Source organism: Tachyglossus aculeatus, chromosome 7 (genome assembly GCF_015852505.1).
Source record: "Tachyglossus aculeatus isolate mTacAcu1 chromosome 7, mTacAcu1.pri, whole genome shotgun sequence".
In the NCBI taxonomy this organism is placed as follows: domain Eukaryota; kingdom Metazoa; phylum Chordata; class Mammalia; order Monotremata; family Tachyglossidae; genus Tachyglossus; species Tachyglossus aculeatus.
The window spans coordinates 16,167,345-16,454,403 of NC_052072.1; the positions used below are offsets into that span (position 1 = coordinate 16,167,345).

The 287,059-nt window shown below is 49.2% G+C and overlaps 5 protein-coding genes and 2 non-coding genes across 10 annotated transcripts; 4 read left to right on the top strand and 3 right to left on the bottom strand.

The window, feature by feature from the left end:
* Window positions 1-22,339: 22,339 nt before the first annotated feature.
* CDKN1A (cyclin dependent kinase inhibitor 1A) lies at window positions 22,340-41,886 on the top strand. Its single transcript, XM_038749150.1, has 3 exons — window positions 22,340-22,511; window positions 36,192-36,650; window positions 40,529-41,886. The coding sequence occupies exons 1-3, from the start codon at window positions 22,499-22,501 to the stop codon at window positions 40,576-40,578; spliced, it is 522 nt and encodes a 173-aa protein (XP_038605078.1). The 5' UTR covers window positions 22,340-22,498; the 3' UTR covers window positions 40,579-41,886.
* Window positions 41,887-58,364: 16,478 nt separating this feature from the next.
* Window positions 58,365-98,037, top strand: RAB44 (RAB44, member RAS oncogene family). Its single transcript, XM_038748754.1, has 14 exons — window positions 58,365-58,568; window positions 66,026-66,137; window positions 72,769-72,940; window positions 75,257-75,403; window positions 76,375-76,465; window positions 79,714-79,809; window positions 80,103-80,294; window positions 81,294-81,373; window positions 83,610-85,801; window positions 89,008-89,089; window positions 90,310-90,424; window positions 93,840-93,941; window positions 94,225-94,301; window positions 97,936-98,037. The coding sequence occupies exons 1-14, from the start codon at window positions 58,365-58,367 to the stop codon at window positions 98,024-98,026; spliced, it is 3,753 nt and encodes a 1,250-aa protein (XP_038604682.1). The 3' UTR covers window positions 98,027-98,037.
* Window positions 98,038-120,847: 22,810 nt separating this feature from the next.
* LOC119931047 lies at window positions 120,848-120,985 on the bottom strand. The gene has a single exon (XR_005451915.1). It is a non-coding gene; the product is annotated as a small nucleolar RNA SNORA7 (small nucleolar RNA).
* Window positions 120,986-124,371: 3,386 nt separating this feature from the next.
* CPNE5 (copine 5) lies at window positions 124,372-188,154 on the bottom strand. Of its 2 annotated transcripts, none has more exons than XM_038749354.1 (21): window positions 187,834-188,154; window positions 168,084-168,124; window positions 165,705-165,751; window positions 155,201-155,304; window positions 150,103-150,142; window positions 149,294-149,370; window positions 148,227-148,286; window positions 146,081-146,144; window positions 143,570-143,673; window positions 142,037-142,141; window positions 137,434-137,475; window positions 136,742-136,817; window positions 134,959-135,012; window positions 134,614-134,675; window positions 134,080-134,126; window positions 132,402-132,583; window positions 130,335-130,462; window positions 129,554-129,656; window positions 128,028-128,085; window positions 127,587-127,660; window positions 124,372-127,256 (listed from the first exon to the last, which is right to left on the bottom strand). In XM_038749354.1, the coding sequence occupies exons 1-21, from the start codon at window positions 187,926-187,928 to the stop codon at window positions 127,071-127,073; spliced, it is 1,749 nt and encodes a 582-aa protein (XP_038605282.1). In that variant the 5' UTR covers window positions 187,929-188,154; the 3' UTR covers window positions 124,372-127,070. The 2 variants fall into 2 exon arrangements, with proteins under 2 accessions (XP_038605282.1, XP_038605281.1); XM_038749353.1 differs by having other exon boundaries at window positions 149,294-149,373.
* Window positions 177,420-177,493, top strand: TRNAI-AAU. Its single transcript has one exon. It is a non-coding gene; the product is annotated as a tRNA-Ile (tRNA).
* Window positions 188,155-220,441: 32,287 nt separating the features above from the next.
* PPIL1 (peptidylprolyl isomerase like 1) lies at window positions 220,442-230,917 on the bottom strand. Its single transcript, XM_038749099.1, has 4 exons — window positions 230,834-230,917; window positions 226,799-226,953; window positions 222,544-222,612; window positions 220,442-221,871 (listed from the first exon to the last, which is right to left on the bottom strand). The coding sequence occupies exons 1-4, from the start codon at window positions 230,887-230,889 to the stop codon at window positions 221,651-221,653; spliced, it is 501 nt and encodes a 166-aa protein (XP_038605027.1). The 5' UTR covers window positions 230,890-230,917; the 3' UTR covers window positions 220,442-221,650.
* A 2,898-nt stretch (window positions 230,918-233,815) lies between these two features.
* C7H6orf89 (chromosome 7 C6orf89 homolog) lies at window positions 233,816-270,110 on the top strand. 3 transcript variants are annotated; one of them, XM_038749113.1, is made up of 8 exons: window positions 233,816-233,896; window positions 241,671-241,880; window positions 242,701-242,866; window positions 264,552-264,706; window positions 264,833-264,972; window positions 266,766-266,904; window positions 267,852-267,975; window positions 269,926-270,110. In XM_038749113.1, exons 2-8 carry the CDS (start codon window positions 241,692-241,694, stop codon window positions 270,018-270,020), a joined length of 1,008 nt encoding a protein of 335 aa, XP_038605041.1. In that variant the 5' UTR covers window positions 233,816-233,896; window positions 241,671-241,691; the 3' UTR covers window positions 270,021-270,110. The 3 variants fall into 3 exon arrangements, with proteins under 3 accessions (XP_038605041.1, XP_038605042.1, XP_038605043.1); XM_038749114.1 differs by lacking the exon at window positions 233,816-233,896 and adding an exon at window positions 238,815-238,960; XM_038749115.1 differs by lacking the exon at window positions 233,816-233,896 and adding an exon at window positions 239,574-239,587.
* Window positions 270,111-287,059: the final 16,949 nt, after the last annotated feature.

A 287,059-nucleotide genomic window follows, 5' to 3' on the forward strand; every position in this document is an offset into this window, starting at 1 on the left:
AATAATAATAATGATGGCATTTATTAAGCTTTTACTGTGTTCAAAGCACCGTTCTAAGCGCTGGGAAGGTTACAAGGTGATCAGGTTGTCCCACGGGCGGTTCATAGTCTTCATCCCCAGTTTGGAGATGAGGGAAGTGAGGCACAGAGAAGTGAAGTGATTTGCCCAAAGTCATCCAGCTGACAGTTAGCGGAGCTGGGTTTTGAACCCATGACCTCTGACTCCAAAGCCGTGCTCTTTCCATTGAGCCACACTGCTTCTCGTCTCCACCACTTGTCTGCTGTGTAGCCTTGTGCAAGTCACTTCTCTGGGCCTCAGTTACCTCATCTGTAAAATGTGGATTGAGCCTGTGAGCCCCATGGGGGACGGGGACTGTGTCCAATCTGATTAGCTTGCAACTATCCTAGCACTTAGAACAGCGCTTGATATGTAATATTTAACAAATGCCCTGATCATCATCATCAGGAGCAGGGTGGGGCAGGGAATAAACTCTAGGACTGGCAACTCATGGTCTGGCTCCTAGCCACAAGCCTGTTCAGCTCAAAATGTTGGGTGCAGATCATGGCCTAGTGGAAAGAGCACTGGCCCAGGAGTCAGAGGAAATTCAATCGTATTTATTGAGTGCTTACTGTGTGCAGAGCACTGTACTAAGCGCTTGGGAAGTACTGGTTGGCAACAGAAATGTGTTCTCTCCCTCCTTGTATCCGACAGACAAGCACATCTCCTCCAAGAGGCCTTCCATGACTAAGCCCTCCTTTCCTTTTTTCCCACTCCTTTCTACTTTTCCCTGACTGTCTCCCTTTGTTCATCCCCCCTCCCAGCCCCACAGCACTTATGTACACATCTGTCATTTATTTGTTTATATTAATATCTGTGTCCCCCTCTAGATGGTAAACTCGCTGTGGGCAGGGAATGTGCCTTTTTATTGTTGTACTCTTCCAAACGCTTAGTACAGAGCTCTGCACACAGTAGCGTGGCTTAGTAGAAAGAGCATGGGCTCGGGAGTCGGAGGTCGTGAGTTCTAATCCCTACTCTGCCACTTGTCACTGTGTGACATTGGACAAGTCACTTAACTTCTCTGTGCCTCAGTTACCTCATCTGTAAAATGGGGATTAAAGACTGTGAGCCTCATGTCGGACAACCTGATTACCTTGCATCTACCTCAGTGCTTAGAACAGTGCTTGGCATATAGTAAGCGCTTAAAAAAATACCATCATCATCATCATCATTATTATTATTATTATTAAATGCGATTGAATGAATGAATGAATTCTAATCCCGGCTCTGCCACATGCCTGCTATGTGATATTGGGCAAGTCACTCATCTTCACTGTGCCTCAGTTACCTCCTCTGTAAAATGGGGATTAAAAGATGGTGAGCCCCGTGTGGGACAGGGACTGTGTCTGACTGTTTCCCTTCCCTTCTAGACTGTGAGCCCACTGTTGGGTAGGGACTGTCTCTATATGTCGCCAACTTGTACTTCCCAAGCGCTTAGTACAGTGCTCTGCACACAGTAAGCGCTCAATAAATACGATTGATTGATTGATTCCCTGTATTTATCCCAGTGCTTAGAAAAATGCTTGACATATAGAAAGTGCTTAACAAATACCACAATTATAATTATTCGATATTACACATTATTGAACCCTTCTTGTGTGCAGAACACAGTTCTTAGCGCTTGGGAGAGTTCACCAAATTAGTAGACACGGATCCTGCCCTCCAGAAGCTACAGTCTAGCTGGGGAGAAGGACACATAAATACATAGCAGATAGGGGGAAATCATCCAGTATGAAGATGATTTGCAAAGTGCCAAGACGGGTGTGTGAGGTCCCAAGTGCTTAGGTGAAGGTCATGAGTGGTCAGGGACTCATTCATTCATTCATTCATTCATTCATTCATTCGTATTTATTGAGCGCTTACTGTGTGCAGAGCACTGTACTAAACGCTTGGGAAGTACAAGTTGGCAACATATAGAGACGGTGCCTACCCAACAGCGGGCTCACAGGCTAGAAGGAACTAGTCAGGAACTAGCGGGGAGGAGGCAGGCCTATCAGCCATGAAAAGCAGCATGGCATATCAATCAATCATATTTACTGAGCGCTTACTGTGTGCAGATCACTGTACTAAGCGCTTGGGAAGTACAAGTTGGCAACATATAGAGACAGTCCCTACCCAACAGTGGGCTCACGGTCTAAACAGGGGAGACAGAGAACAAAACCAAACATACTAACAAAATAAAATAGATAGAATAGACATGGCATAGTGGATAGACCACCGGTCCAATAGTCAGACAGTCATGGGTTCTAATCTAGACTCTGCCACTTGTCTGCCGGGTGACCTTGAGCAAGTCACTTCACTTCTCTGGGCCTCATTTACCTCATCTGTAGAAGGGGGATTGAGGCTGTGAGCCCCATGGGGGATAGGGATTGTGCCCAGCTGTTTTGCTTGTATCCACCCCAGTGCTTAGTAGAGTGCTTGGCACATACTAAGCGAGTAAGAAACACCAGAATTATTATTATTATTATTATTGCCTACAGGGACCCCAGCTAGTCCCCAGCACCTGGAGGTGACCAGAGGATTCTGGAGGTCCTTGAGAGGAGGGAGGAGAGAGGGCAGGGAGGCTCTACTCACACTAAGATTTCCGGCTTTTAATCCCCCCGGCTTTTCTTTATACAGTATTTGTTAAACCCTTACTATGTGTCAAACACTGTACTAAGCATTGGGGTAGATACAAACTATATATCTACTGGGGTAGTATTTGTTAAACCCGTACTATGTGTCAAACACTGTACTAAGCAGTGGGGTAGATACAAACTACAAAGATATCTACTGTATCTACTGGGGTAGATACAAAGCATAATTATGTTGGAACCTTCTTGGGGTTCACAGTCTAAGTAGGAGGAAGAGCAAGCAGTGCGGCTCAATGGAAAGAGCCCGGGCTTGGGAGTCAGAGGTCATGGGTTCTAATCCTGGCTCTGCCGCTTGTCAGCTGTGTGACTTCGGGCAAGTCACTTAACTTCTCTGGTCCTCAGTGACCTCATCTTAAAATGGGGATTAAAACTGTGAGCCCCATGTGGGACAACCTGATCACCTTGTATCCCCCCCGCTTGCACATAGTAAGAGCTTAACAAATACCATCGTTATTATTATAACAGAGAAAAAGGGAAGTTAAGTGACCTGCCCAAGATTACACAAGAAATCGGCAGAGCCGGGATTAGAACCCAGGTCTTCTGACTCCCAGCCCCATCTAGAAATGCCGCTTTTCCCCTTCCGCCAACCTGACACTCATTTCCCCCCACCAACCTCCCTCCTTCCCTCCTGAGTCAGGAGGGCCCAGACCCCAAGACTCCCTCTCCAGCGCTGGCTCTCTCATCGCGCCCACCCAGGCGTCTGACTCACCGCTCCTCCGGCCTCCCCCCCCAGTGCTTCCCCCCCCACAACAACAGTCTCCTTCCTCCGCTCCTGTTCTTGCGTCTTGGCACAAACCCAAAAACCAGCGTGACGTCTTGCCACTGCAAATTTACCCTTTCATGTTACAACTCTGTTCTTTCCTAGGACAACAAAGCTATTATTCTTCCCTCATAGATTCCTTGGGCACCAGCTAGTCCAGACCTTCAACTTCCTTCTAAATTCCCCAGTGCCTCTCTCGCTCTGTCTCATTTACCTCATTTTGACTAAGTCCTCCCATCTATATACCTCGACAATCTTTCACAGACCTGCCCCTTCCTCTCCACCCTTGCAACTGGCTCCCTAGTGAGATCATCACCTCCTGGCCAGAGATCTAGAACAGTTTCCATACTTGGTCTCAGGGCTTCCCATCCTCACCCCTCTTCAATCTATCCTACCCGCGACTTTCGGAATCATGTCTCTGAGAAGCAGCGTGGCCTAGTGGAGAGAGCACGGCCCTGGGAGTCAGAAGACCTGGGTTCTAATCTCTGCTCTGCCATTTGTCTGCTGTGTGACCTTAGGCAAGTCACTTAATTTCCCCTGGCCACAGTTCTCTAACCTGCAAAATGGGGATTCAATGTCTGTTCTCCCTCTTACTTAGACTGTGAGCCCCATGTGGGACCTGATTATCTTGAATCTACCCCAGAGCTACGTACATTGCTCGGCACATAGTAAGTGCCTAACAAGTGTTTGGAATCAGAGGTCACGGGTTCAAATCCCAGCCCCGCCACTTGTCAGCTGTGTGACTTTGGGCAAGTCACTTCACTTCTCTGGGCCTCAGTTACCTCATCTGTAAAATGGGGATTAAGACTGTGAGCCCCCCGTGGGACAACCTCATCACCTTGTAACCTCCCCAGCGCTTAGAACAGTGCTTTGCACATAGTAAGCGCTTAATAAATGCCATCATTATTATTATAAAAAGTGCCACAATTATTATTATTATTATTAAGATGCCTATTGTGGCCCATCATTCTCTTTCTCCAAAACCTCCAATAGCTCCCCAAAGCATCTAACAAAAATCAAATGTCTCTGAGCAATTGACTCTTTCATACCTAACTGTCACTTTCTGCTACACTCCAGGCTGTACTCTCTGCTCTTCCCTAGCAAATGTCCTGCCTGTCCCTGTCAACTCTTCTAACTCTCTCCAGTCTCCTTTCTCTAACTCAATATTCCTTAGTCGAGCTGTCAATAATATTTCTTGAGGGCTTACTCTGTGCAGAGCACTGTACTAAGTGCCTGGGAGAGTACACTGCCTGTCCTTGAGGAGCTGACCCTCGGGGAAGACAGACATAAAATAAATTACAGATAGTGGAGACAACCAAGTGTAAAGTTATATATGTAAGTGAGGGTGGGGAGTGGACTGAGTACCCAAGTGCCCAGAGGGTATGGACTCAAGGGAATAGACGACAGAGTAGGGAGGGAAATTAGGTGGGGAGATGAGGGGTTAGTCATGGAAGGCTTCCTGGAGGAGATGTGACTTCAGCAGGGCTCCGAATATCCTCCAGCTCAGCTTGGCCAAATTGGGTCCTTCCCCTTCTTCAAAGCCCTCCTCTGAATCTGCCTCCTCCAGATGACATTTCCTGCTCCAGTCTCCCCCACCCTCAAATCATTTTGGTCATGCTGCAGCACTTAATTGATTTATGAATTTGTCATTAATTGATTCAATCCATTTGTGTTTATCATATGATCTACTCCCATGTTCTCTTAACTGCTGTATATTTGTCCATTTATGTCTGCATTTCTTCCCCATTACGTCGTAAGCCCCTCGAGGACGGGGATTACATATTATCGCTTCCTAAATTCCTCCGGCAGGTGAGTCAGAATTCTTCCCCCAACAGGTACTCAGTAAATATTGATAACTCTGCTGTCAGTGCTCTTCCTCTGGCCTGGGGGTTCTGCCTAAAACTCCTGGCGAGGTGTCCCTGCCATGCCCTGGGATTCATCCTTTGTTGCTGAATTGTACTTTCCAAGCACTTAGTACAGTGCTCTGCACGCAGTAAGCGCTCAATAAATATGATTGAATGAATGAATGAATCCTTGCCAGCCCCGGGGTGGTGGAGATAGTGAGGAGGAGGGAGGTGGGCAGACTCTCTCAGGTGTCGGGGATTTGTACAGTGCTCTGCACACAGTAAGTGCTCAATAAATACGATTGAATGAATGAATTTAGGTCAGTCCAGACTACCAGGACCATTCTCAATGATAATAATAGTAATTGTGGTATTTGTTATGCATTTACTATGTGCCTTCTAGACTGTGAGCCTTCTAGACTGCTTTTCCTCAGACTATGTGCCTTCTAGACTGTGAGTCCGTTGTTGGGTAGGGACCGACTCTATATGTTGCCGATTTGTATTTCCCAAGTGCTTAGTACAGTGCTCTGCACACAGTAAGTGCTCAATAAATACGAATGAATGAATGAATGATTGTGCCAAACACTGTACTAAGCACTGGGGTAGATACAAGATAATCAGGTCCCACATGGTGCTCACATTCTAAGTAGGAGGGAGCACAGAACTTGAATCCCCATTTCGCAGAAGAGGGAACTGAGGTGCAGAGAAGTGAAGTGACTTGCCCAAGGTCACACAGCAGGGAAGTGGCGGAGCTGAGATTAGAAACAAGGTCCTCTGATTCCCAGGCCCATTCTCTTTCCACTAGGCCACACTGCTTCCAGCCTGGTCCCAACTCAAAACCTGTTCCTTTGACAAAACTGGTGGGATTAGGTGACCCTGGCTCTCTCCAATAGGGAGCGAGAAATGACCTTGCCCCCTCCCACCTCACCTCACTTCTCTTCTTCTACTACCCACCCGCACACTTAGCTCCTCTAGTGCTAACCTCCTCACTGTGCCTCAATCTCGCCTATCTTGCCACCAACCCCTAGCCCATGTCCTGCCTCTGGCCTGGAACGCCCCCTCTCCTCAAGTAATAATAATAATGATAATAATGATAGCATTTATTAAGCGCTTACTATGTGCAAAGCACTGTTCTAAGCACTGGGGAGGTTACAAGGAGATCAGGTTGTCCTACATGGGGCTCACAGTCTTAATCCTCATTTTACAGATGAGGGCACTGAGGCCCAGAGAAGTTAAGTGACTTGCCCAAAGTCACACAGTTGACAAGCGGCGGAGCTGGGATTCGAACCCCTGACCCCTGACTCCAAAGCCCAGGCTGTTTCCACTGAGCCACGCTGCTTCTCAAATCCGACAGACGATTACTCTCCCACCTCTTCAAAGCCTTATTGAAGGCACATCTCCTCCAAGAAGACTTCCCAGACTAAGCTCCTACTTTCCTCATCTCCCACTCCCTTCTGCGTCACCTGGTCTCGCTCCCTTTGCTCTTCCTCCCTCCCAGCCCCACAGCGTTTCTGTACATATCTGTCATTTATGTATTTGTATTGATCTCTGTCTCCCCTCCTCTCGACTGTACGCTCGCTGTGGGCAGAGATTGTGTCTGTTTATTGTACTGTACTCTCCCAAGTGTTTAGTACAGTGCTCGGCACACAGTAAGCGCTCAGTAAATACGATTAAATGAATGAATGAGTGAATGAATGACCAACCAATCAATCAATCAGTCGTATTTATTGAGTGCTTACTGTGTGCAGAACACTGTACTAAGTGCTTGGGAAGTACAAGTTGGCACCAGGCACCTCTGGCTCGATTCCTCCAGCTCCCTGGGGCCCAACCAGGCAACAGGGACCCCTGCTAAGATCCCAAGGGTCTGGTGGCCCCTCAGAGTCCAGGAAACACCAGAATGGAGATCCTGAGCCTGGAGAAGCAGCCACCTGTCCCTGCAATCTCTGCTTTTCCTCAGACTCTGGCTTCCTGTCTTGCCCTCTTCGGAGTTTTTGGCGGGAGACCATCTGACCATGGCGGCCTTTCAAGTCTGAAGTGAAAAGGGGAATCTCACTGCTGGGAAAGGCCCTCGACTGTGAGCCCACTGTTGGGTAGGGACTGTCTCTATATGTTGCCAACTTGTACTTCCCAAGTGCTTAGTACAGTGCTCTGCACACAGTAAGCGTTCAATAAATACAATTGATGATGATGATGATGATGATGAGAGGTCATGTCGGCTGATTCTCTGCTCGCAGGTCGGGCCATCGTTAACTCAAGGGACCAGACTTTCAGGTCACTGTCCTCTGCCATCCAGTTGGGGCAGGGCTACAGAGGGCATCAGTAATGTCAGTGATCCACGGATAGGTAGTCGGGGGCAACCATGCCAGCCGATTGGCAATGTCCAAACTCAGTCTTTCAGGTGTTCTTTTTCATGGTATATGTTAAGCGCTCACTTTGTCTGGGGCACTGTAGTAAGCTCTAGGTTAGATACATGCTAATCAGGGGTTCTGCCTGGGGTTCGGGGGGGATGGGACAGTGCCCCCAAAAGCCTGACCATTCCATTTAACGAAGGATGTTAAGTCACCTTACCACCAAAGCACCTCAAACCCACTCTGCTGAAATGAACGGTCCCTTTGTGCCCACATGGGAACAGGCAGAAGCCTTCCAACTCCTTTTCCTTTCTGCGGAGCCTCTGGGGGAGGATCAGGGATGCAGAATGGAGAGGATGATGGGGCGGTACCCAAGGGCTGGCATCTCCTAATAATAATAATATTTTTAAGCACTTACTATGTGCCAAGCACTGTACTAAGCGCTGGAGTGGATACAAGCAAATCGGGTTGGGCACAGTCCCTATTCCACATGGGGCTTACTCTCTCAATCCCCATTTTTCACAGATGAGGAAACTGAGGCAGAGAGAAGTTAAGTGACTTGTCCAGGGTCGCACAGCAGACATGTGGCAGAGCCGGAACTAGCACCCATGACCTTCTGACAGCCAAGCCCGTGCTCTATCCACTCCGCCATGCAGTCCACTCTACCGGGCTGTTTCTCCTCACATGTTTCCAGACTGTGAGCCCGCTGTTGGGTAGGGACCGTCTCTATATGTTGCCAACTTGTACTTCCCAAGCGCTTAGTACAGTGCTCTGCACACAGTAAGCGCTCAATAAATATGATTGAATGAATGAATGAATGAATGTTCCCCTGCTTACTGAAGAAAGCAAGCACACCAGCCAAGGGGAGACTACCCGGAGGTGCAGAAAATGTCCACTTGGCCCTGGTCTGTGGTCCCCGGCTCCTTTAAATAGCATAATTAGCCCACTTTTGCCCTGCACAGAGTGGGTGGTTCTTGTCTGGCAGAGGGACATTTCAGAGGCTGCCCTGGGTGATGACGTAATCCGAAGCAAGTCCAGACATATTCTGTATTGTATCAGACCAGCTGGAGAGAAAGGGAGGACACAGTGAGCTGGGGGACAGACCCAAAGGTTAAAGGTCGAGCGACGTCCCCGGCTTTGATCTTTCGCTTCTTTTCCCATGCGGGTTGCTGGGCCACCCGTTCAAAGAAGGGTGAGCAAACCCTCTGACTAAGCTTTCATCTCGTGGTTGAAGAGGACCAGTAAAGCCCGACGCCCCTGGATGGACTGAGAGCAATTTTTATAGAACTTGCACTGGGTGGGTTTCCGATCTATCGATTTAGACACCCTGCTACTGGAACGCTTCTTCCTCCTCTTGGTGAATTGAGAAGCAGCATGACTTCAGGGATAGAGCACAGCCCAGGGAGTCAGAAGGACCTGGGTTCTAATCCCAGGTCCCCCACTTGACTGCTGTGTGACTTTGGGCAAGTCACTTAACGTCTCTGTGCCTCAGTTCCCTCACCTATAAAATGGGGATTAAGACTGTGAGTCCCATGTGGGACATGGACTGTGTCCAACGTGATTAACTTGTATCTACCCCAGGGCTTAGCACAGTGCCTGGAACAGAGTAAACCCTTAACCGTCATCGCCCCATCTCCCTCCTACCTTTCCTTTACAAACTCCTGGAGCAAGTCGTCTACACTCGCTGCCTCGAATTCCTCAACGCCAACTCTCTCCTGGACCCCCTCCAATGTGGCTTCCGCCCCCTCCATGCCACTGAAACTGCCCTCTCAAAGGTCACCCATGACCTCCTTCTTGCCAAATCCAATGGCTCCTACTCCATCCTAATCCTCCGCGACCTCTCAGCTGCCTTTGACACTGTGGACCATCCCCTTCTCCTCAACACGCTATCCAAACTTGGCTTCATTGACTCCGTCCTCTCCAGGTTCTCCTCTTTATCTCTCTGGCCATTCATTCTCAGTCTCCCTCCTGAGCTACTCCTCCTCCCCCTCCCATCCCCAAACTATAGGGGTTCCTCAAGGGTCAGTTCTTGGTTCCCTTCTATTCTCCAACTACACTCACTCCCTTGGAGAACTCATTCGCTCCCATGGCTTCAACTAACATCTCTATGTGGATGACACCCAAATCTCTATCTCCTCCCCTGTTCTTCCTCCCTCCCTCCAGGCTTACATCTCCTCCTGCCTTCAGGACATCTCTACTTGGATGTCCTCCTGCCACCTAAAACTGAATATGTCCAAGGTAGAGCTCCTTATTTTCCCTCCCAAACCCTGTCCTCTCTCTGACTTTCCCGTCACTGTGGACAGCACAGCCATCCTTCACGTCTCACAAGCCTGCAACCATGGTGTCATCCTTGACTCCGCTCTCTCATTCACCCCACATACCCAATCCGTCACCAAAGCCCACTGGTCTCATCTTCGCAACATCGCCAAGATCGGCCCTTTCCTCTCCATCCAAACCGCTACCAGGTTTATTCATTCATTCATTCAGTCGTATTTATTGAGTGCTTACTGTGTGCAGAGTACTGTAGTAAGCACTTATACGATCACGATCGTACGATCGTTACGAGATTAGTATGAGGTTAGTATGATCACTCATCCTAGCCCTACTGGATTACTGCATCAACCTCCTTTCTGACCTCCCAATCTCCTGTCTCTCCCCTCTTCAGTCCATATTTCACTCTGCTGCCCGGATTATCTTTCTACACAAACGTTCTGGGCATGTCACTCCCCTCCTCAAATATCTCCAGTGGTTGCCTTTCAACCTCCGTATCCAACAAAAACTCCTCTACTACTGGCTGCAAAGCTATCACCTTGCCCCTTCTTACCTCATCTCCCTTCTCTCCTTCTACAGCCAAGCCCACACCCTCCGCTCCTTTGTCACTAACCTCCTCACTGTGCCTTGTTCTCGACTGTCTCGTCATCCACCCCTAGCCTATCTTCTACCCCTGGCCCGAAATGCCCTCCCTCCTCAAATCTGCTAAACGATCACACTTCCCCCCTTCAAAGACCTACTGAAGGCTCACTTCCTCCAAGAGGCCTTCCCAGACTGAGACCCCCTTTTCCTCAGCTCCCCCTCCCCTCCGCATCACCCCAACTCGCTCCTCTTCTACCCCCCTCTACCCACCCTACAGCATTTGTGTATATATGAACACATCTATAATTCTATTTATTTATACTGATGCCTGTTTACTTGGTTTGATGTCTGTCTCCCCGCTTCTAGACTGTAAACCCGGGGTGGGCAAAGATTGTCTCTATTGCTGAATTGTACTTTCCAAGCGGTTAGTACAGTGCTCTGCACACAGTAAGTGCTTAATAAATACAATTGAATGAATGAATAACAATCCTCTAGACTGTAAGCTCATTGTGGGCAGGGAATGTCACTGTCTATTGTTATATTGTACTTTCCCACGCGCTTAGTACAGTGCTCTGCACGTGGTAAGTGCTCAATAAATACAATTGAATGAATGAATGAAAGAAATGCCATTTAAAAAACCCACCAAACTAAAAAACAAAACAAAACAAAACAAAGATCCAGCTGGGGTCAGAATAGGGTTTGGAATGAAACCCACCCTAATGATGATTACCTTGTATCTACCCCAATCCTTAGAACAGTGCTTGCTACATAGTAAGTGCTTAGGAAATACCGCAAATGTTATTATTATTATTGCTGTTGTTATTGTTAATGAAAACGGTTCATTGTTTTGCCGCTTCTGTCCTCCTTCTAGCTGTCAGGGGCCTGGAAAATATTGTTGGGTGTTGGGTTTGGCGAAGCCTTCTACCTCAGACCCGCCCTGCCTGAAATGAGGTCATTAGGTAGGAGATTTTAAAGAACAGCCGCTGGACAAATGTTTGAGCTCAGGGCAGCATCGGTTCCCAGGAGTCAGGAAGGGCCCGGTCTGAATTCCCTTTCAGAAGCAATGTCTCCAGAACCACAGGCAAGCAGACCCCCATGACCAGCCTGGGTTCTCCCTCCGGTTTTTCACGATTTTTATGCGCTGATGGCAGTAGCTGGCCAGTGGGGCCCAATCTGGTCTGGGTCTCTAAGCTAGCGTTAACGGGATGTGGTTAGCTTTTCAGGGGAAGTTGATGAGACCCAGAAAAGAGCTGACCCCAGCTCTGAGACAAGAATCTCTTACAGGTAGCATGATTAGGCATCCCGGCCTTGCCAGCGCAGACCCGGTTGATGACCCTTTGAACTGGTGTTCCAAGAAAACTTTGTGGGGCTCCCCCAAGGCGCAGGGTTTCTAACCATCATCATCAATCGGATTTATTGAGCGCTTACTGTGTGCAGAGCACTGTACGAAGCGCTTGGGAAGTACAAATTGGCAACATATAGAGACAGTCCCTACCCAACAGTGGGCTCACAGTCTAAAACCAGACTAGAAAGAGGACTAGGGCTGCCTGGGGAAGGATGGGGGAAAGAAACGGGCGGGGGGAGGGTAAAAGGTTGAAGTTGCAAAGGGATTGTGGGTGTGTATATGTGTGTGTGTGTGTGACAGACACTATGTGTTATGTGTGTGTTTGCAGATGTATTCCTTCAATCGTATTTATTGAGCGCTTACTGTGTGCAGAGCACTGTACTAAGCACTTGGGAAGTACAAGTTGGATGTAAGAGACAGAGCTCTCTTCCTCCCTTCAAGGCCCTACTGAAAGCTCACCTCCTCCAGGAGGCCTTCCCAGACTGAGCCCCTTCCTTCCTCTCCCCCTCGCCCCCCTCTCCATCGCCCCATCTTACCTCCTTCTCTTCCCCACAGCACCTGCATATATGTATATAGGTTTGTACATATTTATTACTCTATTTATTTATTTATTCATTTTACTTGTACATATCTATTCTATTTATTTTATTTCGTTAGTATATTTGGTTTTGTTCTCTGTCTCCCCCTTTTAGACTGTGAGCCCACTGTTGGGTAGGGACTGTCTCTATATGTTGCCAAGTTGGACTTCCCAAGCGCTTAGTACAGTGCTCTGCACACAGTAAGCGCTCAATAAATACGATTGATTGATTGATTGATTGTGTAATAATAGTAGTAATTGTGGTACTTGTTAAGAGTTTACCATGTGCCAGGTACAGTACTAAGCACTGGGGTGGATACAAGCAAACTGACTGGACACAGTTCATGTCCCACAGGGACTCACAGACTTAATCCTCGTATTGCAGATGAGGTAACGGAGGCACAGAGAAGTGAAGTGGCTTGCCCAAGGTCACACAGCGGACAAGAGGCAGAGGCGGAATTAGAAACTAGGTCCTTCTGATTTCCAGGCCCATGCTCCATCCACTAGGCCGTGTGTGTGTATGTGTGTGTCTTTAGATTTTCAGTTCCAGTTTCCCAGTCCTGGACTCTGGTTCCAGTTTCCAAGCTCTGCCCCCATCCCCTCCTCCCTCCTCATCCCACCCGGCTCCCCTTTGCCGGAGCTGCCTAGGAGAGAGGTGGGAGGAGCTGAAATGGCACCTCCACCACCCTCCACGAGGACAACTTTTATTGCAAAAATCTGCCAAAAGAGCAAGCAGTGGACCTGCGGAACCTAGGGGCGAGCAATTCATTCATTCATTCGTATTTATTGAGTGCTTACTGTGTGCAGAGCACTGTACAAATCACTTGGGAAAGTACAATACAGCAATAAAGAGAGACAATTCCTGCCCACAAAGAGTTCACAGTCTAGAGGGGGGGAAGACAGACATCAATATAAATAAATAGAATTACAGATATATATATATGTATAATAATAATGGCATTTAGTAAGCACTTACTATGTGGAAAGCACTGTCCTAAGCGCTGGGGAGGTTACAAGGTTATCAGGTTGTCCCACGGGGGGCTCACAGTCTTAATCCCCATTTTACAGAAGAGGTAACTGAGGCCCAGAGAATAATAATAACAATAATGATGGCATTTGCAAAGCACTGTTCTAAGCGCTGGGTAGGTTGCAAGTTGATCAGGTTGTCCCACGGGGGCTCACACAATTTTAATGCCCATTTTACCGATGAGGGAACTGAGGCCCAGAGAAGTTAAGTAACTTGCCCAAAGTCACACAGCTGACAATTGGCAGAGCCGGGATTTGAACCTTTGACCTCTTACTCCAAAGCCCGGGCTCTTTCCACTGAGCCACGCTGCTTCTCTCTATATATACCTAAGTGCTGTGGGGTGGTGAGAAGGGGAGAAGAGCAAAGGGAGCAAGTCAGGGCAACGCAGAAGGGAGTGGGAGATGAGGAAAAGTGGGGCTTAATCTGGGAAGGCCTCTTGGAGGAGATGTGCCTTCAGTAAGGCTTTGAAGTCGCAGGGAGAAATCGTCTGTTGGATTTGAGGAGGAAGAGCGTTCCAGGACAGAGGTAGGATGTGGGCCGGGGGTCAATGGAGAGACAGGTGAGATGGAGGCACAGTGAGAAGGTTAGCACCAGAAGAGTGAAGTGTGCAGGCTGGGTTGTAGGAGAGAAGCCTTCATCTCGCGGTTGACAAGACCCTGTGAGGCTGGACGTCTCTGGATGGACTGAGAGCAATTTTTAAAGAACTTCCACCTAGTGGGATTCTGATCTATCGATTTAGACACCCTGCTATTGGAATATATTCCCTACCCAGATGGAGCTCCCGGTCCAGAGGCTAGACTCATGGGGAGGTTTGCCTGGGGGGGAAAGTTTGCTTCAGTGGCAGCAAGCAGAGTAAGTGAAACCAGAGGGTTCCAGCCCAGGCCCTTGAGGAGCTTCACTTTCTCTAGTGCCTCAGTAGGTCCCTAGCCAGGGGCATCTTTGACCAGGAAATCCCCAACCCAGTCTGCAGTGGAGGGGTGAACCCCTCAGATTAAAGCTTCCACTACACTACACCAAACCCAAATGGGGAACCCAGTGGAATAGACCCTGGGCCTGGGAATCCCAGTGAAGAAGAGACCCAATGATGAGGTTAGCAGCGGCAGAGGAGCAGAGGGTGCGGGCTGGGCTGGAGAAGGAGAGAAGGGAGGTGAGGGAGGAGGGGGCGAGGGGATGGAGAGCTTTGAAGCCTCCATAGTGAGGAGTTTTTGCTTGTGCCTTTTCTGCAGGGTGATGATGGGCAAGTGACATTTCTAATTCAGGTCATCATCATCATCATCAATCGTATTTATTGAGCGCTTACTATGTGCAGAGCACTGTACTAAGCGCTTGGGAAGTACAAATTGGCAACATATAGAGACAGTCCCTACCCAACAGTGGGCTCCTAATGCAGGTTCTGCCACTTGTCTGCCGGGTGACCTTGGACAAGTCATTTCACTCCTCTGAGCCTCAGTTCCCTCATCTGGAAAATGGCGATTAAGGACTGGATGGCCTGTCTGACTCGGAGCTAGGCTGGCATAGGGAAGAGAAAGCGGGGGCAAAGCCCAGGGAAAAGTAATCATCATCATTATGGTATTTGTTAAGCGTTTACTAGGTGCCAGGCACCCTAATAAGCGCTGGGGTAGACACAGGCTGATCAGGTTGGACACAGTCCGTGTCCTACATATCCCACAGTATGAAGTCCCATTTTACAGGTGAGGTAACCGAGGCACACGGAAGTTAAGTGACTTGCCCAAAATCACACAGCAAACCAGTAGCAGGGCTGGGATTAAAATCCAGGTCCTTTTGACTCCCAGGGCTCTGTTCTATCCACTAGGCCATGCTGCTTTTCCCGTTTTTCCCCCTCTTCCCATCTGAGCAGGGGGGTTTTAATCAGGTTACTTTCCAGCTGCTTTAGATAAGGGACACAAAGTCCTGGCCCTCGTGGAGTGTGGTTTGGGGAGGGGGGCAGTTATGGGATGTGTGTGTGTGTGGGGGGGATTGTGTCCAGTGTCCTGCCCGGGCAGAGAGGACGGAAGAGGACAAGCCCAGGCAAAGCCCTACAGCAGCTGAGCGGCTTTCAGCCTGGGTTTATCAGCGTGGGTTTAACAGCTCTTAACGCTTGGTTCATTCATAATAATAATAATGGCATTTATTAAGCACTTACTATGTGAAGAGCACTGTTCTAAGCCCTGGGGAGGTTACAAGGTGATCAGGTTGTCCCCCGGGGGGAGGCTCACACTCTAGAAAAGCAGCGTGGCTCAGTGGAAAGAGCCTGGGCTTTGGAGTCAGAGGTCATGGGTTCAAACCCCGGCTCTGCCAATTGTCAGCTGTGTGACTTTGGGCAAGTCACTTAACTTCTCTGTGCCTCAGTTCCCTCACCTGTCAAATGGGGATTAAGACTGTGAGCCCCCCGTGGGACAACCTGATCAGCTTGTAACCTCCCCAGCGTTTAGAACAGTGCTTTGCACATAGTAAGTGCTTAATAAATGCCATTATTATTAATCCCCATTTTACAGATGAGGTAACTGAGGCCCAGAGAAGTTAAGTCAATCATATTTATCGAGCCTTACTGGGCACAGAACACTGTACTAAGCACTTGGGAGGTACAATTCAGCAACATATAGAGACAAACCCTGCCCACAACGGGCTCACAGTCTAGTAAATCTGTAAAATGGGGGGAGACAGACATCAGAACAAGTCAACAGGCAACAATAACATCAATTGAAATAAATAGAAGTATACATATCTACACATCATTAATATATAGCAGCGTGAGAAGCAGCGTGGCTCAGTGGAAAGAGCCCGGGCTTTGGAGTCAGAGGTCATGGGTTCAAATCCCGGCTCCACCAGTTGCCACCTGTGTGACTTTGGGCAAGTCGCTTCACTTCTCTGGGCCTCAGTTCCCTCAACTGTAAAATGGGGATGAAGACTGTGAGCCCCATGTGGGACAACCTGATTACCTTGTATCTACCTCAGAGCTTAGAACAGTGCTTGGCACATAGTAAGCGCTTAACAAATACCATTATTATTATTATTATTATTCTCTGTTCCTCAAATACCTCAACTGTAAAAATGGGGATTAAGACTGTGAGCCCCCTCGGGGGACAACCTGATCACCTTGTAACCTCCCCAGCGCTTAGAACAGTGCTTTGCACATAGCAAGCACTTTATAAATGCCACTATTTTATTACTATATAGCATTATAAATATGTACATATATAGTAATTACACACAAGTGCTGTGGGGCAGGGAGGGGGGTAGGGAGGGGGTTATGTTGCCTACTTGCCTACAAACGCTTAGTACAGTGCTCTGCACGCAGTAAGAGCTCAATAAATACGATTGAATGAATGAATGATTGAGGGAGGGAGTCGGGGCGATGGGGAGGGGAGGGGTGGCAGAGGAAAAGGGGGGCTTAATCCAGGAAGGGCTCCTGGAGGTGGGCTCTCAGTAGGGATTTGAAGAGGGGAAATGTGCTAGTTTGGCGAATGTGAGGAGGGAGGGCGTGGGCTGGGCTGGAGATGGACAGAAGGGAGGTGAAGGTAGGAGGGGGCAGGGGATGGACAGATTTCTGGTGCCTTTTCTGTTTCTAGTGGATACAGCCTGGTCCTGGGAGCCAGAAGGAGGCCCAGTGAGGAGGTCAGCGGCACCAGGAGAGCGGAATGTGTGGGATGGGCAAGTCACAGTCCCTCTGGGCCTCGGTTTCCCCCAACGAAGAGAGGGAGAAGCGCTTTTCTGGCACTCTGCCACCAGACGTACGTCTCGATTAAAGGGCATGTCTGGGGCATGTCCGGGGCATGTCCGAACGGCTCCTCCAGCCTCCGGCCCTTTTCTTTCGGGCGCCTGGCAGGTCTGCCGGTGGAGAGGCTCTTTGGGCACCTGCCGGAGCCTCTGGGAGCTCTGGCCTCCTCGGCTGTGGGGTGGGGTGGGGTGGGGTGGGGTGGGGGGAGAGCCATGCCATTTCATTCCCTCCCAGTCCCCGTTTCGGGGCACTGAGCCAGAAGGAAGCCATTTAGATGGGCATCTAAGGACCAGACTTCCTTCCCCGAGGCTGGCACCGAGGGGGGAGTTTTCCAGCCCAGTCCACGGGCTATTTATTTTATTCTGTTAGTATGTTTGGTTTTGTTCTCTGTCTCCCCCCTTTGAGACTGTGAGCCCACTGTTGGGTAGGGACTGTCTCTATATGTTGCCAATTTGTACTTCCCAAGCGCTTAGTACAGTGCTCTGCACATAGTAAGCGCTCAATAAATACGACTGATGATGATGATGATGATCCCTGAACCCGGGCCTGGACCAGTCCTGGCCTAGGGGGGCAGGTGATGATGCAGCCCCGGCATCAGCTCGGACCCCCGACCCCACTGTGCAAATCTTGATTCTGCCGGAGGTAAGGGGTTAGAAGAAGCAGCGTGGCTCGGGAGCTAGAGGACGTGGGTTCGAATCCCGACCCTGCCACTTAATAATAATAACGATGGCATTTGTTAAGCGCTTACTATGTGCAGCAGTGCTGGGGGGGGGGGGGGGGCGATACAAGGTGATCAAGCTGTCCCACGTGGGGCTCTCAGTCGTAATCCCCATTTTACAGATGAGGTAACCGAGGCTCAGAGAAGTTAAGTGACTTGGCCCAGGTCACACAGCAGACATGTGGTGGAGCGGGATTCGAACCCATGGCTTCTGACTCCAAAGCCCGTGCTCTTTCCACTGAACCACGCTGCTCCTCTTGTCAGCCGGATGACTTTAGGCAAGTCACTTCACTTCCCCGGGCCTCAGTTCCCTCTTCTATAAAATGGGATTTAAGACTGTGAGCCCCACGCGGGACAACCTGATCACCTTGGATTCCCCCCAGCGCTTAGAACAGTGCTTCGCACATAGCGCTCAACAGCTTCGAGACTGTGTGCCTGCTGTTGGGTAGGGAAGCAGTGTGGCTCAGTGGAAAGAGCCCGGGCTCTGGAGTCACAGGTCATGGGTTCAAATCCTGACTCTGCCACTTGTCAGCTGTGTGACTTTGGGCAAGTCACTTCACTTCTCTGGGCCTCAGTTCCCTCATCTGTAAAATGGGGATTAAGACTGTGAGCCCCCCGTGGGGCAACCTGATCACCTTAATGATGGCGTTTATTAAGCGCTTACCATGTGCAAAGCACTGTTCTAAGCACTGGGGAGTTTATATGTTGCCAACTTGTACTTCCCAAGCGCTTAGCACAGTGCTCTGCACACAGTAAAAGCTCAATAAATACGACTGAATGAATGAATGAATACAGGGTGATCAGGTTGTCCCACGTGGGGCTCACAGTCTTCATCCCTATTTTACAGATATTTTACAGAGGTCACCTCGTAACCTCCCTAGCGCTTAGAACAGTGCTTTGCACATAGTAAGCGCTTAATAAATGCCATCATTATTATTATTAGGCACCGCCTCTATATGTTGCCAACCTGTACTTCCCAAGCAATTGGTCCAGTGATCTGCACACAGTAAGCGCTCAATAAATATGAATGAATGAACAAATGCCATCATTATTATTATTAGGGACCGTCTCCATATGTTGCCAACCTGTATTTCCCAAGCGCTTAGACCGGTGCTCTGCACACAGTAAGTGCTCAATAAATAGAGAAGCAGCGTGGCTCAGTGGAAAGAGCCCGGGCTTTGGAGTCAGGGGTTCAGACCCCGGCTCCGCCAATTGTTAGCCGTGTGACTTTGGGCAAGTCACTTCACTTCTCTGTGCCTCAGTTACCTCATCTGTAAAATGGGGATGAATCAATCAATCAATCGTATTTATTGAGCGCTTACTGTGTGCAGAGCACTGTACTAAGCCCTTGGGAAGTCCAAGTTGGCAACATCTAGAGACGGTCCCTACCCAACAGTGGGCTCACAGTCTAGAAGGGGGAGACAGAGAACAAAAGGCCGTGAGCCCCCTCCCCCCCAATGGGACAACATGATCACCCAACAGTGCTTTGCACATAGTAAGCGCTTAATAAATGCCATTATTATTATTATATGAATGAATGAACAAATGCCATCATTTTAGAGAAGCAGCGTGGCTCAGTGGAAAGAGTACGGGCTTTGGAGTCAGAGGTGATGGGTTCAAATCCCGGTTCTGCCACTTCTCAGCTGTGTGACTTTGGGCAAGTCACTTCACTTCTCTGTGCCTCAGTTCCCTCATCTGTAAAATGGGGATTAAGACCGTGAGCCCCCCGTGGGACAACCTGATCCCCTTGTATCCCCCCAGCGCTTAGAACAGTGCTTTGCACATAGTAAGCGCTTAACAAATCAATCAATCAATCAATCGTATTTATTGAGCGCTTACTATGTGCAGAGCACTGTACTAAGCGCTTGGGAAGTACAAGTTGGCAACATATAGAGACGGTCCCTACCCAACAGTGGGCTCACAGTCTAGAAGGGGGAGACAGAGAACAAAAGACTGTGAGCCCCCCCCCCCCCCCCCCCCCCCGCCATGGGACAACCTGATCACCCAACAGTGCTTTGCACATAGTAAGCGCTTAATAAATGCCATTATTATTATTATTACCAAGCGCTTGGGTCTGCTGTGTGACCTTGGGCAAGCCACTTAACTTCTCTGAGCCTCAGTTACCTCATCTGTAAAATGGGAATTAAGACTGTGAACCCCACATGGGACAACCTGACCACTTTGTATCCCCCCCCCAGCGCTGAGAACAGTGCCTTGCACATAGTAAGCGCTTAACAAATGCCAACATTATTATTAATATTATTATTATTACAAGTTGGCAACATCTAGAGATGGTCCCTACCCAACAGTGGGCTCACAGTCTAGAAGGGGGAGACAGAGAACAAAAGACTGTGAGACCACCCCACCCATGGAACAACCTGATCACCCAACAGTGCTTTGCACATAGTAAGCGCTTAATAAATGCCATTATTATTATATGAATAAATGCCATTATTATTATTATTATTATTACTAAGCGCTTGGGAAGTCCAAGTTGGCAACATCTAGAGACGGTCCCTACCCAACAGTGGGCTCACAGTCTAGAAGGGGGAGACAGACAACGAAAGACTGTGAGCCCTCCCAGTGGAACAACCTGATCACCCAACAGTGCTTTGCACATAGTAAGCGCTTAATAAATGCCCTTATCATTATTATATGAATGAATGAACAAATGCCATCGTTATGATTATTATGGGGGGCGGGGTAAAGCCAGTTTCGGCGTCATCCTTGCCGAGTCCCCTCTCCTTCTGGTCCTGCCCCTTCTCTCCCTTCCCTCCTCCCACCCCCACCCCCTCTGGCCTGTCCGAGGGCCTGTCCCCGGCCCTTCCCCCAGTGCTTTGCACATAGTAAGCGCTTAATAAATGCCATTATTATTATTATATGAATGAATGAACAAATGCCATCGTTATGATTATTAATGGTTTGGGGGGGTAAAGCCAGTTACTTCGTCATCCTTGCCGAGTCCCCTCTCCTTCTGGTCCTGCTCCTCCCCTACCTTCCCTTCTCCTCCCCCCCCCCCCCCCCCAGCCCCTCCGGCCTGTCCGAGGGCCTGTCCCCGGCCTCTCCCCAGTGCTTTGCACATAGTAAGCGCTTAATAAATGCCATTATTATTATTATATGAATGAATGAACAAATGCCATCGTTATGATTATTGGTGGGGGGGTAAAGCCAGTTTCGGCGTCATCCTTGCCGAGTCCCCTCTCCTTCTGGTCCTGCCCCTCCCCTCCGGCCTGTCCGAGGGCCTGTCCCCGGCCTCTCCCCCAGTGCTTTGCACATAGTAAGCGCTTAATAAATGCCATCATTATTATTATTATATGAATGAATGAACAAATGCCATCGTTATGATTATTAATGGGGGGGGGGGTAAAGCCAGTTTCGGCGTCATCCTTGCCGAGTCCCCTTCCCTTCTGGTCCTGCCCCTCCCCTCCCTTCCCTCCTCCCCCCCCCCACCCCTCCGGCCTGTCCGAGGGCCTGTCCCCGGCCCTTCCCCCAGTGCTTTGCACATAGTAAGCGCTTAATAAATGCCATTATTATTATTATATGAATGAATGAACAAATGCCATCGTTATGATTATTAATGCGGGGGGGGGGGGGGTAAAGCCAGTTTCGGCGTCATCCTTGCCGAGTCCCCTCTCCTTCTGGTCCTGCCTCTCCCCTCCCTTCCCTCCTCCTCCCCCCCGCCTCCGGCCTGTCCAAGGGCCTGTCCCCGGCCCTTCCCCCAGTGCTTTGCACATAGTAAGCGCTTAATAAATGCCCTTATCACTATTATATGAATGAATGAACAAATGCCATCGTTATGATCATTAATGGGGGGGGGGGGGGGAGCCAGTTTCTGCGTCATCCTTGCCGAGTCCCCTCTCCTTCTGGTCCTGCCCCTCCCCTCCGGCCTGTCCGAGGGCCTGTCCCCGGCCTCTCCCCAGTGCTTTGCACATAGTAAGCGCTTAATAAATGCCATTATCATTATTGTATGAATGAATGAACAAATGCCATCGTTATGATTATTAATGGTGGGGGGGGGTAAAGCCAGTTACTTCGTCATCCTGGCCGAGTCCCCTCTCCTTCTGGTCCTGCCCCTCCTCTCCCTTCCCTCCTCCCACCCCCACCCCCTCCGGCCTGTCCGAGGGCCTGTCCCCGGCCTCTCCCCCAGTGCTTTGCACATAGTAAGCGCTTAATAAATGCCCTTATCATTATTATATGAATGAATGAATGAATAAATGCCATCGTTATGATTATTAATGGGGGGGGGGTGGTAAAGCCAGTTTTTGCGTCATCCTGGCCGAGTCCTTCTGGTCCTGCCCCTCCCCTCCCTTCCAGCCCCTCCGGCCTGTCCGAGGGCCTGTCCCCGGTCCCTCCCCTCCCCTCCCCTCCCCTGCCCTCCCCTCCCCGTCCTTGTCCGGACCCCTCCCCTCCTGGGCCGGGCCCCTCCCACCGTCCGACCCGGTCCTTTTTATTGCCGAGCCGGTGGGGCCTGGGCGGTGGCGGCTGCGGGAGCAGCAGCAACGACAACAACAACAGGGCCGAGCCCCGGACAGACAGACGGACGGACAGCTGGACAGACAGCTGGACAGACAGCCGGACAGACAGCCCTTCCAAGCCCCAGCCCGAAGGACTCAGGACCATGGAGCGGGACGGTGAGTGGGGCGGGTCCCCCGGGCCTGTCCCCGGTTGGGGTGGGGTCCCTCAATCAATCTAATCCTATTTATTGAGCGCTTACTGCGTGCAGAGCACCGGACTAAGCGCTTGGAAAGTCCAAGTTGGCAACATCTAGAGGCAGCCCCTCCGCCCCCTGAACCCGGACAGAAACCGAAGTAGGACTTGGGGGGGGGGGGCGGGGGGACCCGGGGGAGGCGACAAAGGGACCCTTCCCCAACCCCCGGACACACACAGACACACACACACACACACACACACACACACAGACACAGGCCTCCCCCCGGCCCGTGGGGAGGGGTCTCTCCATCAGTCAATCGTATTTATCGAGCGCTTACTGTGTGCACAGCACTGGACTAAGCGCTTACACCATCAAAATAAATAGAATTATAGATAGATACGCATCATTAATAAAATCACTAGAGTAATAAATATGTACGGATGCACACAAGTGCTGTGGGGAGGGAGTGGGGGCGATGGGGACCGTGAGCCCAATGTTGGGTAGGGACTGGCTCTATATGTTGCCAATTTGTACTTCCCAAGCGCTTAGTGCAGTGCTCTGCACATAGTAAGCGCTCAATAAATATGATTGATTGATTGATTGATGGGGAGGGGAGGAGGAGCAGAGGATAAGGGGGGCTGAATCTGGGAAGGCCTTCTAGAGAAGGTGAGCTCTCAGTAGGGCTTTGAAGGGAGGAAGAGAGCTAGTTTGGCAGATGTTTGGCTCTCTCTGTGTCCCCCACCCCTGATTTTTTTTTAATCTTTAATTTATTAAGCTCTTACTATGCGCAAAGCACTGTTCTCAGCGCCGGGGAGGTTACAGGGGGATCAGGTTGTGCCAAAGGGGGCTCACAGTCTTCATCCCCATTTTACAGAAGGGGGAACTGGGGCCCGGAGAATAATAATAATAATAATGGCATTTATTAAGCGCTTTAGACTGTGAGCCCACTGTTGGGTAGGGACTGTCTCTCTGTGTTGCCAACTTGTATTTCCCAAGCGCTTAGTACAGTGCTCTGCACACAGTAAGCGCTCAATAAATACGATTGATTGATTGTAAAGCACTGTTCTAAGCGGTGGGGAGGTTACAAGGTGATCAGGTTGTTCTAAAGGGGGCTCACAGTCTTCATCCCCATTTTACAGATGGGGGAACTGGGGTCCGGAGAATAATAATAATAATAATGGCATTTATTAAGCGGTTATTGTGTGCAAAGCACTGTTCTAAGCGCCGGGGAGGTTACAAGGTGATCAGGTTGTGCCAAAGGGGGTGGGGGGGGTCACAGTCTTAATTCCCATTTTACAGATAAGGTAACTGGGGCCCAGAGAAAAATAATAATAATAATGGCATTTATTAAGCGCTTACTATATTCAAAGCACTGTTCTAAGCGCCGAGGAGGTTACCAAGTGAAGAGGTTGACCCACGGCAGGGCTCACAGTCTTAATCCCCATTTTACAGATGAGGGAACTGGGGCCCAGAGAAGTGAAGTGACTTGCCCGAAGTCACAAAGCTGACAATTGGCGGATCCGGGATTTGAACCCATGACCTCTGACTCCAAAGCCCGCGCTCTTTCCACTGAGCCACACTGCTTCTCGGGCAGGACGCCCCCCCCCCCCCCCCCCCGGTCCCCTCCGGACCCGGGGTGGGTGGGGGTGGGGACCTCCTGGCCTTTGACGACCGTGGAATTTATTTATTATTTATTTACTTTACTTGTACATATTCTATTTGCTTAATTTTGTTAATTTGTTTTGTTGTCTGTCTCCCCCTTCTAGACTGTGAGCCCGCTGTTGGGTAGGGACCGTCTCTATATGTTGCCAACTTCTACTTCCCAAGCGCTTAGTACAGTGCCCTGCACACAGTAAGCGCTCAGTAAATACGATTGAATGAATGATTCCCTCCCCGGACCCCTCGGGACAGGCCGGGCCCTGGCGAGGGCACGGGGGGCACCCAGGACCCCCGCCTGCCACCCTCAGGGACGGACGGATGGACACACACCCACACACAGGCCCCCTCCGCCTGTGTGTGGGTGTGGGCACTTTGTGGGCACTTTGCCACCCACCACCTGTAAGGGGAAGAGGCGGCATTCACTCATTCAATCGTATTTATTGAGCGCCTACTGTGTGCGGAGCACTGGACTAAGCGCTTGGGAAGTCCAAGTTGGTCTAGAGACGGTCCCTACCCAACAGCGGGCTCACAGTCTAGAAGGGGGAGATGGACAACAAAACAAAACATGTAAACCAAATAAAATAAATAGAATAAATATGTACAAGTAAAATAAATAATAAATATTCATTCAGTCGTATTTATTGAGCGCTTACTGTGTGCAGAGCACTGGACTAAGCGCTTGGGAAGTCCAAGTTGGCAACATCTAGAGACGGTCTCTACCCAACAGCGGGCTCACAGTCTAGAAGGGGGAGACGGACAACAAAACAAAACATGTAAACCAAATAAAATAAATAGAATAAATATGTACAAGTAAAATAAATAAATATTCATTCATCCTATCGTATTTATTGAGCGCTTACTGTGTGCAGAGCACTGGACTAAGCGCTTGGGAAGTCCAAGTTGGCAACATCTAGAGACGGTCGCTCCCCAACAGCGGGCTCACAGCCTAGAAGAGGGAGACGGACAACAAAACAGAACATACAAACCAAATAAAATAAATAGAATAAATATGTACAAGTAAAATAAACATTCATTCAATCGTATTTATTGAGCACTTACTGTGTGCAGAGCACTGTACTAAGCGCTTGGGAAGTACGAGTTGGCAACATATAGGGACGGTCCCTACCCAACAGCGGGCTCACAGTCTAGAAGGGGGAGACTGGCAACAAAACAGAACATATTAACGAAATAAAATAAATAGAATAGATTTGTACAAATAAATAGAGTAATAAATACGTAGAAACATATATACATATATACAGGTGCTGTGGGGAGGGGAAGGAGAGGATGGAGGGGACTCAGTCTGGGAAGGCCTAGGGCAACAGAGGTGGGCAACACTCTGGCGGGTGTGTGTGTGTTTGTGTGTGTGTGTGTGTCTGTGTGTATATGGGGTGGGATCCAAACGTGGGGAGGGTTGTGTTTGTGTGTGTGGGGTGTCTCTGGTTGTGCAGGGCACCGCCGTGGGGGCAAGCACCTGTTGGCCGGGGTCGGGCTGCTCTGAGCGGCCTGCTTTGGGGGCAACTGTTTGGGTCTGTCTGTCTGTGTCTGGCTGTGTGAGTGTGTGTCTTTGTGTGTGAGTGTGTGTGTGTGCGTGCAACGGGGGGGTGCTTCTACGTGGGCAGGCCCGATTGTGTGTGTGTGTGTGTGTGTGTGTGTGTGTGTGTGTGTAATAATAATAATAATAATGATGGCATTTGTTAAGCACTTACTATGTGCAAAGCGCTGGGGGTGGGGGGATACAAGGTGATCAGGTTGTCCCTCGTGGGGCTCACTGTCTTAATCCCCATTTTCCAGATGAGGGAACTGAGGCCCAGAGAAGTGAAGTGACTTGCCCAGAGCCACCCAGCTGACAAGTGGCAGAGCCGGGGCTTGAACCCATGACCTCGGACTCCAAAGCCCGGGCTCTTTCCACTAAGCCACGCTGCTTCTCTTAACTTCTGTTGTAGGGGTGTGTGTGTGTCTGTGTGTGTGTGGTCTTTGTGAGTAAGGGGGGGGGGAGTGTAGGTCATGCTTCTGCGTGGGCAGGCTCGATTGTGTGTGTGTTTGGGTGGATGGGTGTGTCCTGCTTCTACGTGGGCAGGCCCGATTGTGTGTGTGTGTCTGTGTTGTGCTTGTACGTGGGCAGGCAGGATTGTGTGCGAGTGTTCTACTTGTACGCGGGCAGGCCAGTTTGTGTGTGTGTTTGGGTGGGTCTGTGTGTCCTGCTTCTCCGTGGGCAGGCCCCATTGTGTGTGTGTGTGTGTGTTTGTGTGTATCTGTGTTCTGCTTGTACGTGGGCAGGCAGGATTGTGTGTGTGTGTGTTTCTGTGTTCTGCGTGTACGTGGGCAGGCAGGATTGTGTGTGTGTGTGTTGTGCTTGTACGTGGGCAGGCCAGTTTGTGTGTGTGTGTGTTTGGGTGGGGGTGTGTGGCCTGCCTCTACATGGGCAGGCCCGATTGTGTGTGTGTGTGTGTGGGCGGGGGGGGGTGTCTGTGTTCTGCTTGTACGTGGGCAGGCAGGATTGTGTGTGTGTGTGTGTGTGTGTGTGTGTGTTCAGCTTGTCCGTGGGCAGGCCGGATTGTGTGTGTGTTTGGCGGTGTGTGTGTGTGTGTGTGTGTCCTGCTTCTACGTGGGCAGGCAGGATTGTGTGTGTGTTTGGGTGAGTATGTGTGTCCTGCTTCTACATGGGCAGGCTCGATTGTGTGTGTGTGTGTGTGTGTGTGTGTGTAGGTCATGCTTGTACGTGGGCAGGCGTGTGTGTGTGTGTGTGTGTGTGTGTGTAGGTCTGGCAGCTGCTTGTACATGGGCAGTCCTGTGTGTGTTGTGTGGACATGGGAGCCAGGGCAGTGTGTGTTGTGTTGTGTGTGTGTATGTGTGTGTGTCCGTGTCCCCGTGCGTGAGTAGACTGCTGGATTTCCCAACGGCATCACATGCCGTTTGGGAAGGCTGCGTGACGTGGGGGAGCCTCTCCCTTAATGACGGCATTTATGGAGCGCTTACTACGTGCACAGCACCGTTCTGAGCGCCGCCGGGGAGGTTACAAGGCGATCAGGTGGGCCCACAGGCCGGGGGCTCCCAGTCTTCATCCCCATTTTCCAGATGAGGTCACTGAGGCCCGGAGAAGTGAAGTCAATCAATCAATCGTATTTATTTATTGAGCGCTTACTGTGTGCAGGGCACTGTACTAAGCGCTTGGGAAGTCCAAGTTGGCAACATCTAGAGACGGTCCCTACCCAACAGTGGGCTCACAGTCTAAAAGGGGGAGACGGAGAACAAAACCAAACATACTAACAAAATAAAATAAATAGAATAGATATGTACAAGTAAAATAGAGTAATCATCATCAATCGTATTTATTGAGCGCTTACTATGTGCAGAGCACTGTACTAAGCGCTTGGGAAGTACAAATTGGCAACATATAGAGACAGTCCCTACCCAACAGTGGGCTCACAGTCTAAAATATGTGCAAACATATATGCATATATACAGTCCCCTTTCTAGACTGTGAGCCCGCTGTTGGGTAGGGACTGGCTCTATATGTTTCCAACTTGGACTTCCCAAGCGCTTAGTACAGTGCTCTGCACACACTAAGCGCTCAATAAATACCATTGAATGAATGAATGAATGAATGAATGAATGAATGAACCAATGAACCTTCCCCCTCCGCGCCGCGGCGCTGGGCCGGACGGGACGTTCCTGGGGGCACAGCGACACCTTCAGGCCATCAACGGGGGGGCGTCGTGCGCGCATGCGCGCCCCACAGACGGAACACGCGGGGAGGGGGGGCGCATGCGCGCCCCACAGACGGAGCGCGCGGAGGGGGGGCGCGCATGCGCACCCTACAGACGGAGTGCGCCGGGGGGGGGAGGGGGCGCGCATGCGCGCCATGCAGACCGAGAGCGCGGGGGGGGGGTCGCGCGCCATCTAGTGGTTCATTTAGTCATTCATTCAATTCATTCATTCAATCGTATTTATTGAGCGCTTACTGTGTGCAGAGCACTGTACTAAGCGCTTGGGAAGTATAAGTTGGGAACATCTAGAGATGTTTGGTTTTGTTCTCTGTCTCCCCCTTTTAGACTGTGAGCCCACTGTTGGGTAGGGACTGTCTCTATGTGTTGCCAACTTGGACTTCCCAAGCGCTTAGTACAGTGCTCTGCACACAGTAAGCGCTCAATAAATACGATTGATTGATTGATTAAAATGGGGGTGGAGATTGTGAGCCCCACGTGGGACAACCTGATCACCTTGTATCCCCCCCATCGCTTAGAACAGTGCTTGGCACATAGTAAGCGCTTAACAAATGCCATCATCATTATTATTATTATTATTATTCTCTGGGCCTCATTCCCTCATCTGTAAAATGGGGATGAAGACTGTGAGCCCCACGTGGGACAACCTGATCACCTTGTATCCCCCCATCGCTTAGAACAGTGCTTGGCACATAGTAAGTGCTTAACAAATGCCATCATCATCATCATTATTATTATTATTATTCTCTGGGCCTCATTCCCTCATCTGTAAAATGGGGATGGAGACTGTGAGCCCCACGTGGGACAACCTGATCACCTTGTATCCCCCCCAGCGCTTAGAACAGTGCTTTGTACATAATAAGAGTTTAATAAATGCCATTATTATTATTATTATTAAAACAAAACATAGTAACGAAATGAAATAAATAGAATAGATATGTACAAATAAAATAAATAAATAAATAGAGTAATAAATACGTACAAACGTATATACATATATACAGGTGCTGTGGGGAGGGGAAGAAGGTAAGGTGGGGAGGATGGGGAGGAGCACTTACTGTGTGCAGAGCACTGCACTAAGCGCTTGGGAAGTCCAAGTTGGCAACATCTAGAGACAGTCCCTACCCAACAGCGGGCTCACAGTCTGGAAGGGGGAGACGGACAACAAAACAAAACACAGTAATGAAATAAATAGAATAGGTATGTAGAAATAAAATAGAGTAATAAATACATACAAACATATATACATATATACAGGTGCTGTGGGGAGGGGAAGGAGGTAAGGCAGGGGGATGGGGAGGGGGAGGAGCACTTACTGTGTGCAGAGCACTGTACTAAGCGCCTGGGAAGTACAAGTTGGCAACATCTAGAGACGGTCCCTACCCAACAGCGGGCTCACAGTCTAGAAGGGGGAGATGGACAACAAAACAAAACATAGTAATGAAATAAAATAAATAGAATAGATATGTACACATAAAATGAATACAGTAATAAATATGTACAAACATATATACATATATACAGGTGCTGTGGGGAGGGGAAGGAGGTAAGGCCAACTTCAATTCATTCATTCATTCAATCGTATTTATTGAGCGTTTACTGTGTGCAGAACACTGGACTAAGCGCTTGGGAAGTCCAAGTCAGCAACATCTAGAGATGGTCCCTACCCAACAGTGGGCTCACGGTCTAGAATAAATACGATTGAATGAATGAATGAATGAATGAATGAATGAATAAGGTGGGAGGGAGGGGGAGGAGGGGTTCGACCTTGGCCTTGGGAGCCAGAAGGAGCGGGGTTCGAATCCCACCTGGCTCCGTCCCAGCTCTGCCGCGGGAGCTGGGACAAGTCGAGAAGTGGGGTGGTCTAGTGGATAGAGCCGGGGCCTGGGAATCATCATCATCATCATCATCAATCGTATTTATTGAGTGCTTACTATGTGCAGAGCACTGTACTAAGCGCTTGGGAAGTACAAATTGGCAACATATAGAGACAGTCCCTACCCAACAGTGGGCTCACAGTCTAAAAGGGGGAGACAGAGAACAAAACCAAACATACCAACAAAATAAAATAAATAGGATAGATATGTACAAGTAAAATAAATAAATAAATAGAATAATAAATATGTACAACCATATATACATATATACAGGTGCTGTGGGGAAGGGAAGGAGGTAAGATGGGGGGATGGAGAGGGGGACGAGGGGGAGAGGAAGGAAGGGGCACAGTCTGGGAAGGCCTCCTGGAGGAGGTGAGCTCAGAAGGTCAGGGGTTCTAATCCCTGCCCCACCACTTAATAATAATAATAGTAACAATAATGATGGCATTTATTAAGTGCTTACTATGTGCAAAGCACTGTTTTAAGCGCTGGGGAGGTTACAAGGTGATCAGGTTGTCCCACGGGGGGCTCACAGTCTTAACCCCCATTTTACAGATGAGGTAACTGAGGCCCAGAGAAGTGAAGTGGCTTGCCCAAAGTCACACAGCTGACAAGTAGCAGAGCTGGGATTCGAACCCATGACCTCTGACTCCAAAGCCTGGGCTCTTTCCACTGAGCCAGTCTTAACCCCCATTTTACAGATGAGGTAACTGAGGCCCAGAGAATAATAATAATGGTATTTATTAAGCGCTTACTATGTGCAAAGCACTGTTCTAAGCGCTGGGGGGATACAAGGTAATCAGGTTGTCCCCCGGGGGCTCACAGTCTTAACCCCCATTTTACAGATGAGGTAACTGAGGCCCAGAGAAGTGAAGTGACTTGCCCAAAGTCACCCAGCTGACAAGTGGCGGAGCTGGGATTCGAACCCATGACCTCTGACTCCCAAGCCGATGCTCTTTCCACTGAGCCAGCTCTGCTGGGTGGCCTTGGCCAAGTCCCTTCACAGCTCTGGGCCTCTGTTCCCTCACCTGGAAAATGGGGATGGAGACTGTGAGCCCCATGGGGGACAGGGACTGCAGCGTGGCTTAGTGGAAAGAGCCCGGGCTTGGGAGTCAGAGGTCGTGGGTTCTAATCCTGGCGCTGTCACTTCTCAGCCGTGTGACTTGGGGCAAGTCACCTCACTTCTCTGGGCCTCAGCTATCTCATCTGTAAAATGGGGATGAAGACTGTGAGCCCCACTTGGGACAACCTGATTACCTTCTGTCTACCTCAGTGCGTAGAACGGTGCTTGGCACATAGTAAGCACTTAACAAATATTTCATTCAATCATATTTATTGATCCCTTACTGTATGCAGAGCACTGTACTAAGCGCTTAACAAATACCATTATTATTATTATTATTATTATTATTATCTGCTTGTATCCACCCCAGATCTTAGTACAGTGCCTGGCACATAGTTAAGCACTTAACAAATACCATTATTATTATTATTACTATTACTTAATAATAATGGCATTTATTAAGCGCTTACTATGTGCAAAGCACTGTTCTAAGCACTGGGGAGGTTACAAGGTGATCAGGTTGTCCCACAGGGGGCTCACAGTCTTCATCCCCATTTTACAGATGAGTGAACTGAGGCACAGAGAAGTGAAGTGACTTGCCCAAAGTCACACAGCTGACAATTGGCAGAGCCGGGATTTGAACCCATGACCTCTGACTCCAGAGCCCGTGCTCTTTTCCACTGAGCCACGCTGCTTCTCTAATAATGATGGCATTTATTAAGCGCTTACTATGTGCCAAGCACTGTTCTAAGCGCTGGGGGGATACAGGTCATGAGGTTGTCCCACATGGGGCTCCCAGTCTTCATCCCCATTTTCCAGATGAGGGAACTGAGGCCCAGAGAAGTGAAGTGACTTGCCCAAAGTCACCCAGCTGACAAGTGGCGGAGCCGGGATTTGAACCCCTGACCTCCGACTCCAAAGCCCGGGCTCTTTCCCACTGAACCACGCTGAATAAGTAATAATAATTATGGTATTTGTTAAGCGCTTACTGTGCGCCAAGCACTGTCCTCAGCTCCGGGGTGGAGACAAGCAAATCAGGTGGGACACAGTCCCTGTCCCACGTGGGGCTCACGGTCTCCATCCCCATTTGACAGACGAGGGAACCGAGGCCCAGAGAAGTGAAGTGACTGGCCCAAGGTCACACAGCAGGCAAGGGGGCGGAGCCGGGATTTCATCCTAATCGATCGCAACAATAATAATCTCGGCATACAAATCCCATCGTTATTATTAATCACTTAAGTTGTGAGCCCACTGTTGGGTAGGGACTGTCTCTATATGTTGCCCAAGCGCTTAGTACAGTGCTCTGCACACAGTAAGCGCTCAATAAATACGATTGATGATGATGATGATGATATCCCGTGCCAAGCGCTGTACAAAGAGCTGGGCTAGACGGCCGTACAGACAGGTCCCAAGTCACACTGCTGATAAGTGACAGCGCCGGGATTTATTTATTATATTGTGTGGGAAACCAGGGGTGCTTTGTTGGGGGCGTGGGTTCGAATGCCGGATCTGTCGCTTGGCTGCAGTGGGACCTTGGGCAAGCCGCTTAACTTCTTGGTGCCTCAGTGACCTCATCTGTAAAATGGGGATGAAGACCGTGAGCCCCATGTGGGACAACCTGATTACCTTGTATCTACCCCAGCACTTAAAACATGCTTGGCACATAGTAAGCGCTTAACAAATACCATTATTATTATTATTATTATTATTATTATTATTATTATTATTATTATTATCATTCCGAGACCTGAGAATTAACCCCTGGGCAAAGGGGTTAATCAACTCCTGTTAGACTCTTCCAAGCGCTTAGTACAGGGCTCTGCACACAGTAAGCGCTCGATAAATATGATTGAGGGTAAGGGGAATTGTAAACTAGGCTGGAAGATCTTTGCAGGCGGGAGACTGTGTCCAACACGATGAGCTCGTATCTTCTCCTGCGCCTGGCACATAGTAAGCGCTTAACAAATACCTTTAAATCAATAATAAATACTTACCCTACTATTACACGCTCCCAAGAGCTTATTATAGTGCTCTGCACACAGCAAGTGCTCAATCAATCCATTGATTGAGGAGAGGTATCCTCCCACAAATGCCTGTAGTGCCGTTTTTCCAAGTGCTCGGAACTCCTCTTGGTCGTCTTCACGCTGTCCCTGTGCAGAGCGGAGGGGTGAAAGGTCTGATCGCCCCACTTTATGAGTTGGGAAAACTGAGGCCTAGGGGTTCTGTTCAGGTCAGCAACAGCTGAGGGCCGGGCTGGGGCCCAGCCAGGATCGCCCTGTTCCTCGTAGACTCTGTCGATTTCCTTTTCCTTTTGAAACCACAGACTTACTGCCAAGACAGAGTTCCCGCCAAGATTTGGGAGGGATCCCATTTTGTAGCCCAAGGAAGCCGGGGAGGTTGACGCCAAGAGAGCGGGAGAGGGGCTTGGCGGGATCGCGGTGCGAGAGAGGGAAGGTCGTGCTATTTTTAATTTCCCGCCTCCGTCTTTGCGTGATGGTGCAACAGTCCAGCCAGGCACACGGAGTCCAGGGAGCAACTGGCAGGCGGGGTGACGGGGTGGGAGAGCGGGGAGGACGGATGGGGGGTTAAGTGGGAGGGAGGGAGGGCAGACTCACGGCCGGCCTTGTTTTCTTTGGCCTAGAAGCTTCTTCCTCAAGAATAAACCTTTGGTTTCAGCCCGAGGGGCAAGATGTCCAGGTCTCCTGTATCCCATAATGTCTACTCCCCCTGCTCCACTAATAATGTCAATTGCGGTAGTCGTTGGACACTTATTTTGTGCCAGGCACTGTACTAAGCGCTGGGGTAGTCACAAGATAATGAGGTCAGAAACCGTCCCGGTCCCCCACAGGGCTCCCAAAGGGAGGGAGCTAATTGGGGGGAATCCAGGGGCGCTTTATGGGGGGAACCAGGAGCACTTTGTGTGGGAAACCCTTTGTGGGGGAACCAGGGGAGCTTTGGTGGGGGAACCAGGAGCACTTTGTGGGGGAAACCAGGGGCGCTTTGTGGGGGAAACCAGGGGCGCTTTGTGGGGGAATCAGGGGCGCTTTGTTGGGGGAATCAGGGGCGCTTCGTTGGGGGAATCAGGGGCGCTTCGTGGGGGAATCCAGGGGTTCTTTGTGGGGGAACCAGGGGTTCTTTGTGGGGGAAACCAGGGATTCTTTGTGGGGGGAACCAGGGGCACTTTGTGGGGGAAACCAGGAGCACTTTGTGGGGGAAACCAGGGGCGCTTTGTGGGGGAATCAGGGCGCTTTGTTGGGGGAACCAGGGGTTCTTTGTGGGGGAAACCAGGGGTTCTTTGTGGGGGGAACCAGGGGTTCTTTGTGGGGGGAACCAGGGGCGCTTTGTGGGGGAACCAGGGACGCTTTGTTGGGGGAACCAGGGGTTCTTTTGGGGGAAACCAGGGGTTCTTTGTGGGGGGAACCAGGGGCGCTTTGTGGGGGAGAACCAGGGGCGCTTTGTGGGGGAGAACCAGGGGCGCTTTGTGGGGGAAACCAGGGGTTCTTTGTGGGGGAAACCAGGAGCACTTTGTGGGGGAAACCAGGGGCGCTTTGTTGAGGGAACCAGGGGTTCTTTGTGGGGGAAACCAGGGGTTCTTTGTGGGGGAAACCAGGGGTTCTTTGTGGGGGGAGCCAGGGGTTCTTTGTGGGGGGAACCAGGGGTTCTTTGTGGGGGAACCAGGGGCGCTTTGTTGGGGGAACCAGGGGTTCTTTGTGGGGGAAACCAGGGGTTCTTTGTGGGGGAAACCAGGAGCACTTTGTGGGGGAAACCAGGGGCGCTTTGTGGGGGAATCAGGGGGCTTTGTTGAGGGAATCAGGGGCGCTTCATTGGGGGAATCAGGGGCACTTTGTGGGGGAAACCAGGGGTTCTTTGTGGGGGGAACCAGGGATTCTTTGTGGGGGGAACCAGGGGTTCTTTGTGGGGGGAACCAGGGGTGCTTTGGGGGGGAATCGGGCACTTTGTAGGGGATGCAGGGGTGTCTCCTACCCCATGCTGCTTCTGTGCAGCATTATTACTGGATACAAGTTATTATTATTAGGTACAAGTTAATTACATGGGACACAGTCCCTGTCCCACATGGGGCTCAAAGTCTAAGCAGGAGGGAGAACAAGTATTCGATCCCCATTTTGCAGTTGAGGGAACTGAGGCACAGAGAAGTACAGAGACTTGAAGATCCCACAGCAAGCAATTTAGCAGAGCCGGGTTTAGAACCCAGGTCCTCGGAGTCCCAGCCCCAGGCTCTTTGCACTAGGCCAAGCCGCTTTTCCGTGCTGCATTAAATAAAGTTCTTTAATCTCAAGTTCTTCTTGAATATGCTGCTGCTCTCGTTCTGTTTGACACGATCTAAGGGTGCTTGCACTGTTCTAGATTGTAAGCTCCTTCAGGGCAGAGAGATGCTTAATCTGAGGGTAATATAATACACAACATTGTCTTCCCTCCTCTAGACGGTAAGCTCGTTGAGGGCAGGGAATGTGTGTGTTTATTGTTGTATTGTACTTTCCCAAGCGCTTAGTACAGTGCCCTGCACACAGTAAGAGCTCTTATAGTGGATAAAGCATGGGCTTGGGAGTCAAAAGGTTATGGGTTCTAGTCCTGGCTCCGCCACTCGTCTGTTGTCAATTTGTTTGTTAATATGTTTGGTTTTGTTGTCTTTCTCCCCCTTCTAGACTGTGAGCCCACTGTTGGGTAGGGACCGTCTCTCTATGTTGCCAACTTGTACTTTCCATGTGCTTAGTACAGTGCTGTGCACACAGTAAGCGCTCAATAAATACGATTGATGATGATGATGTTGTTTATTGTTGTATTGTATTTTCCCAAGCGCTTGGTACAGTGCCCTGCACACAGTAAGAGCTCTTATAGTGGATAAAGCATGGGCTTGGGAGTCAGAAGGTTATGGGTTCTAGTCCTGGCTCCGCCACTCGTCTGTTGTCAGTTTGTTTGTTAATATGTTTGGTTTTGTTGTCTGTCTCCCCCTTCTAGACTGTGAGCCCACTGTTGGGTAGGGACCGTCTCTATATGTTGCCAACTTGTACTTTCCAAGTGCTTAGTACAGGGCTCTGCACACAGTAAGCGCTCAATAAATACGATTGATTGATTGAAACCAGGGGCGCTTTGTGGGGGAAATCAGGGGTGCTTTGTGGGGGGAACCAGGGGTGCTTTGTGAGGGGAACCAGGGGTGCTCTGTTGGGGGAACCAGGGGTGCTTTGTGGGGGAAATCAGGGGTGCTCTGTTGGAGGAACCAGGGGCACTTTATGGGTCAAACACAATAGCATTGCCAGCCGTCGCGAAGCGCCCGCCGGGCCTCCCGGTGACCCCGACTCCCCTTGGTCTTGCAGGCCGAGCCTCCGCGTCCAGCGCTGGGGGCCGGAGCCAGCCGATCGCCTGCAGCGGGAAGCTGTGCCGGAACCTGTTCGGGCCCGTGGACGCGGAGCAGCTGCGCCAGGAAGCCCAGGCCCTCCTGCAGAGCTGCGCCGACGAAGCCCAGCGCCGCTGGAACTTCGACTTCGTCGCCGAGACGCCTCTGGAGGGAGACTTCGCGTGGGAGAGGGTGCGGGACCTGGACCTGCCGGCCCTCTACCTGGCCTCGCCGGGCTGGCGCGGCCGGGAGGGCCCGGCGGGGAAGCGGCAGAGGCCTGGGCCGGCCTCCTCGGCTCTGGTGCAGATCTCCTCCCGGGGGGACCACGTGGACCTGTCGCTGTCCTGTGCGGTGGGGCCGCCCCCCCAGGCGCAGGATGTGGGCTCCCCAACCAACGGCAGCCCCCGGGGACACAAACGGCGCCAGACCAGCATGACAGGTGGGTGAGCCCACTCTTGGGTCTCTATCTGTTGCCAACTTGTACTTCCCAAGCGCTTAGTCCAGTGGTCTGCACACAGTCAGCGCTCAATAAATACGATTGATTGATTGCTTGGACCCTCCCGCTGTGTGGTGGGGAGGGGGCTCTCCTCCCCCAGCCTAAGAAGCAGCGTGGTTCTGTGGAAAGAGCACGGGCTTGGGGGTCAGAGGTCGTGGGTTCTAATAATAATAATGATGGCATTAATTAAGCGCTTACTAAGTGCAAAGCACTGTTCTAAGCGCTGGGGAGGTCACAAGGTGATCAAGGTCGTCCCATGGGGGGCTCACAGTCTTCATCCCCATTTTCCAGCTGGGGTACTGAGGCACAGAGAAGTTAAGCGACTTGCCCAAAGTCACACAGCTGACAATTGGCCGAGCCGGGGTATGAACCCATGACCTCTGACTCCAAAGCCTGGGCTCTTTCCACTGAGCCATGCTTCTAATAATAATGGTATTTATTAAGCGCTTACTATGTGCAAAGCACTGTTCTAAGCACTGGGAAGATTACAGGGTGATCAGGTTGTCCCACGGGGGGCTCACAGTCTTAATCCCCATTTTACAGATGAGGGAACCGAGGCACAGAGAAGTTAAGTGACTTGCCCAAAGTCACACAGCTGACAATTGGTGGAGCTGGGATTTGAACCCATGACCTCTGACTCCAAAGCCCGGGCTCTTTCCACTGAGCTCTGCCACTTGTCAGCGGTGTGACTTTGGGCAGGTCACTTCTCTGTGCCTCAGTTACCTCATCGGGAAAATGGGGATTGAGACTGTGAGCCCCACGTGGGACAACCTGATTACCTTGTATGTACTCCAGCGCTGAACAGTGCTTGGCACATATTAAGCGCTTAACAAATACCATCGTTATTATCAATGCACTGGGTGGCTCCTCCGTCCCTCCCAATCCCACTGATCCCTCTGAATGCCCCCCAGGGCCCGATGCAGTCCTGGGCAGTGCCATCTTGGTGCTGGGGCTTCCCCTAGGATCTGCTCCAGATTCAGGCCTGGCCTCATAATAATAATAATGATGGCATTTGTCAAGCTCTTACTATGTGCAACGCACTGTTCTAAGCGCTCATGGAGAGAACCTGAGAGTCAGAAGATCCGATTTCTAATCCCGGTTCTGCTCCTTGCCTGCTGTGTCACTTTTCCGGGCCTCAGTTTCCTCAGCTGTATAATGGTGGTTTCAATGACTGTTCTCCCTCTTACTTGGACTGTGAGCCCCACGCGGGACAGGGACTGTGCCCCACCTGATTATCTTGTGTCCACCCCAGGGCTTAGCACTGTAGTGCTTGGCATGGAGCAAGTGCTTAACAAATATCACAGTGGCTATTATTGCTATTAGATCATTCCCCTGTTGTAGAGGGCAAACCGAGACTGTCCAGCAAGGGTAGCTGATGGGGATTTGAACTCCTGGCCCCTCGGTCCCACCCGAATTTTAAGAAAGCCATTGGCCTGGTGTACCCTGCTTTTGGTCTCCCCGAGGGCTGTGGGGTCTGGCTAAAGTTCAGAGGGGATACGGAGGAAGCCCAGATGGTATTTCATGGGGTGTATGCAGTTGTCCCCGGTAGGACAGCCACCCCACCACAACCATCACCACCGCTCCACCCGGGCTCCACGCCCCGAGAGACCCTGAGAAATCCAAGTGATGGGGAATCTAGTCTTTTCTATTTTGTAGCCAGGCCTGACCCAGCCACGGATCCAGCACGAGAGGCCTGCGGGCTCATAATAATCAGAATTGTGGTATTTAAGTCCTTGCTATGAGCCAGGCTCAGTGGTAAGCACTGGGCTAAATCCAAGATAATCAGGTCCCACATGGGGCTCACAGTCAAAGTAGGAGAGAGAACAGGCATTGAGTCCTCTTGGTTTTTAAAGGTATTTGTTAAGCGCTTACTATGTGTCAGGCATTGTACTAAGCACTGGGGTAGACACAGGTCGGACACAGTCCATGTCCCAAAAGGGACTCACAGTCCAAGTAGGAGAGAGAACAGGCATTGAGTCCTCTTGGTTTTTAAAGGTATTTGTTAAGCGCTTACTATGTGCCAGGCACTGTACTAAGCCCTGGGGTAGACACAGGTCGGACACAGTCCATGTCCCAAAAGGGACTCACAGTCCAAGTAAGAGAGAGAACGGGTCTCACAGTCTCAATCCCCATTTTGCAGTTGAAGGCCCGGAGAATAATGATAGCATTTATTAAGCGCTTACTATGTGCAAAACGCTGTTCTGAGCGCTGGGGAGATTACAAGGTGAACAGGTTGTCCCACGGGGGGCTCACAGTCTTAAATCCCCATTTTACAGATGAGGTAACTGAGGCCCAGAGAAGTGAAGTGACTTGCCCAAAGTCACACAGCTGACAATTGGCGGAGCTGGGATTTGAACCCATGACCTCTGACTCCAAAGCTGGTGCTCTTTCCAATGAGCCAAGCTGCTTCTCAGCAGCAGAGCCAGGTTTTGAACCCAAGACCTCTGACTCTCAAGCTCGCGCTCTATCCACTAGATCCTGCTGCCCCTACCAATCACCACCCCGACTGTTTACCCCTGCTCCAACTATCCCTTCCCCCGGAGACCCCAACCCAGAAATTTTCCTGCGCCCTTCCCCACCCACCACCCCCGCAGAACCTTGTCCAAAAGTAATAACGATTACAATTGTCATTTTTTGTTGAGCGCTTACTGTCTGCCAAACACTGAAATAGATACAAACTAATTAAATGGGACCCAGTCCCTGTCCCACACGGTACTCGCCGTCTAAAGGGGAGGGAGAACAGGTACCTTCGCCCCATTTTAGAAGCCATGTGGCCCAGTGGAAAGAGCCTGGATCTGGGAGTAGAGGACCTGGGTTCTAATCCCGCCTCTGCCCCTTGCCTGCTGCGTGACCTTGGGAAGTCACTTCAATTCTCTATATAGGTCTCAGTTTCCTCATCTTTAAAATAGAGTTTAAATACGCATTCTTTCTCCTACTTAGACTGTGAGTCTCACGTGGAACAGGGACTGTGTCTGATCTACTTATAGTACACCTATCCCGGCATTTAGTACATAGTAAGGGCTTATCGAATACCATCGTTATTACTACTATTATTTCACATCCGAGAGAAGTGAAGTGATTTGCCCAAGGTCCCACAGCGGGCAAGAGGTAGAGCCAGGATTAGAACTTGGAAGAGAAAGAGAACAGGTTTCTTATCCCAGGTTTAGAAGCAGCATGGCCTAGTGGATAGAGCACAGGCCTGAGAGTCAGAAGGACCTGGGTTCTAATCCTGACTCCTCCGCTTGTCTGCTGTGTGACCTGGGGCAAGTCACTTCGCTTCTCTGTGCCTCAATTACCTCCTCTAAAATGGGGATTAAGACTGTGAGCCCCCTGTGGGACATGGACTGTGTTCAACCTGATTAGCTTGTATCCACCCCAACGCTTAGTTTGGTGCCTGGCACGTAGTAAGCGCTTAACAGATACCATAAAAAAAATCCACGTCCTCTGACTCCCAGTCTTGGGCTATTTTTGACAGTAGTGGCGAGAGAGAACCTGGATTCTCCCCACTTTCGCTTATTCTTCCTTCCCCATCCTGCTACTTTTGACCATGTTACCAGCCTGGCAAGTAAATTCAGTCAGTCAGTCGTACTTATTGAGCACTTACTGTGTGCACAGCAGTATACTAAGTGCTTGGGAGAGTACAATGTAACAACAAACAGACACATTCCCTGCCCACAACGAGCTTAAGTTACTGTCCCATATGAAGTCCTCCCCCACTGGGCAAATACACAATGTCAAGCACTGTACTAGGCGCTTGGGAGAGTATCACGTAACAAGAAATAGACACATTCCCTCACCACCATTGTCTCTTCTCTCTCTAGATTTCTACCATTCCAAGCGTCGGTTGGTCCTCGCCAAGACGAAGCCCTGATTCCACAGCCATGGAAGTTTGCTCCGCCTCCCCTCCCCCTTCTAACTCTTATTTGTTTTTAATTATTGTATCGTTTGTATTTTAATTTAATTTCTTTATTCTGTGTATATAGTGTCCCCTCCAGGCCCGAGGGTCCTTTAGTGTCCAGCTTTCGCCTATTTAAAGAAAGTTTTATGAGCTGGATGCCGGGATTGGACGGTTTGGTATTTTTGTATTGCAGGACTTTATTTAAAATGTTCTTGTCATTTGTACGCAGTTTCCTTTATCCTGTAAAACAGAATGAAGTCGGCTTCGGCCCTAGGGTGGCCTCAGATGATGAGAGCTGAACTGGCTTTCATCTCTCCCTGAGGCAGATGCACTATGTTTGGGATGTCGGGGGGATCGAGCTGAGGGCAGAGCACCCCGATGTTGGACTTGCCCTTCCGCTCAACTCTCCCCTCCTGGAGGAGAGGTTCCTGGGTCCCTGGTTCCCTAGCTGCCCACCCCCCCCCTTTTTTTTTTTTTTGCACGAAGCCCGGGGAGTCTGCCGCCCTAGGGAATCCGGGATGTGGGCCTGCACCGCCCCTCACAGAGAGACACGGGTCTATTCCCCCTACCCCCACCCCAAAAACGGGCCGGCCCCCCAACTTTGGGATCCTGTAGCATTCACGGTGCTGCCCCACACTTCCTGAGGAGGGCTGCTTCCACCACCTCTCTCGTCCTCTCCCAGGGACCCGACCCCCAATCCATTCCCTCCATGGGAGTGGAGGGAGGGAGATTTGCACCAAGCTTTCTGCCCCAGTAGAACGAGGGCCCCCTCCCTCGAAAAAGGCTCCTCCTTCGAGCTTCCTGGTTCCTACCTCATATGGTTCCTGGGTGTCTCCCCCTCTTCCTGCCCCCAAAACGAGAGCACCCAGGTCTGACTGTCCTTTCTGAGCTCCGGCTCCTCTGGCCACTTGCCCGGCTGTGGAGTCAAGCTGGGGGCGGCGGAGGGATGGGGGGAGGAAATCTTGCCCTGCCCTCTCCTCCTTCCCCTCACTCCGTTCCGCAGGCCCCAGGCCCTTCATTCACACGGCGGTATTTGCCGAGCACTTATCGGGTACAGAGCACTGTACTGAGCATTCGGAAGAGTACGACTGAAGTAAAAAGACGTGGTCCCTATCCTTATTTTCCTTCCTCTTTTTGCACTTTGTGTAGTGGCTCCTATCCCGGGGCTCGTTCTTGGAGATGACGCGGCCGGGTGTTTCCAGATTGGGTGGCATGAAAACTTCACTTTGTGAGCAATAAAGCTGATTAGACAGGCTGGGTATCTCGGTGTGAGCGTGTGTGTGTGCTTTCATTCATTCAATCGTATTTATTGAGCGCTTACTGTGTGCAGAGCACTGTACTGAGCACTTGGGAAGTGCAAATTTGCCACGTATAGAGACGGTCCCTACCCAACAGCGGGCTCACAGTCTAGAAGGGGGTGACAGACAACAAAACAAAACATATAGACCAAATAAAATAAATGGAATAAATATGTACAAGTAAAATAGAGTAATAAATATGTACATACATATATACAGGTGCTGTGGGGAGGGGAAGGAGGTAAGGCGGGGAGATGGGGAGGCCTTCCCAGAACTCCTGGAGGAGGTGAGCGCTCAGTAAGGCTTTGATAGGAGTGCTTGTGTGCTTGTGTGTGTCTATGCTTTCTCCCCTTCCCCTGCCTCCTCTCACATCCATGTCCAGAGCCCCTGCTCTGGCCCACAGAGAGACTCTCCTCTGTTTAGCGAGCGAACAAGATTATCCTTGGGGGGCAAAGTAGAAGAGATCCCACTGTTGCCCCTCCCCTCCTTCCCAGTGAAGTCTCTGTGCCACAGCCATCTAGCCCTTTCACCACCCAGGCCTTGGACCCCAGTGTGTGCAGACCAATCAGTCACTCAGTGAATGACAATTATTGAGCGCTTTCTATGTTTAGAGCACTGTCCTAAGCAGTCGGGTGAGTACAGTATAACAGAGTGGGCAGACATATTCCTTGTCCACAACAAGCAGAGGGGATAGAGCTTGGGCCTGGGAATCAAAAGGTCGTGGGCTCTAATCCCGGCTCTGCCATTTGTCTGGTGGGTGACTTTGGACAAGTCATTTCACTTCTCTGTGCCTCAGTTACCTCATCTGTAAAATGGAGATAGAGACTGTAAACCCCATGTGGGACAGCGACTGTATCCAGCCCTATTTGCTTGTATCCACCCCAGCGCTTAGTACAGTGGCTGACACATAGTGCTTAAAATACCAATTATTATTATTGTTATTGTTGGGGGAGACAGACATTAATATAAATAAATATCTTTGAATATGTACAAAAGTGCTGTGGGGCTGAGGGAGGGATGAATAAGGGGAGAAAATCCAAGTGTAAGGGGGTGGATAGTGGGGAAGGGCCCAGGGAAGAAAGTAGAGATGGGAAGGGAAGACAGGGAAGTTTTGGCTCCAAAGACAGACCCCACCCTCCCCCTCAGCTGGCTTTCCTGGTTCCCCTTCTCCCATCTTTGCCCCGCAGACTTCCTGCTTTCACCACCAGACCCGAGATTGGCCACTTGGCTTCTTTTTGTTGAGAACTGCGACACCCTCCAAAAATAAGAGGCCTTCCTCTTCCCTGCCACGGGCTGAGGTCAGAAAGGGGTGGGGTTGGAGAATTAAGACCCTCAGCATCCTGGGTTGTCGATATTACAGGACCCAGAACGCCGTCGGGCCCTAAACTGAGAAAGAAATGATATTTCCCAGCCCAAATCAAGCCCAGCTGTTTAAAGGGAGTAAAGGTTGCCCCACCTAGTCAGGACAATCCAAATTCGGGGTCGTTCTTTAATTTTTTTTCTGAAATTGCCTGGGGCGGCCTGCAAAAATCTGGGATTCTTCGGGCTAGCCTGAGGCGTGCGGTCCGGAGCTCTCCTTGTTTGAAGAAGTTGGCATGAGAAATCTTATGCCCATTAGCGGGTGCTCTGCCAGCTGGCAGGCCTTGCTGCCGGGCTTTGCCTCCCGGGTCAAGCTTTGGGGTGGGAGGGATTTGGGGGTGGGGGGAGAAGGGAATACTCCCTGTTGCCGTGGGAACAGACGTTTTTTATTTATTTTCTCTCCAGTTCCAGGCCCCCTTCTGTTTCTTCTCTGCGACTCAAAGGGCGGTCTCTTGTTTCAGATCCCAGGAAACCCAGTGGGAACGCCCACATAAGAGAAAAGCCACACAACCTTTAGGAACCCAAACACAGTCCACTTTTAATCCCCTATACCTTTTTCATTCATTCATTCAATTGTATTTACCGAGTGCTTACTGTGTGCGAGGCACTGTCCTAGCATTTAGGAGAGTACAATACAAGAACAATACACCCTTATTTCGAAGATGCCTTCTCCACCCTAAAGCCACTTCCTGGGGTTGGCTGATAGCGCAAGTGGGCACAGATCTCAGATGTCATCTCAGATGTCTCTCAGTTCCCTTTCCTCTTTCCCCCACCATATTTAAAGCTTCACTTTCTCCTAAAGGTCCTCCCACTCACCCGCCCCGCCACCCGCCTCCTCCGGCCCCACCAGTTGCAAACACGATACAGCCCAACTGCCACCTCCGGTCCTCCTCCTGGAGTCTGACCTTCCCGCCCGTTTCTCCCTTCTCCCTCCAGAAGCATTGCCCACAGAGGCATGAGGGGCGGCTAGAACTGGAGGACGGGAAGTTGGGAAATGGCAGGAGTGGGCAGAGCAGCCCCCGTGAGGGAGTCCAAGAGCTGGCCCTGGCGGAAAAGATGCCATTCATTCATTCAATCGTGTTTATTATATATGTATATATATAATAAATATAAATATATATTTATATATATACATATATACCTGTATATATGTTTGTACATTTTTTTTACTCTATTTATTTATTTAATTTATTTGTACATATCTATTCTATTTATTTTATTTTGTTAGTATCTTTGGTTTTGTTCTCTGTCTCCCCCTTTTAGACTGTGAGCCCACTGTTGGGTAGGGACTGTCTCTATATGTTGCCAATTTGTACTTCCCAAGCGCTTAGTACAGTGCTCTGCACATAGTAAGTGCTCAATAAATACGATTGATGATGATGATGATGATGATGATTTATTAAGCGCTTTACAGTGTGTACACAGCACTGTCCTAAGCACTTGGGAAAGCACAATGCAACAATAAGAAGTGACATTCCCTGCCCACAGTGAGCTCACAGTCTAGAGCCGGGGAGACGGGCATCAATACAAGTAAATAAAATGACAGATAAATACATAAGTGTTGTGTATGTGGGGAGCCGGGGGAAGAGCCGGCTTCTGTCTCTGTCTCTGTCTCTGTCTCCCCCTTCTAGACTGTGAGCCCACTGTTGGTTAGGGACCGTCTCTATATGTTGCCAACTTGTACTTCCCAAGTGCTTAGTACAGTGCTCTGCACACAGTAAGCACTCAATAAATACGATTGAATGAATGAAAAGAGCAAAGGGAGCAAGTCTGGGCCACGCAGAAGGGAGTGGGAGATGAGGAAAAGTGGGGCTTAGTCTTGGAAGGCCTCTTGGAGGAGATGGACCTTCAAGAAGGCTTGAAGGTGGGAGAGAGTAATTGCCTGTTGGATTTGAGGAGGGAGGGTATTCTGGGCCAGAGGCAGGACGTGAGCCGGGGATCAGGGCAAGAAACATGAGATCATCATCATCATCATCAATCGTACTTATTGAGCGCTTACTGTGTGCAGAGCACTGTACTAAGCGCTTGGGAAGTACAAATTGGCAACATATAGAGACAGTCCCTACCCAACAGTTGGCTCACAGTCTAAAAGGGGGAGACAAAACCAAGCATACTAACAAAATAAAATAAATAGAATAGATATGTACAAAATAAATAAATAAATAGAGTAATAAATATGTACAAACATATATACATATATACAGGTGCTGTGGGGAAGGGAAGGAGGTAAGATGGGGGGATGGAGAGGGGGACGAGGGGGAGAGGAAGGAAGGGGCTCAGTGAGATCAGGGCACAGTGAGAAGATTAGCACTAGAAGAGCGAAGTATGCAGGCTGGATTGTAGAAGGAGATAGTAGGGGGCAAGGTGATGGACTGCTTTAAAGGCAGTGGTGAAGAGTTTTTGTTTGATACGGAGGTAGATCACTCTTTGAAAACAGGCACAGGGTAGTCTAAACAGAGAAAAGGCACAGCTACATGTGTTAACAGCAACAAGTTTTCCTCACAATTGCAATCGCCTAAAACAAAGCACAATGGGCCCAACCGTTTGGCATGGAAAATCTGACTGGTCACTCGAAGGTCTCTCTCCAGCCCCACTCATGAGCACACTCCACCCCTACCTGTGCCAATCGGGGCAGTTGCCCCAGGCCCCTTGCCCTAAGGGGCCCTGAATCTCCTGGACTACTGGATTCTGGACCCCAGTTCGGTAACGGGCATAGGGCTGCAGCGTGGCTCAGTGGAAACAACCCGGGCTTTGGAGTCAGGGGTCATGGGTTCAAATCCTGGCTCTGCCACTTGTCAGCTGTGTGACATTGGGCAAGTCACTTTACTTCTCTGAGCCTCAGTTACCTCGTCTGTAAAATGGGGGATTCAGACTGTGAGCCCCTCGTGGGACAACTTGATCACCTTGTAACCTCCCCAGCGCTTAGAACAGTGCTTTGCACATAGTAAGCACTTAATAAATGCTATCATTTTTATAAGGCAGCAGTAATCAAGTGCCCAGGTCATAGGTGCCATCTTCTCTAGACTGGCGCCATAGGCGCCAGTTTCTCTCCTTTGACATCCTACACAGCAATAGGTCTCTGGAGTTCTGCCAGGATGGGTAGGCCTGGGCTGGGGCGGTGGGGAGGAGATTTAAGAGGGGAACTTGCTCCCTTTAAATGTTGTTTTCTTTCCCCACACCTTGCAGTGGTAAATTGTCTTAGGGTCCACTATGTACGTTGCACTCACTAGTCAAAGGAGGGAGGCAGAAGACTCTTTCCCTTCCCAGATATGCTAGGAGGCCTGGGGATGATAATACAGATAATAATAATAATAATAATGGAATTTGTTAAGCACTTACTATGTGTTGAGCACTGTTCTAAGCACTGGGGTAGATTCAGTAGATTCAGATTAGAGAAGCAGCATGGCTCAGTGGAAAGAGCATGGGCTTTGGAGTCAGAGGTCATGGGTTCAAATCCCAGTTCTGCCAATTGTCAGCTGTGTGAGTTTGGGCAAGTCACTTAACTTCTCTTTGTCTCAGTTACCTCATCTGTAAAATGGGGATGAAGACTGTGAGCCCCCCATGGGACAACCTGATCAACCTGAAACCTCCCCAGTGCTTAGAACAGTGCTTTGCACATAGTAAGTGCTTAATAAATGCCATTATTATCATTATAATTCAGTTAATCATATTGGACACAGTCCCTGTGTCTCATGGGTCTCACAGTCTAAGTAGGATGGAGGACAGGTATTGAGTCCCCATTTTACAGATGAGGAAACCGAGGTACAGAGAGGCAAAGTGAGTTGTCCAAGGTCACACCGCAGGCAATTGGCAAACCCTGGATTCGAACCCAGCTCCGCTGATTCTCAGGCCCCTGCTCTTTCCACTAGGCCAAGCTGCTTCGCAACCCCTCCTAGCTCTTACTTTCCCCAGGGACAGAACCCCCTGCACTTGGGGGGATGGAGGAATGAGAGGGTGGAGGAATGAGAGCATTAACCTTATCCCTCATCATTTCCATCTTCAGATCAAAGATCGGAATCGAGCAAGCCGGAGTTTAAACAGGACTCTGGTCCAGCACTGCCTCCACAAAGCCTAAAACACCGCTAAGGGGATTAGGTGACACATGAAGATCAACCTCTCGGGGATGATGAAAAATCAGCTCCTGTAAAACAAACCAGGAAAGCTTCAAAGTCAGAGCTCCTGCAGAAAAAACATTTCAACGTGTTCCAGGAAGGACTTAGACACATCTATAGGCAAGAGGTCCACGATGGATGGCTCCGAACAAAAGTTGGGGATTTCAATACATCTCTAACCATGGTATAACAGGTATAAACTGGAAGATGAATATCAAAGAGGGCAGCCAGGGCACTAGAGGGTAGCCAGCCTAGGGAAACGAAAACAGGCCTGGGAGCCAGAGAACCTGGATTCTAATCCATTCTGCCGCTTGTGTGAACTTGGGCAAGTCACTTCCCATCCCTGGGCCTCAGTTTCTTCATCTGTAAAAGGGAGAGTCCATACCTGTTCTCCCACTTCTGACTCGCTCCCTTTATTCATCCTCCGCTCCCAGCCCCACAGCGCTTAAGTACACATCTGTCATTTATTTCTTTATATTCATGTCTGACTCCCCCTTGAGACTGTAAGCTCGTTGTGGGCAGGGAATGTGTCTGTTTGTAATTATATTGTACTCTACCAAGCACTTAGTTCAGTGTTCTGCATGCAGTAAGTGCTCAATAAAAACAATTGACCGATTGACTCTTGTATAGTCTGCGGGCCTTGGAGGGATGGGACAGAAACTGTGTCTGGTCCGATTATCATCTATCTACCCCAACGCTTAGTACAATGCTTGGTACAGTTATTCCCTCCAAGGACCCTGTCTGAGAGAGACTTCTGGGCTAGATGGCTGGTTTAGACTGTAAGCTCATTGTGCGCAGGAATGGGTCTGTTTGTTATTCTATTGAACCCTCCCAAGCGCTTAGTACAGTGCTTTGCATTCATTAATTCATTCATTCAATCATATTTATTGAGCACTTACTGTGTGCAGAGCACTGTGCTTGGTAAGTACAAGTGGGCAACTTTGCAACATATTAAGTGTTCAGTAAATATGACTGAATGATGGTCGCTGGCCCGGCTTCGCCGTCCACCGTCTACAACACCATCCAGGGAATCGGACTTGAAAAGGTATTTCAGTTTGCAGAAAAATGTGACGAGTAATTGGGGAAGGACAGGCAAAGACAGCTTTAACAGGAAACCCTCGAGATTGACACAGCTGATTTTCAACCCCGGCAGCGGAAAGCGCAGTTAAGCAAGACGAACGACCCCATCTCGGCCCCGCTCGGGGAACGGGGCCACGTCTGCCGTTTCTGAGTCGGGCGGCTGGTGGGCCTGTGGCAGGCTCGGAGGGTGACCAGCCGCTCCGGGACTGAGCACAGTCAGGGAGGTAAGAGCAAATCCAGCCTCGGCGGTGGGTATCCTTCTGGGGTTGGGGGCCTGGGAGGCTCTGGGGAGGATCAGTCAGTCAATCGTATTTATTGGGCGCTTACTGTGTGCAGAACACTGTACTAAGCACTTGGGAGAGTACGCTAGAATGATAAAACAGACATATTCTAGACTGTGAGCCCACTGTTGGGTAGGAACTGTCTCTACACGTTGCCAACTTGTACTTCCCAAGCACTTAGTCCAGTGCTCTGCACACAGTAAGCGCTCAATAAATACGATTGATTGATTGATTGATTGATCAAGTTGTCCCACGTGGGGCTCACAGTCTTAATCCCCATTTTTACAGATGAGGTAACTGAGGCTCAGAGAAGTTAAGTGACTTGCCCAAGGTCACACAGAAGACTTGTGGTGGAGCTAGGATTCGAACCCATGACCTCTGACTCTAAAGCCATGCTCTTTCCACTGAGCCACGCTACTAAGCACTTGAGAGAGTACGCTAGAATGATATAACAGACATATTCCCTGCCCAAGATGAGCTTACAGTTTAGAGGGGGAGACAGACATTAATAAAAAATAAATACATTACAGATATGGACATAGAGAAGCAGCGTGGCTCAGTGGAAAGAGCCCGGGCTTTGGAGTCAGAGGTCATGGGTTCAAATCCCGGCTCCGCCACTTAGCTGTGTGACTTTGGGCAAGTCACGTCACTTCTCTGAGCCTCAGTCACCTCATCTGGAAAGTGGGGATGAAGATTGTAACCTGATCACCTTGTATCTCCTCCAGCACTTAGAACAGTGCTTTGCACATAGTAAACTTGTACTTCCCAAGCGCTTAGGTACAGTGCTCTGCACACAGTAAGCACTCAATAAATACGATTGAATGAATAGTAAATGCTTCATAAATGCTATTATTGTTATTATTATTATAGTGCTGAGGATCTGCGAGGGGAAGTGAATAAAGGGAGCAAATCTTGGGGCCCTCAGTAGCCCAGAAACAACGTCAGCCTCCTGGCTGCTAACTTGGGTGGGGTAGTTTGTCCCAGGAATTCCTGCTAGGGATTGATGTTTCTTCTCCTCAGTTTCTCCAATAATAATAATAATTGTGGTATTTGTTAAGTACTTACTGTGTGTCAGGTATACAAGCAAATCGGGATGGACACAATCCCTGCCCAACATAGGGCTCACGGCCTTCATCCCCATTTTACAGATGAGGTAACCAAGGCACAGAGGAATGAAGTGACTTGCCCAAGATCGCACAGCAGACAAGTGGTGGAGCTGGGATTAAGACCCATGACCTACTGATTCCCAGTCCCGTGCTCTATCCGCTAGGCCATGCTCCTTCTCTAGCCAATGTTCATTCATTCAATTGTATTTATTGAGCGCTTACTGTGTGCAGAGCACTGGACTAAGCGCTTGGGAAGTACAAGTTGACAGCGAAGCAACACTGAACCCTATATATTGCCGACTTGTACTTTCCAAGGGCTTAGTCCAGTGCTCTGCACACAGTAAGCGCTCAATAAATACGATTGAATGAATGAATGAGTGAACCCTTCCTAGGTGACAGACAAGTTCGTGGCTCCGGGGCCTCTGACTACTCAATCAGTTCATGGTATTTATTGAGTGCCTAGAGCCAGGGCTTTGGAGTCAGAGGTCATGGGTTTGAATCTCAGCTTTGCCAATTGTCAGCTGGGTGACTGTGGGCAAGTCACTTCACTTCTCTGCGCCTCAGTTACCTCCTCTGTAAAATGGGGATTAAAACTGTGAGCCCCCTTGGGACAACCTGATCACCTTGTAACCTCCCCAGCGCTTAGAACAGTGCTTTGCACATAGTAAGCACTTAATAAATGCCATTATTATTATTATTATTGCAGGTACTTGGGCGAGGACAAGATTCCCTCTCATCATCATCAATCGTATTTATTGAGCGCTTACTGTGTGCAGAGCACTGTACTAAGCGCTTGGGAAGTACAAATTATCTCCCTCCTTCCTCCAAGCTCTCTCCCTCTCACATCCCTTGCTCTGATGCTGCTGCCCTTATTGCCCCCCTGGGCTCTGCAACCTGATTATTAGGACTATTAGCAGGCGGTGAGTCAGAGAGTCATCATTCCAGAACAGGTCTGTGGAGGCCTTTCACTCCTTCTCAATCAATCAATCAATCAATCAATCAATCATATTTATTGAGTGCTTACTGTGTGCAGAGCACTGTACTGAGCGCTTGGGAAGTCCAAGTTGGCAACATATAGAGACAGTCCCTACCCAACAGTGGGCTCACAGTCTAAAAGGGGGAGACAGAGAACAAAACCAAACATACTAACAAAATAAAATAAATAGATTAGATATGTACAAGTAAAATAAATAAATAAATAGAGTCATAAATATGTGCAAACATATATACAGGTGCTGTGGGGAAGGGAAGGAGGTAAGATGGGGGGGATGGAGAGGGGGACGAGGTCTCATGGTGTTCTCATGGTTTCCCATGGTGGTCTCTGCTTCTGTCAGAGTTCTCTGGAGCAGGTCTGCTTCTGGGCTTCCAACACCAACCTTACTCCCTGTATCTTGATGTCGTCAGTCTCACCGCCGACCCCTTGCCCACGTTCTCCCCTTGCCCTGAAGCGTTCCACATTTTTCCGATGTCTTGACACCTGTCCACCTGTTTCGTTTTGTTGCCTGTCCCCCCGCTCTAGACTGTGAGCCCGTTGTTGGGTAGGGAACGTCTCTATATGTTGACAACTTGGACTTCCCAAGCACTTAGTACAGTGCTCTGCACACAGTAAGCGCTCAATAAATACGATTGAATCAGTGAATGAATGAACTCCGTCCCTCTTCATATCCAACAGCTCACCGCTCTCTCCGCCTCCAAAGCCTTACTACAATCACATCTCTTCCAGGAAGCCTTCCCTGACTAAGCCCTCGTTTCAATCAATCAATCGATCGTATTTATTGAGCGCTTACTGTGTGCAGAGCACTGTACTAAGTGCTTGGGAAGTACAAGTTGGCAACATATAGAGACGGTCCCTACCCAACAGTGGGTTTCTCCTTCTCCTTCTCCCTTCTGTGTCGCCTGTGCACTTGGATCTGTTCTAAACCTGGCTCCGCCACTTGTCTGCTGTGTGACCCTGGGCAAGTCACTTCACTTCTTTGGGCCTCAGTTACCTCATCTGTAAAATGGGGATTGACTGTGAGCCCCACTTGGGACAACCTGATCACCTTGTAACCTCCCCAGTGCTTAGAACAGTGCTTTGCACGTAGTAAGCGCTTAATAAATACCATGATTATTATTATTATTATTATTGATGTTACCCTTTAAACCCTTGCTATTCACCCCACCCTCCGCCCTACAGCACTTATGTCCATGTCCACAGTTAAATGTCTGTCTCCCCCTCAAGACCATAAGCTCGTTGTGGGCAGGGAATGAGTACTACTGTGCAGTACAGTACCCATTCTGTACTACAGTACAGTACTGCTTTACTATATCGTCCTCTCCCAAGCGCTTAGAACAGTGCCCTGCAACATAGTAAAATGCTCAATAAATACCATTGATTGATTGATTGCTTCCTTCAGAAATCTTTCCCAGTGCTCAGCAGTGCAGAAGAGGATAATAATAACGATGGTATTTGTTAAGCGCTTACTAGATGCCAGACACTATACTAAGCACTGGATAAAAGCGCTTCTTCTTTGTTGAGAAGCAGCATGGCTCAGTGGAAAGAGCCCGGGCTTTGGAGTCAGAGGTCATGGGTTCAAATCCCGGCTCTGCCAATTGTCAGCTGTGTGACTTTGGGCAAGTCACTTCACTTCTCTGTACCTCAGTTCCCTCATCTGGAAAATGGAGATGAAGACTGTGAGCCCCCACTTGGGACAACCTGATCACCTTGTAACCTCTCACACTTAGAACATTGCTTTGCACATAGTAAATGCTTAATAAATGCCATTATTATTATTATTGTTATTATAAGATGGTAAGCCAGGCGATCCGGGGTGACAGCTAACGGTCCATTGAGGCCCAACGCCCGCTGCAGATGTTTGGCCTCTTGGTGAGCGGCCCCGGAGTGGCCTGCAGAAGCCGAAGCCTGAAAACTTCCTTTAACGGAAGTATAAGGCAGCTCTTAAGGCTACTGCTGGAGGGGACGGGGGCGGGTTGTTCATTTATTTTTTCTACTTTCCTTTGATGTTATTTTTTTCCTTTTATGTCTGTTGCAAGTCTTCCGGTCTCCAGTACAATGTGAGGCCCCGCCAACCTCCTCCCGCCTAAGAGGGCCAGGAACGGTGCCTGAATTATTGTCCTAGAGCATAGTCCAGTGCTTGGCACAAAGTGAGCGCTGGACAACTGCAGTCATACTACTAATAACAATTAATCAATCCCTGCAAGAGCAGTTGTGTTCTCTAGACTGCCTCTATATGTTGCCAACTTGTACTTCCCAAGCACTTAATACAGTGCTCTGCACACAGTAAGCGCTCAATAAATACGATTGATTGATTGATTGATTGTGGGCAGGGAATGTGTTTATTGTTATATCATCCTCTCCCAAGTGCTTAGGATAATAATAATAATGATGGTATTTGTTAAACGCTTACTGTGTGCAAAGCACTGTTCTAAGCGCTGGGGGGATACAAGGTGATCAGGTTGTCCCATGGGGGGCTCACTGCCTTAATCCCCATTTTCCAGATGAGGGAACTGAGGCACAGAGAAGTGAAGTGACTTGCCCAAAGTCACACAGCTGACAATTGGCAAAGTTGGGATTTGAACCCATGACCTCTGACTCCAAAGCCCGTGCTCTTTCCACTGAGCCACGCTGCTTCTCTAGTATAGTGTTCACACAGTAAGCGCTCAATAAATACGATTGAATTGAACGAATTAAGCTTGTCCTCTAGGCTGTAAACTCACTGTGGGTAGGGAATGTGTCTGTTATGTTGTTACATTGTACTCTCCCAAGCGCTTAATATGGTGTTCTGCACACAGTAAGTGCTCAATAAATATGATTGATTGATGGAACCAGTGGTATTTATGGAGCACTTACTGTGTGCAGAGCGCTGTACTAAACACTTGGGAGAATGCAATAAAACAGAGTTGGTAGATGTGACTCCCTCAACGGCTTAGAGTTGACAAAAGGAGACAGACATTGAAATTGATTAGGGATAGGGAAAAGAGTAGAATAATAATAACTCCTGCTGATAATAAATACTATTGCTAATCAATCATCAACCGTATTTATTAAGCACTTACTGACCAGGAGAGACTGACACTGAAATAGATTAGGGATAGGGAAAACAGTAGAATAATAGTTATTAATGCTGATTATAATTACTATTGCTAATCAATTGATCAATCACGTTTATTGAGCACATTCAGTGTGCAGAGCACTGAGGGAGGGGTGAATAAAAGGAGCCAATCCAAGTGCAAGGGCGATGCAGAAGCGATTGGGAGAAGAAGGATGGAGCTTGCCTTACAAATTGCAAGTTTCTTGAGAACCCCTCAGTGACTAATAAACTAGACTGTAAGCTCGTGGTAGGCAGGGAATGTCACTGTTTATAGTTGTATTGTTCTTTTCCAAGTGCTTACTACAGTGCTCTGCACCCTTTAAAATGGGGATTAAGACTATGAGTCCCCAGTGGGACATAGACCGTGTTCAATCTGATTAACAAGTATCTATCCCAGCGCTTAGTTCAGTGTCTGACCCATAGTAAATGCTTAACAAATACCATTTAAAAAATCCCCATTTTCCAGATGAGGTAACAGGGGCCCAGAGAAGTTAAGTGACTTGCCCAAGGTCACACAGAAGACAAGTGGCTGAGCTGGAATTAGAACCCAGGTCCTTCTGACTCCTAGGCCTGAGCTCTTCAGGCCACGCTCCTTAAGGACACTCCCCAGCTGTTCTTTAGAGTTTACGTGCATGTAGTAAGTGTTTAATAAAAAATAACACAATAAATAATAGTAATTATTGACCGGTAGAGTCAACCCCCAACATAAGAATGTCAGGCCTAAGAGGGATGTTGGCCTTTTCTCCCTCACTCTGAGGGGAGAGCAGGGTTGGTTGCTCATTGAGAAGCAGTGTGGCTTAGTGGAAAGAGCACAGGCTCAGGAGTCAGAAGTCGTGGGTTCTGGTCCCAGCTCTGCCCCTTGTCAGCTGTGTGACTTTGGACAAGTCACTTAGCTTCTCTGTGCCTCAGCTACCTCATCTGTAAAATGGGGATTAAGACTGTGAGCCCCCGGTGGGACAACCTGATCACCTTGTAACCCCCCCAGTGCTTAGAACAATGCTCTGCACGTAGTGGGTGCTTCATAAATGCCATTACACTAACAAATGCCATTATTCTGTCTATTTTATTCTGTTAATATGTTTTGTTTTATTCTCTGTCTCCCCCTTCTAGACTGTGAGCCCACTCTTGGGTAGGGACCGTCTCTAGAGGTTGCCAACTTGTACTTCCCAAGCGCTTAGTACAGTGCTCTGCACACAGTAAGCGCTCAATAAATACGATTGAATGAATGAATGAATGAATGTTACTATTAATGAATCTCTTTGAATATAATTATTGTGGATTTCCTGGCCCCTCTCCACCATTTCTCCACATCTCTCCTTCTAGACTGTGAGCCCACTGTTGGGTAGGGACCGTCTCTATATGTTGCCAACTTGTACTTCCCAAGCGCTTAGTACAGTGCTCTGCACACAGTAAGCGCTCAATAAATACGATTGAATGAATGAATGAACCTATGGAGCCCAGAAACAGACTCAGAACCCTTGAGAGGGCATTCATTCATTCATTCAATCATTTTTATTGAGTACTTACTGTGTGCAAAGCACTGCATTAAGCATTTAAACACTGTACTAAGGGCATGCCGGTAACTGGGGACCCTAAGACTCCAAGACTTCTCACTGCTTATGCCCTAGTCACTCCCGGGCCTGTATTTCTGCTTTGAGGCACTTATCCCTGCTTTTTAGGAAATAATAATAATAACGATAATAATAATTGTGGTATTTATTAAGTTCTTACTATGTACCAAACACTGTTCTAAGCCCTGGGGTAGATACAAAGCAATGAGGTTGGACACAGTTTCCTGTCCCACGTGGGGCTCACAGTCTTCATCCCCATTTTACAGATGAGGTCACTGAGGCCCAGAGAAGTGAAGTGACTTACTCAAGGTCACACAGCAGACATGTCACAGAGCTGGGATGAGAAGCCAGGCCCTCTGATTTCCAGGTCCAAACTCTTTCCACTAGGCCAAACTGCTTCGCAAAAATGTAGTCATATGAAACTGTGGACTCCCCCCTGCACCTGGAATTCTGGGCACATTTCTGGGCTTCCCATCATCATCAATTGTATTTATTGAGCGCTTACTGTGTGCAGAGCACTGTACTAAGCGCTTGGGAAGTACAAGTTGGCAACATATAGAGACAGTCCCTACCCAACAGTGGGCTCACAATCTAAAAGGGGGACCCTTCCCATCTCAAGAAGGGTCTGCTAGAGCTGGAGAGGGAATCGAGAAGGGCAGCCAAGACATCAGGGATTGGAACAGCTTCCAAGAGAGCAGCGTGTACAAAGCATGAGCTTGGAAGCCAAAGGTCATGGGTTCGAATCCCCGCTCAGCCACTTGTCAGCTATGTGACCTTGGGCAAGCCACTTAGCTTCTCTGTGCCTCAGTTACTCATCTGTAAAATGGGGATTAAGGCTGTGAGCCCCACGTGGGACAACCTGATCACCTTGTTACCTCCCCAGCGCTTAGAACAGTGCTTTGCTTAACAAATACCAACATTATTATTATTGTTATTATGAGCGGGCAGACCAAAAAGTAGTAATAATAACTGCGGTACACGTTAAGTGCCTACTAGATGAAAGCACATTACTAAGCGCCAGGGTAGATGCAGTATAATCAGGTCAGACACAGTCCCTGCCATGGGACTCACAATCTAAGGGAGAGGATGAGGGATGAGAAAACGGAGGCACCGAGAATTTAGGTGACTTGCCCAAGGTCATACAATAGGCAAGTGATGGAGCCAGGATTAGAACCCAGGATTAGAAAAGGTTAGGCTCTGCTACTGTGGGAATAATAACTGTGGTATTTGTTAAGCGCTCACTATGTGCCAGGCACTGTACTAAGTACTGGGGTAGATGCAAGCAAATTGGGCTGGATACAGTCCCTGTCCTGCACAGGGCTCACAGTCTTAATCCCCATTTCACAGATGAGGTAACTGAGGCACAGAGAAGGGAAATGACTTGCCCAAGGCCACAGAGCAGAAAAATGGCAGAGCCGGAATTAGAACCCATGACCTTCTCTTCCAAACCCCTGCTCTATCCACTATGCCATGCTATGAGAGGACATGACCAAAGTTTACTGTATTGGGCAGGCTGTGTTCAGGATCAATCAATCAATCAATTGTATTTATTGAGCACTTACTGTGTGCAGAGCACTGTACTAAGCGCTTGGGAAGTACAAGATGGCAACATATAGAGACAGTCCCTACCCAACAGTGGGCTCACAGTCTAAAATTCAGGATTAATCGCTGAACAGGAAATTCTCACAATAGCAATGCAAGGGCCACCCTTTAGAGCTTAAGGGAGGCAGATTTAAAACCACCAAAGGAAACCCTTCTTACTCCAGCCAAGGGTAAACATATAGAGTTTGTTTAGAGAAGCAACATGGCCTAGTGGATAATAATAATAACGGTATTTGTTAAGCGTTTACTATGTGCCGAGCACTGTTCTAAGTGCTGGGGTAGATACAAGGTAACCATGCTGTCCCACGTGGGGCTCACAGTCCTAGTCCCCATTTTACAGATCAGGTAACTGAGGCGCAGAGAAGTTAAGTGAGTTGCCCAAAGTCACACAGCTGATAAATGGTGGAGCTAGGACGAGAACCCATCATCTCTGATTTCCAAGCCTGTGCTCTTTCCACTAAGCCATGCTGCTTCTCTAGACCACGGGCCTGAGAGTCAGAAGGACTTAGATACTAGTCTAGAACCGCTACTTGTCTGCTGTGTGACCTTGGGCCAGTTATTTCACTTCTCTGTGCCTCAGTTACCTCATCTGTAAAATGAGGATTAAGACTGTGTCACACAGCAAGCACCTAACAGACACCATCATCATCAGAAGCAGAGTGACTTAGTGGAAAGAGCACGGGCCCGGGAGTTAGGAGACTTGGGTTCTAATACTATCTCTACCAGTGTGGGATGTTGGGCAAATCACTGACCTTCTCTAGGCCTCAGTTTCCTGTTTCATAAAATGGGGATTCAATCCTTGTGCTTCCCCTCAGGATGTGAGCCTCATGTGGGAATAAGACTGAATCCAATCTACTTATGTTGCATCTACCCCAGGATTTAGCACAGAACTTGACACCGAGTAAGCACTTAACAAATACCACAGTGATTATTATTTATGGCCACAGGAAGGCTGAACATAGCAGAAAGTTCAAGGTTCATTCAATCATATTTATTCATCCTCATCAATCGTATTTATTGAGCGCTTACTATGTGCAGAGCACTGTACTAAGTGCTTGGGAAGTACAAATTGGCAACATATTTATTGAGCGCTTACTGTGTGCAAAGCAATGTACTAAGCGCTTGGGAGGGATTGTGCCAGGGGGGAGGCACGGGGAACTCCATGACTCCCTCACGGTTCCTATGGAGACAGGCCAGCGATGCTCACTCTGCTCTCCTGCTTCTCAGAGCCAAGGGCCTTGACGCGAAGAGGGGGCACCATGGAGAGTCAGAAGGTTCCTCGGAGGGCCAAGAAGCTGGGCTCCAGCCGCAGGCGGCAGATCAGAGGAACCGAGAGCTCGGAGGACCAACCTGGAGAGCGGGGTGAGGAGTCCCCGCCCTCAGAGGTGATGGAGAAGCTCCAAAGTTTCTTCCAGGCCTGCGACGCTGACCGGAAAGGCTTTGTCACCCGGGAAGACCTGGAGGTGAGACCGTTTGGGTCCCGATGTGGCATCTTTGTTCTGGTCTAGACTAGGAAAGAACCCGTCCGTCCCTTCTGGGTTCTAATATGGCGGGGTCATGTCCCTCAGGTGGGTGTTGAGGGAGGTGGTTGCTGTATGGACCAGTTTGTTGTTTGCCAACTTGTACTTCCCAAGCGCTTAGTACAGTGCTCTGCACACAGTAAGCGCTCAATAAATACGATTGATGATGTTGGGCCTACATCAGCTGAGAGACTCTAGGGGCCTGGAGACAGCTCTAATAATGTCTCCCCATTCCACCGCCTCACTCTGCTCAGAGTTTCTGCACCATTATTATTATTATTATTATTATCAGCACTTAGAACAGTGTTTAATAATAATTGTGGTTCTTGTGGTTCTATTACTCTATTTATTTATTTATTTTACTTGTACATATCTATTCTATTTATTTCATTTTGTTAATATGTTTTGTTTTGTTGTCTGTCTCCCCCTTCTAGACTGTGAGCCCACTGTTGGGTAGGGACCATCTCTCTATGTTGTCAACTTGTACTTCCCAAGCACTTAGTAGAGAAGCAGCGTGGCTCAGTGGAAAGAGCCCAGACTTTGGAGTCAGAGGTCATGGGTTCGAATGCCGGCTCCGCCACTTGTCAGCTGCGTGACTTTGGGCCAGTCACTTCACTTCTCTGGGCCTCAGTTCCCTCATCTGGAAAATGGGAATTAAGTCTGTGAGCCCCACGTGGGACAACTTGATTACCTTGTAACTACCCCAGCGCTTAGAACAGTGCTTTGCACATAGTAAGCGCTTAATAAATGCCATCATTATTATTATTAGTAGTAGTACAGTGCTCTGCACACAGTAAGCACTCAATAGATACGATTAATTGATTGATTGAATGTTAAGAGCTTACCATGTGCCAAACACTATTCTAAACACCAGGGTAGCTATAAGTCAATCAGGTTGGCCACAGTCCCTCTCCCTCATGGAACTCCATTTATAGGTGAGGTAACTGAGGCACTGGGAAGTTAGGTGATTTGCCCAAAGTCACATTGCACACGCGTGGCAGAGCCAGGATTAGAACTCAGGTCCTTCTGACTCCCAGTCCTGTGCTCTATCCACTAGGCCATGCTGCTTCTCTGCATGCCTAGGGGCTGGGAGATAACCCTCAATAGTGTTTACTGAGCAACAACCAGGTGCAGATTATTGGATTTAGCCCTTGGAAATATCCAGCAAAAGAGATTCGGTCCCAGCTCTCAAGGCGTTGACAATCTAATGGGGAGATAAGCAAAAACTGACAAATACAACAGGCAAGCACCGGTATAAGAGCATAGCCGCAGCTGATGTAAACTAAAGATGGGAAAGAAATAAATAACAAATCAACAATGGGTCACATTGGGAGGCATAACCTGGAAAGGAGATTTAGTCAGGGGGCCTCCTGGAGGAGGTGGGCTTTTAGGGGAGCATTGAAGGTGGGGAGAGATGCAGTGAGGTGGATTGTGAGCCCACTGTTGGGTAGGGACTGTCTCTATATGTTGCCAATTTGTACTTCCCAAGCGCTTAGTACAGTGCTCTGCACATAGTAAGCGCTCAATAAATATGATTGATGATGATGATGATGATGATTTGAGTAGGGAGGGAGATTTAAGCAGTGGGAAAAGCATAAACTGACATGAACAATGGGTTAAAGGTGGGAGATTTGTGAGCCCAATCAATAGTATTTATGGAGCGTTAACTGGGCAGTCCTTCTAGACTGTGAGCCCGTTGTTGGGTAGGGACCTTCTCTATATGTTGCCAACTTGAACTTCCCAAGTGCTTAGTACAGTGCTCTGCACACAGTAAGTGCTCAATAAATACAATTGAATAAATACAGTACAACAGAGTTGGTAGGCCTGTTCCCTCCCCACAATAAACTTACAGTCTAGAATGAGATAATAATAATAATGGTATGTGCCAAGCACTGTTCTAAGCGCTGGTACAGATACGAGGTTATCAGGTTGTCCCACTTGGGGCTCACTGTCTAGATCCCCATTTTACAGATGAGGTAACTGAGGCACAAAGAAGTTAAGCCCAAAGTCACACAGCTGACAAGCGGTGGGGTCGGGATTAGAACCCATGACCTCTGACTCCCAAGCCCGGGCTCTTTCCACTAAGCTACGCTGCTTCCAACTAGAAGGTGAGTTTGGGAGGGCTGAAGAGTGCAAAATGGGGTGCAGCGGGAGAGGGGAGAGGGAGACAGCTGATGGAGAGCTTTGAAGTCAGTGCTCTGGAATTTTTATTTTATGTGAAAAGAAGCAGGGATGATGATGACGATGATAATGCTGATGATAATAATGGCATTTATTAAGCACTTACTATGTGCAAAGCACTGTTCTAAGCAATGATAGAGCTACTGGAGGGGGTGTTTTTTGGGTGGGTGGTGATATTTTCTGAAGAGTGATGTTAAAAGATGACACCTGCAGTTATGTGTAGGATAGATTGAATTAATCAGTGGCATTTATTGGCATCAGTGGCATTAGGAGAAGCAGCATGGCTCAGTGGAAAGAGCCCGGGCTTTGGAGTCAGAGGTCATGGGTTCAAATCCTGACTTCGCCAATTGTCAGCTGTGTGACTTCGGGCAAGTCACTTAACTTCTCTGGGCCTCAGTTACCTTATCTGGAAAATGGGGATTAAGACTGTGAGCCCTCTGTGGGATAACCTGATCACCTTGTAACCACCCCAGCGCTTTGAACAGTGCTTTGCACATAGTAAGCGCTTAATAAATGCCATTATTATTATTATTTATTGAGCCTCGAAGGAAGAGGGAGACTCAAAGCAGAAAGACCAGTAAGGAGAGCCTTGAGGTGACCATTCAATCCAAGGTATTTATTAGAGAAGCATCATGGCTTAGTGGAAAGAGCTCAGGCTTGGGAGTCAGAGGTCATGGGTTCTAATCCCAGCTCCGTCACTTGTCAAAACCCCTGACAATTAATCACTGACCCAGAGCCTTGGGAGACGTGGCTGTTCCTCCACAAAACCCCTGCAAGGAGAGCCCCTGCTCTCTCCCCCTCCCTCCAGGCTCGCATCTCCTCCTGCCTTCAGGTCATCTCCATCTGGATGTCTGCCCGCCACCTAAAACTCAACATGTCCAAGACTGAACTCCTTATATTCCCTCCCAAACCCCGCTCTCTCCCTGACTTTCCCATCACTGTTAACGGCACTACCATCCTTTCCATCTCACAGGCCCGCAACCTTGGTGTCATCCTCGACTCTGCTCTCTCGTTCACCCCTCACATCCAAGCCGTCTCCAAAACCTGCCGGTCTCAGCTCCGCAACATTGCCAAGATCCGCCCTTTCCTCTCCATCCAAACCACTACCCTGTTCGTTCAAGCTCTCATCCTATCCTGTCTGGATTACTGTATCAGCCTCCTCTCCGATCACCCATCCTCGTGTCTCTCCCCACTTCAATCCATACTTCACGCCGCTGCCCGGATTGTCTTTGTCCAGAAATGACTGGGCATGTTACTCCCCTCCTCAAAAATCTCCAGTGGCTACCAATCAATCTGCGCATCAGGCAGAAACTCCTCACCCTGGGCTTCAAGTCTGTCCATCACCTCGCCCCCTCCTACCTCACCTCCCTTCTCTCCTTCTCAAGCCCAGCCCACACCCTCCACTCCTCTGCCACTAATCTCCTCACCGTACCTCGTTCTCGCCTGTGCCGCCATCGACCCCCGGCCCACGTCCTCCCCCTGGCCTGGAATGCCCTCCCTCTGCCCATCTGCCAAGCTAGCTCTCTTCCTCCCTTCAAGGCCCTACTGAGAGCTCACCTCCTCCAGGAGGCCTTCCCAGACTGAGCCCTGGAGCGGAGGGCGGAGCCCCCTCCTTCCTCTCCCCCCCGTCCCCCTCTCCATCCCCTCCGTCTTGCCTCCTTCCCTTCCCCACAGCACCTGTATATATGTATATATGATTGTACATATTTATTACTCTATTTATTAATTTATTTTACTTGCACATATTCTATTTATTTTATTCTGTTAATATGTTTGGTTTTGTTCTCTGTCTCCCCCTTCTAGACTGTGAGCCCACTGTTGGGTAGGGACCGTCTCTCTATGTTGCCACCTTGTACTTCCCAAGCTCTTAGTACAGTGCTCTGCACACAGTAAGCACTCAATAAATACAATTGATTGATTGATTGATTGTCAGCTATGTGACCTTGGACAAGTCACTTAACTTTTGTGGGCCTCAGTTCCCTCATCTGTCAAATGGGGATTAAGACTGTGAGCCCCACGTGGGACAACTGATTACCTTGTATCTATCCCAGCACTTAGCGCAGTGTTCGGCACATAGTAAGCGCTTAACAAATACCAACATTATTATTATTATTGAGTGCTTACTGTGTGCGGAGGATTGTACTAAGTGCTTAGGAGAGTGCACTATAGCAGAGTTGGTAAACACTTTTCTGAGTTGATAAGGGCTTGAACAGGAGTTGTGGCCTTAAAAAGAAGAGCGAAGGATGGATCCAGAAAAGATTATAGTGGGAGAACACCGGGGCTTAAAGATTGACTGGGTGTGGGAGGTAAATGACAGAGAGGAGTCGAGATAATACCCAGGTTGTGAGTTCCTGGTATAAGGAGGGTGGTAATGCTGTTGACAGGAGTGGGAAAGCTAGGAGGGGGAGGAGAAGGTTTAGGAGGGAAGGTGAAGAGTTCAGTTTTCCATCTATTGAATTCAAGGGATCGGCAGACCGTCTGGAGACCTCTTGGAGGCTGGAGGAAATGGAAGATTAGAAAGTGGGTTGGGGAGGACAGGGGGAGAGGGAGAGATTTGGGAGACATCCACCGAGAAGGGGGTTGAAAACCTGAGTAGTGATGAGCTCTCTGAGAGAATTAAGATAGACTAAGGGTGGCTCAGTGGAAAGAGCCCGGGCTTGGGAGTCAGAGACCATGGGTTCTAATCCCGGCTCTGCCGCGTGTCAATTGTGTGACTTTGGGCAAGTCACTTAACTTCTCTGGGCCTCAGTTACCTCATCTTTCAAATGGGGATTAAGACTGTGAGCCCAGTGTGGGACAACCTGATTGCCTTGTATCCCCCCAGCGCTTAGAACAGTGCTTGAAACATAGTAAGCACTTAACAAATGCCATTATTATTATTATTAAGAGTAGAAGACCCAGAAATGAGGTTTGTGGGAGCCCTACAGTTGGAAAGCAGATGGAGAAGAAGATGTCAGAAAGAGCCCCAGGTCAACAAAACTAAAATTGGGGACAATTTCTCAGATGAGGGAGTGTTCTATAGTTTCAAAGGCACCTGAGAGGTCAAGAAGGATTAGGACAGAACCCCTTAGATTTATTCGGAACAAATTCACTCGGAGACAGAAAAAGTGCACTACTGTATTGTCACGGACAAAGTATGCAATTATGCAAGACAACCTAACCCTCAATCGATGAATGATGTTTATTGAGCACTTACTGTGTGCAGAACAGTGGGGCCTAGTGGAAAGATCATGGATTTAGGAGTCAGAGGACAAGGGTTCTAATCCCAGCTCTACTACTTGTCTATTGTGTGACTTTGGGCAAGACACTTCTCTGTGCCTCAGTTACCTCATCTGTAAAATAGGGATTAAGACTGTGAGCCCCACGTGGGGCAACCTGATTACCTTGTATCATCATCATCAATCATATTTATTGAGTGCTTACTATGTACAGAGCACTGTACTAAGTGCTTGGGAAGTACAAATTGGCAACATATAGAGACAGTCCCTACCCAACATCCCAGTGCTTGGCACATAGTAAGGGCTTAACAAATACCATAATTTTTACTATTATTATAATACTAAGGGTTTGGGAGAGTACAACGCAACAGAATTGGTAGATATGTTCCCTGCTTAGGAGCTTACAGTCTAGTGGGTTCCACACATAGATACAGGCACATCTTGGAACCGAAGAACAACTTCACTTTGTTGGAGATTTTGGAGAACGTAGTCTTGGTAGAGTTGAGGGGTTCAAATCCCGATCGCTGGGGGCTGAGAAGAGAGTGTGTCAGTCAGTCAGTTCGTCTGTCAGTTGTATTTATTAAGCAGTTACTATTCATTCATTCAGTTGTATTTATTGAGCACTTACTGTGTGCAGAGCACTGTACTAAGTGCTTGGGAAGTACAAGTTGGCAACATTTAGAGACAGTCCCTACCCAACAGTGGGCTCACAGTCTAGAAGGGGGTGACAGAGAACAAAACAAAACATATTAACAAAATAAAATAAATAGAATAAATATGTACAAGTAAAATAAATAAATAGAGTAATAAATCCGTACAAACATATATACATATATACAGGTGCTGTGGGGAAGGGAAGGAGGTAAGGCCGGGGGGATGGAGATGGGGAGGAGAGGAAAGAGGGGGCTCAGTCTGGGAAGGCCTCCTGGAGGAGGTGAGCTCTCAGTAGGGCCTTGAAGGGAAGGCTATGTGCACTATGTGCAGAACACTGTGCCAAGTGCTTTGGAGAGTACAATATAGCAATATAACACATTCACTGCCCACAACGGGCTTACAGTCTAGAGGGGGAGACAGATATTAACAGAAATTACAAGATAATTTAACAGGACTTGGCATTGACACTCTGAGGGGCCTGGGACAGTGAAAGCCCGAAGCAGAGGGAGGGAATAAGATCGATTTCAGCCCTTCCTACCTCCCCTGGACCACAAACTCCCTCCTCCTCCCCCCCATCACTACGTGCAGGACTCTCACCCCGATATGGCTAAAGATTACTTGGACCAGAGCGGCAGCTATGACAGAGGTAAAGACTGGTCATTAAGGAAAGCTGGGGAAGCCTAACAGACAGTAGAGGCCTTCTAAAAAAAATGGAAGTCCTCATGGTGGTGATTGGAGGGCTACCCCCTGCCCCAAAAGCTGCCCCTTGGCACAACTGTTAATGTCCCTTAGGTCTCTCTTCTCAAAATGGCAGAGGGGGGGCAATCGACATCCACAGAAAAATTCCATTTTAAGAACAAGAGATAAAGAAAGCTCAAATGAGAGATGTAGCGGTGTTGGAGGCTAATCTACATGCCTCGCCCAACTAATTTGAGAAGCAGAGTGACCTAGTGGATAGAGCCCAGGTCTCAAAGTCAGAGGAATTGGGTTCAAATCTCGGTTTCACCACCTGTCAGCTGTGTAGCCTTACGCAAGTCACTTCCCATCTCTGTGCCTCAGTTACCTCATCTGTAAAATGGAGATTAATACTGTGAGCCCCACGTGGGCCAGGGGCTGTGTCCGACCTGATTACCTTATATCTTCTGCAGCAATTAGAACAGTGCCTTGGTTCAGACTGGGTTTTCCCTGGTGTTTCCCAGAGCTCTCAGCATTATGCAGCCTGCACCAAGGGCCCAGTGAGCTGTGAAACTGTGTGAGGAGAGGCCTGGTTCCCACGCGCCCTTTGTGGTCCACCCAGGGAGCTAAATCAACTGGAAACCGGCCCCCAGGCTCATCTTTTCCTTCCAGAAAGCTGAGTTGAACCTGCCAGGAAACACCAAGGAGCTGGCACTGGTTTTTGATGGGCTGGACACGGAGAAGAAAGGCTACCTGACCACTGAGGAATTCACATCAGGACTCGGTATGTCCTGGGCTGGGGCACCTGGGAGAGGGTGGCGGGGAGAAGTGGTGACCAATCAATTGTATTTATTGAACGCTTATTGTGTGCAGAGTGCTGTACTAAGCGCTTGGGAGAATGCAACATAGAATTGGTAGACACGTTCTCCGGACTTCTTGGGCATCATAGGAACGGAAACTTAGAACAAGGTGGCAACTGATGGCCCTCAAAAATCCCAGGCATCCCTTTGCCAGTGCCCCTGTCTGCCACACTGTCTCACAGTACTGAACAGTGGACGGACCAGCTGGGAAACGGACAGGGCTCAAATAGAACTGACCCTCTCAGGGTCACACCTGGAGAGTTTCTGGTACTCAACTACAGGAGGGAGAGTCAAGCAGAGGCCTACCTGTTCCTTTCCTAGCTTGGAGAGTGGCTAGCGAGTGGAAGACAATCTGCTACAAATCAAAACTCACCTGTGCTGGGCAGCAGCGGCATGGGAGACAGTCGAGGGCGGAGACTCGTTTACTACGTGGAAGGAGGCAGGGATGAACCACTTCCAGATCTTGACCAAGAAAACTCTATGGATCCACTGCCAGAACGATTGCAGATGGAAGTGGGTCATTCTGGGGGAGATGTGTCCGTGGCATCGCTATGGTTCGGACGCGACTTGACCGCATAAGACCACAAAATAGAACTGAGCTAAAGGCCATCATCCCCAGACTTCTGCATCTCCTCAGGGAGATGCCTAACTAGAACTGTAAACTAGACTGTAAACTCGTAGTGGGCAGGGAATTTTGTCTGTTATATTGCTATATCGTATTCTCCCAAGTGCTTAGTACAGTGCTCGGCACACAGTAAGAGCTCAGTAAAAATGATTGGCTGACTGACTGACTGAATGGGACCCTACCATTCTCCTGCCCAAATTAGTCGAGGGTTCAGAATCCATAGGGATGGGATGGATAGTGGGAGATGGGATGTCAGGTCCCTGTAAGAAGACCTTCGCCTCCACAGTCTGCATCCCAGAGAAGCCTAGGAAGCAACATGCTATAGTGGATAGAGTGCAGTCCGAGGAGTCTTTCATTCACTCATTCAGTAGTATTTATTAAGCACCTACTGCGTGCAGAGCACTTTACTAAGTGCTTGGGAAAGTACAATAATAATAATGATGGCATTTATTAAGCACTTACTATGTGCAAAGCACTGTTCTAAGCGCTGGGGAGGTTACAACGTGATCAGGTTGTCCCACGGGGGGCTCACAGTCTTAATCCCCATTTTACAGATGAGGGAGCTGAGGTACAGAGAAGTTAAGTGACTTGCCCAAAGTCACACAGCTGACAGTTGGCAGAGCTGGGATTTGAACCCCTGATCTCTGACTCCAAAGCCTGTGCTCTTTCCATTGAGCCATGCTGCTTCCCCAATACAACAATAAACAGTGGCATTCCCTGCCCACAACGAGCTCACAGTCTAGGGGGGTGGCATTCATTCCTGTATTTAATCATATTGATTGAGAGCTTACTGTGTGCAGAGAACTGTATTAAGCACTTGGGAGAGTACAGTACGACAATAAACAGACACACTCCCTGCCCAAAACAAGCTTGCATTCTAGAGGTGGGGAGACAGACTTGAATACAAATAAATAAAGTACAGTTATGTACATAAGTGCTGTGGGGCAGAGAGGGGGAAGAACAAAGGGAGCAAGTCAAGGAGACAAAGAAGGGAGTAGGAGAAGAGGAAAGGGTGGCTTATTCATTTGTTCATTTAATCGTATTTATTGAGCGCTTACTGTGTGCAGAGCACTGTACTAAGTGCTTGGAAAGTACAGCTCAGCAACAGAGACAGTCCCTACCCAACAAAGGGTTCATAGTCTAGAAGGGGGAGACGGACAACAAAACAAGTAGACAGGCATCAATAGCCTCAAAATAGATAAATAGAATTATAGATATATACACATCATTAATAAAATAAATCAAATAATGTATATGTACAGAGATACACAAGTGCTCTGGGGCAGCGAAGGGGGTAGAGCAGAGGGAGGGAATGGGGGTGATGGGGAGGGGTGGAGGAGTAGAGGAAAAGGAGGGCTCAGTGTGGGAAGGCCTCCTGGAGGAGGTGAGCTCTCAGTAGGGCTTTGAAGGGAGGAAGAGAGCTAACTTGGTGGATGTGTGGAGGGAGGGCGTTCCGGGTCAGGGGGAGGATGGGGGCTGGGGGTCGACGGTGGGACAGGCGAGAACGAGGTACAGTGAGGAGGTTAGGGGCGGCAGAGGAGCGAAGGGTGCGGGCTGGGCTGGAGAAGGAGAGAAGGGAGGTGAGGTAGGAGGGAGCGAGGGGATGGACAGCTTTAAAGCCAATAACACGGAAGGTTAGTCTGGGAAGGCCTCTTAGAGGAGATGTGTCTTCAGAAGATCATGAGTTCTAATCCCAGCTCTGCCACTTGTCTGCTGTGTGGTCTTGGGCAAATCACTTCACTTCGCTGAGCCTCAGTTACCTCATCTGTAAAATGGGGATTAAGACTCTGAGCCCCATGCGGGACAGGGACTGTGTCCAACCTGATTTGCTTGTATCTAGCCCAGAGCCTGGCACATAGTAAGTGCTTAACAAATGCCACATTATTATTATTATTATAGACTAGGGTGGAAGTAATCATATTTAATAATTATAATATTAATAATAATTATGGTATTTGTTAAGCACTTACTATGTGCCAAGCTCTCTTCTAAGCACTGGGCTGAATATGAGGTAATCAGGTTGTCCCACTTGGGGCTCACAGTCTTAATCTCCATTTTGCAGATGAGGTAACTGAGGCACAGAAAAGCAAAATGACTTGCCCAGGGTCACACAGCAGACAAGTGGAGGAGCCGGGATTAGAACCCACATCCTCTGACTTCCAAGACTGTGCTCTTACCACTAAGCCATGCTGCTTCTTGATAGCCACTTGGGGCTGTGCACTGTACTAGTGTTTGGGAAGGACAGAATAAAGAAGTGACGCGTTCCCTGTCGTGCCCCACAAAGCATTTTACGGGATAAATAATAATAATGGCATTTATTAAGCGCTTACTATGTGCAAAGCACTGTTCTAACCACTGGGGAGGTTACAAGGTGATGAGGTTGTCCCCCGGGGGGCTCACAGTCTTCATCCCCATTTTACAGATGGGGTAACTGAGGCCCAGAGAAGTGAAGTGACTTGCCCAAAGTCACACAGTTGACAATTGGCGGAGCCGGGATTTGAACCCATGACCTCTGACTCCAAAGCCCGGGCTCCGGTCCACTGAGCCACGTTGCTTCTTAATGTGTTACTATGTGTTACTATGGCCAATCTCCAAAATCTCAGTTACCGCCCCATGAGGGGAAGACTCCTCAGGCAGAGCTTGGCTAACTGCCCCTCTCTCATGATGCCACGGTTAACTTGGTGGGGGCCAAGTATTAGAGCCAATACTTCATTCATTCAATCGTATTTATCGAGCGCTTACTGTGTGCAAAGCACTGTACTAAGCACTTTGGGGAGTACAATATAACAACAGACACATTCCTGCCCACACCGATTTCAGAGTCTAGAGACGAGCTCGCAGTCTAGTCTTCATTGCCCCCGGTGTCCTGCTGCTGATCAATCAGTCAATGGTATTTATTGAGCACTTATTATGTGCAGATCACTGTACTAAGCATTTGGGAGAGTACAATACCACTTGTTCCCTGCCCATAACAAGCTTACAGTCTATAGGGGGAGGCAGACATTAGTATGAATAAACAAAAAATGAATAATAAAATGATTTAAATAGATTTACCTAAGTGCTGTGGGGTTGGGGTGACTATCAAATGTCCAAAGGTCACAAGATCTAAGTGCATAAATAATAATAATAATGATGGCATTTGTTAAGTGCTTACTATGTGCAAAGCACTGTTCTAAGCGCTGGGGAGGATATAAACTGATCAGGTTGTCCCACGTGGAGCTCACTGTCTTAATCCCCATTTTCCAGATGAGGTAACTGAGGCACAAAAAATAATAATAATAATAATAATGATGGCATTTGTTAAGCGCTTACTACGTGCAAAGCACTGGAAAGTGAAGTGACTTGCCCAAAGTCACACAGCTGACAAGTGGCAGGGCCGGGATTTGAACCCATGCCCTCTGACTCCCAAGCCCGGGCTCTTACCACTGGGCCACACAGAAGGGAGAGTGAGTTTGGGGAAAAGAGGGTTTAATCAGGGGAGGCTTCTTGGAGAAGATGTTACCTCACTAATGCTTTGAAGGAGGAGAGTGGGGGTCTGGCATATATGGAGGGGGATAGAAGGCTGGGGGGGATTTCAAATAAACTGTTAGGGGCCTCAGTGCATAGCAGACTACACTGCTCCCGGGATACACACTTTATTCCCGATGATTCAAAGAAGGCTTATGATTTTAACCTCCATCTGATGCCCCTGACAACCCCTCTGAAGTAATAGTAATAGCGACATTCATTGAGCATTCAATTGGTGCAGTGAATGAACTAAGAGCTTGAGAAGGGATCCGTTCCCTGCCCACAAGGCGTTTACACTCTAATGGCGGTTACACACATAAAAATACATACAAATCTAGTAATCATTATCATATTTGTTATACGCTTACTCATTGTCAACCAGAGTTCTAAAGCGCTGGGGTAGATACAAGTTAATCTGGTTGGACATGGTCTCTGTCCCACATGGGGTTCACAGTCTAAGTTGGAGGGGATCAGGCATTTAATCCCCATTTTATAGTAGGGGAAATTGAGGAACAGAGAAGTTAAGTGACTTGCCCAAATTCATACAGCATGCAATTGGCAGAGGCAGGATTAGAATTCAGGTCCTCTGACGACCAGGCCTGTGCTCTTTCCACTAGGCCATGGTGCTTCTAATAATAATGAAATAACAATAATAATAATAATAATGATAAATTAATGCATGGTATTTATCAAGCACATACTGTGTGCAGAGCACTGTACTAATTGCTTGGGATAATACAACGGCATTGGTAGACATGTTCCCTGCCCACAATGAGCTTACAGACTGTGAGCCCGTTGTTAGGTAGGGACCATCTCTATATGTTGCCAACTTGTACTTCCCAAGTGCTTAGTACAGTGCTCTGCACACAGTAAGCGCTCAATAAATACGTTGAATGAATGAATGAATTGTGGTACTTACTACAATAATAATGGTATTTATTAAGCACTTACTATGTGCAAAGCACTGTTCTAAGTGCTGGGGAGGTTACAAGGTGAGTAGGTTGTCCCACGGGGAGCTCATAGTCTTAATCCCCATTTTACAGATGAGATAACTGAGGCCCAGAGAAGCTAAATGACTTTCCCAGAGTCACACAGCTGACAATTGGCAGAGCTGGGATTTGAACCCATGACCTCTGACTCCAAAGCCCGGCCTCTTTCCACTGAGCCACGCTGCTTCTCAAGGATGTACTAAGCACTAGAGTGGATACAAGATAATCAGGTCTGGCACTGTCCATGTCCCACAACAAGATAAAGGATTAAATGTAGAATTGAACAAGCAGATTTACAAAAGTTTGAGAATGGGTAAAGGCACCATAAGGCTTAGAATTCTGGAAATTAGTTGGGGAAGGCTTGCTGGAGGAGGTGGGGGTTAGCCAGGATGCCAACTGTCTCCTCCCCATTTCCCATCCCCAAGTGAGACTGGTGGTGTTCGACTACTGGCCTGGAGAGTAACTGAAGACATATATTCATAGACAGCTAGGAGTCAAACCCCGTGTTAGCCCTGGGACAGGTACAAGATAATCAGATTGGACACAATAAATAATAATAATAATGATTGTGGTATTTGTTAAGCACTAATTATGTGCCAGGCACTGTCCTAATTGCTGAGGTGGACACAAGCAAATCGGGTTGGACAAAGTCCCTGTCCCCCGTGGGGCTCACGGCTCACGGTCTCAATCCCCATTTTACAAGGGAGGTAAGACCATCTCTATATGTTGCCAACTTGTACTTCCCAAGCGCTTAGTACAGTGCTCTGCACACAGTAAGTGCTCAATAAATACGATTGAATGAATGAATGAATAACTGAGGCCTAGAGAAGTGAAGTGACTCATCCAAGGTCACACAGCAGGCAGTGGCAGAGTCAGGATTAGAACCCACGACCTTTTGACTCATAGGCCAGTGCTCTAACCACTACGCCAGGCACAGGGGGCAGGGGTCGTAACCTCAATTTACAGATAATAATAATGATGGCATTTATTAAGTGCATACTATGTGCCAAGCACTGTTCTATACACTGAGATAGATACAAGGTAATCAGGTTGTCCTACATGGGGCTCACGGTCTTAATCCCCATTTTACAGATGCAAGAACTGAGGCCCAGAGAAGTTAATTGACTTGCCCAAAGTCACACAGCTGATAGGAGGAAACTGAGGCCCACGTTAGCAGATAAGCTTCCCGAAAGAGTGAGAGTAGAGGGTGAAGTTCCCCCAACACATTTCCCCGACACCCTGGCTCCTGGGATGTGAAGATCCCAACGCTGGATTTGTCATTAATTAATTCATTCAAACAATTGTACTTATTGAGCGCTTACTGTGTGCAGAGCACCATACTAAGCGCTTGGGAGAGTACAATACAACAATAAACAGACACGTTCCCTGCCCACAACGAGCTTACAATCCAGATTTTTTCCCGTCTGCCTCTAGGGAACCTCTTCGGCTCCCACGCCCGGACCCACGAGCACCGCAGGAGGAAGACGGGCTCCAAGAGGGCTTCGCTGCCCCACAGGTTCCTTCCCCTGGAAGAAGCCGACAGCGAGGAGAGGGCCTGGTTTCTGTCTTTCATGGAGCAGATGGGCGCCAACCACGTATTTCCCGAGTAAGACCCGGGCATCAAGCCGGAGCCGCAGCCTGATTTTGAAAAGTACCAACGGGTTGGGCTTGTTTCTCCCCTCTGAGAGTTGGAAGACTGGATCTGTGTCTTCCAGGGTTCAGCGGTGGGGTGGAGAGTGTGGGCTGAGGCCTGTACGGTACTTGGCTCAAGGTAAGCACTTAACAGATACCATAATTATTATTATGAGCCCTCACTAATAATAATAATGATAATGACGGTATTTGCTAAGCACTTACTACGTGCCAAGAACTGTTCTAAGCGCTGGGATAGATACAAGCTGACAAGGTGATAGGTTTTACATGTCTTGTTTTGTCACCTGTCTCCCCCTTCTATCAATCAATCGTATTTATTGAGCGCTTACTGTGTGCAGACTAGACTTCTAGACTGTGAGCCCATTGTCAGGTAGGGACCGTCTCTATATGTTGCCAACTTGGACTTCCCAAGCGCTTAGTACAGCGCTCTGCACACAGTAAGCGCTCAATAAATACGATTGATTGATTGATTGATTGATGTCCGACCTGATTTGCTTGTATCCACCACAGCGCTTAGTACGGTGCTTGGCTCAAAGTAAGCACTTAACAGATACCATAATTATTATTATGAGCCCTCACTAATAGTAATAATAATAATTACGGTATTTGCTAAGCACTTACTACATGCCAAGCACTGTTCTAAGCGCTGGGGTAGATACAAGCTGACCAGGTGATAGGTTTTACGTGTCTTGTTTTGTCGTCTGTCTCCCTCTTCTAGACTGTAAGCCCGTTGTCGGGTAGGGACCATCTCTATATGTTGCCAACTTGGACTTCCCAAGCGCTTAATACAGTGCTCTGCGCACAGTAAGCGCTCAATAAATACGATTGATTGATTGATTGATTGATTGTAGTCAGACTCTCCTCCCAGCAATGGTGCAAAGAGACATAAAGTCCCGCCAAGTCCCGTCTCTGCGGTTACAAGAAACACCCTTCTCCCTTCCGCTGGGGCCAGGGAGCCCATGGCGAGAGATGCATCTCATTTGCTTGCCCCTCTAATTTTTTTATGATTTTTGGTACGCACTTACTATGTGCCGGTTGCTGTACTAAGCACCAGAGTAGATCCAAGCTAATCAGGTTGGACACAGTCCCTGTCTCACATGGGGCTCACAGTCTTAATCCTCATTTTACAGATGGGGTAACTAAGGCACAAATAAGTTAAATAATAATTATGATAATAATAATAATAATAATTATGGTATTTGTTAAGCACTTACTACGTGTCAGGCACTGTACTAAGTGATGATGATGATGGTGGTATTTGTTAAGCTCTTACTATGTGCCAAGTACTGTTTCTAAGGGCTGGATAATAATACCTACCTTGGGTTTGTTATAGTGCTTTTATACCCAGCACTTAGAACAGTGCTTGGCACATAGTAAGTGCTTAACAAATTCCCCCTCCTCCCCGTCCCCATCCCCCCCACCTTACGTCCTTCCCCTCCCCACAGTACCTGTATATATGTGTATATGTTTGTATGTATTTATTACTCTATTAATTTTATTTGTACATATTTATTCTATTTATTTTATTTTGTTAATATGTTTTGCTTTGTTCTCTGTCTCCCCCTTCTAGACTGTGAGCCCACTGTTGCGTAGGGACCATCTCTATATGTTGTCAACTTGTACTTCCCAAGCGCTTAGTACAGTGCTCTGCACACAGTAAGTGCTCAATAAATACGATTGAATGAATGAATGAAATGCCATCATTATTATTATTACCAAAGCGCTCGCTGGAGTGGATAGAGGCAAATTGGGTTGGACACAGTCTCTGTCCCACGTTAGGCTCACAGGCTCTATCCCCATTTTACAGATGAGGTGACTAAGGCCCAGAGGAGTGAAGTGATTTGCCCAAGGTCATACAGCAGACAAGAGGCAGAGCCAGGATTAGAACCCATGACCTTCTGGCTCCCAGGGCCGGTGCTCTAGCCCCTAGGCCACCATGCTGCTTCTCTCATTTGTTTCTGAACCGCCCAGAACTTCCCAAGTGTTTCTTTTAGGTTCATTCATTAATTCATTCATTCAGTCGTATTTATTGAGCACTTACTGCGTACAGAGCGCTTGGGAAGTACAAGTTGGCAACATATAGAGACGGTCCCTACCCAACAACAGGCTGACTTGGCCTGGCTAGGAAATGCCCCAGTTTGACCCGCAGGCCTGCTAATGGCAGGAGCAGGATGGGACCTCTTGTGTGTGGGGAGGTGGGGGGATATTCTTGACCCCCTCAGTCCTCCTGAAGCCTGCCTCCGCCCTCCCCACTCTCTGCCTCTCCCAGTCAGGATGAGATCTGGCAGCTGTGGGGGAAACTGCGGCAGGAAGAGCCCCAGTTAGCGGGGAATTTGGAGGGGTTCCTGGCCAAGATGACAAGCCGTATTCGCACGGCCCGAGAAGAGAAGGAGGCTCTGGAGCTCACCCTGAAAAAGTGAGTCTGGTCCACACAGAGGGTCTCCACTCAGGGGGCGGAGGGGCCCGGGATCCCTGACAGGGAGAGGGTGGTCAGGGAGGGGCAGAGGAAGAGGGAAGGTAGAGATGTAACAGGGCAATGTCAGAGGCTGGGGGTGGGGTTAGAGTGGTGGGGGGTAGCTTTAGACTGATCTGAGGTTACAAGAAACACCCCTCTCCCTTCCGCTGGGGCCAGGGAGCCCATGGCGAGAGATGCATCTCATTTGCGTGCCCCTCTAATTTTTTTATGATTTTTGGTACGCACTTAACTACGTGCCGGTTGCTGTACTAAGCACCAGAGTAGATATGAAGGGCAGGCGGGGCGACAGGAAATGGGGCTAGGGTGGGTGTCTCCATCCATATCACAGGACCGGTCATGTTTGTCCGTAGTCTTTGTAGGAGACAGATTGTCAGTCTTGTCCCGGGGTGGCCAGCCCTGGCCCAGCCATAACCCCACTCCCAGCCCAGCCCCACCCAGGCACAACCCCAGGCCCGGCCCCTGGCCATGGCCTTACCCTTAGGGCCCAGCCCCACTCCCCTTACAACCCCAACCCCAGCCCTGTCCCCTGCTTTGGTCATGGTTTCTCTCCCAGCCCCAGCCCCGGACCATGACCTTACCCAGTCCCAGCCCCAATCCCTGCCATGGCCTTTCCCCCTGCCCTGACCCCAGCCCAGCCATAATCCCCACCACAACCCCAGATCCAGCCCCAATTCCTGCCCCAGTCCCACCTCTGTCCTCCGCCCCAGCCCAACTGTAACACTCTCCACAATCCCCGGCCCAGCCCCTGTCCCGGCCTGACTCAGGCCCAACCCCAGCCTCAGCCCAGCCATGAAACCAGCCAACCCTCGGCCCCAGCCCAGTTCACCCCTAGCAGCAGCCCCAGTCCCAAAGCTAGCCCTAGATTCAGCCCCATCCCCACCCAAGGGCACTGGGGCTGCTCTCTCTTGCAGGCGTGACGCGGACCACCACCGAGAAGTCCAGCAGCTCTATGAGGAGATGGAGCAGCAGATCCAGAGTGAGAAAGAGCGACTGCAGACTGTGGTGGGTTTTCATTTTCAGTCTGGGCCACTTCCCTCCAAGGGCAAAACGGGGTACATTCTAGGGGGGGTGAGAGAGAGAGAGAGAGAGAGGAGTTGTAGGGGAACTTAGAGAAGCAGCATGGCAAAAGCACAGGCCTGGAAATCAGAAGGACCTGGGTTCCCAGCTCTGTCACTTGTCTGCTATATGACCTTGGGCAAGTCACTTCACTTCTCTGTGCCTCAGTTACTTCATCTGTGAAATGAGGATTAAGACTGTGAGCTCCATGTGGGATAGGGACTGTGTCCAGCCCTATTAGCTTGTGTCTTGTATTAGCTTGTATCAGAGAAGCAGCGAGGCTCAGTGGAAAGAGCCTGGGCTTTGGAGTCAGAGTTCATGAGTTCAAATCCCGGCTCTGCCAATTGTCAGCTGTGCGACTTTGGGCAAGTCCCTTAACTTCTCTGTGCCTCAGTTACCTCATCTGTAAAATGGGGATTAAGACTGTGAACCCCCCGTGGGACAACCTGATCACCCCGTAACCTCCCCAGCGCTTAGAACAGTGCTTTGCACATAGTAAGCACTTAATAAATGCTATCATTATTATTATTATCTACTCCGGTGCTTAGTACAGTGCCTGGCACATAGTAAGTGCTTAACAAATACCAGTTTTAAAAAAGGAGAGAAAAATTCACTTTTTAGTTTGAAAAACTTCCAAGTAAGCCTCCACAACCACTTAGCCTGTCTGTATGTCTCCCACGACCAGCTGGGATGGTTTCAAAATATGGAGGTTGACAAGGCAATTTTACAGGATAGAATTGCTGCTTCCCAGACAGCTGTAAACCAGCTCCAGGGAGTGTCTTTCTTTTCCTTGTGCGTTGGCCCCAGGAGCGGCATCAGCCTTCCAGCGGCCCATGTTGCTGTCAGGAGGTCCCTAGTGATTTCAACTGACATCTTTTCAGCCCATGACCTTGGAGAAGTTCCAGCTTGGATTTGACTCCTGCTGGTTTCCCTCCTGTGGCTTGGCAGTGTGTTTTTGTGTGTGTTTGTGTGTTTGTGTGTGTGTGTGTGTGTGTGTGTGTGTGTGTGCGCGCGCACGCATATGCAGGCAGAGGTTCCAGTTCAAAGGGTACCAAGTGGATTACTAGAAGGGGAGGTGGGGATGCTCCCCCTCCCCCTCGTCCCCCTCTCCATCCCCCATTTTACCTCCTTCCCTTCCCCACAGCACCTGTATATATGTATATATGTTTGTACATATTTATTACTCTATTTATTTATTTTACTTGTACGTATCTATCCTATTTATTTTATTTTGTTAATATGTTTGGTTTTGTTCTCCGTCTCCCCCTTCTAGACTGTGAGCCCACTGTTGGGTAGGGACTGTCTCTATATGTTGCCAACTTGGACTTCCCAAGCACTTAGTACAGTGCTCTGCACACAGTAAGCGCTCAATAAATACGATTGATTGATTGATTGATTGATTGATGCTAGATAATCCGTGCTAATTGTCACTGCCTTCCGTCCCACCCCCCGAGGATTCCTGCTCCTAGCAGGCGGGGTCGGTGCTGTGATAAAAGCTACTCCCTCACTCCTGATGTGTCTGCCTCTGATCCCTTCTCCCCACTTAAACTCTGAGTCCCCTGAGGGACAAGGACTGCGTCTAATTCCCACCTTTGGATTCTCTCCCAGAGCTTAGTACAGTGAGCACACAGTAAGCTCCTAATAAATACTATTACTATTACTACTACTACTACTAATGTTGGTATTTGTTAAGCGCTTACTGTGTGCCAAGCACTGTTAATGATAATGATAGCATTTACTAAGTGCTTACTATGTGCAAAGCACTGTTCTAAGCACTGGGGTAGATACAAGGTAATCAGGTTGTCCCACGTGGGGTTCACAGTCTTCATCCCCATTTTCCAGATGAGGGAACTGAGGCCCAGAGAAGTGAAGTGACTTGCCCAAAGTCACACAGCTGACAAGTGGCGGAGCTGGGATTTGAACCCCTGACCTCTGACTCCAGAGCCCAGGCTCTTTCCACTGAGCCACGCTGCTTCCCTGAGCTGCTGCTGCTGCTACTGCAACTGCTAGACTTCAAGACTGTGAGCCCACTGTTGGGTAGGGACCATCTCTATATGTTGCCAACTTGTATTTCCCAAGTGTTTAGTACAGTGCTATGCACACAGTAGGCGCTCAATAAATACAATTGAATGAATGAATACTACTACTACTACTACTACTACTTGAATGAATGAATGCTACTACTACTACTACTACTACTACTATTCATTCATTCAATCGTATTTATTGAGCACTTACTGTGTGTAGAGCACTGTACTAAGTGCTTGGGAAGTACTACTACTACTGCTACTACTACTTGTCTTATGCTATCAAGTTGTCTTTGACCCATAGAGGCGTCATGGACACATCTCTCCCAGAGTGCCCCACCTCCATCTGCAATTGTTCTGGTTGTGTATCCATAGAGTTTTCTTGGTAAAAATACAGAAGTAGTTTACTATTGCCTCCTTCCGCACAGTAAATTTGAGTCTTCACCCTTGATTCTCTCCCAAGCCGCTGCTGCCCATCGTGGGTGAGTTTTGACTTGTAGCAGATTGCCTTCCACTCGCTAGCCACTGCCCAAGCTAGGAATGGAACGGATATGTCTAGACCGGGAGAGTACTGGAAACTCTTCAAGTGTGACCCCGAGAGGGGAGAAGCAGCGTGGCTCAGTGGAAAGAGCCCGGGCTTTGGAGTCAGAGGTCCTGGGTTCAAATCCCAGCCCCACCAATTGTCAGCTGTGTGACTTCGGGCAAGTTACTTCACTTCTCTGTGCTTCAGTTCCCTTATCTGTAAAATGGGGATGAAGGCTGTGAGCCCCATGTGGGACAACCTGATCACCTTGCAGCCTCCCCAGCACTTACAACAGTGCTTTGCACATACTAAGCACTTAATAAATGCCATCATTACTACTACTACTACTACTAAAAACGATTAGTAAATATGACTGAATGAATACTACTATACTACTACTACTATTAGTAGTACTGGGGACCGAATACTGGGCTAGATGGATCATTTGTCCAACTGGATGAGGGTGTCTGCTCTTGGTCTGGGTCCTTATCAATCGGTCAACAATCAGTGGTATTTATGGAGTGATTACTGTGCAGAGGGCACTGTTCTAAGCGCTCAGGATAGTGCGACAGAGTCGGTAGACGCATTCCCTGCCCACAAAGACCTCACAGTCGAAAGGACTTCTGTTTCCTCCTTTCTCCCAGAGTGACGCCCGGAGCCTGGTCTACGACTCAGAGATGCAGAAGGCCCTGGAGGCCAAGGAACAGGAGGTGGAGCACTTAGCCGAGGGTCATCGAGCGGTGAGACTTCTCCCCTGGGAGGAAGGGGGAGATCCAGGAGCCCCAAGAGACCATGAGGGCCAGAGTTCGGCCTGACAGAAGAGATGGAGAGTCACCCAGCATTTTTCAAGCACCTTGCTTTTATTCAGCTCACTTCCAGGAGCTGAATAAGTACCTGTTTTGAAACCATTCTACCCAACGCCGATTGCTTTACTGGTTCCCGGTCCCTAACCACCCCGGATGACCCCCACTTCCCCGGCCCCTGGCCTTCCTTTCCCTCCTGATGGTCGCTCCTTCCCCCGGTCCCCCGGCAGCTGGAGGCCCAGCTCCACCGGCTGAGCAGCACGAAGCACGCAGCAACCGCCGAGAACCAGCAGCTCCGGGAGGCACACAGGGACCTGGAAGGGAAGCTGGAACTCGTCCGAGGGCAGCTGCAAGTGACCACCGGGCACCTGGGAGCGGCGAGGGCCCAGGCGTCATGGCAGGGGCCAGAGGAAACCAGGCGAGTATCTGGGTGGCTGCGAGGAGGCAGGGGCTGTCTCTGCATGGTGCCCTTGCTCCCCGTTACCCACCGGGCCCCAGATACTGGGGAATGGAATCTTTCTAGAAGGTTCTCCCCAATTTGTTCCACCCTGGCCCTGCCCCTCCCTGTGTCCTGGGCTGCACTCGTATACAAAGAGGCTGGGAAGTTGGTGAAGGAAGAATCCTGTCCTAATGCCAGGGGTGGGGGCCTACTTTATCTTCAGCATTCAGCATCAGGCCGAGGCCTCTGAAGACGGTTTCCTCAGGACTCAGGTAGGAAAATCCTGGCGTGACGCCTGGGGAACCCAGTGGATGAGGCCCAGAGTTGGCTGGCTCCATGCCCTCCTTCCCCCTCTTCCGCCCGCCCCTCCTCGGCTTCTTGGCTCCACTCCCTGTGCTTGGCTCCATTCCCCCCGCCCATCCTGCCCCATCAAGCTTCTCCTCTCTTGTGTCGGACACGCAGACAGATGGGTAGTTGGGTGGGCGGACAGACAGACAGGCTGACGTAAGCCCAGCCCCCCTGAATAATAATAATAATAATGGCATTTATTAAGTGCTTACTGTGTGCAAAGCACTGTTCTAAGTGCTGGGGAGGTTACAAGGTGATCAGGTTGTCCCACTGGGGGTTCTCAGTCTTAATCCCCATTTTACAGATGAGGTAACTGAGGCACAGAGAAGTTAAGTGACTTGCACTTGCCCAAAGTCACACAACTGACAATTGGTGCAGCTGGGATTTGAACCCCTGACCTCTGACTTCAAAGCCCGGGCTCTTTCCACTGAGCCACGCTGCTTCTCAAAAGCTTCTCTGAAGCTGGGGAGTCCCACCTCTGCCGTTCAGTCTCCTGGATCCTGGCATCTCGAGGCCTTTTCCCCCAGAGGGTGGGACATGGGGAGGATCCCGGCATTTGCAAACCAGGGGAATGGGAGGGGCGGGAAGGGGCATTAATTTCCCCCACAGCCTTCCTCCTGGCTCCGTCTCCCAGGACCAGCTTCCTGAAGAGGTGATGTTCCAAGCAGAGGGGGAACAGAAGGGGGGCGTGATGCTGACTGCTGACCACTCAGGGTGAGTGGCATCCCAGCTGGAAGGGGCTAGCTTCTGAGGAGTGCCCAGAGGGGTCTGCCCTAGCCCGAGGGTGGCTTGGGACTGCTGAGCAATCCTGGGATGGCCTTGGTTCCAGGGCTGGAGAAGAGGGAAGAGTTTGGCCCAGAGACCACGAAGAAGGGAATTTGTAACAAATCTGCTCCACCGGAAGATAATTTCACCCTCTGCTCAGTCCACTGAAGAGCTGTGGAACTGGCCAGCTCCCATAGTAACTTAAGTCCTAGCCAGCTCGGCCGACTTGTCCTGATTCATACAAGGTGGAAAATCAAAGACAATGTCCCAACGTTTTCAGCTGTGACAGAAGGGTTCTCATTCCGGAGCATGTTGACTATTGGCCAGAAGGAGCAGCTGGCCCAGGCTCATCATTCATTCATTCATTCATTCATTCACTCGTATTTATTGAGCGCTCACTAAGCGGGGGCCCCCATCCCTGGGGACTCCAGCAACGTGACAGCCCCCTCCCCACCACTGTTTTTAGTTCTGTCAAGCCCTGGCTGTGTGGGAGAAGGGGGAGACTTGGAGATGGAGGGGTCTGAATGTGCTGGGGATGTTGGGTGGGAGGGCGGGAAGGAGTAAACTCTGTTCAGGAGGGGCCTGGGCTCAGTGCCCCAGACCCAGTGAATTTTATCTGGCTGGGCATGGCTGGACTGAGCTGTGGGCTCATCTTTGGGGCTGACATGATGGCCTGAGAGGAGGAAGAGGCTTCCTAGGGCCCCTGCTCTAACCCCCCATGCCTCTGTCAATGTGTTTCTGCCCCTGGGAGGTTGACCACTTTCCTGAATCTCCCTCTCCCAGCTCTGAGCCCCTTCCTTCCTCCCCTCCAGGCCCTCCCACTCCACTTCTGGTCAGATGTAACTTCCATACCAGCCCAGCCTCTCCTACTCTTTTTTTTTTAATGGTATTTATTAAACGCTATGTGCCAGGCACTGTACTAAGCTGTGGAGTAGGTACAAGCTAATCAGGTCAGACATAGTCCATGTCCTACATGGAGCTTATAGTCTTAATCCTCATTTTACAGATGAGGTAACTGCCAGGGTCACACAGCAGACAGTGGGGAGCCAGGATTAGAACCTAAATAGGGAGGAGGAAGAGGGCAGGCCCAACATCCCCTTACGCTCAGGGAAACTGAGGTCCAGGGAGGCTTTGTCACCTATCTGGAGTCACTCGGTGGCAGATGGGGGCAACTTGACTCCCAGCCTGAGGCTCGGACCTCGAAGGCCCCAAAGGATTGGTCTCCAGCAAGAATCCCTGAAACGTTGTGGGAATGCTGGAGGAAAACAGAGGGGCCTGTCCAGCAGTGTGATTGGAGTGGGGTGAGGTCGGCGGTCGCTGAAGCTAGCTTTGGCCGTGAGATACTTTGAGATCTTTGCTTGGAAGTGGGTGGGGAAAGTCTTGGGGTGTGTTCAGAGTGACTCAGAACCCATTTCCCCTTTAGCCACTTGGCCAGCTTCCAATTTGAGGCCCCAGTCAAGGTGTCTATCCCATCATGCCCACTGCTCCTTCTCTGTCTGTCTGGAGCCTGGGTTGCCCCTCCCCACTGTCCCAGAGGAATGAGAGTGTTGCAGTGTGGTTTTTGGTTATGTTCTTGTGTTTTTATGGTATTTGTTAAACATTTACTCTGTGCCAGACACTGTTCTAAGCGCTGGGGTAGATACAAGGACATCAGGATGGACACAGTCCGTGTCCCACATGGGGCTCACAGTTGTAGTCCCCATTTTACAGGTGAGGTAACTGAGCCACAGAGAAGTTAAGTGACTTGCCCGAGGTCACATAGCAAACCCAGACCCAGAAGCAGGTCTTCCACGAACGAGTCCCTCTGCATGGCTCCTGGCCGGGCTCGGTGGGAATCTGGCTCTGGAAGGAGCCGTCTCTCTTTCCTCCCCAACAAATCCCAGATTTTGGCCCAGTGAGAAGCGGCATCGTTCCCTTTCTAACCCAAGACCTGGTTAGGTACTGGGAAGGATTTCTCAATGGTCAGTGTCAGAGGACTCTAGAGTGGGAGGCCAAGGAGGCCTGGACAGCTCCTTCCCTTGGGGGTGTCTCCAAGGCCTAGGGCCACCCTCCCGTCTATCTGTCTGTCTGTCTGCATGGACTAGGGACAGGCTTTCCTGGAGGCAGGGGAATGTGGACAGGATGACCTGCGGAAGGCAACTCATTGGCTCCCCCCTGGACCTCTCCCCGGATTCTGTTTTTGCAGAGTCTCCCACGACCCGGCTGCTGTCTCAGAGAGAAGCCCAGGCTCCCGCTCCCGCGTCATCTCCATAGAGGAGGATCCACTACCCGAACTACTGGGGGAAGACTGGAATCAGCTGCTGACTCAGTTTTCCACCTCTCCCCAAAGCAAAGTTTTGGATCTGCGGGTGTCCTGGAGTCCTCCACCCAGCCCGTCCAGGGGTGATCTTCCTTCTTCTCCTCTTCCTCGTGTCATCCGCCAGATCTCCATTTCCGAACAGAGCCTCTGGCAGCAGTGTCAGGAAACTACTTCAGCACAGGAAGGGTTTTCGGGAAACACCTCGGAGCAGGTGGAAAGAGCGGGGATTCTGGAGGAGCCCAGCCCCATGGGGGAGCTCAGCTCTGAGTCACAGCCCAATCTCAAGCCGGAGCCTGACCTTAAATGGAAGTCCCAGCCCGAGTCAGAGCCTAACCGGGAACCGGAGGCCAACCTCGAACTGGAACCCAGCTCTGAGTCAGAGCCCAACCTCCAGCCGGATTCCAAGCTTCAACTGGAGTCTGACCCTGAGCCCAAACTCAAGCCGCAATCCGACATGGAACCAGATCCCAGCTCCAAGTCAGAGTCTAATCTCCAACTGGAGTTTAACCTCGAACTGGAGCCCAGCTTCAAGTCGGAGCTGAACCTCGAACTGGAGCCCAACCTCGAAATGGAGCCCAGCTCCAAGTCAGAGTCTAACCTTGAACTGGAGACTACCCTCGAACTGGAGCCCAGCTCCAAATCGGAGCTTAACCTCGAACTGGAGCCCAACCTAAAAATGGAGCCCAGCTCCAAGTCAGAGTCTAATCTTGAACTGGAGCCTAAACTCCTACTGGAGTCCAACTTCCAGCTGGAGCCCAGCTCCAGGTCAGAGCCTAATCTCGAACTGGAGTTTAACCTCAAAATGGAGCCCAGTTCCAAGTCAGAGCTTAACCTCAAACTGGAGCCTAATCTCAGAGTGGATCCTAACCTCGGACCGGAGCCCAGCTCCGAATCAGAGCTTAACCTCCAACTGGAACCCAATCTCGAACTGGAGTCCAGCTCCAAGTCAGAGCCTAACCTCCAACAGAAGCCTACCTCCCAGTCGGGGCCCGACCCTGAGAAGAAACTCCAGCAGGATGTCCAGAAAGACCCCACTGGGGAGAATGCGCAGGCAGCTGTTGATAGGCTGGTGAGGCCTGTAGCAGCCCCCAACAGTGGGAAGGAACTTTTTCCTGATATGTTAACCATCTCCCAGCCAGCATTGCCACCTGTACTGGCCCCGGGGCAGAGGCAGCATTCAGCGGGCCAACAGCCAGAGATGCCAGACCCGGTGATGCCTGGGCATCCCCCTGGGGAGAGTGGAGGACCAGGGGCCAGGCAGCCTGGGGAGTGGGAGACTCCCCTCGATTCCAAAATACAGGCCGCTCAGACCTGGGGAGCCCAACAGGGAGAGGGGGTTGGTTCGGATGGTCCCCTGGCTGGGTCTCTCCAGGCTCCAGAAGTCTGGGGACAGGGAGCCTCGAAGGAAGGAGCTCCCGGGCCTGAGAGCACACCGGGCTCCCTCAAGCAAGAGATGTGGGGTGGAGTCCTGGATCCCCAGGGTGGTGACATTTCCTGTTTGGATGAGCAGCCAGTGAGCTCTGCGTTGGTTGAGCCAGCTCTGATGCAGGAAGCTGGGCTGGTGGCACCACCCCCAGCTCCCAAGCAGGCCGCCCCGGCCGAGGGAACTCTGGAAGAGGAAGCTGCAAATCTGCGGACGGCTGAGCCTGGAGGGCCCAAGCCTGAGTTCCCCAGAGAAGACTCTCCCCGGAGAGGCTTTCCTCCCCAAGAAGTCCTGCCCGAGGATGGACCTGAACAGCCAGGTCCAGGAGAGGCCGTTGGCATTATCCCAGAGGGGCTGGGCCCCGAGCCCCAGGCCCAGATCTCACGGGCCGATGGAGAGCGTGGGAATGTCACCGTGGATCTCCCAGGGGCCCCGACCGGACCCTCACAGGAAACGGACCCTGGATCCACAAAGGCCGGGCAGACTCTGCCTGGACAGGATCCCCAGGGGCCGGGGCTCCTCTCCAAGGGACCAGGGGTGGACCCTGACTACGTGTACCACATTCTGTTTGTAGGAGATTCAAATGTGGGCAAGTCATCGTTCCTGCACCTCTTACACAACCACACCTTTGCCTCCGGTCTGATGGCCACAGTCGGTAAGAATTGGCGCGGACCTTGGGGAGTTGGCCTGGACAGGACCTGGAAACCCACATCCTCTGCCACCAGGATTCATATGTCAAGACACCCTCCATTGAGCGGGACTGTCTCATGTTTTCTCCTGGGGTGGCCGCAGTGAGGAAGCAGTAACAGACCCATAACAGCAACAACAACAGCAACAACAATGATAATAATAATAATGACATTTGTTAAGTGCTTACTATGAGCCAAGCACTGTTTCAAGTGCTGGGGGTTGTCCCTGTCCCACACAGAGCTCACACTGAACAGCACAAAAATACCTGATAATACCTCCACTCCATACTCCTTCTGTTCTCTCTCTCTCTTTCTCTCTATCAATTGTATTTATTGAGTGCTTACTATGTGCAGAGCACTATAGTAAGCGTTTGGGAGAGTACAAGCTGCTGGGAAACAGCATAGTGTAGTGGATAGAGCATGGGCTTGAAAAGGTCTAATCCTTGACTTCTAATCCCGGCTTCACCACCTGTCTCCTATGTGGCCCTGGGCAAGTGACTTCACTTCTCTGTGCCTCAGTTCCCTCATCTGTAAAATGGGGATTAAGACTGTGAGCCCATGCAGTACTGGGACTGTGTCCAACCTGATAAGCTTGTGATCTAACCCAGCGCTTAGTACAGCACCTGGCACATAGTAAGCACTTGACAAATGCTGCAATTACTATTATTACAATACAACAGAACTGGAAGACACGGTCCCTGCCCCCAATCAGTTTACCAATCTGAAGATTTTGTTCTGAAATCAGTAAGACTCAGGATCCAGTCGGGGCAAACACCAAAAATACCCCAGCATATTTCAAATAGCAATGTTTTGATAATATAGTTTAAGTGAAATAAGTGCAATATAGCTAAGGAGACTGTAAATTTAGCTTAAGCGAGCTGAATTTCATCTCAATTAATCACCTATATAGGCTGCCCTTCAACATTTCCAGTTGGTGAACAAGAACATTCAGTTCTCCTGAAAGGTGGGGGCTGCCTTCTCACAGAACGCACATTAACTACAATTTCTGCATAGGTACTCACCTCTTCCAACGTTGCACGTACGTGAAAAACCGCTTCCCCCAACATTCCAGTCAGCCAAATTCCAATACGCTCTTGTGGTTGGAAGAACATTCCCTCCAATTTAGACCACGAGCCCCATATGAGACATGGACTACGTCCTACCTGATTAACTTGTATCTCCCCCAGCGCTTAGTACGGTGCCTGGCAGATAGTGAGCACTAACAAATACCATTAAAAAAAATTTTTAAGTGTAGTGTCCAAGCCAAAACTTGTAGTGAAAATGAGTGTTTTGGCAGAACTGAACATCTGTGTGCTACAACTTGGCAACTTACATGTTCTTATTTTTGGTTTTCCTGGTGAAAAAACTTGGACAGACTGCTGATCTGCATAACACCCAGCGAGTGTGTAGTCTGGGATTCTAAAATAGAGTCAGGAGCCCTCTTTCTCTATCTTCCTGATCTACAAAATTGTGATTAGATCGTGAGCCCCTGGAAGGCAAGGGAAAATATTTAACTCTTGCCTGTTCCTTTTTGTCCAGCATTTAGTAGGGTAGTCTGCACACAGTAAGCGTTTATTAAATATAATAATAATAATTCATTCATTCATTCAGTCGTATTTATTGAGCGCTTACTGTGTGCAGAGCACTGTACTAAGCACTTGGGAAGTACAAGTTGGCAACATATAGAGATGGTCCCTACCCAACAGCAGGCTCACAGTCTAGAAGGGAAATAATAATAATGGCATTTATTCAGCGCTTACTATATGCAAAGCACTGTTCTAAGCGCTGGGGAGATAACAGGGTGATTAGGTTGTCCCACAGGGGGCTCACAGTCTTAATCCCCATTTTACAGATGAGGTCACTGAGGCACAGAGAAGTTAAGTGACTTGCCCAAAGTCACAGAGCTGACAATTGGTGGAGCCGGGATTTGAACCCATGACCTCTGACTCCAAAGCCCGGGCTCATTCCACTGAGCCATGCTGCTTCTCAAATGCTATTGGGAGCCTGGCCCTTGGGGATCTGTTCCAAGCCTTAGGGACTCTTTCTCTGCCCCCACATCACTCCAGAGAGCACTGCCATTTTGCCCATAATAGATTGTCTTGAGGCCTTCCGTTGAATAATAATAATTGTGGCATTTATTAAGCGCTTACTATTTGCAAAGCACTGTTCTAAGCGCTGAAGCCAATTCCCATTCCCTCCCCCAGCACAGGGGGTAAAATGGCTTCCAACCACCACCAGGAAGCAGCAGCTGCAGTCTCTCCAAGGTCCCTCACTTCCCTTTTTTATGGCATTTGTTAAGTGCTTACTATGTACCAGCACTATACTAAGCGTTGGGATAGGTTACAAGCTTATTGGGTTGGGTATAGTCCCTGTCCCGGACGGGGCTCGCCGTCTTAGTCCCCATTTTATAGACGAGGTAATCGAGGCACAGAAAAGTAAAGTGACTTGCCCGAGATCACACAGCTGACAAGTGGTGGAACTGGGATAATAATGATGGTATTTGTTAAGCGCTGACTATGGGCCAAGCACTATTCTAAGCGCTGGATTAGAACCCAGGTCTTTCTGATTCTCAGGCCCATGCTCTATCCACTAGGCAACACTGCTACTTCCTTCACTTCTGAGCTGGAGCTCTCCTCAGTCCAGGCCCACAGTGTTTGGGGTGATAACAGATGAACCCTCTAGATTATAAGCTCACTGTGGGCAGGGAATGTGTCCATTTACTGTGGTATTGTTCTCTCCCAAGGGTTTAGTACAGTGTTCTGAACACAGTAAGTATTTGATAAATCAATCAATCAATCAATCACATTTATTGAGCGCTTACTGTGTGCAGAACACTGTACTAAGCACTTGGGAAGTACAAGTTGGCAACATATAGAGACAGTCCCTACCCAACAGTGGGCTCACAGTCTTAAAGAGTGGGCTCACAGTCTAAAAGATAATATGACTGATTGACTGACTAACCTGCCCAAGGAAAGACCAGGGCCCAGCCTAGCCATCCCACAGCTCAGACAGGTTGGGGAGGGAAGGGACAAGGGAAGATCAGGGCCTCAGGGCAGCCTGCTCTCCTTGGTCTGGCTCATCACTCCACGGTGGATGGCCTGGCAGCCCCTGGCGTTTCTTTCCCTTGGGCTACCCTCTGCCCTCTGACCCTCCTGTTCTCCTTGTGCCCTAGGGTTGGATTATCGCATCAAGAATCTGCAGGTGGATAACAAGCATTTTGCTCTGCAGCTCTGGGACACGGCAGGCCAGGAAAGGTAATCTTTCTCGTTCACCCCACACATCCAATCCGTCACCAAAACCTACCGGTCTCACCTCCGCAACATCACCAAGATCTGCCCTTGCCTCTCCATCCAAACTGCTACCCTGCTGGTTCAATCTCTCATCCTATCCCGACTGGATTACTGCATCAGCCTCCTCTCCGATCTCTCATCCTCCTGTCTCTCCCCACTTCAATCCATACTTCAGGCTGCTGCCTGGATTGTCTTTGTCCAGAAATGCTCTGGGCATGTTACTCCCCTCCTCAAAAATCTCCAGTGGCTACCAATCAACCTACGCGTCAGGCAAAAACTCATCACCCTGGGCTTCAAGGCTGTCCATCCCCTCACCCCCTCTTACCTCACCTCCTTTCTCTCCTTCTCCAGCCCAGCCCGCACCCTCCTCTCCTCTGCCGCTAATCTCCTCACCGTGCCTCCTTCTCACCTGTCCCGCCGTCGACCCCAGGCCCACGTCCTCCCCCTCGCCTGGAATACCCTCCCTCCATACATCCTCCAAGCTAGCTCTCTTCCTCCCTTCAAAGCCCTACTGAGAGCTCACCTCCTCTAGGAGGCCTTCCCAGACTGAGCCCCCTCCTTCCTCTCCCCCTCCTCCCCCTCTCCATCACCTCCGCCTTACCTCCTTCCCCTCCCCACACCACCTGTATATATGTATATATGCTTGTACATATTTATTACTCTATTTATTTATTTTACTTGTACATATTTATTCTATTTATTTTACTTTGTTAATATGTTTTGTTTTGTTGTCTGTCTCCCCCTTCTAGACTGTGAGCCCGCTGGTGGGTAGGGACCATCTCTATACGTTGCCAACATGTACTTCCCAAGCACTTAGTACAGTGCTCTGCACACAGTAAGTGCTCAATAAATACGATTGAATGAATGAATGAATAATCTGGGGCCAGGTTGCCATCTGCTCCCTGAGGCCATGGGGATTGGTCAGCGGTGACCCTGAGAGTCGAGGGAGGAAGGAAAAGGTCACGGGGGCCAGGAGGGTGGCTAGAACTCATCAAAGTCACAGTTGCATCTGCCACACTCTCCCCATTCCCAACACCTTTGCCAAGCAGGTGGGAGCCAGGCCATTTTGCAGATTGGGAAACTGAGGTCTAGAGGGAGCAAGAGACCACCCAAGGGCGGCCCGGCAAGGCAGTGATTGGTTGGGCCCTGGGTCGGCCACAGCTTCTCGCGGATTGTCCCTGCAGGTACCACAGCATGACCAAGCAGCTGTTCCGCAGAGCCGATGGCATCGTGCTCATGTATGACGTCACCTCCGAGGAGAGTTTCATCCATGTGGGCTACTGGCTGGATTGCATCCGGGTGAGGGGGCCTGTCTCCGGGGGCTGACCCCCGCCAGAGCCGTGAGCGGGCTTCCCTCCGGCTTCCCGTCCACTCCCTCTGACTTCCCGGCTTGGCGGTGGTCCGGCTGAGGAAGGAGCCCGGGAGTCCTAACAGCAGCGTGGGAGGGAATGGACTGGATTCATTAGGGTGCAACAACCACTCAGTGTGACCCCAAAGCTAAAGTCAATCAATCAGTCGATTGATGATTTATTTTGTGCAGTGCACAGGACTGGAGAGCCCACTATGGTTGGTAGACATGATCCCCATCAATCTATCAGCGGTATTTATTGAGAGCTTACTATGTGCAGAGCACTGTACTAAGCACTTGGGAGAGTACAATACAACACAGCAGACACATTCCCTGCCCTGCCCTGAAGGAGATTTCAGTCTCCTGTCATTCCTTCCTGAAAGTGACTTTTTAGCAAGCAATTCGACTCAGATGCAATGGAAGGAAGCTGAGGGAAGGATTGGGGAAGCAGTATAGTTCAGTGGACAGAGCACAGGCTTGGGAGTCAGAAGGGCCCGGGTTCTAATTCCTGCTATGACACATAATAATAATAATAATGGCAATTGTTAGGCACTTAGTATGTGCAAAGCACTGTTCTAAGTGATGGGGAGGATACAAGGTGATCAGGTTGTCCTACGGGGGGCTCACAGTCTTCATCCCCATTTTGCAGATGAGGGAGCTGAGGCACAGAGAAGTTAAGTGACTTGCCCAAAGTCACACAGCTGACACTTGGTGGAGCCGGGATTTGAACCCATGACCTCTGACTCCCAAGCCCTTGCTCTTTCCACTGAGCCATGCTGCTTCTCTATGTCTGCTGTGTCTACGTGTCTATGTCAGCACACATCAGTCAATCAATCAATCGTATTTATTGAGCGCTTACTGTGTGCAGAGCACTGTACTAAGCGCTTGGGAAGTACAAGTTGGTAACATATAGAGACAGTCCCTACCCAACAGTGGGCTCACAGTCTAAAAGGGGGAGACAGAGAACAAAACCAAACATACTAACAAAATAAAATAAATAGAATAGATATGTACAAGTAAAATAAATAAATAAATAAATAAATACAGTAATAAATATGTACAAACATATACATATACATACATATGCACATGTCTGCTGTGTGACTTTGGGCAAGTCACTTCACTTCTCTGGGCCTCAGTTACCTCATCTGTAAAATGGGGATTAGGAGTATGAGCCCCATGTGCGACAGGGACTATGTCCAACCTGATTAACTTGTATCTGCCCCAGTGCTTAGAACACTGCTTGGCACATAGTAAGTGCCTAACAAGTACCATTGTTACTATTATTTTTATGAAGAGCACGGCTGTAATGTCTTCAAGCAGTACAGCAGTGTGATACTTGGGGAGAAACCCTTTGTCAGTTCATTAACATTGCCTAGGGAACTAATAGTAACTGTTTAATATCATGGTTATCCTGTGATAAGGGAAATTATGAACTTTGGGCAGTTCCAAACTCAATCCCTGAAAAATGCCAGTAAACAGAAACACAGTGCAGATGGTCAAAAGACACTTTATGGCTGTTTCCACTGCTTTTGAACCCTCTACCCCCACCTTCCCTTGTTCACCACTAGAATAACGGATGACACAATGGGATTTTTTGTTAAGGAGCGTTTTCAAGAATGTAACTATCGGGTTTGTAGCAGGAATGACCAGACTGCTTCTGGTCATCACTTCCGTCTCCCAGGACACATTTGTGGCCACCTGATGTGTCCATCCTGGAGATCTTCACCCTGACCGCTGGGTCCCTGGCGGCCCACCTGCCCAACTCTTTCTTCCTCCTTGTCCTGGATCCAGCCCCCAGGTCTGTCCACACATTCCCAGAGGAGAAGGCCAAAGATGATCACTTGGGCTTAGGGGTGAGGGGATAGGAAGACCCACCATGCCTGTTGTTCCCCCTATATTGTCAGTGCCTCGTGGGCAGGGATCAGTCTGCTTACTCTATTATACTCCCCCAATCAATCAAACGTATTTATTGAGCAGTTGAAACAGGTTACAAGTAAAGCAAAGATGAAAAATGAAGAGCAGATGACACAGAACTGGGAGTCAGGAAGTCTCATGTCCTCCCCCTGGCCTGGAATGCCCTCTCTCCGCACATTTCATTTTGTTAACATGTTTTGTTTTGTTCTCTGTCTCCCCCTTCTAGACTGTGAGCCCACTGTTGGGTAGGGACCGTCTCTATATGCTGCCAACTTGGACTTCCCAAGTGCTTAGTACAGTGCTCTGCACACAGTCAGCGCTCAATAAACACGACTGAATGAATGAATGAATTTATTGAGCATTTACTGTTTGTAGAGCACTGTACTAAGTGCTTGAGAGAGTAAAATATAGCAATATAGCAGACACGTTTCCTGCCCACATGAACTTACAGTCTAGAGCGGGAGACAGGTGTCTAGTGGCTAGATTACTGGCCTGAGAGTCAGAAGGACCTGGGTTCTAATCTCAGCTCTACCACTTGTCAGCTCTGTGACCTCAGGCAAGTCACTTAACTTCTCTGTGACTCAGTTACCTCATCTGCAATTGGGGATTAATGCTGTGGGCCCCATGTGGGGCATGGTCTGTTTCCAATCTGATTAGCTTGTATCTCCCCCTGTCCTTAGAACAGTGCTAGACACATAGTAAGTGCATTAAGCAGCCTGGCTCAGTGGAAACAGCTCGGGCTTTGGAGTCAGAGGTCATGGGTTCGAATCCCGGCTCCACCACAAATCTGCTGTGTGACCATGGGCAAGCCACTTAACTTCTCTGAGCCTCAGTTACCTCATTTGTAAAAATGGGGATTAAGACTGTGAGCCCCACGTGGGACAACTTGATCACATTGTATCCCCCCCAGCGCTTAGAACAGTGCTTTGCACATAGTAAGCGTTTAACAAATATCATTATTATTATTATTATTAACAGATACCATCATTATTAATAAAAATAAATTACGATATGTACATAAGGGCTGTGGGGCTGAGGGAGGAGTGAATAAAGGGAGCAAATTAGGGTGACACAGAAGGAAGCGGGAGAACAGGTAATGAGGGCTTAGTCAGGGAAGGCCTCTTGGAGGAGATGTGCCTTCAGTAAGGCTTTGAAGAAGGGGGGAGAGTAATTGTCTGTCAGATTTGAGGAAGGAGGGTATTCTGGGCCAGAGACAGGATGTGAGCAAGAGGTCGGTGGCGAGAGAGATGAGATTGAGGGGCAGTGAGAAAGTTAACATTAGAGGAGTGAAGTACACGGGCTGGGTTAGACTAGGAGAACGATGCATTGAGGTAGGAGGGAGCAAGATGGTTGAGTGTTTTAAAGCCCCAAGTGCTTAGTACAGGGCTCTACACCTAGTGGACTCTCAATAAATACGTGTGATCGATTGATGGATGTCTGGCTTCCCAGGAAGGATCAGGAGACGGGACCATCGTTTTCCTCCTGGGGAACAAGACGGACTGCACAGAGGAGCGCCGGGTGTCCATGGAGGCCGGGCAGCAGCTGGCAATGGTAAGACTCTGGGGCCCGTTCCCAGATAACTGTCACCCAGAAAAGGAAAGAAGCGGGGCAGAGAATGTCACCAGAGTGGGTGAGCGAGGCCCGGCCTGGGGAGAATTGGCTCCTCACGGCATGTTGTCTTCCAGCCCCCTTCCACAGGGGCACCCGGGAGAAAGCAGGTTGGGACAGGAGCCTGTGACGGCACGTCTCCTCCGCCACACTCCTGCTCCTTGTTGCTCCCGTCTGCTGCCCCACCCACCCAAGGCCTGGCCCATGTGTCTATCTGCCGTTTCAGGAACACGGGCTCTTCTTCGAAGAATGCAGTGCTGCCCTGGGGCACAACATCCTGGAACCCGTGATTAACTTAGCCAGGTGAGCAGAACCCAGAATTCCCAATCAATCCATCAACAATCAATGGGACGTATTGAGCACTTACTGTAGGCAGAGAACTGGACTGAGCACTCCCAGCCCCCAGAAATTCCCAGTCTTTGCCTACACGATAGGAATCTCAGAATCCCTTCCCAACCAGATATTACCAGCTCAGTTCCCATCTGAGGGGTTGATCCTGTCCCAGCCCTGGGCCATGATAAAGCTCATGTGAACCCCAGAAAAAAGGCATTTCCAGTTTCAATTAATCAATAATAATAATAATAATGACATTTATTATGCGCTTACTATGTTCAAAGCACTGTTCTAAGCACTGGGGAGGTTACAAGGTGATCAGGTTGTCCCACGGGGGGCTTACAGTCTTCAACCCCATTTTACAGATGAGGTAACTGAGGCACAGAGAAGTTAAGTGACTTGCCCAAAGTCACACATCTAAGTGGCAGAGCGGGATTTGAACCCATGACCTCTGATTCCAAAGCCCCTGCTCTTTCGACTGAGCCTCTAAGCCATCATATTTATTGAGCACCTACTGGGTATGTAGAGCACCATACTAAGCAACTGGGAGAATATAATAGAATAAGTAGACATCATACCCACTCTCAAGAAGCTTACAGTCTAGCTAATAATAATAATAATGATGGTATTTGTTAAGCGCTTACTATGTGCCAGGCACTGTTTTAAGCACTGGGATAGATACAAGCTAATCAGGTTGTTCCACATGTGGCTCACAATCTTCATCTCCATTTTACATAAATGGTAACTGATGCACAGAGAAGTGAAGTGACTTGCCCCAAATCACACAGCTGACAAGTGACAGAGCCTGGATTAGACCCACAACCTCTGACTCCCAAACCCGTGCTCTTTTCATTATGCCACGCTTCTTCTAAGTAATAATAATGATAGCTATGGTACTTTGTACCAAGCACTGTGCTGAGCACTGGGGTAAACCCAAGATAACTGGTGGGGGGCGGGGGGGCAGTCCCTGCTCCACACAGGGCTCACAGTCTCAGGGAGAATAATAATAATAAATAATGATGGCATTTGTTAAGCACTTACTATGTGCCAAGCACTATTCTAAGCACTGGAGAGGAGGAAGAGGTATTGAATCTCCATTTTGCAGATGAGGAAACTGAGGCTCAGAGAATTTAAGTGACTTGTTCAGTTAAATAACAAGCAAGTCTTCCCCGATTCATTCCCAACAGTCCCCGTTTTGTCATTACAACAGTTGTCCTCAATATTTACATTCATTCTGCCTTATATATGTGTGTGTGTGTACAATATAAGGAAGCAGTATAGCACAGTGGACAGAACACGGGCCTGGGATTCAGAAGGTCCTGGGTTCTAATCCCAGCTCTACCACTAGTCTGCTGTGTGAACTTGGGCAAGTGACTTCACTTTTTTGGGCCTCAGTTCCCTCATTTGTAAAATGGGGATTGAGACTGTGAGCCCCACGTGGGACAGGGTCTGTGTCCTAGCTGAGCTGCTTGTATCAACCCCAGTGCTTAGAACAGTGCTTGGCACATATTAAGCACTGAACAACTATCACAATTATTATTATTATTCATTCATTCAATCGTATTTATTGAGCGCTTATTGAGCGCTTACTGTATGCACTGTACTAGCACTTGGAAAGTACAATTTGGCAACAGATAGAGACAATCACTACCCAACAATGTTCTCACAGTCTAGAAGGGGGAGACAGACAACAAAACAAAACAAGTAGAGAGGCATCAATAGCGTCAAAATAGATAAATAGAATTATAGGTATATACACATCATTAATACAATAAATAGAATAATAAATATGTACAAATACACACAAGTGCTGTGGGGTGGGGAGGGGGGTAGAGCAGAGGGAGGGAGTAGGGGTGATGGGGAAGGGAGGAGGAGCAGAGGAAAAGGGGGGCTCAGTCTGGGAAGGCCTCCTGGAGGAGGTGAGCTCTTAGTAGGGCTTTGAAAGGGGAAGAAAGCTAGTTTGGTGGATGTGAGGAGGGAGCACATTCCATTCATTCATTCATTCAATTGTATTTTTTGAGTGCTTACTGTTTGCAGAGTACTGTACTAAGCGCTTGGGAAGTACAAGTCGGCAACATATAGAAACGGTCCCTACCCAACAGTGGGCTCACAGTATAGAAGGGGGGAGACAGCAAACAAAACAAAACATATTAACAAAATAAAATAAATAGATTAAATACGTACAAATAAAATAAATAAATGAATAGGGTAATAAACACGTACAAACATATATACATGTATACGGGTGCTCGGTTTCCTCATCTATCAATTGGGAATTAAATACCGGTTCTTCCTCAGAGTTAGAGGCAGGATGTGAGCTGGGGGTCGAAGATGAGACAGGCAAGAACGTGCCTCAATGAGGAAGCTAGTGGCAGAGGAGCAAAATGTACAGGCTGGGCTGTAGAAGGAGAGAAGGGAGGTGAAGTAGGAGGGGGAGAAGTGATGGAGAGATTTGAAGCCAATAGTAAGGAGTTTTTGCTTCATGTGAAGGTTGACAGGCAACCACTGGAGAATTTTGAGGAGGGCATGACATGCCCAGAGAGTTTCAGTGGAAAGATAATCTGGACAGCAGAGTGAAGTATAGACTGAAGCGGGGAGAGACAGGAGGATGGGAGATCAGAGAGGAGGCTGATGCAGGAATTCAGTAGGGATAGAATGAGAGAGTGTACCAACAATGTAGTGGTTTGAATGGAGAGGAAAGGGCGGATCTTGGCGACGTTGTGAGGGATGATGTTATTATCATCCTGAAAACTGTAAGCGGAGAAAGTGTCTACCAGCTCTATTATATTGTACTTTCCTAAGCCCTGTTGCATCAGCCTAGCAGCTGCCCGTAGAACTTACATATTTGACTTTGCCCTCAGCATTTACGTAAACATAATATGTATCCTGTGGACTATAAGCTCCTCGAGGGCCAGGATGGTATCCTCCAACTCTATTGGGTTGTACTTTTCCAAATCCTTAGTATAGTGCTCTGCACACAGTAAGCCCCGCCCCCCACCCCCCCAACATACCACTGATCGATTTATTTGTACATTCAACTATTTGTCATCCATTTCATCCTGACATCTTTGTAGCACTTTCCCGTCACATCACTATTCTTCTCCCTCCAGCTCCGCTACTTGTAACTCACTTGTCCTCTACTTAGAGAAGCAGTGTGGCTCGGTGGAAAAGAGCCCGGGCTTTGGAGTCAGAGGTCACGGGTTCAAACCCTGGCTCTGCCAATTGTCAGCTGTGTGACTTTGGGCAGGTCACTTAACTTCTCTGGGCCTCAGTTCCTTCATCTGTAAAATGGGGGTTAAGACTGTGAGGGACAACCTGATCACCTTGTAACCTCCCCAGCACTTAGAACAGGGCTTTGCACATAATAAGCACTTAATAAATGCCATTATTATTATTATTTGTCAGTCTGTCTCCCCCAAGTAGGTGGTAAAACCCTAGGAGGAGGGGACTCACGCTCTTAGAGGTTCCTCTCAGTGTTCAGGACAGTGCTCTCCACCCAAGAGGTGCTCCATAAGTACCTGTGAGAGAAGGCAGGCTTCCAGCTTTCAGTGGGCCGGGCCGGGCTGGTTTCCCGATCCCAAACGAGCTTTATATCTCCCCTTAGGGCGCTGAAGGCTCAGGAAGACCAGATGAAGGGGGAGTTGGTGAAGGTGGCCTCCAGGGAGCCGGAGAAGAAGCGAGGCTGCTGTCCGTGAGCTGCACGCGGTCGGGGGACGACTCAGGCCCCCCAATCCTAGCCCCTTCAGGCCCCGCCTCCCCACCCCTGAAATATTCTTCCTCCCAAGATCCAGATGGGAATCTCTGAGACCCCTCCATCCTGAAAAGCCAACAACGGCCCCACTCTCTCTCCTCCCACCTCTCCCCCATGGGAGTCCTGCTGCATCCAGTAATAATAATAATGATTGTGGCATTTACTATGTGCCAGCCACTGTACTGAACTCTGGGGTGGATACAAGCAAATCAGGTTGGACGCAGTCCCCGTCCCATGTGGGGCTCGCAGTCTCAATCCCCATTTTACAGATGAGGGAACTGAGGCCCAGAGAAATGAAGTGACTTGGCCAAGGTCACACAGCAGACAAAGCGGTGGAGCTTGGATTAGAACCACAGCCTTCCGACTCCCAGGCTTATACTCTCACCATGATGTTTCCTGGTGACTTGATTCTTCTGTCATCTCACCCCGCAACCCACCCCATGACCAACATTGTGCTTAGTACAGTGCTTGGTACAAAGTACCGTGGTTATTATTATTGTCATTATTGTCATGATCATTATTATTAATAATAAGCTCCCTCTAGCTAGTTGTAGGCTGGAAATGTATTTGTTTATTGTTATATTTTATTCTCCCAAGCATTTAGTGCAGTGCTCTGTGCACAGTAAGCGCTCAATAAATACGACTGAAAGAATAAATGAATGAATGAGTGTTATTAGACTTTTAGACTGTGAGCCCACTGTTGGGTAGGGACTGTCTCTATGTGTTGCCAATCTGTACTTCCCAAGCGCTTAGTACAGTGCTCTGCACATAGTAAGCGCTCAATAAATACGATTGATTGATTGATTATTAGCTAGATTGTAAACTCCTTGAGGGCAGGGATGGTGTCTACTTTATTATACTCTCCTAAGTACTCAGTATGGTGCTGGACTGAAATCAGTGGCTCCCTGGAGGGCCCCTGTCCCTTTTCCAGGTAAAGTGGATTCCAAAGAGTCCATGCATCATCACTCATTCATTCAGTCATTTTTATTGAGCGTGTGCTGAGTGCAAAGCACTGTGCTAAGCACTTGGGAGAGTACAATACAACAATTAACAGACACATTCCCTGCACATAATGAGCTCACAACTTAGAGGGGGAGACAATCATCATCATCTTCTAGACTGTGAGCCCGCTGTTGGGTAGGGACTGTCTCTACGTGTTGCTGACTTGTACTTCCCAAGCGCTTAGTACAGTGCTCTGCACACAGTAAGCGCTCAATAAATATGATTGATTGATTGATTGATCAATGGTACATATTGAGCACTTACCGTGTAAAGAGCACTGCACTACGCGCTTGGGAGAGTACGATGCAACAGAGTTGGTAGACATGTTCCTTGCCCACAACGAGTTGTTCATTCATTCATTCAATCATATTTATTAAGCGCTTACTGTGTGCAGAGCACTGTACTAAGCACTTGGGAAGTACAAGTTGGCAACATATAGAGATGGTCCCTACCCAACAACGGGCTCACATCTACCCCAGCGCTTAGAACAGTGCTTAACACATAGTAAGCACTTAACAAATGCCATCATTATTATCATTTATTTATTGTTATATCTCAGGCCTTCCCCAAGCATCAGAAGGTCCTGGGTTCTAGTCCCAGCTCTGCCACTTGTCTGCTACGTGACGACTTGCACTTCCCAAGCACTTAGTACAGTGCTCTGCACACAGTAAGCGCTCAATACATACAATTGAATAAATTGAATGAATGAATGAATGAATGAGCAGGTCTGCAGATATTGATTTTAAAGGATAAAAAATACTTTACTCAATTACAGGCACATTGGAACATTTGGTCTAAGGATCTTGTCTTGTCTTTTGCTGTCGAGTCGTGTCCGACCCATAGCGACGCCATGGACACATCTCTCCCAGAACGCCCCAACTCCATCTGCAATCGTTCTGTAGTGTACCCATAGAGTTTTCCTGGTAAAAATCTGGAAGTGGCTTACCCTTGCCTCCATTCATTCGTTCATTCAATCGTATTTACTGAGCGCTTACTGTGTGCACTGTATTAAGCGCTTGGGAGGTTCAAGTTGGCAACACATAGAGATGGTCCTTACCCAACAATGGGCTCACATCTCCATCGGTGCAGTAAATTGGAGTCTCATCATCATCTTCAATCGTATTTACTGAGCGCTTACTGTGTGCAGAGCACTGTACTAAGCGCTTGGGAAGTACAAATTGGCAACATATAGAGACAGTCCCTGCCCAACAGTGGGCTCACACCCTTGACTCTCTTCCTTGCCGCTGCTGCCCAGCATGGGTGAGTTTTGACTTGTAGCAGATGGCCTTCTACTCTCTAGCCACTGGCCAAGCTGGGAATGGAATTGGCTAGGCCTCTGCTTGACTCTCCCTCCCATAGTCGTGGCTCAGTGGAAAGAGCCCGGGCTTTGGAGTCAGAGTTCATGGGTTCAAATCCCGGCTCCGCCAATCGTCAGCTGTGTGACTTTGGGCAAGTCACTTCACTTCTCTGTGCCTCAGTTCCCTCGTCTGTAAAATGGGGATTCAGACTGTGAGCCCCCCGTGGGACAACCTGATCACTTTGTAACCTCCCCAGCGCTTAGAGCAGTGCTGTGCACGTAGTAAGCGCTTAATAAATGCCATCATTATTATTATTATAGTCGAGACTGAATGAATATGCCTGTACATATTTATTACTCTATTTACTTTACTTGTACATATTTATTTATTTTATTTTGTTAATGTGTTTTGTTTTGCTGTCTCCCCCTTCTAGACTGTGAGCCCGCTGTTGGGTAGGGACCGTCTCTAGATGTTGCCAGCTTGGACTTCCCAAGTGCTTAGTACAGTGCTCTGCACACAGTAAGCGCTCCATAAATACTATTGAATGAATGAATGAATGAATGGAAACAAACCATAAAGAATGAACAAAGTAAACCACTTCCAATTCTTAAAGCCAATCTAAAGATAACCATTTCAAAAAATCCTGGTAGAAACATCATCTTTCCTTTCCCTTGGCTTTTCCCTGACTTAGAGTTTCTCCCTCTTTGGTCTCCAATGAAGGTTACACTCACTACCCAAACTCAGTGGTGTTCCAACCACCCTCTTGCCCTCCATGGAAGACGAGGGAGAGAATAGGAAGGGGTAGAACCTAATTCATCCTCTCCACTGGAGTGTAAGCCCCAGAGGGTGGGGATCATATGTTCTAATTTTTGTACTCTTCTCATTCGATCAACTGTATTTATTGAGCACTTACCATGTGCAGAGCACTGTACTAAGCACTTGGGAGAGTACAATACAACAGAGCTGAGCACCTGGTGCCGTGCTTCGCCCACAGTAGACTCTCACAAAATACTGTTGACTGAAAATATTGTAGATTTTTCTGGAACTGGACAGGATTAGTAAAGGGAAGAGCAAAGGGCTGGGCAGATTTAATTCTATTTGTTCTGTCGACTTGACACCTGTTCTCATGTTTTGTTTTGTTGTCTGTCTCCCCTTCTAGACTGTGAGCCGGTTGCTGGGTAGGGACCGTCTCTATATGTTGCCAACTTGTACTTCCCAAGCGCTTAGTACAGTGCTCTGCACACTGTAAGCGCACAATAAATATGATTGAATGAATGAATGAATATGTTGCCAACTTGTACTTCCCAAGCGCTTAGTACAGTGCTCTGCACACAGTAAGCGCTCAATAAATATGATTGAATGAACGAATGAACCAGCTGGCACTAGGAATCTTCCCTGGCAGAACTTGTTTAAATTTTTAACTATGAAAGTGTCCATTATTTCTGTGTTGGTCTCTAGACTGTGAACTCCTTGAGGGCAAAAACTGCCTTTAATTCAGTGCTTCTGTGTTCAGTCCCAAGGAACCAGTCTTGCCTTACATGTATTGAGGGGGCTCAGTAAATGCTAATAATAGTGACAATAATGTGTTTCAGGCTCCACATGATTCTTGCAAAAGTCTCATCTCCTGCGCTCCTTCCCCAAGCCAGGAAGAACTAGAGGATGGCAAACTTTCTAATAATGATGGTATTTATTAAACGTCACTGGAGATTTCACCCAGGAGAAGAAGCCCATTCCCGCCTCTGCAAGGTTTCCTGCTGGCTCTTTATTTGACACGCAATTCAGCAAAATTGGAAATTGCTCTCTTCCTAGGGCCCTTGAAATTAGCATATCTTTCATTTGCACCTTAGCTTCGGTGCAGCAGACAGCCTTTAAGATCCTTTGAGAAATAAAACCCCCTTCTTGCAGAGCCTGCATTCCAGAGAAAACAGTTACATAAAATAACCATCTCTGGAAAAAAGCTTATTCCAAAGGAGTTTGAGAAGCAGCATGGCCCAGTGGAGCAAGCAGGGACCTGGGTTCTTATTTGAGCTCTGCCAATTGCTTGCTGTGTGACCTTGGGCAAGTCATTTAGCTTCTCTGTGCCTCAGTTTCCTCAACTGTAAAATGGGGACACCTGTTCTCCTTCCTACTTAGACTGTGAGCCCCATTCGTGACAGGCACTGTGTCCAACCTAATTTAACTTTTTACCTTCCCAGCTCTCAGAACAGTGTTTGACACGTAGTAAATGCTTCACAGATACCATAAAAAAAAATGTGTGGTTAGTTTGACTTACAAATCATCTCCCAGAGGAGAGGAGAGTAGAAGCAGCGTGGCTCAGTGGAAAGAGCCCGGGCTTTGGAGTCAGAGGTCATGGGTTCAAATCCTGACTCCGCCACATAATAATGATGGTGGCATTTATTAAGCGCTTACTATGTGAAAAGCACTGTTCTAAGCACTGGGGAGGTTACAAGGTGATCAGGTTGTCCCACGGGGGGCTCACAGTCAATCCCCATTTTACAGATGAGGTAACTGAGGCCCAGAGAAGTGAAGTGACTTGCCCAAAGTCACACAGCTGACAACTGGCAGAGCCTGGATTTGAACCCATGACCACTGACTCCAAAGCCCGGGCTCTTTCCACTGAGATGTCTGCTGTGTGACCTTGGGCAAGTCACTTAACTTCTCTGAGCCTCAGTTACCTCATCTGTAAAATGGGGATCAAGACTGTGAGCCCCACGTGGGACAACTTGATCACCTTGTATCCCCCCCAGCGCTTAGAACAGTGCTCTGCATATAGTAAGCGCTTAACAAATGCCCATCATTATTATAGGGGCTTGTGAAGAGGCATCCAGGCAGGAAACTGTCTCCTTCCTACTCTTCTTGCCATATCTATTCTATTTATTTTATTTTGTTAGTATGTTTGGTTTTGTTCTCTGTCTCCCCCTTTTAGACTGTGAGCCCACTGTTGGGTAGGGACTGTCTCTATATGTTGCCAATTTGTGCTTCCCAAGCGCGTAGTGCAGTGCTCTGCACATAGTAAGCGCTCAATAAATACAATTGATTGATTGATTCTTGCCCTGGTGGGCTGTGGGATAGACCCCTCACCATCGCCAGGATGTAAAATTGCAATCTTGCCTCACCAACTCACAGGGAAGGAACCCTCGAGGAAGAAGCGAAGGCCCTTGGCTTTAGAATGAAAGAGAATCTTCAATCTAATATCCTGTCCAGAAGGTGGTTGGGTGTGAACGGAGACGGGAGGAAGAGATGAGAGAGGGAATCACCAAGCAAACAGAACAGAACATATTTATTACTCTATTTATTTATTTATTTATTTTACTTGTACCTCTCTATTCTATTTATTTTATTTTGTTAGTATGCTTGGTTTTGTTCTCTGTCTCCCCCTTCTAGACTGTGAGCCCACTGTTGGGTAGGGGCTGTCTCTAGATGTTGCCAGCTTGTACTTCCCAAGTGCTTAGTCCAGTGCTCTGCACACAGTAAGCGCTCAATAAATACAATTGATTGATTGATTGATAACAAGGGGGCTTTGCTGCTCCACATGCGGAGTTGGAAAGAATCCCTAGGGCCAGCCAATACCGACTTCTAGAAGTGATCAGAGACCACTACTAGTTGGGGGCCACCAGCAAACACTGTGGGTGCAGTTGATTTGGCATATGTGTGTTTGGGGTGGGAGGGTGTACGGATCTGTAAGCGTCTGTGGGTGTCAAGGTAAGTGAAGCCATCAGACTGGAAGAACGCTGTGGGCGGGGAATGTGTCTGTTTACTGTGACCTCGTACTCTCCCAGGCGCTTAGTACAGTGCTCTACATGGAGTAAGTGCTCAAAGTAGGAATTGTCTCTACTTCTGAAGTGTACCTTCCAAACGCTTAGTACAGTGCTCTGCACACAGTAAGCATTCAATAAATACAATTGTATTTATTGTATATATGTATATTGTGTATATGTATATGTATATATGTTTGTACATATTTATTACTCTATTTATTCATTTATTTATTTTACTTGTACATATCTATTCTATTTATTTTATTTTATTAGTATGTTCGGTTTTGTGCTCTGTCTCCCCCTTTTAGACTGTGAGCCCACTGCTGGGTAGGGACTGTCTCTATATGTTGCCAACTTGGACTTCCCAAGCGCTTAGTACAGTGCTCTGCACACAGTAAGCGCTCAATAAATACGATTGATTGATTGCTTGATTGATTGATTGAATGAATGAATGAATACAATTGACTGACTGACTCTTCTCACACTTCCCTAACCCTGGGCAAGGTCAAGTCATTCTTCAAGGACTGACTGTTGACAGTCTGTTTCCAGACAGGAATAGTGGTGAAGGAAACTTGATTAATAATAATAATAATAATAATGGTATTTGTTAAGTGCTTACTATGTGCAAAGCACTGTTCTAAACACTGACTGTGAATGCCCCCTTCTGTAGCCCAGTTACTCCCCGGAGAATTTAAGGATAATAGCAATGATGATCTCTGTTTTAGAAAATGAGCCATTGGATGATAATAATGATATTAAATAATGGATGATATTAATAATAATAATAATAATAATAATAATAGTATTTATTAATCGCTTACTATGTGCAAAGCACTGGTAGTCATACTAATAATAATCAATCAATCAATAGTATTTATTGAGCGCTTACTGTGTGCAGAGCACTGTACTAAGCGCTTGGGAAGTCGAAGTTGGCAACATATAGAGACGGTCCCTACCCAACAGTGGGCTCACAGTCTAGAAGGGAGAATAATAATAGTTGTGGTATTTGTTAAGCGCTTACTTTGTGCTAGTCACTGTACTAAGCACTGGAGTGGATTCTAGCAAATCAGGGTGGACACAGTCCCTGTCCCACGTGGGGCTCACAGTCTCAATCCCCATTTTACAGATGAAGTAACTGAGGCACAGAGCGGTGAAGTGACTTGCCCAGCAAACAAGAGAAGCAGCATGGCGTAGTGGATAGAGCACAGTCTTGGGAGTCAGAAGGTCATGGGTTCTAATCCTGTCTCTGCCACTTGTCTGCCGGGTGGCCTCGGGCAAGTCACTTCACTTCTCTGGGCCTCATCTGTAAAATGTGGATTTAGACGGTGAGCCCTATGCGGAGCAGGGACTATGCCCGATCCGATTTGCTTGCATCCACCCCAGCACTTAGTACAGTGCCTGGCACGTAGCAAGTGCTTAACAAATACCATAATTGTTATTATTAAGTGGTGGAGTTGGGGTTAGTAGAGGGAATTCAGGGTATAGTGCAAATGGCTCAACGCAAATCATCACCACTGCTGCAAAAACAATCCAAGGCATATGTCCCGTTGACCGTAAGACAAGCCTTTCTCCTTTTAACCACTGGTTTCCTGAGCGGTGGTCACCACAGTAGCAAGGGGAGAGAAAAGGTGCTAGATTGTATTTTCAGCATGGAAGAGTCCAAGAGTTACTCTCTCCATTCATTACACTCATGAATATGGTTCTTGCCATCAGCTCTGTCACCCTTCAAACCAAAAGATGATTTTTTAAATGGTATTTGTTAAGCACTTACTATAAGCCAGGCACTGTACTATGTGCTGGTGTAGATACCAGCGTGGCTCAGTGGAAAGAGCACAGGCTTGGGAGTCAGAGGTCACGGCTCCGCCAATTGTCAGCTATGTGACTTTAGGCAAGTCACTTCACTTCTCTGTGCCTCAGTTCCCTCATCTGGAAAATGGGGATTAAGACTGTGAACCCCCCCGTGGGACAACCTGATCACCTTGTAACCTCCCCAGCGCTTGGAACAGTGCTTTGCACATAGTAAGTGCTTAATAAATGCCATTATTATAATTATTATTATTATTCAGCTCAATTGGGTTGGACATATCCCTGTCTCACCTCAGGCTCCCGGTCTTAATTCCCATTTTACAGATGAGGTAACCGAGGCACAGAGAAGATAAGTGATTTGCCCAAGGTCACACAGCAGACGTGGTATAGCCAGATTCATTCATTCAATTGTATTTCTTGAGCGCTTACTGTGTGCAGAGCACTGTACTAAGCGCTTGGGAAGTACAAGTTGGCAACATATAGAGACGGTCCCTATCCGACAATGGGCTCACTCTCAGGCCCATGCTCTTTCCTCTAGGCCACGGCGCTTCTCCAATTCTACTACTGAGGACGGTGACTTTCCACGGAAGATTGGGAAGAAAAAGGGAGCAGAGAGCAGTCAGTTATTGTTTCCTTCCTGCAGACTGTTGGCTCCAACCACTCTCTGCAGAGTGTGGTGGTGTTGTTTTGTGATCCCGCCTCAGAGACCCGTGTTCTTCCCGGCACGTGTTCGGAAAAAAAGTCCCCCGGTTGCTGCTGCTGTGGCTTTCTAGTAGTCAACAACTTTATTACATTGCTTAGAAGTCAAGCCATTCAATCAGTAAAGAGTATATATTGAGCGCTTACTGTGTTCAGGTAGCTATGAGTGAAGTGGGTTGGCCACCGTCCCTGTCCCACGTGGGGCTCACAGTCTTCATCCCCATTTTACAGATGAGGGAACTGAGGCCCAGGGAAGTGAAGCAACTTGCCCAAGGTCACACAATGGAGCCAGGATTAGAAACCAGGTCTTTCTGACTCGCAGGTCCGAGCTCTATCTACTAGTAGTAGATAGAGAAGCAGCGTGGTTCAGTGGAAAGAGCCCGGGCTTTAGAGTCAGAGGTCATGGGTTCAAACCCCGGCTCCACCAACTGTTAGCTGTGTGACTTTGGGCAAGTCACTTAACTTCTCTGTGCCTCAGTTCCCTCATCTGTAAAATGGGGATTAAGACTGTGAGCCCCCCGAGCGACAATCTGATCACCTTGTAACCTCCCCAGTGCTTAGAACAGTGCTTTGCACATAGTAAGCGCTTAATAAATGCCATTATTATTATTATTAATAGTAGTAGTAGTCTCTATATGTTGCCAACTTGTACTTCCCAAGCGCTTAGTACAGTGCTCTGCACACAGTAAGCGCTCAATAAATATGATTGATTGATTGATTGATTGGTAGTGGTATTTGTTGGGTGCTCACTTGGTGCAGTGCACTGTACTACGCCTTGCCGGGTATTCATTCATTCATTCAATCGTATTTATTGAGCACTTACTGTGTGCAGAGCACTGTACTAAGCGCTTGGGAAGTACAAGTTGGCAACATCTAGAGACGGTCCCTACCCAACAGCGGGCTCACAGTCTAGAAGGGGGAGACAGACAACAAAACAAAACATATTAACAAAATAAAATAAATAGAATAAATATGTACAAATAAAATAAATAAATAAATAGAGTAATAAATCCGTACAAACATACATACATATATACAGGTGCTGTGGGGAGGGGAAGGAGGTAAGGCGGGTGTTCAGTCTCCCTCCGCCTGGTGCTGGGAGACATAGGGTTGTCTCCCCTTCCCTCCCTGCCCCGTCTCCGGCCCTGCTTGCGGGAGGAACTGAGCAAAGTCCCGGCGCTCCAAACATATCCCAAGCCCTCAGAACTAAGGGAAAACTAAAAACAGATCCCAAATGCTCCCCACATCCTGAGAAGCAGCATGGCGTACATTGCCTGGCACACAGTAAGCTCTTAACAAATATCACAATTATTGTTATTATTATCGTTATTCACAGTAGGTGTCCCCAGGCGCATAAACTCTTATAAATACACTAGCAAATTTCCTTAAATACACCAAATCCTGAGCTCTTAGGCAGGACATTCAGGTTCACTGTCGGAGTGGGTAGCCAGTACAGGTAGGAAGCAAGGACAATCAGCGCTTAGAACAGTGCTCAGTGCTTAGAACAGTGCTCAGTGCTTAGAACAGTGCTTTGCACATAGTAAGCGTTTAATAAATACCAAAAAAAAAAAAATAAGCAGCATGGCTCAGTGGAAAGAGCACGGGCTTTGGAGTCACAGGTCATGGGTTCAAATCTCAACTCCTCCACTTGCCAGCTGTGTGACTTTGGGCAAGTCACTTCACTTCTCCACGCCTCAGTTACCTCATCTGTAAAATGGGGATGAAGACTGTGAGCCCCCCGTGAGACAACCTGATCACTTTGTAACCTCCCCAGCGCTTAGAACAGTGCTTTGCACATAGTAAGTGCTTAATAAATGGCATTATTGTTATTATTATTATATTAAAAGGCTGTCATTTGTAGTGAGCATGCCCCAAACCCCCTACCCCTTCCCAGATGCTCCAGCTTCACTGAACTGGACACCAGGATTCCAGGCAGCAGCATGGCATACTTGATAGAGCACGGGCCTGAGAGTCGGGAGGCCACGAGTTCTAATCCTGACTCCACCACTTATCTGTTCTCCCCCTCGTCCCCCTCTCCATCCCCCACATCTTACCTCCTTCCCTTCCCCACAGCACCTGTATATATGTTTGTACATATTTATTACTCTGTTTATTTATTTATTTATTTATTTATTTATTTATTTATTTATTCATTTATCTTACTTGTACATATCTATTCTATTTATTTTATTTTGTTAGTATGTTTGGTTTTGTTCTCTGTCTCCCCCTTCTAGACTGTGAGCCCGTTGTTGGGTAGGGACTGTCTCTATGTGTTGCTGACTTGTACTTCCCAAGTGCTTAGTACAGTGCTCTGCACACAGTAAGCGCTCAATAAATACGATTGATTGATTGATTGATTGTGTGAAGCAGTGTACCATGCACTTGGGAGAGTATGATCTCTATTCTCATGGAGTTTACAATTTCTTGCGTGTGCCTGTAGAACTATCAATGCTTTCCCCATCTAAGTGTTATGACAAATATGCTTCTGGGCCATCGCTTGATGTTATCATATTATGCTGTGACTTACTGGCTTTCATAATCACACTTAATCTCGATTCCCTCATCTTCTAGCACATTGCAGGGAAGCATTTACTCTAAGTGGTAAATATTTTAATGTCTTCGTCGGTACCTGTACCTGTATATATGTATATATATATATATGTTTGTATGCATTTATTACTCTATTTATTTTATTTGTACATATTTATTCTATTTATTTTATTTTGTTAATATTTTGTTGGTCTCCCCCTTCTAGACTGTGAGCCCACTGTTGGGTAGGGACCGTCTCTATATGTTGCCAACTTGTACTTCCCAAGCACTTAGTACAGTGCTCTGCACACAGTAAGCGCTCAATAAATTCGATTGAATGAATGAATGAATGAATGAATGAATCTGCTGCAGGGCTTTGGGCGAGTCACTTCACTTCTCTGGGCCTCATTTACCTCACTTGTAAATTGGGAGGCTATGACATGTGGGCCAGGAACTGTGCCCAATCCAATTTCTTTGTATCCACCTCAGTGCTTAGTAGTGCCTGGCACTTAATAAATACCATTATTATTATTATTATTCTGCCTTGAGATGAAGGGTTGAGGGTGAACAGAGTCAGAGGACAGAGCAGGGATGAGGTCCTGTCCCTCTGCCACTTGCCCCTGTGTGACTTGAACAAGTGATTTGGAGAAGCAGCGTGGTCTAGTGGAAACAGTATGGGCTGGGGAGACAGAAGATGAGGATGCTAATTCTGGCTTTGCCACATGTCTGCTGTGTGACCTTGGGCAAGTCACTTCACTTCTCTGTGCCTCAGTTACCTCATCTGTCAAGTGGAAGTTAAGATTGTGAGCCCCATGTGGGACAGGGATTGTGGCCAACCTGATTACCTTGTTTCTACCTTTGTGCTTAGAACAGTGCTCGGCACATAGCAAGCGCTTAACAAATACCATAATAATAATGAGAATAATAATAATAATAATTATGTCACAACTGTTCTGGGTTTGTGTTACCTCATCTGTAAAATGGAGATTCTTTACTTGTTCTCCCTCCTCTCTAGATGGTGAGCTCCATGTACAGTGCTAAGTGCTTAGTACAGTGCTCTGCACACAGTAAGCGCTCAATAAATACGATTGATTGATTGATTGATTGGAACAGGGGCTGTGTCTGACCTGATTATCTTGTAGCCTTACCCCAGTGCTTGGTTCATAAGTTCATTCATTCATTCAATCATATTTATTGAGCTCTTACTGTGTGCAGGGCACTGAACTAAGCACTTGGGAAGCACAGATTGGCAACAAGTAGAGACAGTCCCTACCCAACAACGGGCTCACAATCTAGAAAAGTGCTTGACAAATATTATTATTAGTATTATCGTTATTATTATCATCATCCCTTCTGGGATGGTTAGTTCCCAGAGAGCAGGTAATGCAAGAATCCACTTCCTACTTCCCCTTCAGTCCTCATCCTCTGTCCTGCCTCCAAAAAGAGTTTGGCAAAATCACAACCAGGCTCTGCCAACACACTGGCCAGCATTTCTGCAACTCCTTTTCTGAGGTTTTTCCAAGCTCTTGGTGGGAGGCTATCTGTATCCTGTGATTTGTTTATGCACACACACATGTTCATGTATATGTGTTTATATATTTATATATCTGTAATGTATGTATATATATGTAATTGATTTATTTGTATTAATGTCCATCTTCCCCTCTAGACTGTAAGCTTTGTTGTTATATCATACTCTCTCAAGTGCTTAGTAAAGTGCTCTGCCCACAGAAATGCTCAATAAATACCATTGATTGACTGATTTCAAGCATTTTTCTTTTTCCTGTCCCTTTGACTTGTCTACTAAATTTTTTTTCTAATGTGGATGTGAGAACTTTCTGAAAGCTTTCTCAGTAAAGAAAGTTTTAAAGAATTCATTGAGCCGTTTCGGTTCTCTTCTTTCCACCTCTGAGTGTTTCTTTAATTCCACATCATCAAGGGGCCCCACTGATCTTCTAGCTGGCCTCCTGCTTGTGATATATTTGAAGAATCTTTTATTATTAATTTTGGCATCCCTGAAAGGGGCTCTTCACTGGGCCTCCTTCATTTTCTGTCAGCCTCTGGTCTGGCCCTCTTTAAGGGCTCTCTCTCTCTCTCTCTCTCTCTTTCTTGTTCTACCTCTCATTGTCCTTGTCTTTTATAAACTATCTGTACATCTTTTGTCTCAACCTTCCTTATGTGTCTGTGCCAGCCCCCTCTCCCTTCCCTTAGTCTTATATTGTGAGCCATTTGAAGGCCAGGGACTGTTTCTAATTCCTCCTTGTGTATTTCTTTTCTAGAGCTTAGTACAGTGCTCTGCACAAAGTAGGCTCTCAATAATAATGAGAATTATGGTATTTAAATACCATTACTACTACTACTACTACTACAAAGCGGCATAGCGTAGGGGATAGAGCACAGCCTGAGAGTAAGAAGGTCATGGGTTCTAATTATGGCTCTGCTACTCATTAGCTCATTAGCTCATTAGTGAGTCGATAAATTCATTTTACATTTTTCTCCTCTGTTCTCTGGCTATTTAACTTTGAGTTATTTTATTTTACTGCCAAGCTCAGGACATGTCTCATGCAATGCAGGATTAACCTTCTGGAAAGGAATAAAGGTTTAAATGGATGTCGGAAGCCACTGGCTCTTGGCCCTAACCCTAGAATCCCATATAGGTTAGAAATTGGGAAAATGTCGTTCTGTGACTCTACCCAGTACAAGATCCTAGCATGCCCAACACCAGCTTTTATATGACTGAGGTGCTGCCGAGCCAAAGAGAAACCGAAAATGGTCTGATACTTTTCTCTGGAGGATACCACGACTATCTTCGGAGTACAGGAGTCCATATGACAGTTGGTGCTTCCAGTTTGACTAGTTTTCCTTCTGGTTTGATGTTTCCCCAGCCACGACCCAAAACATGGAGTAATGTAGACTTCGGATTATTGCTCTTTCCTTTCCTCTCCATCCACACCGCTACCCTGCTCGTTCAAGCTCTCATCCTATCCCATCTGGACTACTGCATCTGCCTTCTCTCTGATCTCCCATCCTCGTGTCTCTCCCCACTTCAATCCATACTTCATGTTGCTGCCCGGATTGTCTTTGTCCAGAAACGCTCTAGGCATGTTACTCCCCTTATCAAAAATCTCCGGTGGCTACCAATCAATCTGCGCATCAGGCAGAAACTCCTCACCCCAGGCTTCAAGGCTGTCCATCCCTTCGCCCCCTCCTACCTCACCTCCCTTCTCTCCTTCTCCAGCCCACCCTGCACCCGCCGCTCCTCTGCCGCTAATCTCCTCACCGTACCTCGTTCTTGCCTGTCCTGCCATCGACCCCCGGCCCACGTCATCCCCCTGGCCTGGAATGCCCTCCCTCCGCCCATCCGCCAAGCTAGCTCTCTTCCTCCCTTCAAGGCCCTATTGAGAGCTCACCTCCTCCAGGAGGCCCTCCCAGACTGAGCCCCTTCCTTCCTCTCCCCCCTCCTCATCCCCCCATCTTACCTCCTTCCCTTCCCCACAGCACCTGTATATATGTATATATGTTTGTACATATTTATTACTCTATTTATTTATTTATTTATTTTACTTGTACATATCTATTCTATTTATTTTATTTTGTTAGTATGTTTGGTTTTGTTCTCTGTCTCCCCCTTTTAGACTGTGAGCCCACTGTTGGGTAGGGACTGTCTCTATATGTTGCCAACTTGTACTTCCCAAGCGCTTAGTGCAGTGCTCTGCACACAGTAAGTGCTCAATAAATACGATTGATTGATTGATTGATTAGCTGTGTGACCATGGGCAAGTCACTTCACTTCTCTGGGCCTGCAGTTACCTCATCTGTAAAATGGGGATTGAGACTGTGAGCCCTACGTGGGACAGGGACTGTTTACAACCTGACTTGTTTGTATCTATTTGGGCTTAACAAGTACCATTCTTATTCTTATTCTCATTATTACATGAACCGTGTCCGAACTGAGTAGCTTGTATCTACCCAGCACATAGCACAGTGTCTGGCACATAGTAAGCACTTGACAAGCACCATAATAATAATAATTATAACTGCTATTCCTCTCCAGTTCTCACTCAGGTGATTTTTCCATTGCTTAAAAATCGCCTTCCCCTCTGTGACCAGCTCCTTATATACGCTATATATGTATGAAGACGATACCAAAATTGCCTCTGTTACCTCATCTATAAAACGGGGATTAAGACTGTGAAGCCCATGGTCTAGTAACAGTACCATGGCCTACTGGCAAGAGATGGGCTTGGGAGTCAGAGGATGTGGGTTCTAATCCTGACTCTGGCACTTGTCTGCTGTGTGACTTTGCCATACAACTTTGCCAAGCATATACAGTACTTTGCCAACTGGCCTTGCAGGGTTTCTTTTTGGCTCCGTTTTATTTTTCTGGGACCCACATTTTCCTTGGGCTTCAGATGCAGAATTTTTAAAGAACTTCCAATTTTCATTTTTTTTTTTTAAATGGTATTTGTTAAGTGCTTACTCTGTTCCAGGTACTGTACTATGTGTTGGGTAGATACAAGCTACTCAGTTTGGACATGGTCCATGTAATAATAAGAATAAGAATGGTATTTGTTAAACCCTTACTATGTGCCAAGCACTGTTCTAAAAGCTGGGGTAGATTCATTCATTCATTCATTCAATCATATTTATTGAGCGCTTACTGTGTGCAGAGCACTGTACTAAGCACTTGGGAAGTACAAGTTGGATACGAGGTAATCAAGTTGGACACAATTCCCATCCCACATGGGGTTCACATTTTAATTCCTATTTTACAGATGACGTAACTGAGGTTCAGAAGAGTTAGGGGACTTGCCCAACATCACATTCATTCATTCATTCATTCATTCATTCAATCAATCATATTTATTAAGCGCTTACTATGTGCAGAGCACTTTACTAAGCGCTTGAGAAGTACAAGTTGGCAACATATGGAGACGGTCCCTACCCAACAACGTGCTCACCGTCTAGAAGGGGGAGACAGACAACAAAACAAAATATGTGGACTGGTGTCAAGTCATCAGAATAAATAGAAATAAAGCTAGATGCACATCATCAACAAAATAAATAGAATAGTAAATATGTACAAATCAAATAAATAGAGTAATAAATCTGTACAAACATATATACAGGTGCTGTGGGGAGGGGAAGGAGGTAGCGTGGGGGGATGGGGAGGGAGACACTGCAGACAAGTGGTGGAGTCAGGATTAGAACCCACATCCTCTGACTCCCAAGATCGTGCTCTTGTCACTAGGCCATGGTGCTGCTACTAGACCATGAGGCTCACAGTCTTAATCTCCATTTTATAAATGAAGTAACTGAGGCAATTTGGGTATCGTCTTCATACATATACAGCGTCTCAGTTTGCTTCTCACCACTTGGGGCAAGGAGAATCTGGAAAGGAGAATTTCCAGATCAGAGACAAGGAGGAAGAGAAGAGTTCTGAGAGGGAAGGTGTAAGGAGGGGTGGTAGGAGGAAAGGGGAAGAGGAAGAAGAGGAGGGAGAAAATAACAGAGAAAAGGAGAAAGCCCCCCAAAATGTCCTCTCAAAGTATAGGGTGCTCAGGAATCCCGCTGCCAGTGATGAGTTTGTCAAAGACAGAGACTGACCCTCAGAGAGATAATAATAACAATAATAATTATGGTTCTCTTTAAGTGCCTATTAAGTGCCAAGCACTGTACTCAGTGCTGGAGTAGATACAACATAAGTCCAACATGAGGCTCACAGCCTAAGTAGGAAGGAAAACAGGGACTGAATTCCCATTTTACCATGAGGAGGCACCACTTAAATACTTTGATCCTCACCCCAACCCCTTGGCACTTAGGTCCGTATCCTCATACTCCACTATTTCCCCTCTCTGTAATTTATTTTTAATGTCTGTCTCCCTCTGTAGACTGTAAGCTCCTTGTGGGCAGGGATCACGTCTACCAAGGTTGTGTCTATCAGCTCATTTGTACTGTATTCTCCCAGTTGCTTAGTCCAGTGGTCTGCACACAGTAAGCACTCAATAAATACCATTGACTGGGGGTTTTTTGAATGGTATTTGTTAAGCATTTACTATGTGCCAGGCACTGAATTAAGCACTGAATTAAGCGGGTTGGACACAGTCCCTGTCCCACCTGGGGCTTGTACTCTTAATCCCCATTTTACAGTTGAGGTAACTGAGGCCCAGAGAAGTGAAGTGACTTGTCACACAGCAGGCAAGTGGCAGAGCCAGCATTAGAACTCAGGTCGTCTGTCTCTCAGGCCCGTGTTCTTTCCAGTAGACCATACTGCTTCTCTGATTGACTGAGAGGATGCAGGAGAGTGCTTAGGGAGGAGAGTCGGGGTTTAGGGGAGGAGGGGAGCCATGGAGGCAAGGCTGGAGGTCCTGGGTGCCTGGTTGGGGAGGTCTCATCTGGCTCTTCATGTCTTTGGAAAACTCCCCTAGCCTCAGGAGTTCACAGAAGGCTGGTCACCTGAGTCCTCTTGTCTGGACCTACCTCCCCACACTCCTTGGATCTAGCCTTGTGGCCTCTTTTCCACTACTGTGATTGTGTTGATTATTTCCTCCAGCTCTATGTGTGGATCTGGCCTCCTGTTCTTCCAAGTTCCTTGGGGTCTGTGCCACAGATGTGTCTCTGACCACCAATGCCAGGGGGTTGAAGGCAGTCTGTCTTGGCAAGCTCCAGGGTCTCTGGACACTTTTCTTCGGAAAAGCGTGGGGCTGAGGGGGACAGGCGAAATTTAACTTATTTGCATCTCAATTTTTCCATCTGGAAAATGGAGATGTCACCCCTGTAGCCCTCCCTCCCCTATTCCTAGAGGCTGGGCTTGGAGATTTCTGGAGGAATGTAAGCAGAGACGGGGCCAGACTTAAAGATCTCTGGAGAAATGTGGGTAGAGATGGGATCAGGCTTGGCGTTATCTGGAGAAATGCGGGCAGCGATGGGGCTGGGCTTGGAGATTACCGGAGAAATGTGAGCAGAGATGGGACCGGGCTTGGAGATCTCTGGAGATATGTAAGCAGAAATGGAACTGGGCTTAGAGATCTCTGGAGAAATGCAAGCAGAGAAAAGGGAAGGCTGAGCGGGGGCCTTGGGACAACTTGTGCCCGCGATTTCAGCCCTGAGAGGAGAAACAACATGGTTTAGTGGAAAGAACACAGACTTGAGAGTCATAACTGAAACTGTGAGCCCCACGTGGAACAGGGACTGTGTCCAACCTGACTTGCTTGTAACCCTCCTACCCCCACAGCACTTAGTACAGTTCCTGGCCCACAGTAAGCTCTTAACAAATACCATGATTATTATTATTATCAAGGCTGGGGTTTTGTTTCTTTCAATGGTGTTTGTTAAGCGCTTAATGTGTGTACTAAGCTCTGGGGTAGATACAAGTAAGCACTTAACAAATACCATTATTATTATTATTACTATCATCATCATCACCATCATTATTATTAGAGGAGAGGGGCAAAGGAGATGGAGACCCAAGGAGGCAAAGGAAGCCCTGAGGTTTGAGGGAGGGGCTTGTCAAAACGTGATGTTTGTGGAAATCATCAGAGTCTAATTTGTAATGAAAAGAGGCACTGGAGTGGAAGCACTTTTGCCACATCACATTTTGAACGGGGACAGTGACAACACAGACTCCCATCTGAAGCTCTAGCCTTTGGCAACAACATTGCCAGCGCTTTGAAAAGTCCATTCCAGAGGGGCCAGGGCAGAATCCCGGCAAGGCCTGGTCACGCATTAGCCCTGGAAATCAGGGATTTGCCCAAGTCTGGCTGGAGGGTGGGTGGCCGGGTGCAGTGAGGGGGCCCTGAGGAGAGGACATCCCTTTAAAATAGCGCCAATGGACCACTGTTCTACTGGGCTTTAAAACATCTGTAGCTCAGAGTCCACTGGAGGACTGCTGTGGATCCATCAATCAGCCTACCAATCAATGCTATATATTGTTTGTTTATTTGTTTTATGTATTTGTTAAGCACTTACTATGTAGCAGGCACTGTATTAAGCACAGGGGTAGATAGAAGCTAGTCAGGTTGGACACAGTCCATGCCTCTGGGAGTTGGGGCATAATAATGAATAATAATGATGATATTTGTTAAGCGTTTACTATGGGCAAAGCACTGTTCTAAGCACTGGGGTTGCTACACGGTAATCAGGTTGTCCCACGTGGGACTCACAGTTTGAACCCCCGTTTTACAGATGAGATAACTGAGGCCCAGAGAAGTTGAGTGACTTGCCCAAGGTGACACAGCAGACAAGTGGCAGAACCGGGATTAGAACCCAGGTCCTTCTGATTCCCAAGACCATGATATATCCACGAGGCTATACTGCTTCCTGTTCGCTCTCCAGTGGTTTCTTCCTCACGGCTTTCAAACATGCTCGTGTATCCTCATCCTATAAAAACCCCTCCATTGACCCTAATAACTTACCCCATCGCTCTCCTACCATTCTTCTCCAAACTCCTTGAGGGAGTTGTCTACACCCACTGTTTCAAGTTCCTCTCCTCCAATTCTCCCTTCGACCCCCCCCAATCTGGCTTCCTCCCCCTTCATTCCACCAAAACTGCCCTCTCAAAGGTCACCGATGATCTTCTTGCCAAATCCAACTGCCTCTACTCCATCCTAATCCTCCTCTGCTACCTGTGGACCACTCGATTCTCCCAGAAACGTTATCAAACTTTGACTTCACTGACAGTGTCCTCTTTTGGTTCTCCTTCTATTTCTCTGGCTGCTCATTCTCAGTCTCTCTCAGATTCCTCTTCTGCCTCCCACCCCCTAACTGTGGAAGTGCCTTAAAGCTCAGTTCTGGCTCCCCTTCTACTCTCCATCTACATTCATTCACCCACTCAGACAATCGTATTTATTGAGCACTATGTGCAGAGCACTGTACTAAGCTCTCGGGAGAGTAATAATAATGATGGTATTTGTTAAGTGCTTACTATGTGCCGAGCACAGAATTGGCAGACACGTTCCCTGCCCACATTGACCTTACAATCACTCCCAAGACTTCAACTTAGAGAAGCAGCGTGGCTCAGTGGAAAGAGCCCGGGCTTTGGAGTCAGAGGTCATGGGTTCAAATCCCGGCTCTGCCACTTGTCAGCTATGTGACTTTGGGCAAGTCACTTCACTTCTCTGGGCCTCAGTTACCTCATCTGTAAAATGAGGATGAAGACTGTGAGCCTCCCGTGGGACAAACTGATCACCTTGTAACCTCCCCAGCACTTAGAACAGTGCTTTGCACATAGTAAGTGCTTAACAAAGACCAACATTATTATTATTATTATTATCTACCATCTCTATGCGGATGATTCCCAAATCTACATCTCCAGCCCTGATCTTTCTCCTTCTCTGCAGTCTCACATTTCCTCTTGTCTTCAGGACATCTCTACTTGGATGTCCCACTGACGCCTCAAACTTAACATGTTCAAAACAGAATTCCTCATCTTCTTCCCCAAACCCTGTCCTCCCCCTGCCTTTCCCATTACTGTAGAAAGCGCCACTATCCTCCCTGTTTCACAAGCCTGTAACCTTGGCATTATCCTTGACTCATCTCTCTCATTCAGCCCACATGCTCAATCTGTCACTAGATCTTCTCGGTTCGACCTTCACAGCATTGCTAAAATCCACCCTTCCCTCTCCACCAAAACTGCTACCACGTTAATCCAAGCACTCATCCCTCCTTGATTACTGCAACAGCCTCCTCGCTGACCTCCCTGCCTCCTGTCTCTCCCTATTCCAGTCGATACTTCACTCTGCTGCCCAGAACTTTTTCCTAAAAACCATTCAGTCTACGTTTCCCCACTCCTGAAGAACCTCCAGTGGTTGCCCATCTATCTCTGCATCAGATAGGAATTCCTTACTATCGGCTTTAAAGAACTCAGTCCCTTTGCCCCCTCTTACCTTACCTCTCTGATTTCCTACTACAATCTACCCGACACACTTCACCCCTGAAATGCCAACCTACTCACTGAACCTCAATTTAATCTATCCTGCCACCAACTCTTTCCCCACATACTGTTTCTGGCCTGAAATTTCCTCCCCTTTCAAATATAACAGACCATCATCTTATTAGAACCACATCTCCTCCAAGAGGACTTCCCGACTAAGCCTTCATTTCACTGACTGGCTGCCTCTTCTTCCCCTCCCATCTGTGTCACCCTTAGTACAGTGCTCTGCACATAGTAAGCGCTCAATAAATATGATTGAATGAATTTGCACCCTTTATTCACGCCCCCCTCAGCCCAACATCACTTATGTGCCTATCCATAATTTATTTATTTTTATTAATGTTCGTCTCCCCCTCTAGATTGTAGACTCCTTATGAGCAGGAAACTTGTCTACCAGCTGTTATATTGTACTCTCCCAAGCACTTAATACAGTGCTCTACACACAATAAGTGCTCAATAAATGACTGATTGATTGATTTGAAGGCAAGGCTTAGTATGTGCCAAGCACTTTACTAAGCTCTGTGGTAAGCAGCATGGCTCAGTGGAAAGAGTATGGGTTTGGGAGCCAGAGGTCATGGGTTCTAATCCTGGCTCCGCCACTTGTCAGCTGGGTGACTTTGGGCAAGTCACTTCACTTTTCTGGGCCTCAGTTACCTCATCTGTAAAATGGGGATTAAGACTGTGAGCCCCATGTGGGACAACCTGATCACCTTGTACCCCCCCAGCGCTTAGAGCAGTGCTTCACACATAGTAAGCACTTAACAAATGCCATCATTATTACTATAAGCAGGTTAAACCTGGTCCCTATCCCACATGGGGCTTGTAGTGTAAGTGAGTCCCTTATCAGGTCACCAGCACCTCAAGAGCAGAAGCTGTCTCCCCTCTTTCCTCTGTCCCCACTTCCTTCACCAACCGCCTAAGTGCCCTCGCTATTATGCTCCTCACAATGGTATTCCAGTCCAGAAATTGTTCAACCTCTTTCTCCAACCTTTCCTTCTCCAACCAGGGGGAGACTGTGCAATGAGGAGGCCCAAGGGGCCTGGAGCTGTACTAAGCGCTGTGGCTGGGGTCAGGGGCTGGCGGTCTGATGGGGAAAAACCTGGGCAGCTCTGGGCCGAGGGAGATTTATTTATTTATTTTACTTGTACATATCTATTCTATTTTATTTTGTTAGTATGTTTGGTTTTGTTCTCTGTCCCCCCCTTTTAGACTGTGAGCCCACTGTTGGGTAGGGACTGTCTCTATAGGTTGCCAGTTTGTACTTCCCAAGCGCTTAGTACAGTGCTCTGCACATAGTAAGCGCTCAATAAATACAATTGATGATGATGATGATGATGATGATACAGCACTCATCTCCCACCCTCCTTGGCCCACTCCTCAGGGCCCAGCACTGTTGCAGATGCCCAGCCCTGGAGTAGATGGAGGACACAGAGGCTTGGTGGACAGGCAGCCGTGGTCTCCTTCTGTTCCTTCTCTCCAGGAGTATGAGGGGAAGGTTGTGTGCTGGGGAGGCTTGTCTTGTCTTATGCCATCGAGTCGTTTCCGACCCATTGCGACGCCACGGACGCATCTCTCCCAGAATGCCCCGCCCTCCATCTGCAATCGTTCCGTTAGTTTATATATAGAGTTTTCTTGGTGAAAATATGGAATTGGTTTACCATTGCCGCCTTCCGTGAGGTGAACTTGAGTCTCCACCCTTGACTCTCTCCCAAGTCTCTGCTGCCCAGCATGGGTGAGTTCTGACTTGTAGCAGATTGCCTTTCACTCGCTAGCTACCGCCCAAGCTAGGAATGGAATGGATAGGCCTCTGCTTGACTCTTCCTCCTGTAGCTGAGACTGGTAGAGTACCAGAAACTCTCCAGGTGCGACCCTGAGAGAGGTGGGGAGGGTTGGGGTAGTTGGAAATCCACTCCTTCTGCCTGGTAAGTCAGGGTAGGCTCCTTGGAGAGAGTGGGGTAGGAGGAAGAGTGGGGTAGGAGGAAGAGTGGAGAGGTTCAACTAGGCCTCTTTGAGGTTAAAACTCTCTTTACCTCATGTAGATTGTGTCCAAGGTGGGATAATTGTACGATCTGAGCAGGAATGTTGTTCTTGACGTTTTCCATGTGTCTCCTGACTCTGTTGGACTTTGTCAAGTTTCTAGTACAGTGTACTGCATCTAGTGGGTGGTCAATGAATGACATTATCATTATTACTATTATTGATAATATTTATATATATATGTATAGTTATTTACGTCTAGTAATGTTTATATGTATTTGTATATTATATATACTACAACTAGAGGTAGTAGTAATAGTTACTAGTAAATAATTATGGCATTTGGTTAGTAATAATAAGATGGTATTTGTTAAGTGCTTACTATGTGCAAAGCACTGTTCTAAGCACTGGGGAGGTTACAAGGTGATCAGGTTGTTCCACGGGGGGCTCACAGTTTTAATCCCCATTTTACAGATGAGGTAACAGAGGCACAGAGAAGTTAAGTGACTTGCCCAAAGTCACACCGCTGACAGTTGGCAGAGTAGGGATTTGAACCCATGACCTCTGACTCCAAAGCCTGTGCTCTGTCCACTGAGCCAAGCTGCTTATTAGTAGTAGTAATAATAGTAGTAGTAGTAGTACATTGTAAGCTTCTTGAGGGCAGGGATCATGTCTACTAACTCTATTGTACTCTCCCAAGGGCTTAGTGCAGTGCTCCACACAGAGTATGTGCTCAGTAAATATTCTTAACTGATTGATTGATAATTGCTGTAGTCCAGAGGCTGCTGATGGCCAAAGAGCCAGTTACAAATTCCCAGGCAACAAATCGTTGCCTAATTGAAAGGGAACATCTCTCGGGATGAAGCAACCTGGTGATCTCACCGGCAGCTGAGCCAGTGCTGGCCCAGAAATTGGGTCTGGGGGTTAGGTCCTGGGAAAAGAGTCATTTAGAAGGGAGACGGGAAATTCAAGGCCAAGGAGAATTGCAGGCGGGAGGAGCTGGGGAGAGAAACCAGAGGAGAGGAGCCTGGCTGTGGAGACAGAACACAAAGCAAAGCAGGAGTCCCTGCAGCAGAGAGCCCGGCCAGCTGGGTGACCTTCAAAATCTTGGGGAGTCAATCTTGAGTCAGGAGAAGCCTAGGCCAGGGAACTGGTAGAACATGGGCCTGGGAATCAGAGGACTTGGATTCATAATTCCAGCTCTCCTTCTTGTCTGCTAGGTGGTCTTCACTTCTCTGCACCTCCGTTCCCTCATCTGTAAAATAGGGATTTAATTCCTGTTCTCCCTCCTATTTACACTGCGAGCCCCCTGTGGTACGTGATTATCTACCCCCAAACTTGGCACATACCAAGAGCTTAATGAATACAATTATTATTATGATTATTATTATTATACTTTGACTCTCGGGACCAGGTTCTTTCCACTGGGTCACACTGTTTCTCCATGGAAACCCAGAGTACTGCCTAAATCTTCCCACCAGATCAGAACCACTTGGCAGGCAGATTCTTAGGCAGGCGGAATACAGGGCCAGGCCTCAGCTCCCCTGATCTGTGGACAGCTGCTCCCAGTCTGTCTTTGCACCCTGGTCATTCATCCATTCATTCATTCAGTCGTATTTACTAGAGCATAGGCTTGGGAGTCAGAGGTCATGGGTTCTAATCCCGGCTCCACCACTTGTCTGCTGTGTGACCCTGGGCAAGTCACTTTGATTTCTCTGGGCCTCAGTCACCTCATCTGTACAGTAGGGATTGAGACTGCGAGCCCCAGGTGGGACAGGGACTGTGTTTAACCCAAATAGCTTGTCTTCACCTAAGTGCTTAGTACAGTGCCTGGCACTTAATAACCACTTAACAAATTCCCCCTCCCCATCCCCCCCGCCTTACCTCCTTCCCCTCCCCACAGCACCTGTATATATGTATATATATTTGTACATATTTATTACTCTATTTATTTATTTTATTTGTACTTATTTATTCTATTTATTTTATTTTGTTAATATGTTTTGTTTTGTTGTCTGTCTCCCCCTTCTAGACTGTGAGCCCACTGTTGGGTAGGGACCGTCTCTGTATGTTGCCAACTTGTACTTCCCAAGCGCTTAATACAGTGCTCTGCACACAGTAAGTGCTCAATAAATACGATTGAATGAATGAATGAATGAATTAAGCGCCTACTGTTTGAAGAGCACTGTGCCAAGCACTTAGGTCCTTCCTGGATCAGCACTCATGGAAGCCTAGGATCCACGGCCCCCACTGCCTCCCAGCTGACTCATAACCTAATAATGATAATAATAATTATGGTGCTCGTCAAGCGCTTACTACATGTCAAACACTATTCTAAGCACTGGGGTAGACATAAGTTAATCACGTTGGACACATTCCTTCTCCCACATGGGGCTCGCAGTCTTAAACCCCATTTTACAGATGAGGTAACAGGCCCAGAGAAGTAAAGTGACTCACCCAAGGTTACACAGCAGATATGTGGCAGAGCTGTGATTAGAACCCACATCCTTCTGGCTCCCGGACGTGTAGTCTATCCACTAGGTCCCCAGCTGTTCCTCCTCCAGCCACACTCTGCTCATTTTATTTCCCCCAGGTCCTGGCTTCGATTTGCCAACCTCTTCAGCTCCAGCCTTTTTTTATGTTTTTGTCAAGTGCTGACTGTGTACCAAACGCCGTACTAAGTACCGGAGTAGAAACAAGGTAGTCAAGTCAGAAGCAGTCCCTGTTCCACATGGGGCTCACAGGCTAAGGAGGAGAGGGAAAACAGCTATTTCATCCCCATTTTACAGATGGGGAAACTGAGGTAGGGAGCAGTGAAGTGACTTGCCCAAGGTCACACAGCAGATGAGTGGAAGAGCCAGGATTAGAACTCAGAACCCCCTTCCCTACCTCACAGCACTTGTGCATATTTGTACATATTTATTACTCTGTTTTATTAATGATGAGTATATATCTCTATTTTATTAATGATGTGTATATATCTATATTCTATTTATCTATTTTTGATGCTATTGATGCCTGTCTACTTGTTTTATGTTGTTGTCTGTCTCCCCCTTCTAGACTATGAGCCCGTTGTTGTGCAGGGATTGTCTCCATCTGTTGCCAAATTGTACCTTCCAAGCACTTAGTATAGTGCTCTTCACACAGTAAGTGCTCAATAAATACGATTGAATGGATGAATGAACGAAAGGTTCTCTGACTCCCAAGTCGATACTCATTCCATTTGGCCACACTGCTTCCCGCCTGGCTCACCGCCAAATCCATGCCAAGAAAAGACCGGCTGCCTGGCTAGTAAAAGGGCAGGGTTTATTTCAATTTAAGGCAAATCCAAGACAGAGCAACTCACGTCAGACACTCAGCACAAGACAGGAGTGTGAGATGCCGTCATCATGCACATAAAAAACAGGGGGCGGAGGGGGAGCCTGGTTCAGGCCAGCTGCCTCAGGCGATGGCACCGGGGTCCGGGGCATGGAGTCGGCCCCGGCCGGGAGGCTCCGTCCGTCTCCCCTCAGTGCCCCTCGGCCACATGCGACAGGACAGAACTGGCATGCATCACCCAGTAACAATAGGGCTGGCCGCCCCAGTGGGCTCCCACATGACGAGTCGGGGAGTGGACTGGCGCTACTTCTGGGGGTGACTCTGGCCTGTGACTTCTGAGAGCTGGAGCGACCTGGCCCAAGGCAATCGCAGCCCCTACTTGAGCAGGATGGGCAGCTCGCCCGGGGCCGGATCCCTCCCCAGCCTCAGCTTCAGACTCCCCCAGCCCTGGATCCCAGGGGGTGAGCTCCAGGCGTGGGAGCCATGGGAAGACTTGCTCCAGGTTTGACGATCTACCCATCTGGGGAGAACTGTTCCCAGAACCACTGCCCCGGCAGCCATGCTCCCGGGGCCGGACACACTCCCCACGGCCAGCCAAGCCCCTAGGCCGGGGATGCCCTGAAGTAGCCTCACCCAGGGGCAGGGCACCTTCCCCTGCAGCTTCACCCCGAGGAAAGGCATTCTCCTCAGCAAACTTGCCCCTGGGCAGGATACCCTCTCTCAGGCTGGGCATTCTCCCCAAGCAGCCTCATCCTGGGGCCAGGCAACATCCGTAGCAACCAGCCGCTGGTCAGGGCACCCTCCCCAGCAGCTTCAGCTGCAGGCCAAACAGTTCCTCAGCAGTCACATCCAAGCCCAAGTCCAAGCACCCGCTCAGACCCAGAGGATCTCCCTCGGCAGCCGAGGCCTGGGGGGAAGCCAAACGAGGGAGTGGTCTTTCCCAGGAGGGGGCATCTACGGAAACTGTGGCCACGGCCGCTGTGGCCTCCCCTTTTCCCTGCTCTTTCCCACCTCCTGGCTCAGCTCCTATTTCCACAGGTGGTGGGAGTGGGGCTTTCTTTGTTACTGTAATTCCTGCTTGGAAGTTATACATATTGTAGAACCCAGATCATTTCCACAGATGATCTTCAATGGCCTCGCCCCTCTACCTCAAACCACCCTCCTTGCTTCCTACCCCTCCTCAGAGCAACAGAGGCCGCAGCTGGACTGAGGGCAGGGAGGCTCCTAACCAACTCCTCTGGGGCCTCTTCCAAGCCCGAGACTCTCCCTGACCCTTAACTCGGGCTGTTCAATTGTCAGAACTGCAGAGTCCTACCCATCTCTGCTCTGCCCACCTCCGCTGGGCAGCTTTGGGCCAATCCCACTTCAGGATCGGCAGCAGGTGCCCCTGAATTCCCAGATGAAAAGGTGAGGCAGAGCCCAGAGCCGGAACTGAGCCATCCCGCCCCATCGGAAGAAGGGAGAGACAGCCAGGGTGGTTGGGGGTGCACCTGGATGTTTGGGGGTGCCCCTTGGAGTCGAACCACCTCCCTGCCTCCATAGCCAGAGTAACGCCAAAGCAGCCCCAAGACCCGCCTGGAGGGACGGAGCCCCCGGACTGAGTGACTGTGGAAAAATGGGACACAGGCCAGGGCTGAAACTGCCCAGAGTTACTGCCCATTCCAGAGCAGGGAACTCTGGGCACAAGAGAGTGATGTTGGTGGGTTGGGGAGGCCTGTGGTTGTGTGGGTGTGTGTCTTGAGTGTTCAGGAGCTGTGAGTGTTGGGTGAATGCTCGTGTCTACGTGGGTGGGGAGGCAGCTCTCTGCAGTGCCTGTGCGTGTTGTTTATATGGGTGTACACATGTGCCTGGGAAGATGGGTGCCTCTGTTCGATGGATCTCATGTGTGTCTGAGGGTGTGGATGGCTGTGTGTGCACATATGTGTCTGTACTTAACTTTATGTGTAAGTGCATGTGTGTGTCCGGGTGTGGAAGTGGTGGGTGAGTATGTGTGCGTCTAAGGGGGAGGCCGCGTGTGTGTGACTGACTGTTAATTAGCCATTTGGGGTAGGAGTGGGATCAGGCCTGGGTTATTAGGGGTCCAAAGAAAGGATCTGGGGCAGGGTCCCCCAAGGTCTCCCCAGATCCCTAAGTTTCCCTTCACCCTCTCCCTGTTGGTTGCCTGTAACTTGGACGTGCTCCACGCTGGCCTCTCCCCGCCTGCCCCAGGATCTGCCCTCTGGCCTGGCAGCTGGGCAGCCTGGCAGACTGTGGCATCAGAAGATAATCCATCCAGAGACCCCCCGAGGCCCTCTGGCACCTCCTATCTCAGCAGAAGCGAGAGCCACTGCTGATCCCCTCTCCCTCACCTCCTCCCACCCTCCCTCTTCCCCTCCCTCTGTCCCCCAGATTGTCTCAGGGGCAGAGCTGCAGACCCCATTGTCCTCAGCCTCCAGTCGCATCCCTGCGCACTCCCGACAAGGCTCAGTCCCTGGCTCTTCCTCCTCCTCCTGTTCTTGGGGACATTTCCTCACTCTAACCCTCCCCCAGTTGCCCCAGGCTCTTCGGCAATCCAGCCCTGGGGTCCTGCTACCCCTGGGGCCCTGGGATATAGAGAGGGTGGGTTGATGGGTCCCTGGAGCCTGGGTTTCCTGCTCCCATCCCCAGCACCCCGGGCCCAGGGCTCAGGGCTCAGATCTGCGTGTGCAGGGAAGGCGGTTGTGCGGGGCCGGGGGATGCGGGGCCCGGCCGGATCCCCCGCCCCTTCATGTAGGAGATGAGCTGGTCGGGGATCTCCGCCAGGACGTCCTTGGCCAGCCGCGCCATGCTCAGCACGTGGTTGCCCGTGCGGTCGATGTAGTCCCGGAAAGGCACGAACTGGAGGTTGGGAGGAGGGGAGAGGGATCAGAGGGATAGGAGAGAAAGACGGGGTGGGGTGGGGCCCTGAGGGTGGGATGGAGGAGGGGTGAGGTACCCCAGGGGAGGAGGCAGAGCCGGCTTTTCACCACCCAGCCTAGGGGAAAAGCCCTGGACTGGGCACCCAAGGCAGCAGCTTGACCTGGATGGATTTGGCTGCTGTGTCGGCTCCCATGCTTCCCCGTCCTTTCTCCTCCCCAGCAGGGCTGTTCCACATTCTCCTCCCCAGTCTCTGCTCCCTGCTAGTCCTCTCCCTGCTGGGGGATGGGGACGGAGGCGAGGGAGGCTCACCTGGACAATGTCCCGCTCTGCCAGCTTCCCCCGGGAGGAGATCCGGATATCATCGCCGTCCAGCTCCACCATGGCTGTGCAGGACAGACTGTGAGCTGGGGAGACAAGGCTGGGCCAGGGGAGACTGGGAGCTGGGGAGACTGAGCTGGGTGGGGGGAAACTGGGAGCTCGGGGGAAGACCAGGACCTGGAGAGAGACTGGGAGCTGGGCAGAGAGAGGGAGCTGGGGGAGACTGGAAGCTGGGAAGACTGTCATCAAGGGGAGAAAGAGTGGCCTTTCTCAGTCCTCCTCATGCTCCCCATCTCTTTGTCTCCTCTTCCTTCCCCTACCCCTGATGTTTGGTCACCAGTCAGGCCTTGAGCCCCCAATCAAGTGGGAAACCCCAGGGGGGCAGGTAAAGGAGGAGCTGAAGGGCATGGGAGATTCTGCTGGGTGTCTTACCATCAAATTCAGCCTGCCCTACTCCCACGATAATGATGGACATGGGGAGCTTGGCGGCCTGGGGAGGAGCCCGGAGTGGGGCCGCAGGGAGGGTGGGGAGGGGACAGAAGCCAGGAAGGGACAGGTAAGGTGAGAGAGGGGTTGAGGGGAAAGAGACAGAAGGACAGACAGAGAGAAAGAGAGAGTGTGTGAAAAGAGACCTAGAAAGAGCCTGGGTCATTGAAAAAGAGAGGGGAACTTTGTGCTGGAATTTGAAAAGCTGAGGCCGCATCAGCCCCTCACTCCTGGCACTGGGGCCTCCTGGTTGCCCCTTCCCCAGGGTTCTCCCCGACCCACCACCCCCGCTCCAAGGATGGGAAGGGTGAAGGGAGGGCAACACGAGATGATTTCCCAGGAAGCTGTGCTGTAGAGTTTGGATAGATTCCCCAGACTGTCTACAGTTAAGTCCCTGGAGGAAAAAGTTAGGGGATGTAGTGTGTCCTAGTGGAAAGCACATGGGCCTGGGAGTTGGGGGATCTTGTTCTAATCCCGGCTCTGCCAGTTGCTTGTTGGGTGACCTTAGGCGAGTCACTTGACTTCTCTGGGCCTCAGTTTCCCCAAATATAAAATGGGGATTCAATGCCAGTCTCCCTCCTACTTATACCGTGAGCCCCATCTAGGACAGAGACTGTGTCCGATCTGATTAACTTGTTTCTACCCCAGTTTTTAGAAGAGTACTTGACACACAGTAAGCACTTTACAAGTATAATAATGATATTAATGCTATTATTATCAATAATAATCAATTATCAATTACCAGTAATGATAATAAAGATGGAAAAACTGGGGATATGAGATGGTCTCCCTGATCCCCCGGTTCTCCAAGCATCTCTCCCACCGCTGCTGGCAGAGACAGAACACTGGGCTGGATAGACTTCCGTATCGGATCTGATCTGCTTATGTCTATGGATCAGATCATGCTTGGGTATCAGAAGAGTGATGCCCCCTGTGCTGGCTGGAGGAGGAGGGATTGTCGGCCCCACATCTTCCCATCCCTCCCACCCTCCCAGAATCAGCCTCACCCTCTGGAGAGAGCAATTCAATCGATCAATCAAATCAATGGTATTTATTGAGCACTTACTGTGTGCAGAGAGCTGTACTGTTTGGGAAAGTACAGTAAAATAGAGTTGGGAGACGCGATCCCTGCCCACAGGACGAGCACCGCTCTGACTGGACTGTCCCGGTTGCAAGGGGATGGAAAGGATGACCTCAGTGGTCCCCACCAGGCCGGGGAACACCACAATTCTACCTTGTGGGCAGAAACTGGTGACATGAGGTAAGACTAGAGTGCAGAGCAGGAACACCTGCTGCTGTATCCCAAGCCGCCCAGCCTCATCTGGTCTTGGCCCTACCTCCCATCTGGGTTCCCACCCCCGCCCTTGCCTTCGGCTTCTCCCTAACCCTCTCCCCATCCTCATTTGGCCCCTCCCTATGGCTCCCACCCCTGCTCCAGGTCCCAGCCTCCCCCAGCCCCCGGCCCTGCTCACATTGACGATGGCTTCCTTGGTCTGGGCCATGTCAGAGATGACTCCGTCGGTGATGATGAGCAGCACGTAGTACTGGGAGCCATCCTGCACGGCTGCAGCATACCTGCGGAGGGGAAGCCTCTTGCCGAGCCCGTCGGGAGGGTACCCGAGCCCCACCGACGCCCAGCTTCCCTCCGGCCGGTTGTGGGAGCCACAAAGAGGGCTCACCCCAGGGTTACTCAATCAGCACCTCCCAGAGAGACCTGTAAGTCCCCAGCAGGACGGCCCAAACCCTGACCAGCTGAGCCATGTCTTGCTCCTCAGTCACCTCCCACCCGGCGTAGGGACCGGGGGCTGAGTTCTGACTGAGGCTCACCCCTGACCCCAGAATGTGGGCCAGGGGAGGTGGGGGAGATGAAGGGCAGGGATCATTCATTCCCGAGGTCACAGCGAGGCCCACGCCCAGCAGTGGGGTGGAGATAAAAGAAGAGGGGAAGGAAGATTGGCCGGGGCCACAGAGACCAATGACCCATAGGATTATTGATTCCCCAAGGAAGAAGGATGGGAGGGCCTTGGCCATGGGTGAGAGTGGAGAGATGCGCACCCCAGAGTGGGTAGAATTGGGCCTGGGGTTTCTCCAGGGAAGGGTTCTGGGCTAGTCACCTCTTAATGGGGAGACTGAGGCTTTGGCTGTCCCACCAGAAAGACCCCACCACCCACAGTGGCGGTCCCCACACCACCATCCGTGGCCCCTCCAAAGGGCAGTGACAAGAATCTCCCAGGGTGTTGAGCAAGGGCTCACCGGGCCACATGGCCGACCACAGGGGCGAAATTTGTGGGGCCGTAGAGCTGGACAGTGCGCAGGCTGCGGTGATAGGCCTCCAGGATGCCCTCGATTCCACTGCACGATGGGTTCTCAGCATCCCCATTCTGGAAGGGAGTGGGCAGGGTGAACACAGAACCCTTCTTCACCAGGCCTTGGGGCCCCCGACGGAGCTTGGAGGTGGCGAGACCAAAATAAACAAGAAGCACTTCTTTCCCTAACAGGTGGTAAGCATGTGGAATTTGCTCCCCCAGGAACCAAAGATAGCAGTAGGTTTGAGGGATTTGGATAAATTCCCGGACGAGCTAGCCATAATGTGTTTGTTACCAGAGGGATGTTACATAGAACATGAAGAACCAAAAGGATGGGTGTCCAGAGAAGCAGTGTGGCTTAGTGGAAAGAGCCTGGGCTGGGGAGTTAGAGGTCGTGGGTTCTAATCCTGATTCCGCCACTTATCAGCTGTGTGACTCTGGGCAAGTCACAACTTCTCTGTGCCTCAGTTACCTCATCTGTAAAATAGGGATTAAGACGGTGAGCCCCAGGTGGGGCTCACCTGATCACCTTGTATCTATCCCAGTGCTTAGAACAGTGCTTGGCACATAGTAAGCGCTTAACAAATACCATCACCAGCATCAGAACACAACCAGCTCCTGGCTCCTCCAAGCCTGGATCATGGGTGCCACTGCTGGACACAGAATCTTGAACTGGACAGACTTTCCATCTCTCCCAAAATGGTCCTGAAGATGGTTTTATGGAAGAGGAGGAAATCTCAGAAAGTGGGCATGAGGAGACGGGAGCATATTTCTGGGCAAACCAGAGTGGAGCTGACATTCTAACTGGGTCTAGAATCAACACAGTCTCCCTGTGGCCTCTCTGGTCCAGCCTTGCATTCCAAGGATAGACAGACCCCACCCTGGCATCTGAGGAAGGTCCAAGTGGCTGGCTTTCTTCCTTCCTTCCTTCCTTCCTTCCTTCCTTCCTTCCTTCCTTTCTTCCTTCCTTCCTTCCTCCCTCCCTCCCTCTTCCTTCCTTCCTTCCTTCCTTCCTTCCTTCCTTCCTTCCTTCCTTCCTTCCTTCCTTCCTTCCTTCTTTCCTCTTTCTTTCTTTCTTTCTTCCTTTCTCTTCTTTCCTTGCTTCCTTCCTTCCTTTCTTTTTCTTTCTTTTGTCTTCCTTCCTTCCTTCCTTCCTTTCTTTTTCTTTCTTTCTCTCTTTCTTTCTCTTTCTTTTTCATTCTGTCTCTTTCTTCCTTCCTTCCTTTCTCCTTCCTTCCTTCGTTCATTCGTTCCTTCCTTCGTTCGTTCGTTCGTTCCTTCCTTCCTTCCTTCCTTCCTTTCTTTTTCTTTCTCTCTTTCTTTCTCTTTCTTTTTCATTCTGTCTCTTTCTTCCTTCCTTCCTTTCTCCTTCCTTCCTTCCTTCGTTCCTTCCTTCCTTTGTTCCTTCCTTCCTTCCTTCCTTCCTTCCTTCCTTCCTTCCTTCCTTCCTTCCTTTCTCTATTTCTTCCTCTCTTTTCTCTCTTTCTCTCTTTCTTCCTTTCTTTCTCTCTTCCTTTCTTTCTCTTTCTTCCCTTCTTTCTCTCTTTCTTCCTTTCTTTCTCTCTTCCTTTCTTTCTCTCTTCCTTTCTTTCTCTCTTTCTTCCTTTCTTTCTCTTTCGTTCTTTCTCTTTCTCTCTTTCTTTCTTTATCTCCTTCCTGTAAATCAGCCTGGTCACTGAGACCCTCTCACCCTCCCCTTGCCCCCCACCCAATCCTTCCACTCCTCCACCCTCTGCTCCTTCTCCTTCCACCCCCATTCCATAATCCTCCTACCACCCTTTGCTTCTTCCTCTTCATTCATTCAATCGCATTTATTGAGCGCTTACTGCATGCAGAGCACTGCACTAAGTGCTTGGGAAGTATGTCGGCAACATATAGAGGCGGTCCCTACCCAACAATGGGCTCAGTCTTCTCATCCTTCTGTCTACGTCTTGCCCTTCCCAGCTCAACCCAGCCAGCTCTTCTCCCAGGGAGAGCTGCTGAGAGGCTGGGGATCCAGGCGGTGGATACTCACCAGGGGGAATTCATGGGACACTTTGCCATCCGGGGGAATCTTAGCCCCGAAGCCCAGTGCAGGGAACATCTTGTCACTGTCATAGTCCTGGATGATCTCACCCACGGCCTTGAGGGCCATGGCATAGGCGTTGAGCTGATATGGATTCATGTAGTGCAGGGAGGTAGACTGCGAAGGATTCCCTGGTTGGGAAGAGATCAGGGGTCAGTCTCTGTCCCTTTCCGTCTCATCCCCAAGATGATCAAAGCAAGGGGACACAGGTTCTGGAGCAGGGAGGGTCCTCAAGAGGTCACTTGCTTCACCCCACCCCCCTTCAAATAGATGAACCCCTAAATCATCCAGGTCAGCTGAAAATCCACCCTATTTCTAATGACGCTCAAGGATCCCCTTTTCCCTTGGTTCATTCATTCATTCATTCAATAGCATTTATTGAGCTGCTGTGTGCAGGGCATTGTATTAAACAGTTAGGAGAGTACAGTACAACAATAAACAGTCACATTCTCTGCCCATAACAAACTAGAGGCGGGGAGACAGACATCAATACAAATGTGGGGCTGGGAGGTGGGGGAAGAGCAAAGGGAATGAATCACAGAGACACAGAAGGGAGTGGGAGAAGACAAAATGGTGGCTTGGTCTGGGAAGGCCTCTTGGAGGAGGTGTGCTTTCAATAAGGCTTTGAAGTGGGGAGGGTAATTGTCTGTCGGATTTGAGGAGGGAGGGGGTTCCAGGACAGAGCCAGGACATGGGCTAGGGGTCGGTGGTGAGATAAGTGAGATCGAGGCACAGTGAGAAGGTTAGCACTAGAGGAACGAAGTGTGTGGGCTGGGTTGTAGAAGAAGGATAGTAAGGTAAGGTAGGAGGAGGCAAGGTGGTGGAATGCTTTAAAACCAATGGTGAGGAGTTTTTGTTTGCTGTTCATTCATTCATTCGATTGTATTTATTGAGTGTTTACTGTGTGCAGAGCACTGTACTAAGCGCTTGGGAAGTACAAGTCGGCAACAGATAGAGATGGTCCCTACCCAACAACGGGCTCACAGACTAGAAGGGGGAGACAGGCAACAAAACAAAACATGTGGATAGGTGTCAATGGAATTGTAGCCATATGCGCTTCATTAACAAAATAAATAGAATAGTAAATATGTATAAGTAAAATAGAGTAATAAATCTGTACAAATATGTACAAGTGCTGGGGGAGGGGAAGGAGGTAGGGCGGAGGGGATGGGGAGGAGGAGAGGAAAAAGGGAGCTCAATCTGGGTGGGTTAGCAACCACTGGAGTTTTCTGAGGAGTGGGGAGACATGTCCTGAATGTTTCTGTAGAAAAATGATCCAGTCTGGACTTCTGGAACATGCCCAAGACAGGCTACATTCAGCCTTCCAGACCCACCAGGTGCCCTTGTTAGAGGCAGGGCTCTGGAAAGTCTTTTAGACTGTGAGCCCACTGTTGGGTAGGGATTGTCTCTATATGTTGCCAACTTGTACTTCCCAAGCGCTTAGTAGAGTGCTCTGCACACAGTCAGTGCTCAATAAATGCGATTGATTGATTGATTGATTGATTGATTGAAAGGGAGCAGAGCCCACCCACCCTACTGACCCCCAGCAGTGGCCATCCCCTCAGCTGTCTAAACCCATCCTGTACCCCTGGGGCTTTACCCTCCAGGTCCCCTTCTCAGTACTCACCGTTGGAGGCCGTGAAATCAATGGCGACTGTAAAGTTGATCTGGGTCCTTGAAGAGGCAGAACAAGGCACGGGGTGAAGAGTCCCCTCTGACAGTCCCTCCCCTCCTCTCTCCCATGTCTAGGAGCCTGGATTCAGTCCCAGGGGATGCCTGGGTTCCACTGCTGACACAAAGGGTTCCTGGCAGCCTCTGCTGCAGGAAGTCACTCAATCTTGAGTCTCTGCTAATAGGGTGGACCGGAGACCCAGCCACATGGCAGTCTTTTAGACTGTGAGCCCACTGTTGGGTAGGGACTGTCTCTATATGTTGCCAACTTGTACTTCCCAAGCGCTTAGTACAGTGCTCTGCACACAGTAAGCGCTCAATAAATACGATTGATTGATTGATGACAGGTGCACCAGACGCCCACACCATTGGCAGCAGCAACCCATCCTCCTTGGCCTTGGGCCAGGAGTGAAAACCATGGCAATTCACTCCCCAGCGACCCAGAGGGGATCCTCCCGCTTTTCCCTCCCCACCACCTCCAATGTCTCACCCTCCTTTGATGTAGTCCAGGAAGGTGCTTTCAGACTCCACCGAGAAGGAAAGCAGTGTCACCTCAGGAACAAAAGAAAGACTGAGAATTACACCCTGTCCTTCTGGCCCAGCTAGCCCAGCCCTGGGCTTGCCCACTCTTTCATCCATAGGCAAATCCCTAGGTCCTATTTAGCTAGCCCAAGCCTGCCAGGCCCTGGGCCTGACCAGAAGGAGAGGAGAGGCAGGGAGAAGGGTGGGGAGAGGGGTGGGTTGAAGATGCCCCACACCGGCAGGGCCTGTTTGGCAAGAAATGTGCCCATTTGAGGCCGGCCAATCCCAGAAGCAGCTGTCCCCTGCTACTTACTGTGCCAGAGTTCACGTACTTCTTTTTCTTCATTTTCTTTTTCGGGTTAACCACCTGCAGGGGGGCCGAGGGGGAGAGGGAGGGAGAGTTCACAACATTCAGGGCTGCGGCCAGCAGCCCAGTCAGAGGAAACTGAGGGGTCGGTAGGGGAAGGAATGACTCTGGCAATCAATCAATCAATCAATCAATCAATCGTATTTATTGAGCGCTTACTGTGTGCAGAGCACTGTACTAAGCGCTTGGGAAGTACAAGTTGGCAACATATAGAGATGGTCCCTACCCAATAGTGGGCTCACAGTCTAGAAGTCCCTTCCCTCAGGATGGGGTGCCCCTTTGGATAGTGGGTTGGGGGGATGACTTGTCCGGCCCACCCATTCCCAAAGAGTATTGGGGACGTAATCAGCTCCCCAATTGGGCACATGTGTGCGTGCACAGACACACACAAGCATACCTATTTCCATAGCCATACGGACACCCTGATAGACCCAAGACACTCCCCATGGAGACTCCCCCCCTCTCCAGTCCCACCCACCCATCATAGGTAGAGTAGTCAAGCTCTGGGGATGGTTCTAAGGCAGCACCCATTAAGGTGCTTCTAGACTGTGAGCCCGCTGTTGGGTAGGGACCGTCTCTATATGTTGCCAACTTGTGCTTCCCAAGCGCTTAGTACAGTGCTCTGCACACAGTAAGCGCTCAATAAATACAATTGAATTAAGGTGGTGCTTTGCCACCGCCTGGCAGGCAGGAATCTATTAGTCTCAATGGCTGATGCCCCTTCCAGCCTGGAGATGGGCAACTTTTTTTTATCAATCAATCAATTAATCGTATTTATTGAGTGCTTACTGTGTGCAGAGCACTGTACTAAGCGCTTGGGAAGTACAAGTTGGCAACAACTTTTTATGGTTCCTTAAACACTTACTATGTGCTAGGCACTGTTCTTAGCACTGGAGTAGATACAAGCTAATCAATTTAGACACAGTACATGCCCTGAATGGGACTTGCAGCCTAAACCTTGCCCAAAGTCACATAGCAGACAAGTGGCGGAGCTGGGATTAGAACCCAGATCCTTCTGATTCCCAGACCCGTGCTCTATCAGCTAGGCCATGCTGCTTCCCAACATTTCACCTGCTCTTGACAGAAGTTCCCTGCACAGCCAAGCAGCCCCAGGCCGCTGTGGCCACCATGTGGCTTTGGCAGTGGTTCTGTCAGTGGATAATACGGACAATGACCCTGCTGGTCCCCCCCCCACCCCAGACCCATTAAACTGACCCTTCGGCTCCATACCTGAAGAAAATGAGCTCTGCCAGGGCTGGGCAGCTTGGCTGCACTGGCCAGGAAGAGAAGACTGCTGGGGAGTTCCCTCCCCCTAACCCCTTTCTCTTCTTTTCCTCTTTTTCCTCCACCACTCTGGCTTCTCCCAACTTTTTCTTGCTCTTTTTTCTTTCGGCACTTCCCCTCAGCCTTCTTCTCCTCACATCCCTGGTGTAGCTCATGCTTCGTTATCCCCCAGTCTTTTCATTTTTTGCCCATCCCACAACCACTCTAGAAGGCAACCCTGTGGAGATTACTGCCCATCTCATCTCAGGTTCCTGGAAACCTGGTCACCTTAACTCAGACCCCCACTCAGAGATGTGACCTCAGTCACACACCCACACCCAAACACTCACTGACCCCAACAAGTACCCAGATCCACAGTGACCCCCAATATGCTGTTCCCAGCTCTCCTCCTCCCTCTATCCGGGGAGAGGCCTGGGGTCTTGGGGGTCCCTGGGCAGATCCTCACCTCATAGACGTTGAACTGGCTCTGGCCCCGGGCCAGCTCCCTGTAGCTGGTGGTGAACTCCCCAATGAAGTCATGGCTGGAGGAGAAGGCGGGACGGTGAGGCAAATGGAACTTCCAGCATCCCTCTCCCTCTCCCTCCACTCCCACTCTTTGGCCTCCTCTTTCCCTCTCCCTCCCGTAGTCCCCTGGACAAGTCTGTCCTTCCCCCTTCTCTGGCCATAGCGGTCAGCACGGAGTCATGAGAAGGCAGAAGGGCCAGGAGCAGGAACCTCGATGCCAGATCCAGAAAGCAGAACCCAAGGGCACTGGCCTAATAAGCCAGAAAACCAGAAATCAAGGGGCCAGGGAGAGGCCAGTCTGCCACCCTCCTCCCATGCCCCAAAGGCAGCCCCTCTGTGACCTGGATGGTGGGCTGGAGGCAGGACACTGTCCACCCTTGTTCTCTGGCAGATGGAGAACTCTCACCCTTCAGAGTCTCAGATGGCCATTTCTCTCCTCTTTGATGTACCTGCCCCTACCAAAGCCCAGGACTGTCTCCTTGTTGACTCAGAAAAGAAAAGGAAATGGGGGTGAATGGGAGATGGGGACCAAGGCACCCTGAGGGAGTTTGGGGGAGCAAGGAAATAGGGATTGTCTTTCCCTCAAAGTTCCCCCTTCCAGCTCCTCTTCCGCATCCCCAGAGTTCCCCTTACCTGCCATCCCGGTCCCAGTCATACACCTCCACCTTGATGGTCCTAGAAAGCCAAGAGTCACATGGGGCCTGAGCTTGGCCCCTGGACGGACCCAGTAAGGGTCTCCTGGGCCCCTCCCTCCATCCTCATCTGGGCTGGACAACTCCCAGGGGACCCTGGCAAATGCAACAACCTTCTGGGCTAAGAAAGCTAGGTGAGGGTAGAACAACCCTGCTCACATATTTGGCAGAGGGGAAATGCTGGTTTCGTTACTGTGGAGACATGGGACTGTGGGTAAGTGTAGGGAGGGCCAGAGGGCTGAGAGGAGGAGGAGGGAGAAGGGGGTCGGATGTGGAAAAATGGGAAAGCCCCAGCTTGAGATTTACTGAGGTAGAGATGGACCTGGGAAGGGCGTGGTGGGGACTGAGAGAGGATCAGATGTTTCCTCAGGCAATCTTAGGGCTGGACTCTAGGACTCCCTAGTCTCTAGGAGTCCCCCTGCCCTCCCTGTTGCCCCCCTGGGCCCTCAGATCTTTCTTTGATGGGTGGTTCCTCATTAAGTCCAAACAAATTATTAAAATGAGCTCCTAATTATCATTACATTTTAGCACTGTGGCTTTAATTAGTTTGTTTTGACTTCTGTGTGGGGCGCTGTGCTTTTAGAGATGACATATTTTTAGCTGGGGTTTCCATGACAACCGAAAGTGCTGGGATGAGCCAGTCTGAGCATACTGGCCTGCCCCCTGGGGAGATGGGAAGGGCTCCTTGACCCTGGTGGGTTTCAGGATGTTCGCTTTTTCAGGTGTCAGGTCCCAGCCTTCCCTGAAGGTCCACAAGGGACGGGGAGGGGGTGGTGGCTTGCAGGCCGATGGGAGAAGCTGGAATCCTGCTCTGGGGCGTCCTAAACTGGGATCCTGGGGTGATTTGGGCTTCTGCCCCTAACTCTACAGGGCTCCTCAGAGGTTAGTGGCCATCTCTCCCATGGCACTGGGGAGAAAGGGAGAGAGACCACTCCAGGACCACCACTGTTCCATCTTCCCGGCGTCTTCTGGGAGCCTTTTCCCAGAGCCTGTAATAATGGGGAAGTTCAGGGGCAGAAAAGGTGGTCCGACTTGGGTGTGCTGCATTGTGGGAATGGACAACCTAATTGTTTCATCGTGGTGGGGATGCTGACAATTCCCATGGACCCAGCTGGGTCTCATGATAACAATAATAATAATAATAATGGCATTTATTAAGTGCTCACTATGTGCAAATCACTGTTCTAAGCGCTGGGGAGGTTACAAGGTGATCAGGTTGTCCCATGGGGGGCTCACAGTCTTCATCCCCATTGTACAGATGAGGTAACTGAGGCCCAGAGAAGTGGCGTGACTTGCCCAAAGTCACACAGCTGACAATTGGTGGAGCCGAGATTTGAACCCATGACCTCTGACTCCAAAGCCTGGGCTCTTTCCACTGAGCCACTCTGTTTCTCATCTCATTGTACGTCACTTTTTCTGACCACGTATCAGCGTCAGTAGCAGCAACAGCAGCAGTAACAGGGGTACAAACCGGACCACCAGAACTGATGCTGAATGCCCACAGGGGTGGTCCACATGCCCCTAGACAGGGTGCAGTCCCTGGCCATGCCCCAGGCCCCAAGAGTTCTCCAGAGAAAACACCTCCATTGAGATCTGAGGAGCAAGAACCAGGGGCATGAAGGGGAAGGGGGAGGGAATCACTGATGCCCTGGCACCAAGGAAGGGGGAGACCAATGTCCTGGTAGCTTGAAGGCTTTGAGCCAGTTGGATTGCTCTCCTGGGTGGTACAGCATCCTGGGAAAGAGAAATCCTGGAGCCTCTTTCCAGCTCTGCCCCAATTCCCAGAGGAGCTGGGTCTCGGCTCTCGGCTCTCTGGCTCCAGGGGCTATTCCACCCCTGCCTCCCTGCTCAGCTCAGCTCCAGGATGGGCCTGGGTGGGAGTTTCTGGGCCCACCAAGAACCTTGAGTAGTGGACACTTCCCTGCTCTCTTCTTTAGGTGGAGAGAGAGGGGGCATGAGTGGTACAATGAGCCCACAGGTTCTGGTTCCCCTGTGTTCAAGCAGCAGGTGGCTGGCTGTGGTGGCAAGGTGTGGGTATTAGAGGAAGGGGCTGGTCTCATTGTGGGACTCTCTGGGCCCCCTCTCCTCAGTGAAGGCAGCTGCCCGATTGATTAATGCCAATCAGCCAGCAGGGCCTCTCTACCTGTAGTTTTTATTCCCGGGGGAATAAGGGGCAAGGAGAAACCCCTGGAGTGGCTTCAGGGGAGGAATCCAGAAGGGAAGAGAGCTGGAGAACTAGGACAGGGGGACGGAAGCCTGAGTGAGGGAGGCAGAACCAAAAGGGGATGGAATGAGGGGGTAGAGAGTGCTGGGAAAAGCCCGGAGTCAAACTCTGAGGGAGGCACTGATCCCCAGATGGAGAAGGAGGCTGTAACACAGAGCTGAACCTCCACCTCCACCCACACAAACCCAAACGACTTGGGAGATCCTGGAGCCAGAGAAAGGGCAGCCAGAAACCAGGGCGCGATGGTGACATTCGGATGGTCCATTCTGATGGAGGCCCAGGTCCGGCCGGGAAGGCCTCCGCCGAGGCGCCCATTACAGTCCGCCTGTGGCCCAGGACCTAACGGTGCCTCCGGACTGACAATGCCCCCAGGGGGAGGTGAGAGAGGGGGAGGATGGAGAGGAGGGGGGGGATGGAAAGAAGGGGAGGGGAGAGGGAGGATAGAGAGAAGGGGAGGGAGAGGATGGGGAGGGGAGCATGAGGATGGAGAGAAGGGGAGGAGGAGGAGGGAGGGGGGAAGGATGGAGGGGAGGGGAGGGGGAGGATGGAGGGGGGAGGTTGGGGAGGGGAGGATGGAGAGAAGGGGAGGGGGAGGATCATACTAATGATGGTATTTGTTAAGTGTTTACTATGTGCAAAGCACTGTTCTAGGCGCTGGGGAGGTTACAAGGTGATCAGGTTGTCCCACGAGGCGCTCACAGTTTTAATTCCCATTTTACAGATGAGGTAATTGAGGCACAGAGAAGTGAAGTGACTTGTCCAAAGTCACACAGCTGACAGTTGGCGGAGCCGGGATTTGAACCCATGACCTCTGACTCCAAAGCCCGGGCTCTTTCCACTGAGCCACGCTGCTTCTCCAGCCACGCTGGAGAGAAGGGGAGGGGGAGGATGGAGGGGAGGGGAGGGGAGGATGGGGAGGAGGGAGGAGACGGGGAGGAGAAGGGTCGGACAGAGGGAAGGGGAGGGAATGGATGGAAAGGAAGCAGTAAAGTCAAGTGGATAGAGCACGGCCCTGGGAGTCTGAAGATCAGGAGTTCTATTCCCGGCTCCTCCACTTGTCTGCTGGGTGACCTTGGGCAAGTCACTTCACTTCTCTGGACCTCAGTTACCTCATCTGTAACATGGGGATTGAGACTGTGAGCCCCGCAAGGGACAAGGACTGTGTCCCACCCTATTTGCTTGTCTCCACCGCAGTACTTAGAACAGAGCCTGGCACACAGTTAGCGTTTAATAAATACTATAATTATGATTATTATTATTAAAGGAGGGGAGGGGGCTGACGGGAGGGAAGGGGTGGATGGATGGACTAAACCCTCCTTTCCTCTTCTCTCAGTCCCTTCTGTGTCGCTCTAACTTCCTCCCTTTAATCGTCTTCGTTCCCAGCCCCACAGCACTTCATTCATTCATTCAATCGTATTTATTGAGCGCTTACTGTGTGCAGAGCACTGTACTAAGTGCTTGGAAAGTATAATTCGGCAATATATACAGTCCCTACTCAACAACAGGCTCAACAGTCTAGAAGACTCACTTATGTCCATATCTGTAATTTATTTGTTTCTATTAATATCTGTCTCCCCCTCTGGACTGGAAGCTCATTGTGGGCAGGGAATATGTCTTCTTGTTATAGTGTACTCTCCCAAGTGCTTAGTACAGTGCTGTGCACACAGTAAGCGCTCAATAAATACGATTGAATGAATGAATGGTGGATGGAGACAGTTGATGGGGCGGATGGAGAGGAAGGGAAGGGGTGGATGGAGGGGCGGGGAAGGGGAGGCCAGGGAGGGGGGCAACCTGATCACCTTGTAACCTCCCCAGCGCTTAGAACAGTGCTTTGCACATAGTAAGTGCTTAATAAATGCTATCATTATTATTATTATTATTTCCAGCAGGGGAGGGGGCAGAGGAGAAGCAGCATGGCTGAGTGGAAAGAGCACGGCCTTGGGAGTCAGAGGATGCAAGTTCTAATCCCGCTCCGCCACTTGTCTGCTGTGTGACCTTAGGCTTAGACTTAACTTCTCTGTGCCTCAGTTATTTCACCTGTAAAATGGGGATTAAGACCGTGAGCCCCAAGTGGGACAACCTGATTACCCTGTGTCTACCCTAGCACTTAGAACAGTGGTTGGCACGTAGTAAGTGCTTAACAAATACCATGATGATTATTATTATTATTAGGAAGGGGAGAAGGAGGATGGAGGGGAGGGAGAGCCCGAGGAGAGGATGATTGAAAAGGAGGGATGGGGGAGGAGCAGAGGCCAAGGATCTGGAGTGGTGGGAGTGATGGTCTGGGGGGCGAGTGGAGGGGCTGGTGGCGGGGGCTCACCGGTCGTAGTCGCCGTTGCAGAGCGCTCTGACGGGGATGGGGAAGGCCTGCCACACGGGATTCAGCGTATTCTTCACCACCTCCGTCTTGTGGCAAATGGTGAACCTGTTGGCCGCAGGGCGAGAGGAATGGAGAGCAATGAGCCCCTCGGGATCCAGCCTCCGACGCAGCAGGCCTTTTTGGAAAAAACCCAGGCCCCGAGGCTGCCAACAGCCCTCAGGCCAATGGTTAATATTTTTGTGAAAATTGCCCAGGGCCAAAAGGAGGGAAGTAGGGCGAAGGAAGGCGGGTCGAAGCAGCCGGGAGAGGCAAGGAGGATTATCCATCAATCAGTGGTATTTACTGAGCCGTTACTATGTACAGCGCACTGTACCCATTAGGTAGGAGGGGAGCTGGCTGGTCCAGCGGCTATGGGTGCTAGGAGAAAGCCAAAGGAGCCAGGGCAAATCCAAATTCCAGCACCCCGTGGCCCAGGGAATCCCAGCCCGGCTGCCTGACCACTTCCCTGGGGATGCCCTGCTGTTACCACTAGGCAGGAAGATATTTGCATGCAATTTGCTCCAGCTTTATAAGCCCACCTAGACTAAAGCCCCTTCGCTTCCCCTAGTTAATTTCAGCTGCCCCCGAGAAACAGAATGGCTCAGTGGAAAGAGCCCGGGCTTTGGAGCCTGAGGTCATGGGTTCAAATCCTGGCTCCGCCACCCGTCAGCTGTGTGACTTTGGGCAAGTCACTTCAATCAATCAATAAATCGTATTTATTGTGCGCTTACTGTGTGCAGAGCACTGTACTAAGTGCTTGGGAAGTACAAGTTGGCAACATATAGAGACGGTCCCTACCCAACAGTGGGCTCACAGTCTAGACTTCACACTTCACTTCTCTGTGCCTCAGTTACCTCATCTGTAAAATGGGGATGAAAAGTGTGAGCCCCCACGGGGCAACCTGATCACCTTGTAACCTCCCCAGCGCTTAGAACAGTGCTTTGCACATAATAAGTGCTTAATAAATGCTATCATCATTATTATTATTATTATTATTATTTCCAGCAGAGCGGAGTGCCAAGGAGAAAGGGGAAGGGTCTCCCAGTAGTCCAGGCCCCAGAGGGCTGCTCCAGGCCTCTCTAACCCTCTGCCGCACCCATTAGCTACCTGATCCCCAAAGAACCGGGCCCCAGGGTCTGCAGAGCTCACAGCCTGGCTTAGTGGAAAAAGCACGGCTTAGGAGTCAGAGGCCGTGGGTTCTAATCCTGGCTCCGCAACTTGTCTGCTCTGTGACTTTGGGCAAGCTACTTAACTTCTCTGTGCCTCAGGTCCCTCATCTGTAAAATGGGGATTAAGACTGTGAGCCCCACGTGGGACAACCTGATTACCTTGTATGTCCCCCATTGCTTAGAACAGTGCTTGGCACATAGTAAGCGCTTAACAAATACCATAATTATTTTTATATTGTTATTACTCATAAGCTAGCCATGGGCTCAGGCAGCTGAAGAGGTGGGGAGGGCCCTAGGGGAAAGAGCTGAAGAGAAAGAAACTCACGTTCCGTCCTCATTGCTGCGGTAAAACACCAGGAAGGGGTCTGATTTGCCGAAGAAATCCTTCTTGTCCAGCTTGTTGGCACAGAACTGCATCGTGGCTACGTCCTGTGGGGCAGAGGAGGGGTGTGAGGGAGGCCCAGTTCGGACGGTGCTGGCAGAATGTCACCAGGAAGGGAGGGGCAGCTGGAGGCTGGGAAGGGAGGAATCCAAGCATGTGAGACAGCTGCCTCTGCCCCACCACCTTGGGGGTAGAGCACAGACTGGGAAGCAAGGTGGGAGGCCCTTGGAATGGTAATGAGGCATAACAACCTGGGGTTAAATTGAGGAGGCATTTGTTTTGTTAAGCAGCTATGTGCCAAGCGCTGTTCTAAGCGCTGGCGTAGTTACAAGATAACCAGGTTGGCCACAGTCCCTGTCCCATATGGAGCTCACAGTCTAAGAAGGAGGGATAAGCAGTATTTAATCCCCATTTTATGGAAGAGGAAACTGAGACACAGACTTATTTGACCAAGGTCACCCAGCAACCAAGTAGCAGAGTTAGAATCAGAACCCAGGTCCTCCGATTCCCAGGCCTGTGCTGTTTCCGCTAGGCCCACTACTTCTTAGAGGGATTTCCTCCTCTGCCCTCTTCACTGGACTCTTTCAAACAGCAGCCCCCGCCCTAGCCTCTGTTCACCCAACCCTAGGGTCTCGAATCTCCACCCCTTCCCTAATTCACCCACGACTTGGGATGGTGATTTGAGATCCCTGAGCTTGAATCTCTGCAGTCTGGTGCCTCCCCAGCATGTCCTCCTCCTCAGCCCTTCGGTTTCATCCTCTAGCCCGACCAGGAACCCTGGGCTGCAGACTCCCCGCCATCCCTGACTGTCTCTGACAGCTCACCAGGCTTCCCGGAGGCCTAGTCAAGGATGGGGAGGTGGGAAGAGGGGGACGTCTTCCCGATTCTGTCAGCACACCCCTCTGTAAGGGGCTGAGGTCCAGGAGGGAGAGTCTGAGACTGTAGGAGGGGGTGGGGACAGAATTATATGCACTTCTTCCCCTTCCACCCCCGCTGCTCGGGATCTGTCTGCCCTTCAATCTGCCTGCCTATTGAACTGTCCACGCCCCTTCCCCATCTGTTGGCCTGTCTATTTGTCATCCTGCTTGCCTCCACTAGTACTGGTATTTTTTTTACGGTATTTGTTAAGTGCTTACTATGTGCCAGACACTGAACTGAGTATTGGGTCGGTACAAGATAATCAGGTTGGACACAGTCCTTGTCCCATATGGTGCTCACAGTCTTCCTCTCCATTTGACAGATGAGGTGACTGAGAAGTTAAGTGACTTGCCAAATAGTTCACAGCAGACAAGTTGGCAGAGCCAAAATTAGAACTCAGGTCCTTCTGACTCCCAGCCCCCCAGGCTCTATCCACTAGACCATGTTGCTCCTCTTATGTGCTTAAGCACTTACTGTGTAGAGAGCACTGAGAGGAGGGAATTTGACACAGTTCCTGGCCCTCAAGAGCTCCAATCTGTCTGCTCACCTGCCTCCCCAGAGCATGATTTCTGTATGGGATCTCTGTCCCCTGCATGAGGAAGCCCAATTACGGCCTTTCAAACTGTGAGGGGCCTTGTGGCCCTCTCCCCATCTCACAACCCCATCCACTCTGGGCTCTGATCCTCCCAGCTGACTCTCCCACCCAGGGTCAGTCAGGGGTCTGAGGGGCTGGTGGGCTCTCCACCAATTGGAGGTCCAAGGGCCTGGTGAGCAGGTGGCTTAGTGGGTAGAGCACGGGCCTGGAATCAGGAGGAGCTATGCCACTTGTCTGCTGTGTGATTTGGGCAAGTCACTTCACGTCTCTGGGCCTGAGTTCCCTCACCTGTAAAATGGGGATTGAGACTTTAAGCCCTATGTGGGACAGGGACTGTGTCCAACTTAATCACCTTGTATCTACTGCAGCACTTAGAACATCATCATCATCATCATCAATCATATTTATTGAGCGCTTACTATGTGCAGAGCACTGTACTAAGCGCTTGGGAAGTGCTTAGCACATAGTTATTCCTCACTTCTAGACTGTGAGCTCACTGTGGGCCGGGATTGTCACTGTTTATTGTTCTATTGTTCCTTCCCAAGCACTTAGTACAGTGCTTTGCACACGGTAAGCGCTTAATAAAGATGATTGAATAAATGGATGAATAAATGGTGGGCTCTCTGCCCAGGGCCAGTTCATTCATTCCTTTATTCATTCAATCATATTTATTGAGTGCTTACTGTGTATACAGCACTGTACTAAGTGCTTGGGAAGTACAATTCAGCAACAAATAGAGACAATCCCTGCATACAACAGGCTCACGGTCTAGAAGGCGGGGAGACAGATATCAAAACAGATAAACAGGCATCAGTAGCATCAATAGAAATGAATAGAATTATAAGGGTCTGGTGGGTTCTCCCATTCAGGACCAGTCAGGGGTCCATGGGGCTGGTGGGTTCTCGGCCTGGGGCCGGTCAGAGTCCCCCGGAGCCACTCACCCTACAGTTGCCCAGTTCCTCAGCTGACAGGATGATAATGCCACATTTCTTGCCTGGAATCCCTCTGGAGGAGAAGAAGATAGAGGACAGAGACAGACAGACAGACAGACAGACAGACAGACACACACCAACACCTAGAACCGGCCAGAAGTCTGCCCCTGCTTCTGGGCTCTGGCCAGTGCTCTCCGCCCTTCGAGATAGCCTAGCAGGCTGGCCTCCTTCAGTGGGCCGAGGGGGAAGGGTTTGGCAGGAGACAGGATGAGATACTGGAAATCTTATCCCCAAACCCTGGAGCTCCAGGAGGTGTGGGGTGATGGGCAGCAGAGAAAGGGGCAGCAGTGGGGAAGGAGAAACCACTAGAATGAGACAGTGAGGGAATTGGGTAGACTGGGCTGCTTCTGGGCTCTGGCAGGATAAAGTATGGAGCTCTCTACTTCCTCCTCCTCCCCCAGTCCAGAAATCAGTAATTTTCCTCCCACAGATCCCTGCTGTCCGCCCCAGCCCGGCTAGGCTGATGTCTGTCCCCACACCTTGGCTTATCCCATCTTAGCCCCCTCCCCTCAAACCCCACCTTTTTTGTCCCCCTCTGAAAACACAAGAAGGCTCCCCCCCAACCCATAGCGCTTTTCCCCCCCCTCACAGTCCCTCCTCCTCCCTGGTTTTCCCACTCATCCTGATTCCCGGCCTTCCAGCTCACCTGTTTCCCTCCTCTCCTTTCCTCATCTTTCCCTCAGTCCCCCACACACCTTCTATTCTCTCTCTCTCTCCCCCTCTCTTCCTGTCTCTTGTTTCTATTCAGGGTTATAACCCACTAGCATTCTGCTTAATTGCTCACAATGAACTGCAAATTGGATGAAACGCAAACTCAGTGGGGAGAGCAGAGCAACTTAGGGGCGAACCCTCCACAACTGGGAACATCTGGAGGTCCCCCCTCACTTCCGCAGGAGAAGCAACCCCAGTCACTGTAAGGGACAAGACAGGCCCAGGAAAGGAGTCCGAGACAGGATGCCAGGACCACGGCAGAGCTGGCTGTGGCTAGAAGTTGGAGGGAACTTCCCAGGTATCTTGGTGTCCTGGACATCAGATCTGAGGTGGAGTGGGGGGGGGGCAAATTGGACAGAGGTGGACAGAGGTAAACTGAAAGGGCCCTGGGATCAGAGGTGTTACCAGGTGAAAGCGCGGAAGACTATATGAGCAGGGGACTGTCAGCACTCAGGATAAAAATAATAATAATAATGATGGCATTTATTAAGCGCTTACTATGTGCAAAGCACTGTTCTAAGCGCTGGGGAGGTTACAAGGTGATCAGGTTGTCCCAAGGGGGGCTCACAGTCTTAATGCCCATTTTACAGATGAGGGAACTGAGGCACATGGAAGTTAAATGACTTGCCCAAAGTCACAGCTGACAATTGGCAGAGCTGGGATTTGAACCCATGGCCTCTGACTACAAAGCCTGTGCTCTTTCCACTGAGCCATGCTGCTTCTCAGCAAATTTAGCAGTGTGGAGAGGGGGCTCGGTAGGTTCTGATCAGGCCCACTGTTGGGTAGGGACTGTCTCTTTATGTTGCCAACTTGTACTTCCCAAGCGCTTAGTACAGTGCTCTACACACAGTAAGCGCTCAATAAATACGATTGATTGATTGATTGATTGGCTTCAGGACAGACAGGAGGAGCAGGCACCTTTCCAACCTCTAAGAAGAGGGCTGCAGCATCAGGGGTCCTAGCTGGACTGTTTTCTCTCAGATCTCTGTTCCTTGGGGGAGATCTCACCCCCATTCTGGACAGGCCAGGGGACCTACTGCCAACACATCAGGGTATTTATTATGCCCTTACAAGTTCTGTGCTAAATCCTGAGACAGATAGAAAAGATCATGGGGTCAGATGTGGTCCCTGAACCACCTGGGACGCACGGTCTAAGAGTCGAAGAGGTATCATCCCCATTTTACAGGTGGGGCCACCGAGACGTAAAGGAGTCAAGTGATTTGCCCAAGGTCACCCAGAAGGCTGGTGGCAGAGCCGGGACTAGAGCCCCTGTCTCCACAAGGCCACCCTACCTCCCAGAATTGAGGGTCTGAGGACTCGGTCTTTGGAAGCTTGTGTCTGGGGATCAGTCTGAGGCTGGGCCATAGCCAAGGTCCTTCCTTACCCGTTTGAAACAGATGGGATGGGTTTGCCAGTCCGGGAGTTCAAAGTGAAGGCTCCGATCCTGCAGAGAAAGAGGAGAGGCAGAGACAGAGAGAGAGAAGGAGGGGAAAGAGAGGGAAAATGGGAGAGAGAGGAAAGGGGGAAGAGAGAGGAAAGGAGAGAGAGGGAGAGAGAGGAGAAAGGGGAGAGAGAGAGGGAGAAGAGAAAGAGAAGAGGGAGAGAGAAAGAGAAAATGAGAAACAGAGAAGCATGACCAGTTTGGACCAGCCCAGACCCGCCCAACTGGGCTACCCTGTTACCCCTCCAGGCCTTCCCTGGAGAAGCAGCGTGGCTCAGTGGAAAGAGCCCGGGCTTTGGAGTCCGAGGTCATGGGTTTAAACCCCACCTCTGTCAATTGATAGCTGTGTGACTTTGGGCAAGTCACTTAACTTCTCTGGGCCTCAGTTCCCTTATCTGTAAAATGGGGATGAAGACTGTGAGGCCCCCCATGGGACAACCTGATCACCTTGTAACCTCTCCAGTGCTTAGAACAGTGTTTTGCACATAGTAAGCGCTTAATAAATGTCATCATTATTATTATTATTATTCCCTGCCCCCACAAAAGCCCATTTGGTAGGTGCAGTCATCTATGGGGAGGCAGGCCGGACCCCCACTCATGCCTCCTGTTACAGCCCCAAGGTGTGTGACTGACCATGCCCTCCTATAGGGCCTGCCTCTGGCCAGCAACCACTGTGCTTACCGCCCTTCTACACAGCTTAGTGGTTGGCTCAGGGGGGTGGTGGGAATGGGGGCCTGGGGGAGGCACTGAGGGAATTGCTTTCTGCCCTACCCTGGTCCTGCCCTCCCTCCCCTGTTCACCTCAGCCTGTCCATCCAGCCCAGCCACCTGGTTACCCGTCATGGCCCCACTCTACCCCTGCCCCCGTCTCCCTCCGTGGATCAGCCCACCCTGGAGGTCTTCTTCCCCATCCCAACCCCTGCTGCATCTCTGATCCGACCCAGAGCCCCCCGAGCCCAGGTGTCCCAACCCCAAGAGCCCCAACTTCAGTCCTGTGGCCCACACACTTACACGAGGGGCTTCTCCAGCCGGCTCCCAGGGGAGCCCACGATCTCTCCCAGAGTGCAGAAGACCTGGCCCAAAAAATCCTGCTAGGAAAGGAGGGAGGGGAAGGAGGTGAGGTTCTCCTGCCCACTCCCCAGCCACCCCCTCCCCAGAGGCACACCCTGGGGGCAGGAGCCCTAGGGAGGAGGGGGCAGGGGCGTGGGGCTGACATAGCTGCTGTCCTCCAGGGTGGCCCCAGTGGAGAAACTTAGGGCAGGGAACATATCTATTATTAGTAGATCGTACTCTCCCAAGCGCTTAATATAGTGCTCTGCACACAATAAGCGCTCAATAAATATGATCGAATGAATGAACAGGGCACCCTCCTAGACCCGGCTGGGCTGGGTGGGGCAGAGCAGGTTAGGGAAGGGCAGGGCAGGAGTGGACAGGGCAAAGCAGGAGGGGTTTGCGGATGGGAGAGGGGAGGGTTGTCCAAGAAAAAGGCAGTCATGGAAAACTGTGGGAAGAAAACAGTCACTTAACCCCGCTCTCAGCCCATCCTAGTCAGAAGAACTCAGTGCGGCAGGAGGCAGGCCTTCCAAGAAAGAACGTACTGGGGGCCCGTGGCCAGGGCAATCAGTACCTCTCCAAACTGGACCCCTGGCCCAGTCCCAAACCCCCAGGGCTGGGTCAGAACCTCCCGGAGGGGGTCCCCCATCAACCCGGAGGGTCTGTCGGAGACACACAGCGTTTCCAGGATGGGGCCTCCATGTGGGCAGACCCGATCCCCAGCCCGAGGGCTTCCAGACCCCCATGCAAGGGCATCCAGCACTCACGTGTTTAGACAAGTCCGGGCTCTTGGAGTCAACGTCGTACCTGAAGGGGAGGGAAGTAGGGGGAGAAAAAGGGGGAAGGGGAGCAGCCATGAAGACTGGCCCCTCACGGGCCGGCCCCCCTGCCTTCCTGTGCTTTAAACAGAGAACATCGCCCGCCTTGGATTCTGGCTTCTCCCGCTGTCACCAGGGGTCAGAGTCCCTCTAGCCTACCTCCTCCCCACAGAGTGCTTAGAACAGTGCTTGGCACGTAGTAAATGCTTAACAAATACCATCATTACTATTTAGACTGCATCCAAAGTCCTGTCAATGTCCTCATACTCTCCCATCACTGGCATCCACGTCCAGGCCTATACCCCACTCATCACTCTCCCCCTGCCTTCTTTTAAATGGTATTTGTTAAACACTTCTGATGAGCCAGGCGCTGTACTAAGCGCTGGGGTAGATGGAAATTACTCAGGTTGGATGTAGCCCCGGTCCCACATGGAGCTCACAGTCTTAATCCCCATTTTACAGAGGAGGTAACTGAGGCACAGAGAAGCAAAGTGACTTGCCCAACATCCCACAGCAGACAAATGCCGGAGCAGGGATTAGAACCCAGGTCCTTCTGACTTCTAGACCTGTGCTCTACCCACTAGGCCATGCTGCTCCTCCTCTGTGACCTCAGCCCTCTGTCCTCTCCACTCTGGGCTGTTTGGTGCCAGAGAGTTGAGCATTTATCATGGCACTGGTGGGGAGAGGGGAAGACTGGGAGTTTCCCTTCTGCCCACATCCACTTCAATCCATCAGTCGTATTTATTGAGCATCTTCTGTGTGCATTGTACTATACTAAGCACTGTAGAAAGTAGACAAGAGGGAGAAGACCCGATCCCCATTCGTGCCCAATGAGACCCCCTACAGTGACTCTAGGCCATCCAGCCTCTACCTCTTCCCCCATCTCCCCTTATATCCCAGCTCCCTCCTTGGCCCCTCCTTCTCCTCCAATCACCCCCAGACCCCCGTTTCCAGGTCCTTCTCTTCCAACTATCACTAGACCCCCCTTCACAGCCACTCAATCTCCAACCACCCCAAGGCTTCCCTCCTCCAACCAATTCCAGGCTCCTCTCCCCGGCCCCTTCTCCTTGTTTTCTTCCCCAGCACACTCCTCATCTGCTTCCCTGGTTCCTGGGGTCAGGAACTCTCCTGGCTGCCCCTGCTCTCTTCCCTTCCTTTTGCTTTTCCTTCCCCAACCTGGACACTCTACTCTGAGGCTCCTCGGGTCTCATTTATCCCCAGCCTTGGAAGCTTCCTGGAGCCCCCAAATTTGGTCTTTTTGAAAAATTGAATTTCGCTCCCTACATCTCTCTCACAGGCCCACCTCTCCCCGTTTCTGCCTTTCCCATCTTTTCCCTTCTTTCCTCAGGATAGACACACTCCATGTCTGTCACCACCCATCATACACATCCTTCTTGACACACCATTTTATGCAATCCCGTCGACACACCCAATTTCACACGTTTGGAGGCTCACCAAGGAACATGCAGAAATCAAGATGAGGGGGCATAGTCACACACATACACACGTGTGCGCGCACACACACACACACACACACACACACACTACTACCCATACATGAGAGCTCATGGACACTTGGGTAGACCCTTGTACACACATATACACACACATATGAACACATTTCCACCCATATGCACATGTCTAGTTTTGGTATGTGTTTGCAGACACTACCCAAATAAGCCCTCATTTCCCCCTGTCTTGTGTTATGCTGTCGAGTCATCTCCGACCCATAGCGATGCCATGTACACCTGTCTCCCAGAATGCCCCACCTGCATCTGCAATCATTCTGGTAGTGTATCCACAGAGCTTTCTTGGTAAAAATCCAGAAGTGGTTTACCATTGCCTCCGTCTATGCAGTAAACTTGAGTCTCCGCCCTCGACTCTCTCCCATCCCACCGCTGCCCAGCGTAGGTGAGTTTTGACTTGTATCAGATTGCTTTCCACTAGCAAGCCACTTCTCAAGCTAGGAATGGAATGGGTAGGCCTCTGCTTGACTCTTCCTCCTATAGTCGAGACTGGTAGAGTACCCGAAACCCTTCAGGTGTGACCCTGAGAGGATTCATTTCCCCTACTCCCTCTCTTTTCTGGGTCGCCTAGGCAACTGGATCTGTACCCTTTAAGCACTTGATATTTACCCCACCTGCAGCCCCACGGCACTTGTGTACATATCTGTAATTTATTCATATTAATATCAGCCGCCTCTCTGATCTCCCATCCTCCTGTCTCTCCCCACTTCAGTCTATACTACACTCTGCTGCCTGGATCATCTTTGTGCAGAAACGCTCTGGGCATGTCACTCCCCTCCTCAAAAATCTCAAGTGGCTGCCTGTCAACCTACACATCAAGCAAAAACTCCTCACTCTCGGCTTCAAGGCTCTCCATCCCCTCATCCCCTCCTACCTCACCTCCCTTCCCTCCTCCAGCCCAGTCTGCACCCTCCACTCCTCTGCCACTAACCTCATCATTGAGCCTCGTTCTCGCCTGTCCCGCTATCGACCCCCAGCCCACGTCCTCCCCCGGCCTGGAATGCCCTCCCTCCACACATCCGCCAAGCTAGCTCTCTTCCTCCCTTCAAAGCCCTACTGAGAGCTCACCTCCTCCAAGACGCCTTCCCAGACTGAGCCCCTTTTTTCCTCTCCTCCTCCCCATCCCCCCGGCCCTACCTCCTTCCCCTCCCCACAGCATCTGTATATATGTTTGTACAGACTTATTACTCTATTTATTTTACTTGTACATATTTACTATTCTATTTATTTTGTTAATGACGTGCATTTAGCTTTAATTCTATTTGTTCTGACGATTTGACACCTGTCCACATGTTTCATTTTGTTGTTTGTCTGTCCCTTCTAGACTGTGAGCCCGTTGTGGGCTAGGGACCATCTCTATATGTTGCCAACTTTTACTTCCCAAGCGCTAAGTACAGTGCTCTGCACACAGTAAGCGCTCAATAAATATGATTGAATGAATGAATGAATGAATGAATCTCTCTCCCTATCTAGACTATAAGCTCTTTTTGGGCAGGGAATGGGTCTACCCTGTTATATACCTACCTATACCTACTCTGTTATATTGTGCTCTCCCAAGGGCTTAGTTCAGTACTCTGCGCACAATAAATATGACTGATTGATTGATTTCTGTTTCCAATATCTGGCACTGTTTACAATATTTACAATTCACTGTCCCAGGATGGGATCTCTCTCACAATCGCCACCCACCAATCCAACATCTCCCGGCCTCATAATAATAATAATAATAATAATCATAAAAATGGCATTTGCTAAGCGCTTACAATGTGCCAACCACTGTTCTAAGCGCTGGGATAGATACAAGGTTAACAGGTTGTCCCATGTGGGGCTCCCAGTCTTGACCCGCATTTTACAGATGAGGCAACTGAGGCCCAGAGATGTGAAGTGATTTGCCCAAAGTCCCACAGCTGACACGTGGCGGAGCCGGGATTAGACCCACGGCCTCTGACTCCCAAGCCCGTGCTCTTTCCACTGAGCCATGCCGCTTCCCTGCTTGCCTCATCTCCCAAACAGTCTGCCCCCATGCTGCTTCACTGCTTGGATTGTATAACACCAGTTAAGAGAGTAGCAGTCACAGTAGTAATAAGAATATTTTATCCAGTGTCTTCTGCACCACGCACCGGGAAAGAGTAAACGGGGGAATTGCCACGGCCCCTGTCCGTGAAGATGCTTGTTCTGGCTTTCCAATCACCCTTCTCCTTCCTTCAGCTCACCTTACGACACAGATTTGGGTATCCCACTGTCACCCATGTGCAACACACAGACCTGCACCTCATGAAGGTCTAAATGCACTCCCACACAGGTAGTTTCATACCCAGGTGCACACATGTATATACACCAATACACATGTGCGCGCACACACACACACACACACATGTTCAGCTCTTTCCCAGACCTCTCTCCACCTGGTCCCACATCCCTGTTGGCCCTACCTTACTCCTAAAACCGTGGGCCCAAGCCTGCAGGGAATTGGGCCCTGTCAGTGCAACAGGAGCAAGGACTGGGTCTGGGCAGGGGAGAAGCGGGAACCGGATCAGAGAGGATTCAGCTCGCCTCCATTGGCCATTGTGCCCTCCCCTCAGCTCCTGAAATCGACACTGCCCTGCCACCTCCAGCAGGCCCCAAACCCTTCCATCTCCTCCCCGCTGACCCCGCACCCAGCTTCTTCCTGGCCAAGGAGAGAGCAAACAACAAGACACGTGATGAAGCTGCCTCAGGGCTGGGAGGCTCAGGAGAGTCCAGTTCTTGTGGCTAGGACCCTTCTGCAAGGCTGTGGGGGTCCGTGGCCTCTGGACGGGGGCCGGGGAGGCCTTTGGATGGGTCTCTGAGCAGAAAGAATGGCCCTGATGGGACCTGCAAATATCAAAAGGGCTTCCAGGTTTGGGGCTCGGAGCATGCCCTGTAGGTATGGCACGTGGGTTGTAAGCTCTAGACTGTAAGTTCGTTGTGGGCAGGGAACACGTCCACCAACTCTGTTATATTGTACTCTCCCAAGCACTTAGTACGGTGCTCTGCACACAGTAAGTGATCAATTAATACGATTGATTGATTGATTGAAAAGCCCAGGTCTACAGATCGGAGAGGATCCAATGCTTTCAACCTCCTTCCCTTCTCCCACCACTCCCCTAATCCCTCCCTTCCCAATGGTGCAATCCCATTCACAGGATCTTGGGGCTGGGGAGACACTTAGGGAGACCCCAGTGTGCAATTCTACTCTGAGGATAGGAAGATCTTTGTTCTGCCCTTCCCCCAAGTGCACCTCAACTTGGTGTCTGCTCGAACCCGCAGCTGCAGAAAGAGCAGAGATGTGGATGTGGCCGAACCAGGGAGGGGGTGGGTGGTTGGCACCCAGAAAGAGTGAGCGGGGCTGACTCTCAAAGGGGAGAGAGCTCCCTGAGGTAAAACCTTGGGCCTGGGCAGCGGGGCACCCAGAGAGAGTGGGCAAGACTGACTCTGAGGGGCAGAGAGCTCCCTGGGGTGCCAACCCCTGCGCAGCCACACAGCAGGCATTTCTCACTTACAGGTCAAATCGCAGGTTCTGCTTCTCCTCAAAGAAATAATCCAGGATGAATTTGCGGACGAAATCTGGATTCAGGGTGTTATCGATAACTTCGGTTCTTCCAAACTGCAAAAGAGGATGACGTGTGGGCTGAGGGAAAGGGCCTGGGGCAGGGCGAGAGAAAGGTCCTCTTCCTCTGCCCAGTCCTGCCCTCCTCCACCCAGCTGGCCTGGGACCGTTCCTCCCTCAGTCTAGAGTTCCCCACATATTGGTTTCTAATCCTTCGCCCCCCAGGGAGTGCAGGGGGCAGGCTAGACGGAAGCGGGCAGGAACATACACAAGGGAAGGGGTGGGCTGGAGACAGTCGATTGGAGAGAATGGAGGGTGGACAAGGGTGAGGCCTGGATGCTTCTGGGAGGGGACGTCGGAGTCCGCAGGTGGGTGTGAGGTCGCAGGGGGATGGGACGCCGTATCTGAGGACAAGAGCCTTAGAAGACAAGGGAGCATGGGTGTGGGGTTGCTTGTCAGTGGCAAGGAGAAGCAGCGTGGCTCAGTGGAAAGAGCCCGGGCTTTGGAGTCAGAGGTCATGGGTTCAAATCCCGGCTCCTCCAATTGTCAGCTGTGTGACTTTGGGCAAGCCTCTGTGCCTCCGTTCCCTCATCTGTAAAATGGGCATTAAGACTGTGAGCCCCCCGTGGGACAACCTGATCACCTTGTATCCTCCCCGGTGCTTAGAATAGTGCTTTGCACATAGTAAGCGCTTAATAAATGCCCTTATTATTCTTATTATTATTAAGGATGCCAGCCCAAGTAGGATATCATGCCAACCAACTGGGTTCTAATCCCATCTCTGCCACTTGTCTGCTGCATGGTCTGGGTAAGTCACTTCACATCTCTGTGCCTGTTACCTCATCTGTAAAGTAGGGATTAAGATTGAGAGCCCTGTATGGGACACGGACTGTGTCCAGCCTGATTAGCTTGTGTTTAGTACAGTACCTGGCACATAGTAAGCGCTTAACAAATACCATTAAAAATAAAAAAACAAACAACTCTATCATATTGTCCTCTCCCAAGTGCTTAGTCCAGTGCTCTGCACACAGTAAGCACTCGATGAATCCCACAGACTTTCTTTTTAGTGGTATTTGTTAAGAGCTTACAATGTGCCAGGCACCATGCTAAGCACTGGGGTAGACGTAAGATAATCAAGTTGGACACAACCCAAGTCTCACACGGGGCTCACAGTCTTAATCCCCATTTTACAGATGAGATAACTGGGGCCCAGAGAGGTGAAGCGGCTTGCCCAAGTTCACACAGCAGACAAGCGGCAGAGACGGGATTAGAACCCAGGTCCTTCTAACTCCCAGATTTGTGCTCTATACGTTTGTACATATTTATTACTCTATTTATTTATTTATTTTACTTGTACATAATCTATTCTATTTATTTTATTTTGTTAATATGTTTGGTTTTGTTCTCTGTCTTCCCCTTCTAGACTGTGAGCCCACTGTTGGGTAGGGACCGTCTCTATATGTTGCCAACTTGGACTTCCCAAGCGCTTAGTACAGTGCTCTGCACACAGTAAACGCTCAATAAAAACGATTGATTGATTGATTGATTGATATACACTGGACCACGCTGCTTCCCTATCAGTTGTGATTGATTGACAGCCAACAGAGAAAGCTGCCTCTGAGCGGTCCTGCCTTCTGTCCCCGCCGAAAGGGAAGGAAGAAAAGGCAAGCACCTCACCTGGCCCAGTCTCTATCTGCTCTTCCTGAGCAGGACAAACTCTTTTTTTTTTTATGTTGGCATCTGTTAAGCGCTTACTATGTGCAAAGCACTGTTCTAAGCGCTGGGGGGGATACAAAGTGATCAGGTTGTCCCACGTGGGGCTCACAGTCTTAATCCCCATTTTACAGATGAGGTAACTGAGGCTCAGAGAAGTTAAGTGACTTGCCCAAGGTCACACAGCAGACATGCGGGATTCAAACCCATGACCTCTGACTCCAAAGCCCGGGCTCTTTCCACTGAGCCACGCTGCTTCTCTGGCTCCTGACAACCCCGCACGCTTCTGTCCTCACACAAAGGCTCCTCTAAGACTTTGTCCGAACTCTGTGATTAAGTCCCAAGCGCATCAATTAAGTGACTGTTAATTATACGCCATCATTTCCACCGGGGTTCCCAATAGAGTTGTGGGGCTGCCACTTCTTTGAACCAATCCTAATTAGTGTCTTCTGGGGGACTAAATTAAGCAGCTCTCCCCACCCCCAGCCCCATATACCGCCCCTGCCCCCCACAGTGACTGACAAAAGGCTGGGGGGGGGGGGGGTGGTCATTCATTTGATAGTATTTATTGAGCGCTTACTGTGTGCGGAGCACTGTACTAAGCGCCGGGGAGAGTATAATGCAACAATAAGTAGACACATTCCCTGCCCACAACAGAGTTTCCAGTCTAGAGTCAGGGAGACAGACAGGAATGAAAATAAAAAAATTGCACATATAGACATAAGTGCTTTGCACATAGTAAGCGCTTAATAAATGCCATTTTAAAAAAAAGCGCTGCGAGGCTGGGAGGGGGGAAGAATAAAGGGAACAAGTCAGGGCGACACAGAAGGGAGTGGGAGAAGAGGAAAGGAGGGGCTTAGTTGGGGAAGGCCTCTCGGGTCTACTTGGGCCTCCTCTAGACTGTAAGCTCGCTGTGGGCAGGGAATGCACCTACCAACACTGTTATATTGTAACAACAACAGCAATAACAATAATGGCATTTGTTAAGTGCTTACTATGTGCAAAGAACTGTTCTAAGCGCTGGGGAGGTTACAAGGTGATCAGGTTGTCCCACGGGGGCCTCACAGTCTTGATCCCCATAATAATAATAATAATGGTATTTATTAAGCATTTACTATGTGCAAAGCACTGTTCTAAGCGCTGGGGGATACACGGTAATCAGGTTGTCCCATGTGAGGCTCACAGTCTTTATCCCCATTTTACAGATGAGGTGACTGAGGCCCAGAGAAGTGAAGTGACTTGCCCAAAGTCACACAGCTGACAATTGGTGGAGCTGGGATTTGAACCCATGACCTCTGACTCTGACTCTGACTCTCCCTCAAGCAGTTAGTACAGTGCTCTGTACACAGTAAGCACTCAATAAATTAATTAATTCAGTCATTCATTCAATCGTATTTATTGAGTGCTTACTGTGTGCAGAGCATTGTACTAAGCGCTTGGGAAGTACAAGTTGGCAACATATAGAGACAGTCCCTACCCAACAGTGGGCTCACAGTCTAGAAGGGGGATTGTTTGTGATTGTGATTGTGATTGTGTTTGTGATAAATGTGATTGTTTGTTTGATTGGGCCCAGGTTCAGGAGCTGGGCGTTGGAGGAACCTGAATCCGGGAAAAGAGATTCGCTCAAATACCCAGGCAGGAGGTGGGTTCCCCCTGGATCGGGAAGAGGGCTGCTGTGGTGGTGGTGGTGTGCTCTGTCAAGGACACATGGTGCACATGGGCCGAACTTGTACTTCCCAAGCGCTTAGTACAGTGCTCTGCACACCGTAAGCGCTCAATAAATACGATTGATGATGATGATGATGATGGACGCTGGGCTCCAACAATGCAAATACTGCAAAGCTGCCCCACCTCTCTGCCCCCACCCTTCCCTTTGCGGGCCCAGCAACGAGCCTGAGGCAGGCAGGGCGGCCAGCATGACAGCACTGGTATGATAATAACAACGGCGGTGGTATTTGTTAAGCACTTAATATGTGCCAAGCGCTGGGGGTAGATATAAGATTATCTGGTCCCGCACGGGGCTAACGGTCTAAGTAGGAGGGAGAACAGGTAGTGAATCCCCATTTTGCAGATGAGGGAACTGAGCTACAGAGAAGGGAAGTGACTTGTCCAAGGTCACACAGTATGCAGGCGGTGGAGCGGAATTGGAATCCAGGTCTTCTGACTTCCGGGTTCAATTATTCGTTCAGTCGTATTTAATAAATAATAATAATAATAATGGTATTTTTTATGTGCTTACTATGTACAATAATAATAATAACGGCATTTGTTAAGCACTTACTATGTGCAAAGCACTGTTTTAAGTGCTGGGGGGGTGTACAAGGTGATCAGGTTGTCCCCCGTGGGGCTCACAGTCTTAATCCCCATTTTACAGGTGGGGGAACTGAGGCTCAGAGAAGTGAAGTGACTTGCCCAAGGTCACACAGCAGACATGTGGCGGAGCCGGGATTTGAACCCATGACCTCTGACTCCCAAGCCCAGGCTCTTTCCACTGAGCCACGCTGCTTTTCTATTTGTTAAGCACTTACTGTGTGCAGAGCACTGTACTAGGCGCTTGGGAAAATACAACACAGCAACAAACTGACATTCCCTGCCCACAACAAGCTTACAGTCTAGAGGGGAATATCTGTTAAGTGCTTACTTTGTGTCAGGCACTGTTCTAAGCTCTGGAGTGGATACAAGCAAATCAAGTTGGGACACAGTTTCTGTTCCACATGGGGCTCACAGTCTCAATCCCCACTTTACAGATGTGGTAACTGAGGCACAGAGAAGTGAAGTGACCTGCCCAAGGTCACACAGCAGACAAGAGCTGGAATTAGAACCCATGACCTTCTGATTCCCAGGCATATGCTCTAGCCACTATGTCATGGTTTTTCCACTAGAAGACAAACTATTGCCCTTTTTCCTAATCTAGGTTCTCTCCGCTGTCCCCAGCTCTGCCAGGGGTGGAAAGAGGCTTCCCCGATGCATTGGAGAGTTCTTTCTGACCTTAGTACAGGCATAAGCGCTTAGTACAGTGCTCTGCACACAGTAAGCGCTCAATAAATACGATTGATTGATTGATTATGCCAGCTCCACAGGTAGCAGCGACTGGGTATATAATAATAATAATGTTGGTATTTGTTAAGCGCTTACTATGTGCAAAGCACTGTTCTAAGCGCTGGGAGGAACACAAGGAGATGAGGTTGTCTCACGTGGGGCTCACAGTCTTAATCCCCATTTTACAGATGAGGGAACTGAGGCACAGAGAAGTGAAGCGACTTGCCCAAGGTCACACAGCAGGTATCTGGCTCTTGTCCATCCTCTTCCCAGATGCGCAGAGCGGTTCCTGTTGTCCGGTGGTTAGAGCGGATCTCCCAGCAAGGACTCAACAGGCAGTATGTCCGCAGAGGGACAGGAGCTCTCCCATTTCACAGACCGGAAAGCTAAGGCTCAGAGAAGCCCCGAGAGAAGCAGCGTGGCTCAGTGGAAAAGAGCCCGGGCTTTGGAGTCAGAGGTCGTGGGTTCAAACCCCGGCTCCACCAGTTGTCAGCTGTGTGACTTTGGGCAAGTCACTTCGCTTCTCTGGGCCTCAGTTACCTCATCTGGAATAAGGGGATTAAGACTGTGAGCCCCACGTGGGACACCTGATCACCTTGTAACCTCCCCAGCGCTTTGCACATAGTAAGTGCTTAATAAATGCCATCATTATTATTATATGGGCTAATATCACACAGCAGGTCGGTGGCCAGACTCAGCCAACCTCCAAACCGTCCCCGCCTCCCGGCCACCCCCGCCGGCCAGATGGCCGCAGACCCCGCGTCTCGCTCGACCTGCTGATTAGCCGGGAGAACGACAAGCCTCCAGGAGCGAGTTGACTCATACAATGCTCTATTTCCTCCTCTAAAATTGCTTCTCTAATCGAATTTTCCACAACATCAGGACAGATCGAGATGCCGGGAAGGTAGCAGATTGGGTCAGATAAGACCGAGCGGCCGACTCCGGCTGGGGCCGGGGGCCGGGGCTTGGAGGTTCCTGGAATTATCCTTGGCCTCCCGGAGCCTGGGGAGAGTCGGTCTGGAAGCAAACGCTTCCATGGATCTCAGGGCCGGGATTTTTCTTTTCACCCACCCATGCTTGCAGGGTGAGTTGAGCCTATCAACTCTGGGGATGGATCCCAGCTCTCAATCAATCATTCAGTGGATCCCAACCCTGGGAGAGCAGGGAACAGTGGGAGGCGGGAAGCGGGCCGCGAAGACAAGCAGTGTGGCCAAGTCGAGAGATCAAGGATCTGGGAAACACCTAGGTTCTAATCCCCGCTCCGCCCCTTGTCTGCTGTGTGACCTTGGGCAAGTCGCTTCACTTCTCTGGGCCTCAGTTATTTCATCTGTCAGCGTGGCTCAGTGGAAAGAGCACGGGCTTTGGAGTCAGAGGTCATGGGTTCAAATCCTAGCTCTGCCAATTGTCAGCTGTGTGACCTTGGGCAAGTCACTTAGCTTCTCTGTGCCTCAGTGGCCTCATCTGTAAAATGGGGATTAAGACTGTGAGCCCCACACAGGACAATCGGATCACCTTGTATCCTCCCCAGCGCTTAGAACAGTGCTTTGCACTAGTAAGCACTTAACAAATGCCATCATTATTATTATTATTATCTGTCAAATGGGGATGAAGACTGTGAGCCCCACGGGGGACAACCTGATTACCTTGTACCTACCTCTGTGCTTAGAACAGTGCTTGGCACATAATAAGCACTTAACAAATGCCATTATTATTATTATTATTATTATTATTATCATTATCTGTCAAATGAGGATGAAGACTGTGAGCCCCACGGGGGACAACCTGATTACCTTGTATCTACCCCTGTGCTTAGAACAGTGCTTGGCACATAGTAAGTGCTTAACAAATGCCATCATTATTATTATTATTATTATCTGTCAAATGGGAATGAAGACTGTGAGCCCCATGGGGGACAACCCGATTACCTTGTATCTACCCCTGCACTTAGAACAGTGCTTGGCACATAGTAAGTGCTTAACAAATGCCATCATCATTATTATTATTATTATCTGTCAAATGGGGATGAAGACTGTGAGCCCCACGGGGGACAACCTGATTACCTTGTATCTACCCCTGTGCTTAGAACAGTGCTTGGCACATAGCAAGCACTTAACAAATACTATCATCATCATCACACACCCCTGTGAATGGAGTACGGCTCAGAATCCATAGGGGCCCGAGGAGGAGCCAAGAAGAGAGAAAAAAATGACGGCTTTCGGAGAGGACTGGGGAACTCTGGCTCAAGAACCGCCTGAACCAAGGCAGTGGCATGCAGTGCGTGTCGAACTATGGAAATTGCAGGAAAATTAGCATGCAAATCCCCAGTCGGTTGGCTTTTCTGTTGATTTCCTTGGCTTGGGTGTGAGAGAGCCTGACAGTCTGGCCAGACCACCTAAATGTTAACCGCTGACGGTCTTCAGGGAGGGCAGCTGTGGGGTGGTGGCTGGTTTGGGTGGCGGAAGAATGATAGCAGGCCTTGGGGGTTCCCTTGGCGGCCAACCTCCCTGAGGAGCCAGGCCTGGCTTCTTGGGGGTGCCAGGGACTGATCAGAGTAGCCCAGCTGGATAATAACAGAGCACTCCCAACAGCCTCTGTCTCCGCCCCCCTGCCGTCTTCCAGAGTCTTCCTCAGCCCCTGCCCACTCTGTCCATCTGGGACCCGGCGTGGGGTACTGGCCTCCTCCGAACCCAGACTTGATCTAAATGATCTGGATCCAAATCTGCTCCGCTTTTTCCCGGGCCTGGTTGAGCCCTTTTTTTGTTTTCTTTAACAGACTCCAAGTCGGATCTCTTGACCTCGATATGCAAATGCGTGCAAATGATACGTCAATTAGTGCCCGCTGACGGGTGCCAAGAGCCCTGGCACTTTTCTCTGGAGCTGTGTTGGCACAGGGAGGGATGAGGGGGGTGGGGACCCATTCGGATTACTGGGCCCCTGTGACCTCAGAACCAAACGTGTGTGCAAATACTCAACACACCTCCCCTCTCCCTCCACCACACACATCCATGCACATCCACACAATTTCACCTCCCACCCCCACCCCCCGACACATACACACTGCCACCCTGAATCCAAATGGGGATCGTAGAGCTGGGAGAGACCACCCGGCCCCTAATTCAGCCCTGAGAGTTCACACGGGAAAGGAAGGGAGCGTATCTGCCAACTCTGTTATTTTATTCTCTCCCAAATGCTTAGAATAATAATAATAATAATAATAATAATAATAATAATAATAATGGCATTTATTAAGCGCTTACTACGTTCTAAGCGCTGGGGAGGTTGCAAGGTGATCAGGTTGTCCCACGGGGAGCTCACAGTCTTAATCCCCATTTTACAGACGAGGTAACTGAGGCCCAGAGAAGTTAAACGATTTGCCCAAAGTCACACAGCTGACAGTTGGTGGAGCCGGGATGGGTGGAGCTGCTTCTCCGTAGTATAGTGCTCCCTCCCTCCCTCCCTTCCTTCCTCCCTTCCTTCCTTCCTTCCTTCCTTCCTTCCTTCCTTCCTTCCTTCCTTCCTTCCTTCCTTCCTTCCTTCCTTCCTTCCTTCCTTCCTTCCTTCCTTCCTTCCTTTTTCTTTCTTTCTTTCCTTCTTTTGTTAGTACGTTTGGTTTTGTTCTCTGTCTCCCCCTTCTAGTCTGTGAGCTCACCGTTGGGTAGGGACTGTCTCTATATGTTGCCAACTTGTACTTCCCAAGCGCTTAGTACAGTGCTCTGCACACAGTAAGCGCTCAATAAATACGATTGATTGATTTCTTTCTTTCTTCCTTCCTTCCTTCTTCTCTCTTTCTTTCTTTCTTTCTTTCTTTCTTTCTTCCTTCCTTCCTTCTTTCCTTCTTTCTTTTTCTTTCTCTCTTTCTCTTTCTTTCTTTCTTTCTTTCTTTCTTTCTTTCTTTCTTTCTTTCTTTCTTTCTTTCTTTCTTTCTTTCTTTCTTTCTTTCTTTCTTTCTTTCCTTCTTCCTTCCTTCCTTCCTTCCTTCTTTCCTTCTTTCTTTTTCTTTCTCTCTTTCTCTCTTTCTTTCTTTCATTCTTTCTCTTTCTCCATTCTTTCCTTCCTCTCTCTTTTTCTCTTTCTCTCTCTCTTTCTCTCTTTTTCTTTCTTTCTCTCTCTCCCCATTCCTTCCTTCTTTCTTTCCTTCCTCTCTTTTTCTTTCTCTCTCTTTTTCTTTCTTTCTCTCTCTCTCCCTTCCTTCCTCCCTCCATCCCTCTCTCTCTCTCTTTCTTTCTTTCTTTCTTTCTTTCTTTCTTTCTTTCTTTCTTTCTTTCTTTCTTTCTTTCTTTCTTTCTTTCTTCCTTTCTTTCTCTTTCTCCATTCTTTCCTTCCTCTCTCTTTTTCTCTTTCTCTCTCTCTTTCTCTCTCTCTTTTTCTTTCTTTCTCTCTCTCTCCCCATTCCTTCCTTCTTTCCTTCCTTCCTCTCTTTTTCTTTCTCTCTCTTTTTCTTTCTTTCTCTCTCTGTCTCCCTTCCTTCCTTCCTTCCTCCCTCCATCCCTCTCTCTCTCTCTTTTTTCCTTTCTCTCTCTCTCTCTCTCTCTCTCTCTCTCTCTCTCTCTCTCTCTCTCTCTCTCTCTCTCACCTCCCCAGAGTTGGAGGGAGCCACACTAGCAGCAAAAGTAGAGGTAGGGGACACAGGAACTTGGGGACAGTTGACCTGCCCTCCCTGAATCCCAGTTCTTGATTTCCAGTTACGGTCCACCCCTCACCCTTCTGGCGGGTATTAGGCAGCTCAGCCCTCACACAGTTCCTCCAAATGCTTCCCTGGAACCGCGGCTGATGGCAGGGCGCCCTCTCCCCAACCAGAGGAACCTCTGGGAAGCCCCGGCTGTAGGTCATCCAACCCATTGGGCAACAGGAAGTGGTCTGAAATTGTAGCAAGGATGAGGTCAGATGGGTGCAAGAAAGAATTCCCTGACTGTCTGGCAGAAAGGACAGCCAGGCCAGGTTTTGGAGGCTCCATCCTTGGAGACCTGCAGGGCGAGACTCAAGCTCAACCTGCCCCGAGTGGCTTAGAAGCAGGGGACGGGACGGCCAGATGGGCGGACAGATGGACTGCCCCTTGAGTTCCCTCCTGGTGTGGGATTCATGGACCATAGCAACCATTCAGAATCACACGGCACCCTCAAATGTACAGCCTCAAAAGGAGGGCACTCACCCACCCTCCCCACATAGGCACGCACACATATGCACACACACACACACACACACACACACTCACACACACACACACACACACACACACACACACACACGACCTGATCAGGGGCTCCCACTATCCTTCTCTGATCGTTTGCATTCTTGCCCCCAAATTCTGGAGGTCATCTTAGAAAATGCAGCGTGAAAGGTCTCGGCCGGGGGGCTCCTGACTTAAGTCCGTACCCTTAAATGTCTTTGTTCTTACCCCACCCCTCACCCCCATAGCAATCAGGTATGTACCCTTATCCCCGGTGGCTTCCCTTACCTGCCACTTATTTAGTCTCCCCCCACTGGATTGTAAACTCCTGGAGGGCAGGGATCTTGTCTACCATCTCTATCGTATCTCTTGGTACAGAGCTCTGCACATAATCAGCACTCAGTCAATGCCACCGAGTGGCTGTCTGAGAGAGTCGAAGGGTCAGGCTGGCAGACAGACAGACAGGGAGACAGACGGACAGACAGGAAGAGACAGACAGGTTGGTGCATTTTATTTGCCAAAGAAAGGGACGACATACCTCCCGCCACTGCTTGGTCTCTATCCCCTGAGTGTACATCACACACACTGCGAAGGAAAGACAGAACAGGCAGGCATTACTCGCCTCAATCAGTCATTGAGAGAAGAGTGGGAAGGAGAGCAGGAAGAGGAAGGAGGGGAGATTATGCCGCACCGGGGTAGGGAACCATGCCCTCTGAGGATGAGCCAATGAATCTGGGAAAGGCAGGAAGGGGAGAGAAATTTTGGGGTTGGCGGAGAGAAAGTGGTGAAAATGCATTCTGGGAGGAGCCGACTGGCGGGTTCCCTTTTTTTAATGGCATTCATTAAGTGCTTAGTACAGTGCTCTGCACACAGTAAGTGCTCAATAAATACGATTGAATGAATGAAGTGCTTACTATGTGCCATGCACTGGACTAAGTGCTGGGATTGATCTAAGCTAATTAGGTTGGACACAGTCCACGTCCCGCATGGTTCTCACAGTCTTAAACCTCATTGTGCGGATGAGGGAACGGAGACAGAGAAGTGAAGTGACTTGCCCAAGATCACACAGCAGACAAGTGAACCCAGGTCTTTCTGACTCCCAAGCCCGTGCTCTACTCGTTAGGCCACACTGCTTCTCCTTCTCTGGAGGAGTCTGGCAGCAGAACATTTTGGGGAGTCAGTATGGGGGGAGTCCAGGGGCAGAAGCAGGGATGGGTGGGGGACGAGGAGGAGTCAGTTGCAGGAAACAGATGCTCCCTCCAGACTGTCTGCTCCTTCTCTAGACTGTAAGCTCACTGTAGGCAAGGAATGTGTCTAGCAACTCTGGCATATTCATTCATTCATTCAATCGGATTTATTGAGCACTTACCGTGCGCAGAGCACTGGACTAAGCGCTTGGGAAGTACAAATCGGCAACATATAGAGACGGTCCCTACCCAGCAACAGGCTCACATATTGCACTCTCCCAAGTGCCTAGTACACTTGAGAAGCAGCGTGGCTCAGTGAAAAGAGCCCAGGCTTTGGAGTCAGAGGTCATGGGTTCAAATCCCGGCTCTGCCAATTGTCAGCTGTGTGACTTTGGACAAGTCACTTCACTTCTCTGGGCCTCAGTCACCTCATCTGTAAAATGGGGGATTAAGACTGTGAACCCCCCGTGGGACAGCTTGACCACCTTGTAACCTCCCCAGTGCTTAGAACAGTGGTTTGCACATAGTAAGTGTTTAATAAATCCCATTATTATTAGCAGTAGTAGTAGTAGTACAGTAGTCTGCACACGGTAAGCTCTCAATAAATGCGATTGATTGATATGGTTTTTATGACTCTCCTTCCACTGACTGCCTCTTCCACCTGCTCCTCTTCAGCTCTGCTTTCTGCTGCTCTTCCCAAGAAAACCTCCTCACCCTCGGCTCTCCGGCCTCTGGCCAATCCCTTCTGCCCCTCCGCTCCTCCAAGCCTCATCCCCCAAACCCGCTTTCAAAGCCCTTCTAAAAACCCATCTCCTCCTCCAGGAGGCATTCCCTGATTAACCTCTAGCCACCCGGATCATTTTATTCCCATAGCCACTTTAGCACTCATGAATCATTGAGTAAATTTATCTACTAATTTGTTTATTCACTTGTGCTTGGTATTTTTAGCTAGTCTTACTTTTCGTGACTATTGCAGGTTCATTGTCCTTCTGGCCCTCTTGCCTCCCCCCTGACAGGCCACAGTAGACTGTAAGCACCTCAAAGGCAGGGACTGGGTGTTTTTCTTCTACTGTAGAGTCCCCAGCACCGGTCCCGGTGCTCTGCGCCCAGCAGGTGCTCAATAGATACAGATGATGGAGTCTCTGGGCAGATCCAGTCTCTGGGAGAGTCTGGGGGAAGGAGTGTAAGGGGGAGTCTTGGGCTGGGGGCTTTAATCTCTGAACTCTAATCAACCCATCAGATTGAGCCAGTTGCTGGATGGGATTCTGATGGGAGGAATTGGGATGGGGTGTTGGGGATGCCGGCCCTAGGGGCAGACTAGGGGCCACATTTGCGATCGGGAATTGAAGCAGATGGGGAGCAGTCATTCTCTGGGGGCCAGGGACATGGAGTGACAAAAAGGACTCCGGGAAGGATCACCTGATCCGAGAGCTGGAGTGGGGTGCGGCCTGGAGGAGGGGGTTCACCCTGGCAACCCCTCAATGTTTGCTCAGGATTCAGGACACCTGAGTTCCATCTCTGGCTTCTCCCCTCTACCTCCCGGGGTGACCCCAGCATGTCCCCCCACCCCAGACTCTCAGTTTATCCCCAACCAGAGGAGCCTCTGGATCCAGAGGAGGTTTTCAGAGAGCCCTTTTCTGGGGAGAATTGGGAGGGGCCCTTCTGGGGACTGTCTGAGCCCAAGACAAAACCCAAACCTCACTGAGCGACCGAGTCCAGGGGACACTTACTTGGGTCCGACTTGGAGAACGTGTCCTTATCCAGCAGGTTCCTGCAGGGAAGAGAGGACAGGATATTGGAACAACATCAAGGGTTGGATCCGAATGGGGTGAGGGAGGAGATGTCACCGCCTGTCACAGTCCTGTCGCTGACCCTCCCACCGGTCAATCAATCAATCAATCAGTCGTATTTATTGAGCGCTTACTGTGTGCAGAGTACTGTACTAAGCGCTTGGGAAGTACAAGTTGGCAACATATAGTGACAGTCCCTACCCAACAGTGGGCTCACAGTCTAAAAGGGGGAGACAGAGAACAAAACCATACTAACAAAATAAAATAAATAGAATAGATATGTACAAGTAAAATAAATAAAAAAATAGAGTAATAATAAAAAATAGAGTAATAATAAAAAATAGAGTAATAATAAAAAATAGAGTAATAATAAAAATAGAGTAATAATAAAAAAGAGTAATAATAAAAAATAGAGTAATAATAAAAAATAGAGTAATAAAAATAAAATAGAGTAAAAATAAAAATAGAGTAATAGTCACTTGCCACGGACTAATGGATTCATTCATTAATTCATTCATTCAATCATATTTATTGAGCACTTACTGTGTGCAGAGCACCGTACTAAGCGCTTGGGAAGTACACGTTGGCAACATATAGAGACGGTCCCTACCCAACAGTGGGCTCACAGTCTAGAAGAACACAGGCCTCGGAGTCAGAAGGTCATGAATTCTAATCCTGCCTCAGCCTCATGTCTGCTGCTTCTAGACTGTGAGCCCGTTGTTGGGTAGGGACCGTCTCTATATGTTACTGACTTGTACTTCCCAAGCGATTAGTACAGTGCTCTGCACACAGTAAGCGCTCAATAAATATGATTAAATGAATGAATGAATGCTGCGCGACCTTGGGCAGTTCACTTCTCTGTGCCTCAGTTCCCTCATCTGTAAAATGGGGATTGAGACTGTGAGCCCCACATGGGACAGGAACTGCGTCCAACCCAGTTTGCTTGAATCCACCCCAGTGCTTGGTACAGTGCTTGGCACAGAGTAAGCGCTTAACAAATAACACAATTATTATCATTATTATTATTATTATCATTCCCAAGATCACAGGCTGCCTTTCCAGATGGTTGGGGGAGCCTGTATGCCTTAGGTTCACCAAAGCCCAGCTCTGGGGCTGTACACACTCCCCATCCCCAACCCCACAGAGGCAACTGGGGGCTCCAAATAACAGGAGATTGAAATGAAATCAACCCCTAAAGGAAGCCACAGCCATGAACCCAGGAGCCAAAAAAAAAAAAAAAAATAGAGCCTGCATTGTGCAGCACGGGGTTCTGCTCCCAGGTCCTCCACTAACCTGCTGAGGACTCTCCGACTAGTCCCTTAATCTGTCTGAGCCTCCGTTTCCTCATCTATACAATGAGGATGATGTTTTTTCCTTTTCCTAAAAGCCGGGAGGATGAAATGAAATCATTCATTTGAAAGTGTTCTGGAAAAAATAAGGACGTGCCATGGAAATATGAGGTGTGGTAATAATAATAATGGCATTTATTAAGCGCTTACTATGGGCAAAGCACTGTTCTAAGCACTGGGGAGGTTACAAGGTGATCAGGCTGTCCCATGGGGGGCTCACAGTCTTAATCCCCATTTTACAGATGAGGTAACTGAGGCACAGAGAAGTGACCTGTCCAAAGTCACACAGCTGACAATTGGCAGAGCCGGGATTCAAACCCATGACCTCTGACTCCAAAGCCCGGGCTCTTTCCACTGAGCCAACACTGCTTCTCTAATAAATCAAGCAGCAGAGTGAGAAAGAAACCCACTTAACCCCACCGGTCTAATCCTCTTAATAATAATAATGATGGCATTTGTTAAGTGCTTACTATGTGCAAAGCACTGTTCTAAGCACTGGGGGAGGATACAAGTTGATCAGGTTGTCCCACGTGGGGCTCACAGTCTTCATCCCCATTTTACAGATGAGGTAACTGAGGCTTAAAGAAGTTAAGTGACTTGCCCAAGGTCACACAGCAGACATGTGGCGGAGTCGGGAGTCGAACCCATGACCTCTGACTCCAAAGCCCGTGCTCTTTTCACTGAGCCACGCTGCGTCATTTTCTTCATTTCATCATGCTTCATTTCTTTTGCTTGGTTTTCCTGAAACTGCTCCTTACTGCTCCTGAAACTCTCCCCCTCGCCCCCTCTCCATCCCCCCGTCTTACCTCCTTCCCTTCCCCACAGCACCTGTATATATGTATATATGTTTGTACATATTTATTAGTCTAGTTATTTATTTATTTTACTTGTACATATCTATTCTATTTATTTTATTTTGTAAATATGTTTTGTTTTGTTCTCTGTCTCCCCCTTCTAGACTGTGAGCCCACTGTTGGGTAGGGACTGTCTCTATGTGTTGCCAACTTGTACTTCCCAAGCGCTTAGTACAGTGCTCTGCGCACAGTAAGCACTCAGTAAATATGATTGATTGATTGATTGATTATTGAGGTCCCCTACAGTCTTGTGTTTTTCTAAGGATCAACTCACTTGAAATGGAAAGGTCTCTGGTGGTCTTTCCGAACTCGGACGCTCTACCCCTCACTGCCCCAGCTCGGGATCGTTCTTCACACCCACTCTCCTTCTGGCCCCCACTGCCTTCTTGCAGCCTTGCCTTCTGGCCTCCCTCTCCCCCCTCCAAACTATACCTTTTGCTTAGAAAAGCCTCCCCCTTTTCTCCTTTATTTTCCATGGCCACCTCTTCCGGAAAGCTTTCCCGGGTTATCCTGAGCCGGCATAATCTTTCCCCTCTCAGTGTCAACATCAATCGTATTTATTGAGCACTTACTGTGTGCAGAGCACTAAGTGCCCTCTGGTAGTACTGAATTGGGTCTCCCCCATCAGACTGTAAGCTCCTAAAGGGTAGGGAAAGTATCAAATATGTACTTCTATAACCGATGGTTATTATCTGATCGATGGTGGCACAGGCCTGAGCCTTCTAGACTGTGAGCCCATTGTTGGGTAGGGACTGTCTCTATATATTGCCAACTTGTACTTCCCAAGCGCTTAGTACAGTGCTCTGCACACAGTAAGTGCTCAATAAATATGATTGAATGAATGAATGAATATAATCAATGGTATCAGTGAAGCTCCTGATATGTGTACCGTACTAAATGCTTGGGAGTGGACAACAGAGACGCACCAATTTCATGATCGTTCAACATGAAAAAGCCTCCATGGAGAACCTCCTCACATTATCCCTTCTCTCCCTGCCGAGGCCACACAACACATGACTCTGGCAAGTCATTTAACTTCTCGGTGCCTCAGTTTCCTCATCTGTAAAACAGAGATTAACTATCTGCTCTCCTTCCTTCTTAAATTGTGAGCCCCGTGTGGGTCAGGGACTGCGTCTGATCCGCTTGTTTTTTTTATCTACCCCAGTTCTGAGCATAGTCCCTGGCGCACAGTAGTGCTTGACAACCACCACAATTATTACTGTTACTGTTGTCGTTATTGTCATCTCACTGATGAGGAGCCTCAGATGGCCATTCCCAAATCCTTGATATATTTGCTCCATCCTCTCTCCCTCAACTCCCACCTTCACGGTGCTGGACCCAGACCCCGGATTCCCCGCGACCCCTCCCAACCCAGGTAGGAGCCCCCTCCTCCCGACGTCCCCGTCTTCCCCTTATCGTCTGGGGACACGTCCCTTCCCAACCTGTCTTGGGACTCTGCCATATTTCATTTATTGCATCAGTGGCTCTGAGCGCTTGCCACAAATGTGTTTCCCGAGAGAAAGGAGAGAGTCCTTTGTGCTCTTCTTCTCCACTCCCAGCTGTGGAGCCCTGGGTACCTCTAGCATGCCAATCAGGGCACTGGGGCCATCCCACCCCCATCCCATGAGGAAGGTTCTGTCTCCCAAGATCCAGGGGCAGCACAGAGCCCCTGGACTCCTGCTTTTTCCCAGTGCCTTTTCCCTGCTCCTCCCACCAAGATTCAGCACCGTTCAGGGTTAGCCAAACCACCCCACCCCGGTGAGCCATCCCTGGCCCGGGTTAGGCATCGTCATCTCAGGTTAGGCATCACCACCCTGGGCTAGCTATCACTGACTCAGGTTAGCCATCCCGATCCCCGGTGACCGATAACTGTTTCAGAAGAGCTGGCGCTGTTCTGTGCTAGCTGTCAGTGTCTGGGTTAATCGTCACTACCTTGGACTAGCTGAAACTGTCTGGGTTAGCCATCCCCATCCCGGGATATCCATCGCTGTCCCGGATTAGCCATCAGCACTGTCACTGCCTGGGTTAGCTGTCCCCATCCTGAGTTAGGCATCACTGCCCTGGGCTAGCTGAAATTGCCCGAGTTAGCCATTCCCATCCTAAGTTAGCCATCACCACCCCGGGCTAGCCATCCCCATCTGGGTTAGCTGTCCCCATCCTGAGTTAGCCATCGCGGTCCCGGGCTAGCCATCACCACTCCAACCTAGCTGTCACTGTCTGGGTTAGCTGTCTCCATTCTGAATTAGCCATCATCACTCCAAGTTAGTCATCACTGACTGGGTTAGCTGTCCCCGTTCTGAGTTAGCCATCACAGGCCCAGGTTAGCCGTTACCATCTGGGTTAGCTGTTCCTGTCCTGGGTTAGCCCCCATGGGTTCCAAGTGGATCTCCCCCAGATTCCCAATCCTGCCCCAAGGTCCCCGGCTCCCCGTTCCAGGAAGCGGAGGAGGAGAAGGAGGAGGCTCCCGCCTGGCCCTCTGACAGCCTCCTCTCCCTCCTCCCAGTACAGCGGCTCCCCCGTGCCACATCCAGCTGCAAAAATAATAACCTGCAATTTGCCGGACGTGTGACAATTGCTAGAGAGCACGAACGAGCGAGAGAGAACACAGCATTCTCTGCGTGGCCGCGGCGCGAGGGCCGGCCGGCTGCCCCGGGCCTCGGGCAAAGGGGCAGTGGGGGTGACCACTCGCTCCCTACCAGCTGCAGGTTGTAATCCAATCCTGCCCAGTACCCATCCCAGCAGCTGCAGGGAACTACCAACGCAGGAGACTCAGCAGGCCTGGTCCCCAGGGCTACAATCCATCCCTTCCTGGAGGCCAGTCCAGGATGGGAGAGTCCAGCCTGGGCCCTCCTCATATTTAAGTGGAGACTCCAGCCCAGCTGGCCAGCTCCAGAAAGATCCTTGAGAAGCAGTGTGGCGCAGTGGAAAGAGCCCGGGCTTTGGAGCCAGAGGTCATGGGTTCAAATCCCGGGTCGGCCAACTGTCAGCTGTGTGACTTTGGGCAAGTCACTTCACTTCTCTGGGCCTCAGTTCCCTCATCTGTAAAATGGCGATTAAAACTGTGAGCCCCCCATGGGACAATCTGATCACCTTGTAACCTCCCCAGTGCTTAGAACAGTGCTTTTCATATAGTAAGTACTTAACAAATACCATCACTATTATTATTAATATTATTACTATCGTTATTTATTAAGCAACTTCCAGTATCGTGTGTGTGTGTGTGTGTGTGTGTGGAAAGCGCTTAATAAATGCCATCATTATTATTATATTATTATTACCCCAGTGCTTAGAACAGTGCTTGGCACTTAGTAAGCACTTAAATACCATAATTATTATTATTAAATCATTGTCATTATCCCTGAAATTGGCTCAGGCTTTGGAGATCACTCCAGAGAGGGTTCTCTTGCAACTCTGGGTTCTCCTCTTCCCTATGGATCTTCCTCTCTCCATTTCTCCTCTGACACTTGGAGCGGAAAAAGTGGGGTCTCAGCTCTGGCCCTGACTCAGTCCTTCCTCCTGGGACAAGTCACTTTTCTTCCCACTGGGAGACATTAGGGAAGCAGCGTGGCTCAGTGGAAAGAGCCTGGGCTTTGGAGTCAGAGGTCATGGGTTCAAATCCCGGCTCTGCCGATTGTCAGCTGTGTGACTTTGGGCAAGTCACTTCACTTCTCTGGGCCTCAGTTACCTCATCTGTAAAATGGGGATTAAGACTGTGAGCCCCCCGTGGGACAACCTGATCACCTTGTAACCTCCCCAGTGCTTGGAACAGTGCTTTGCACATAGTAAGCGCTTAATAAATGCTATCATTATTATTATTATTATTATTATAATGGGTGGAGACGGATTGCAGGTCCTGTCTCCCCCTGGGACCGGGCTGGAGCAGAGGAGAAGGAGAAAATCACAGTGAACGCTTTGCCTCCAACATCTATCTTTGAGGAGCTCTAAGGAGGATTTTTTTTCTGGCAAAATGAATTTTTTTCAAAAGGGGAAAATCCGAAGCGCTCAACAGAAAGGCCTGATCGTGCCCCAGTTGTTCTGTCGGTCAAGAGATGAGGCAGAGCTGCAGTGTTCGGGGAGCAGAGGGGTGGCCCGCCCCCAGGCCTCTTTCTCTCTCCCACCCACGGGGCCGGATTCTGAGGGAACAGGAGTGGGAGGTGTGGAGAGAGGGCAGAAGACCCTCTGAGACTAATGGCATTTTTTAATCGGAAATCCAAGGGTCCTCTGACTGGAAGGGGCTTTCGGAAGCTGGGAGACTGTCTTTTGACTCTCCCCAGTAGCCTGTGAGATCAACCTGGAGTCCCTGGAGAGCTGTTAAGGAATCCCAGGCTTTCCCAGGCTGGCTCTCAGGGATCAGAGTCTGGAAGAAGAATGTTTCCCTTCTGCTGCTCATTCAACTTGCTTTTCATTGTTGCCACCCCACCAAAACTGACTCAGTTTCTGGGATCCCCAAGTCCCCCAGGGTATCCTGGTTCCTTCCTCCTCCTCCTCCTTGTCTTCCTCCCCCTTTCTTCTCCCCATCCCTTCTGTTGGGGAATGAGGACAGTATGGAGAAAAGGATTTGTACTTTGACACTATGATTGTGCTCCTACATCCTGGATGTCAAACACACACACATACGCATACACACACACGATACTGGAAGTCGCCTAATGAATAATGATAGTAATAAGATTAATAATAATAGTGATGGTATTTGTTAAGCGCTTACTATGTGCAAAGCACTGTTCTAAGCACTGGGGAGGTTACAAGGTGATCAGTTTGTCCCATGTGGGGCTCACAGTTTTAATCCCCATTTTACAGATGAGGGAACTGAGCTTGTACTTCCCAAGCGCTTAGTACAGTGCTCTGCACACAGTAAGCGCTCAATAAATACGATTGATTGATTGATTGATTGATTGATTGAAGTGACTTGCCCAAAGTCGCACAGCTGACAGTTGGCAGAGCCGGGATTTGAACCCATGACCTCTGACTCCAAAGCCCGTGCTCTTTCCACTGAGCCATGCTGCTCCTCCAATATATTATTATATAATATAATAATAATAATAATAATAATAAATTATTCAGCATTTACCATGTGCTAAGCCCTGGAATATTCAGATCAGACATGGCAATCTAATTGGTCAGAAGAGATGATAACTTATCTTCGTTTTACTGATGAGGCAATTGAGACACAGATGGGTTAAGTGACTTGCCCAGAGTTCCCCAGCAGGCCAGTGGCAGAGATGGGGTAAGAGCCACAGCCCCCCAACTCCCAGGCTCGGGCTGTTCCCTCTAGGCCACGATGCTCCACCTGACCCACGTTCCATGTCTGCCCTCGCCCAGCTCCCAGGAGGGTGGCTGAGGTCTTTGGGGGATTCATTTCAGTTTCTGGCTACTGGGGTGTGGCTCGGCACCATATGGAAAGGGCAGATTTGGGGTATTCATTCATTCATTCAATGGTATGAATGGTATGGTATGGAATGGTATGAATGGTACCATTGGTATGGTATGGTATACCAATGGTATGAATACTGAGAGCTCAAAGGCCCTACTGAGAGCTCACCTACTCCAGGAGGCCTTCCCAGACTGAGCCCCTTCCTTCCTCTCCCCCTCGTGCCCCTCTCCATCCCCCCCATCTTACCTCCTTCCCTTCCCCACAGCACCTGCATATATGTATATATGTTTGTACATATTTGTTACTTTTAGACTGTGAGCCCACTGTTGGGTAGGGACTGCTTCTATATGTTGCCAATTTGTACTTCCCAAGCGCTTAGTACAGTGCTCTGCACATAGTAAGCGCTCAATAAATACGATTGATGATGATTTGTTACTCTATTTATTTATTTATTTTACTTGTACATATCTATTCTATTTATTTTATTTTGTTAGTATGTTTGGTTTTGTTCTCTGTCTCCCCCTTTTAGACTGTGAGCCCACTGTTGGGTAGGGACTGTCTCTAGATGTTGCCAACTTGGACTTCCCAAGCGCTTAGTACAGTGCTCTGCACACTGTAAGTGCTCAATTAATACGATTGATGATGATGATGATGGTATTTATTGAGCGCTTACTGTGTGTGGAGCACTGTAGTGTGCATCTAGCTTTAATTCTATTTCTCCTGACAACTTGACACCTGTCCACATGTTTTGTTTTGTTGTCTGTCTCCCCCTTCTAGGCTGTGAGCCCGTTGTTGGGTAGGGACCGTCTCTATATGTTGCCAACTTGCACTTCCCAAGCGCTTAGTACAGTGCTCTGCACACAGTAAGCGCTCAATAAATACGATTGAATGAATGAATGAATGACAAGCACCAGACATTCCCTGGAATCCTGAAATTAAACTGTAAGCTCCTGGAAGGCGTTTGTCTGAGCCCGATCCCGGCTTGACTAACGTGGAACCTGGACCCAATTGGAAGCCTCCTCTTTTCAGTTGGAATAAGCTGAGCTGGCTGAGATGACACTCCCAGGGAGAAGAAGTGGAAGGGGTGAAGGGAGCTACTGGCTTAGTACAGTGCTCTGCACATAGTAAGCGCTCAATAAATACGATTGATGATCAGGGAAGAGAGGAGGAAGGGGTGGAGGGAGCTTCTGGGGGTGGGAGTTGGGAAGGGGGGCAGAGGGTCCAGGGAGGAGAAGAGGAAGGGGTGACTGTAAAATGGACTGTGAGCCCACTGTTGGGTAGGGACTGTCTCTATATGTTGCCAACTTGTACTTGTACTTCCCAAGTGCTTAGTACAGTGCTTTGCACACAGTAAGCGCTCAATAAATACGATTGATTGATTGATTGAGTTGCTGGAAGGTGGAGGGTCTGGGGAGGAGAAGGAGCTGGGGATAGGGATGGGGGGACAGAGGGTCCAGGGAGGAGATGGGTAAGGGGGAGAAGGGAGCTGCCAGGGGGATCCAGGATCCAGGGAGAAGGGGAAGGGGAGGGAAGGGGAGGGAAGGGGAGTGGGGCAGCGGAGCTTAGTGAAGAGAGCACAGGACTGGGAGTCAGAAGGACCTGTGTTCTAATTCTGACTCTGCTATTTGTCTGCTGTGTGAGCTTGGGCACATCACTTAACTTCTTCCCCTCCCCATCCCCCCCCACCCTACCCAGACTGGGCCGGTTAGCTCAGTTGGTAAAAGCGTGGTGCTAATAACGCCTAGGTCGTGGGTTCGATCCCCGTACGGGCCATCTGATTTTTACATTCAAGCAGCATGGCTCAGTGGAAAGAGCCCGGGCTATGGAGTCAGAGGTCATGGGTTCGAATCCCGACTCTGCCACATGTCTGCTGTGTGACCTTCACTTCTCTGAGCCTCAGTGACCTCATCTGTAAAATGGGGATTAGGATTGTGAGCCCCCCGTGGGACAACTTGATCACCTTGTATCCCCCCCGCGCTTAGAACAGTGCTTTGCACATCGTAAGTGCTTAACAAATGTCATTATTATTATTATGAGAAGCAGCGTGGCTCAGTGGAAAGAGCCCGGGCTTTGGAGTCAGAGGTCATGGGTTCAAATCCCGGCTCCGCCAATTTTCAGCTGTGTGACTTTGGGCAAGTCACTTCACTTCTCTGTGCCTCAGTTACCTCATTTGTAAAATGGGGATTAAGACTGTGAGCCCCTCATGGGACAACCTGATCACCTTGTATCCTCCCCAGCGTTTAGAACAGTGCTTTGCACATAGTAAGCGCTTAATAAATGCCACTCTTATTATTACCTCCTTCCCCTCCCCACTGCTGCTGTATATATGTCTGTACAGATTTATTACTCTATTTATTTTACTTGCGCGTATTTATTATTCTATTTATTTTATTTTGTTAATATGTGTTGTTTTGTTGTCTGTCTCCCCCTTCTAGACTGTGAGCCCGCTACTGGGTAGGGACTGTCTCTCTATGTTGCCAAGTTGTACTTCCCAAGCGCTTAGTACAGTGCTCTGCACACAGTAAGCACTCAATAAATACGATTGAATGAATGAATGGATGAACTTCTCTATGCCTCAGTTCCCTCATCTATAAAATGAGGATTTAGACTCTGTCCAACCTGATTCTCTTGTATCTACTCCACACTTAGTACAGTGCTTGGCACACAGTAAGTGCTTGACAAAAACCAAAAAAAAAAAACGGGGTGGGGGGTGTGAAGGAAGTTGTTGAGGGGACACAGAATCCAGAAAAGAGAAGGGGGAGCGGGTAGAGGAGATTTCACAGGGCACAGGATCTAAGAAGGAGCAGGGTAAGGTGGGGGAGGGAATTGAATAATAATAATAATTATGGTATTTGTTAAGCCTTTACTATGTGCCAGGCACCGTACTAAGCCCTGGGGTGGATAAAAGCAAATTGAGTTGGACACAGTCCCTATCCCACAAAGGACTCTTAGTCTTCATAATAATAATAATAATGTCATTTATTAAGCACTTACTATGTGCAAAGCACTGTTCTAAGCGCTGGGGAGGTCACAAGGTGATCAGGTTCTCTCACGTGGAGCTCACAGTCTTAATCCCCATTTTACAGATGAGGTAACTGAGGCCCAGAGAAGTTAAGTGACTTGCCTGAAGTCACACAGCTGACAAGTGGCGGAGCTGGGATTTGAACCCATGACCTCTGACTCCAAAGCCCGTACTCTTTCCACTGAGCCACGCTGCTTCATCCTCTTTTACAGATAATAATAATAATGGCATTTATTAAGCGCTTACTATGTGGAAAGCACTGTTCTAAGCGCTGGGGAGATAACAAGGTGATCAGGTTGTCCCCCGGGGGGCTCATAGTCTTAACCCCCATTTTACAGATGAGGTAACTGAGGCCCAGAGAAGTTAAGTGACTTGCCTGAAGTCACACAGCTGACAAGTGGCGGAGCTGGGATTTGAACCCATGACCTCTGACTCCAAAGCCCGTACTCTTTCCACTGAGCCACGCTGCTTCATCCTCTTTTACAGATAATAATAATAATGGCATTTATTAAGCGCTTACTATGTGGAAAGCACTGTTCTAAGCGCTGGGGAGATAACAAGGTGATCAGGTTGTCCCCCGGGGGGCTCATAGTCTTAACCCCCATTTTACAGATGAGATAACTGAAGCCGAGAGAAGTTAAGTGACTTGCCCAAAGTCACACAGCTGACAGTTGGCGGAGCCGAGATTTGAACCTATAACCTCCGACTCCAAAGCCTGGGTTCTTTCCACCGAGCCACGCTGCTTCTCTTAGGTAACTGAGGCTCAGAGAAATGAAATGGTTTTCCCAAGGCCACACAGCAGACAAGTGGCAGAGTCAGGATTAGAACCTATGACTTTCTGATTCCCAGGCCTATGCTCTATTCATTCATTCAATCGTATTTATTGAGCGCTTACTGTGTGCAGAGCACTGTACTAAGCGCTTGGGAAGTACAAGTTGGCAACATAAGTGGCTATGCTCTAGCCACTAGGCCATGCTGCTCCTCACAGCAGGAGGGTCCAGGAAGGAGCAGGGTAAAGGGGTGGAGGGAGCTTCAGGAGGAGGAGGTGTATTGCTTTGAACTTTCATTCTTCATTCAATCATATTTATGGAGCATTTACTGTGGGCAGAGCACTGTACTAAGCGCTTGGGAACAGTAAGCAGATGCATTCCCTGCCCAACTGCCCCTGGCCCCAGTCCAGTCCCACTGGCCTGCTGGTAATAATAATAATAATGATGGCATTTATTAAGAGCTTACTGTGGGCAGAGCACTGTACTAAGCGCTTGGGAACAGTAAGCAGATGCATTCCCTTCCCAACTGCCCCTGGCCCCAGTCCAGTCCCACTGGCAATAATAATAATGATGATGGCATTTATTAAGAGCTTACTACGTGCAAAGCACTGTTCTAAGCGCTGGGGAGGTTACAAGGAGATCAGGTTGTCCCACGGAGGGCTCACAGTCTTAATCCCCATTTTACAGCTGAGGGAACTGAGGCACAGAGAAGTGAAGTGACTTGCCCAGAGTCACCCAGCTGACAATTGGCAGAGCCGGGATTCGAACCCCTGACCCCTGACTCCAAAGCCTGGGCTCTTCCCACTGAGCCACGCTGCTTCTCTGGTAGGTGGAGGGCAGGGCAGGTTCGCCTCAGGAACTGCAGAAAAATAGTCGAATCTTGTCCGAAACTCAAAGACTCAAATACAAAGCAGCAACAGCAGTTTTGTTCACGTGAAAAAAAATCAATCCAACTCCGAGAGGGTCAGAAACAGAGGTCAGTGGGCCGCCTCTTCTCAGCAGTTAGGGGACCACTACACAGTAACACAAGGGCCGCCATCCTCCCACACACATGTAACACTTAGACACACACAAACACCACACTTGTACAGCAATCAATCAATCAATACTATGTAATGAGCACATATTGTGTGCTGAATTCTGAAGTGAGCACTTGGGAGAGTGCAGTAATCAGTAGACATCGATAAGGTTACCTAAAGTGCTCACAAGGCTACACAAGCATCTCCTCACACACATTAAGACTGTGAGCACCATGTGGGACAACCTGATCACATTGTATCGCCCAAGCGCTTAGAACAGTAAGTGCTTAACAAATACCATCATTATTATTATTATTATTCATGGGTGTTCACAGTTTTGCACAAACACACACTCATTCCCACACACGCACACAAAGACACATGCACACACATTCCTACACTCAGATAATAATAAAAATGGCATTTGTTAAGCGCTTACTACGTGCAAAACACTGTTCCAAGTGCTGAGGAGATACAAGGTGATCAGGTTGTCCCACGTTGGGCTCACAGTCTTAATCCCCATTTTACAGATGAGGGAACTGAGGCCCAGAGAAGTCATGGGTTCTAATCTCAGCTCCACCACTTGTCTGCTGGGTGAACTTGGATAAGTCACTTCAGTTCTCTGGGCCTCAGTTACCTCATCTGTCAAATGGGGATTGAGACTGTGAACCCCATGTGGGACGGAGTCTGTGTCCAACCTGATTAACTTGTATCTACCCCAGCACTTAGAACAGTGCTTGGCAAGCTTACAGACTAGAGGGGAAGACATACATTAATGTAAATAAATCATTTATAATATAAAATTTAAGGATCTGTACATAGATGCTGCGGGGCTGGGGGGGGGCGGGGGGGGCAAAATCAAATGCCCATAGACCACATATCCAAGTGCACAGATGATGCAGAAGGGAGAGGGAGCCGAGGAAAAGAGGGCTTAATTGGGGAATGTCGCTTGGAAGAGAAGCGAGCTTACTAATGCTTTGCCGAGCGGGGAGAGTGGTGGTCTGGCATATACGAGGGGGAGGGCGTTCCAAGCTAGGAGGAGGAGGATGTGGGACAGGGGTCGTGACAAGATAGATGAGATCCGGCATTCCATCAGCCTGGAATTAGCTCTCACCAGCCTCTTCTTCCCCGATGCCTCCTCTCCCTCCTGGCTCCCTCCCGTTCACCTTCTTGGTGGGCAGAAATAGATGTCCCCAAGGGGGATAAAGCTACCCTTCCTCTTCCCGCCCCCAACCCCAGCCCCCTGCCCCTCTCTCCCTCCTGAGCTTCTGACCATCCCTGCCCTTCCTGCTATTTGCTCTCTCCTCCGACCCCCGGCCCCAGGGAGGCCCAGGGTGGGATGGGAGAGGCGTGGAGGCCAGGAGTTCCCCTTTCCCAGCCCTTCCTGAGCCAGACTGGACCCCAAGGAGATGCTCTAGGGTTCTCCCTGGGGAAGGAGCCCGTGAGGGGGCCAATGTCTACAGATGAAGTCCCAGGAATCCTCCCAGACAGTGCTGCTGCTGCTGTGGCTGGGCTGCTGAGGCAGGCAAAAATAACAGTTTGGAGGAGGACTGTTCGCCGGAGGCAGAATATGCCGCAACTGCTCCTACGCCCCAGCCCCACGGCGGCCTGGGTTCTCCCTTGAGGGCCAGACTCCCTGCTATGATGCCCCAGCCCCGTGGACCCCTGGGCTCTCCCCTAGGGCCTGGACACCCTGTGGGGAGACCAGGCTGGGCCAAGGCCTTCAACCCCACCCCTAACCCCAACCCAGGAACCCAGGACCATTTCCAACCCTATGTTGCCAAGCAGGGCAGTGGCCAATTCAACGGAGAAGCAGCGTGGCTCAGTGGAAAGAGCCCGGGCTTTGGAGTCAGAGGTCATGGGTTCAAATGCCGGCTCCGCCACTTGTCAGGTGGGTGACTTTGGGCAAGTCACTTCACTTCTCTGGGCCTCAGTTCCCTCATCTGGAAAATGGGGATTAAAACTGTGAGCCCCCGTGGGACAGTCTAATCAATTTGTAACCTCCCCAGCGCTCAGAATGTAGTAAGCGCTTAACAAATACCATTAAAAAAAACAGGCAAAGGGGGCATCAACGTGCTTCCTGTCTGCTCCTCCACTTTTCCCCCATCCCCCAACTACCTGATTCCTGCCCTTGCCAGTCTGTCTGGAGTCCCAGGGGCCCCCTCAACCTGCAGTCCGGTCCCTCCCCTGGTCTCCAGCCTTGGACCAGTTCCCATTCATTCATTCAATCGTATTTATTGAGCGCTTACTGTGTGCGGAGCACTGTACTAAGCGCTTGGGAAGTCCAAGTCGGCAACATATAGGGACGGTCCCTACCCAACAGCGGGCTCACAGTCTAGAAGGGGAAGACAGACAACGAAACAAAGCATATTAACATAATAAAATAAATATGTACAAGTAAAATAAATAGAGTAATAAATACGTACAAACATATATACAGGTGCTGTGGGGAGGGGGAGGAGGGGGAGAGGAAGGAGGGGGCTCAGTCTGGGAAGGCCTCCTGGAGGAGGTGAGCTCTCAGTAGGGCTTTGAAGGGAAGGCCAATTTCTCTGGGTGCCCCCAGCCCAAGGGGGTGGTCAGGTGCCAGGAGGAGACGGGCCTGGGCACTAGCGGGTGGGAGGCCTGTGAATCGGAGCTGCCGCCCCCAAGCTCAGGGTCCAGCCTGGGGCAAGCCAACATGAGGCGGCAGATCCCGAGGGAGCCCTGACAGCTTCCCCTCTTCTTCTCTCGATGGCTTCTTTCCCGGTCTCGCCACTTTCCCACTCTTCGGGAGCATCACCACCCCCTCTACACATAGCCAGAAATGCACAGAAACACACAAACACACCCCACCCACCCCTCAAATAGAACTTTCTCTTCCCTACCACCGAGCCGCTTCCCCCCCACGCTCTGATCACAGGTTGGGGAGGTGATGGGGAAAGAAGGCGAGATCTGTGTGTCCTGTCTACCTAACAGTTAACGGTGGTACTTGTTCAGTGCTTACTCTGCGTCGAGCGCTGTTCTAAGCACTGGGGTTGATACACGATAATCGGGTCAAATGAAGTCCCTGTCCTACATGGGACAGACTCTAGACTGTGAGCTTGTCGTGGGTAGGAATGTGTCTGTCTGATGGTATACTGTACTCTCCCAAGCGCTTAGTACAGTGCTTTGCGCACATAAATATGATTGAATGGATGGGGCTCCGGGTCTAAATAGGAGGGAGAACAGACATTGAATCCTGGTGAGGAAACTGAGGCCCAGAGAAGTGAAGTGGCTTGCCCAAAGTCACACAGCAGGCACGTGGCGGAGCTGGAATTAGAACCCAGGTCCCCAGCCACCCAGCACCATGCTTTTTCCTGTAGGCTTCGTTGTTCCTCTAGGCTTGAAGCTGCAGGCTTCCTCCCTCTCCGACCCTCTCTGTTTCCTCTGGACGTTCCCCGTGTGGGCTCGGTGGCCTTTCACACGGGGCAACTGGCCGAGAAAGTGACCCTGCAGCTCTCTGCATCCAGACCCACCCTGCTTCATCTCTCCCATTTCCCCAGCAATGGATATGCCTCAAAGCGATCGTCTTTCACCCAGTGCCGGTGATAATAATAATAATAATAATAATAATAATAATAATAATAATAATAATAATAATAATGGTATTTGTTAAGTGCTTACTACGTGCCAAGCACTGTTTTAAGTGCTGGGGGAGATGCAGGGTCATCAGGTTGTCCCACGTGGGGCTCACAGTCTTAATCCCCATTTTACAGATGAGGTAGTTGAGGCACAGAGATGTCAAGTGACTTGACCGAGGTCACACAGGAGACAAGTGGGAGAGCCAGGATTAGAATCCAGGTCCTTCTGACTCCCAGCCCCATTCCCCAGCCATTATGCCACACTGTCTCTCACTTGGCGCCATGCACTGTACGAAGCACTTGGGAAGTCCAGAATGAAGAAGTGATCTGTTCCCTGCCCATAAGGAACTCCCACTCTGACTGGGGAGACCACCACAAAAATTTTCCCAACTGGAGTCAGGGCCTTTCAGAACGCTGTGGCCCCTCGGTCGTGGAAAGTCCCCACTCTGCCCTTTGTATCGAGCACACCCTGCCGCAACAGGCTCAGAGTGGGAAGCTCTTCCCGAGACCGGTTGTGGTTTTCTGACCTGGATTTCTGCCTGGGTCTGAGCTGAGCCTGAGAACCATAAGCGTTGGCATTTCTTTTAGACTGTGAGCCCACTGTTGGGTAGGGACTGTCTCTATATGTTGCCAATTTGTACTTCCCAAGCGCTTAGTACAGTGCTCTGCACGTAGTAAGCGCTCAATAAATACGATTGATGATGATGATGATTTCTGGGGCAGCGCAGGGTTCGGTCCCCGGCAGTGGCAGCATGATGCTCAGAGGAGCAGAGCGGTGATTGTGCCCTCCCAGACATCCCCCTCCACTGCCCCGCGGGTTGTGAACGCACCAACTTTTACCTGCTCGTCTCCTATTAACCCAACCTAAGTCTTTTTTTAACCTCCCTCCCTCGGCACTGCATCTTTCCCTGCCACCCCACCTACAAATCCCTCCTCAAAGACAGTTTCTACGGAGAAACCTTCCCCAAGATTCCTTCACTGCTGCCTTATCCCAGATCCAGGAGAAAGAAAGAGCGAGAGGGAGTGAGAGTAAGACAGAGAGAGAGAAGAGGAAGAGGGGGAAAAAAGGGAGGGAAAGAAGGCCAGGAGAGAGGAGAGGGGAAGGGTGGGGAGGGGGTTGGAGGAAAGAGAAAAGGAGAAGAGAGGAAGGGAGTGGAGGAGAGGGGAGGGGAGGTGAAAGGGGGAGAAAGGAGCATAGCCTCTTCCAGCAGTGGGGGTTCTCAGCTTTGTTCTCTGGCTCAGAAAGCCATACCCACACCTCAGCAATTTTCCACGTGCACACCTACACCTGTTTACCGAAATACATCCCGGAGCAGCGCTCACGCCGACCCACCCGTCAGGCCCGAATACCAAGCATGGCAGCACTGCCAGCCCGGGCTCTGTCATTCAATCTCCCCTGCCCCCTCAGGGCTGCTGCTAGGGGCAACTCGCCTAGTCTCCCCTCCTGGGAACCACCAGCCAAGATGACGCGTGTCAGGGACTCGGTTCGGCCAGGCCGGGACCTCCTCAGACCCCGTCCCAGGACTTGAGCTCAGCACTTCCCAAGCGCTTAGTACAGTGCTCTGCCCATAGTAAGCTCTCAATAAATACGATTGAATGAATGAATAGGGGAAATATTTGAGATGCCGCGTGGCTCAGTGGAAAGAGCCCGGGCTTGGGAGTCAGAGGACGTGGGTTTTAATCCCGACTCTGCCACTTGTCTGCTGTGTAACCTGGGGGAAGCCACTTCACTGCTCTGTGCCTCAGTTACCTCATCTGAAAAATGAGGATGAAGACTGAGAGCCCCACGCGGGACAACCTGATTATCTTGTATCTCCCCTAGCGCTTAGAACAGTGCTTGGCCTATAGTAAGCGCTTAATAAATGCCATCATTATCATTATTATTACTTTCCCTCTCCTTGATGTTTCCCTCTATGGTGAGTTGGTCCCTGGAAGGTTGGGGGCAGGGGGCAAGGGTCAGATTCCTGATACCAGGGCCCAAGAAATGGGGATGCTGCAACTGCGGCTGGGAACAGATTTGGCTCAGAGGGACCACTGCTCCCTGAGGATTCCTGCATATCTCCCCTCCCCAGTGTGTCCACCCCACAGACCTGTTAGCCTGGGGCTTGTCCCTCCTATCAATGTATTCACTGAGGGTTTACTACTTGTAAAGCACTGTACTAAGCACTTGGGAGAGCACAATACGGTAGAGTTGGTAGACCCATTCCCTGCCCGCAAGGAGCTCACAGCCTACAAGTTCCTACTTGGCCGAGCACCCGACACACCTCTTTGTGTGTTGGGTAGGGACTGTCTCTATATGTTGCCAATTTGTACTTCCCAAGCACTTAGTACAGTGCTCTGCACACAGTAAGCGCTCAATAAATACGATTGATGAAGATGATGACAAGGACATCTGGGTTCTTCCCCGCTTCCAGGGAGTGGGGGGGGGGTCTCCCTGTCCCCTCTCCTGTAAATAGGTGGGGGAGGATGCAGGGACAGTGGTCCTATCTTGAGTGGGATTCCCATGGACCAGGTCTACGGAGCCCCAGATTCCAGGTCTGAGCACTCCCCACTCCCACTCAAACCCTTGTGTCCAGCCTAACCCCAGGGCTCCTTGGGTGGGGGTAAATGTGGATCTCCCCCATCCTAAACCTGGGTCCCCAGAGAGGGGGGTGGGGGGGCCGGGAAGAGGAGGAGGCTGGAAATACTGAGAGTGAGAATAGGAGAGCCGACCGAAAGGGTAGTGGGAGGTGGATTGGGGAGTTCCACCGGGATCCCCCTTTGGCTCCCCTTGTAAATTAGGCCCTAACACTCCATCTTCTTGTCCCCTCACCCCAGTTTACCCCGGGCTCCAAAATGGAGCTGTGATGAGAGAAGGAAAGGAATGTCACTCTCAAAGTCCAGAGGGGAGGGCAACGAGGCTGGGGAAAGAACTCAGGTGCCCTAACTCCCTGACTGGCTCTGCATCCCACTCTCCTCCCACCCTGGGTGGACACGAGTTGACCTGAGCACTGCTACCTGGGCACCTGGTGGGAAAGCCGAGCTGATCGGTGCCTCCGGGCTCTCCCCAGATCCTTTCTCCTCTTCCCCAGCTCCCAGGGCTGCAGTAGCCCAGAACACAAACTTTCAACCACCCATCAGTTGTATATAAATGCCATCATCATCATTTAATAATAATAATAGAAATGACGGTATTTGTTAAGCACTTGCTATGTGCCAAGCACTGTTCTACATGCTGGGGTAGATACAAGGTAATCAGGTTGTCCCACGGGGGGCTCACAGTCTTCATCCCCGTTTTCCAGATGAGAGAACTGAGGCCCAGAGACTTGCCCAAAGTCACACAGCTGACAAGTGGCAGAGCCGGGATCAGAACCCATGACCTCTGACTCCCAAGCCTGTGCTCTTTCCAGTTAGGCCACACTGTTTCACTTGCTGTGTGCCGAGGACCGTACTAAGCATTTGAGAGAGTACACTGTATAACGGAGTTGGTAGATACGAGCTACATCTTCCCCTCGCTTCTCCCCCTCTTTCCCCAGTTCCCCTTCCAGACTCCCCCCACCCCAAACCTGCTCTCCGCCCCCCAGCTCTCGTGCAGCCGAACGGAGGGTTGAAAGTTTGGGGTTTAAGAGGAGGTGGAAGAGGAGAGTCGTGGAACTGAGCTTCGGGGGGCAGTGAGGGGGCCGGGGGGAGCCTGACCGCTCTTCCCTCCCGTCCAGCCGCTTACCTGCACGACACGGTGACCTCCACCTTGGTGGCCGGGATGCTGCTAGTCAAAGAGTCAAACTCGCTTACCGACGCCATGTCCTCCGGCTGCTCCATCGCCCCCCACCACCCAAAGCCCCTTCGCCCACCTCCACCCCTGGGGGGCGGGGGGGGCGGCCACCTCTCCCACCCCTCCAAAAAAAAAAAACCTCACACTTGATCCCTCTTTTTTGGGGGGTGGCCGGGGACTCGGGTTGGGGGCAGAGGAGGGGGACTCTGAGCCCCTCGGAGCGGGGCTTTGGGGGAGAGAGGCAGGGCAAAGGGGGCACAGAGGATGGGAGAGAGGAAGAGGGGCGCACGGGGGATGGGAGAGGAAGGGGGCCACGGGGAAAGAAGGAAGGGGAGAGAGGGAGAGGGAAAAACGGGGGGAGAAGGAAGGGGGAGAGAGGAAGACGGGGACACGAGGGAAGAAGGAAGGGAAGAGGGGAAGAGGGGGACACGGGGGAGAGAAGGGGGTGAGGAGCAGGGAACGGGAGAGAGAAAGAAGGGGAGAGGTAAAAGAGGGAGGGGGGATACAGGGGAAGAAGGAAGGGGAGAGAGGGAGGAGGGACGCGGGGGAGAGAAGGGGGTGAGGAGTAGGGAACGGGAGAGAAAGAAGGGGAGAGGAAAGAGAGGGAGAGCGGGAGAGGGGGACACGGGAAGAAGGAAGGGGAGAGAGGGAGACGCGGACGCGGGGGAGAGAAGGGGGTGAGGAGCAGGGAACGGGGGAGAGGAAAAAGGGGAAAGAGAGGGAGAGGGGGGACAGGAGAAGGAGGAGGGGGACAGGGGGACACGGAGGAGAGAAGGAGCGGGGAACGGGGGAGAGAAAAAAGGGGAAAGAGAGGGAGAGAGGGGGACAGGAGGGGGAGAGAGGGAGAGGGGGACACGGAGGAGGGAGAAAGAAGGGGAAAGGCAAGAGATGGAGAGAGGGTGAGGGGGACACGGGGGAGAGAAGGAAGGGGAGAGGGGGGAGGGGGGCACGGGGAAGAGAAGGAAGGGGAGAGAGGGAGAGGGGGACACGGGGAAGAGAAGGAAGGGGAGAGGGAGGGGGGACACAGGGAAGAGAAGGGGGTGAGGAGCAGGGAACGGGAGAGGGAAAGGAGGGGAGAGGCAAGGGGGGAGAGGGGGACACGGGGGAAGAAGAAAGGGGAGAGAGGGAGAGGGGGACACGGGGGAAAAGAAAGGGGAGAGAGGGAGGGGGAGACGGGAGAGAAGGAAGGGGAGAGATGAAGAGGGGGACGGGGGAGAGAAGGAGAGGGAGACACGCGGGGGAGAGAAGGAAAGGGAGAGAGGGAGAGGGGGACACGGGGGGAGAAGGAAGGGGAGAGAGGGAGAGAGGGACAAGGGGGAGACAAGGAAGGGGAGAGAGGGAGAGAGGGACAAGGGGGAGAGAAGGAAGGGGAGAGAGGGAGGGGGAGACTCGGGGGAAGAGAAGGAAGGGGAGAGGAGCAGGGACCGGGGGAGAGAGAGAGAGAGAGAGAGAGAGAGAGAGAGAGAGAGAGAGAGAGAGAGAGAGAGAGAGAGAGAGAGAGAGAGGAGGGAAGAGAGAAGGGCGCGAGCGGTGGGGCTGGGGGGTCCGGGACGCCGGGACGGGGGGGACCCGGGGAGGGAGAGGATTCGCGGCCGGAGGATAACGGGGGGCGGGAACACACACACACACACACACACACACACACACACACACACACACACGGAGGGAGACGGAGAGAGAGAGAGAGAGAGAGAGAGCCAGACAGACAGACAGACACACAGAGAGAGGCGGGGGTCGGCGGGGGAGCCCCACGGCCCTCCCCGGTGATAACGGCGCTGGGGGGCCAGGGGGGGCCGGGGGGCCGGGACCAGGAGGACGAAGGAGCAGGAGGAGCAGGAGGAGCGGGCGGGAGGAGGGGGAGCAGGAGGAGGAGGAGGAGGAGGAGGAGGAGGAGGAGGAGGGCGGGGGGGGGGGTGTACCGCCTCCTCCTCCGTCGTTAGCCTTAGCCTTAGCAGCAGCCCCCGCCTCCCTCCGTCCGTCCCCCCCCTCCGTCCGTCCGGGCCCTGCCCTGCCCTGCCCTGCCCTGCCCCCGCCCCCCCCCTCCCCCCCCTCCGGCTGCTGTCCTTCGGCCCCCCGACCACCACCGCCCCCGGGGAACACCGACTTTCTCCCGACCACCCTGCCGCCCCCTCCCCGCCTCCCCTGCCTCTCTTTCCTCCTCTTCCTCCCTTTCCTCCCCTTCCTCCTCTTCCTCCCTTTCCTCTCCTGCCTCCCCTTTCCTCCTCTGCCTCCCCTTCCCTCCTCTTCCTCCTCTTCCTCTCCTGCCTCTCTTTCCTCCTCTTCCTCCCTTTCCTCCCCTGCCTCCCCTTTCCTCCTCTGCCTCCCCTGCCTCCCTTTCCTCCTCTTCCTCCCCTGCCTCTCCTTCCTCCTCTTCCTCCCCTTCCTCTCTTTCCTCCTCTTCCTCCCCTTCCTCCCCTGCCTCCCTTTCCTCCTCTTCCTCCCCCGCCTCCCCTGCCTCCCTTTCCTCCTCTTCCTCCCCTTCCTCCCCTGCCTCTCTTTCCTCCTCTTCCTCCCCTTCCTCCTCTTCCTCCCTTTTTCCTCCGCTGCCTTCCCTTTCCTCCCCTGCCTCCTCTTCCTCCCCTGCCTCCCTTTCTTCCTCTGCCTTCCCTTTCCTCCCCTGCCTCCTCTTGCTCCCTTTTTCCTCCGCTGCCTTCCCTTTCCTCCCCTGCCTCCTCTTCCTCCCCTGCCTCCCTTTCTTCCTCTTCCTCCCCTGCCTCCCTTTCTTCCTCTTCCTCCCCTCCCACCCCCCCCCCCCCCGCCCCCAAATGAGAGATCCGCGGAGCCCAGGGCGAGGAGAGGGATGTGTGCGTGTGTGCCTGTGGTGTGTGCCTGCGTCCCGGTAATAATAATAATAATAATGCCATTTGTTAAGTGCTTACTACACGTCAAGCACTGTTCTAAGTGCTGGGGGAGATAGAAGGTGATCAGGTTGTCCCCCGTGGGGCTCCCAGTCTTCACCCCCATTTGACAAGGGAGGTCACCGAGGCCCAGAGAAGTGAAGTGACTTGCCCATGGTCACCCAGCAGACAAGTGGCGGGGCCCGGACTAGAACCCACGTCCTCCAACTCCCGAGCCCGGGCTCTCGGTGTGAGCGTGCCTCGTGTGTGTGCTCGTGGCTGTGTGTTTGTGTGGGTGTGGGTGCGTGCTCCCCGGTGATGTGAGCCTGCCTCGTGGGTGTGGGTGTGGGTGTGGGTGTCTGTGTCCCCCTCCGCGGGTGCCCTGGTGGGCGCTGCTTGTGTGTGTGCGTGTGTGTCTGCCTGGGGCTGAGTGCGAGAGGGAGCTTGCGGCCTGGTGATGCCACAGCGCCTCGTGGGGTGTGCATGCGTGCACGTGTGTGTGCATGTGTGTTCATATGTGTGTGTGTCCTCAGCGCCCCAACACATCATCCCCCACTTGACTGGGATTGCTCCCACAGGGTCCGCTGGGCCTTGGACCATGACAGGGCCCGGAGAGGACCTGCGGCCCCCTTCTCGTCCTCCAGAGACCCCCTCCCCGGGACCCCCGACCTCTCTGCTCCACCCTGGGCCCCCTTCCACACCTTGCTTATAATAATAATAAATAATAATGGCATTTGTTAAGCGCTTACTATGTGCAAAGCCCTGTTCTAAGCACTGAGGGGGGGCAGATACAAGGTAATTAGGTTGTCCCAGCAGCTTGAGCCCGGGCTTGGGAGTCTGAGGTCATGGGTTTGAATCCCGGCTCTGCCACAAGTCTGCTGTGTGACCTTGGGCAAGTCACTTAACTTCTCTGAGCCTCAGTTCCCTCATCTGTAAAATGGGGATTAAGACTGTGAGCCCCACGTGGGACAACCTGATCACTTTGTATCCCCCCCAGCGCTTAGAACAGTGCTTTGCACATAGTAAGCACTTAACAAATGCCATTATTACATATTACATTACATGGGGCTCACAGTCTTAATCCCCATTTTACAGATGAGGGAACTAAAGCACAGAGAAGTGCAGTGACTTGCCCAAAGTCACACAGCTGACAAGTGGCGGAGCTGGGATTAGAACCCATAACCTCTGACTCCCAAGCCCGGGCTCTTTCCACTGAGCCACACTGCTTCTCTACCAAACCCCCAAGGTTTTGGAAGCCCCCAACCCACAGGCCCCGCTCCTCCCTCTGGCCAAAGTGCCCACCCTCAGGCCCGGTCCGGGAAGCTTGGGGTGACGCTGGGGTCTCCTTGCCTCTACCCCGACCTCTCTCCCTTCTCCTGCCCACCCTGGGGAGTGGGGGCAAAAGAGAAGCAGCACGGTGTAATAATAATGATGGCATTTATTAAGTGCCTACTATGTGCAAAGCACTGTTCTAAGCGCTGGGGAGGTTACAAGGTGACCAGGTTGTCCCACAGGGGGGCTTGCAGTCTTAATCCCCCATTTTACAGATAAGGGAACTGAGACCCAGAGAAGTGAACTGACTTGCCCAAAGTCACCCGGCTGGCAATTAGCGGCGCCGGGATTTGAACCCATGACCTCTGACTCCAAAGCCCGGGCATTTTTCCACTGAGCCACAAACACAGGCCTGGGAATCAGAAGGTCATGAGTTCTAATCCTGCCTCCACCACTTGTCTGTTGTGTGACCTTGGGCAAATCACTTCATTCCTCTGGGCCTCAGTTCTCTCACCTGTAAAATGGGGATTGAGACTGTGAGCCCCATATGGGACAGGGACTGTGTCCAACCCGATTTGCTCGTATCCACACCAGCACTTAGTACAGTGCCTGGTACCCAATAAGCGCTTAACAAATACCACACTTATTGTTAAAAAGGGGGCAGGGGCAGAAGAGCACACGGAGGACATGTTGGAGTCAGGTGGGGGGAGGAGGGATGCTCAATCACTCATTCAGTGTACCTACTGAGAGCTTACTGTGTGCAGAGCACTGTACTAAATGCTTGGAAAGTACAATACAGAAATAAAAAGAGATAATCCCTGCCCACAACGGGTTTACAGTCTGGGGAAGGGGGGAAGACAGATAGCAATACATTAATAATAATAATAATAATGTTGGTATTTGTTAAGCGCTTACTATGTGCAAAGCACTGTTCTAAGCACTGGGGGTAGATACAAGGTAATCAGGTTGTCCCACGAGGGGCTCACAGTCTTCATCCCCATTTTCCAGATGAGGGAACTGAGGCCCAGAGAAGTGAAGTGACTTCCCCAAAGTCACACAGCTGACAAGTGGCGGAGCTGGGATTTGAACCCACAACCTCTGACTCCAGAGCCCGGGCTCTTTCCACTGAGCCACGCCGCTTCCCCACAGGTAAACAGGGATCAATATAAATAAATAAAATTATAGATATATACATGTCTAAATAAGAGCTGTGGGGTGGGGAGGGGGTAACAGCAAAGGGAGCGAGTTGAGGGGACATGGAAGGTGGGGAGCTGAGGAAAAAGGGGCTTTGTCTGGGAAGGCCTCTTGGAGGAGGAGGAGCCTCAGTAGGGCTTTGATCAATCAATCGTATTTATTGAGCGCTTACTGTGTGCAGAGCACTGTACTAAGTGCTGGGAAAGTACAAGTTGGCAACATATAGAGACTGTCCCTACCCAACAACGGGCTCACAGTCTGGAAGGGGGAGACAGACAACAAAACAAAACAGATTAACAAAATAAAATAAATAGAATAGATATGTACAAGTAAAATAAATAGAGTAATAAATCCATACAAACATATATACATATATACAGGTGCTGTGGGGAAGGGAAGGAGGTAAGGCGGGGAGGATGGAGAGGGGGAGGAGGGGAAGAAGAAGGAGGGGGCTCAGTCTGGGGCAAGAGTGATTGTCGGTTTTGAGGAGGGAGGGAATTCCAGGCCAGTGGTAGGATGTAGGCCAGGTGTCGGCAGGAGACAGAGAGATGGAGGCCAAGGGAGAAGATTAGCACCTGAGGAGTGCTCCCTTCCCCACAGCACCTGTATATATGTATTTATGTTTGTACATGTTTATTACTCTATTTATTTATTTATTTATTTTACTTGTGCATATCTATTCTATTTATTTTATTTTGTTAATATGTTTGGTTTTGTTGTCTGTCTCCCCCGTCTAGACTGTGAGCCCACTGTTGGGTAGGGACCGTCTCTATATGTTGCCAACTTGTACTTCCCAAGCGCTTAGTACAGTGCTCTGCACACAGTCAGCGCTCAATAAATACGATTGATAGATTGAGTGAGTGATTGAGTGGAGTGTGTGGCCTGGGATTTAGACCAGCTCTTTGCAGGCCTTCGGGCCTTGGGCAGGGCCAGGGGCAATGGCTTTCTCCTCGTCGAGGCGTTCGGTGCCATCCAGCTAAGCCGTTGGTGGGATGGGGATCCCCTCGACCACCAGGAGCACCCCCTTTCTCTCTCCACGGCCACTATCTTCATCATCATCATCATCAATCGTATTTATTGAGCGCTTACTGTGTGCAGAGCACTGGACTAAGCGCTTGGGAAGTACAAGTTGGCAACATATAGAGACAGTCCCTACCCAACAGTGGGCTCACAGTCTAAAAGGGGGAGAGGCCATCACTGTCTTGATGGTCAGATGGGCCGTCTGGCCTCCGCCTCCGGCCTGCGGACAAGGGGCCCTGCTTCTCCCTGGGAACTCAGGGTTTGGGAATAGCAGGATCCCCGCTCTCCTCTCCCCACCCTCCAGATCCCCTTTGCTGGGGCAGACCAGGGGCTACTTTAACTATAGCCCAGCGGACTCTCCACCCTCGGTTTGCATTCTGCTTTGTGGAGGTGCTGGAAGGCCGGTTCTGGCCCATTTCCACCACCGAAGTAGGCTCGGGGGAGTAGGAGGTGGAATCGGTGGAAGGGCGGATCAGAAAATTAATGTTTAATTGAGGTGGAATAAAAACAACCGATTGCCGGGCTTCCTGAGGCGAGGGACTCGGTGAGCTGGGGGCTGCTGGCTGGGAGTGAGGGGTGAGAGAGAGAGAGAAGAAAATGGAGGTTCCCTGAAGGACTGTGTCTCCTTCTTCTCCTCCCACCCCCAAACATGTCATTCATTCATTCAATCGCATTTATTGAGCGCTTACTGTGTGCAGAGCACTGGACTAAGCTCTTGGGAAGTCCAAGTTGGCAACATCTAGAGACGGTCCCTACCCAACAGTGGGCTCACAGTCTAGAAGGGGGAGACAGAGAACAAAACCAAGCATATTAACAAAATAAAATAAATTGAATAGATATGTACAAATAAAATAAATAGAGTAATAAATACGTACAGACATATATACATATATAGAGGTGCTGTGGGGAGGGCAAGGAGGTAAGGCAGGGGGATGGGGATGGGGAGGGGGGAAATATAGTAAATATGTACAAATAAAATACAGTAATAAATATGTACAAATATATACAAGTGCTGGGGGGAGGGGAAGGGGGCAGGGCAGAGGGAGGGGGCAATGGAGAGGGGAGGAGAAGCGGAAAAGGGGGGGCTCAGTCTGGGAAGACCTCCTGGGGGAGGTGAGCTCTCAGTAGGGCAAGTAGGGTATTAATAATATTAGTATAGTATTATAGTATAGTATTAATATTAATTGTATTAATAATAAAGACCACGCTGGAGAAGCTGGTACATGGGGGAGAAATGCATCAATCCACATAGAATTCATTCCTTTACAATATTTTCATGGTGCAGAACTTATTCAAACCAAGAACCTCCCTTCCTCCTACACTTACTGAATTAGTACAGTGCTTGGCCCATAGTAAGCGCTTAGCAAATACCATCATTATTATCGGAGCTTAGAATAGTGCTTGGCACATAGTAAGTGCTTAACAAATGCCATTAGTAGTAGTAGTCACCCCAGCTAAGGGGGAGTCAAGACTTTCCCGGCCAATTTTCCCCACTCTGGGGAGTTGCTAGGTCTTAGGAAGTGTGTGTGGAGCAATCAATCAATCAATCGTATTTATTGAGCGCTTACTGTGTGCAGAGCACTGTGCTAAGCGCTTGGGAAGTACAAGTTGGCAACATATAGAGACGGTCCCTACCCACCAGTGGGCTCACAGTCTAAAAGGTGGGGGGTTGGGGGGGGAGGAAATTTGGGAGGGGAGATCAATCTATCAATCAGTGGTTTTTATCCCAGCTCAATCCCAGCACCACCACTTCTCTGCTGTGTCACCTTGGGCAAGTCACTTTACTTCTATAGGCCTCAGTTTCCTCATCTGTAAAATGGGGATCGAGTCTATGAGCCCCACGTGGAACAAGGACGGTGTCCAACCCGATTTACTTGTATCTACCCCCGCGCTTAGTACAGTACCTGGCACAATCATTTATTCAATCGTATTTATTCAAGCGCTTAGTACAGTGCTCTGCACATAGTAAGCGCTCAATAAATACGATTGATGATGATGATTGAGCACTTACTGTTTGCAGAGCTCTGTACTAGGTGCTTGGGAAGAACAAGTTGGCAACATATAGAGACGGTCCCTACCCAACAGCGGGCTCACACATAGTAAGCGCTTAACAAATGCTGTAATTATTATTATTTATTGAGCGCTTAGTGTGCACACAGCATTGTACTAAGAGCTTGGGAGAGTATTATTTATTTTATTTGTACATATTTATTCTATTTATTTTATTTGTTAATATGTTTTGTTTTGTTCTCTGTCTCCCCCTTCTAGACTGTGAGCCCACTGTTGGGTAGGGACCGTCTCTATATGTTGCCAACTTGTACCTCCCAAGCGCTTAGTACAGTGCTCTGCACACGGTAAGCGCTCAATAAATACAATTGAATGAACAAACGAATGAAGAAGAAAAGACATAATGCATCTTGTGTGCTGCTGGCTTTTTCAGTATTTGGCTCTTGAAATTTAAGTTTGTTCTTTAATCTAACCAGTTGAATGCAGGGGAACTCACTTGAGGGGAACTCAACATCCTTTGGCATCTGCAACGTATTCCCTCAACGAATTCCGGAAGTCTCTATAGGTTGCCAACTTGGACTTCCCAAGCGCTTAGTACAGTGCTCTGCACACAGTAAGCACTCAATAAATACGATTGAATGAATGAATGAATAACAAGAGAGTTAGCCAACACGTTCCCTGTCCACAATGAGTTTACATATAGTCTAGAGAGGGAGAAAGGCAGGACAGTAAGTGCTCAATAAATACGATTGATGATGAGGAGGAGGAGATGAGTGCGAGAAGGCAGAGGAGCAAAACAGCCTCTCTCAGACCCTCCCCTATTCCTCCCTCGCCACTCTATCCCAAGTTGGTTTTCGCCCCAACAGCCGGAGGAAAACAGAATGGAGAAATCAAGTACGGCAGTGTCTCGGTCTAATAATAATAATAATGATAATAATTAGGGTGTTTGTTAAGCGCTTACTATGTGCCAGGCGCTGTACTAAGCACTGGGGTGGATACAAGCAAACTGGGTTGGACACAGTCCCTGCCTCACGTGGGGCTCACAGTCTCAGTCCCGTGGCTTAGTGGAAAGCCTCAAAGTACAGTGCTCTGCACACAGTAAGCGCTCAATAAATACGATTGATTGATTGATTGATTGATTGATTGAAAGAGCCCGGGCTTGGGAGTCAGAGGTTGTGGGTTCTAATTCCGGCTCGGTCACTTAGCTGTGGGATTCCAGGCAAGTCACTTAACTTCTCTGGGCCTTAGTTATCTCAGCTGTAAAATGGGGATTAAGACTGTGAGCCTCACATGGGACAACCTGATTACCGTGTGGCTCAGTGGAAAGAGCATGGGTTTGGGAGTCAGAAGTCATGGGTTCAAATTCCGCTCTGCCGCTTGTCAGCTGTGTGTGTGACTTTGGGCAAGTCGCTTAGCTTCTCTGTGCCTCAGTTACCTCATGTGGAAAATGGGGATGAAGACTGTGAGCCCCACATGGGACAACCTGATCACCCTGGATCATTCCCAGTGCTTAGTGCAGTGCTTTGCACATGGTAAGCACTTAACAAATAATAATAATAATAATAATGGCATTTATTAAGCACTTACTATGTGCAAAACACTGTTCTAAGTGCTGGGGGGATACAAGGTGATCAGGTTGTCCCACAGGGGGCTCACAGTCAATCCCCATTTTACAGATGAGGGAACTGAGGCACAGAGAAGTTAAGTAACTTGCCCAAAGTCACACAGCTGACAGTTGGCAGAGCTGGGATTTGAACCCATGACCACTGACTCCAAAGCCTGGGCTCTTTTCCACTGAGCCACACCGCTTCTCCAACAAATGCCATCATTATTTATTCATTATTTATTTGTATCTCCCCCAGCACTTAGAACAGTGCTTGGCACACAGCGAGCGCTTACCAAATACCATTATTGTTATTATTACTTTACAGATGAGGGAACTGAGGCACAAGGAAACAAAGTGACTTCCCAAGGTCATACAGCAGACAAGCGGCAGAGACTGAATTAGAACCCATGACCTTCTGACTTCCAGGCGTGTGTCCTTTCCACTACGCCATGCTGCCTCCCATAAGTGGTATCCTGCTCACCACACTAAACCCGGCTGTTCCCATTAAATCCTCTCCCTGTCCCCCTCCCTCTATTGAGCACTTACTTATTACTCTATTTATTTATTTATTTTACTTGTACATATCTAATCTATTTATTTTATTTAGTTAGTATGTTTGGTTTTGTTCTCCGTCTCTCCCTTTTAGACTGTGAGCCCACTGTTGGGTAGGGACTGTCTCTATATGTTGCCAACTTGTACTTCCCAAGCGCTTAGTACAGTGCTCTGCACACAGTAAGCGCTCAATAAATACGATTGATTGATTGATTGGTTGCTATTTTCAAGGACTGCTTCCCCCCTCCTCCCTGCCTCCCATCAAGAATTTGGTCTTTGCACATAATCTGCAGAGATCTTCCTCTCTACTGGCACCTGTGTGCTGGAACTACCCCAGACTCACAAGTTGAGCGAATGATAATAATAATAATAATAATAATAATAATAATAATAATAATAATAGCATTTATTAAGCGCTTGCTATGTGCAAAGCACTGTTCTAAGCGCTGGGGAGGTTACAAGGTACTCAGGTTGCCCCACGGGTGGCTCACAGTCTTAATCCCCATTTTACAGATGAGGGAACTGAGGCCCAGAGAAGTTGAGTGACTTGCCCAAAGTCACACAGCGGACAATTGGCGGAGCAGGGGTTTGAACCCATGACTTCTGCTCCACAGCCCGTGCTCTTTCCACTGAGCCACGCAGTGCCAGAGCTGGAAGGGTGCTCAATTCATCCTACTGATTGAGCGCTTAGTGTGTACTTAGTACACGGTACACTTGAGCTTAATACCGTGGGCAGAACACTGTACTAAGCTTAAGCGGTCCCTTGGTCCGGCTTAGTGGAAAGAACACGGGCTTGGAAGTCGGAAAACATGGGTTCTAATCCCGGCTCCGCCACTTGTCTGCTGTGTGACCTTAGGCAAGTCACTTCACATCTCTGGGCCTCAGTTCCCTCTTCTGTCAAATGGGGATTAAGACTGTGAGCCCCACGTGGGACAACCTGATTACCCTGTGTCTACACAGGGAAGCAGCGTGGCTCAGTGGAAAGAGCCCGGGCTTTGGAGTCAGAGGTCGTGGGTTCGAATCCCGGCTCTGCCAATTGTCAGCTGTGTGACTTTGGGTAAGTCACTTAACTTCTCTGGGTCTCCCTTACCTCATCTGTAAAAAAATGGGGATTAGGACTGTGAGTCCCCTGAGGGACAACCAGATTGCCTTGTAACCTCCCCTGTGCTTAGAACCGTGCTTTGCACATAGTAAGTGCTTAATAAATGCCATCATTATTATTATTATTATTATTACCCCAGTGCTTAGAACAGTACTTGACACATAGTAAGCGCTGAACAAATACCATAATTATTATTGTTATTACCCGGGCACACAAATTCTTAAATATCCTGCCATTTGGGGGCATCGAGAAGGATGTATCTCCTCCGGTTCTTCCTACCCTTCCTCAGTTTAATGGTCAGAAAGTTCTTCCTTAAGTCTGCCCGACTCCCTGAGCCCGACGTGGGTCAAGGATTGGGTCCAACTCAGCACTTGGAACAGTGCCTGGCAAATAGTAAGCGCTTAACAAATAGCATCATCATCATTATTATTCTCTCAATGCAGCTCAAGTGCGTGTCCTCTATTGTTCATCTTGCTATTGGCATGGAGAATGACTGGTCACCCCGCACCTCCCCCAAACCCTTTAGGTTTTTATGGTGCGGTTGGATGGTATTTGTTGAGCACTTACTACGTGCCAAGCACTGTCCCCTCCCTCCACCCTTCCAGACTAAACAACTTCGATTCATTTCCCCCCACAGTGAACAGACAACCCCCAAGACGGTGAGGAAGAAGCAAACCCTGCAGGAGGCTGGCTGAGCATTTTTCTTTTTCCCTTTTTAAAATCTCATTAAGCTCGGAACACAACCCTCCCACCCCCTCTCTCCCTCCTCTCTCCATCCGCCCTGTGGATTTCCACCAACTTCTGGAAAATCCATCCTTCCTGGTTTCTGCTCCCTTGGCTGACCAGGGATATCCCCACCCAGCAGCCCGATTCCATTTCCAGGTCTGCATCCTCTCCAACTCATCATCCTTCCTTGCAGGAGGCCCGAAACACCACCTAGGGTGATGCACTGATTAAGTATTTTAAAAAACGAAAAAAGGAAAGAAAGAAAGGAAGGAAGGAAGGAAGGAAGGAAGGAAGGAAGGAAGGAAGGAAGGAAGGAAGGAAGGAAGAAAGAAAGAAAGAAAGAAAGAAAGAAAGAAAGAAAGAAAGAAAGAAAGAAAGAAAGAAAGAAAGAAAGGAAGGAAGGAAGAAAGAAAAGGAGGGAGGAAGGAAGAAAGAAAAGGAGGGAGGAAGGAAGAAAGAAAAGGAGGGAGGAAGGAAGAAAGAAAGAAAGAAAGAAAGAAAGAAAGAAAGAAAGAAAGAAAGAAAGAAAGAAAGAAAGGAAAGGGAAGGAAGGAAGGAAGGAAGGAAAGAGAAGGAAAGAGAGAAAGAACGAGAGAGAGAGAAAGAAAGGAAGGAAGGAAGGAAAGAAAGAATGAAAGAGAGAAGGAAAGGGAGAAAGGAAAGAGAGAGAGAGAAAGAAAGAACAAGAGAGAGAAAGAAAGAAAGGAAGGAAGGAAGGAAGGAAGGAAAGAAAGAAAAGAAAGAAGAAAGAAGGAAAGAGAGAAGGAAAGAGAGAAATGAGAGAGAGAGAAAGAATGAGAGAAAGAAAGAATTAGAGAGAGGAAGGAAGGAAGGAAGGAAGGAAGGAAGGAAGGAAGGAAGGAAGGAAGGAAGGAAGGAAGGAAGGGAGGGAGGGAGGGAGGGAGGGAGGGAGGGAGGAAGGAAGGAGGGAAGGAAGGAAGGAAGGAAGGGAGGGAGGGAGGGAGGAAGGAAGGAAGGAAGGAAAGAAAGAATGAAAGAGAGAAAAGAGAGAGAAAGGAAAGAGAGAGAGAAAGAGAGAAAGAAAGAACGAGAGAGAGAAAAGAAGGAAGAAAGGAAAGAGAAAAGAAAGAAGAAAGAAGAAAGAAGGAAAGAGAGAAGGAGAAAAATTAAAGCGAGAGAGAGAGTGAGAGAGAGAAAGAAAGAATGAGAGAGAGAAAGGAAGGAAGGAAGGAAGGAAAGAAAAAGAAGGAAAGAAAGAAAGAAAAGAAAGAAAGAGAGAGAGAAAGCAAGAAAGAAAGCAAGAAAGAAAGAAACCAAAGCCATTAATTCATTTCCATGCTAAACCAGGAACTTGTCTGCTGACGACAAGAGAAACGTGAGCAAAATGCCACCGGACTCGGCCTCGGTGTGTGGAGATGCTTCCAATTCCCCAAGCTCACTGGCTCAGAATATTCTCTTTTTCCACCATTATCTCCACTGTCGAATTTACTGGTGTTCCTCTGGGCGGTTGGCACGGAAAAGCTCGCCAGAATCGATTGACACCTTGCCTCCCGCACCCTAACCAAGGAAAATGTTTATTCTTTTGTTCTTCGATCACCCAAGCCTGTCTGCTCTGCTCCCGGGCTCTGCATTTCCCTGGGCTGTCACTGAAAATCCCAAATTCCAGCCCCCTCCCTTCTCCCTTGCCCACTCAATCCTATTTCAACACACCGGGAAACTTCGGGCAAATATTTTAATAGGCCTCTGTCTCCCCGTTTGGTAAAATGGGGGCTTTTATTCAAAAATGGTATTCGTTAAGCACTTACTATACGCCAGGCACTGTACTAAGCGCTGGGGTGAATACAAGCTAATCAGGTTGGACACGGGCCATGTCCTCCGTGGGGCTCACAGTCTTACTCCCCATTGTACAGATGAGAGAACTGAGGCAAAGAGAAGTGAAATGTTTTGCCTAAAGTCACACAGCAGACAAGTGGCAGAGCCAGGATTAGAACCCAGGTCAATTGCCCCCCTTCCTGCCCCCCATATGGGTTAAAGAGTTGAGGTGAGAAGCAGTGTGGCCTAGCAGGTAGGGCACAGGCCTGGGAATCAGAAGAAACCGGGTTCGAATTTTGGATCCTCCACTTTTTTTTTAATTTTAATGGCATTTATTAAGCGCTTACTATGTGCAAAGCACTGTTCTAAGCGCTGGGGAGGTTACAAGGTGATCGAGTTGTCCCACAGGGGGTTTACAGTCTTAATCCCCATTTTACAGATGAGGGAACTGAGGCCCAGAGAAGTGAAGTGACTTGCCCAAAGTCACACAGCTGACAGTTGGCGGAGCCGGGATTTGAACCCATGACCTCTGACTCCAAAGCCCGGGCTCTTTACACTGAGCCATGCTGCTTCTCTAGACACTTGTCTGCTATGTGACCTCGGGGAAGTCACTTCATTTCTCCGGGCCTCAGTTCCCTCATCTGTAAAATGGGGGTTAAGTCCGTGAGCCCCATGGGGGGGCATGGGCTGCGTCCAACCCAGACTGAGCCCCCTTTTTCCTCTCCCCCTCCCCATTCATTCATTCATTCAATCGTATTTATTGAGCGCTTACTGTGTGCAGAGCACAATCCCCATCCCCCCCCCACCTCCTTCCCCTCCCCACAGCACCTGCCTATATATTTGTACAGATTTATTACTCTATTTATTTTACTTTACATATTTACTATTCTATTTTGTTAACAATGTGCTTCTAGCTTTACTTCTATTTTTTCTAATGACTTGAAACATGTCCACCTGTTTTGTTTTGTCGTTTGCCTCCCCCTTCTAGACTGTGAGCCCGTTGTTGCGTAGGGACCGAATCTATATGTCACCCACTTGGACTTACCAAGCGCTTAGTACAGTGCTCTGCACACAGTAAGCGCTCAATAAATACGATTGAATGAATGAATTAGCTTGTGTCTACTCCGGCATTTAGAATAGTGCCTGGCACATAGTAGGAGCTTTATTAAAAAAGTTCATTACTCTCTAGACAATTCCAGGTTTAATAACATGCAAGAAAAAATGGATTTTATCGCCCCTTCAAGTTTTGAGCTTCCATGAATTCTAATGCACAGCAAAAATTCTTCACGAATGAGGGAAACTTAGAGGGAAGAGTCTTAAAAATTTCCAAGAGACCAGCACAAAATCCGAACCCTCTCCTTTTAGAGTGAACCCCAAACAGTGTTTTTCCTTCTTAAATTAATAAGAAAAGAAACAGGCAGTCATCGTTCCCCTCCCCGGCATCTGCAGAGAAGCAGCGTGGCTCAGTGGAAAGAGCCCGGGCTTTGCAGTCAGAGGTCATGGGTTCGAATTCCAGCTCCGCCACGTGTCTGCTGTGTGACCTTGGGCAAGTCACTTAACTTCTCTGAGCCTCAGTTACCTCATCTGTAAAATGGGGATTAAGACTGTGAACCCCACATGAGACAACCTGATCCCTTTGTATCCCAAACAGTGCTTTGCACATAGTAAGCGCTTAACAAATTTGTACGTATTTATTCCTCTTATTTGTACATGTTTGTTCATATTTATTTGTACATTTATTTGTACTTTGTAATTTGTATTTATTTGTGCATTTGTACATATTTATTCTATTTATTTTATTTTGTTAATATGTTTGGTTTTGTTGTCAGTCTCCCCCTTCTAGACTGTGAGCCCACTGTTGGGTAGGGACCGTCTCTAGATGTTGCCAACTTGGACTTCCCAAGCGCTTAGTACAGTGCTCTGCACACAGTAAGAGCTCAATAAATACGATTGAATGAATGAACAAATGCCGACATTATTATTATTATTATTATTATCTGCTCCCGCTCGCCTGGCTGCCCGACTCCGGGGCTCCCAGGCTAGCCCGGTTGGCTTGAAAAAGCGCGCTGGGCCGGGCCGAAGCGGCTTTCTAATGGATCTGGGGACAGACCCTTCCTGTTAGGGAAACTGTTGCTATGAGATTTGCTGAGTGCGGAGGCTAATTCATTTATGATCCAATAAAAATGCCGATTAGGATCATTTAGGCTCCAGCTGGGCCCCTGAGCAGCCGGGGCAGAGAAGTGACCCAGGGTGGGATGTTCTCATTGACCAGTCTGCCAAGTCTCCCTCCCCGCAACCTGCCCAACCCAGCCCTTCCAGGACTGAAGCTGGACCAGAAACCTGCTCGGAGATTCATTCGTTCGTTCAATCGTATTTATTGAGCGCTTACTGCGTGCAGAGCACTGTACTAAGCGCTTGGGAAGTACAAGTCAGCAACATCTAGAGACAGTCCCTAGATCAGTTTCTGCCTCATAGGGAAGGGTCAGGCCAAGCCCTGATCTGGCCCCTCCGTAATAATCCCTCAATAAGCGCTCAATAAATATGATTGAATGAGTGAATGAATAATAATTCATAACGGCAGTATGTGTTGAGCACTTACTGTGTGCCAAGCACTTAGACTGTGAGCCCACTGTTGGGTAGGGACTGTCTCTATATGTTGCCAATTTGTACTTCCCAAGCGCTTAGTACAGTGCTCAATCAATCAATCAATCAATCAATCGTATTTATTGAGCGCTTACTATGTGCAGAGCACTGTACTAAGCGCTTGGGAAGTACAAATTGGCAACACATAGAGACAGTCCCTACCCAACAGTGGGCTCACAGTCTAAAAGGGGCAGACAGAGAACAGAACCAAACATACCGACAAAATAAAATAAATAGGATAGAAATATACAAGTAAAATAAATAAATAAATAAATAGAGTAATAAATATGTACAACCATATATACATATATACAGGTGCTGTGGGGAAGGGAAGGAGGTAAGACGGGGGATGGAGGGGGGGACGAGGGGGAGGGCAGAGCACTGTACGAAGCGCTTGGGAAGTACAAGTCGGCAACATCTAGAGACGGTCCCTAGATCAGTCTCTTCCTCATAGGGAAGGGTCAGGCCAAGCCCTGATCTGGCCCCTCCGTAATAATCCCTCAATAAGCGCTCAATAAATATGATTGAATGAGTGAATGAATAATAATTAATAACGGCAGTATGTGTTGAGCACTTACTGTGTGCCAAGCACTTAGACTGTGAGCCCACTGTTGGGTAGGGACTGTCTCTATATGTTGCCAATTTGTACTTCCCAAGCGCTTAGTACAGTGCTCAATCAATCAATCAATCAATCAATCGTATTTATTGAGCGCTTACCATGTGCAGAGCACTGTACTAAGCGCTTGGGAAGTACAAATTGGCAACACATAGAGACAGTCCCTACCCAACAGTGGGCTCACAGTCTAAAAGGGGCAGACAGAGAACAGAACCAAACGTACCAACAAAATAAAATAAATAGGATAGAAATGTACAAGTAAAATAAATAAATAAATAAATAGAGTAATAAATATGTACAACCATATATACATAGATACAGGTGCTGTGGGGAAGGGAAGGAGGTAAGACGGGGGGATGGAGAGGGGGACGAGGGGGAGGGCAGAGCACTGTACGAAGCGCTTGGGAAGTACAAGTCGGCAACATCTAGAGACGGTCCCTAGATCAGTCTCTTCCTCATAGGGAAGGGTCAGGCCAAGCCCTGATCTGGCCCCTCCGTAATAATCCCTCAATAAGCGCTCAATAAATACGATTGAATGAGTGAATGAATAATAATTAATAACGGCAGTATGTGTTGAGCACTTACTGTGTGCCAAGCACTTAGACTGTGAGCCCACTGTTGGGTAGGGACTGTCTCTATATGTTGCCAATTTGTACTTCCCAAGCGCTTAGTACAGTGCTCTGCACATAGTAAGCGCTCAATAAATACGATTGATGATGATGTACTAAGTGCTGGGGAATTCCTGCCCTGGACTGCCCTCCCTCCACACATCAGCCACGCTAGCTCTCTTCCTCCCTTCAAAGCCCTGCTGAGAGCTCACCTCCTCCAGGAGGCCTTCCCACACTCATCAATCGTATTTATTGAGCGCTTACTGTGTGCAGAGCACTGTACTAAGCGCTTACTGTACACTCAGCCCCCACCTCCCCTCCCCACAGCACCTGTATATATGTATATATGTTTGTACGTATTTATTACTCTATTTTATTTGTACATATTTATCCTATTTATTTTATTTTGTTACTATGTTTTGTTTTGTTGTCTGTCTCCCCCTTCTAGACTGTGAGCCCACTGTTGGATAGGGACCATCTCTATAGGTTGCCAACTTGTACTTCCCAAGTGCTTAGTACAGTGCTCTGCGCACAGTAAGCGCTCAATAAATACGATTGATGATGATGATGATGAACAAACAAATATTGAATCACCACTCTGCAGATGAGAGAACTGAGGCCCAGAGAAGTAAAGTGAGTCGCCCACAGCCACCCAGCAGGCAAGTGGCAGAGCCAGGATTAATGATGGTATTTGTTAAGTGCTTAATATGTGCCAGGCACTGTACTAAGCACTGGGGAGGATACAAGCAAATCGAGTTGGATACAATCTCCATCCCGTGTTCATTCAATCATATTTATCGAACACTTACTCTGTGCAGAGTGCCGTACTAAGCGCTTGGGAAGTACAATACACCAACAGAGACAATCCCTGCCCACAATGGGCTCATTGTGGGGCTCACAGTCTCAGTTCCAATTTTCCAAATAATAATAATAACAATGGCATTTATTAAGCACTTACTATGTGCAAAGCACTGTTCTAAGCACTGGGGAGGTTACAAGGTGATCAGGTTGTCCCACGAGGAACTCACAGTCTTCATCCCCATTTTACAGATGAGGTAACTGAGGCACAGAGAAGTGAAGTGACTTGCCCGAAGTCACACAGCTGACAATTGGCAGAGCCGGGATTTGAACCCATGACCTCTGACTCCAAAGCCCGGGCTCTTTCCACTGAGCCAAGCTGCTTCAGATAAGGTAACTGGGGCGCAGAGAAGAGAAGCGACTTGCCCAAGGTCCCACAGCATAAAAGTGGCAAAGCCAGGACTGGAATCACCAGGCCCGTGCTCTAATAATAATAACAATAATGATGGCATTTATTAAGCGCTTACTATGTGCAAAGCACTGTTCTCAGTGCTGCGGAGGTTACAAGGTGATCAGGTTTTCCCATGGGGAACTCACAGTCTTCATCCCCATTTTACAGATGAGGTAACTGAGGCCCAGAGAAGTGAAGTGACTTGCCCGAAGTCACACAGCTGACAATTGGCAGAGCCGGGATTTGAACCCATGACCTCTGACTCTAAAGCCCGGACTCTTTCTACTGAGCCAAGCTGCTTCAGATAAGGTAACTGGGGCAAAGAGAAGAGAAGCGACTTGCCCAAGGTCCCACAGCAGAAAAGTGGCAAAGCCAGGACTGGAACCACCAGGCCCGTGCTCTAATAATAATAATAGTAATAATAATGATGGCATTTATTAAGCGCTTACTATGTGCAAAGCACTGTTCTAAGTGCTGGGGAGCTTACAAGGTGATCAGGTTGTCCCACGGGGGGCTCACAGTCTTAATCCCCATTTTACAGACGAGGGAACCGAGGCACAGAGAAGTTAAGTGACTTGCCCGAAGTCACACAGCTGACAATTGGCAGAGCCAGGATTTGAACCCATGACCTCTGACTCCAAAGCCCGGGCTCTTTCCACTGAGCCAAGCTGCTTCAGATAAGGTAAGTGGGGCGCAGAGAAGAGAAGCGATTAGCCCAAGGTCACACAGCAGACAAGTGGCGGAGCCAGGACTGGAACCCATGACCTTGTGACTCCAGGCCCGTGCTCTAGCCACTAGGCCATGCTGCTTCCCAGGCCCCTGCTCTTTTCACTAGGCCACACTGCTTCCTTGTCTCCATCTCATCTCTGGGGAAAGGGGCAGACCTTTGATTTGAGGGCTACTGTTTATCTCCTCCCTGGGCTTCAGCCCAGCCACAAGTCCTCGGGATGATAAAGAACATCTTCCTCCCAGAAATGAGAAAGGACACGCCATCCGCCCCAGCCCCACCCAAGATCCCTGGGCCAACACTCCGGAGAGCCTCACTAAGAGCCCGGGCCTGGGTTCTAATCCCAGCTCTGCCACTTGCCCTCTATGTGATCCTGGGCAAGTCACTTCACTTCTCTGGGCCTCAGTTACCTCATCTGCAAAATGGGGATTAAGACGGTGAACCCCAGGAGAGACAAGGACTGTATTTTCTAGATTATTCATATTAATGTCTGATTCTCCCTCCAGATCGTGAGTAAACACGCTGTGGACAGGGAACATGTCTGTTGTACTGTACTCTCCCAAGGCCTTAGTGCATAATAAGTGCTTAATATTTATTGAGCGCTTGCTGTGTGCAGAGCACTGGACTCGGCGCTTGGGAAGTCCAGGTTGGCGACATCCAGAGACGGTCCCTACCCGACAGCGGGCTCACAGTCTGGAAGGGGGAGACAGACAACAAAGCAAAGCATGTTGACAGGGTAAAATGAATAGAATAAATATGTACAAGTAAAATAAATAGAGTAATAAATATGTACAAACATATATACATCCATCCGTCCATCATCATCATCACTCGTAGTTATTGAGCGCTTACTATGTGCAGAACACTGTACTAAGCGCTTGGGAAGTACAAATTGGCAACATATAGAGACAGTCCCTACCCAACAGTGGGCTCACAGTCTATCCATCCATTCATTCCTCAGTTCCCTCATCTGTAAAATGGGAATGAAGACTGTGAGCCCCCCGTGGGACAACCTCATCACCTTGTCACCTCCCCAGCGCTTCGAACAGTGCTTTGCACATAGTAAGCGCTCAATAAATGCCATCATTATTATTATTATTATTACCACTGATGATATCTGGCCTGATTAACTTACATCTACCCCAGTGCTTAGTACAGTGCTTGACACTTAGTAAACACTTAACAAATACCATAAAACCTCCTCCCTACCCCGGAGGGGATGCCCCAATTATTGCCCAGGCCTACCCCTAACATACAAAGCAACCTCCAGCTGAATTGCATATCCTCCTATCATCATCATCATCAATCGTATTTATTTATTGAGCGCTTACTGGTGACCAACTCTCCTATTCTGTCCCTGGCTGCTTCCTCTAGCGTGTAAAATCATTCTGGGCAGGGAACATGTCTGCTAATGCTGCTTTAAGGTACCCTCCCAAGCGCTTAGTACAAAGCTGTGCACATAGCAAGCGCTCAATAAATCCCATTAACTGATGTCCCCAGTGAACCCAAGCCACCTGGGTAATAGAGACATAATAATAATAATAATGATAGCATTTATTAAGCGCTTACGATGTGCAAAGCACTGTTCTAAGCGCCGGAGAGGTTACAAGGTTGTCCCACAGGTGGCTCACAGTCTTAATCCCCATTTTCCAGATGAGGGAACTGAGGCACAGAGAAGTTAAGTGACAAAGCTGTGCACATAGCAAGCGCTCAATAAATCCCATTAACTGATGCCCACAGTGAAACCCAAGCCACCTGGGTAATAGAGACATAATAATAATAATAATGATGGCATTTATTAAATGCTTACGATGTGCAAAGCACTGTTCTAAGCACCGGAGAGGTTACAAGGTTGTCCCACAGGTGGCTCACAGTCTTAATCCCCATTTTCCAGATGAGGGAACTGAGGCACAGAGAAGTTAAGTGACAAAGCTCTGCACATAGCAAGCGCTCAATAAATCCCATTAACTGATGTCCCCAGTGAACCCAAGCCACCTGGGTAATAGAGACATAATAATAATGATGGCATTTATTAAGCGCTTACGATGTGCAAAGCGCTGCTGTAAGCGCCGGAGAGGTTACAAGGTTGTCCCACAGGTGGCTCACAGTCTTAATCCCCATTTTCCAGATGAGGGAACTGAGGCACAGAGAAGTTAAGTGACAAAGCTCTGCACATAGCAAGCGCTCAGTAAATCCCATTAACTGATGCCCGCCGTGAAACCCAAGCCACCTGGGTAATAGAGACATAATAATAATAATGGCATTTATTAAGCGCTTACGATGTGCAAAGCACTGTTCTGAAGCGCCGGAGAGGTTACAAGGTTGTCCCACAGGTGGCTCACAGTCTTAATCCCCATTTTCCAGATGAGGGAACTGAGGCACAGAGAAGCTAAGTGACTTACCCAAAGTCACACAGCTAATTGGAGGAGCTGGGATTTGAACCCAGGGCCTCTGACTCTGACTCTTTCCACTGAGCCATGCTGCTTCACGCGGGATCCGCATCCTGAAGCCTTATGAATTCAGCCCCAGACTACTCCCCAAGAAAGCTCCATTTGTTCATTCACTCATTCCATTGTATTTATGGAGCGCTTACCGTGCGGAGAACGCTGTACTAAGCGCTTGGGAGAGTACAACAGAACACTAAACAGGCACGTTCCTTGTCCGCTGGGCCGTTCCTAAGCCTCCAGAGAGCCACCACCTGGGGCTGGACCTCTTTTGGCCTGATTGTTGATCTTGGGCCTGACTTTTCATGATGCCGCTCAATAAATACCATCGATGAAGGTTTGATCCAAAAAGCATCTCCTCCCAGATAATCCAGGCTTCCCAAAGCCGGAGCGGATCCTTAGTGGCCTCTAGTGGGAAAAAAAGCCCCAAAAAACAAACCTCGGCGGAGATCTGGCAGACAACGGATTTCCGAGGAATTCATTCAATTGTATTTATTGAGCGCTTACTGTGTGCGGAGCACTGTAGTAAGCGCTTGGGAAGTACAAGTTGGCAACGTATACAGACGGTCCCTACCCAACGGAGGAATGACCCGGATTCCTTAGAAAGAGGAACTCAAGTTGAGGTAAATACTCCCTCCAACCCACGCGTCTGCCCGTCATTCCGCCCGAAGAGATGCGGGTGCTTCGCACACAGTGAGCGCTCAGTAGATACCACTGACAGATAGGAAGGCATCTCTGTTCACACAGGAACTCGTCACACAGCTGACAAGTGGCGGAGCCGGGATTTGAACCCACGGCCTCTGACTCCAAAGCCCAGGCTCTTTCCACTGAGCCACGCTGCTTCCCAATGCTTCCCAAGCGCTTAGTCCAGTGGTCTGCACACCGTAAGCGCTCAATAAATACGATCGAATGAATTTATCCATGTTGATGGTATTGACCCTGTCTACTTGTTTTGTTGTCTGTCTCCCCGCTTCTAGCTGTGAGCCTGTCATTGGGACCATCTCTAGATGTTGCCGACTTGTATTTCCCAAGCGCTTAGTACAGTGCTCTGCACACAGTAAGCGCTCAATAAATATGATTGAACGAACGAATGAACGAACTCCTCGGGAGAAGACAGGGCCCAGGACTTGGTCCGTATATCCGTGGCTCAGCGGAAAGAGCCCGGTCTTGGGAGTCAGAGGTCAAGGGTTCAAATTCCGGCACTGCCAATTGTCAGTTGTGTGACTTTGGGCAAGTCACTTCACTTCTCTGGGCCTCAGTTACCTCCTCTGTAAAATGGGGATTGACTGTGGGACAGCCTGATCACCCTGTAACCTCCCCAGTGCTTAGAACAGTGCTTTGCGCATAGTAAGCACTTAATGTCATCATTATATCTGCAATTAATAAATCTATTTATTTACTTGTATTAATACAAAGTGCTTTGCACATAGTATGCACTTAATGTCATCATTATATCTGCAATTAATAAATCTAATTATTTACTTGTATTAATACAAATAATGTCTGTCCCCCCATCTAGACTGTGAGCTCGTTGCGGGCAGGAATGAGTCTGTTTGTTGTCATATTATACTCTCCCAACCGCTTAATACACTGCTTTGCACACAGTAAGCGCTCAATAAATACGAATGAATGGGCTTCTTGTTCTGTATGGGTTTTTTTTTTTCATATTTGTTAAGTGCTACGTACCAGGCACTGTATTAAGCCCTGGGGCAGATACAAGCTAATGAGGTTGGACGCAGTCTTAATCCCCATTTTACGAATGAGGTAACAGGCGAGGAGAATTGAAGCGACTTGCCCCTGATCCTACAGCAGGCAAGTGGCAGAGTCAGGATTAGAACCCATGTCCTTCTGACTCCCAGGACTGTGCTCTATCCACTAGGCCATGCTGCTCCTTTAATAATAATAATAATGGCATTTATTAAGTGCAAAGCACTGTTCTAAGCGCTGGGGAGGTTACAAGGTGATCAGGTTGACCCACGGGGGGCTCACAATCTTCATCCCCATTTTCCAGATGAGGGAATTGAGGCCCAGAGAAGTGAAGCGGCTTGCCGAAAGCCGGAATTTGAACCCATGACCTCCGACTCCAAAGCCCGGGCTCTTGCCACTGAGCCACGCTGCTTCTCTGTTCCAATCTAACTCGGACGGATCCAGTGTGTGAACCATCATCATCATCATCAATCGTATTTATTGAGCGCTTACTATGTGCAGAGCACTGTACTAAGCGCTTGGGAAGTACAAATTGGCAACACATAGAGACGGTCCCTACCCAACAGTGGGCTCACAGTCTAAAAGGGGGAGAGGTCTGAACCAGAGGTCCTGGTTCAGAATACAACAGTCCCCTTCTCTGTTTAGTGTAGATTGTGAGTCCCCTGAAGGGCAGGGACCGTGTCTATACAGTGCTTTGCACATAGTAAGCGCTTAACAAATGCCATTATTATTATTATTATTATTATTATTATTATCATCTTTGTTGTCCAGTACTCCCCCAAGAACTCAGTACACTGCTCTGCACACAGAACACACTCAGATACTAATTCTCATCAGTGGGTTCCCTCCCAGCGCTTACTACAGTGCTCCGCACACAGTTACCGCCTAATAAATAGTCTTCTTACTGCTCCACACAAGTCATTTGAGAACCGTCCTTCGCAACCATAAAGCGCTTTGTAAGCGGGAAGGGATAATAATAAGACAGATGTGCTTTTCATTTCTTCCTCCTCAGTACTGAAATGCTTGTTTTGTTGGTGTCATTTACGGCTCCAATAACGCGGCAAATTCTCGTCCTTTAATCGGTACAGTTGGAAAGAATACAGAGTTTATAAATCCCCTAAAAATAGTTATTTTTTTCCAGAACATGTTGATTCCTCTTCTCTAATCTACCCCTCTCCCACCTCAAATCTCTCTGGATCATCAGTGGTATTTGTCGAGCGCTTACTGGTTGCAGAGCGCTGTGCTTACTAGGTGCCTGGGAGAGTTCAGTACATCATCAATCGTATTTATTGAGCGCTTACTATGTGCAGAGCACTGTACTAAGCGCTACAACAGAGTTGCTAGACACACTCCCTGCCCACAGTGAGCTTGCAGTCTACAGCACCTGTATGTATGTTTGTGCAGATCTATTACTCTATTTTACTCGTACATATTTACTATTTACCGATTAGAGAAGCAGCGTGGCTCAGCGGAAAGAGCCCGGGCTTTGGAGTCGGAGGTCATGGGTTCAAATCCCGGCTCTGCCAATTGTCATTTGTGAGACTTTGGGCAAGTCACTTCTCTGTGCCTCAGTTGCCTCATCTGTAAAATGGGGATTGACTGTGAGCCCCCTGTGGGGCAACCTGATCACCTTGGAACCTCCCCAAGCGCTTAGAACGGTGCTTTGCACATAGTAAGCGCTTAACAAATGCCATTATTATAGAGAAGCAGTGTGGCTCAGTGGAAAGAGCCCGGGCTTTGGAGTCGGAGGCCATGGGTTCAAATCCCGGCTCCGCCAATTGTCAGCTGTGTGACTTTGGGCAAGTCACTTCACTTCTCTGTGCCTCAGTTGCCCCATCTGTAAAATGGGGATTAAGATTGTGAGCCCGCCATGGGCCAACCTGATCACCTTGTAACCTCCCCAGAGCTTAGAACAGTGCTTAGCACATAGTAAGCGCTTAATAAATGCCATTATTATTATTATTATTCTATTTCTTTTGTTAATGATGTGCATTCTAGTCTATCTAGTCTATTGTTGCCAACTTGTACTTCCCAAGCGCTTAGTCCAGTGCTCTGCACACAGTAAGCGCTCAATAAATACGACTGAATGAATGAATGAATCTTTCAGGGAGAGCTGTATCAATGGGAGCCATCGCAGTCACTGTTTGTGCATAATTATTACTCTATTTTACTTGTTCATATCTATTCTATTTATTTTATTTTGTTAGTATGTTTGGTTTTGTTCTCTGTCTCCCCCTTTTAGACTGTGAGCCCACTGTTGGGTAGGGACTGTCTCTATATGTTGCCAACTTGTACAGTGCTCTGCACACAGTAAGTGCTCAATAAATACGATTGATTGATTGATTGCGGGACCTCACTCGAGGCCCGGCTGGCGAAATGGCAGCTGTTGGTTTTCTAATTCCATCGGATTCACTCTTCCCTCCCTCACCCACCCCAGGCCCAAGGCACGCACGCAACACAAACACAAAAACACATATCCTTTGGGAATGTGTGGCCAAGGGCTAACAGAGGGTAAGGTTGAGTTATTCCTGCAAATGGTTTCAGGTGGAAAGGGGCCAGAAGTGGGAAACCAGAGGGAGAGATGGAGGCGGGGTGGAGATAGAAGATAATTTTTTCTGGCTCAGTGTCCACCGGTCTATTAGCACACATTCCAGCGGAACACGTACCCCTGGTCCGATTCCCTGCGGGGCCCCGAGAGGGCTGGGCTCAGAGAAGCAATCAATCAATCAATCAATCAATCAATCAATCGTATTTATTGAGCGCTCACTGTGTGCAGAGCACTGTAGAAGCAGTGCGGCCTAGTGGATACCGCAAAAGCCCAGGGGTCGGAAGAAACTGGGTTCGAACCCCGGCTCTGCCACTCGTCTGCTGTGTGACCTCACCCACGTCACTTCACTTCTTTGTTCCTCAGGTGCAAAATTATTACTATTAAGGCATTTGTTAAGTGCTTACAATGTGCTCAGCACTGTTAATTATGGTACTTGTTAAGCACTTACTAGGTGTCAACCACTGTTCTAAGTGCTGGGGTACTTACAAGGTGATCAGGTTGGCCCATGTGGGGCTCACAGTCTTAATCCTCATTTTACAGATGAGGTAACTGAGGCACAGAGAAGGTCTGCTGTGTGACCTTACGCAGGTCACTTCACTTCTCTGTTCCTCAGGTGCAAAATTATTACTATTATATCATTTGTTAAGTGCTTACTATGTGCCAAGCACTGTTAATTATGGTACTTGTTAAGCACTTACTAGGTGTCAACCACTGTTCTAAGTGCTGGGGTATTTACAAGGTGATCATGGGGCTCACAGTCTTAATCCTCATTTTACAGATGAGGTAACTGAGGCACAGAGAAGGTCTGCTGTGTGACCTTATGCAGGTCACTTCACTTCTCTGTTCCTCAGGTGCAAAATTATTACTATTAAGGCATTTGTTAAGTGCTTACTGTGAGCCAAGCACTGTTAATTATGGCACTTGTTAAGCACTTACTATGTGTCAACCACTGTTCTAAGTGCTGGAGTATTTACAAGGTGATCAGGTTGTCCCATGAGGGGCTCACAGTCTTAATCCCCATTTTACAGATGAGGTAACTGGGGCACAGAGAAGGTCTGCTGTGTGACCTTACGCAGGTCACTTCACTTCTCTGTTCCTCAGGTGCAGAATTGTTACTATTATGGCATTTGTTAAGTGCTTACTATGTGCCAAGCACTGTTAATTATGGTACTTGTTAAGCACTTACTAGGTGTCAACCACAGTTCTAAGTGCTGGGGTATTTACAAGGTGATCGTGGGGCTCACAGTCTTAATCCTCATTTTACAGATGAGGTAACTGAGGCACAGAGAAGGTCTGCTGTGTGACCTTACGCAGGTCACTTTGCTTCTCTGTTCTTCAGGTGCAAAATTATTACTATTATATCATTTGTTAAATGCTTACTGTGAGCCAAGAACTGTTAATTATGGTACTTGTTAAGCACTTACTAGGTGTCAACCACAGTTCTAAGTGCTGGGGTATTTACAAGGTGATCAGGTTGTCCCATGTGGGGCTCACAGTCTTAATCCCCATTTTACAGATGAGGTAACTGAGGCACAGAGAAGGTCTGCTGTGTGACTTTATGCAGGTCACTTCAGTTCTCTGTTCCTCATGTGCAAAATTATTACTATTATGGCATTTGTTAAGTGCTTACTATGTGCCAAGCACTGTTAATTATGGTACTTGTTAAGCACTTACTAGGTGTCAACCACTGTTCTAAATGCTGGGGTATTTACAAGGTGATCAGGTTGTCCCATGTGGGGCTCACAGTCTTAATCCCCATTTTACAGATGAGGTAACTGAGGCACAGAGAAGGTCTGCTGTGTGACCTTACGCAGGTCACTTCATTCTCTGTTCCTCAGGTGCAAAATTATTACTATCATGGCACTTGTTAAGGGCTTACTATGTGCCAAGCACTGCTAATTACGGTATTTGTTAATAGTGGCATTTATTAAACGCTTACTATGTGCAAAGCACTGTTCTAAGCGCTGGGGAGGTTACAAGGTGAACTGGTTGTCCTACGGGGGGCCTCACAGTCTTCATCCCCATTTTACAGATGAGGTCACTGAGGCCCAGAGAAGTGAAGTGACTTGCCCAAAGTCACACAGCTGATAATTGGTGGAGCCGGGATTTGAACCCATGACCTCTGACTCCAAAGCCCATGCTCTTTCCACTGAGCCACGCTGCTTCTAAGTTAAATTAAGGTAAGTAAGTTAAGCACTTACTATGTGTCAATCACTGTTCTAAGTGCTGGGGTATTTACAGTAATAATAATAATGGCATTTATAAAGTGCTTACTATGTGCAAAGCACTGTTCTAAGCGCTGCGGAGGTTACAAGGTGAACAGGTTGTCCTGAGGGGGGCTCACAGTCTTCATTCCCATTTTACAGATGAGGTCACTGAGGCCCAGAGAAATGAAGTGACTTGCCCAAAGTCACACAGCTGACAAGTGGTGGAGCTGGGATTTGAACCCATGACCTCGGACTCCAAAGCCCGGGCTCTTTCCACTGAGCCACGCTGCTTCCATTACAAGGTAATCAGGTTGTCCCATGTGGGGCTCACTGTCTTAATCCTCATTTTACAGATGAGGGAACTGAGGCCCAGAGAAGCGAAGTGACTTGCCCAAGGTCACACAGCAGACAAGTGGCAGAGCCGGGATTAGAACCCGTGACCTTCTGACTCCCAGTCCCGGGCTCTTTCCACTAAGCCACGCTCCTTCTTGGTGTCCTTTGAGGAATTACTGAAGGGAGAGATTTGGAGCTGGAATAGTGCAGAACTCCCCGCATTTGCAAATGGAAGTGGAAAAAGGAGCTGTTGGAAGGGAAGCCAGTGGCTCGCTGGAGTGGGGTTTTTTTTTATAATATTTATTAAGCTCTTACTATGTGCAAAGCACTGTTCTAAACGCTGGAACTTGTACTTCCCAAGCGCTTAGTACAATACTCTGCGCACAGTAAGCGCTCAATAAATACGATTGAATGAATGAATGAATGAATGAATTTATCCTCCCCACCCGCCCCCGCCTCACCTCCTTCCCCTCCCCACAGCACCTGTATATGTTTGTACAGATTTATTACTCTATTTAGTTATTTTATTTGTACGTATTCATTCTATTTATTTTATTTTCTTAATATGTTTTGTTGTCTGTCTCCCCCTTCTAGACTGTGAGCCCGCTGTTGGGTAGGGACCGTCTCTAGATGTTGCCGACTTGGACTTCCCAAGCGCTTAGTCCAGTGCTCTGCACACAGTAAGCGCTCAATAAATACAATTGAATGAATTTATCCTCCCCCTACCCCCGGCCTTACCTCCTTCCCCTCCCCACAGCACCTGTATATATGTTTGTATGTATTTATTACTCTATTTTATTTGTACATATTCATTCTATTTATTTTATTTTGTTAATATGTTTTGTTGTCTGTCTCCCCCTTCTAGACTGTGAGCCCGCTGTTGGGTAGGGTCCGTCTCTAGATGTTGCCGACTTGTACTTCCCAAGCGCTTAGTCCAGTGCTCTGCACACAGTAAGCGCTCAATAAATACGATTGAATGAATGAATGAGTGATGGGGATTAAGCTCGAACGCCCCATGTGGGTCAGGGACCACGTCCAACCTGATTATCTTGTGTCCACCCCACGGCTTAGTAGTGTTAGCACATAGTAGATACTTAAGAAATACAATTAAAAAAGATTACACTCTTTTTATGGATCTAGGTCCAAAGGAGGCCCAAGGCAAGAGAGAGAAAACAGAGGCAAGAGAGGGGAGCAGAAATTGCTTGCGTTCTTTCAGCCCAGGGATGGGAGGAACACAGCCTCTTTTTAGACTGTGAGCCCACTGTTGGGTAGGGACTGTCTTTATATGTTGCCAATTTGTACTTCCCAAGCGCTTAGTACAGTGCTCTGCACATAGTAAGCGCTCAATAAATACAATTGATGATGATGAGCCAACTGCTGCCCAAGAGAATTCATTCATTCAGTCGTCTTTATTGAGCACTTACTGTGTGCAGAGCACTGTACTAAGCGCTTGGGAATACAGGGAAATCACTAAAGGCCTCCAGGAGGCCTTCCCAGACTGAGCCCCATTTTTCCTCTCCTCCTCCCTATCCCCCCTGCCCTACCTCCTTCCCCTCCCCACTGTACCTGTATGTTTGTACAGATTTATTACTCTATTTTACTTGTACATATTTACTATTCTATTTATTTTGTTAATGATGGGCACCGAGCTTTACTTCTATTTATTCTGATGATTTGACACCTGTCCACATGTTTTGTTTTGTCTGTCCCCCCACTTCTAGACTGTGAGCCCATTGTTGGGTAGGGACCGTCTCTATATGTTGCCAACGTGTACTTCCCAAGCGCTTAGTACAGTGCTCTGCAAACAGTAAGCGCTCAATAAATACGATTGATTGATTGGGACCGCCTCTATATGTTGCCGTGTACTTCCCAAGCGCTTAGTACAGTGCCCCCCCCCCCCCCATCCTTTAGACTGTGAGCCCACTGTTGGGTAGGGACTGTCTCTATATGTTGCCAACTTGTTTTCCCAAGCACTCAGTACAGTGCTCTGCACACAGTAAGCGCTCAATAAATATGATTGAATGAATGAATGAGTGAATAAAGGCTGGGTTAGTTCTGGCTCAGCCTGGGACATGGGGACGAACAGGAACTGGACTCTAGACTGTAAGTTCGTTGTGGGCAAGGACTGTCTATTACATTGTTATACTGTACTCTCCCAAACGCTTAGTACAGTGCTCTGCCCACATTAAGCGTTCAATAAATACGACTGGCTCAGGGGTTCAGGCGGAGCCCCGAGTCAGACCTGATCAGAATCCCGGCTCCGCCGCTTGTCTGTCGTGTGACCTCGGGCGAATCATTTCACTGCTCTGTGCCTCGGTTACCTCATCTTTAAAACGGGTTTAAGTCTGAGCCCCGTGAGGGACAGAAGCTGTCCGACCTGCTTACTTTGTATCTACTCCGGTGCTTAGAAGAATGCTTGACCCACAGTAAGCGCTTAACAAATACTATCACGAAGGGGTGCGCTTCTGGGAACTTGTCATCGCTGAAAACCTGGCATCTGTTGGACCCAAGATGCAGTAACTGAGGCACAGAGAAGTTAAGTGACTTGCCTAAAGCCACATATCTGACAAGCGGCGGAGCCAGGATTGGAACCCATGACCTCTGGCTCCCAAGCCCGTGCTCTTTCCACTCAGCCATGCTGCTTCTCTCAGATGCTCTCTGGGCACTGGATGATTCCATTTGTTCTATTTATTTATTTTTGATGCTATTGATGCTGGTCTGCATGTTTTGTTTTGTTGTCTCTCTCCCCCTTCTAGACTGTGAGCCCGTTGTGGGTAGGGATTTTCTCTATCTGTTGCTGAATTGTACTTTTCAGGTGCTTAGTACAGTGCTCCGCAAACAGTAAGCGCTCGATAAATACGATTGAATTGAATGAAAAATGAATGGGAACCCCTCTCGGAGGTGCCAGCTTGCAATAAGATGGGCCCGGAGGGCCTCCGCCACGCCGTCGCTCGACTGAAAATCCGGGCCAGGGCGAGGGTCTCCCGAAAGGCTCCCTGTAGTTCAACAGAAGCGTCTAGACTGTGAGCCCACTGTTGGGTAGGGACCGTCTCTATGTGTTGCCAACTTGTACTTCCCAAGCGCTTAGTACGGTGCTCTGCACACGGTAAGCGCTCAATAAATACGATTGATTGATTGATTGAAGAGTCGCCCCCGCTCCCTGGCAACTCCCGGGCAGCTGCAGGGGCTTCATCCCCAGAGGTCAGGTGAGGAGGGGGCTGGCCTTCCTCTGGCAGTTTGCAGATGGAGCAGCTCTTGGACTCGGAAGCCGTCGGTTCCTCGAGACTCCAAGCCCTAAAATATACAAACTCCCACAGGTTCACTTGAGCAGACTCATCAACACAGAAAGCTGGTTCCTAGATTACCCCCAAATCAGTCATTAGCACTCATTTCCGTTACAGGAACTTTATTTTAAATGCTTTTTTTAAAAAGGTACCAAATAAGGATGAGAATTTCCACAAAACAACCAGGGAATGAAAAAAAAGAGGCAAAACTCAAGTAAGAAGAAGGTTCTACTAGGGTTTCTAGGAAGCAATCGGGGTGTTTGTTTGCCTTTACCACTCTTGAGACCTCCCTGTTCTCTAAAAATCAATCAATCGTCTTTATTGAGCGCTTACTGTGTGCAGAGCACTGTACTAAGCGCTTGGGAAGTACAAGTTGGCAACATAAAAAAGGGAGAATGTGGTCAGTTCTTGTGCACTCGGAAGATCCCAGCTCTTTCCTGGGAAACAAACTAAGAAAGCAGCTCTCCTGCTTCCTTCCATCCAAAACAAAGGACGCTTGAGGACTGTCCCCATTCGACACCCTCTTAGAAGCCTATCCCTCTCTCCTGGAAATCTCTTCCATTTGGCAAGCGTTCAAGGTGGCTTGGCTCTGGCTGGGATCCTCTGGGGAGAGGAAACAGCCTGATTTAGAGGCAACCTCTGAGATATGTGGCCAGAGAGAGAATGCATCAGAGGGAGGATAAGAGCGAGAGAGAGAGTATTTGTGAGATTAGGGAGGGGAGGGGAAGGGGGAAAAGAAGAAAGCTGGCAAACACAAGGAACCTGGAGTCCTTATGCAGCCAGTCTACAAAGGTTGGACAATCAGGGTGGATATGAGCCATTCTTTCCAGCAGGAAAATGGCTGGGTTTTCTGGGGAGTGACAAATAGTGCACCCCACGAACCTTCATTCTGGTTCCATTTCTTTCTGGAAGGGTCAGCAAGGCTGAGGGACACTTTACATTGCCTACTGTGTGACTCTGTGTGCAAACTCACACACACGAATACACACTCTCGAGATCTCTCTCTCTCTCTCTCTCCCCTTCTCTCCCTCCTTCCCTCCCATGTTTGTCCTGGAAGAAGACGAAGAAGCAGCCATCGATTTTGGTTCCTTCTCTAACGCACCCAGAAAACCCAAGCCTCCGTCGGCTCGACATTCTGCAGTCCAAAGTCAAGCCTTGAGATGAACTCTACTGAGGGCAGAGAGGAGATTCGGAGTCTGCAGGCCTCTTCCACTGAACCCAAGAGAGCAATCTGGGGCGGGCCGGGCAGCGCCAGAGGGAAACGGGACCAAATCCTGGAGCAGGCCCGGGCCGCGGTCCCCGGGGCCCCGCCTCTTAACCGGACGGGTACGCCTTGATGATCTTCACATCGTCGACTGGCCGATCCTGGGCATTCGTCTCCACCATTCCCACTCGATTCACCATCCCGATGCCCTGGCACACCCGCCCAAAGATGGTGTGCTTCCCGTCCAGCCACTGGGTCGGGGCCAGGGTCACGAAGAACTGGCTGCCATTTGTGTCCGGCCCCGCGTTGGCCATGGCCAAGATTCCGGCTCCTAAGAGCGAGGAGAGATGGGTGATGAAGGGAAAAATCCATGGATGAGCCTCTCCGCTTCCCACTTGACCTAATCACAACCCGGGAATCAATCCATTGACAATTCCTATGGAGTGCTTACTGTGTCTGGGGAGCTGTGCTCGGCACATAATAATAATGACGGCATTTATTAAGCGCTTACTATGTGCAAAGCACTGTTCTAAGCGCTGGGGAGGTCACAAGGTGATCAGGTTGTCCCACGGGGGGCTCACAGTCTTAATCCCCATTTTACAGATGGGGGAACTGAGGCACAGAGAAGTGAAGTGACTTGCCCAGAGTCACCCAGCGGACAATTGCTGGAGCCGGGATTTGAACCCTTGACCTCTGACTCCAAAGCCCGGGCTCTTTCCACCGAGCCACGCTGCTTCTCCAGAAACAGAAATACAGGTGCTGTGGGGAAGGGAAGGAGGTAAGGATGGAGAGGGGAAGGAGGGGGCCAGCACTGGGTTATCTGCGGACGGGATGACATTTCGGCTTCGCTCGACACCCTGGCTCGGCGCCAAGATGCCTGAAACCTGCCGCTTTCGGGCATTCGGTGGTTTCGTCCCGGCCGCCCGGCTCCACCGTGGCGCCGCGGCGGGCCCCCGGCCAGCCCGCCCGTCACCCGCCACCCGCCCCGCCGGACTGCGCAAACCTGTGAATTTCAGCTCCGGGTGGAGTTCGTCTTCAAACTGTTTGCCGTAGATGGAGGCCCCTCCTCGGCCTGCCCGGATGGAAGAGGGGAAAAGTCAGCCTGGTGGCCCTTCAGAGCCCTACTGAGAGCTCACCTCCTCCAGGAGGCCTTCCCACACTCAGCCCCCTCCTTCCCCAGGCCCTACCTCCTTCCCCTCCCCACAGCACCTGTATATATGTTTGCACAGATTTATTATTCTATTTATTTTACTTGTACATATTTATAATTCTATTTTATTTGGTTAATATGTTTTGTTTTGTTGTCTGTCTCCCCCTTCTAGACTGTGAGCCCGCTGTTGGGTAGGGACCGTCTCTAGATGTTGCCAACTTGGACTTCCCAAGCGCTTAGTCCAGTGCTCTGCACACAGTAAGTGCTCAATAAATACGATTGAATGAATGAATGAATCTTCAGGGCCCAACTAAAATCGTCTCTCCTCCAGGAAGCCTTCCCTGACTAACATCTCATCTCCCCTGCATCGCCTAGGCACTTGGGTCTGTGCTCCTGAGGCTCTCTGATACTCACCCCATTCCAACTCCCACGACACCCACAGCCATATTCATAGACTTGGGTGCTCATATATATGTGCACATCTATCTACGTGTGTGTGTGTGTATATATACATATATATGTATATATCTATAATTCTATTTATTTATATGGATGCACGTTTACTTATTTTGATGTGTATATATCCATAATTCCACTTATTTATATTGACGCCCGTTCACTTGTTTTGATGTCTGTCTCCCCCCCTTCTAGAGTGTAAGCCAGGTGTGGACAGGGATTGTCTCTCTTTATTAATGAATTGTGCTTTCCAAGCACTTAGTACAGTGCTCTGTATACAGTAAGTGCTCAATAAATTGTCAGCTGTGCGACTTTGGGCAAGTCACTTAACTTCTCTGGGCCTCCGCTACCTCATCTGTAAAATGGGGATTAAGACTGTGAGCGCCCCGTGGGACACTCTGATCATCACCTTGTAACCACCCTAGCCCTTGGAACAGTGCTTTGCACATAATAAGCGCTTAATAAATGCCATTAAAAAAATAATAAATGAATAAATAAGACAATGAATGAATGCTTCCCCCATTCAACTGCATTTATTGAGAGCTTACTGTGTACAGAGCACCATACTAAGCGCTTGGCACTGTATTTTATTGTCTGCCTCCCAGCGTAGATTGTAAGCTCCTTGTAGGCAGGGATCACGTCTATTAGCACTTAGTAGGCGCTTAATAAACACCACACCTACCTGTCGACCTAACTGGACTCCTCCTCTCCATCTCCCTCCTCTGTCCTACCTCCTTCCCCTCCCCACTATTTGTACAGATTTATTATTTATTACTATGCTCTCCCGAGCACATAGTAGAGTGTTCTGCACATGATATCACAGACAGACATCAATCAATGGCATTAATTGAATGCTTACTTTATGCAGAGCACTGTACTAACTGGTAGGGAGAATGCAATACAACAGAGGTGGTCGACATGTTCCCTGCCCAACTGCTTTAAAAATGCTTTTCAGATTCAACAAACAATAAAAAGAGGCATCGTTAATTAACCAAGAAGAAGAAAAGACAAACATTAAGTCTCTCACTGGAGAGCTAATAGAACAAAGTATTTTCCTGAGTTTGTTCCCTCCCCCCTCGTGACTGTGTGCTCGTTATGGGCAGGGACTGTGTCAGTTTGTTGTTGTATTGTCATCTCCCAGGTGCTTAGTACAGTGCTTTGCACCCAGTAAGCGCTCAATAAATACAGCTGAATGAATGAAGGATCTTACAAACTAGAGGGGGAGAGACATTAATATAAATTGTGGATACGTATATAAGTGCTGTGGGGCTAATGGAGGGGTGAATAAAGGTTGCAAATAATAATAATAATGGCATTTATTAAGTGCTTACTATGTGCAAAGCACTGTTCTAAGCGCTGGGGAGGATGCAAGTTGATCAAGTTGTCCCACGAGGGGCTCGCAGTCTTAATCCCCATTTTACAGATGAGGGAACTGGGGCCCAGAGAAGTGAAGTGACTTGCCCAGAGTCCCACAGCTGACAAGCGGCGGAGCAGGGATTTGAACCCATGACCTCTGACTCCCAAGCCCGGGCTCTTTCCACTGAGCCACGCTGCCCCTCATCTTACCTCCTTCCCTTCCCCACAGCACATGTATATATGTTTGTACGTATTTATTACTCTATTTATTTATTTTGCTTGTACATATTTATTCTATTTATTTTATTTTGTTAGTATGTTGGTTTTTGTTAGACTGTGAGCCCACTGTTGGGTAGGGCCTGTCTCTCTATGTTGCCAACTTGTACTTCCCAAGCGCTTAGTACAGTGCTCTGCACACAGTAAGCGCTCAATAAATATGATTGATTGATTCATCATCATCAATCGTATTTATTGAGCGCTTACTGTGTGCACAGCACTGTACTAAGCGCTTGATTGATTGATTGATTGATTCTAGGGCGACGCAGAAAGGAGTGGGCGAACACGGGGATGTTTCGGAATAAAAGCTAGGCCACGGAGAGTGGACCCAAGTCCTGCCAGACCGTGAGCCCACTTTTTAGACTGTGAGCCCGCTGTTGGGTAGGGACTGTCTCTGTATGTTGCCAATTTGTACTTCCCAAGCGCTTAGTACAGTGCTCGGCACATAGTAAGCGCTCAATAAATACGATTGATGATGATGATGGTTAAGGCCGGGGTGGGCAGGGAGACCGGAGGGAAAGATAGGGAAACCTGTGACAGATTTAGTCTCAAATGCTGATAAATCCAAGACTCTTCCGCAGCCTCACGAGTGAAACACAGATCCTCTGCCTCTTGACCACAGGGACTCTGGTCAGGTCGTACGTATTGAGCGCTTACTGTGTGCGCTATACTGAGAGTACACTATAATAAACACATCCCCTGCCCACATTGAGCTCCCAGTCTAGAGAAGAAGTTAATTAGCTGGCGGCAGCCGGGCAGCCTGGTGACAGCTGAACCCACAACCTGGTCTCCCCTTCCCCGAGCCCGCAGAGGAAACCGCCACGTTAACAATCCCGGGAAATCAATCAATCAATCGTATTTATTGAGCGCTTACTGTGTGCAGAGCACTGGACTAAGTGCTTGGGAAGTCCAAGTTGGCAACATATAGAGACAGTCCCTACCCAACAGTGGGCTCACAGTCTAAAAGGGGAAAGGCTATGGGCTGTGGCTACCATCCCTGCTTCCCTGTATATATATGTTTGTACATATTTATTACTCTATTTATTTATTTTACTTGTACATATCTGTTCTATTTATTTTATTTTGTTAGTATGTTTGGTTTTGTTCTCTGTCTCCCCCTTTTAGACTGTGAGCCCACTGTTGGGTCGGGACTGTCTCTCTATGTTGCCAACTTGGACTTCCCAAGCGCTTAGTACAGTGCTCCTTACAGTAAGCGCTTAATAAATCAATCAATCAATCAATCGTATTTATTGAGCGCTTACTATGTGCAGAGCACTGGACTAAGCGCTTGGGAAGTACAAGTTGGCAACATAGAGAGACAGTCCCTACCCAACAGTGGGCTCACAGTCTAGAAGGGGGGAGACAGAGAACAAAACCGAACATACAAACAAAATAAAATAAATAGAATAGATATGTACAAGTAAAATAAATACATAAATAGAGTAATAAATATGTACAAACATATATACATGTGCTGTGGGGAAGGGAAGGAGGTAAGATGGGGGGGATGGAGAGGGGGACGAGGGGGAGAGGAAGATTAATAAATATGATTGATTGATTGATTGATTGAAGGCCAGCGGGCTCCGAGGCGGGCAGAGGGCACACGCGTGAGCCCACTGTTGGGTAGGGACCGTCTCTATATGTTGCCAACTTGTACTTCCCAAGCGCTTAGTACAGTGCTCTGCACACAGTAAGCGCTCAATAAATACGATTGATGATGATGATGATGATCCGGCCGTCCGCTGTCGGTCCTGTTCGGCCCCGGCTCTGGAGCTTACGGATTTGAAGGTTTTTCTTTAGATGGGAAAGACTGAGGAAGGCCTCAAACTCGGCCCGCCGGGGCTTCTCCTGGGGGGGCTGCCCCCCAAGTCAGTCCGTCGGTCGTATTTATTGAGCGCTTACTGCGTGCCGAGCACCGATTGAGAGCACAACAGCACGACGGAACGGACGCATTCCTCGCCCGCGGCCATCCGGCCTTCGGACTAGGGAAGCGGGGATCCCACGCGGGCCCAGGCCTCACCTGTCCCCGTCGGATCTCCCCCCTGAACCATGAAGTCTTTGATGATCCTGTGAAACTTGGTGCCGTTGTAGTAGCCGCGCCGGGCCAGCTCGGCGAAGTTCTTGCAGGTCTTCGGGGCGTGTTTCCAGTACAGCTCCAGCACAACGGTCCCCATGCTACAAGGGTACAGGAGAAGCACAATGCAGCCCTGGCCACGACCGACAATCAATCAATCACATCATCAGTGGGATTTATCGGGCGCTTCCTGGGTGCAGGGCACTGTCCACACTGGAAATCAATTTATTTTGTTTGTACATATTTATTCTATTTTGTTAATACGTTTGGTTTTGTTCTCTGTCTCCCCCTTCTAGACTGTGAGCCCGCTGTTGGGTAGGGACCGTCTCTAGATGTTGCCAACTTGGACTTCCCAAGCGCTTAGTACAGTGCTCAATAAATACGATTGATTGATTGATTGTAAACTCGTCGCGGGCAGGTATCGGGTCTGCTAACTCTGTTGTACTGTACTCTCGTTCATTCAATCGTATTTGTTGAGCGCTTACTGTGTGCAGGGCACTGGACTAAGCGCTTGGGAAGTCCAAGTTGGCAACATAGAGAGACGGTCCCTACCCAACAGTGGGCTCAGTCTAGAAGGGGGAGACAGAGAACAAAACAAAACATATTAACAAAATAAAATAATTAGAATAAATATGTACAAGTAAAATAGAGTAATAAATCCGTACAAACATATATACAGGTGCTGTGGGGACGGGAAGGAGGTCATGGGTCAAGGGTTCAAATCCCGGCTCCGCCAATTGTCAGCTGTGTGACTTTGGGCAAGTCACTTCACTTCTCCGGGCCTCAGTTACCTCATCTGTAAAATGGGGATGAAGGCTGTGAGCCCCCCATGGGACAACCTGATCACCTTGTATCCGCCCCAGTGCTTAGAACAGTGCTTTGCACATAGTAAGTGCTTAATAAACGCCATCATTATTATTATTATTATTCATCCCCATTTTACAGGTGAGGTCACGGAGGTACAGAGAAGTGATGTGACTTGCCCAAGGTCACACAGCAGACATGTGGTGAAGGCGGGATTCGAACCCATGACCTCTGACTCCCAAGCCCAGGCTCTTGTCACTGAGCCACGCTGCTTATCAATAAATACGACTGACTGAATGAATGAACCTCCCCATAATAATAATAATAATAATAATAATAATGATGGCATTTGTTAAGCGCTTACTACATGCAAAGCACTGTTCTAAGCGCTGGGGGGAATACAAGTGCTCAGGTTGTCCCACGTGGGGCTCATAGTCTTAATCCCCATTTTACAAATGAGGTAACTGAGGGTCAGAGAAGTGAAGTGACTTGCCCAAGGTCACACAGCAGACATGTGGTGGAGCCGGGATTAGAACCCATGACCTCTGACTCCCAAGCCCGGGCTCTTTCCACTTAGCCACGCTGCTTCTCCTCATAATAATAATAATAATAACGGCATTTATTAAGCACTTACTATGTGCCAACACATAGCATTAGGGTTACAAGGTGACCAGGATATTACTCTATTTATTTATTTATTTTACTTGTACATATCTATTCTATTTATTTTACTTTGTTAGTATGTTTGGTTTTGTCGTCTGTCTCCCCCTTCTAGACTGTGAGCCCACTGTTGGGTAGGGACCATCTCTATACATTGCCAACTTGTACTTCCCAAGCGCTTAGTACAGTGCTCTGCACACAGTAAGCCCTCAATAAATACGACTGATTGATTGATCACGTTGTCCCACATGGGGCTCACAGTTTTAATCCCCATTTTACAGATGAGGTCACTGAGGCTCACAGAAGTGACTTGCCCAAGGTCAGACAGCAGACATGTGGCGGAGCCGGGATTCGAACCCATGACCTCTGACTCCCAAGCCCGGGGTCTTTCCACTGAGCCACGCTGCTTCTCCCCAGAATAATAATAATGGCCTTTATTAAGTGCTTACTACGTGCAAGGCACTGTTCTAAGCGCTGGGGAGGTTACAAGGTGACCAGGTTGTCCCAAGGGGGGGCTCACAGTCTTAAACCAGCAGCGTGGCTCAGTGGAAAGAGCGCGGGCTTGGGAGTCAGAGGTCATGGGTTCAAATCCCGCCTCCCCCACATGTCTGCTGTGCGACCTTGGGCAAGTCACTTCGCTTCTCTGGGCCTCAGTTCCCTCATCTGTAAAATGGGGATTAAGACTGTGAGCCCCCCATGGGACAACCTGATCACCTTGTGTTCCCCCCAGCGCTTAGAACAGTGCTTTGCACATAGTAAGCGCTTAACAAATACCAACATTATTATTATTATTATTATTTTACAAATGAGGGAACTGAGGCTCAGAGAAGTGAAGTGACTTGCCCGAAGTCACCCAGCTGATAAGTGGCGGGGTCGGGATTTGAACCCAGGACCTCTGACTCCAAAGCCCGGGCTCCTTCCACTGAGCCACACTGACTTCCCAAGCGATTAGTCCAGGGCTCTGCACACAGTAAGCGCTCAATAAATACGATTGATTGATTGATCAGGTTGTCCCACGTGGGGCTCACAGTTTTAATCCCCATTTTCCAGATGAGGTCACTGAGGCTCACAAAAGTGACTTGCCCAGGGTCAGACAGCAGACAATTGGCGGAGCCGGGATTCGAACCCATGACCTCTGACTCCCAAGCCCGGGCTCTTTCCACTGAGCCACGCTGCTTCTCCCCACAATAATAATAATGGCCTTTATTAAGCGCTTACTACGTGCAAGGCACTGTTCTAAGCGCTGGGGAGGTTACAAGGTGACCAGGTTGTCCCAAGGGGGGCTCACAGTCTTAAACCAGCAGCGTGGCTCAGTGGAAAGAGTGCGGGCTTGGGAGTCAGAGGTCATGGGTTCGAATCCCGCCTCCCCCACATGTCTGCTGTGCGACCTTGGGCAAGTCACTTCACTTATCTGGGCCTCAGTTCCCTCATCTGTAAAATGGGGATAAGACTGTGAGCCCCACACGGGACAACCTGACCACCTTGTAACCTCCCCAGCGCTTAGAACAGTGCTTTGCACATAGTAAGCGCTTAACAAATACCAACATTATTATTACTTTACAGATGAGGGAACTGAGGCCCAGAGAAGTGAAGTGACTTGCCCAAAGTCACCCAGCTGATCATCATCATCAATCGTATTTATTGAGCACTTACTGTGTGCAGAGCACTGGACTAAACGTTTGGGAAGTCCAAGTTGGCAACACAGAGAGACAGTTCCTACCCAACAGTGGGCTCACAGTCTAAAAGGGGGAGACAGAGAACAAAACCAAACATACTAACAAAATAAAATAAATAGAATAGATATGTACAAGTAAGATAAATAGAGTAATAAATATGTACAACATCATCATCATCAATCGTATTTATTGAGCGCTTACTGGGTGCAGAGCACTGGACTAAGCGCTTGGGAAGTACAAATTGGCAACACAGAGAGACAGTCCCTACCCAACAGTGGGCTCACAGTCTAAAAGGGGGAGACAGAGAACAAAACCAAACATAGTAACAAAATAAAATAAATAGAATAGATATGTACAAGATAGAGTAATAAATATGTACATCATCATCATCAATCGTATTTATTGAGCGCTTACTATGTGCAGAGCACTGGACTAAGCGCTTGGGAAGTACAAATGGGCAACACAGAGAGACAGTCCCTACCCAACAGTGGGCTCACAGTCTAAAAGGGGGAGACAGAGAACAAAACCAAACATACTAACAAAATGAAATAAATGGAATAGATATGTACAAATGATATGATATGATATGTACAAATAAAATAAATAAATAAATAAATAGCTGGTAAGTGGTGGAAGGAGCCCAGGCTTTGGAGTCAGAGGTCCTGGGTTCAAATCCCGACATGAGTCGGGATTTGAACCCAGGACCTCTGACTCCAAAGCCCGGGCTCCTTCCACTGAGCCATGCTGACTTTCCAAGCGCTTAGTCCAGTGCTCTGCACACAGTAAGCGCTCAATAAATACGATTGATTGGATGGATGGATGGATGAATGAATGCCCTCACCTGGTCTCCAAGGAGACGGTGGGCGGTTGCCAGGAGTCCGGGGGCACGGCCGCCATGGCTCCCGCCGCGCGCGCGCCCTCGCTGCTCGGCCGCACTTCCGGGAGGGGACCCTTTTGGGCGGCGCGCACTTCCGGGAGGGGACCCTTTGGGGGCGGCGCGCACTTCCGGGAGGGAACCCTATTGGGGAGGGGGAACCTATTGGGCGGAGCGCACTTCCGGGAGAGGGACCCTTTTGGGCGGCGCGCACTTCCGGGAGGGACCCCTATTGGGGAGGGGGACCCTATTGGGCGGTGCGCACTTCCGGGGGAGGGGGGGGGAGAGAGAGAGAGAGAGAGACTCAGTGGAAAGAGCCCGGGCTTTGGAGTCCGAGGTCCTGGGTTCAAATCCCGCCTCCCCCAACTGTCAGCTGGGTGACCTTGGGCAAGTCACTTCACTTCTCTGAGCCTCAGTTCCCTCATCTGGAAAATGGGGATTAAACTTGTGTGAGCCCCCCGTGGGACAGCCTGATCACCTTGTAATTTCCCCAGCGCTTAGAACAGTGCTTGGCCCATAGTAAACGCTTAATAAATGCCATCGTTATTATTATTTATTGAGCGCTTACTGTGTGCAGAGCACTGGACTAAGCGCTTGGGAAGTCCAGGTTGGCAACATCTAGGGACGGTCCCTACCCAACAGTGGGCTCGCAGTCTAGAAGAATGAAGAGGGCTGACAGAAGGCCACAGTAAGCACTCAATAAAGACGAATGAATGAATGATTGAATGAAGAGGGCTGACAGAAGGCGACAGTAAGCACTCAATAAATACGAATGAATGAATGATTGAATGAGGAGGGCTAACAGAAGGCGACAGTAAGCACTCAATAAATACGAATGAATGAATGATGACCATGACTGTGAGCCCACTGTTGGGTAGGGACTGTCTCTCTAGGTTGCCAACTTGTACTTCCCAAGCGCTTAGTACAGTGCTCTGCACACAGTAAGTGCTCAATAAATACGGTTGATTGATGAGCCCACTCTTCTAGACTGTGAGCCTACTGTTGGGTAGGGACTGTCTCTATATGTTGCCAACTTGGACTTCCCAAGCGCTTAGTACAGTGCTCTGCACACAGTAAGCGCTCAAGAAATACGATTGATTGATTGATGAGCCCACTCTTCTAGACTGTGAGCCCACTGTTGGGTAGGGACTGTCTCTATATGTTGCCAACGTGTACTTCCCAAGCGCTTAGTACAATGCTCTGCACACAGTAAGCGCTCAATAAATACGATTGATTGATTGACAAGTGAATGAAGAGGGCTGACAGAAGGCGACTAAGCACTCAATAAATACGAATGAATGAATGAAGAGGGCTGACAGAAGGCCACAGTAAGGACTCAATAAATACGAATGACTGAATGATTGAATGAGGAGGGCTGACAGAAGGCGACTAAGCACTCAATAAATACGAATGAATGAATGATTAAATGAAGAGGGCTGACAGAAGGAGACAGCAAGCACTCAATAAATACGAATGAATGAATGATTGAATGAAGAGGGCTGACAGAAGGCGACAGCAAGCACTCAATAAATACGAATGAATGAATGATTGAATGAAGAGGGCTGACAGAAGGCGACAGTAAGCACTCAATAAATACGAATGAATGAATGATTGAATGAGGAGGGCTAACAAGGCGACAGTAAGCACTCAATAAATATGAATGAATGAATGATGATCATGACTGTGAGCCCACTGTTGGGTAGGGACTGTCTCTATATATTGCCAACTTGTACTTCCCAAGCGCTTAGTACAGTGCTCTGCAAACAGTAAGCGCTTAATAAATACGATTGATTGATTGATGAGCCCACTCTTCTAGACTGTGAGCCCACTTTTGGGTAGGGACCGTCTCTATATGTTGCCAACTTGTACTTCCCAAGCGCTTAGTACAGTGATCTGTACACAGTAAGCGCTCAATAAATACGATTGATTGACGAGTGAATGAAGAGGGCTGACAGAAGGCGACTGTAAGCACTCAATAAATACTTATGACTGAATGATTGAATGAGAAGGGCTGACAGAAGGCGACTAAGCACTCAATAAATACGAATGATTGAATGAAGAGGGCTGACAGAAGGAGACAGCAAGCACTCAATAAATACGAATGAATGAATGATTGAATGAAGAGGGCTGACAGAAGGAGACGGCAAGCACTCAATAAATACGAATGAATGAATGATTGAATGAAGAGGGCTGACAGAAGGAGACGGCAAGCACTCAATAAATACGAATGAGTGAATGATTGAATGAAGAGGGCTGACAGAAGGCGACAGCAAGCACTCAATAAATACGAATGAATGAATGATTGAATGAAGAGGGCTGACAGAAGGAGACGGCAAGCACTCAATAAATACGAATGAATGAATGATTGAATGAAGAGGGCTGACAGAAGGCGACTGTAAGCACTCAATAAATACGAATGAATGAAGAGGGCTGACAGAAGGTGACAGTAAGCACTCAATAAATACGAATGAATGATTGAATGAAGAGGGCTGACAGAAGGAGACAGCAAGCGCTCAATAAATACGAATGAATGAATGATTGAAGAGGGCTGACAGGAGACAGCAAGCACTCAATAAATACGAATGAATGAATGATTGAATGAAGAGGGCTGACAGAAGGCGACTGTAAGCACTCAATAAATACGAATGAATGGAGAGGGCTGACAGAAGGTGACAGTAAGCACTCAATAAGTACGAATGAATGATTGAATGAAGAGGGCTGACAGAAGGAGACAGCAAGCGCTCAATAAATACGAATGAATGAATGATTGAATGAAGAGGGCTGACAGAAGGCGAAAGTGAGGCCCAGCTGAAGGGCAGGGCGCGGGAGAGGGGGCTTGTTCTCGCGAGAGTTGGGAGGCAGAGCCGTTGAGCGCGGGCCGGAGCGGAGCGCCCCCTGGCGGCGGGGGGGCGCCGCTGCGGAATGCGCGTGCGCAGACCGGAAGCCGGAAGTGGGGCGGGGCGCGCGCCGTGACCCCGCGCGTGACCCCGCCCCTCAGGGCCTGAGGCGGGAGGAGCCTCGAGGGACCAGGTGAGGAGAGGGCGGCCTGGCTCTCACAGGTGGAGCCATGACTGTACATATCTATTACTCCATTTATTCATTTATTTTACTTGTACATAGCTATTCGATTTATTTTATTCTGTTAATCTGTTTGGTTTTGTTCTCTGTCTCCCCCTTCTAGACTGTGAGCCTGCTGTTGGGTAGGGACCGTCTCTCTGTGTTGCCAACTCGTCGTCATCATCATCAGTCGTATTTATTGAGCGCTTACTATGTGCAGAGCACTGTACTAAGCGCTTGGGAAGGACAAGTTGCTAACATCTAGAGACGGTCCCTACCCAACAGTGGGCTCACAGTCTAGAAGGGGGAGACAGAGAACAAAACCAAACATACTAACAAAATGAAATAAATAGAATGGATATGTGCAAATAAAATAAATAGAGTAATAAATATGTACAAACATATATATTATTATTATAATTATTATATATTTTAGACTGTGAGCCCACTGTTGGGTAGGGACTGTCTCTATATGTTGCCAGTTTGTACTTCCCAAGCGCTTAGTACAGTGCTCTGCGCATAGTAAGCGCTCAATAAATACGATTGATGATGATGCTATATACAGGTGCTGTGGGGAAGGGAAGGAGGTAAGATGGGGGGATGGAGAGGGGGACGAGGGGGAGAGGAAGGAAGGGGCTGAGTGTGGGAAGGCCTCCTGGAGGAGGTGAGCTCTCAGCAGGGCCTTGGAGGGAGGAAGAGAGCTAGCTTGGCGGGGGGGCAGAGGGAGGGCATTCCAGGCCCGGGGGAGGACGTGGGCCGGGGGTCGATGGCGGGACAGGCGACAGGCGGGACTGTCTCCCCCTTCTAGACTGTGAGCCCACTGTTGGGTAGGGACCGTCTCTCTATGTTGCCAACTTGTCCTTCCCAAGCGCTTAGTCCAGTGCTCTGCACACAGTAAGCACTCAGTAAATACGATTGATTGATTCCCACACTGAGCCCCCTCCTTTCTCTCCCCCACCCCCCCGCCTTACCTCCTTCCCCTCAGCACCTGTATATATGTATAGATGTCTGTACACGTTTATTACTCTATTGATTTATTTTACTTGTACATATCTATTCTATTTGTTTTATTCTGTTAACAAGTTTTGTTTTGTTCTCTGTCTCCCCCTTCTAGACTGTGAGCCCGCTGTTGGGTAGGGACCGTCTCTCTATGTTGCCAACTTGTCCTTCCCAAGCGCTTAGTCCAGTGCTCTGCACACAGTAAGCACTCAATAAATACGATTGATTGATTCCCACACTGAGCCCCCTCCTTTCTCTCCCCCACCCCCCCCGCCTTACCTCCTTCCCCTCAGCACCTGTATATATGTATAGATGTCTGTACACGTTTATTACTCTATTGATTTATTTTACTTGTACATATCTATTCTATTTGTTTTATTCTGTTAACAAGTTTTGTTTTGTTCTCTGTCTCCCCCTTCTAGACTGTGAGCCCGCTGTTGGGTAGGGACCGTCTCTCTATGTTGCCAACTTGTCCTTCCCAGGCGCTTAGTCCAGTGCTCTGCACACAGTAAGCGTTCAATAAATACGATTGATTGATTCCCACACTGAGCCCCCTCCTTTCTCTCCCCGACTCCCCCGCCTTACCTCCTTCCCCTCCCCACAGCACCTGTATATATGTATAGATGTCTGTACACATTTATTACTCGATTTATTTTACTTGTACATATCTATTCTATTTGTTTTATTCTGTTAACATGTTTTGTTTTGTTCTCTGGCTCCCCCTTCTAGACTGTGAGCCCACTGTTGGGTAGGGACTGTCTCTATACATTGCTAACTTGGACTTCCCAGGCGCTTAGTCCAGTGCTCTGCACACAGTAAGCGCTCAATAAATACGATTGATTGATTATTGACTGTCAGTGTGGAAGCCTCCTCCTCCTCATCTGTAAAATGGGGAATAAGGCCTTACTGAGAGCTCACCTCCTCCAGGAGGTCTTCCCACACTCAGCCCCCTCCTCCCCCTTGCCTTACCTCCTTCCCTTCCCCACAGCACCTGTATAGATGTTTGTATGGATTTATTACCCTATTGATTTATTTTACTTGTACATATTCTATTTCTTTTATTAATATGTTTTGTTTTGTTGTCTGTCTCCCCCTTCTAGACTGTGAGCCCGCTGTTGGGTAGTGACCATCTCTAGATGTTGCCAACTTGGACTTCCCAAGCGCGTAGTACAGTGCTGTGCACACAGTAAGCGCTCAATAAATACGATTGATTGATTGATCCCCACACTGAGCCCCCTCCTTCCTCTCCCCCTGCTCCCCCTCTCCATCCCCCCCACCTTACCTCCTTCCCTTCCCCACAGCACCTGTATATATGTGTATATTTTTTGTACGGATTTATTACTCTATTTTACTTGCACATATCTATTCTATTTATTTTATTTTGTTAATATGTTTGGTTTTGTTCTCTGTCTCCCCCTTCTAGACTGTGAGCCCACTGGTGGGTAGGGACCGTCTCTATCTGTTGCCAACTTGGACTTCCCAAGCGCTTAGTCCAGTGCCCTGCACACAATAAGCGCTCAATAAATACGATTGATTGATTATTGATTGTCAGTGTGGAAGCCTCCTCCCCCTCATCATCATCATCAATCATAGTTATTGAGCGCTTACTGTGTGCAGAGCACTGTACTAAGCGCTTGGGAAGTACAAGTAGGCAACAGATAGAGACGGTCCCTACCCAACAACGGGCTCACAGTCTAGGAGGGGGAGACAGACAACAAAACAAAACATGTAGCGAACGTGTCTACCCACTCCGTCGTACTCTCTCAAGTGCTTTATGCAGTGCTCTGCACCCAGTAAGCGCTCAGTAAATACCATTGATGATGACTTATGCACCCAAGTCTTCACTGCAGGCAATTGGGTATTCCCCTGCCCTCCCACAGCACTTAGGTCTCTTTGAACTCGCTGCTTTCCCTTCATATAGTTTGAGTGTCCGCCTTCCCAGCTAGGTTGCAAGATCCCAGAGGTAGGAATCATTTCTAGTAACCCTGTAGTGTTCTCTGCTATACTAAGTGCTCTGCACTAAGGAAGTGTTCAGTACTTATTGATAGATGGAAAATGGGCCCTTTGAGGTTGGCTTGGGAAGGATGATTGTGGCAAAGATGCTGACAAATCCTTCACTGCCACGGGGAATCAAATAAGAGGAAACTAAGGCCGGAGAGCTTTTGGTTCTTTTAGACTGTGAGCCCACTGTTTGGTAGGGACCGTCTCTATATGTTGCCAACTTGTACTTCCCAAGCGCTTAGTACACTGCTCTGCACACAGTAAGCGCTCAATACGATTGATTTGATTTTGATATATGGAAAAGGCTATTGAGGGAGGCTGTAGAATCTGTTTTCTTGGCATTCTCTGAAAGGAACAGACAAGATTCTCTGCCCTGATCTTCCCCGCTAGACTCTAAGCTGCTTGTGGGCAGAGAATGTGTCTGCTGACTCTGTCGTACTCACCCAAGTGCTTAGTTCAGTACTGTGCACACAGTAAGCGCTCAATAAATACCATCGATTGATTGATGGACGTACCTAGAGAGTGGCAGGGAGCTTTGTCAAGTGAGCTTTCAAGATCCTTTTCAGGGCTGTGATTTCAAGCCCAGCGCTTAGAACAGTGCTTTGCACATAGTAAGCGCTTAACAAGTGCCATTATTATTATTATTATTATAGTTATTATTATTAAGGCAGAAAACAGAAGAGACTTCTGCACCTCATTAGCACACTTAGGAATGTCCTCTGAAATTTACAAACGGATGGTGTTGGAAAACTTGTAGTCATCTTTCAGCAGAGAACTTTTGGAGGTCCATGGACCCAAAAGATAATTAATTATTTTCCTGACTTGGGCATTCCCATGTCACGCCTGGCAAAGTGTTGTCTACATCATCATTCTTATTGTTATTATGATGATTTAATACTGATGTCAGGAATCCTGACCTTACACCCTTCCAGAGAACCACAGAGGTGCAAAAAAGAAATATCTGAGGACCCATTAGATTCCACAGAATTAAGTCTGCAGAAAAAGACTAAGATGCTAAAAGCGAGAGAGTTGGGAAGAAGGGGGAAAAGAGAAAGGAAAGAAGATGTGGAGTGGGAGAGGGAGCCTGCTCTTTTCATCTTCAGAACACCCAACCCACTAGGCAAGTTAGGGGTAGTCCCTCTTTTCTTCATAACAAGCTTTTGCTGTTCACATTCCTTTCCCACTTCAAGACACCAAAATCAGCAGTTCAGCACAAAGACCCAGCTCAGGGGTTATGATATATTCACATCATAGCCTAAAGTCTCTTCACATCACAGCTAAAGTCTTCAAAGATCAAAATCCACTCACAGCTTGGTCCCACGGGTGGGAATTTTTGAACTACCGAAGCAGTGTGTTCTTAGCAACAGGGAGAAATCTGGGCATATAACACTTCTCTGCTTGCCCTTTGCATTTAAACATTTAAGATATGCAAAGCAGTGTTTTAAGGGGGAAGATGTCCTTTTGGTGGCAAATTAGTAGCAAGACCAAGAACTGGGAAAAAAAAGATCTCAAATTACCATTTGGCTCATCTTTCTTTTTCTTTTTTCATTCACCCTCTTTCTAGAGGCTTACTGCAGCTCAATCATTCAACTCAAGTCATGTGGTAGTTTGGGAAACTCTTCGGGATCTCCACAAAGTATTTAGGCTGTGTGGAGTTCCCAAGTGTAGAGGAAATTGATGGGATCCTGGATATATTGTCTTTTGTGGTTTCTATCAGGCACATTTTCCTCCTACTGTGTTCCTCTCGACTAGGCCCCCGGTTGGCAGGGATTGTGTCTGCCAAATCAGTGTACTCTCCCAAGTGCTTAGTACAGTTCCCTGCGCACAGTAAGTGCTCTGGAGATGCTATTGACTGAATGATTTAATTCATGCCTAGAATCTCAACAGAACGCACCAAGGAGACAGCTCCGGCCGGCCACCCGTATATCCTCCTTGCCCTGAGATTCCTGCTGAAAGCTAGAAGTCTTCTGGGCCTCTGGGACTTGTTCCAGCCTGGGCCTGAAAATAGTGCAGTTCTTCGCCTTAGGGAGCTTGGAAGTGAGTAGACTGGCCCAGCTCTGATGGGGACAAAAGAGGGGTCTGATGAGTGATTTTCTTCTTCAAACCTGCTGTCTTTTCTCAGGGGACCGTTGGCTGCCTCAGTCCCCGGCAAGCAGAAGCACAGAGCAGGTGAACCATCGAAAAGTGTTGAGGAAGTCAATCAATCGATCAATCAATGGTATTTAATGAGTGCTTACTGTGTGCAGAACACTGTACTAAGTGCTCGGGAAAATACAGTACAACAAAGGTGATAGACATGCCCGCAAGGCAGCAGCGTGGACTAGTGGGAAGAGCACTAAGGCCCTACTGAGAGCTCACCTCCTCCAGGAGGCCTTCCCAGACTGAGCCCTTTCCTTCCTCTCCCCTCGTCCCCCTCTCCATCCCCCTATCTCACCTCCTTCCCTTCCCCACAGCACCTGTATATATGTTTGTACACATATATTACTCTATTTATTTATTTATTTTACTTGTACATATCTATTCTATTTATTTTATTTTGTTAGTATGTTTGGTTTTGTTCTCTGTCTCCCCCTTGTAGACTGTGAGCCCACTGCTGGGTAGGGACTGTCTCTATATGTTACCAACTTGTACTTCCCAAGCACTTAGTCCAGTGCTCTGCACACAGTAAGCGCTCAATAAATACGATTGATGATGATGAAGAGCAGGGGGCTAGGAGTCGGAGGATCTGGGTTCCAATTCTGGCTCCACTACGTGTCTGCTGGGTGAATGTGGGCATGACACATCACCTCTCTGTGCCTCAGTTTCCTACTACTTAGATTGTGAGCCCCTTGTGGGAAAGAGAAGCAGCCTGGCTTAGTGGAAAGAGCCCGGGCTCGGGAGTCAGAGGTCGTGGGTTCTAGTCCCGGCCCCGCCACTTTCCAGCTGTGTGATTTTGGACGAGTCACTTAACTTCTCTGTGCCTCAGTTACTTATCTGTAAAATGGAGATTAAGACTGGGAGCCTACGTGGAGCAACCTGATTACCTGCATCAACCCCAGCGCTTAGAACTGTGCTTCGCACATAGTAAGCGCTTAACAAACACCGTTATTATTTCTAGACTGTGAGCCCGTCGTTGGGTAGGGGCCATCTCTAGATGTTGCCAACTTGTACTTCCCAAGCGCTTAGTACAGTGCTCTGCACACAGTAAGCGCTCAATAAATACAATTGAATGAATGAAAGGGACCACGCCCACCATGGTTATCTGTATCTGCTTTGGTGCTTAGAACAGTGCTTGGCATTTAGCAAATACTATAATAATATCATTAAGGATCTTATAGTCCAAAGGGGAGACAGATGTTATAATAATCACGGATTGTAGACTGTAAGCTCCTTGTGGGCAGGGAGCGTATCTCCCAAGCACTTATTTTGTTAATGATGTGCATTTAGCTTTAATTCTATTTATTCTGACGACTTGACACCTGTCCACATGTTCTGTTTTGTTGTCTGTCTCCCCCTTCTAGACTGTGAGCCCATTGTTGGGTGGGGAGCGTCTCTATATGTCATCAACTTGTACTTCCCAAGCGCTTACTAGAATGCTCTGCACACAGTAAGCGCTCAATAAATACGATTGAATAAATGAATAAATAGTACGGTGCTCCACACAATGGATAAGTATATGTCATGTAGGGCCAAGGGTGGGGTGAATATCAATTGCGTAAAGGGGACAGATCCAAGCGCATAAGGTGACCAAAGGGAAATGAGGGCTTGGACAGTCCGGACCCCCTCCCCCCGACAGGGAATAGCGTTGGTTTTGATTTTGTCATCCGCTAAGCCACTGTTCTGCTCTTCCCTAGGGGGGACAGCAGCAGATCCCCGTGCTCACCTGTATAACTTCAGTGACATTTTAACTTAGTAAAGCCCCCGAAGTTGGGAAACTCCCAATACATATGAAGCGTTCACCTGGCTAATATAGCATGAGTTGTTACTGTATCATGAGTTGTTACAGGAATCAACTCCTCGTAGCTCCCAACAGGCCTTCCCCGGGTGTACGGCCGAGCAGGGCGCTACTCCACCCTGTGACGTTAGTAATCGTGGACTTTTGAACCGTACCCCTTCCTCCGTTCTCCTTTGAGGCATTTTCAGGGAAGGGAAACATCAATCTCTAACATCAGGTTAGGGAAGCCGTCCGGTGCATGCTGTTCTTGGACGATCCATGCTTCTCCTGCTTTATTGTCTGCTACGAACACTGCAAAATGATCTGACCCGAAGAGCGCCGAAGCCATCTATAAATGTCAAAGTATGAGACGTTTCGCTCCATCACTTGGTTCAAAGACATCTCATTGCGAGGCACGTAACAAATGAAGCTCGGTTGCTCCCATGGGTGCTTGTGTGTCACCGTTCTTTTGCTGTCACCAGGTTCCTTTGGTCGGCCAGTGGCACTGGATCAGAATGTGTCTGTTACCGATGGAGCAGCCAGAGCTAATTTCTCCTTTAACATTCACATCCGTTCTTTTTGGTTGCTAGGCGGTGCATCTGAAGCTCTGGGAAGGAGCGGTCTGTCAAAAAGCCCTCTGCACACCCTTCCTTTCGATTTTACTCAATCACCCAATTGGAGCCGGAACCTTTCCCCCTGGCAGTGCACTTTGGGGAATTCCCACTAAGAGATGGAACTCCGTGTTGATTTGGGGAGCGGGATGATTTGGGGAGTGGCAGGGGGAAAGCAATTGACAAGCCTCTTTCCTTTTGAATTGGTTTAATCTCATTGTAGGGATTTTTTTAACTGGAGACCATGGATCTCTCCGCCAGCGAGCTCAGCATTTATGACAAGCTCTTAGAGACCATTAACTTGGTGAGGCAGACGGGGCACCAATGTGGGATGTCAGAAAAGGCGATCGAGAAGTTTGTCAAACAGCTTCTGGAGAAGAATGAGCCTCAGAGAGAACCCCCACGACACTTCCTGCTAATGGTTGCCCACAAGGTAAAGTCATGTTTTAATCTGGAAATACGTGTGGGTGTAAGGGTCGGCCTCGCCATCGAACCTCTTGGGGCCTCGGTCTCTCCGGGAGTCAACTGGGCATCCTGTTGGCAATCAGATCCCCGGAGGGGCCTCGAAGCACCGGGATGAAAGCTGCGGTTTATAGTCGGTTGGGATATTTTGGACAACCGAGGCAAGCAGCCATTGAAGGCGGCTTCCGATCGGGAGGTTAGAGAGGGGGAAGCAGGAGAGTCCGGCACCCCTTTCAGGTTCTGTGCCACAGTGGTGGCCGTCCCGTCCCCTTTCTCAGATTTGATTTGAACGTCCGTCTGCCCCATCTAGGTTGAAAGCTCCTTGTGGGCAGGGATCGTGTCTACCAACTCTGGTGTGTTGGCCTCTCCCAGGCGCTCGGGACAGTGCTCTGCACATAGTAAGCGCTCAGTAAATACAGTCGATTGATGGATTGATTCTTCCGCCTAAACCGTGGAGGGCGGGGGGCGGAACTTTGAACGAGCAGCGCATGGCCGAACAGCCGGCTGGCCGGCCCCGCCCGAGTTTTTCCCCTTTTGCCACGGTGGGGGAAAGTGTCCAAGTTTAAAGGTCTTAATGAACCCAGATATTGTTTCATCAAGATAATTGGGAAGGGATGAAGGGGATGGAGGCGGGGGAGGGGGCGGGCGATAAACGATTAAGCGAGCCAGATGTGAGAAGGGATGATGTGAGCCCCGGAAGCCGTCGTTGGACTAAGCAGGTTTGGTTCTTCCTGGGGATTGCGCTTTGACCAGCTCGGGGTCATTGATCCTTTCCTTGCCTCTCCCTGCAGGGCCTGATCACCTTGGGGTTCATTTTGCTCACCGCCTACTTTGCGATTCAGCTGTACAGCCCTTTACCACCGGAAACCGCCCTCTCTGGAGCCCAGTCCTGGGGCTCCCTCATCCGTCACATCAGGCTCCTGTCTCTGCCCATCGCAAAGAAGTACATGCTTGAGAGTAAGGAAATAGTGTCTTTGCCTCGCGTTAATAAGGCCCCCGGTGAAGCCGGGAACGCCCGGGAGAACCCAGCCCACAGCAGGCTGCATGGGGGTGGGTATTAGGTGGATTCAAAGGACAAGAATAGCTTTGTGCCAGTCTCTGTTGGGAGCAGATTTGCTACTGAGAAGGTGGGCTTTGTCTCGACTTGGTAGAGCTGCAGTCTCGCCCTCCAGCACCCTTCCTTCCCCCCCCCGGGCCTGTGAAGGGGTTATTTATTTTGCAGAAACACTTTCATTTCTCTGTATGAAAACCTAATGCGGCCACAACTTTCCTCCAAGTTTGGAGCTGCTAATAATACGTGATTTTTGTAGGCAGGGTGGGAAAATGTTCACAGTGGCCCACCCAGTTGCATGGGAGGCGGGGCAGAATCTAGGAGACCTGATTTCATTTTCTGGTAAAGAAATTCATATTTCATTTCCTCACAGGGAGGAACATGCAGCTCATTTGTCTTAAGTAGGGATTTGGGTTTGGTGGGGTGGGGGGTTAACAAATATTCAGGGGTAATCTTTTTAAGGGGATTTTTTTTCTCCCTAATTTGGGTGCTTGATTTCAAGCGTTTGCTCAACCACACCACTACCTATTGGTGTAGAGAGCGATTTTAAGGCTACCGTGCCTAGTTTTGAGGAGCTGAATCCAGCGCCTTTCCAAAATTTAACGATATCTTAACAATACTGAGACTCTCACAAGGGATAAGCCAAACTGCCCTCGGGGGCTGGTTACCCAAGAAAGCGCCAGATGCTCTGGAGATTGGGGAGAAGGGAACTTATTCCCGGGGGGGAAGATCACACGTTTAAAAAAGATCAAATCCTGCAGAAATCACATTGCAAAATACACACCATTTCTGCCGATGACAGTAGAGATACTGACAACTCATCACACCAATATGCTCAGTTTGCCTTAACTCAATCCTAGCAGAATTAGGATGGTTTCTTGAATGCGCGAGTCCTTTTTTGTCAGTGAAAGGATTATGTGAAATTACCTTTTTTCTTTCAGGTCCAACTTTTGTTTTTTGAAAATGAACCAGGCAGGGAAGTCAGTTAATGGAGTAAAACATTAAGAATGCAAATCCTAGCCATAAAATGTGGTTTGGCAAACTTTGAGGACTTAGAGAAGGTGAAACCTCACATCCACCTCCGCTTTAAGGAAAGCGATTTTCCCCTTGAATGGTCTTTTTCATCAAAGACCTGGTGAGGCGAGCCTCCGAATTAGTCGCCCCCCTGTGCTAAAAGTCAGGTTCAGATCGTTTTTTAAAATAACTTCTCTTCTGCTTGAGTCAGTCGTCTTTGAAAGGTTATGAGAGTGTCTTTGAGGAAGTTATGAGGAGCTATTTAAAACTTTTTCAATTTGAGGAAGGCAGCTCATTGTGAGGCAAGGCCATTTTTCTTCAGCTTTAGGTGGTTTTGTTTTTTTCCTCTGGAGTTCATTGGGTCAGAGTTCTCTGCTCTGGATCTAACCTCCCGGCCCTAGGTGGAAAGGCCATTTTAAAACGTCAGCATCTGGTCTCAGACCCGAGGTTGCCTTCTGCCCTCAGCACAGGTGGATGCAAAGCATTTGGGGAACAAGAGTCAACTTAGCCAGTGGTTCCCTGCCATCTGATACCCTCCCTTTGTCCCGACTGCTTTTTCCCTCCCTCCCGGCCCCTTTTTCCCTTCAGACCTCCTTGCGGTTGGCTCGAAGCCTTTGGCCTTAGAAGCAGTCTGGAAGAGTTTTATGTTCTGGTCAGTGTTCGTTTTCTCTTGCCCCGGTTGTCTGAAGTCAACATAAGAGAGACAGTTGGTTTCAGTTTCGTGGGTGGGTCAAGGCGCCGGTTATTGTGAACTCTCTGGCTTGAAAATTGGTCGTCTTTGGACCAAAATTTAAAAACCAACCCGTCTCCCCCCTCCCACCAAAACATTAGCATCTGCTTTCTTGTCAGTCAGCCAGGTTATCCACCTCCCTTGTAACTGAGGACTTTGACCTAGCAGATGGAAGTAAAACAAATCCTTGGAGCTCAGTCATGAGAGGAGCCCTCAGAAGGGTGTGGTGTGGGATTTTTGTTTGTGATAACTAGAACCTGTGTGTCTGTAGACACTGTAACTTGCGAGCGTAATTCTCAGGTCAAACGGACAGATAACGCAGAGGCCGGGAGGCGAGGTGGAGGTCCTTGATTTGAAAGAAATGGGTATAGTAAGGGCGGATTTTCTAAATATTTGTTTGAACACTAGCCAGTGTATCTAGAGAGCTTGCAAACTCCATTTTCTTTGGCGTATTCTGAACCGACACTAGGTTTGTTTAGTCTGAATAATCAGCTTTCTCCTGGGTTGGGGTAGGAGAATATATGGATGGGAGAGTACAAGGTGATTTAGGAAAACGGGAATTGGGGGAAGATAGAATTCATTCACTCATTCAGTCGTATTTACTGAGCGCGTACTGTGTGTAGAGCACTGTACTAAGCGCTTGGGAAGTACAAGTCAGCAACATCTAAGAGACGGTCCCTACCCAACAACGGGCTCACAGTCTAGAATGTTTTCGTCACCATTTGGTGTCTGAGATCTTGGTGCTTGAAACCATCACAGATTAGGGCAGCCATTCGCAGGAATGAAAATGTACAAAAGCCCAGAAGGAAGTTGGTCGGAGAGAGACTCCAACACCGAGAGCACGTTAAGTATAGACCCTTCTAGAGTGTAAGCTCCTTGCGGGCAGGGAACATGTCTGCCAAACTCTCCCAAGCACTTTTGTCCAGTGCTCTGCACACAGTAAACGCTCAGTTAGCCACCGCAGACTGGTTAGGGCTAGGTTGCTTCTATCTCTCCTGAGAACTTTATACCCTCTGAGGGCTTTCGTAATAGGCTCGTTGGCAGTAATTAGGGGAGTGGCGGGAAGGGTGGGATGAAGGCAACAGCCCAAAGGCTAGCAGTTTGGCCATTCCCATCCATTCCCGTCCCCATGACCTGCTTACTGACAGCCTCACTTTGGGATAAGGAGACCTCAACGGCCTCTGGTAGAGTCCGCCAAGTTGGACCGCGAAGCAGACGGGAGCTCTCGACTAGGCCGGCCCATGGACCTTGTTGGTGTTTAAACCTTGCACTCTGCCTTTCCTTTCGATTCCGGCCCCGGGGTTTTCCTGAAGTGAATAGACAGGCATCTTGCTGGTCTGCGTGGGAGAGCTCAGCGTGGATCTGCTGCAGGCGTATCGCCCTTAGGTGCGAAGCAGCAGAAGTGAGCGTGGGTAGGACGGGAAAACATTTACAGGCAGGGAAAATTCAGTGTGGGACTGAAGACTCTTCAACCTGTGGGCAGAGCTGAATAATTCACACAACGGAGTTTAAATGATGAAGCAGATGATAGCCTTTGCATTTTTGCTTTGGAAGAGATGGAGAAGAAGCGTTTTTTCAGAGGGGGGGTGGGGTCGGTAAATGTTAAGTGAACTGTTTCTCCAATCTGCTCACCAGGAGATTGTTTTAGGGGCAAGACGGGAGGGGCGCTTGGCCTAAATAAGAATTGTGGCCTAAACGGGATTCTGGTGGCTTCTCCCAGATTTTGCCAGGTGGAATCTTGGCAGAGCTAACCGGCGGGCAACCTTCAAAACAAGTTGGATTCAGACCCCGGGGGCGTTGGGGGCATTGGACCCAGACTGATTTGGCCCTGTCTACCGGCATACCGAGGGTGAGGGGCAGAATGCTTGGGGGCCAGTGGAAGCCGGAGGCCAGCCAGAAGAAGGTTACGGGCCACCAGGCACGAGGGATAACCAGAACTGGGGAAAGCAGAGAGGAGAAGGAGTATTTGAGCTGGGTTGGGGAGAAAGGAGGAGCTAGACTTGGAGGAGAAAAGAGAGGCCCGGGAGGTAACCTGGAGGTGGAGAGTTTGAAGGGGGCGGATGGAAAGTTTTGACCGTTTGGACCTAAGTCTTACCAACAGAGATGGTTCAAGGGCATCCCAGTCAATCAGTGAATTCATCAATCAGTGTTAATTCGTTGAGTGCTCACCGTGTGCAAAGCACTGTAGTGGGAACGTGTCGACCAAATCTGTGGCATTGTACTCTCTCAAATAAATAAACGTCATTGACTGATCAACTGATTGTACGAAGCGACCCCAATAGATTTGGTGGACACAGTCCCTGCTCTCAAGGAGCTTACCCTCATCCGAAAACCATCCCTTCTCAACCTATGCTGCCGTCGACAAATTTCTGGGGGAAAGTAACTTAGCCTCTTCACCCCGGAACTCGTAAACATTTCTACCCGGTAGATCTGTTGAAGGGGGAGCTACCCTAATAGGGGAGTTCCCTAATAGCCGCTAAATCCCTTTACTGAAGGGAGATGGAAAGGGAGAGGCCGTCACCGAGTCAGCAGTTGCTGAGGTCAGCATATTCCCCCGGAGACATCAGTAAAGGCACCACCCACCAGCCGGTTTCTTCCCTGGAATTCAGAATTTGTGCCGATTCTGGGAGAATCTGGGGAACAGTCACAATGTTGCTGGGAAAAACAGCTTTATCCATAACTCTGGATGTTTCTGAATCCGCCACACAGCTGTGGGCTTGGCCGTTTGGCTTGCTTTTGGAACTAGCCGATCACGGATGACTTCAGGCAAGATCTCACTCAGCAGGAAGTTGCCAGAGAGAAAGTGCTTTGTTCGCAGTGCGTGCCGTTCGGGAGAGTCCTGGCCAAGTAGTAGTAATGGTATTTATTGAGAGCGGACTGAGTGGAACGCACCGTCCTAAGCGCTCGCGGGAATCCAAGAGAAGCGGGAGACAAGTTCTCAGCCAGGCCCAATACTCTCTGAGGCCGATGGTCGTGCTTGCTTAGGATAGGTGTTAGGTAGAACTTCCCCATCGGCGTAGATGGTTCTAAAATTCCTTCTCTCCAGGACTTGGAAAGAAGGACTGGTTTTTAGTGGTCTGGAATGGATTAAATATGGCCTGCGTGTCTGAGTAGACCTTTCCGGTCGCTTGTAGCAACTAGGGTTTTCAGAAAACAGCTGCTGAAGAGCCCTGGGGCTCTGCTCTAATGGAAGCTGACCGACTTTGGTCTCGGATTTCACCCAGGCCTTCTCCAGAACGGCAACAAGGGGTCAAACCTAGTTAGAGTCATTCTGATGTGTGACGTGCCCCCCCGGGGGAGAGGAACCGAAAGACCTGAGGCTGAATTTGGCACAGCTGGTCTGGAATGCAGTGACGTGCCAGTCAAAGAGTGGGGCTCCAGGGAAATCACTTGACTCGCAAGGTGGCCCGCGTGCTTGGCCGCGTCACCGACGGCCTTACAGTCGGGCCTAATTACCGACTCGGCCGGGGCCTTTAAAGTCAAAGTTTAAAGTTTCCCCAAAGTCGGTCCTCACTGGAGAGCATTTTTGCCCCCAAAGTAAGCCAAAACTAGCCGAGCTATTCCGAGAACGATCTGAATCCGCAGGTCGCCCTCGGCTCCTCCGCTAACAGCCACCCGTGGTCAACAGCCCTCCAACCACCTGAGACCTAATAACCTAACAGCAGGCCCGGAGTTCAGCTCCCTTTTGGTCTCCACCTAAAAGGTCAGTCTGCAGAGAAGGGCGGTTTCCCTGCAGCGTTCCTCCGAGCCAAGTTCTCGCAGCGGAATGGTTGTTTTTGAGGCCGAGAGGATTTGGAAGATTGGAAGGGGTGGAACGTTGTTTGCGATTTCATTTCGGAGGCTGCCTTCTCCAGCTGCAGGGCCTGGCTACCTGCTTCACTTCTGGGTTTGTTAGATTGTTGTATTGTACTCTCCCAAGCGGTTAGCACAGTGTTCTGCACACAGGACGCACTCAATAAGTACGACTGATCGACTGAAAGAGGTGCTCAGGAGCACTGACAAGGATCAGAACGTAGCCCTCCCCCACCTAGAGAATCAGGGATGTGGGGAGGAGGGTGGAATAATAATAATAATAATAATAATAATAATAATAATAGTGATGGCATTTGTTAAGCGCTTACTATGTGCAAAGCACTGTTCTAAGCGCTGGGGAGGCTACAAAGTCATCATGTTGTCCCACGTGGGGCTCACAGTCTTAATCCCCATTTTACAGATGAGGTAACTGGGGCACAGAGAAGTTAAGCGACTTGCCCAAAGTCACCCAGCTAAGTGGTGGAGCCGGGATTTGAACCCACGACCTCTGACTCCCAAGTCCTGGCTCTTTCCACTGAGCCACGCTGCTTCTCTTGCCATCCCATTCCTGTGGGTGGTAGAGTGCTCTGCCCACAGTCGATGCCCAGAAATGGGCACCGCGGTGGTCACGATGACTGATAAATTCCAGTTGGACTCGACGAGTTTGGTCAGGTGCTGTGCTGTAAAGTAAAATCCACAATCAGGAATTGAGAAGGCCTGCACCTGTCCAGTGAATGATTGAGTCTGAGGGGAAAAAAATTGTTCACGTGCAGTTTTTCAGCTTTCGATTCCATCTCCCCGGATTTTGCGCCGTGTATCCATTGGAAAGTGGATGGGAGCTATTTTGGATCACAGCGTAATCATCTAGAGTTGGCATTATGCTCCCTCCAGGGGCTTTCGATCTAAAGCCGACATATGTAGGAACAGGACTCGGGAACACATGGCAACCCAGGGAGGGCCCAGCTCTGAAATTATTCCTGAGAAAGAAATTCTGGCGTGAACACTTAAGGGCAGGGGTGGGGGTCTGAGGAGTGAACGAACACTGCTCCCCTTCAATCAGTCAGTCAATCAGTGGTATCTATTGAGCCCTTACCGCGTGCAGAGCACTGTACTAAGCGCTTGGGAGAGAGTTGCCGACCAACAACGTACCGCTACCGTGCTCATTCAAGCTCTCATCCTATCCCGTCTGGACTACTGCATCAGCCTTCTCTCTGATCTCCCATCCTCGTGTCTCTCTCCACTTCAGTCCATACTTCATGCTGCTGCCCGGATTATCTTTGTCCAGAAACGCTCTGGGCATATCACTCCCCTCCTCAGAAATCTCCAGTGGCTACCAATCAATCTGCGCATCAGGCAGAAACTCCTCCCTCTGGGCTTCAAGGCTGTCCATCCCCTCGCCCCCTCCTACCTCACCTCCCTTCTCTCCTTCTCCAGCCCAGCCCGCACCCTCCGCTCCTCCACCGCTAATCTCACCGTACCTCGTTCTCGCCTGTCCCGCCATCGACCCCCGGGCCTGGAATGCCCCCAATCCCTCTGCCCATCCTCCAAGCTAGCTCTCTTCCTCCCTTCAAGGCCCTATTGAGAGCTCACCTCCTCCAGGAGGCCTTCCCAGACTGAGCCCCTTCCTTCCTCTCCCCCTCCTCTCCATCCCCCCCTTCTTACCTCCTTCCCTTCCCCACAGCACCTGTATATATGTATATATGTTTGTACATATTTATTACTCTATTTATTTATTTTACTTGTACATATCTATTCTATTTTATTTTGTTAGTATGTTTGGTTTTGTTCTCTGTCTTCCCCTTTTAGACTGTGAGCCCACTGTTGGGTAGGGACTGTCTCTATTTGTTGCCAATTTGTACTTCCCAAGCGCTTAGTACAGTGCTCTGCACATAGCAATCAATAAATATGATTGATGATGATGATGATAAAGGGACTTCCAAGCACCACTCTCTTAATTGGGTCCCAGAGAGACCTGTCTCCACCCGCAAGCAACCCAGGAGCTTCCTGAGAGCCGGCGGGCGACTCACAGAGAAACAGACCCTTCTGCCCGATTTTTCCCAGCATCCCGGTGTGCCGGGCCTAGTCTGCCCACGGAACAAATTATGGGTTATTTGCAGCTGCTTAGAGACTTGGAACTAGAATATTTTGCCCGTTCAGCTTTTAGGAAGGGAAAAGGAGAAGCTTTTTAAATTGGCCGAACCGCCCTGCCCATCATCCACCTGCCCACGGTTTCCCCCCGAGGGACGTTACTTTGAGACTTCTCCATTCTGCCGTCTTTCTTCATCTCACAGCATGACTGTGCAGACTTGGGAAGGAGAGACTAAAAATGTCCTTATTTTAGCTCTGTGGTGGATAAATCCAAGCCTGAAAACAAATTACCTCCAAGAGGCCTTCCCAGACTGAGCCCCCTTTTTCCTCTTCTCCTCCCCATCCCCCCCAGCCCTACCTCCCTCCCTCCCCACAGCACCTGTATTTAGGTTTGTACAGATTTATTACTCTTTTTATTTTACTTGTACGTATTTACTATTCTATTTATTTTGTTAATGATGTGCATTTATATATATAAATCATGTATATATGTTTGTGCATATTTATTACTCTATTTTACTTGTTCATATCTATTCTATTTATTTTATTTTGTTAGTATGTTTGGTTTTGTTCTCTGTCTCCCCCATTTAGACTGTGAGCCCACTGTTGGGTAGGGACTGTCTCTATGTGTTGCCAACTTGTACTTCCCAAGCGCTTAGTACAGTGCTCTGCACACAGTAAGCGCTCAATAAATACGATTGATTGATTTAGCTTTAATTCTATTTGTTCTGACGACTTGACACCTGTCCACATATTTTGTTTTGTCGTCTGGCTCCCCCCTTCTAGACTGCGAGCCCGTTGTTGGATAGGGACCGTCTCTATATGTTGCCGACTTGTACTTCCCAAGCGCTTAGTACAGTGCTCCGCACACAGTACGTGCTCAGTAAATACGACTGAATGAATGAAAAGGAAATACGAAACACGCCCGCTTAGGCACTGTATCTTGACCTCTTCTGTCTCATTCAGTCGAATTTATTTAAGCGCTTAGCATGTGCAGAGCACTGTATTAAGCGCTTGACTGACCTCTGGCCTGGAATTCCAGCTCCCTTAATGTCCGGCCGACCGCCGCTCTCCCCAACTTCAAAGGCTTATTAAAATCGTGTTTCTTCCAAGAGGTCTTCCCTGACTAAGCCCTCATTTCCCCTCCTCCTTCTACATTGAATAAGCACTTGAATCTGGACTCTTTAATCAGTTAATATTCACCCCACCCTTAGCCCTACAGCACTTAAAAATAATAATAATAATAATAATGGCATTTATTAAGCGCTTACTATGTGCAGAGCACTGTTCTAAGCGCTGGGGAATTTACAGGGTGATCAGGTTGTCCCACGTGGGGCTCACAGTCTTCATCCCCATTTTACAGATGAGGGAACTGAGGCCCAGAGAAGTTAAGTGACTTGCCCAAAGTCACACAGTTGACAAGTGGTGGAGCCAGGATTTGAACCCATGACCTCTGACTTCAAAGCCCGTGCTTTTTCCACTGAGCCACGCTGCTTCACTTATGTACTTATCTATAATTTATTTTAATGTCTGCCTCCCCCCCACTTTAGGTTGTGAGCTCCTTATGGGCAGAGAACATGCCTGTTATATATTGTACTTTCCCAAGTACTCAGTACAGTACTTTGCACACAGCAAGTGCTCAATAAATACCATTGATTGATTGATTAGAAGATATGGGAGAAGTCCCAGTCATTCATACTAATCCAGCACAGCCTCATGCGGGCTTGGGAATCATCATCATCATCAATCGTATTTCTTGAGCGCTTACTATGTGCAGAGCACTGTACTAAGCGCTTGGGAAGTACAAATTGGCAACATAATGGGTTCTAATCCCGGCTCCACTACTTGTATGCTGTGTGACCTCGGGCAAGTCACTTAACTTTCCTGTGCCTCAGTTACCTCATCTCGTTTTTAATTGTATTTATTAAGCATTTACTGTGTTTCAAGCACTCTTGTAAGCACTGGGGTAGATTCAAATTAATTCATTCAGTCGTTCATTCAGGCGTGTTTATTGAGCGCTTACTGTGTGCAGAGAATTGCCCTGTCCCACATGGGACTCAGAGTCTACGTGGGAGGGAAAACAGGTATTTCATCCCCATTTCCCGGCTCCGCCGCATGTCCGCTGTGTGACCTCGGGCAAGTCACTTCACTTCTCTGAGCCTCAGTTCCCTCATCTGTAAAATGGGGATGAAGACTGTGAGCCCCGCGTGGGACAACCTGATCACCTTGTATCCCCCCAGCGCTTAGAACAGTGCTTTGCGCTTAGTAAGTGCTTAACAAATGCCATCATTATTATTTTACAGTTGAGAAAACTGAGGCACAGAGAAGTGAAGTGACTCGCCTATGGTCACACACCAGGCAAATGGTGGAGCCGGGATTAGAACCCAGCTCCAGAGTTTAGAACAGTGCGTGACACTTAGTGCTTAACAAATACCATCGCTTATAATTATTATTATTATTATTATTATCATGTCCACTGACTCCCAAGCCCATACTCTTTCAACTAGGCCATGGTGTGTCTCATATTTTTGGAACAAAAATAAAGCTATGGAAAGCCCCTGAGGAGTTCATTTGTCCCCGAGGGATTCTTAGAAACAATTTGTCCACAGATTCTCCTTCTTTCAGTAGAGAAGCTGCTAAATGAGAAGAGTGTTATTAGTGTCGATATCACACTAGCCTAAAGTTCAACCTGTTTTGGTCACCTGGGCCATTGCAAATCACATCAGCGAAGTTATCAACAGTGGCTTTGAGGCAGTCTTCAGGAGACACAAGGGTGGAGGGGTGGGAAGGGAGAGAGGGAAGGGAAGGGAATCCATCCTGAGGTTGTGATGCTCAGAAGCTAATGCAGTCTTTCCTAGTCAGTCCGGGCTCACGGTTTTAATCCCCATTTTGCAGATGAGGTGGCTGAGGCACAGAGAAGGGGTCTGTATATCTGTATATATGTTTGTACATATTTATTACTCTATTTATTTATTTATTTTACTTGTACATATCTAGACTGAGCCCCTTCCTTCCTCTCCCCCTCGTCCCCCTCTCCATCCCCCCATCTTACCTCCTTCCCTTCCCCACAGCACCTGTATATATGGATATATGTTTGTACAGATTTATTACTCTATTTATTTATTTATTTATTTTGCTTGTGCATATCTAAGCGCTTAGTACAGTGCTCTGCACATAGTAAGCGCTCAATAAATACGATTGATGATGATGATGGTGATCTATTCTATTTATTTTATTTTGTTAGTATGTTTGGTTTTGTTCTCTGTCTCCCCCTTTTAGACTGTGAGCCCAATGTTGGGTAGGGACTGTCTCTATATGTTGCCAACTTGGACTTCCCAAGCGCTTAGTACAGTGCTCTGCACATAGTAAGCACTCAATAAATATGATTGATTGATTGATATCTATTCTATTTCTTTTATTTTGTTAGTATGTTTGGTTTTGTTCTCTGTCTCCCCCTTTTAGACTGTGAGCCCACTGTTGGGTAGGGACTGTCTCTATATGTTGCCAACTTGTACTTCCCAAGCGCTTAGTACAGTGCTCTGCACATAGTAAGCGCTCAATAAATATGATTGATTGATTGATTGATATCTATTCTATTTCTTTTATTTTGTTAGTATGTTTGGTTTTGTTCTCTGTCTCCCCCTTTTAGACTGTGAGCCCACTGTTGGGTAGGGACTGTCTCTATATGTTGCCAATTTGTACTTCCCAAGCGCTTAGTACAGTGCTCTGCACATAGTAAGCGCTCAATAAATACGATTGATGATGATGATGAAGGGAGGTGACTTGCCCAGAGTCACACTGCTGACGGCGGTGCCAGGATTTGAACCCATGACCCCTGACTCCAAAGTCCGGGCTCTTTCCACTGAGCCACGCTGCTTCTCTTATATTATTATTACAGTATTATATCACCTGTATATATGTGTATCACCTGTATATATGTTTCTACGTATTACTCTATTTTACTTGTACATATTCTATTTATATTATTTTGTTAACATGTTTTGTTTTGTTCTCTGTCTCCCCCATCTAGACTGTGAGCCCACTGTTGGATAGGGACCGTCTCTATATGTTGCCAACTTGTACTTCCCAAGCGCTTAGTCCAGTGCTCTGCACATAGTAAGCGCTCAATAAATACGATTGAATGAATGAATGAATATCACCTGTATATATGTATATATGTTTGTACATCACCTGTATATATGTATGTGTTTGTACATATTTATTACTCTATTATTTATTTTATTTCTGCGTGTTTATGCTATTCATTTTATTTTGTTAATAGTTTTGTTTTGTTGTCTGTCTCCCCCTGCTAGACTGTGAGCCCGCTGTTGGGTAGGGACTGTCTCTATATGTTGCCAACTTGTACTTCCCAAGCGCTTAGTACAGTGCTCTGCACACAGTAAGTGCTCAATAAATACTATTGAATGAATGAATGAATGAAAAGTTATTGAGCGCTTACTGTGCGCAAAGCACTGTTCTAAGGGCTTGGGAGAGTACAATTCAACAATATAACGGACACCTGTATATATGTATATATGTTTGTACGTATTTATTACTCTATTTATTTTACTTGTACATATTGATTCTATTTATTTTATTCTGTTAATATGTTTTGTTTTGTTCTCTGCCTCCCCCTTCTAGACTGTGAGCCCACTGTTGGGGAGGGACCGTCTCTTTATGTTGCCAACTTGTACTTCCCAAGAGCTTAGTACAGTGCTCTGCACACAGTAAGCGCTCAATAAATACGATTGAATGAATGAATGCCTCAGTTACCTCATCTGTAAAATGGGGATTAAGACTGAGCTCCATGTGGGAAATGGAGTGTATTCATCCTGATTTTGTCACATCTACCCTGGTGCTTCTCAGTGTCTGGCACAAATACTTTAAAAAAAAGAGGGATTGTAGATGAAAGCCAAAGATTTTGGTAGAGTGGGAGTAGAACTAGCTGCGGGGCACTGCCCCCAATGCTTGGAAACTCCAAGGCAGAGGAGGGCCAAGTTCTCTATTCAATCAATCAATCAATCAATCAGTCATATTTATTGAGCGCTTACTGTGTGCAGAGCACTGTACTAAGCGCTTGGGAAGTCCAAGTTGGCAACATAGAGAGAGGAGGCTTCCACACTGACAATCAATCAATTCACAAGATGCTTCCTCTCAAAAGGCGATTTAGCAAAGTTGAACTTGAAAAATCATCATCATAATTCATTCAGTCGTATTTATTGAGCGCTTACTGGGTGCAGAGCACTGTACTAAGTGCTTGGGAAGTACAAGTTGGCAACATCTAGAGACGGTCCCTACCCAACGGTGGGCTCACAGTCTAGAAGGGGTAGACAAACAACAAAACATATTAACAAAATAAAATAAATAGAATAAATATGTACAAATAAAATAAATAGAGTAATAAATACGTACATATATACATATATGCAGGTGCTGTGGGGAGGGGAAGGAGGTAAGGGGGGGAGGGGGAGAGAAAGGAGGGGGAATAATAATCCTGGCATTTAAGTAAGCATTTAAGTGCTTACTATATGCCAGGCACTGTACTAAGCGCTGGGGTGGGTACAAGTCAGTCCAGTTGGATACAGTCCATGTCCCACACAGGGCTCACCTCCTTCATCCCTGTTTTACAGATGATGATGATGATAATGGCATTTATTAAGTGTGTACTATGTGCAAGGCACTGTTCTAAGCGCTGGGGAGGTTACAAAGTGATCAGGTTGTCCCACAGGGGACTCACAGTCTTCATCCCCATTTTACAGATGAGGTAACTGAGGCCCAAAGAAGTGAAGTGGCTCGCCCGAGGCCACACAGCAGACAAGTGGCAGAGCCGGAATAATAATAATAATAATAATGGCATTTGTTAAGCGCTTACTATGTGCAGAGCACTGTTCTAAGCACTGGGGGGGGGGTTACAAGGTGATCAAGTTGTCCCACGTGGGGCTCACAGTCTTAATCCCCATTTTACAAATGAGGTAACTGAGGCTCAGAGAAGTTAAGCGACTTGCCCACAGTCACACAGCAGACATGTGTGGGGAGTCAGGATTCGAACCCATGACCTCTGACTCCAAAGCCCAGGCTCTTTCCACTGAGCCACGCTGCCTTTCCCAGTCCCAATCCCGGACTCTATCCAACACACTATGAAGTGAGAGCAGGGCTGGAGATCAAATCTTTAGTGGGGCAAAGTATAATAATAATAATAATGTTGGTAGTTGTTAAGCGCTTACTATGAGCCAAGCACTGTTCTAAGCGCTGGGATAGATACCAGGTTATCAGATTGTCCCACGTGGGGCTCACAGTGTTAACCCCATTTTACAGATGAGGTAACTGGGGCACAGAGAAGCTAAGTGACTTGCCCAAGGTCACACAGCTGACAAGTGGCAGAGCCGGGATGAGAACCCATGACCTCTGACTCCCAAGGCCAGGCTCTTTCCACTAAGTCACGCCAAGCATCCCCCGGGATCCTTTGTTTTCAGCATTTGCAGTCATGGTAGGAGCCCACTTCAGTTCCATCCTACTTGTAGGAGCCCACTTCATATCATCATCATCATCAATCGTATTTATTGAGCGCTTACTATGTGCAGAGCATCCTATTTGTTGAGCACGTACTGTGTGCAGAACACTGAACTAAGAGCTTGGGAGAGAACAATAAACAGACACATTCCTTGCCCACAACGAGGTCAGCGTCTAGAGGGGGAGACAGACATTAATATAAGTAAATAAATAAATAGTATTTATTGAGGGCTTACTGTGTGCAGAGCACTGGGCTAAGCGCTTGGAAGAGTACACTGCAACAGAGTTTGGTAGATAATAATAATAATGGTATTTGTTAAGCGCTTACTATGTGCAAAGCACCGTTCTAAGCACCGGGAGGATACAAGATGATCAGGTTGTCCCACGTGGGGCTCACAGTCTTAATCCCCATTTTACAGACGAGGGAACCGAGGCCCAGAGAAGTGAAGTGACTTGCCCGAAGTCACACAGCTGACCATTGGTGGGGGCGGAATTTGAACCCATGACCTCTGACTCCAAAGCCCGGGCTCTTTCTACTGAGCCACGCTGCTTCTCTGCTTCCTGCCCACAAGGAGCTGTCCCCAAGTCGTCCCTTCCCTCGGTACATCGAGCTTTCAAGTCAGAGATCTGTTGTTCAAATGTGTCTTTGGGAACAGAAAACGTGAGGAGCGCTTTTAAGCTGGCCAAAGCATTTCCGACTGCTTCAGACATCCCCCCGCCTCCACCGCCGTTGTTCGGGGAGCTTTTGAAAGCCTCTCTGAAAGGATTACGCCTTCCCCAGATGTGCAGCTGTTGTCAGTCAGGATGTGCGCCTTTCGAATCCCGTCCATCCCAATCAACGGGAATGAGTCACTCTTTTCTCACCACTTTTGTTTTTTTTGGAATTCGAGTCCTGAAGCTTTGCTTCGTCAAAACCCTATCGAGTTCTTCAGGGACAGAGGCCCATACCGTCCCTCTGCTTCCCTAGGAGGCCTTCCCAGACTGCGCCCCTTCCTTCCTCTCCCCCTCGTCCCCCTCTCCATCCCCCTCATCTTACCTCCTTCCCTTCCCCACGGCACCTGTATATATGTATATATGTTTGTACATATTTATTACTCTATTTTACTTGTACCTATCTATTCTATTTATTTTATTTTGTTAGTATGTTTGGTTTTGTTCTCTGTCTCCCCCTTTTAGACTGTGAGCCCACTGTTGGGTAGGGACTGTCTCTATATGTTGCCAACTTGGACTTCCCAAGCGCTTAGTACAGTGCTCTGCACACAGTAAGCGCTCAATAAATGCGATTGGTTGATTGATTGATTCCCTAAGCTTCCCCTGGCCAATCTCACAACATCCCACCACACCTCACTTGGCCGGCCTTGCCCAGAGCCCAGTAAACCCCCGCTTTCTTCCTCCTGATTCTGCCAGAGTGTCTGCAAGGTCAAGATAAGGACTGTTGTAAGCTCACTGTGGGCAGGGAATGTGTCTCTTTATTTTTGTATTGTACTGTCCCAAATGCTTAGTACAGCGCTCTGCGCACAGTGCTCAATAAATACGATTGAATGAACGAATGAAAGTTCTCAGATCCCCCCCCCCCCGCCCCGCCTTAATAATAACTGTGGTATTTAAGTGCTTACTGTAGCCTAGGCACTGTATTAAGTGCTGGATTGGATACAAGTCAATCAAGTCAGACACAGCCTCTGCCCCGCGTGGGGCTCACGGTCTCAACCCCCCCCATTCTACAGATGAGGTAACTAAGGCACAGAGAAGCAAAGCGACTAGCCCAAAGTCACGCAGCAGACAAGTTGCAGAGTTGAGGTTAGAACCCACGACCGTGCTCTATCCAACGTGCCATGTATCTTCCATCACCCAACTTTCCGTTCTCCTGCTTCGGTTCATTTCCCAGAGGGCCAGGTTTCCCCATCCCTGTTGGAAGGACCGTATCTTCCCAAATAATAATAATTGTGGTATTCGTTGAGTGCTTACTCAATCAATCGTATTTATTGAGCGCTTACTGTGTGCAGAGCACTGTACTAAGCGCTGGATACAGGCAAATCGGGTTGGACCCAATCCCTGTCCCTCATGGAGCTCACAGTCTTCAGGCAGGTGGCTTTAGGGTCAAACACTGAATTAAAATGCTAAAGGCCAAGCCGGGGCTTCGCTAGCCAGCAACGTGCCCACGTAGCCGGGACTTTGTCCGGGGGAGGAGTGTGAGCCCACTGTTGGGCAGGGACCGTCTCTATATGTTGCCAACTTGTACTTCCCAAGCGCTTAGTACAGTGCTGTGCACACAGTAAGCGCTCAATAAATATGATTGATTGATTGAGCTGGGGCCTGGTGGGGTGGGGAGGGGGGCGAATGATGGCCAGTGGAAGGGTGGTGTAAGAGAGAGGAGGCGGCGACGCGGATCACAGAGCCTTAGCGTCGTCTAAAGTAGAAGAAATGATCCTTAGAGCTGCCCTTTCCAGATGGTGCTTTAAGAGGTGGCGAGAACGGATCTAGCCTAAAAATCGAGTTCCACTGAGCCGCGTTGGGTCGTCCAGCCTCTCCAGGATCCTGGGCTCTTCCTTGGTTCGTTTCAGCAGGGACGTCTCGTCTTGTGAAATGTTCTGGGCCTGGATCGTAATTCAGCCTGACACAGCTGCGTGCTAGAGAAGCGAAAGAAGGGAGCCGTGGAGCGGAATAGAAAATAGAAAAACAATTCGCTGAAATTATAAACAAAACAGCATCTGACTGTGGGGGCAGAGGGATGCGGGGTGGGGAGGGAGGCTAAGTTTCAGCCAGGAGAGACGCCTGACCCCTTTATTTTGGATTTACCCTTTTAGACTGTGAGCCCACTGTTGGGTAGGGACTGTCTCTATGTGTTGCCAATTTGTATTTCCCAAGCGCTTAGTACAGTGCTCTGCACATAGTATGCGCTCAACAAATACGATTGATTGATGGATTGATTGAGGGGAAAGCGTGGGGGTGTTGGAAAGCGGGGAGCCAGTGCCAGTTGAGCACCCCCTTTTCCCCCTCCCTCCGATGCCAGGCTGCATGGACACTGACCTCTCTAGAAGTCAAAGTCCAGCAAGCTCCTGTCTTCTTGGCACATGTTTGTACATATTTATTACTCTATTTATTTATTTTACTTGTACATATCTATTCTATTTATTTTATTTTGTTACTATGTTTGGTTTTGTTCTCTGTCTCCCCCTTTTAGACTGTGAGCCCACTGTTGGGTAGGGACCGTCTCTAGATGTTGCCAACTTGGACTTCCCAAGCGCTTAGTCCAGTGCTGTGCACACAGTAAGCGCTCAATAAAGACGACTGATGATGATGATAGTAAGTGCTTAACAAGAACCATTATTATTGTTTGGTTCAAGGGAATGTGGTCAGAGGGAAGCCAGGTTTCCTCTCCGGTCTCCCTCCTACTGATGCTGGGAGCCCCCGCGCAGAGTAAGCGCTTCACAAGTGCCACAGTCGTCGACGGCCGTCTTCGGGAGGATGTTGCTGCTTTCAGGGCTGCAGAAGGCAATCCTCTTCGTCTTCCAATCGCTTCCATTTGGAGCGACGCCTTCCCCGCTCCCGGCAGCGGAGGCTGGGACCGGCAGGCGTTAAGTTTCCGCGCGGGGGGAGATGCGGGAGGAAGTAGTCTGTGCTCCTGGGTGGCCCCCAAAGTCCCTTCCAGGGCTTGGTGGGGAAACAGAGGCTGGCCGGTGGTGATCTGCGGGGGCCTTCCTAGGCCGTAGGCTGCTCTTGGGCAACTTTGAAGGGAAAATGTGGTCAACCAGTCAATCTCCCCCTTTTAGACTGTGAGCCCACTGTTGGGTAGGGACTGTCTCTATATGTTGCCAATTTGTACTTCCCAAGCGCTTAGTACAGTGCTCTGCACACAGTAAGCGCTCAATAAATACGATTGATGATGATGATGATGAATCGCTAGTCGATCATGAGCGTTTTCTGGGTGCAGAGCACTGACCTAAGCGCTTGGGAGAGTACACTACAGTAGCATGGGGATTCCGGTCCCTGCCCTCAGGAAGCTGGCAGTCTAGTTGCCGTTGCTTCCCTGATGGCTGTTCCTTCATTTTTGTTCTTTCTTTCTTCTCTGCCCCCTCCCCTAGGAGTGCCCAGTGGAGAGAGCACAGGGCAGGGAGAGGGGACAGCCTGTCTCTCATAGGTGTTTGTATAGATTTATTACTCTATTTATTGATTTATTTTACTTGTACAGATCTATTCGATTTATTTTATTCTGTTAATATGGTTGGTTTTGTTCTCTGTCTCCCCCTTCTAGACTGTGAGCCCACTGTTGGGTAGGGACTGTCTCTCTATGTTGCCAACTTGTACTTCCCAAGTGCTTAGTACAGTGCTCTGCACACAGTAAGTGCTCAATAAATACAATTGATGGATTGATTGATTGATGGCATTTATTAAGCACTTACTAGGTGCCAAGCACTGTTCTAAGCGCTGGGGAGGTTACAAGGTGATCAGGTTGTCCCATGGGGGGCTCACAGCCTTAATCCCCATTTTACACATGAGGTAACTGAGGCCCAGAGAAGCGAAGTGACTTGCCCAAGGTCACAGAGCAGTCAAGCGCTCATTCCACTAGGTCATAAATTGAGCCCTGCCTGGGGCCAGCACACTCTTCTAGACTGTGAGCCCACTGTTGGGTAGGGACCGTCTCTATATGTTGCCGACTTGGACTTCCCAAGCGCTTAGTACGGTGCTGTGCACACAGTAAGCACTCAATAAATACGATTGAATGAATGAATGGGGACAGTGGGGCTTGAGCGACACAGTGGTTTTCCCCGTTCTCCCTGCCCCTATCCTGGGTCTCCTCCTTTTCTACACGCCGCTCCCGACGATCCCACCCCCAAGCCCCTTCACATCCCCCTCTCAGATAGTAATGATGTCATTTGTTAAGCGCTTACTATGTGCAGAGCACTGTTCTAAGCGCTGGGGGGGATGCAAGGTGATCAAGTCGCCCCACGTGGGGCTCACAATCAATCCCCATTTTACAGATGAGGGAACTGAGGCTCAGAGAAGCTAAGTGACTTGCCCAAGATCACACAGCCGGTCATGTGGTGGAGTCGGGATTCGAACCCATGACCTCTGACTCCAAAGCCCGTGCTCTTTTCACTGAGCCACGCTGCTTCTCACGCTGGATCCCAGCTCTCTCCATCTTCAAAGCCCTCGTGAAAACCCACCTCCTCTGGAGGCTTTCCCTCTAGATTGGAAGCTCATTATGGCAGGGAACGTGCATACCCGCTCTAGAGTACTGTACTCTCCCACTGGCTTAGTAATAATAATAATGATGGCATTTATTAAGCGCTTGCTTAGTACAGTGCTCTGCCCGCAGGAAGTGCTCAATAAATACCCTTACGGTTTATGGTTTTAAAGGAGCTCAAGGCACTTCGGGGTTCATCATCATCATCATCATCATCATCATTAATCGTATTTATTGAGCGCTTACTATATGCAGAGCACTGTACTAAGCGCTTGGGAAGTACAAATTGGCAACATATAGAGACAGTCCCTACCCAACAGTGGGCTCACAGTCTAAAAGGGGGAGACAGAGAACAAAACCAAACATACTAGCAAAATAAAATAAACAGAATAGATATGTACAAATAAAATAGAGTAATAAATATGTACAAACATATATGCATATATACAGGTGCTGTGGGGAAGGGAAGGAGGTAAGATGGGGGGGATGGAGAGGGAGACGAGGGAGAGGAAGGAAGGGGCTCAGTCTGGGAAGGCCTCCTGGAGGAGGTGAGCTCTCAGCAGGGCCTTGAAGGGAGGAAGAGAGCTAGCTTGGCGGATGGGCAGAGGGATTGGGGGCATTCCAGGCCCGGGGTCCATCAGTTTAATGCCACCGTTGGGTTTCATTTCTTCACCTACCCCCCTGCTGTTACCAGTTTTAGCTTTGTTCTCTCTCCTGCTCCTACTCGTTCCAAATAACTGTCATCTGCCCGTCTCCCCTAGTCAATTCTATGCCCCTTAAAGGCCAGGCCCGCGCCTCTCGGTTTTATGGTGCTCATCCAGTGGCTTAGTAGTGCAGTGCTCTATACGCGGTAGGGCTTTTTCATTTTTGTTCCTGCTTTTTGGTGTTTTTTTTCAGTGGTATTTAAGTGCTTTCTGTATGCCAGGCGTTGTAATAATAATAATGATGATGATGGTATTTGTTGAGTGCTTACTATGTGCAAAGCACTGTTCTAAGCGCTGGGGGGATACAAGGTGATCTGGCTGTCCCACGTGAGGCTCACAGTCTTAATCCCCATTTTACAGATTAGGGAATTGAGGCCCAGAGAAGTCAAGTGACTCACCCAAAGTCACACAGCTGACAATTGGCAGTCGGGATTTGAACCCATGACCTCTGACTCCAAAGCCTGTGCTCTTTCCACTGAGCCACGCTGCTTCTCTAAGGTGATCAGGTTGTCCCCTGGGGGGCTCCCAGCCTTCATCCCCATTTTACAGATGAGGGAACTGAGACCCAGAGAAGTTAAGGGACTTGCCCAAAGTCACACAGCTGACACGTGGCAGAGCCGGGATTTGAACCCATGACCTCTGACTCCAAAGCCCGGGCTCTTTCCTCTGAGCCACGCTGTACTGAGCGCTGGGGCACATACAAGCGTTGGACACAATCCATGTCCCACACGGTGCACCCTGTATTCATCCCCACTTTACAGATAAGGGGAAGCAGCGTGGCTCAGTGGAAAGAGCCCGGGCTTTGGAGTCAGAGGTCATGGGTTCAAATCCCGGCTCTGCCACTTGTCAGCTGGGTGACTTTGGGCAAGCCACTTCACTTCTCTGGGCCTCAGTGACCTCATCAGGAAAATGGGGATTAAGACTGTGAGCCCCACCGTGGGACAACCTGATCACCTTGTAACCTCCCAGCGCTTAGAACTAGTGTTTTGCACATAGTAAGCGCTTAATAAATGCCATTATTATTATTATAAGGTAACTACGGCATAGAGAAGAGAATCGACTTGCCCAAAAGTTCACACAGCAGACAAGTGGCGGAGCAGGAATTAGAACCCAGGCTTTTCCAACTCCCCGACTTGGGCTCTTTCCACTGGGCCATGCTGCTTCTCTAGGTGGTCAGTAGTTACTGTTGATAGCTTCATCCTCATTCATAGAGAAGCAGTGTTGCTCAGTGGAAAGAGCCCGGGCTTTGGAGTCAGAGGTCATGGGTTCAGATCCAGGCTCCGCCAATTGTCAGCTGGGTGACTTAGGGCAAGTCACTTCACTTCTCTGGGCCTCAGTTACCTCAGCGGTAAAGTGAGGATGAAGACTGTGAGCCCCCCGTGGGACAACCTGATGACCTTGTAACCTCCCCAGCGCTTAGAACGGTGCTTTGCACATAGTAAGCTCTTAATAAATGCCATCATTATTATTGGCTTGCACTCCTGAGGCCTTTGGTGTGTGACGTGCTAATCTTTCTCTGTGTGTGCGTGTGTGTTCCCTTCCTCTCTTCGGTGCCCTTCTCCTCCTAGGGTGTCGAGACTGGTGGCTGCTCAGTTGCAGGCCCAACAGTTCGTCCATCCCCGCCAACTGCTCCGTCTGCGCCTCCGTCACGGGCCTCCGGGTGCTGACTGATATGGGGCATTTACCGGAGAAGTTGGAGAGACTGCAGCCTCTGCTAGTCAAGGTAAAGGAAGGCCCGGCCCTCCCCCGTGGCTGATCGGGGGGTGGGTGGGTGCCGGGGGGACCTAGCCGCGCGACCCTCGCCTCCGCAGTTACGATGGCTGGACGTCAGTTGTTCGTTTTGCCGCAGACAGGACGGGCTCTGACGTCCGAGGAGCTGGAGCGCTTCCGCTGCCGGTACCCAGAGCTGACGGAGGTTATCGCCGAAGGAGGTCCGGGCAGCTGGAGGGGTTGCTTCGCCCACCGGGGCTTCCCGTTCGCTTCCCCCCGGTGAGTTTGAGAGCGAGCAACGGTGGTGGCAGGCCAAAGTCGGGGGCGGGGGTCCGTCGGGAGCTCAAGGGAGGGCCGGGAGCACTTCCTCGTGAGGGCCGAAGCCCCCTTCCCGGGCTGCCGGCACACCGTCCGTCGTGGAGATAGGGCGCGCGACACTGTCAGCACTTGGCACCAGTCCGAAGAAGGCTGGTCACAGCCTCCAGACCCCTCTTTGGGAGAGCTCAGGTCACAATGGGAGGGAACCGTTTCTCACCAAGGACGCTGGGATTTTTGCCTCCCGTCCTGGCCTAAGTGGAACCTTTCTGCAGAGAGCTGTGAACCGAATGCTGGAACTCCCACCGCTCTCTGGCCCGAACAATAAAGGACCCCGACCCCTCCTTGGGGAAAAGCTCAGGTCACAGTGGGAGGGGACCGCTTCTCACAAGGGAGGCTGCAATTTCTCCTCCCATCGCGGCCTGAGGGGAGCCTTTCTCCTGTAGAGAGCTGTGACCCGAATGCCGGATCTCCCATCACTCTCTGGCCTGAGTGATAAAGGGCTCTAATTCAGGCCGGAGGGTGTGGCAAATGAAAGACTTCCACCCCAGTCACTCCTTTGCTCTCACTTGTTTCCTGGATGCGATGAATAGACTGGATTTTTGCCTCTCTTTCCATGTTATTTTAGCTGGTCTTGTAAGGCCGGGGGGTGGGGTTCTCTGTGCTTTTATTCAATCATCATCAATCGTGTTTATTGAGCGCTTACTGTGTGCGGAGCACTGTACTAAGCGCTTGGGAAGTACAAGTTGGCAACATATAGAGACAGTCCCTACCCAACAGTGGGCATTTGTTGAGAGCTTACTAATAATAATAATAATAATAATGGCATTTATTAAGCGCTTACTATGTGCAAAACACTGTTCTAAGCTCTGTGGGGATACAAGGTGATCAGGCTGTCCCACGTGGGGCTCACAGTCTTAATCCCCATTTTACAGATGAGGTAACTGAGGCCCAGAGAAGTGAAGTGACTTGCCCAAAGTCACACAGCTGACAAGCGGCGGAGCCGGGATTTGAACCCATGACCTCTGACTCCAAAGCCCGTGCTCTTTCCACTGAGCCACGCTGCTTCTCTGTGTGCAAAGCACTGTTCTAAGCGCTGTGGGGGATACAAGGTGATCAGGTTGTCCCAAATTGGGTTGGACACAGTCCCCGTCCCACACGGGGCTCACGATCTTAATCCCCATTTCACAGATGATAGAGAAGCAGCGTGGCTCAGTGGAAAGAGCACGGGCTTTGGAGTCAGAGGTCATGGGTTCAAATCCCGGCTCCACCACTTGTCAGCTGTGTGACTTTGGGCAAGTCACTTAACTTCTCTGGGCCTCAGTTACCTCATCTGTAAAATGGGGATGAAAACTGTGAGCCCCACGTGGGACAGCCTGATCACCTTGTATCTCCCCAGCGCTTAGAACAGTGCTACGCACATAGTAAGCGCTTAACAAATGCCATCATCATCATCAGATGAGGTCACTGAGGCTCAGAGAAGTTAAGTGACTTGCCCAAGGTCACATAGCAGACATGTGGCGGAGCTGGGATTAGAACCCATCACCTCTGACTCCCAAGCCCGGGCTGTTTCCACTGAGCCACGCTGCTTCTCTATAAATGTTGGAGGATGAATATTTTTCGTGGAACCGATGATTAGGAGAGGCCCAGATTTTTTTTTCCCTCTGCTCCTTCCACCCCACCCTTGTTTGGCCGTCAGGAATTTTACAGTGATGGCTGTTTTTTCCCAGGGCAGCACCTTTCTGTTTATCTTTCAGGAGAAAACCCCTGAACGGAATCAATAGGACAAGTGTTCTCCACGAGCTCTTCCCCGTTTTCGCCCTCCTGCCATTTCCAAAAGACATCTCGGAGCTGACCTGTTTCCTCAGTCACCCCTCGGCGAAGGGGGGAAACAAGGTGAGCAGAGTTAGGTGGGAACACCTCTCCCATTGCGTCTTTTCCACAGAGGTCCGGGCCTGCCGCCAGGCTGGAGCCAAGCAACTGGGGAAGGAGAGACGGGATGTTCGGAATTCAGTTTTGCCTCCTGGAGTCACACGGTGATCTTGGACAGATCTGCTTGGCAGCTTTGGGGGAGATGGGGGAGCGTGGAAGTGTTTCCGTTAATTTGACAAAGGGCATCGGAAGGCGATTGAGGCTCTGTAGGTTGACGGTTTCAGATGTATTAACTAAGGTGATTAGGGCCGGGCAGCCAGATTCCAAAACCTGGGCCCTACCCACCACCGTGTCCGTGAGGATGGAAGCGTGGCGTAACATGATGATGTCATATGAGCCATCATGCAGATGTATGTTGTTTGCCCAGATACGGAGCGTTTCTCCAGAGAGACACTTTCCGCCTCCACCTGCTCCATCGCTCAGTGTTGCATCCCCACGGTCGCGGTGAACTCGGGCACCTTGTCTGAACCATAAAACCTGAACCACGGCCGAGTGAGGCCGAAATTTCAAATAGTCGAGTGGATAACGCGCGGGGCCGATCTGACGGGACAGACTGGCCGGAAACCAGCCCCGAGTCCTCTGCTGTGGAGCTTCAAGCCTGCTGAAATGCCAAAAGACGATGGCATTTCAGAGAGATTTGTCCTGCTGGCTGGACGGGAGTGAGGGGTGGACCCTGAGTTTCGATTCCCACTCCATCTCTTACCGTGTAGTTCCGTGCCGGAATGCGTCCAAAAGCGCGATAACAGAGTTATCTGCTCCGATCGGCAGGCCTTGCGGGAAAGTTGGAATAGCCAGGCTCGGCCCTCGAGGCCCTCAGCAGCCGCGGAGGGCTAGCTCCATACTTATCGGGAACAGCGGCAAACCTGACCCTCTGCCCTCCCCCTCCCCCGGGGTTTTCCCCCCCGCTCTAGACACACAGACTGCATGATGTGTTTGTCGTCGGCAGTGGCCACGTCACCCTCAATATCTCGCCTTCTCCTGAGTGCAGAGAACACTGCAGGACTGTGACCAGGGAGCTCGAGCCAGGGGACATCGGTACGTACGAACGAGCGCCTCGTCCCAGCAGCAGTCCGGTCCCCGGTTGCCCATTGCACTTCGGGGTGGGGCGGGGGGAGCCGGGACAGCTCGCTATTTCAGTCTCAGCTCACAAGCAGGAGGGCAAGCAGTGTCGGCTAAGACGCTCCGTGTCCCTCCGTCTTCTCTTTGTCTCTGAAGGAAGCGAAGAAACCTGACCCGAGCAGGGTTTGAAAGCAGAGCGATGGAAAGTGGAGGCAGAAAAGGCCCAAAATTGAGATCCTGGCCCTGCTGGTCTGGAAATGGTGACCCACCTTTGGGTTCAGAGAGAGGAGGCTGGTCACTCTGCGGCCTAGGTCACTCTCTGTTCACAGCGATGGGTCCTGCTTTTGGATGTCTGGGTCTCAGGCCACTCACCATCACTTGCTCTCCAACCCTTCCCCTACCCCGGAGTCCTTTCCCCATTCAACCATCTCCGTTTCTCTCTTTTCTTCCCATTTCCTTCACTCTCTGTGACGGTCCCCTCGGCCTTCTTTTTAAATGTGTTCCGGTTTTTGTCTTTATGTAACGGGCCCCAATTTAAGCTACCCCATGTTGGTCCCTCTCTTCTGGCAGCGTGTTTGGGAGCTGGCCCCAAGTTGTCCAGAACAAGGAGGGGGAGCCCAGGTGTTCACGGGAATGTCTCGGAGGGATTGCCAGGAATGGGACTGGGGGAGGAGGGGAAGGATTGGGGAGAGCAGAGAATGATCTGAACCGTGACGCTTCTTCAGGGTTGAAGTCCAGTAAGAGACTGGGAGAAATCCCAATGACCAGAAGGCCGGGGCAGTTCCCAGTAGAACCTGAATTCTGCTTCCCAAAGGCAGGCAAAGCTCTTCCTGGGGACGGGACCGCGTCCAGGTGGCTGCCCGCGCTGAGGTCACTTGGCTCCTGTTCCTGGACTCTGCGCTTAGGCAGGGAATGAGCGAAGAGCAAGTCTTTATTAGGCTCAGAGGGGACTCACTACCCCCTCTTGCTGCTCCTTCCTGTCTGGGGTCCAACCGCCACAGACCCAGCCAATCAATCAATCGTATTTATTGAGCGCTTACGGTGTGCAGAGCACTGTACTAAGCGCTTGGGAAGTACAAGTTGGCAACACATAGAGATGGTCCCTACCCAACAGTCTAGCCAGCTCCCAACGCCTGTCTCACCGGAGCATCCAACACTAGTCTTTCCAGAGGAGAATTCCCCTGGCTTCTGGACTTGAGGGGGACCCTCAGCTGTTCTCCCTAGGCCTTGGGGAAGCTGGGTTCTCTCCTACATCGAGGAAACCTCACCTCCGCTCAATCTAATCTGGCCTGTGAGGAAGTAAGAGGCAGGCCAATGAATGGCACCGTTTTTAAAAAGGCGGCGGGGAAATCAAGTAAGCTGAATGGTGACCATAGGTCTCTTCATGAGGCACACGGAGCCAAGACTTCTAGGGACCCAAATGCCTCTCCCGTGATCCTCCTGCTCGGAGTCATCTTGGCAAGACCCTGGGGGCCTTGTTAGAACCAGACTGACGAGGAGGTAAGGCTTCAGACCAAGCCATATTGACTAACAATAAGATGTGTATTTTGTAGGGAAAAATAGCCAAAGATTTTTCCACTTCACTTCCATACATTGACTCATTGGGTCAGAGCATCAAATAGTAAATATGTAATTCCAAATCGGAGTCTAGTAGACCGGGCACCTGGGTCTTGACAGGAGTCCTTTTGGAGCTTCTGATTCTACCCAGTGGGAAATGGGCTAGGGCTTCCTCAGAGGCAGTGAGGTCAGTGGCAGGGCATTAGGAGTGGCAGAGGTAGCCGTGGGAGAGGATGGCCTTTGGTAACTGACAGCCGACGAGCAGTGCTTTTTGCGGTCCATTCAGAGAGCAGATTGCCGACCAGGGTACCCCGAGTCAATCAAATTTCAGGCATTTCTTTCCCCTGCTGCGCCTGTCTCTCCTTCTAGGCTATGTCAGCAGGGATCACTGGAAAATCAGCTTTGACCCAAGAGGTCCGGACACCGTGATGATCTGCGACGGAACCACCAGCTCAGAAGTGTAGAGAAGTCAGGCTCCATCCCGAAGCAGCCCTGTAGAGCTGGGGCGGCTACCGGAATGCCGCGAAAATAAAAATAAAAATGCAAGAACTGGAGTGGAACCGGACTTCAAGCAGTCTGTCGGTTCCCTCGTTGACCAGCTGTTGCGGGTTCGGTTCGATGCTGGGGGCGGCCCAGTCCGGGGGCCTTGCCCTGGCTTTCCCCTTTGAGCTTGAAATGTCTCCGTGCTTGCTTGGGCCCATGGGTTGCTACTCAGTCTCCTTTCCAGGCCCTGCCCTGAGGGATTCCCACGTCGGGCCAGAGCCCAGCTCCTCGATGAGGCCCGCCTCTTATTCTGGGCCACTCCAGAAGTTGGGGTGCTGTTCTCTGGACCTTCCCTGATGCTTTGGAGCAGGGAAATGGCCATGGTCCCACCTTCCAGCCTGTCTGGGAGAGCAGCAGAGTGACAGGGGGGAGGGAAGTGAAGGCGTGCCCCGTCCCCAGGGGCACCGCCTTGCTGTCCTGGCACTCTGAATCGGGAAGAAGGGGAGCCGGTACAGTCGGAGAGCTCTTGGGGACCTCACGGGCCTGGCTTACACTATTTCCTCTGCCGACTCCCGGATTGACCAGAAGCTCCTTGTTGAATTAGGCACACAGTTTCCCCAAAGAGTTGGAATCTGCTGCCCTCCCATTGTGCCCCCCAGTTCCTTTCTGCTTCCTGTTCGTCTCCTACAGGAGTGAACTGATTCTTGGACTGAGCATCCCTCCCGCCCCGGTTTTTCAATCCCTCAGGCTCTGCCACCGGTTTCATCTCTTGCATTCGTTTCGGGTCTGGCCGTTGGTTCGTTCCGAGTCCCCGCTCCCGTCCCCGACTGCCTCCCGCCCCTTCCCCGGCTGTCCTGCCAGGCGCCTTCCAAGGAAAGACAGGCGAGGGCGAGTGGGCCGCTTTGGGAAGCGGCCACCCGCCCCTTCGTTTGACCTCGAAGGTCTGCGTTTCTGCGACTCTCAGGGTGCTTTGCAGATGTGTCGACGCGGCGATGGACTGTGAGCCAACCGTTGGGTAGGGACCGTCTCTGTATGTTGCCAACTTGGACTTCCCAAGCGCTTAGTACAGTGCTCTGCACACAGTAAGCACTCGATAAATGCGATTGATTGATTGATTGATGGCCTGCCAGCTGAGGGCAGGCGCTCAGAGGGATTGGCGTTTGCTCGCTCATTTCCTCGGCCGGTGGGGAGAGGGGAATGAGGGGGTGATCCCGCTCAGACGGGCCACGGGCAAATGGGATTTCATAACAAGAAGCCAAAGGTTTCCTGTTGAGGTGGAAGAGCCGGGTTGGCTGAAAACAAAAGCTGAGTATCGTTAATGGGTTTCGGAGCAACGGTAACCTGGAGCACCGGGAGGAAGCACTTTTCTCCATCTCCTTCAAGCTGTAGCCACTCCACAGCCCACTTAATAAGGATTTATAAAGCGTGCATGTGTCACCAGGCTGGGGAGTGGAGTTTCCTCGCTGGTGAACAAATTGCATGAAACTCACTGCCAACACGAGACACACTTCTGCCCTGCAACAGCACGGGTGACTAGTGCGGCTGAGCCGGGGGAGAGGGCCCTCACTTGACAGACGCCATCGGGGGTGTGCTCGAAGCGGTCTTCCCTCAACCGAGGGTGCCCCTCGGCCTGGTCCCTTCTTGTCAGAACCGAACCGCAACCAGAGCCAACCCGTGCAGCTTAAATCTCCAGCCCAGCAGGTTTTCACAAAGACAAGGAGACGTTTAGGGTCGGACTTTCTTCTTCGTTGGGAAGCAGAGTGGCCTAGTGGAAAGAGCAAAGGACTGGGAATGACCTGGGTTTTAATCCCGGCTTGCCGCGCGACCTTGGGCAAGTGACCTAACTTCTTTGTGTCTGTTTCCTCAACTGTAAAATGGGGATTCAAATCCTATTCTCCCTCCTACTTAGACCGGGAGCCTCGTGTGGTTCTGTGATTGTGTCTGATCTGATTAACTTGTATCCGCAGCAGCGCTCAGAACAGTGCTTGACACATAGTAAGTGCTTCACTAATGCCATTAAAGAAAAATTCACCATTTCCCTCACTGACTCAATTGTATTTATTGAGAGCTTACTGTGTGCAGAGCACTGTACTAAGCATTTGGGAGAGTACAATACAACAATAATCGGATAAATTTCCTGCCCACAGTGAGTTTGCAGTCTGGAGCCGGGGGAGACAGACATCAATAAACATAAATAAATGATAGATCTGTTCATAAGTGCTGTGGGGCTGGGAGGGGAGGAGAACCAAGGGAGTGGGAGAAGGGGAAAGGCGGGGCTTAGTCTGGGAAGGCCTCATGGAGGAGATGGACCTTCAGCAAGGCTTTTTAAAGAGGGGAGAGTAATTGGTTTGGAGGAGGGAGGGCGGTCCATTTGGCCACAAATGGGGATTTCATCTGGAGCCGGCCGGGTTAAGCTTTTACAGATCCTTGAGTTGGAACGATTGGACAAGGGGCAGGGACGATTCTCCCCTGTCAGAAATGCTCGGACCCTGCGGGTGGGTTCTGGGGTCCCCTGATTGCTGGAGAAAGTCAAGAAGGGGATTTTCACCCTCGAGCAAATCCCCTCTCTTCCAAGGTGCCTCTAAATGTTGGCCGAGTGACTGCCAGCGGATTGAATTTATTTAACCGTCCGTGTGTCCCCTGGAGGAGCCAAGCAAGGGAGCAGTTTGAACAGCTAGTGAAGCAGAGTGGCCTAGTAGGTAGAGCATGGGCCTGGGTTCTAATCTGCTTTGTGACCTTGGGCAAGTCATCTCACTTCTTTGTGCCTCAGTTACCTCGTCTGTAAAATGGGGAATAAGACGGGTGAGCCCTATATGGAACAGGGATCGTGCAACCCGATTTGCTTGTGTCCACCCCAGTGCTTAGAATAGGGCTGGCACATAGTAAACACTTAATAGATACCACAATCCTTATTACATTTTGTTGTTTTTCTTCTCAAGGGCGCCCTGGCTAGTGAAGCAGAGGCTCTCGGAGTGGTCCCCATTTCAATGTCAGTCTCTGCCTGGGGGGCCGTTGCGGAGCAGTGTGACCCACACACGTCCCCAATGATGATGATGGCATTTGTTAAGCGCTTACTATGTGCAAAGCACTGTTCTAAGCACTGGGGGAGGTTACAAGGTAATCAGGTTGTCCCACAGGGGGCTCACAGTTTTAATCCCCATTTCACAGATGAGGTAACTGAGGCCCAGAGAAGTGAAGTGACTTGCCCAAAGTCACACAGCTGACAGTTGGCAGAGCCGGGATTTGAACCCATGATCTCTGACTCCAAAGCCCGGGCTCTTTCCACTGAGCAGGGCAGTGACTGAGGGGAGTCCTGCCGGGTCCGATCAGGACTTAAGCGCTTAGTACAGTGCTCTGCACACAGTAAGCGCTCAATAAATACGATTGATGATGACTTATTCAGTGGCATTTACTGGGCACTTACCGTCTGCAGAGCACCGTACTTTGGGGAGCCCGATACAACAGGGTTAGTAGATCACTTCCTCGCCCACAACGTGTTCACGGTTTAGATGGGGAGACAGGCTGTAATGTTAATATAATTCATGAAGGTAAAGAAATTACGGATGGGTACGTAAGTGCTGGGGGGCTGAGGGTAGTATGAATATCAACTTCTGAAAAGATGCATATTCAAGGGGATAGGTGAGGCAGGAGGGAGAGGGGTTGGGGAAAAAAGAAGGAAATGTGACCTTAATAAGGCTTTGAAGGTGGGGAGAGTAACGGTCTGACGTATATGGAGGGGAAGGGAGTTCCCGGTCGGCGCTTAGTACAGTGCTGTGCACGCAGTAAGCGCTCAATAAATACGATTGATTGAAAGGGACAGAAGCAGCGTGGCTTAGTGGAAAGAGCTCTGGCTTGGTAGTCGGAGGTCGTGGGTTCTAATTCCGGCTCCTCCACGTGTCAGCTGGGTGACTTCGGGCCAGTCACTTCACTTCTCTGGGCCTCAGGGACCTCATCTGGAAAATGGGGATTAAGACCGTGAGCCCCATGTGGGACAACCTGATTACGTTGTATCTGCCCCAGCACCAAGAACAGTGCTTGGCACGTAGTAGGTGCTTAAGAAATACCATTATTATTATTATTATTATTATTATTATTATTATTATTATTATTATTATAAAGAGGATGTGGGAAAGAGGTGGGTGGCGAGATAAGGTGGAGGCACAGGGAGCAAGCTGGCGCCAGAGGAGCGGAATGTGTGGACCCACCTCTAAAAGGAGATCAGCGAGGGGAGGTTAGAGAAGCAGCGTGGCTCAGTGGAAAAAGCCCGGCCTTTGGAGTCAGAGGTCACGGGTTCAAATCCCTGCTCCTCCACTTGCCAGCTGTGTGACTTTGGGCAAGTCACTTCACTTCTCTGGGCCTCAGTTCCCTCATCTGTAAAATGGGGATTAAGACTGTGAGCCCCCAGTGGGCCAACCTGATCACCTTGTAACCTCCCCGGCGCTTAGAACAGTGCTTCGCACATAGTAAATGCTTACTAAATGCTGTTAATTAGGAGGGAGTCAGTCGATTGAGTGCTTTAAAGGCGACGATTACTCCTTTTGGGGTTTCCCTGGTTTGGTTTCTAGATTCCGGCTCCCTGTCAGGCGGGCAGGCAGTGGGGCCTGGGGAGAAAGAGCAGGAGACTGGATCAATCAATCAATCAATCAATCAATTGTATTTATTCATTCATTCATTCATTCAATCGTATTTATTGAGCGCTTACTGTGTGCAGAGCACTGTACTAAGCGCTTGGAAAGTACAATTCGGCAACAGATAGAGACAATCCCTTCCCAACAATGGGCTCACAGTCTAGAAGGGGGAGACAGACAACAAAACAAAACAAGCAGACAGGCATCAATACCACCAGAATAAACAGAATTATAGAAATATAAATTTATTTAATTTATTGAGCGCTTACTGTGTGGATGTCAGGAGACCTAGATTCCAATCCTAGCTCCAACACCAACCGGTTGCGTGACCCTGGACAAATCGCTTCACCTCTGTGGGCCTCAGTTTCCTCCTCTGTTAAAATGTTGGGGGAGATAAGACAAAATGGGAGGGTAGGTTACCTGTTTTTCTCATCTCTTGGGTAGGGACTGTCTCTATATGTTGCCAACTTGTACTTCCCAAGCACTTAGTACAGTGCTCTGCACACAGTAAGCGCTCAATAAATACGATTGATTGATTGATTGATTGATCTCTTCGATCGTGAGCCCCGTGTGAAACAGAGGTTATGTCCAAACTAATGATCTGCATCTATCCTAGTGTTCAGCGCAGTGCTTTGGCACCTAGGAAGTGCTTAAAAAACACCAGTCTTATATTTCCTCTCGAGGGTGGTAGGGATTGTGACTATTACCGTGGCTCAGTGGAAAGAGCCCGGGCTTTGGAGGCAGAGGTCATGGGTTCAAATCCCGGCCCTGCCGATTGTCAGCTGTGTGGCTTTGGGCAAGTCACCTAACTTCTCTGGGCCTCAGTTCCCTCATCTGGAAAATGGGGATGAAGACTGTGAGCCTCCTGTGGGACAACCTGATCACCTTGTAGCCTCCCCAGGGCTTAGAACAGTGCTTTGCACATAGTAAGCGATTAATAAATGCCATTATTATTATTATTATTGCTGAGAAGCAGTGTGGTCAGGGAGTGGGAGGACCTGGGTTCTAATCTCTGCCACTTGTCTGCTGTGTGACTTTGGGCAAGTCACTTCACTTCTTCCACTGCTGGGTAGGGACTGTCTCTATATGTTGCCAGCTTGTACTTCCCAAGCGCTTAGTACAGTGCTCTGCACACAGTAAGCGCTCAATAAATACGATTGATTGATTGATTCTCTGGGCCTCAGTTCCCTCATCTGTAAAATAGGGGTTAAGACCGAGCCCCATGTGGGACGGGGACAGAGCCCAGCCTGGTTCTCTTATAATTACCCCAAGCATTTAGTAGAGTTCCTGGCCTGTACTAAGTTCTTAACAAATACCATTTAAAAAAAAATATTGGCCTCTCCCAAGCACTTAGTCGAGTTCTCTGCAAACCGTAAGCGTTCAGTAAATTCCATTGTCAGACTGACTGATTGAGGGTGGTTCCTGGAGTTGGAGTCTAAGATGGGCGTTCCCTCTAACAGATGCTTGAAGGGAAGGTTATAATAGCTTTAACCAAAACCAACAAGTTGTGCAAAAAAATAACCCCCCACACAAATATTGCTTTTTCTCTACTTCTGCATTCTGGAATGTGTCTGTTTATTGTTGCATTGTAATAATAATACAATAATACAATCCTTCCCTTCCCCACAGCACCTGTATATACGTATATTTATTACTCTATTTATTTATTTTACTTGTACATATCTATTTATTTTATTTTGTTAGTATGTTTGGTTTTGTTCTCTGTCTCCCCCTTTTAGACTGGGAGCCCACTGTTGGGTAGGGACTGTCTCTATATGTTGCCGATTTGTCCTTCCCAAGCGCTTAGTACGGCGCTCTGCACATAGTAAGCGCTCAATAAATATGATTGATGATGATGATGATGATGGAAAAAGTCCTGGGTGAGGAGGACGGGAGGACGGCGACCAAAGTGGAGGGGAAAGCTTGTGGTTGCCAGGGCAACTTCCTTTTGATTGTCGTTTGTTGTGGCCGGGGAACCTGTCTATTAACTCTGTGGTGTTGTGCTCTCCCAAGCGGCTACTACAGTGCTCTGCATCCAGTAAGTGCTCAATAAATAGCACTGACTGATCGACTATGTGTGGCCTTGTAAGAATAATAATAATAATAATGGCATTTGTTATGCCCTCACTATGTGCAAAGCACTGCTCTAAGCGCTGGGGATGATACAAGGTGATCAGGTTGTCCCACGTGGGGCTCACAATCTTAATCCCCATTTTACAGATGAGGTAACTGAGGTACGGAGAAGTTAAGTGGCTTACCCGAGGCCACACAGTAGACATCATGCGAGCCCACTGTTGGGTAGGGACCGTCTCTATATGTTGCCAACTTGGACTTCCGAAGCGCTTAGTACAGTGCTCTGCACACAGTAAGCGCTCAATAAATACGATTGAATGAATGAATATGTCGCTGTGTGGCCTTCTCTCATGCATATGAGAAGCAGCGTGGCTCTGTGGAAAGAGCCCGGGCTTTGGAGTCAGAAGTCATGGGTTCAGATCCCGCGTTCGCCACTTGTCAGCTGGGTGAGTTTGGGCAAGTCACTTAAGTCATTTATATGTTGCCAACTTGTACTTCCCAAGCACTTAGTACAGTGCTCTGCACACAGTAAGCGCTATTCTAGACTGTGAGCCTGCTGTTGGGTCAGGACCGTTCCTATATGTTGCCAACTTGTACTTCCCAAGCGCTTAGTACAGTGCTCTGCACACAGTAAGCGCTCAATAAATGCGATTGAATGAATGAATATGCCTCTGTGGCTCAGTGGAAAGAGCCCTGGCTTTGGAGTCAGGGGTCATGGGTTCAGATCCCGCGTTCGCCACTTGTCAGCTGGGTGAGTTTGGGCAAGTCACTTAAGTCACTTATATGTTGCCAACTTGTACTTCCCAAGCACTTAGTACAGTGCTCTGCACACAGTAAGTGCTATTCTAAACTGTGAGCCTGCTGTTGGGTCGGGACCATCTCTATATGTTGCCAACTTGTACTTTCCAAACGCTTAGTACAGTGCTCTGCACACAGTAAGCGCTCTTGAAGCAGCATGGCTCAGTGGAAAGAGCACGGGCTTTGGAGTCAGAGGTCATGGGTTCAAATCCCGGCTCCGCCAATTGTCAGCTGGGTGACTTTGGGCAAGTCACTTAACTTCTCTGTGCCTCAGTTACCTCCTCTGTAAAATGGGGATTAAGACTGTGAGCCCCCCATGGGACAATCTGATTACCTTGTAACCTCCCCAGCGCTTAGAACAGTGCTTTGCACATAGTAAGCGCTTAATAAATGCCATTATTATTATTATTATTATTCTAGACTGTGAGCTGTCGGGTAGGGACTGTCTCTATATGTTGCCAACTTGTACTTCCCAAGCGCTTAGTACAGTGCTCTGCACACAGTAAGCGCTATTCTAGACTGTGAGCCCGCTGTTGGGTAGGGACCATCTCTATATGTTGCCAACTTGGACTTCCTAAGCGCTTAGTCCAGTGCTCTGCACACAGTAAGCGCTCAATAAATACGATTGAATGAATGAATGAATGAACTTAACTTTTCTGCGACTCAGTTATCTCATCTGCAAAATGTGGATGAAGACTGTGAGCCCCCCGTGGGACAACCTGATCACCTTGTAACCTCCCCGGCGTTTAGAACAGTGCTTTGCGCATAGTAAGCGCTTAATAAATGCTATCATTATTATAATTATTATATGACTTTTAGGATGCCGAATCTGAAATCAGAAGCAGCGTGTGCTCTGCACACAGCGCTCTTCTAGACTGTGAGCCCGCTGTTGGGTAGGGACCGTCTCTATATGTTGCCAACTTCCCAAGCGCTTAGTACAGTGCTCCGCACACAGTAAGCGCTCAATAAATACGATCGATTGATTGATTGACAGAGCACAGGCCAGGGAGTTGAAAGGACCGGTTCTAATGCCCGTTCTGCCACTTGTCTGCTGTGTGACTTTGGGTGAGTCACTTAGCTTCTCTGGGCCTCAACTGTAAAATGGGAATGAAGACTTAATCAAGCCTTAAGCTTAAGCCTTAAGCTTGATTAAGCTTGATTGGGAATCAAGCGCTTAGTACAGTGCTCTGCACACAGTAAGCGCTCAATAAATACGATTGATGATGAAGACTGTGAGCCCCACGTGGGACGGGGACCGTGTCCATCCCGATTTTAGTCTTTTAGACTGTGAGCCCACTGTTGGGTAGGGACTGTCTCTATATGTTGCCAACTTGTACTTCCCAAGCGCTTAGTACAGTGCTCTGCACACAGTAAGCGCTCAATAAATACGATTGATGATTTCCTTGTATCCACCCCCGGGCTGAGTTCAGTGCCTGGCGCATAGTAAGTGCTTAAACACCACAGATATTGTTATTATCGAATCCTGTTTAGGGTCTGACTTAGGATCCTCAGTACATATGAATGAATGAATGAACAATCATCATTCATCATCATCATCAATCGTATTTATTGAGCGCTTACTATGTGCAGAGCACTGGACTAAGCGCTTGGGAAGTACAAATTGGCAACATAGAGAGACAGTCATTCTTTTTGTACAGCTCTAATTCTGGCTGGCTCAGACTGAGCCCCCTTAATAATAATAATGATGGCATTTTTTAAGCGCTTACTCTGCGCAAGCGCTGTTCTAAGCGCTGGGGAGGTTACAAGGTGATCTGGTTGTCCCACAAGGGGGGCTCACAGTCTTCGTCCCCATTTTATAGATGAGGTAACTGAGGCACAGAGAAGTGAAGCGACTTGTCCAAAGCCACACAGCTGCCAAGTGGTGGAGCCGGGATTTGAACCCATGACCCCTAACTCCAAAGCCCGGGCTCTTTCCACTGAGCCACGCTGCTTCTCTATGAATGAAGATGAAGCTATCAACAGTAACTACTCTGTGCCATTCATTCAATCGTATTTATTGAGCACTTATTACTCTATTTATGGATTTATTTTACTTGTACATATCTAATCTATTTATTTTATTTAGTTGGTATGTTTGGTTTTGTTCTCTGTCTCCCCCTTTTAGACTGTGAGCCCGCTGTTGGGTAGGGACTGTCTCTCTATGTTGCCAACTTGTACTTCCCAAGCGCTTAGTACAGTGCTCTGCACACAGTAAGCGCTCAATAAATACGATTGATTGATTGATTGATTGATTTCCACTGAGCCACGCTGCTTCCCCTTTTTCCTCTCCTCCTCCCCACCCCGCCCCCCCACCTTGCCTCCCTCCCCACAGCACTTGTATATATATTTGTACATATTTTTTACTCTATTTGACTTGTACATATTTACTATTCTATTTATTTTGTTAATGGTGTGCCTCCAGCTTTAACTCTATTTGTTCTGACGACTTTGACACCCGTCTACGTGTTTTGTTTTGTTGTCTGTCTCCCCCTTCTAGACTGTGAGCCCGCTGTTGGGGAGGGACCGTCTCTAGATGTTGCCGACTTGAACTTCCCTAGCGCTTAGTCCAGTGCTCTGCACACAGTAAGCGCTCAATAAATACGATTGAATGACTGAATGAATGATCCTGAGGCCTCTGCACTTCGAGGAGGCTGGGCCCCGCTCCCCGGGAGCCCCCCGGATAGCCCACTGTTGGGTTGGGACTGTCTCTATATGTTGCCAATTTGTACTTCCCAAGCGCTTAGTACAGTGCTCTGCACATAGTAAGCGCTCAATAAATACGATTGATGATGATGATGATGAAATCACACGGGCTTCTCATTGATAAGTCAGGTTCAGCCTAGGCCCCACCCGAAAGCCCCCACAGATGATGGAATCAGCGCTGGCTCCTCCAGGCGGACTTTCTTCGGGCCTCCTCCTGGGGTCTGGAGGGTGGACTAATCATAATAATCATAATTTTGGTATTTGTTAAGCGCTTACTCTGTGCAAAGCACTGTCCTAAGCGCTGGGGAGGATGCAAGGTGATCAGGTTGTCCCATGTAGGGCTCGCAATCCCAATCCCCATCCTACAGATGAGGTAATTGAGGCACAGAGAAGTGAAGTGACTTGCCCAAAGTCACATGGCTGACAAGCGGGGGAGCTGGGATTTGAACCCATGACCTCTGACTGGAAGGTAGTGGGGGACATGGCATCCAGCTTTTAGACTGTGAGCCCACTGTTGGGTAGGGACTGTCTCTATATGTTGCCAATTTGTACTTCCCAAGCGCTTAGTACAGTGCCCTGCACACAGTAAGCGCTCAATAAATACGATTGATCGATTGATCCAGCAGTCCCCGATGCCCTAGGGACTGGGCTTGGGCCGTGAGAAGATTTGAGGGCAGGGAAGGCCACTGGGACCTCTAGACTGCGAGCCCGCTGTCGGGTAGGGACCGTCTCTATACGTTGCCAACTTGGACTTCCCAAGCGCTTAGTACAGTGCTCTGCTCACAGTAAGCGCTCTTTTAGACTGTGAGCCCACTGTTGGGTAGGGACTGTCTCTACATGTTGCCGACTTGTACTTCCCAAGCGCTTAGTCCAGTGCTCTGCACACAGTAAGCGCTCAATAAATACGATTGATTGAATAAATACGATTGAATGAATGAATGAACGAATGAAGCAGGTGATCTCTCTACCCCACTGTTGGGTAGGGACTGTCTCTATATGTTGCCAACTTGTACTTCCCAAGCGCTTAGTCCTGTGCTCTGCACACAGTAAGCGCTCAATAAATACGATTGATGATGATGATGATGATGATAATGAGAAAGGTGGGGATACTTAAACGTAGAAAGCAAATTGACCCAAGAATAAGAGCGTCCTTTTCTCAGGAGGCTGCATCAAACTGTGTTTCGTTTTCAGGCTCTCTGGGACCGTGAGCCCACTGTTGGGTAGGGACCGTCTCTATTTGTTGCCAACTTGTACTTCCCAAGCGCTTAGTACAGTGCTCTGCACACAGTAAGCGCTCAATAAATACGATTGATGATGATGATGATGATAATGAGTAAGGTGGGGATACTTAAGCGTAGAAAGCAAATTGACCCAAGAATAAGAGCGTCCTTTTCTCAGGAGGCTGCATCAAACTGTGTTTCGTTTTCAGGCTCTCTGGGACCGTGAGCCCACTGTTGGGTAGGGACCGTCTCTATATGTTGCCAACTTGGACTTCCCAAGCGCTTAGTACAGTGCTCTGCACACAGTAAGCGCTCAATAAATATGATTGATGATGATCTCTCTAGTGGCGGGGCCAATTCCCTCCCACCCTCCGGGCAGCGGTTTTCGTGCGTTTGGCTCATCGGGAAATCTGTCCCGCCAACATTCCTGGGTGTCTCTTCCCATCAGCGTCTGGTTTCCCGGCTCCACATCACCGAAGGGCCGGAGAGAACCATCTGATCCTTTATTCCTCCCTCGAGACCGTGAACGGTTCAAACTCTTGCAAAATCGCAGCGAGGATTTTCCCCGGCTCCTCGTCTGGAGGGGAGCGGGGGAGATGTCTGCCTTGGAGTCATGGGGCGGGAGTGTTGCCAGCCCGAATCCTGCCAGGAATCTTGGTGGTTGCGGCCGGGCCCGGACCCCGTCCGGAAGCAGCCACGCTGGCCGACAGCTTCCTCCGGGGCGAGCACGACGTTCAGATAAGCGCTGTGCCTCAGTGGATACAGCCCGGGCTCGAGAGTCCAGAAGGAGCTGGGTTCTAATCCCACCTGTCTGCTGTTCATCCTGGACCAAGTCACTTCAGTTCTCTGGGCCTCAGTTACCTCATCTGTAAAACGGGGATTAAGAAGAGTGTGAGCCCAATGTGTGTCCATCCTGATTAACTCATACCTACCCCAGTGCTTCATCATTATCATCAGTCGTATTTATTGAGCGCTTACTGTGTGCAGAGCACTGGACTAAGCGCTTGGGAAGTACAAGTTGGCACATAGAGAGACAGTCCCTACCCAACAGTAGGCTCACAGTCTAAAAGCTTCGAACTGTGCCTGGCACATAGGACTTAACAAGTACCATTATTATTATTATCAATCAATCAATCAATCGTATTTATTGAGCGCTCACTGTGTGCAGAGCACTGGACTAAGCGCTTGGGAAGTACAAGTTGGCAACATAGAGAGACAGTCCCTACCCAACAGTGGGCTCACAGTCTAAAAGCTTCGAACTGTGCCTGGCATATAGCACTAAACAAGTACCATTATTATTATTATCAATCAATCCATCGTATTTGTTAAGCGCTTACTGTGTGCAGATCACTGGACTAAGCGCTTGGGAAGTCCAAGTTGGCAACATATAGAGACAGTCCCTACCCAACAGTGGGCTCACAGTCTAAAAGCTTCGAACTGTGCCTGGCACAGAGCACTTAACAAGTACCATTATTATTATTATCAATCAATCCATCGTATTTGTTGAGCGCTTACTGTGTGCAGAGCACTGGACTAAGCGCTTGGGAAGTACAAGTTGGCAACATATAGAGACAGTCCCTACCCAACAGTGGGCTCTCAGTCTAAAAGCTTCGAACTGTGCCTGCCACATAGCACTTAACAAGTACCATTATTATTATTATCAATCAATCAATCGTATTTATTGAGCGCTTACTGTGTGTAGAGCACTGGACTAAGCGCTTGGGAAGTCCAAGTTGGCAACATAGAGAGACAGTCCCTACCCAACAGTGGGCTCACAGTCTAAAAGGGGGAGACAGACAACAAAACCAAACATACTAACAAAATAAATAGATTAGATACGTACAAGTAAAATAAATAGAGTAATAAATATGTACAAACATATATACATTATCATTATTGGTAAGCTCCCAAATCTCATTTCAGCCCCTGACTTCCACGTTTCTCAGTCAGTCAGGAATATCTACTGAGCCCCCACTGAGGGCTAATAATAATAATGACATACTTCCCAAGCGCTTAGTACAGTGCTCTGCACACAGTAAGCGCTCAATAAATGTGATTGATTGATTGATTAAGCGCTTACTATGTGCAAAGCACTGTTCTAAGTGCTGGGGAGGTTACAAGGTCATCTTGTACTTCCCAAGCGCTTAGTACAGTGCTCTGCACACAGTAAGTGCTCAATAAATATGATTGATTGATTGATTGATCAGGTTTTCCCACAGTGAGCTCACAGTCAATCCCCATTTTACAGATGAGGTAACTGAGGCCCAGAGAAGTGAAGTGACTTGCCCACAGTCACACAGCTGACAATTGGTGGAGCCGGGATTTGAACCCATGGCCTCTGACTCCAAAGCCTGCGCTCTTTCCACTGAGCCACGCCGCTTCTAAAGACAGAAGCAAGACTTGTTGCCTGACCTCGAGGAACTCCCGATCTAATAGAGGAGACAGAGGGAGGAAGAACAAGGATCTAGCAGGAAATGGAACAAATTTATCAGGAGAAAATAACTGTAGAAGTGATTGAATATACCGACAGATGTTAATCAGAATATTCAAATGTAGAGAAGAGCAGAGGATGGGAATGAATGCGGAGGGGGGCTGTTGGGGGGCATGGTTGGGGTGTTGTGACTTAATTGAGGATCTTTGGAGGAGCTGGAATGTGAGAGGGGTTTTATAAATGGGAAGAGTTGTGATAATAATAATAATAATGATGATGGCATTTGTTAAGTGCTTACTATGTGCCAAACACTGTTGAGAGCCAAGGCCCTGCTGAGAGCTCACCTCCTCCAGGAGGCTTTCCCAGACTGAGCCCCTTCCTTCCTCTCCCCCCATCCCCCTCTCCATCCCCCCCCATCTTACCTCCTTCCCTTCCCCACAGCACCTGTATATATGTTTGTACATATTTATTACTCTATTTATTTTACTTGTACATATCTATCCTATTTATTTTATTTTGTTAGTGTGTTTGGTTTTGTTCTCTGTCTCCCCCTTTTAGACTGTGAGCCCACTGTTGGGTAGGGACTGTCTCTATATGTTGCCAATTTGTACTCCCCAAGCGCTTAGTACAGTGCTCTGCACATAGTAAGCGCTCAATAAATACGATTGATGATGATGATGACCCAAAGGGGAGGAGAGGGGAGCAGAGTTTTTGGTTTTAGAAAGGCGAGTTCTTTCTAGTGGAAAGTACACGGGCTTGCGAGTCTGAGGGCCTGGATTCTAATCGCAGCTCAATCGCTCGCCTGTTGAAGACCTTGGCCAAGTCGCTCAACTTCTCTATACCTTTTTCCACACCTGCAAAATGGGTATCTGATACCAGTTCTTTGTAAACTCTGAGCCGCATGTGGGGCCTAATTATCTTGTATCTACCCCAGTGCTTAGCACATAGTAAGTCCTTAACAAATACCACAATTATTATTAGACTGCATAAGAGTTTGGAGGCAGGAGAGTCAAGAGGAAGGGAGGAGCCAAGAGAGCAAATTGGGGAGTAATAATAATAATGATGGTATTTGTTAAGCACTTACTATGTGCAAAGCACTGTTCTAAGCGCTGGGGAGGTTACAAGGTGATCAGGTTGTCCCACGGGGGGCTCACAGTCTTAATCCCCATTTTCCAGATGAGGTAACTGAGGCCCAGAGATGTGAAGTGACTGGCCCAAAGTCACACAGCTGACAAGCGGCGGAGCGGGATTAGAACCCACGACCTCTGGCTCCCAAGCCCGTGCTCTCTCCACTGAGCCATACTGCTTCTCTTATTCATTCATTCATTCATTCAGTCATATTTATTGAGCGCTTACTGGGTGCAGAGCACTGGACTAAGCGCTTGGGAAGTCCAAGTTGGCAACATATAGAGACAGTCGCTACCCAACAGTGGGCTCACAGTCTCGAAACTTATGGTACTCTTATCATCATCATCATCATCAATCGTATTTATTGAGCGCTTACTGTGTGCAGAGCACTGTACTAAGCGCTTGGGAAGTACAAATTGGCAACATATAGAGACAGTCCCTACCCAACAGTGGGCTCACAGTCTAAAAGGTATGGTAGAAGAGAAATAGCATGGCCTAGTGGAAAGCATAGGCCTGGGTCAAAGAACCCGGGTTCTAATCCCGGCTCTGCTGCGGGTCTGCTGTGTGACCTTGGTCATGTCGCTTAACTTCTCTGTGCCCCTGTTGCCTCATCTGTAAAATGAGGGTTAAATTATTTAACAAATGCCATAGAGCGCTGCACTAAGCGCTTAGGAGAGTACAATGCAACAGAACTGGTAGACACATTCCCTGCCCACAACGAGCTCCTTGCAGATAGAAAATATAAATAAATGATAGATGTGTACAAAAGTGCTGCGGAGCTGAGGGAAGGGCGAGAAAAGGGAGCAAATGAGGGCGACACAGAAGGGAGCGGGAAAAGAGGAAATGAGGGCTTAATCCGGGAAGGCCTCTTGGAGGAGAGGTGGGGAGAGTCTAGACTGTGAGCCCGCTGTTGGGTAGGGACCGTCTCTAGATGTTGCCAACTTGGACTTCCCAAGCGCTTAGTCCAGTGCTCTGCACACAGTAAGCGCTCAATAAATACGATTGAATGAATGAGAGTCATTGATGGGTATGAAGAGCGAGGACATTCCAAGCCAGAGGCAGGACATGAGTGAGAAGTCGGTGGCGAGATAGATGAGATGAAGCTACACTGAGTAGATTGGTGTTAGAGGAGCGAAGTCTGTGGGCTGGGTTGGAATGGAAGAGCAGAGAGGTGAGGTAGGAGGGGGCAAGGTGATTGACTGCTTTAAAGTCTACAGTAAGGAGTTTATCAATAATAATAATAATGGCATTTATTAAGCGCTTACTATGTGCAAAGCACTGTTCTAAGCGCTGGGGTTCTAAGCGTTCCCTTCAAGGCCCTGCTGAGAGCTCACCTCCTCCAGGAGGCCTTCCCAGACTGAGCCCCTTCCTTCCTCTCCCCCTCGTCCCCCTCTCCATCCCCCCATCTTACCTCCTTCCCTTCCCCACAGCACCTGTATATATGTATATATGTTTGTACATATTTTTTACTCCATTTATTTATTTATTTTATTTGTACATATCTATTCTATTTATTTTGTTTTGTTAGTATGTTTGGTTTTGTTCTCTGTCTCCCCCTTTTAGACTGTGAGCCCACTGTTGGGTAGGGTCTGTCTCTATATGTTGCCAATTTGTACTTCCCAAGTGCTTAGTACAGTGCTCTGCACATAGTAAGAGCTCAATAAATACGATTGATCATGATGATGATGATGGGGAGGTTGCAAGGTGATCAGGTTGTCTCACGGGGGGCTCACAGTCTTCATCTTCATTTTACAGATGAGGTCACTGAGGCCCAGAGAATAATAATAATAATAATAATGGCATTTATTAAACGCTTACTATGTGCCAAGCACTGTTCTAAGCGCTGGGGAGGTTGCAAGGTGATCAGGTTGTCCCATGGGGGGCTCACAGTCTTCATCCCCATTTTCCAGATGAGGTCACTGAGGCCCAGAGAATAATAATAATAATAATGGCATTTATTAAGCGCTTACTATGTGCCACGCACTGTTCTAAGCGCTGAGGAGGTTGCAAGGTGATCAGGTTGTCCCACGGGGAGCTCA

Bases quoted from the DNA above. Each gene is read 5' to 3' on its own strand.
- CDKN1A (XM_038749150.1), top strand. The intron at 36,651-40,528 runs GTGGGTGAGCCC...TTCTCTCTCTAG, and splicing joins GCGCCAGACCAGCATGACAG to ATTTCTACCATTCCAAGCGT.
- RAB44 (XM_038748754.1), top strand. From the start codon at position 58,365: ATGGAGAGTCAGAAGGTTCCTCGGAGGGCCAAGAAGCTGGGCTCCAGC. The intron at 58,569-66,025 runs GTGAGACCGTTT...TTTTCCTTCCAG, and splicing joins TCACCCGGGAAGACCTGGAG to AAAGCTGAGTTGAACCTGCC. The intron at 79,810-80,102 runs GTGAGACTTCTC...GTCCCCCGGCAG, and splicing joins TAGCCGAGGGTCATCGAGCG to CTGGAGGCCCAGCTCCACCG.
- CPNE5 (XM_038749353.1), bottom strand. From the start codon at position 187,928: ATGGAGCAGCCGGAGGACATGGCGTCGGTAAGCGAGTTTGACTCTTTG. The intron at 146,145-148,226 runs GTAAGGAAGGAC...CTTCTCCTCCAG, and splicing joins ATCCCATCTGTTTCAAACGG to AGGGATTCCAGGCAAGAAAT. The intron at 127,257-127,586 runs GTGAGCCTCCCT...CCCAACCTCCAG, and splicing joins CAGAGCGGGACATTGTCCAG to TTCGTGCCTTTCCGGGACTA.
- PPIL1 (XM_038749099.1), bottom strand. From the start codon at position 230,889: ATGGCGGCCGTGCCCCCGGACTCCTGGCAACCGCCCACCGTCTCCTTG. The intron at 226,954-230,833 runs GTGAGGGCATTC...GTACCCTTGTAG, and splicing joins ACCGTCTCCTTGGAGACCAG to CATGGGGACCGTTGTGCTGG. The intron at 222,613-226,798 runs GTGAGGCCTGGG...CCATCCGGGCAG, and splicing joins GGGAGATCCGACGGGGACAG to GCCGAGGAGGGGCCTCCATC.
- C7H6orf89 (XM_038749113.1), top strand. From the start codon at position 241,692: ATGGATCTCTCCGCCAGCGAGCTCAGCATTTATGACAAGCTCTTAGAG. The intron at 264,973-266,765 runs GTGAGTTTGAGA...TTTATCTTTCAG, and splicing joins TTCCCGTTCGCTTCCCCCCG to GAGAAAACCCCTGAACGGAA. The intron at 266,905-267,851 runs GTGAGCAGAGTT...CCCCCGCTCTAG, and splicing joins CGGCGAAGGGGGGAAACAAG to ACACACAGACTGCATGATGT.